The sequence below is a fragment of the Phyllostomus hastatus genome, unplaced genomic scaffold, assembly GCF_019186645.2.
Source record: "Phyllostomus hastatus isolate PE091 unplaced genomic scaffold, TTU_PhHast_1.1 phas_scaffold_78, whole genome shotgun sequence".
Taxonomy (NCBI): Eukaryota; Metazoa; Chordata; class Mammalia; order Chiroptera; family Phyllostomidae; genus Phyllostomus; species Phyllostomus hastatus.
Genome location: NW_025334041.1, coordinates 253,827 through 521,687, shown reverse-complemented (window position 1 = coordinate 521,687; position 267,861 = coordinate 253,827). Strand labels below are relative to the sequence as shown.

The 267,861-nt window shown below is 62.1% G+C and overlaps 17 protein-coding genes, 1 long non-coding RNA gene and 2 other non-coding genes across 33 annotated transcripts; 12 read left to right on the top strand and 8 right to left on the bottom strand.

Annotated features, from left to right (window-relative positions):
- The first annotated feature begins 2,134 nt into the window (after positions 1-2,134).
- TBRG4 (transforming growth factor beta regulator 4) lies at positions 2,135-9,436 on the top strand. The gene is made up of 11 exons (XM_045828700.1): positions 2,135-2,256; positions 3,581-4,044; positions 5,492-5,815; positions 6,062-6,233; positions 6,478-6,635; positions 7,020-7,130; positions 7,680-7,824; positions 8,109-8,354; positions 8,465-8,576; positions 8,684-8,798; positions 9,132-9,436. The coding sequence occupies exons 2-11, from the start codon at positions 3,631-3,633 to the stop codon at positions 9,231-9,233; spliced, it is 1,899 nt and encodes a 632-aa protein (XP_045684656.1). The 5' UTR covers positions 2,135-2,256; positions 3,581-3,630; the 3' UTR covers positions 9,234-9,436.
- Positions 6,270-6,402, top strand: LOC123812265. The gene has a single exon (XR_006784545.1). It is a non-coding gene; the product is annotated as a small nucleolar RNA SNORA5 (small nucleolar RNA).
- Positions 9,437-9,584: 148 nt separating the features above from the next.
- On the bottom strand, positions 9,585-13,919 carry LOC123812145 (basic salivary proline-rich protein 1-like). The gene is made up of 3 exons (XM_045828813.1): positions 13,660-13,919; positions 11,855-12,600; positions 9,585-9,715 (listed from the first exon to the last, which is right to left on the bottom strand). Exons 1-3 carry the CDS (start codon positions 13,917-13,919, stop codon positions 9,585-9,587), a joined length of 1,137 nt encoding a protein of 378 aa, XP_045684769.1.
- A 7,358-nt stretch (positions 13,920-21,277) lies between these two features.
- On the top strand, positions 21,278-27,684 carry NACAD (NAC alpha domain containing). Its single transcript, XM_045827164.1, has 8 exons — positions 21,278-21,443; positions 22,877-26,278; positions 26,375-26,481; positions 26,562-26,633; positions 26,884-27,030; positions 27,104-27,250; positions 27,330-27,452; positions 27,546-27,684. The coding sequence occupies exons 1-8, from the start codon at positions 21,374-21,376 to the stop codon at positions 27,558-27,560; spliced, it is 4,083 nt and encodes a 1,360-aa protein (XP_045683120.1). The 5' UTR covers positions 21,278-21,373; the 3' UTR covers positions 27,561-27,684.
- A 1,064-nt stretch (positions 27,685-28,748) lies between these two features.
- On the bottom strand, positions 28,749-46,058 carry CCM2 (CCM2 scaffold protein). Of its 3 annotated transcripts, none has more exons than XM_045827167.1 (10): positions 45,954-46,058; positions 34,891-35,064; positions 34,625-34,708; positions 34,137-34,320; positions 32,544-32,680; positions 31,845-31,980; positions 30,153-30,210; positions 29,779-29,881; positions 29,530-29,668; positions 28,749-29,235 (listed from the first exon to the last, which is right to left on the bottom strand). In XM_045827167.1, exons 1-10 carry the CDS (start codon positions 45,981-45,983, stop codon positions 28,955-28,957), a joined length of 1,326 nt encoding a protein of 441 aa, XP_045683123.1. In that variant the 5' UTR covers positions 45,984-46,058; the 3' UTR covers positions 28,749-28,954. The 3 variants fall into 3 exon arrangements, with proteins under 3 accessions (XP_045683123.1, XP_045683121.1, XP_045683122.1); XM_045827165.1 differs by lacking the exon at positions 45,954-46,058 and adding an exon at positions 36,934-37,284; XM_045827166.1 differs by lacking the exon at positions 45,954-46,058 and adding an exon at positions 36,934-37,284 and having other exon boundaries at positions 31,845-31,944.
- A 491-nt stretch (positions 46,059-46,549) lies between these two features.
- Positions 46,550-52,825, top strand: LOC123811477 (collagen alpha-2(I) chain-like). Of its 3 annotated transcripts, none has more exons than XR_006784395.1 (4): positions 46,555-47,638; positions 47,943-48,022; positions 51,665-51,763; positions 52,512-52,825. XR_006784395.1 is itself a non-coding variant. In XM_045827620.1 (3 exons), exons 1-3 carry the CDS (start codon positions 47,487-47,489, stop codon positions 52,699-52,701), a joined length of 441 nt encoding a protein of 146 aa, XP_045683576.1. In that variant the 5' UTR covers positions 46,550-47,486; the 3' UTR covers positions 52,702-52,825. The 3 variants fall into 3 exon arrangements, 1 of the variants encoding a protein (XP_045683576.1); XR_006784394.1 differs by having other exon boundaries at positions 46,894-47,638; positions 47,835-48,022; XM_045827620.1 differs by lacking the exon at positions 47,943-48,022 and having other exon boundaries at positions 46,550-47,638.
- Positions 48,164-48,295, top strand: LOC123812274. Its single transcript, XR_006784554.1, has one exon. It is a non-coding gene; the product is annotated as a small nucleolar RNA SNORA9 (small nucleolar RNA).
- Positions 48,690-51,657, bottom strand: TSSK1B (testis specific serine kinase 1B). Its single transcript, XM_045827619.1, has one exon. The coding sequence runs from the start codon at positions 50,131-50,133 to the stop codon at positions 49,018-49,020; it is 1,116 nt and encodes a 371-aa protein (XP_045683575.1). The 5' UTR covers positions 50,134-51,657; the 3' UTR covers positions 48,690-49,017.
- Positions 52,826-55,393: 2,568 nt separating the features above from the next.
- On the top strand, positions 55,394-66,643 carry MYO1G (myosin IG). The gene is made up of 22 exons (XM_045827618.1): positions 55,394-55,561; positions 56,909-57,117; positions 57,245-57,338; positions 57,959-58,124; positions 58,325-58,378; positions 58,746-58,841; positions 58,976-59,095; positions 59,233-59,442; positions 59,538-59,683; positions 60,004-60,118; positions 60,228-60,398; positions 60,568-60,638; positions 61,121-61,195; positions 61,319-61,451; positions 61,674-61,840; positions 62,138-62,345; positions 63,781-64,004; positions 64,412-64,556; positions 65,173-65,277; positions 65,411-65,524; positions 66,082-66,236; positions 66,346-66,643. The coding sequence occupies exons 1-22, from the start codon at positions 55,467-55,469 to the stop codon at positions 66,500-66,502; spliced, it is 3,030 nt and encodes a 1,009-aa protein (XP_045683574.1). The 5' UTR covers positions 55,394-55,466; the 3' UTR covers positions 66,503-66,643.
- Positions 66,644-77,994: 11,351 nt separating this feature from the next.
- PURB (purine rich element binding protein B) lies at positions 77,995-86,526 on the top strand. The gene has a single exon (XM_045827035.1). The coding sequence runs from the start codon at positions 78,193-78,195 to the stop codon at positions 79,111-79,113; it is 921 nt and encodes a 306-aa protein (XP_045682991.1). The 5' UTR covers positions 77,995-78,192; the 3' UTR covers positions 79,114-86,526.
- Positions 86,527-93,034: 6,508 nt separating this feature from the next.
- LOC123811562 lies at positions 93,035-95,629 on the bottom strand. The gene is made up of 2 exons (XM_045827815.1): positions 94,161-95,629; positions 93,035-94,033 (listed from the first exon to the last, which is right to left on the bottom strand). Exons 1-2 carry the CDS (start codon positions 94,620-94,622, stop codon positions 93,836-93,838), a joined length of 660 nt encoding a protein of 219 aa, XP_045683771.1. The 5' UTR covers positions 94,623-95,629; the 3' UTR covers positions 93,035-93,835.
- LOC123811563 (histone H2A.V) lies at positions 95,625-104,090 on the top strand. Its single transcript, XM_045827817.1, has 5 exons — positions 95,625-95,801; positions 98,200-98,277; positions 100,393-100,506; positions 102,730-102,859; positions 103,763-104,090. Exons 1-5 carry the CDS (start codon positions 95,799-95,801, stop codon positions 103,822-103,824), a joined length of 387 nt encoding a protein of 128 aa, XP_045683773.1. The 5' UTR covers positions 95,625-95,798; the 3' UTR covers positions 103,825-104,090.
- Positions 102,976-103,756, bottom strand: LOC123811564. Its single transcript, XR_006784401.1, has 2 exons — positions 103,619-103,756; positions 102,976-103,480 (listed from the first exon to the last, which is right to left on the bottom strand). It is a non-coding gene; the product is annotated as an uncharacterized LOC123811564 (long non-coding RNA).
- A 9,458-nt stretch (positions 104,091-113,548) lies between the features above and the next one.
- On the bottom strand, positions 113,549-116,728 carry PPIA (peptidylprolyl isomerase A). The gene is made up of 5 exons (XM_045827612.1): positions 116,598-116,728; positions 114,869-114,899; positions 114,677-114,765; positions 114,304-114,476; positions 113,549-113,887 (listed from the first exon to the last, which is right to left on the bottom strand). Exons 1-5 carry the CDS (start codon positions 116,664-116,666, stop codon positions 113,755-113,757), a joined length of 495 nt encoding a protein of 164 aa, XP_045683568.1. The 5' UTR covers positions 116,667-116,728; the 3' UTR covers positions 113,549-113,754.
- A 5,332-nt stretch (positions 116,729-122,060) lies between these two features.
- On the bottom strand, positions 122,061-134,156 carry ZMIZ2 (zinc finger MIZ-type containing 2). Of its 9 annotated transcripts, none has more exons than XM_045828130.1 (21): positions 133,795-134,156; positions 133,192-133,292; positions 132,314-132,393; positions 130,177-130,302; positions 129,881-130,058; positions 129,492-129,694; positions 129,127-129,319; positions 128,662-128,919; positions 128,382-128,507; positions 127,987-128,064; positions 127,623-127,782; positions 127,020-127,164; positions 126,714-126,924; positions 125,944-126,049; positions 125,639-125,796; positions 124,784-124,851; positions 124,496-124,564; positions 124,033-124,277; positions 123,455-123,624; positions 123,132-123,371; positions 122,061-122,596 (listed from the first exon to the last, which is right to left on the bottom strand). In XM_045828130.1, exons 4-21 carry the CDS (start codon positions 130,224-130,226, stop codon positions 122,489-122,491), a joined length of 2,766 nt encoding a protein of 921 aa, XP_045684086.1. In that variant the 5' UTR covers positions 130,227-130,302; positions 132,314-132,393; positions 133,192-133,292; positions 133,795-134,156; the 3' UTR covers positions 122,061-122,488. The 9 variants fall into 9 exon arrangements, with proteins under 9 accessions (XP_045684086.1, XP_045684084.1, XP_045684085.1 ...); XM_045828128.1 differs by having other exon boundaries at positions 130,177-130,299; positions 133,795-134,155; XM_045828129.1 differs by lacking the exon at positions 133,192-133,292 and having other exon boundaries at positions 130,177-130,299; positions 133,795-134,155.
- A 4,832-nt stretch (positions 134,157-138,988) lies between these two features.
- Positions 138,989-182,013, bottom strand: OGDH (oxoglutarate dehydrogenase). 2 transcript variants are annotated; one of them, XM_045828580.1, is made up of 23 exons: positions 181,870-182,013; positions 172,019-172,265; positions 164,109-164,300; positions 163,006-163,096; positions 150,985-151,100; positions 150,181-150,335; positions 149,934-150,080; positions 149,468-149,558; positions 149,091-149,270; positions 146,807-146,935; positions 146,494-146,673; positions 146,143-146,295; positions 145,635-145,737; positions 145,357-145,485; positions 144,933-145,083; positions 144,598-144,725; positions 144,322-144,500; positions 144,090-144,161; positions 143,677-143,805; positions 143,122-143,194; positions 140,227-140,390; positions 139,953-140,107; positions 138,989-139,864 (listed from the first exon to the last, which is right to left on the bottom strand). In XM_045828580.1, the coding sequence occupies exons 2-23, from the start codon at positions 172,238-172,240 to the stop codon at positions 139,744-139,746; spliced, it is 3,060 nt and encodes a 1,019-aa protein (XP_045684536.1). In that variant the 5' UTR covers positions 172,241-172,265; positions 181,870-182,013; the 3' UTR covers positions 138,989-139,743. The 2 variants fall into 2 exon arrangements, with proteins under 2 accessions (XP_045684536.1, XP_045684535.1); XM_045828579.1 differs by lacking the exon at positions 163,006-163,096 and adding an exon at positions 162,781-162,883.
- A 7,096-nt stretch (positions 182,014-189,109) lies between these two features.
- Positions 189,110-192,312, top strand: TMED4 (transmembrane p24 trafficking protein 4). The gene is made up of 5 exons (XM_045827758.1): positions 189,110-189,304; positions 189,422-189,522; positions 189,692-189,817; positions 190,075-190,221; positions 191,310-192,312. The coding sequence occupies exons 1-5, from the start codon at positions 189,148-189,150 to the stop codon at positions 191,457-191,459; spliced, it is 681 nt and encodes a 226-aa protein (XP_045683714.1). The 5' UTR covers positions 189,110-189,147; the 3' UTR covers positions 191,460-192,312.
- Positions 192,313-195,267: 2,955 nt separating this feature from the next.
- Positions 195,268-201,861, top strand: DDX56 (DEAD-box helicase 56). The gene is made up of 14 exons (XM_045827930.1): positions 195,268-195,377; positions 195,513-195,674; positions 196,220-196,380; positions 196,525-196,695; positions 196,815-196,905; positions 197,556-197,800; positions 198,093-198,212; positions 198,765-198,878; positions 198,974-199,068; positions 199,723-199,796; positions 199,879-199,968; positions 200,478-200,583; positions 201,150-201,220; positions 201,581-201,861. The coding sequence occupies exons 1-14, from the start codon at positions 195,318-195,320 to the stop codon at positions 201,656-201,658; spliced, it is 1,638 nt and encodes a 545-aa protein (XP_045683886.1). The 5' UTR covers positions 195,268-195,317; the 3' UTR covers positions 201,659-201,861.
- A 9,489-nt stretch (positions 201,862-211,350) lies between these two features.
- NPC1L1 (NPC1 like intracellular cholesterol transporter 1) lies at positions 211,351-230,323 on the top strand. The gene is made up of 19 exons (XM_045827803.1): positions 211,351-211,481; positions 212,264-213,792; positions 214,969-215,069; positions 215,336-215,508; positions 215,686-215,814; positions 216,030-216,212; positions 216,621-216,735; positions 216,847-216,974; positions 217,326-217,463; positions 217,734-217,823; positions 226,636-226,826; positions 227,003-227,127; positions 227,616-227,742; positions 227,863-227,918; positions 228,377-228,527; positions 228,644-228,875; positions 228,982-229,095; positions 229,173-229,335; positions 229,445-230,323. Exons 1-19 carry the CDS (start codon positions 211,428-211,430, stop codon positions 229,663-229,665), a joined length of 4,020 nt encoding a protein of 1,339 aa, XP_045683759.1. The 5' UTR covers positions 211,351-211,427; the 3' UTR covers positions 229,666-230,323.
- A 2,880-nt stretch (positions 230,324-233,203) lies between these two features.
- NUDCD3 (NudC domain containing 3) lies at positions 233,204-253,919 on the top strand. The gene is made up of 6 exons (XM_045828365.1): positions 233,204-234,697; positions 238,371-238,705; positions 244,966-245,098; positions 248,931-249,074; positions 250,463-250,651; positions 253,059-253,919. Exons 1-6 carry the CDS (start codon positions 234,506-234,508, stop codon positions 253,167-253,169), a joined length of 1,104 nt encoding a protein of 367 aa, XP_045684321.1. The 5' UTR covers positions 233,204-234,505; the 3' UTR covers positions 253,170-253,919.
- Positions 253,920-267,861: the final 13,942 nt, after the last annotated feature.

The window sequence follows — 267,861 nt, the reverse complement described above, 5'->3', positions numbered from 1 at the left end:
CGGGAGAACCACTGGCCCCCAAATCGCACGTGTTTCCAAGATGGGAGCACACAGGGCAGCTGCCAGTCTTCCGAGGTAAAGGTCAGAGAAAGCAGGGTGGGGGGCGGAGCCTGGAGGAGTGACGCCGGCCAGGGTTCCCAAAAGGGGGGCGCTAATGGTGGCGGTCCTCCTGGGCCTGGGCCTCAGTCTCCAGTGAGGGCAGCGGGACTTCGGCCGGATTTCCCTGTCGTGGAGCTCAGAGTCGCAGAGGGGGTGGCCCTGGGGACATCAGCAGCAGTGTGGACTGCTTATGTTCCGCGAGTTTGCGGAGGGCCAGACTGGGCCCCGCGGTCAGGGTCTCGGTGCCGGGCGAGGCCATGCAGCTCTGAGTCTGTGGGACCCGGCCTCAGACGGCAGAACATCCAGGGCTCCCCAGGGAGAGCTGCGTGCCGCGTCCACACCCAGCCAGCCACACACAGTTTGCTTATCCGCTGACCTACTGAAGGACGTCTGGGTTGCTTCCAAGTTTGGGTAATTATAAACGAAGCTGCTATAAACATCCCTGTGCAGGTTTTCGTGTGGACATAAGTTTTCAGCTCCTCCGGGTCCATAACAGGGAGCGTAACTGTGGGATTATACGTTATCTCAGCCTGTCCAGGCTGCTATAACATAACAGAAATAAGGAAATAAGCTCAGTGACTCATAAACAACAGTTCTGGAGCCTGCAAGTCCAAGAGCAGGGTGTCAGCAGGGTGGGCCAGGAACCCCTCTGCACTGCAGACTTCTCCCTGCGTCCTCGCGGGGTAAAAGGGGTGAGGGGGCTCTCGGGGGGCTCTTTACAGCAGAACCCTGGAACAAGGAGGATGCACACACTTTTAGAAATTTTCCAAAACAGAAACGGAGTGAGGAGTGGGGAAGGAAGGAAGGGAGGGAGGAACGGAGGGAGGAAAGGCAGATCATTAAATGCGTGAACTTGTCACCCCCAGTTTTTGGACTCTTTGTCAGAAACACGAGAAACCGGAAAGCGAGAGGTTCAGCGAGTGAGCCTTCAAACCAGAAAACGACTTCCAAACCCACGCAGCCACGCCAGCATCAGCACCGTGGGAGGCTGCCAGACATTTCCCACCAGCGAGGTCCTGAAACTTCTTTGTTCATCCTCTCTCACTGAGCTACTGGAGGGTGTGCTCCAGCCAAACTCAGGCACCAGGGAGAAACAGACGCAGGACAGAAAGCCGCAGCCGGCCCAGAAGCGACGATGCAAGTCGGGGGCTCAGGGAGGGACTTCAGGGGATCCGAGCAACACATGTGATGGGCCAGAGCGCCTTGAAAGATGTAGGCAAGCGATGAAAGACGTGGGGTAGAATCTGTGATAAAGACACACAATCTTTGAAAAAATATTTTATTCATTTATCTTTAGAGAGAGGGGAAGGGACAGAAGCTTCAACGTGCAGTTGCTCTTGCACCTCCTACCAGGGACCTGGCCTGCAACCCAGGCGTGTGTCCTGGCTGGGAATCGAACCCACGACCTTCTGCTTTGCAAAGGGGTGCTCAATCCACTGAGCCACGCCAGCCAGGGCAAGACATGAAATCTTAGAAACACGAGGCAATTATTAACTCCATGGAAAATAAAAATGTGTGCAGAAAGGGAAGTTAACCAAGCGCACACATAGACCTCAGACACGTTTTGCTCGGCTGACCCCGCACTTCATGTTATTATGTTTAAGTTAAACGTCAATACTTAAGTTAAAGTCAAAGATGGTATGTAAAATCCCAGAGCTCTTTCCCTTTTTTTTTAATTGCAAAATGCCAGCAAGTTGAGCCCCCCTTCCCCCAGGACCACGTCCAGCCGGTGCGGCCGCCCCGCCCCGGGCCGGTGCACTCCTCGCGCTGCGGGGACCAGGGCCGCCTACGCGGCCCTCAGGAGGCCCGGTACCGGCTGCAGAGCGCACAGGCCTTCCAACCGTCCATTCCGGGCTCTTGAATTCTCTGCCCCTCCCAGTGTCCTAAACTGCCATCCCCAAGCTCTTGCTCCACTGCCTTCAACAAAGATGGCACCCGGCCGGGAGGCCGCACTCGAAGTGACTTCCGGCCGCAGGACCTCAACAAAGATGGCACCCGACCGGAAAAGAGCAGGGGAGTGACTTCCGTCCGGGCGACCTGCGGCGTGCCTCTCTTCCGGCGGCGCTTCGAGTGACGTAGCGAGCGCGCCGCGCGGCGCGTGCCGAGGTCGGTGCGGGACGCGTGGAGGTCAGCGGCGATGCTGGCCGGGGCTGCGGGGTAGGTCTGTGGGCCGCGGGGACAGGGCTGCGGAGCGTGGGGCCTGCGGCCCGGAGGGGAGGCGGGACGGGCGCGCCCGGCGCTGGCGTGGGCTGAAACCCCGCCGGGCGTTGGGTCTCGGCTCCCTCCTTAGCTCGCAGGGTTCTCTTGCCCGCCGCGGCGCACAGGCGGGCTGCCGCCCCGGGCCGGTGCTCGCTGCTCCGGGGCCCCTTTCTTCCACCCGCTGCTCGGGTGGAGTCGGACGCGCTTTTCTGCAGTGACCGCTCGCGTGGCAGCGGAACGTGCCGGCCGTACCCAAGTTCCGGGAAACCAGAGATCAAACTCGCTCCGGCTTTGGCGGGAGGAAGGCCGGGTTAACGTTTCACCCTGCCTCGGACGCGCGCCTCGCCCAGGTCATTCGATGACCCCGGGGGACAAGACTGGGAGGCAGATCCGTTCGCAGCAACGTCGTGGGGATCTGTGATAACTCCTCGGGGAAGAAAACCGGTCTGGGCTCGGGAAGGGGGAGGGCGCGTTCCTGGGCCGGGTGGCAGGCCCTGCCCACCCGGCCTGGTGAGAAGGAGGCGCGGCCCCGGGAGGAGACATAGAACCGTGAAGACGGGTCTGAGCCACACACGAAGTGCCGTCGGTGGTTGGCGCAGGAGTTTCGTTTGTATGAGTTAGTGTTTTAAGCGGGCTGGTGCTGCCTTGGGGGAGCTCACCCTGCCGGAGTGTTAAGGTGATGCAAGCACAGGAGCCGTGGGGTATGGAGTCTGTGTTCAGGGACTTTCAGGAGCAGTCTGATCGAAAATACCCTGTCTTATTGCCCCTCGCCACTAATTCTTTTCTTGTTAAGTATTTTTTTATTTTTAGACAGAGTGGAAGGGAGGGAGGAAGAGAGAGAGAGAAACATCAATGTGTGGTTGCCAGTCACGCACCCCCCACTGGGGACCTGGCCCGCAACCCAGACATGTGCCCCGACTGGGAACTGAACCGGCGACCCATTGGTTCGCAGGCCAGTGCTCAGTCCACTGAGCCACCCCAGCTAGGGCAGCTCTCTCCATTAATTCTTAATCCTGAGGAATCTGAACATTCGAAAGTGAAGTGGCCCGGACCCTCCCTGCAGAGACTCCCATTCCAGAGGACGGAGCGCGGCCCAGGGGCCTGATTGTTGAGCGCAGCCCACCCTCACTGACCTTTGAGGTCTGGGGAGAGGAGACGTGCCGTGCCTCGGGCTGGTTGGTGGAGAGTGCGGCTGTGACTCCGTTCCATCTGCTACATCCCTTGTGCTTGTGAGCTGAGAAGAGCCCACGCCAGCCCCTTGTCTCTCTCTCTCTCTCTTAAGGGCCTTGAAAGCACTTGCCGGGAGCTTCGCCGCCCTGCCGCCCCGCCGTCATGGCAGCTCGCCTGGTGAAGCGATGCACGTGTCTCCTGAGGCAGGCTGCTCGCCTGACCCCTGCGGGGCCTCCCGTGGGCCCACTGAGGCTGGCCCGGGCAGCCCATAAGACTCTGGCTTCCTCAGCTGCCTCACCCAGTTCCCACGTCCCGGGGTCCCTGTCCCAGCATGAGGAGAAGGAGCAGGTGTTCACCCCCTACCCAGAGCGCCAGGAGGTGGACGAGCTCATTGAGAAGGCCACTCGGCCGGAGGAGCTCCTAGGGCTGCTTGGGGGCGGCCACCGCCTGCACCAGAACCAGGCGGCCCTCGCACTCGTCCAACTCTCCCGCCTGCTGTCCGAGAAGCCAGAGGACAAGGCCCCGCTCGTACAGGATGCCCGCTTCCAGGAGCTTCTGCACCTCGTCAACAGTCAGGTGGGCTCCAGGACCTCGGGCGGGCGCGGGTGTCCCCGGCAGCCCTGCAGGGGGCCATTGCTGTCCTCACCGTGAACAAGCCCCGGAAGCCCTGCTGCGCGCTGGTGCCCCACCCCTCGGGCCTGGCAGGGGGCGGCACACGCCTGAAGCTGGAGGCGGTGGGGGGCGGCTGGTGGGAGAGCCCAGGGACTCGAGGGGGACGTGGGCACCGTGCAGCCAGTCAGCCCTTCAAAGGGTCAGGCAGAGATGAGGGAGGGCACGGCTCAGAAAAGTTCCCTTAGTTAAGGGTGCTCTTGTTCTGAGGCTTATTCTGTTGAACACAGACACGGGGCGCAAACCTCAGGGGACTGAACATGGTGTAACAAAGTTTCAGCCAGTAACAAACAGGGAGCACAGTATTTGCCGGGTAACTGGGTATTGAGATTCAGTTCAGTACCTTCCTCCTCCCCCAGCCCTTCACACGCAGCTTTTCTGTTCCTCGCGCCACACGCGTGGTCTCGGTGCCCCCTCGGCAGCCAGTCGCACGGGTGCACAGACCGGGGCCGAGGTCAGGAGCCTTGTGCCACCAGCAGTAAGAGCCTGCCTGCCTCGCGAGACCGTGGGGCCTGCCCCTGTTCAGACACTGGGCGGGAGGCTGGGAGGAGGGAGGCGCTGGGCCGCCGAGGGCCGGGCTCTGGGTCTGCTGCTCCCGCACAGACCTCGGGGAGATGCCGCATGGTGCGGCGGGGCGGCCTGAGGATCGCCAGTCCCCAGCGCGTGCACAAGCATGTCTGTGTCTCGGAGGGGCTGGTGGTGGCAGCTGCTCGGCCCCCACAGCCTGGGGGTGTGGCGTGACAGGGTTCGGAGGTGCCGGCACGTCTCAGGGCAGAGGGCCTCCCTGGGCAGCTGCAGACACAGGACCAGCGGCTGCTTCGTTAGAGGAAAGAGGTTCTGGGGTCGGGCTTCCCAGAACTAACGTTACAGCTATTTGGTTTTGTCTTTCAGTTTTTTCAAAGGTTCTGTTTATTTACTTGTTTTTAGATGGGGGAGGGAGGGAGAGAAACATCAGTGTGTGGTTGCCTCTTGTGCACCCTCTACTGGGGACCTGGCCTGCAACCCAGGCGTGTGCCCTGCCTGGGAATCGAACCAGCCACCCTTTGGTTTGCAGGCCGGTGTTCAGTCCACTGAGCCACACCAGCCAGGGTGAAAGGTCTGTCTTTAACAGCTAACGCTGTCATTGTTGTCGGCAGAGAACAAGTCTGTCGACACGGCGGGGGCGGGGGGGTGCCTGTAAAAGCCTCCCGGACCCCGGGCCACACGCGTGGGCTTCCCTCTGCCGTCCGTTCGTCCGTCGGCAGGGCCGGGTGGGCGCGTGCCAGGGACGCTGCAGGGCAACCTCGCCCCTCGGGGTCCTCGCTGCCGACGGCCGGAGCCGGGCCCTGGAGCGACCGCGCCATCTCCCTCCTAGATCACCACGGTCTGGCACGGGACCCTCGTGAAGCTGCTCCGGAGCCTGTACGCGCTGGAGCTGCCGGCCTCCTCCCGGGAGCTGCGGTCGGTGGAGCAGGAGGTGCGCTGGCGCCTCCGCAGGCTCAGGTACAAGCACCTGGCCTTCCTGGCCGAGACCAGCGCCACCCACATGCAGGCGCGCGGCTCCGGGGAGCTGCTGGCCGACCTGCTCCTGCAGCTGGAGCGGCGCTGGGCGGAGATCGAGGACGGCCGCACGCTGGTGGCCGTCATGGCGAGGATGGGGCACCTCTCGGAGCCGCTGATGACCCGCCTGGAGGACAAGGTTCGGGGGCTGGGGGCAGGGCCTGTGGGGGGGGGTGGCGGCCGGGCCCTGGTCCTCCGGCTCCCTCCTGAGGGGCCTCGCACACACGTCCGCCCCGCGTGGGGCCGGGCCGGGGGCTGCCTCCGGGAGCCGCCCAGAGGGCCCGTGGGCAGTGCGCTCAGGCCCAGTTGCTGTCTCACAGGGGCCGCGCCGCACGGGACCCTGGCCCTCGGGCCCGCCCTGACCCCTGCCGGCTGTGGTTGACAGAGCCTGGACCTGGTGGAGCAGTTCGGCCCCGAGGAGCTGCGGAAGGTGCTGTTGGCGCTGGCAGCTCAGAACCGGCGGTCGGTGCCCCTGCTGCGGGCCATCTCCTACCACCTGGTGCAGAAGCCCTTCCCGCTGACCAAGGGCGTCCTCCTGGACCTGACCTATGCCTACGGTGAGCCCTGCCCCGGGGGCGGGTGGGCGCACCGGCTGCAGCCGAGTCAAATTCGGGGCCCGCCCCGCCCGTGGCGGGTCCCGGCTCCGCAGGCTGCCACAGCAGCACTGTGACTCATGGGCCCTGTTCCCCTGCTGGGCCTCAGGGATAAGTTTGGTCACAGACACCAAGTGCCTGGACCTGGAGGCCAGGGGGGTGCTGGGTGGGCCACCGGGCAAACCCCAGGGTCTGCTCTGTCCCAAAGGCAAACTCAGCTTCCACCAGACCCAGGTGCTCCAGCGCCTGGCCGCCGACCTGCTGCCCCACATGCCCAGCCTCACGTCCGGCGAGGTGGCCCGCTGCGCCAAGTCCTTCGCCTTCCTCAAGTGGCTCAGCCTGCCCCTGTTCGAGGCCTTTGCCCAGGTGAGCGGAGCGTGCACCTGAGGCCCTGGGGCTAGTGGGCCCCTTGGGGGGACCCAGGGGACAGAAACGCCCCCGGTGTAGACACGGGGTTCCTGCTGCGGCGTCCCTGGAGAGGCACAGCGGCGGGGAGGATGCGAGTTGACGGCGATTTTCTCCCCGTCCCCTCCCCCCATTGGTCTCTGGTGGCCGTTGGGGAGCCGTGGGGAAGGTGAGTCTGGGAACCCACCCGGCTGTGCCCCCGACGGAGTCCGGGGGCCGGTGCTGTCTGTGCTCCAGGTCTCGGGCAGCGGGTCGGAACGGCCCGCGCGGGTCTGGCCGCGCCCTGTGGCATCAGCCCTTGGGGGGCGCCCTCACCCCGCCCCTCCGCCCTCACCCCGCCCCCAGCACGTCCTGAGCGAAGCCCCGAGCATCGCGGCGGCACCCCTCTGCAACGTGCTCCTGGCCTTCGCCCGCCTGAACTTCCGCCCGGAGCAGGAGGACGCCTTCTTCAGCCTGGTGCGGTCTCCCCGCCCCCGCGTCCTCCCTGTGGGCGGCATGGGTGCAGCGTGGGGGGGGGGGGCTGGGCAGGGGCCGCAGGGCGGAAGGGGCTGGCTGGGGGCAAAACTCGGGACCCCAGTGCACCAGCTGTCCGGCCCAGAGCAGTTTCGGGTCAGGGAGGTCCCCAGACAGGGCCCCTGCCGGGGGTGGGGGCAGCACCCGGGCGGCCAGCTGCTGTCCTCCTACCCTCCAGTTCCTCCCGGGCTGGACGCACCCTCCTGCACTGGGCCTCCTGTGGTCCTGCAATGCAGGCCCTGCCCGCGTGCGGGAGGGGGAGATGGGGAAGCCCAGTTCCTCATCCTTCTGTCCAGATGGGTCCTGGGGGTAGGGGTGGTCTCCGGTACTTTCCCCGGGGGGCCCAGCCTGACCAGAGGGCCTCTGTTGGGGCTGCTCCGTAGCCACCTTGGCCTGAGCACGGCCAGGTCATGAGGCGGCACAGACCGGCCAGCCAGGGCGTCCACATCTGCTGAGCAGAGCCCACCCCTGAGCCCCGCCCCCCGCCCCCAGGTGCACGAGAAGCTGGGGTGTCAGCTGGCGAGCCTGGACCCGGCCCTGCAGGTGGACGTGCTGTGGGCCCTCTGTGTGCTGGGGCAGGCCCAGGAGGCCGAGCTCCGGGCGGTGCTGCGCCCCGAGTTCCACACCCAGCTCCTAGGTGAGCGGCGGGGGTGCCCCTCCCTCCTGCACGGACGGGGGTGGGCCTGGCGGCTGTCCCCAGGCCCCATTGCCAGGCGGGGAGCAGGGGAGCGGGGCAGGCCGGGGCTCCCCGCATTTGCTGCTCTGCCCCCCCGAAGGGGCCCCCTCTCTGCCCCTGACTGAGGCCAGAGCAGAGCCGGATGGGGGCGCTCAGCCCCTCCCCCTGGGCTTCGGTGGTCTCCCCCCCCCCGTCCTCCCGCCCCTCAGCTCCCCCCCCCCCACTCACTGCACCTCTTCCCGTAGGCGACGGGTCCCCAAAGGGTCAGAGCACCTTCCAGAAGCTGCTGCACATCAACACCACCGCCCGGCTGGAGCGCCCCGAGTACGCTGGCCCTCTGCTGCCGGCCTCCGCCTTGGTCCCCAGGCCCTCGGCCCCGGACAGGAAGGCGACGCCCCTGCAGAAGGAGCTGCAGGGGGCCCTGGCAGGGCTGCTGGGTGGCACCGACAGGGCCCGCTTCACGGTGCCCACGCAGTACGGCTGGGCTCTGGGTGAGGCTCCCTTCCTTCCGCCCGGCCTGCTCCGAGGCCTGTCCTGTGTGTGGGGTCCCCCCCCCCACTCTCTGGAGAGACTCCATTGTCACCTGCCACCCCCTCCCCAGATGCTGAGGTGCTGCTGGACGCCGAGGGCCAGTTCCTGCCCCTGAGGGACTTCGTGGCCCCTCACCTCGCCCCACCCTCTGAGGGCCAGCCACTGCCCCCCGGGGCCAAGAGGTAGGGCGCACGGCCCCCGGGCCACCCCTGGCTCCTCTCTGGCGTTGCCCTTCCCTGCGAGGACAGGGACAGCGGCCAGCACCCAGCGCCCCCCTCCCTCCCCCCAGGCTGGCCTTCCTGCGCTGGGAGTTCCCCAACTTCAGCAGCCGGAGCAAGGACCTGCTGGGGCGCTTCGCGCTGGCCAGGCGCCATGTGCTGGCGGCCGGCTTCCTGGTGGTGGATGTGAGCACCCTCGGGGCGGCAAGGGGGGGGCACGGGCGGGCGTCCGCGGGGCTGCGGGGGCGCCTCCCGCCCGGGAGACCCTCAGCACCTCCCCCTCTCCTCCCAGAGGGTGGCGGCCTGGGAAGGGCTGGGCCCACGGCTCTTCGAGCCCCACGGGGTCCTGTCGAGGTGTCTTCTCTGGGTGCCCTTTTTAAACAGCTCTTTAAAAATTGGAGCCATTTTCAGCCCCACCCAGTTCTGAGCCCTGACGAGCGTGGCGTGGGTCCCCACTCCCAGCCCCCACGCCGTCGGGACCTGGGGCCGGGCTGACTCCACCCCCGCCCTCCGCCCCAGGTCCCGTACTACGAGTGGCTGGAGCTCAAGTCCGACTGGCAGAAAGGCGCCTACCTCCAGGACAAGATCCGGAAAGCGGTGGCGGAGGACCTGGCCAAGTGACCGGCCCCGCACGGGGGCTGCGTGCCCCAGGGCCGGACTCCCCAGAGGCCTGGCCGTGGACCCTGGGTGGGCAGGGGGGCTGCTCAAGGACAGGGCTTGCACACGGCCTGGGCCAGAGCGGTGCTGGCCGGCGGCCAGAGCGGAGGAGGGCCCTGGGCCCCCTTGTGGGCAATAAACCTTCACTTTGGTGTTTGACACCAGAAGGCACTGGGCTCTGACGTGACTCCACGCCACCCCCACACACACACGCACACACACCCACCCGTCTCCTGTGGGCAGGGGTGGGCAGCCAGGGGCATCTGCTGCCCACAGGGCACCGCCCCCTGCACTTCCACACGGGGCCACCTTCGCTTAGGGCCTGTCCGCAGCCGGGGCCCTGGAGTCACGAGGCCAGTTGGGGGTCACTGCCAGGCTCTGGCATCTGACAGGGGTCGGGGGGGCGGGGCTCGGCTCGGGCTGACCAGTGGTGTGAGGGCTGCATACTGGGGGGGGGGGGGCACTGGAGCAGGAGCGGGGAGGAACCACTCACTGCCCCGCAGAGCTGCACTGCCTGTGCTGGGAATGGGCTGGGCCCCCCCCCCATCGGGCCCCTCCCCAGACACTCCGCTGGCCGAATACAGCTGCAGGGGACCGGGTGCGGTCACTGGCTCGCAGCAGCACGGCCTGGTTGCAGCCTCCTCACCGAGGGGCGGGGTCGTGGGGGCTGCCGGGCGCCAGTGCTCAGGACCCGCGTCTGGCACTGGTGCAGTTGGAAGGGGGAGCAGCCAGCATTCCAGAGTGAGGGCCAGCCACCGGCGTGCAGAGCCCATTGGGGTCTCCAGAAGATTCCACTGGGAATGCGCAAGCCACCACCCACCACCCAGGACCTCGGTGTCTGCTCAGACACAGCCACCTGTGCCTCCTGAGAGGCAGCTGTGGGCCCTGTGCCCTCGGGGGGGGCTGGCACACCACCGCTCGGGGGCCCTGACAGAATGTCCATCTCCGGGGGGGGGGGGGGGGGGCTTTGCATCACCGTGACCCGCGTCTTGCCCTGGACTCGGGTTGCCTTTGCTCTCAGCCAGCAGCGACCACAACCCGCCCTCCCTTTCTGCTTTGTCTCAAGAACGTTCTCTCTCGAGGAGTCCCACTGCACCCTGCGTCCCTGCAGAGCCGGGTCTCGGGGGCTGCTCTGCGGCCCCCTCCCTGGCCCTGCCGTGTTCGCACCCGGCGCAACGGGTGGGCGAGGTGCCCCGCTGGGCGGGTCTCCCCTGCCGCCCTGACCCGTGGTTCTCGTTCGCGTTTCCCTGCCGCCCGGCGGCGCACACCCCGAACCCTGCTCGTCCTCCGCGGGGTCCCGCCCCTCCGGCGTTCCCGCCCACGGTGACCCTGGTGCCGTCCGTGTGTGGGGTCCTGCTGCTTCGTCTCTGCAGAAGCACCTGTCAGACCCCCGTTACCGAGTTCTAGGGCTCCGTGCGCCCCACGAACAAGTCGCCCACGTGGGGGGGGGGTGGACGCGCAGACAGTTCCTGCCCCTCTCGAACAACCTCCGTTGAATTTGTTCCTGGGCAGCTCGCTCCTTGTGCCGCTGCGAAGGGGATTCTTTCACTTCCGTTTCGGACTGTTCACCGAAAGGTGATGCAAACACAGTTGGTTTTTATCGATCCCGAACCCTCCAGTCTTGCCAGACTAACTCCTGGTCCTAGTGCTCGCTTTGAAGATTCCGCCCGGGGGTCCGCGTCTCTGTCCCGTGCGTCTGTGGGTCTGTCTGTGCGCACGTGGGGTCCCCAGCGAACCTGGGGCGCTCTCGGCTCCACGCCGCGCGTCTGTCGGCGCCTGCCCGGCGCTCTGTGCTCCTGCGGCTCTGCGTTTCCTCCCCTCCCCCCCCTCCGGCGTGCCCACTCTCCTGCGCCCCACCCTCGAGTCCACCGCCGCGGCCCGTCCGCTCCCCTGCGCGCCCCCCTGGGCAGTGCGCGGCCTCCCGCCTCCGAGCCGTCCTTCCGTGCCGCGCACACCGGCCACGGCCCTCCCTGTCCGGCACGGCCTCGGGCCGACTCTGCCGCCGGCCTGTTCACTGCTGTGTGGGTCACTTTCCTGCGTTTTTTGTTGCAGATCGGACGTTTTGGATGAAATATTTAACAACTCTGGGTACTGACCACCACCCCCCCCCGCCCCAGGCTCCTCGCTGTCGTGAGCAGCTGGAGTCTCCCGCCGGGGTCTGTGGCCCCGCAGCCGCAGACTCGGACGCTCGCCTCGGGGAGGGGCCGCTCTGCAGCCCGGGACGCTCCGAGTTAGGTCCGCGGCCCCGCCCCCCTGGCCGTGCACCACGTCCCCGCCGCCCCCGCCGCCCCCGCCGCCCCCGCCGGTGGAGAGCCCCGGGCTTGACCTCCCCCCGCCCTGCTGCCTGGAGTCTGCGGCGCCTGCAGGAAGGGACCAGGCCCCGCAGCCCGCCTCTCCCCGGCGAAGCAGCTGCAGAGTCCCCGGGCCGGGGCCGGGGCCGGGGCCGGGGCCGGGGGCCGGGGGCGGGGGGCGGGGGGCGGGGGCGGCCTCTTGCGGCTTCGCGCCCCGCCGCCCCAGGAGCTGGGGGGCGTGTCCAAGGCGGGGTCCCCCCCACAGTGGGGCTGAGCGGGAGGAGGGAGCCCCACCTCTCAGTGGCACCACCTGGGCTCGGCTGCAGGTGGGGGGGAGGCCACGGGGCAGGAAATGGGAAATCCCCCCAGGGAGGAAGCCCCGGACGGCGGGGGGTGGGGGGACGGGCTGTGTCCGCGGCCGCCGGGCCTGGGGGTGAATTCCCTTGGCCGGCCCCGCCGGGGGTCCGCTCGGCTGATTGACTCCGAGTCCCCGCCTCGCCCTGGCTTCGGGGGTCGGGCCCGCGTTTCCCTGCGTCCTCCTCCAGTTCTCGTCCCGCCGCCCGGGCCCCCCGGGCCCCCGGGCGAGTCTTCTCTCCGCGGGCTGCCCTCCCGCGCCCGGCGGGGGGGCCTCTAACTGTCGCCCTCGTCCTCGCCCGCGGAGCAGCCCGCCCGGCGCGGCGCCCGTGTCCGGGGGCTCTTCCCTCGCGGCGGGCTCTGCCGGGGTTTTCCCCGCGTCTCGCCACGTGGGCCGCTGCCTGCGGACGCCCCGGGGGCCGGTGCTCGAGTCCTGCACCTCCGCGCCGCCGCCACACGGCCGGCCACCTTTGCCCAGCCCAGCGGGACGTCCCCGGTCGGGCCGGTGGTCTCCCGCTGTGTCCTGGGCGGCTGGGCGGCCGGGTTCGAGTCGTCCGTCCGTGTGAGCCAGCCGGCAGCCCTCCCGGGCCGCGGTGGTGGCCCCTGGTTCCAGTGACAGTGTGGTGCAGACAGGCTGGGGGCACGGCCCCTGCTGGGGTCCCCGGATGGGGGGATAGGAAGGTGCTCTGTAGTGGGATCCCCCTGGCCGGAGCCCCCCACGCCCCCTGCAGCGCCTGGGCTGGGGGGAGCTGGGCCCCTCTGCGGGCCCGCCCTCCGAGTGCCCCTGAGGGGCCTGCGCGGGGTGTCTCCGGCTCCCGGCGTTTACCCTCGGGCTACGCGGGGGCGAGGAGGCAGCCTGTGCCGTCTCGGCCGCACCCAGAGCCCCTCGAGCCCTCCGACGGGCTGTCGGTTCCCAGCGGTGGCCGCAGAGCGGGCAGCGGGCAGGCCAGTGGAGCTAGGAAGGACAGGCCGCGCGACTCGCAGCCCCTGGGAGTGGGGGCCAAGTGGCGGGAAGGGAGTCCCCGCAGGGGCCCGCGGATGGGCCGGTTTCCAACGACTGCAGGGACGGAGGATGCGGGCCGGGCGGTTGGTGCAGCAGAGACGCCGGGCGGGGGGCTCCGGGGCGGGGCGGCAGGGGACCCGGCGGCGGACACAGCCTCCCGCCAACAGCGGGCCCGACTCCCTGCCCGTCTGCGCCGGCCCGGGCGGGGACCGTGTCTCCCGGAGCCTGGCACGGGCGGGGGCTCGCGCCCTGGGGCGGGGCCGGGTTGGGGGAGGAGGGTGGGTCTCTCCGGGTTCCAGGCAGAGCTGAGGGTGGGGCAGCGGTGCTCAGGGACCAGCTTCCTCTCCGGCTCTGGTTGCCATGGAGACCAACTGCTAGCACCAGCCAATCAGGATGCGCGGGGCCAGCTCACGTCTTGGATGGAGACATCGGGCTGGGCGGGGACACTGACCCGCGCAGGTGGAGGCCACGAAGGGGGAATGGGGGGGCGAGGAGGGGCTGCGTCGCCTCCGCAAAGCGCCCTGGTCCGCAGAACCTCCAACCACCCCCGCCCCGCACCCCGAGGTCTGGCGACGCGGCGCGCACACTCACTCACGGCGGGGCGGCGCCGGCGTCACCCACTGACCGCCCCCCTCCCTCCCGGGCGAGGGGCGGTGGCTGCGCTGCGAGCTCCACGGGACGGACTCCGGGATCCGGCCTGACCGGACGCTGACACTCTGCCCGCCTCCTCGGTCCCGCTCACCTCGCGTCCCAGCGTCTCCTCCGCGCCCCTTGGCGCACTTCGGCCCGGGACGTTTGCCAGGTCGCCTGTGCTCGCGGCGCCCTGCGGGGCTCTCCCGACCGGACGCCGGGGCCCCCTGGCTCCCTGCTCCGGGAGAGCAAGCGGTCACCAGCCGTCCAGCCGGGGCGACACAGGACAAAGACGCTCCTGAAGCTCTCGTCCAGGCCCGCGCACGGGCGTCTGGGAGTGACTGCTGTGTGGCTAACTTTGCCGTCATCCATTCTGTTTCAGAGGTTAGCATTCACACGCTTTCCTATTTAAACCGTGAGTCGGGACCACTTCCGACACACCTCCCGCACCAGGTGCGAGGGCCTCTGCTCGGGGCCGACGGGGCTGTTTCCCGGGCCTCCCGGCGCCGCAGAGAAGGAGGGGCGCATGCAGGAGGGGCGGCCTTCTCTGCACGGGTCGGTGCTTCCTTTGCTCTCGGCAGAGACCCCTTGATGGGACCTGCTGGGCCTGCTGCCCCCAGGAGTGTCGGCTCCTGTGGGATCTCCCCCGGCCCCGAACACAGACAGACATTCCTCCAGCTGTGGGGCCGCTCTCTCGGAGCGGGCAGTGTCACAAACCTGTCTGACTTTCGCTGGGACTCTCCCCCATTCTGTCCTTTCTCTTCTGAAGTGCGTCACCTGGAGGGGTCTGCGTGAGCGGGTTCTGGAGTCCCCCCATCACCCCCTCAGACCCAGGGGACCTGCAGCTGGGACACACCAGCGACCTGCCTGGCCGCGGCCCCGCCCCCACAGCTGCTCCCCACCGACACTGGGGCCTGGGGCTCGGCTTTGCGACCGGCCTGTGCCCTCCCTGCGCAGTCGGAGCCCGGGGGGGCTCCTGCAGAAAGGGGAGGCCTGTTCCAGACCAGCGGCCCCGTGGCCGCGACGCAGCATCTGCAGAACAGCCGTGGGAACCGTCCGCCCGGGTCAGAAGGCGCAAACCCGAGCAGATGCCTCACCGGAGACGGTGCGCACTCGCTGCAGGCGAACACCACACTGGGTGTGAACGCTCCCAATCCCTCGTGTTTGCACCGTCCAGAGGGTGCCGATGGTAGTGTGGTATAAATCCCTAATGCTCTTCTACGTGTGTGGTTTTGTAAAGCAAATACGGGTTCCTGGTGTCCCCTCTCGCAGCATGTGACTCCTGTCCGTGGCGTCCACCGTGCGTGCCCCGTGGTGTCCGTGTCCTGCTGTGTTTCCGTGCGCACGTGAACAGTCCACTGCTGCTCTCCCGGGTTCTACACGCAGGGGCCGTGGCGTGCAGCCCGGCAGGGAGACCGGTGCGCACAGCCCTCGGCCTGTCCTCGGGGCCCATCACTAGAAGTTGGGGTGCAGCGGGTGTGTGGGTCCACCCCCCTCAGGAACGGCCACACCGGCCCCCTTCCACGTCAGAGCACTGGCTCCTCTGAGCCTCCCCCGCCCTGGGTGTCTGTCGTCATTAAAGAACATTTGCCACTTTTAACAGAGGAAAAAAATGGTGTCTCCTTGCTTCGATTTGCATTTGTTATTTCCAATGAAATTTTATATGCTTTCTGGTCGTTTGTACCTTTCTGAGAACTGCCAGACATTGCTGCCGGCAGCCAAAAGCGCTGGTCCGTCCTTTCGGTCTGACTCGGAGAAACAAAGGTGCTGAGCCGTGGACACGAGGTCCCCGCGCGTCCTTGGGGGGGAGAATGTGACGACGCAGAGGCAGCCTGAGCCCTGTTCTGCTTGTCTTCCGTTCCCGTCTCCCTGGTGCCCCAGGAGTGCACCCACGCCCCAAGTGGGGCTGTGGGCCCTCTGCCTCCCGTGTCCAGCCATCGGATGCCGGGGGCTGCGGGGGTCGACGACCCCAATACTCAAGGGCTCAGGACCCCAGCTCAGTGCACTGACACCCGTGGGGGACCCCATGCAGCCCTGACCCCCACCCACTCATGGGGTGTGAGCCTCTAGTGAAAGCCCCCGAAGCTGTACCTGCAGGAATAACCCAGAGTCTAGGTCAATGTCAGGGAGCAGCACTTTGCCTGTCCTTCCTCTCGGCAGCCAGCAGAGGGCAGTAGAGGCTGGTGCCCGTTTGGGGCTCTGCCTGATGAGGCCTTAGAGCCGCCCAGCCCCAGGGCCAGGATTCTGGAGGTCAGGGGCCTTGAGTCTGGGGCTAGGAACATGGGAAGTAAGAGGACCCTCATGGGCCTCTTGGCCAAGAGGGTGTGTACACGCCGCCTACTCTGAAAAAGCGGCCCGGGAGGAAGGAAGTAGCCCAGGGTGCAGCCACACCTGTTCTCAGGTGCCGGGGTGTCCGTCAGAGGACCGGAGGCAGCTAAGAGCTACCTGCCTGGACACACAGAGGCTCTTCTTCTGTGAGCTCCACAAGCCCCACTGCCAGGCTCTGCGGGTGGAGCTCCTCCCGGGGCCGCACTGCTCCCCTGGTGAGACCCACGGAGAAGACGAGACCCTCTCCCTGCGCTGTCCGTCTTCACTCCTCAAAGCCCGGCTCCGTCCGACACCGACACACCCTCCTTCCCTGTTTGGGCTCCTCTTCGGGGAAAAACACCTTCTTGGCCGTATTTCTGCCTGCGATTCTCCACTTAAACGTGACGAAAACGCTCTGTGTTTGAAACAGATTTTTGTGACGGGCAGTGAGAAGTGGAGACTTCACAACGGCTGGCGTTGCTGGAGCCCTCGGTCCGTTCTGTCCGACTGTCCAGTGTGCTTGTGCCACATGGTCCCCGGCTTTCCCGCCGCCTCCGACGCTGGCAGGGTCTGCAGGGGCGTCCTCGGTCTCAGTCCTGAGATGGGTGGTTCACAGCCTCTCTCTCTTCGTCGGGCTGGCTAGAGGCTGGTTGGTCCCCTTGGTCGTTGAAGAAATTAGCATCGTGCCCTGAATGACAGAGCTCAGTGGACTGAGCGCCGGACTACAAACCAAAGGGCTGCTGGTTCGATTCCCAGTCAGGACACAGGCCTGAGTTGTGGACCAGGTTCCCCAGTAGGGGGCGTGTGCGAGGCAACCACACGTTGATCTTTCTCTCCCTCTCTTTCTCCCTCCCTTCCCCTCTGTCTAACAAATAAATAAATAAATAAAATGTTTTTCAAAAAATTCTTCAATGAAGAGGCATAAGAGTGGCTGATGGGATGAAAACACAAGATGCAGCCCTGGCTGGTGTGGCTCAGTGGATTGAGTGGCATAGGCTGGGGAACCAAAGGGTCACCAGTTTGATTCCCAGTCAGGGCACAGGCCTGGGTTGTGGGCCAGGTACCCACTAGGGGGCGCATGAGAGGCAACCACACAGTGATGTTTCTCTCCCTCTCCCTCCCTCCCTTCCCCTCTCTAGCGAGAAATAAACAACATCTAGAAAACAACAATCCAATAAATTTAAAAAAAAAAACCATAATGTCTCTTTTTGCCTCTGGTCATTTTCTTGCTCCAAAGACAACTTTATCTGAAACAAATGGAGTCATTCCTGCTTTCCTTTCATTAATTTGCCTGGTGATTCTTCCCCTCCTGTACATTCAACCTGCCTATGGGGTTCCACCGAATCTGCCCCCAACGCAACCGGACAGAAGGCCCAAACGCTTGGCTGAAAAGCTCGTTGGGCCAAGAAATGCGTTATTGGCCAGAAAGTTCGTTCGGTAAGCTTAAGAAGCCTGAAAATGTTGCTTATTTTCTTCCATCTTTAATATTAAATGCCTGCACAGAAGTTCACAGCTTTTGGTAAGTTTTTTAAAACTTCATGCTGATATGACAGTTGCCCCAATACAATCTAATGCAATTGTTTCAAGTGAAATTAAAGACAACTCAGTGCTACTACAGTCAGCTTATGGAAAAGCAAGTGGACATTTTTTGGCCAAACAAACTTTCTGGCCAGAGAACGAACATTTTGGCCAGCTGAACCAACTTTTGGTTAAACAAATTTCTTGGCTGAACACAGTCTTTTGGCCAATTGAACGAACATTTTGGCCAGCTGAACCAACTTTCTGGTTAAATGACTTTCTTGGCTGAACGGAGTTTTTTGGCCAATTGAACGAACATTTTGGCCAGCTGAACCAACTTTCTGGTTAAATGACTTTCTTGGCTGAACGGAGTTTTTTGGCCAATTGAACGAACATTTTGGCCAGCTGAACCAACTTTCTGGTTAAATGACTTTCTTGGCTGAACGGAGTTTTTTGGCCAATTGAACGAACATTTTTGGCCAGCTGAACCAACTTTCTGGTCAACCGAATTTCTTGGCTGAATGCACCTTTTTTTGGCCAGCTGAACGAACTTTCTGGCCAATCTAACGCATTTCTTGGCCCAACGAGCTTTTCAGCCAGGCGTTTGGGCCTTCTGTCCGGTTGCGTTGGGGGCAGATTCAGTGGAACCCCATAGGCAGGTTGAATGTACAGGAGGGGAAGAATCACCAGGCAAAATTAACGAAAGGAAAGCAGGAATGACTACATTCGTTTCCGATAAAGTCTTTGGAGCAAGAAAATGACCAGAGGCATAGAGGGACATTATTTTTTTTTAATTTATTGGATTGTTGTTTTCAAGATGTTGTTTATTTCTTTTTAGAGAGGGGAAGGGAGGGGGAGAGAGAGGGAGGGAAACATCACTGTGTGATTGTCTCTCCTGCGCCCCCTAGTGGGTACCTGGCCCACAACTCAGGCCTGTGCCCTGACCGGGAATTAAACTGGCGATCCTTTGGTTCGCCAGTTGCTGCCACTCAACCCACTGAGCCACACCAGCCAGGGCGGAGACATTATGTTTTGATAAAGGATCGACCCACCAAGAAGACACTTTCCACACTGTGTACACACCAAACAGACTGCAAAACGCACGCAGCAAAACCTGGCAGAACTGAAGGAAACGACAACCCGACCCGACAACCCACGGTGACGGCCGGAGACGTCACCCCTCTCTCTGTGGCTGGCGACGGGACAAGGGGGAGGAGCCAGCAAGGAGAGAAAGGAACTCAACAAACACGAACTATTAACACCTAACTCGTCCAATATGAAATGGAAATGTTTAATAACCCTAGAATTGTTTTAAAAATCACATTCATGATTTAATCACTCCCCCAAAGAAATTCCCAGGCCCCAATGGTTTCACTGAAGAATCCGACAAACGCCCGTCCATACTCGGGGTGGGGCCCGGACCCCCAGGCACCGGGCGGGCGCGCACTCTGGGCAGGAGAGGAAAACCCCCGTGTTTTGGGGACTCCGAGGTCCGGGGCCCGCACCCTGGGCTCCGCGTTGGCCTGATGCCCGGCTGTCGTGTGGCCCCCGAATGAGTCGGGATGTCTGTCCCAGACGGTCAGTCCCTCGGGGACGGGCGCTGTGCCCGTGTCGTGCAATCTGAGCTGGACGGACGCGAGTAAACACGGCATCAGGGGCTTCACACAAAGTCTGACTGTGAAGGGGGGGACTCGCCCGTGGAGCTTCCCCAGGGGTGACAGTCGTTTTGGACAGTGGTGGACACGGCCCTGGACCTGGACAGGGCAGCCACAGGGCACCTCCTGCCAGGCGAGGTGGGGTGGCCACGGCCGGGGCGGGGGTGGAAGCTGAGACTCTGTGACGCTGAGGAAACTGGGGGGTTTGCTGCCTTAGCGACGGGCGACACGGTCAGTGCAGAGCCGAGGCAGCCACAGGGCTCACGGTGGAGAGCAGGCCACCCGTCAGGGGCCACCCCGTGAGGCGGCATGCCCTTACACCCGGGCCCCCGGGAGCGGCCTCACCCGGTCCACAGGTGGGGACGCTGCTGCCCGGGGCCCCTCCTGAGTCCAGGCAGTGGCTTCAGCAAGGTCACGGCCAGTCAGCTTGGGGAGAACCACCGCCTCCTGGGGCACTGCTCGAGTGTTCCGCAGCCCCTCTGCGGCTCCCCCAGGGACAGGACAGGACAGCCACCCCCACCTGGCGGGCTGGAGGAGCCCCTCCCCGTGGCTGACCTGCCCCCCCCCCCCGAGTCTCAGACCTGTGCTTCCCACAGGCTGGGCCTGCACAGCTGAGAGGCCGGAAAGGGGTTGGTGACCAGATGCCCCTGGGAGGGGACAGAACACCCTCCGACGGCCCCGGCAGGCGCCTGGTCTCTGGGTTTCCGGGGTCTGTCCTGGGCACATGGGGAGGGGGCCTGCCTCCCCCGCCCGCCCTAGTCGTCTGTTCGCCGATTTCTGGGTCGGCCTGGGCAGGACACGGGCCAGGCCGGGGCAGTGGGGCCGGGGGGTGGGCCGCCACAAGGTTGGCCTTGGTGCCGCTGCCATAACGACGACGTAAACCCTAACAGATGAGGGGACTTGAGAGCCGATGGCGAGAGCTGTTGGCATGGGCCTGACCCACTGCCTGGGCTGAGCCTCCAGCCCCGAGGTCCCGCATCAGCAGCGACGGGGGCACAGCCGCAGGCGTCCCACGGCCCGGGAGCCCTCACCGCCCCGCCCCTCCCCTCCCCTCTCCCTCCGGCCCTCCCCCGCCAGACACGGGACAGATGGGGCGGACCCGCGGGGTGACCCACCCTCCCCCGGGGCTGCCACCCACCCCAGAGGCCCTCTGCCCTCTCCCTTGGGGCTGCCGCCTGTGCCCAGCCCCCTGACCGCGGTGTCCCACCTCCAGGAAAAGGCCTTCACTGGGCTTTTCTGGCTCCAGGTCCTTTCTCAGCCACCGCGGCTGTCTGCCGAGAACCTTCCCGGTGGCCTCACTGGCTGTCACCGTCACCCCGGGAGCCTCCCGGCCTCGCCCGGGCACAGCGGCCCACGGGGAGACCGCCCCAGGCCCCGGGGCCGGTCTGAGATGCGAGATGCCAGATGCGAGCCTCAGGCCTTCGCTGGGTCACGAGTCTCCCGTGTCAGGGCCGTTGGCCTCCTGCCTTAGAACCTTTGTCTGCAAAGCTGTTTCTGGCGGACTCTTTGGGGGCTCTGGGGCGGGGCCCGCAGAGGACACACCCGCTGCCAACAACAGCCGCCGCTCTGACTCCCGACCAGTCCCCGCCCAGCGCGGGCAGGGACAGTGTCTCCCGGAGCCTGGCACGGGGGCGGGGGCGGGGCCGGGGCGCCGGCGGGGACTGGGGCGGGAGGAGGAGGGTGGGTCTCTCCGGGTTCCAGGCGGAGAGCTGAAGGGTGGGGCAGCGGAGCTCCGGGGACCATCTTCCTCTCCGGCTCTGGTTGCCACGGAGCCGGGAGGCGGTTGCCATGGAGACCAACCGGCTAGCACCAGCCAATCAGGATGCGCGGGGCCAGATCACATCTTGGATGCAGGCATCCGGCTGGGTGGGGATGCTGACCCGGGCAGGTGGGGGCCGCGAAGGGGGAACGGGGTGGGGGAGCGGGGGCGGGGGTGAGGAGGGGGCTGCGCCGCCTCACGCAGAGCGCCCCCGTTCCCGGAGCCTCCAGCCTCCTCCTCCCCCGCACCCACCCCGCGGTCTGGCCACACCTGCCTCTCCCTGACCCAGCTGAGGGGTGATGCCACGCGGGCACCAGCCCGGCTTCAGCCAGCCGAGCCCCTCTCTGCCGGGAGGGCGGAAGACTCCGCGGAAAAGCCGGGCCTTCGCTCCGCCCGCGGGAGGAGGGCGCGCGCGGAGGGAGGGACCCGCAGTGCCCGGCGGCGGCGCGCACACTCGCTCAGGGCGGGGCGGTGCTGACGTCACCCACTGACCACCCCCCCCTCCCTCCCGGGCGAGGGGCGGTGGCCGAGGCGTGAGCTCCACGGGAGGGACTCACGGACGGACGGGACAGAAGGACTGCCAGGCCATGCCCGGGGAGGCAGCCCGCGCAGAGCGACTGCCGCCGCCGGAGGCAGGAGGCCCCGGGCCCCGCAAAGGTGAGGCCCGCGCTCTCCGCTGCGTGCGTCTCCCCCACGCCTTGTCCATCCCAGTCCCCTCCCCTCCCCTCCCCTCCCCAGCACCCGGACGCCCGCCGACCGCCGCTCAGCCGCCCTGGGACTGTAGTAAAGGCCGGAGTGACCGGCTGGACCCAGCGCTTCGGACCCGGGGCGCCCCATTGTCTGCGCGCAGCCGCGGGCCTGGGCAGGTCGGGACCTGAACCAGGGGCGGCACGTTCCCGGCTGCACCCTGGGCCCGGGGGGGACACTTGTCCCGCAGACGCCTGAGGGCTGCTGAGGACCGGCCCTGGTCCCCGAGGGGGCTCCGGGAGGGGGCCGACGTCGGGGGAGCCAAAGGGGCTGGAGGAGGGGGGTAGGAGGCCCCGAGGGGTGCGGCCTGGAGCTGCGGGCCTCGGGCTGTCCTTGGAGGGCTGGGTCAGCCACCCTGGAGCCGCGGCTGTCTGCCCGGCCTGGGAAGACCCCGCAGGGCGGTCCTGTGTGACTCTGGGGGCCGAGGGCACCTTGCCGTGGGCAGGCCCGAGCTGTCCAGAGGCCAGGCCCCCTCTGCCCCAGAAGAGGGGGCAGGGCTGGGTCCCCAGGCCCAGGGGCTGGGGCTGGCCCTGCCCAGACTGCCCGATGACCTTGAATGAGCCTCTGACACCTCTGACTTTTAGGCTTCCACTCTACCTCAGCCTTGACCCAGCTCCGCCCTCCCCCGCCCCCGGGGCACTGGGGTCCAGTGGGGGAGGGGCAAGGGTCCCAGGCCAGGCTCAGTGCCCAGGGCCCCACTTTGCCCACCCAGCCACACCCACCTCAGGTATGGGGTGCCCAGCAGACCCCAAGGACCACCCCTCGGGACCCCCTGGCCACCCGGCACCTCAGCAGGGTGACCCCCGGGCGGGGGCTCTACTGTAGCGGACAGGCACCCTGGGGGGGCACCCCTCACACCCTGGGGGGGGGCACCCTTGTTGAGCTTCACCTGGGATCTGAGCGGATGCTCCTGTCTGCAGACAGAAGGCCGAGCCCCGGGAAGCCCATGCCAGGGTGCAGTGTCCCAGCGCTGAGCAGAGCGCAGGCCCCTCGCCCCAGGGCCCTCTGGCCTGGGGGCCGCCGGTGGGCCCCTCCTGCCCAGCCCAGCGAGACAGCAGGTTCCGTGCAAGCAGCCGGCAGGCCCGTGTCCCGGGAGACGCCGCATCACGGGCACTGGGCGCCTCACAGCGCCGCCGGGTGCCCGTCTGAGCCCCGGCCACTCCCCGCTCACCCCCACCCCACGCCGCTCGCTGAGCTCGGGACAGCAATTCTCCCCCAGACACAATTCTTTCCCTTGCCTGCTCCCCCTCTCCTAAAGGCACCCCCCAGCCGGGGGGGGGGACGGGGGGGCGCAGGGCCTCCTGGAGCCGGTGCGAGCTCTCCTCTCCCCCGTCTCTCCGCAGACCTGTCCTGCGACGCCGCCGAGGCCGCCAGCCCAAGAGGGGACCGGCTGGTGCCATGCGCCCTGACTCCCGGACCCAGCGCCCTGGCCCTCGAGTTCCTGCCCAGCAAGCCGGGCGCCCGGCCCCCACCCGAGGGAGCCAGCTGGGATGCAGGGCCCGGCCGGGCACCCTCACCCTGGGCAGCCCCCGAGGAGGGCAGCCCTAGCTCAGGGCCCCCCGAGGTCCAGCCCCCCGAAGGGCCTCTCCCAGCAGCCCTGGAGCCGCGGATCGTGATGGGGGAGGAGACCTGCCAGGTGCCCCTGCCGCCCCCCCGGGCAGCCCTGCCCCTGCCGCGGCCCAGGGACCAGGAGCAGCGGCCCCAGAGCCGGAGCCCGCCCACCGCGCTGTGTCCTCAGGGCGACCTTCCTGTGCCTTTCCCTGCCCCTGACCCCGACTCCTACTTCACGCCTCCCTCCACCCCCAGCGAGGCCCCCGCCCTGCTCCCGGGCCCCCGGCTCCGCCAGGACCGGGAGGGCCCCCAGGCCGAGCCTGAGGCCTCCGGGGACTCGCCGCCCGCCTCGCCCTCCGGCTCCTACGTCACCGCGGACGGGGACAGCTGGGCCTCGTCCCCGTCGGGCTCCCTCAGCCTGCTGGCCCCCTCGGAGGGGCTGGACGCGGCCTCGGACTGGGGCTCCCCCCCGCCAGAGTCGGAGGCCCACGAGTGGGCGCTGCCCCCCGGGGGGTCCCCGGGGCCACCGTCTCCAGAGTCCAGCCTCTCCACGGCCAGCAGCTCCTCCTGCGGCCAGGAGGCCCACTTCTTCGAGCTGGATTTCCTGGCTGACGACCCGATGGTCCCCGCCGCCCTCCTGCCGTTCCGGGGCAGCCTGATCTTCCAGGTGGAGGCCGTGGAGGTGACGCCGCTGCCCCCGGGGCCGGGGCAGGAGGCCGCAGCCCCCGGCAGGGACCAGGCCGGCGAGGACGAGGACGCGGACGCCAGCAGCTTCACGTCCTCCCTGCAGTCCCTGTCCGACCTCTCCATGGCCGAGGGCGTGGACGAGGCCTTCGCCTTCCAGGACGACGCCTCGGCCGCCTCCTCCGACCCCGACTCGGCCTCCTACGCGGGGGCGGAGGATGAGCGGCTGTACAGTGGTGAGCCCCATGCGCAGCCCGCCGCCCCGCCAGGCCCAGAGTCCGGCTGGGCAGCCCCCGCCGGGCTCCCCGGGGCAGCTCGGCCCCAGCGGCAGGACGCGGGGGCCGCCTCAGGCCCTGAGCCCAGCCCCAAGCGCTGGGCCCCGGGAGGGGAGGCGAGCCGGACGCCCCGCCGGGGGGCTCTGCAGGACCCGGAAGAGGACGCAGGCCAGGAGCCCCCACCCGAAGAGGCGGGCCGCACCCCACCTGAGGATGCCGCCCCTGCAGCCACGTGCCTGCCCCGCCGGGATGCGGCCAGCCCTCTCGCCCTGCAGACGGACACAGGCTGCGGCTCCGGGGCCCAGCCCCCGGGCACCGGGGCCCAGCAGGGGGGAGGCAGCACCTGTGGCCGGAAGCCAGACCTCGGGAAGGACACGGGCCACACGGGGGACCCAGGGCCCCGGGCCTTGGGCCCCACCCGACAGGGTTGTCCAGAGCCAGCTGCAGACGCCGGGATGTGCTGGGCCCCACGTGGAGATGTGTGCTCCCCCGAGACTGCCACGGAGGCCCCAGATACCCCTGAACTCGCTTCAAAGACCCAGGACACCCCTGAACTGACCTCGGAGGCCCCGGATACCCCTGAACTCGCTTCAAAGGCCCAGGATACCCCTGAACTCACCTTGAAAGCTCTGGACACCCCTGAACTGACCTCAGAGGCCCAGGACACCTCTGAACTCCTCCTCTTGAAGGCCCAGGACACCCCTAAACTCACTTCAAAGGCCCAGGACACCCCTGAACTCACCTTGAAAGCTCTGGATACTCCTGAACTGACCTCAGAGGCCCAGGACACCCCTGAACTCACCTTGAAAGCTCTGGACACCCCTGAACTGACCTTGGAGGCCCCGGATACCCCTCAACTCCTCCTCTTGAAGGCCCAGGACACCCCTGAACTCACTTCAAAGGCCCAGGACATGCCTGAACTCACCTTGAAAGCTCTAGATACCCCTGACCTGACCTTGGAGGCCCAGGACACCCCTGAACTCACTTCAAAGGCCCTGGACACCCCAGAATTCGCCAAGGAGGCCCTCAACACCCCCGAGCCGGCTGCGGATATCCAGGACCCCTCACATCCCCCCATGGAGACCCTTGACACCCCAGACTCCCCCAGCCCTACCGTGGAGGTTCTGGATACTTCTGAGCCCTCGGCAAAGACCCCAGACCTCCCCAATCCCACCTTGGAGCTCCCAGACACCGCTGAGCCTGCTGCGGAGATCCAAGTCCCCCCGCAGTGCCCTATGGAGGTCCTGGACCACCCGGACCTCCACAAGGAGGACTCGGGCTGCCCCAAGGTCACCTTGGAGACCCCAGAACCTTCACATCTCCCCACAGAACCCGTGGACTCCCCCAAAGAGACCCTGGCTCCACCTGGGCCTCCCTCCAGGGGGGCCGAAGTAGCTGAAGGTCTGCTGGCCCCCCACGGAGAAGCCCCTCACGGGGCCCCCCTGCCTGTTGGTGAGGGGGCTGAGCCCCACTCACCCTCACAGGAGGCCCCAGGGGCGGAGGAACGGGGGCCCGGCAGCCTCAGGCCGCCCTCCCGTGGCCCTGGGCGGGCTCCTGGAAGCAGCGGCCCCCAGGCTGGCGCGGTGCACGCCCAGAGCCACGCAGGGACTGGGGGGGTCACGCCGGGGCCCAGGCCGCAGCCGGCTGTGGCCTCGGAGTCTCCAGCAGGGGCTGCGCCCAGGCTGGGCGGAGGCTGCCCCGAGGAGCCTGTGCCCCCATCTGCACCGCGGCCCCCACGGCCGGAGCTGAGCCCGGGTGGGGACGAGCAGGCCCGGGCGGCCCCTGGGGCCCCCGGCCCCTCCCCACCGCAGCCGCGGGGCAGGCTCCGGAGCCCTGGGCCCCCCACTCCCGGCGCACTCACGGGGGCGGCCCCTCCCCCGGCAGCACCCTCCGTCCCCTGCCCTTGCCAGGGTCCCCGAGAGGGCTCGGGTGAGGACCAGGAGCCCCCCAGCTCTCCAGACCGCCTGCCACCCCAGGCAGGAGCCCCACGGGCAGTGGCCGCCTCCTCAGGAACCAGGAAGCCCCCCGGGGCTGGGCCACGGGTCAGCCTCCCGCCCCACGCCCCCCTCCTCAGCCCCTCGGCTGCCCCCGTGGGGGGCACCCATACCAAAGACCCGGCCTTGTGGATCCCACCCCCCTGCCAAGTGCCTCCTGGCTCTGGGCCCCGGAGCCCGGCCAGCCCTCAAGGGTCCCCGGCCACGGAGCAGCAGGATGACCAAGACAGTCTGGAGGAAGGTGAGGGCCGGGCCGGGGCAGAGGGCCGGGCGGTGGCGGGATGGCGGAGGCCCCAGCCCCGCGGGGCAGGGCTCCCCTCACACCTCCCGCCCCCAGAGTCGCCCCGGGCCCCAGGCCAGCCCTCGGACAGCCACGGGGAGTCGTCCGCCGAGCTGGAGGAGCAGGAGCCCCCAGGACCTCAGGCCGTGCAGGGCTCAGCCCAGGTGCCTGCTGTGGGGAGGGTGCAGGGGCGGGGGCGGGGGGCCCACACCCCCCCTCGGCGCTGAGACCCACCCCTCCCCAGGCCCCGGCCAGCGGCAGCGAGGAGACGTCGGCCAAAGCCAAGCAGAGCCGCAGCGAGAAGAAGGCCAGGAAGGTGGGCTGGGACCCCGCTCCCTGGGGAGGGCCGACTGGCCTGGGAGCCCCCCCTCAGGACTGGGGCCCCGCCCACCCCTGGCCCCTGGGGAAGCCGGGTGACAGGACTCCCCCCTGAAACAGCCGGGCCCCAGCAGCCCGAGTCCTCACGCTGCCCGACCCACGGGGGCCCCGGCCCGCAGTGTGCCAGCCAGGCCGCCCCCCAGCACAGCCCTCGGCCGCACCCAGGCCTGAGCCTGCCATGCCCCCAGGCCATGTCCAAGCTGGGCTTGCGGCAGATCCAGGGCGTCACCAGGATCACCATCCAGAAGTCCAAGAACATCCTCTTTGTCATCGCCAAGCCCGATGTCTTCAAGAGCCCGGCCTCGGACACCTACGTGGTCTTCGGGGAGGCCAAGGTCAGGGAGGTGGGGGCATGGGCGTGGGCGTGGGCGGGGCGGGCTCGCTCACGGCTGGCTGCCCGCGCTGCAGATCGAGGACCTGTCCCAGCAAGTGCACAGAGCAGCCGCCGAGAAGTTCAAGGTGCCCACGGAGCCCTCCGCCCTGGTCCCCGAGTCCGTGCCGGGGCCACGGGTGAGACCGGAGTGTGAGGAGGAGGAGGAGGGCGAGGAGGAGGAGGTGAGCCCCTTGGAGGCGGCGGGAGGCGAGGGCTCTGGTGGGGAGGGGCAGCCCCAGCACCTGCTGCCCTCCCCCCAAGGTGGACGAGGCGGGCCTGGAGCTGCGGGACATTGAGCTGGTGATGGCCCAGGCCAACGTGTCCCGGGCCAAGGCCGTGCGGGCCCTGCGGGACAACCAGAGCGACATCGTCAACGCCATCATGGTGAGTGGCCGGCCCTCCTCGGCCCCCCCCCACCCCCCCGCTGCAGCTCCACCGGGCCACCCCCAGCCAGGGCCCTCTCCTCGTGTCCTGCAGGAGCTGACCATGTAGCCACGGGCCAGTGCGCGGCCCCACCCCGACCCCAGCTCTGCCGCCCAGGGAATGGGGGTTCCCTTCGCCTCTGCTCCTGCTGCAACCGCTCCCCAAGCGTAGCCTCTCGCCCAGCGGGGCGTGGGAGCCACGTGACACCCAAGGACGGCAGTCCTCCGCTTGTGTCCCACGGGGGACCTCCCCAGGTGACCCACTCCCACCCTCTGGGGGCGCCCAGCTTCCGCGGGGGCTGCAGGCAGACCAGTCACCTGGTGGCGGCCCAGCTGTGGGCCCCAGGACTGGCTCCGGGGGAGCTCCCCCGGCCCCGGACGCACAGGGTGGTCCCGCAGGCACCGGGCTGCGGGGGCTGCAGGGAGGCAGCCTTGCTCGGGGCCAGCGGTTCAGGGGCCCAGCTGTAGGGGGCCCCGCCCTCCCCACACCTCCCTCCTCCCAATCCCAGGGACCTGCAGAATGGGGTTCACGTCCTAGGACCAGGTGACCAGGGTCCCAGGATAGCACGGTGGGGGGCCCTGCAGAGCAGGAAGCCACGAGGGGGTGGGGCCCCCAGAGGGGAAGGCGGGGCTCCTGACAGTCCCCCAGGACCTGGCTCCCTGTGCGGGGGGGACCTGCCCTCCCCAGGGCCTCCTGCTCACACCCCAGGATTTGCGGGGAACAGGCACCTCTGCAGGGAGGGGGTGTCCTGGCCCCCTGCACCTGTCCCCACAGGCTGCAGGCTCTGCTCCGGGGCTGCCCCACTGCCTCCCCATGTCTGAAGGGCACAGGAGGAGCAACTGAGATCACAGGGCCCCCCGCCAGCCTCCCCGAAGACCAGGCCCCCAGGCCCCATGACGATACACTCAGGGTGGGACTGGTGGGGCACACCAGAAGAGGAAAGGGGGCATGGGGTTGGCTGTGGAGACCACCTGCGACGGCAGATGGGACCTGGGCATGGGCCAGAGCACAGGCAGTGCCCCTCGGAGAGCCTGGGGACCAGGTCCCACAGCAAGGCCCAGACACGGCCACGGGCACCCGGGACACCTACTCTGGGCCCCATGTCCAGGAAGCAGAAGCCCCAGGTGCACCCTCCCTGCTGGCGGTCTCACGAGCGGGCCCAGCTCCCCCGGGCAGGCGGCGGTGGCCCTGGACGGGCAGGACGGACGCCCAGCTCCCAGCGGGACCAGAAACACGCAGGCACCCGGAGACAGACCGTTCACATTGCAGCAAACTTCTTTGGGTCTCTGAGAGTTCTGACAGGGGCGCCGCGTGGCGGGCGAGAACGGCAGCTGTCCAGGTGCAGGCAGCTCGGGGTAGCCGCTGCCCCCCGCCCCCACCCCCAGCGTCTCCTTCACAGTGTAGGGCGGCCCAGCCCTGCCCGGCCCCGGCCTGCTCGGGCAGGTACCACGGGCACCGGCCCCTCAGGCCGAGTCCTGGTCCATGCTGCAGCCCAGCGCCTCGATGTCGTTGCTGATGTCCGAGATCATGCGGTCCCACTCGTCCCCCTCGGAGGGCACGGACTGGTCGTCGGAGCTGCCCGCCGCCCTGTTCCCGTTGGAGGTGGAGGTCGAGGCGGAGCTCGCGGCCCGCCGGCACCGGCCGAAGCTGTCGGTGATGATGCCACGGCCGTCCTTCACGCCGATGGTCTCCAGGAAGTTCTCGAAGTGCTGGCTGTCCTTCTCGGGGATGAAGGGCCGCAGGCCTGCGGGCGCAGCGCACGCCTGACCCCGCGCGTCCCCGACCCCGCGCGTCCCCCGGGCCGCGGCCCTGCCCGGGGCGTCCCGGAGGGAGAGATGGCAGCGCACCCTGGCCGCCCCGCTGTGCTCCCCCCTCTGGGCCCACTTCCTTCCAGACAAGACCGGGAGGACACAACACCCTGAGCCGGGGTCGCGGCCCAGGGCCTGGGGGCCTCCGCCAGCCGCCATGACCAGCCTGAACTCTGGGCTGCGATGGCGCCCCGCCCCGCCCCCGCCCCCGCCCAGGTCCCGGGCCTCACCCAGCAGCAGGAACTTGCGGCTGTCCCCGTAGAGCCGCCGCAGGTTGATGCAGAACTCGTGCACCGAGGCCCCGTCGCGGTAGTCGTGCAGCAGCGCCGCGAACTGCTGGATCTCCTGCGAGGACAGCTTGGTGCGCAGCTGCGGGGAGCGGGCGGTGACCGGGGGCCAGGCCCAGGCCACGCCCACCCGCGGGCACACGCAGCCCCCGCCCCGCCCCACGTGGCCCCGCCCCTCGCGGCCCCGCCTACCGTGAGCATGTAGTCCTGCAGCAGCTCGGCGGCCGTGGCGCTCAGCTCGCTCTCGCTGGCCGTCTGGGCGTGGGGCCCCGCGGGCACGCACTCGGGGAAGGAGCTGCAAGGACGGCCCCACCTGTACCTGCACCCGGGACACGCGCGGGGCCCAGGTAGGGCAGGGGGTGGGGCGGCTGACAGAGGGGCCTGCCGTGGGGGGAGGGCACCGCCGGGGAGAGGGAAGGACGAGGTGCAGGGAGGGACGTGGCAGGTGACCGCCGCAGGGTCTCACGCAGAGTGATGGCTCAGCAGTGTGGCTCTGGGGAGCCCCCTGGACGGACTGGGGGGCCAGGGACCCACAGGGAGGGGCCGCATGAAGGGCGGGAACTCACAAGGTGCTGGCGTCTGTCTCGTATGGCTCCTTCACGTCCGCCTTGGCGGAGGAGTCGTCTGCAGGGAAACATGGGGCAGGGTCGCCGGGCGGCCCCTGAGCAGGGCCAGCGCTCCGCGGAACGGTGGACCTGGCGCTGGGGGCTCCCCTGGGGGCTTCACGAGGCAGGGGGCGGGTGGCAGAGGGCCCCCCGAACCGAGGACAAGGAAAGGCCCGCCTCCGGCGTGGGCTCCCCCCGGCAACGTCCAGGCTTTCACCGCGTCTCCTCTGAGCCGGCAGGTCGCCATGGCAGCCCACGCCCGGATGGGCGCGGGGTGGGCCCTGCAGCCGCCCCCCGGCACACGGCTCCGTCAGACGGCAGAGGCCGAGACCCGCCCTGCCCCGCCCCGCCCCAGCCTGGACCCTGCCGAGGACAGAGACGGGCCACGAGAGGCCGAGGACCTCAAGCCGGCGGAGGGCCCGGCACAGCCGCTCCAGAGGACGCACAGCACGGACCGCGGGGCCGGGAGCACCGCCGCGGGCGGGGCCGGAGCTGAGGGAGAGGCAGCTGACCGAGTGTGGGACCGCGGAGGGGACGGGAGAGATCTGGGACGCTGCCGGCAGTGGGAGCACCGTCAGGGGTCAGGGTGGCAGGCTAGGCAGGGCCCCGAGGACGTCATGGCCCGGCCGGGGACGAGAGCACGTCAGATGACCCGCAGCATGACCCAACGCAGGGCGCCCGTCCCGTCCGGGGCTACCTCGGCGGGCCTGGGGGGGGCCCTCAAAGCACTGCCTCCCGGTCAGAGCCCCAGGACGGAGGAGGCCCCAGGAGCGGGAAGGGCAGGCGCGGCCTATCCCCGAGCCTCAGAGGGACGCACGGGGCAGTGCCCAGACGGAGCCCGAGGCGCACTGCGCCCCCCCCACGCGTGGCGAGGGCCGCCCACGTCCGAGCCGTGGGGCCGTGACACGCAGGGTCTCTGTGGGCAGCAGGCTCCCGGCCATGGTGGGAGACCTGGGGAGGGGCCGGCGGGCTCTCTCCGCGCTGGGAGGCCGCGCCGGGCTGCTGGGCCACCGCCTGCTCTCTGCGCGCCCAACTTGCAGAAGCCACGAGTCCTTAATAAACTCCAGATTTCAGAGGCTGCGCATCTGGGAGAGTGAGCTGTGTGCTCGGGGCGTCCTGGTGCTGGCGCGTGGGTCGCTGAAGAGCCGTGTGTGGGGCGTGGTGGCGCCCGAGGTTGTTCGGGTCAAAGCTTCCGGGGCTCCTGCGCTCACCCGCACCCTGCCGTCACCCCCCCACCCGCAGCCTCTGTCCTGGGAGGGACCCTCCCTGCCCAGAGCGAGCGGGTGGCCTGGGAGGAGGTCCTGACAGCCACAGGCAGCCCCCCGAGCTGGGAGCCCCCCGGCCCCTGTTCTGAGTCAGGTGGAGGGACCGCAGCCACACGGGGCTCCAGCGGGGTGCTCCCAGCCCCCAGCGTCACACGGGGAGCCACTCGGCCGGGCCGGGGCTCACACCTGCCTGGGCTGACCCTGCCGGCGACGTGACCGCAAAGGCAGAGCTCGGAAACCCAGGCTTCCGCTCACACCCCCAGGCCCCCGGAGCAGTGGCGGCCACGTCCCTGCGCTCCGACGCTGCCCGGGCGGCACCGCCTGCATGGCGGGAGCGCCCCGGTGGGAGAGGGCGGGCCCCCCGCTGCCCACCCGCGCCGCCACTCACCGCTGTGGAGGGACAGGTGGCGGGTGGGCGTCGAGGCCCCGTCAAAGATGGCCCTGTCCAGGAAGTCGATGGTGGACTCCGTGTACACGACCTGGAAGACCTGCCCGAGCAGGGAGCACAGCTCCTCCGCGGCCGCCTGTCGCGGGGCAGAGCGGCACCCAGACGCCTGACCCCTCGGTGCCGGGCGATGGGCGCCAGGACCAAGTGCCCCGCCCCGGGACCGAGGTCAGCAGCCCACCAGGACACTCCCTGCAGCTCCCCCACCGCTCTGCCGGCCACCGCCCACCCCTGGTCCCAGCCTGCCCCCAGCACCCCGATGGAGACCCCAGGCTCCACGCGCCTGCTGCTGCAGCAGGGCCCCCAGGACTCGGGGCCGGGTTGAGAGGGGCTTCCGGTGGGGACAGTGGCAGTAAAGAGGAACTGCCCAGCTGTGTCACGGCCGCTTCACAGATGCAGAAATGACACGGGGTCGGGGGGCATGGCAAGGGGTTCCTGGAGGCTGGTGGCCCTCACGTGGCTGACGGGGCCCCAAACCCTAACTCGCCACTCCCAGGAACCCGCCCACAGGTCACCGATTGGGGTGCAAGGGACAACACAGAGGAGGGAGGGGTGGGCGGGGTGTGGGTGGAGCCCCAGGGTGGCAGGGGCGGGGCTGGGCCGCCCGGACGGGCGAGGGCTGGTGGGGCCCCGGCTGCTGACCTTGCTCTCGGCGGCCAGCACCACCAGGCAGCAGGCCTCCACGGGCGCCACGCCGCTCTCGGACAGGGGGCCGGCGGCGAGGCCTCGGGGGCTTTCCGCGCACAGGCTCTGGCTGGGGGAGACGCCGGGGTCCTGGGCTGCGAAGGCGACACCGTGCGGGTCAGGGCAGGCAGGGGCTCGGCCTCGGGGGGCACCCGTCTCCACACTGGCCACGGCGACACCGCCCTCCCTGACCCACTGGCCTCTGCACACAGACGGACAAACAGCTTGGGCCAGGACGGCGGACTGCCGGCACCCGGCTCCCTGGGACCTGCCCGGAAGCAGGTGCCGACGGGACTCCAGGCAGTGAACAGTGGGTGGGGGACCCGGTCCTGACGGGCCCTGGGGAAACTGAGGCAAGACGCGAAGGGCGTGTGGGGGGCAGAGTGGGGGGGGGGCCTGGACCGAGAGCCCCGCCCACACGGCTGTGCTGCGGCCACGTCTGTGCTGTGGGCGTGGGTGCAGCCCCGCCTTCGAGGTGACGGTGCAGCCTGGGCGAGGCGACCCCACCAGTCCTCCCCACCAGGAACCGCCGGCTCTCAGGACCGAGGCCATCCAACATTGGCCGCCACCGAGCAGACCCGGCGGACACACGTGGAGGGGACGCGGGGACGGGGCGGCGGGGCGCTCGCTCAGCATGGGAGATGGAGCAGGGGTGTGAGGCGGGCGCCTGACTGCGTGTGTGAGCACACGTGTGAGCACGCGTGTGTGCTGAAGCTGCCAGGTGTAGCTGCCCGAAGCCCAGGGGCTCCGACTGGGGCGGACACGGTGAGGTGGCCAGCAGCACCCTTCGGTGCACAGGCGGGTGCGCCCGGACCGCGCCCCTCCCTGCAGGGCTGCCCGAGCCCCAGGGCAGCAGTGCGGGTGCCTCTCCCGGAGCTGGGCTCTGAAGAGCGGCCCCCCTCCCCCACCCTCGAAAACCGACCTTCCCCCTGTGCTGCCTGGCGCATGGCTGGGTGCGTGGGGGCGGCTGGCCCCGGGGACAGAGTCTGTGCTGCAGCACCAACCCTGGGCCCCCACTGGGACGGCCCGGCGCCCACCCTCAGGACAGCTTGTCCGGGGTGCCCAGGGAGGCGGCCCCACCTCGGCGGAGGGGTGAGGCCAGAGAAAGCCCTTCGGACCCTCTCCACGCAGACCAGCCCGCCGCCCGAGGGCCCAGGAGGGCCGGGCCTCACCCGCGCAGCCCCGCTCCAGGAGGACCCAGGGGCCAGGCAGGGCCCGGACGCCGGCTGTGCTGGGCAGAGGCCCTGCCCCGGCCTCCAGTCCACCTGTGTCGGGGCCCCACCGGACTGGACACCAGAGGACACCCCCTACCCCAGAGAAGGCAGCACCGGGCGGAGCTCAAGGCTCAGCACCCGTCCCTCGGCTCTCCCGGGTCCTGCCCTCCTCCAGCCGAGACTGACCTCGGGGACGGGAGGGCCGCTTCACAGACACGGCAGGCAGCGGCGGCCAAGCGGACACCGCGGGGACTGTCCCTGGGGCTCTGTCCCACGCGGGCCCCTCCGCAGCGGAGACGCAGCTGCAGCCGCCGAGGCCCCGCCCCCCGGGCCGTACCTGTCTTCAGGACCACCAGGTGCGAGGCGTCGTCCCGCACATAGGACACGGCCGCAATGTCGTGGATGGGGACCCTGAGGATGGTGTCCTCGCCGTCCCTCCAGGCCAGCTTGACATTGTATGCGGACAGGCTGATGACGGCGTCGTGCTCCTGCGTCACGTGTCCGGGGAGCTGGTGGGCCCTCTGCAGGAGGCGACCGGGCGTCAGCCGCGCCGAGACGCCGGGGCCCCCGCACGCACCCCGGGGTGTCCCGGGAAGGCCCACAGACTCGGACTGATGGGGTGCGGGTCTGGGTGTCATTAAAACCACGTGGGGACGGCCCAGAACCATGAGGCGCACGTCTGGGAACGAAGCCTCGCTCAGACCGAGGAACCGAACTCGATGGGCGGGTCGTCTCTCACGGCCCGGGGGCCTGGGGTCAGAGGTCGCGGGCAGGGGGCTAAGGGGGTCCCGTGCCCGCCAGAGGCTGCGGGGGGAGGCGGGCTACCTTCGCATTGTCTATGAAGTGCAGGATCTCGGTCCGGCTGGACGGGTTCAGGTACCCTGGGATGGACGTCAGCTGACCTAGGTACTGGGCGCGAGCGAAGGGAGGGGCCGTCAGGACGGCGGCCAGCCAGCGGGGCCCGGCCACCGGCGACCCGGCCTCTCTTCCGCCAACCACCCGCTGCCCTTCCGGCTGAAGGCGAGGCGCCCCCATTCTGGAGAAGCCCGATGGACAGACGGACACAGCCCGGTGGGCACGGACGCACTGACCTTCACCTCCTTCTCGATGTAGTCGCTCAGCAGCCGGTCGGGCTCCACCCGCTCGGGCAGGGACAGCACCACCGTGTGCAGGGGGCGCCGCTCCGTCACCTTCTCGTGCGCCTTCTTGTCGCGGCCCCGCTCGCCCTTGAGGAAGACCCGCTTGAAGGGCGACACGATCCCAGGCTGCGGGCAGAGGGGCGACGGCTGCAGTTACTGCCGGGCGCACTGGCCGCGTGGGCTGTGGGGAGGGCGCCCAGACGCCCGAGTGGCCCGCTGGGCCTTCACCTGTGCACCGGCACTTGGACGGGCAGGTGCCAGTTCCCGGCGGGCGGGAAGAGGGCAGGAAGGAGACCCTCCCCAGACCTCTGGGCTCCGCAGGTCACTGCACTCCAGGACCCGAGAGGCCCGGGCAGGGGCGGCCAAGGCTGCAGCGTGGGCAGCGGATGGGGAAGGCCCCCGCCCGCCCCCTTCCCCTGCAGTGACAGAGCCCCTGCCCCTCTGCACGCCCACCTCACCCCCCCAGGGCTGGGCGACCTCTCACCCTGGCCAGAGTCTGGGCGGCCCTGGAGGCTCACCCACAGCTGCAGCAAATGTGCATGGCAAGGGTGCAGCGGGTGAACCCGCGAGCCGCCTGCAGCCCCGAGGCCGCCCGTCTCCCTGGGAACGGCAGGAAGCCCAGGTGCTGTGGGCCCACGTCCAGCCCCGTGCTGTCACCCACACGGGCGCCGAGGGGCGCCGTTTCCGGTCATCCCCGGGGATGTCAGACCAGAGCACACGGGGTCCAACGGGCAGGAAACCACCAGACATGGGGACCAGGAGCTGGAGGCCACGCCAGACCACAGGCCGCCTTCCGACCTGAGGGCCCCGCAGGCGCCGGCGGCTGGGCCCACAGCAGGCCCAGCCCTGCAAACGCCCCAGAAGCGAGCCACGCTGCCCCTGGGCAGCGGCCGTCAACACTCACACTGCTTCCCCTCTAGAGGGAAACCACGTCTCTCCCTACCTCGAGCCCCCTCCTGCCCCGGGCACCCCCTCAGGGCAGCAGTAGAAGCTGGTGAACGCACAGTTGTTTGGGGCCCCTGAGACTAGGCCCTGCAGAGGCCACAGCCCCACCGGGGACAGAAGCCCACAGCAGGTGCACCGGCCCTGGAGCCCGGAGGAGACGCCGCCGGGTGCCTGCACGGTGAGCTGAGTGCCAACCAGCCTGTTCTTAAGGTGCTGCCTGGGCGGTCAGCCTGAGGGCGAGCATGGTGGCCCCGGACCACCCCCCTAGCCCCGGACCCCCGACCCTGAAGCTACGGCTGGCCAGGTGGGGAGCCAGCCACCCCTGCAACCCCAGTCCACACGGGACAGCGGCCAGAATGGACTCAGGTTCCCCAGGACCAGCGGGCGAGAGGCCCCCAGGGTTTGGGGCTGATGCTGGTTCACACGGGAACTCGTAAAGGGAAGTTCTGGCTGAGGAGCGAACGGAAACACCCTGGTTCCGGTGGGTGGCAGTGGACTGAGGCACCCTGAGACCTGCAGACCAGCGGGGTCACCCGTGGGTGCGGCCTTGTAATCCCTTAATTCTACCGGACGCCCAGGTTCGCCATCGCCAGAAGGGCCTTGTAACCTTTGACCCCGGAAGACCACAGGACCTGCCCAGCCCCAGAAGGAGCCCAACGCTCCGGACGGAGCCAGGCAGGAGCTGCAGAGGCCGCGGAAGCAGCAGGGCTCAGCGGTGCTCAGACCTGCGGAGGCGCGCCCGCGCCCCCCGCCACCCCCACCGGGGCCGTGGACAGAGTTCCAGGCATGGGCCTGCGGTGGTGGGCGTGCTTTTCCTGACCTTTTCCCCCGAGTTACTTTCCAGCTCGGGTCTTGGGTCGTGGTTGACCGCGAGTCCACACGCAGACTCTGGTCCCCGGCAGCTGTGACACCTGCGGCCCCTTACTCCCGACCCCGGGTGCTGGAGCCCGGCCAGCCACCCACCGCTCCCCGCCGCTCCCCGCCCACCCGCAGGCCGGGTTCTCAGACCCGGAAGCCAGCCGGAACCCCCACCCCTCGCCCTGCGCCCACCTCGCTCTCCGTGGGCCCGCCCCGCGGGGCGTCTGCAGGAGGAGCGGCTCCCGCGGGGGCGCTGTGGTCGCCCCCCCTGGGCCGACAGCTGCCGTGCATGCCGCGCCTCCCCGCCGCCCGGGCGCAGCGCCGCAGGCGGAGGCTGGCACCGGCGAAGGCACCGGAAGGACGGCGGCCACGGCTGCTGTCTGCTTCCGGCCGGAGATGCGCCGCGGGGGCCGCCCCGCCACGTCGGGGGCGACCCCGAGAGGAACCCGAGTCTCCGGCTCAGCACACGCGCAGGTGTGCGCGGCCGCGCCACACGTGTAAGAGCCGCCTGCGCGCCTTCTCCCGCGAACTGCCTGTCCCCACTTCCTGCCTGCTCTGCGCCTCTCGGGTCACGGGGTTGGGTTCTATTTCTGGGGGAACCTTATGTAACGAATGTTTACCTTCCGCTCCGTGAGCTGCGAGTGTCTCCCCTGGCTCGCTGTCTCTCACTTCTGGCGGTGTCCCCAGACCGTGGGCACCGGCCCCGGCTTCTGGGCCTGAGCGACGGGGAAGCAGCTTCCTCACCGCCCAGGTCGCTGCAGAGTCATCCCCGCTTTTGCGCGCACAAGGCTCGTCTGCTCTTACTTATGTCCCTGACCGGCCTGTTGTCCACCCTGCTGTCCGAGAGGGGACGGGTCCCCCCACCCCCACTTCTGCAGGCCCAGACCGGTCCGTGGCAGTGGCAGCGGGGCTGCTGCTGCCCCGCGCTGGGGGCCCAGGGAGCGAGCCGCGGGGGGTTTCCGAGGCAGAGGCGGGTGCCGCACACCCCCCCGCCCCTCCATCTCCGAGCTGCTCCGGCTGCTGCTCCTCACCCCAACCCCCCAGTGCGCGCTGAGTGCTCTGGCTCCAGAACCGCCCGGTGGCGCTCCCGCCGGGATCGCACCAGAAACCAGCGCGGGGCGGCAGGCAGTCGAGCGCCGCCGTCCCACCCCAACGCCAGGCGCTCCGTCTCCGGTCCCTGGTTCGCAGGAGTCTCCTTCGGAAAGAGGCCCCTGGGAGGTGGCAGGAGCCCTCCTCGTCAGGACAAAACCCAGACACCTCCGTGCGTGGGCGGCCACAGGCCTGACCCCCGGACGCCAGGGCGCTCGGCGCCCACACTGCGGGCCGGGCAGGACCTCACCTGGTCCCCACCACAAAGGCTGCAGCTGTCTGCACCGGCGCCCGCGGGCCGCCCACAGCCCAGCACACTGGACACCTCGGCCGAGGGGCGCGGTCCGGGCTCCTCCGGTGGGGCAGACGTGCCACCTGTCGGGCGCCTCCGGTCCGCACGGAGCCCATCCTGCACCCACGGGACGCAGTGCTGGGAGCGGCCCCACAGCAGCCTGGCCCCGGCGACGGGCGCCCGCAAGGGACCAGAGTGGCCGACCTGGCCCTCGCGGGAGCACGGGCAGGCGACACAGAAGTGGCGCGCATGCGCACGGGCGCCCGGCTTCCTCGCGGACACGCCCTGCGCGCTCACTCCGCAGAGGCACCGGCGTCCCTCGCGCCGTTCTCACAGCTTTTCTCAGGTTTGGGATTATTTCAAAGCAACGTGACCTTCAGAAACACACGCCGCGCCGCGGCCGGGCAGCTCAGCGGTCGTAGTGCCGTCGGGACATGCGGGCGGTTCGTTTCGGTCTGCAGCCAGGGCCCATGCAAGCCTCCACCCACAAACGTGTCAGCACGTGGAACGACAAATCGATGTCTCTCTCTCTCTCTCTCTCTCTCTCAAATAAGTAAATTTAAAAAACAAAAACAGAACTCCCCAGGAACGGGCCCGCTGACGGCTCCTCGTAACAAGTACTAAAGCACAGAGGGCCCGGCCTGAGTGGCTCAGCTGGTTGGATGGACTCCTGCAAACTGAAAGGTGGCCGGTTCGATTCCCGGTGGGCGCACATGCCTGGGTTACAGGTTCAACCCCTAGTCAGGACGCATACAGGGGCAGCCAATCGATGTTTCTCTCTCATGTGGGTGTTTCTCTCCTTTTCTGCTTCACTGACCCCCTCTCTAAAATAAAAATTTTTTAAAAATCACAGTGGGAGCTCTGGAAGGGTCTCCAGAACCGGGGACTCAGCTCCTTTGCCTCCTCCCAGGCCACCCGTCCCTGACTGACCCCAAAGACGCCCCCGCCCTGCCCGGCTCCGCTCGGGCCAGATGCAGTGACAGAAATGGCGCCCTCGCGGGGGGCGGAAGAGAGAGAGAGAGAGAAACATCAATGTGCGGTTGCTGGGGGTCACAGGCCTGCAACCCAGGCCTGTGTCCTGACTGGGAATCGAACCAGCGACCCTTTGGTTTGTAAGCCAGTACTCAGTCCGTTGAGCCACACCAGCCAGGGCAAAATAAAATCTTAAAAAAAAAATAATTCTTTAAAAATAATAATAACTGTACTAAAGATCAATGGCAGAAGTCGTGAGACCAGATAAAAAGTGAGGTGTGACAACTACCTGCCCAACACGCCGCTGACAGAAGACGCAGCTCAAACGCAGAGGCACAGTCACGGCAGGGGCCCACGCTGCAGACGCGCGGCCATCAGAGAGCCGGCACAGCCTCAGAGAGCCGGCGTGGCCATCAGAGAGCCGGCGTGGCGGCTCTGGCATCAGACGGAGCAGATCCCACAGCAAGGGACAGTCCCCGAGACACGGACGGCATTTCAGTGGGGAGGAGCGTCGTCGCGTCGACACACGGCGGCCCTCAACGAGCACGCACTGAAGAAGGGAGCCTGGCAGACACGCGTAGCCCCGGCCGAGGGCGCTGCAGGGAAAACGAACCCCAGACGGCCACTGGGGGCCCTGACCGCCCCCGGAACCGACAGGGTCCGCAGGGGCCGCGCAGCACAGCGCCGCTGGGTCCAAGGGGCCTTGCCCAGAAGGACACTGCCGTGGGACCCGGGTGCGTGAAGGCCTGGGGCGGGGCCTGCTCAGAGGCACAGGGACTTCCTGGGTGACGGCAGGGTGTGTGGGGGCACACACGCGTGTGGGCACCCGTCGGCACGTAGCGGGCGTACACGTGCAGTGGGCGTGTCTCGCAGCAGCGACAACTGTCACCAAACACCGTGCTCCGGTCAACGAGCACCTGCGGCAGCGGCGGGCCGGGTGAGTCTGCGTGGCAGGGGCGGGAAGGTGGGCGGGTCGGTGGGCGGGGGGGGAGAGGGGCCGCGCAGGGAAGCACCGCTGCAGCAAGCGTGTGACGGCGGTGGGGGGACAGGAATTCGGACTTTTCCCGTGGTGACGTGGGGCGGGGCCGGAAACAGCAGGGGGAGGCCGTGCGCTCCACCCGCAGGGAGGGCAGGGAGGGCCGGGACTCAGCCTCAGGGGAGGGATGTGGCCTCGAGCCTGAGGGGGGCCTGACACCGAGGGTTCCAGGGGCAGGTCAGCCCGGGCCCCTGGGCGGGCCTCGGGACACAAAACGGGGAGCTGTCTCGAGTGGCACAGCGACTGCCAGCAGGGAGAGACACAGTCAGAGCTGGAGCATCTGCCGACAGGTGACCCGGCAGGCAGCACACCTGACACGCAGGTCTGTGCGAGGCGTGGGAGGAACAGACTGCACCCCACCACGTAAGCAGAACTCCCCAAGCCACTGCATTTCTGGGAAAACACTGGCACGGAACTTCCGACTGTAGATTCAGATCAGTAACGGTTTCCCTCCTTCTCTGTCGCGAGCAACGGCAGCGGCGAGACGGCCCCTCCCACCCGTGAGGGACACCCACACCGGGTTTTGGGGGAGCAGCAGCAACACCTTGGTCCGCGTCCGTCTTCTTCCCGCACTTCCCGGATTCCACGGCTGCTCCCCTCCTGGGCCACAAGAGCCACCCCGCGCGCCGCCACGTAAGCCTCGAACAAAAGCCGACTCCCGCCTCCTACTCACCAGGGAGGATCACGCTCACGCCACCTCTGCCGCCTGCGCCTGCGATCGGGTGTCTAATCCCAGCCCCGCGGCCACGCCGCTCAGGCACCGGGAAACTGCAACATGTGGCCAGCGGCTCGGGGTAAGAAAACACGTCTTTGTGTTTCTGCTCTGCTGGCGACTCCGTCTCAGCCCCCCAGCCACTGCGACCCAGGGAACCTGAGCGCCGCTCCTGCCGGAGGGACGGCTGAGCGTGGCCGCAGAGGAGTGCCCACGCCCGCCCACGGTGCCCAGGACAGCGACCCAGCACAGAGCGCACACAGCGCGGAGACCTGGTCCTCAGACCTCCAGGCTAGGGACCCACGTCCCAGCCCAGGGCCACCACACCAGGTTCCTGTTACATCAGCCGGGCACCCTGGGCTTGCTGCAAAATCACCTGCTGCCCTAGCCCACCGGGACCGGGGACCACAGGCTGGGGCTCCCACAGCCGACAGCCCTGCCCTCCAGGGCTGGAGGCCGAGGGCTGGGCGCAGGCAGGGCTGGGCCCCAGGGCCGCTCCCCAGGGCGGGGAGACGGGTCTTCTCCACGGGGCTGCCCCACATGGTCCTCCCGCTGCGTGCACACCCCCTCTGTCCTCTTCAGATAAGGACGGAGGTCACATGGGATGGGGGCCACCGACTGAGCTCACCCCTGCCGCGGTGCTGGGGTCAGGCCTCCACAAAGGAACCTGGGGGACACGGCCCCCCGGCTCGCGGCCCCACTCGTGCACCTGAGCCGAGCCGCCAGGGGCTGGTGCTGTGGGAGGCTGGGGCGCGAGGGGTCACCACAAGGTTCTGTCTGCGCTGCGGCCAGATGTCTCCGTAACTGAAAGGCTCCTCACTCGCTCCCTAGCGACCCTCTGCCTGTCCTCTGGGCCCCGTGGCGGGTCTGCGGCCCCAGCGCTCACCGTCCCCAGCGTGTGTGCAGGTGCGCAGTCCGTGCCGGGAAACGGTCCTCGGAGAAACAGAGGACCAGTCCCCTCGGCTGCAGCAGGTGCGAGCCAGACGCCCCTCGGGCCTCGGCCCCGCTCCCTGGCTCTGCGGGCTGCAAGGCGGCCCCCGAGTGTCTCCCCCGACACACGAGCACGGCCTCTGTGCGAGTGAGCAGTGCGCTTTCCGGGCGGGGCGCCCTGCCCTCAGCCCTCTCCCGCTGCACAGAGCACGTCGGTGCCACGCAAGGTAACGGCGACAGAGAGGGTGGCTCCGGGCTGAGCCGTGGCTCCTCACTCAGCGGCGAAGCGGGTCAGCGGGGCGGGGTGTGTTACTGGCGCCGAAGTAACCGCAGGGGCAAGCGTACTGGGTGCGGAAGGGGCTCGTCCCGGACCCGACCGCCCGATGCCGCCGGCCTCTCCCTCCGGAGCAGCCCTCTGCAGTGCTGGTGCCAGAGCAACGTCTGCCGGCCACCGGCCTCCGCTCCCGGGACGCCCCCAGAGGTGACGGGGCGCAGACGTGGCAGAGCACGGGAAGGCCCCCGTGTGCGTCCTAAGTCCCCACTGTGGAGGTCAGGAGGTCACAGACGCCGGCAGAGGGGGAGCAGGGACTCGACGCCTCCTTACGCTGAAGACCCTCCACACTCTGACGGGAGCTCCCCAGCAACCCGGCGCGCGACGAGCCCGCCGTCGGCTAGTCCCTCTGACCCCGGTCCGGGCCGCCGACCTGGGCACCCCCGCCCCACTCCTCCAGCCCCCTCGCCCTGGGGCGCCACGCTGCCACCCAAGAGTGGCGGTGAGGACTACCCGAGGGCAAAGACAACGCGAGGCATGGAGGGAGGCTGGGAGTCACCGGCTGGGCCCACGCCACAGCTGTGGGGTCAGTGCAGTTACGAGAGCGATTCAGCAGGCCACGGCCCGCAGGTTCACTGATGAAAACACAAACGCACAACAGTTTAAGCAACCAGAGCACATGGCTCGGAGGAGGTACTACTTCTTCCAACGCCCACTTCAGCCACTTGCAAACGTTTGCACACCCCCCTCCCCGCGACGTTGAGGTAGAGCTGCCAGCGGCTGCAGGCACCCAAGGTTACACGGCGCTGGTCCCGGCCAAGCTCCCGGCGCCCCAGGCGCCGCCCCATGGGAGAGCAGCAGCTGCAGGGGCTGGTGACTCGGGGCCCACAATCTACGGGACCTTCTTCTCCCCGCTTTTCATGTGGAAATTCTCAGGATTTCACACAAGTGCAGAACAACCAGCAATGAGCACCCACTGCCAGAGCACTCGGCCACCTCCCCTCTGTTTCCAGGGCGAGTGACAGCAACCGCACAGACGCTGTCGTCTCACCCATAAAATCTCAGCATCTCCGAGGCCGGAACGCGGCAAACCCCACGTCGAGCGTGAGAGGACGAATGACCCCGCATCACCCTCTCAGACCCAGCCCCACGTTTCCAGGGCACAGCACACCTGCTCTTTCTGAAGACTGCAAATACACTAGATCGATGCGGAAACACTTCATTCTGTTCAGGCTGGATTCCTGGCCGGCCGTGGGGCGGCCTGCAGCCCAGCAGCAGCCCGCGCGGGAGGAGCGGGGACCCGCACAGGGCTGAGGCCCGGTGGTGGCTGCCCCCGGGCTGCGATCCTCCACGGAGTCACACACACGTCTTCATAAAAACACACACAATCCGACTCAAGTGCACGGCGACGTTTCTTACCAAAAGGAGCCACGTCCTGACAGGATGGTGTCAAAACTCACAGGACTTGGGTCTGTTCTGCAAGGAGGCAGGATTATTCTCTGAACCCCAGACCAGGACTTGTGGTCTGCAAGGCCCCAGTCGCTCGGAGACCTCCGGGCAGGAGTCTCCGGCCCAGACTGCTAGCGCCCAGCAGGCGTCTGTCCCCACGGTCACCCCCAGGCATGCCCGCAGCCACCCACCCCCCGGCAGGCAGGCTCCTCCTGCATCCCCATCACCCAGCGGCTCCCATGGGCGTGGCAGGGGCTCGAGTCGCCCTCACCCTATGCGCCAGCGTAGCCTCAGAAAGGACAGGACTGTGCCTGGGGCCACTTTATACGAAGCCCACTTGGTTCTACTGGTCCTCTGGCAGCTGGCTGCCCCCTGCCCAGGGCAATCGGGCCGTGTTAGAACTCGCCGCAGCAACTGCTTGATGAGCAGCAAGGCCAGTATCTGAGGACCCGACAGGGCCCATGGTCCACACTTTTAAAGGGTTACGTCTGCGTCTTGTGAGGAGCTGACTTGGGAGGTGAACTCAAATGCCCAGCTGCACTTTCATAAAACTCTAAGTCATTACTTCTGCTGTTTCAGCTTGGACCTGTGACATGCTTTAGAATAGCGTCTCTGGCTCGCTTCCCACACAAAAACGACTTAACACCAAGTTCTGGGAGTTGGAGGTGACCTCACATCGAATGGGGGAGCAGAGCGGAAAGGCTCCCCAGGCTTGCGAGCGGCACAGGGCACTAGGAAAGTGTGCTGAGCGGTGGCCTGAATAGGAATCCCCGTCCCAGAGCCCTGCGCAGGCTGCCTGTGGGAAAACGAACTGGGGCGGTGGCGGCGGCAGAGCAGAGAAGCGCTCGCTCCTGCCCAAGGCAACTACGTATCCTCTCACGGAGACAATGCATCTCCCTGACGGGTAATGGGATTTGCCCGCAAGCTTCTCTGTGCCTACACCTTTCCACGGCCCCAGCTCCGAAATTCTTGCGTTTTACTGTTTTTTCACTTCTAGTCCCAAAGCACGGGAATGTCTGCTTCTTTCTCTGTCAACACTGCTAAGTGGTGTAACGTCCCTGCCAGAGCTGGTGGGAGGTTGAAAGAAACTCAGTCGACCCCATCCTGCCCCCGGGGGCGCTAACCCAGCGGCTCTCCTGGGCAGAGGGGAAGGATGCTCGGCCTCGCTGTGGAAGACGGCGGCCGAGCCTGGTGCTCTGCTGGGACTGGGCTGGCGGCCCCGAGGGCTGGGGACAGGCCACCTCCTGTACAGGCCCTGGCCGACACGGTCTCCGTGACAGGGAAGGAGGGAGCTGACTGGATTCCTTCTAGGGCCTTCTACCAGCTTTGGCACAAAACTTAGAGCTCGCCCCCTTTGCAGTGGGCAGCATCCCTCTGCAGACTCGCGCTTCGGGCGAACCGCTTCCTGCGGCTGTCTTCCAGGCGCAAACGTCTTTGGAGGTTACCGCTGCCACACTGAACGTGCAGCGTGGACGTGCCGCTCCCGACACAGGAGGAGCAGACACGGCGAGAGAGGCAGCGCCACACGACCCCGGGCAGGGGGCACCTTGCAAGGGAGGCGGCCAGCAGCTCAACTGGTGGACACAGCTGCCTCTGATGTAACGACATCACAGGACTTAACCACCGTCTGTTTCACACTCGAACACGAAAGTGCGGGCGTGCACGTCTACTAAACCAAAAATGATAGGTAAGACACTTCAGCAGGTTATAAAGCCTGTATTTGAAAAAGACACATTTCGTTGAAACCCATTTTCCATTTTAATGATAGCTTCTCCCACGTGGTTATTTCAGTCTCCTTAAAACGCCGAGCCTCTTTATCACCTGCTCCACCCCGTAATTAAGCCACCTCTCAAAGACTAACCTAGACAGAGGCGCCTCCTGCACTGTGTCCCAAATCCAGCTGCGGCCCCGAGGTCACTGGGATCACTCGGATGGTGTCAGGCGGAGAAAACCCACCCGTGAGCGGGCCGCACCTGGGGCACAGCTTCTGGTTTTACTCGGACTCCGAAGCTTGCAGACATCAGGCAGCCAGGGGTCCTCCCTTAAGCTTACAGCCACTGCCCCTGAGGTCCCAGCCCTGGATGACTTTCTGACCCGCACGCAGGGCCAGCTCCTCTGCATCCCTGGGCACTGGCCCGGGACAGGCCATGTGGAGAGCCTGGGTTTGGGGGAGTCACTGCCCGGAAGGGGCGGAAAGGCGTGGCCCCTTCCTCCCCCGCCGCGCCGCCCGGCAGAGGACCCCCTAACGGCATTGTCCCGGGGCGCGCCTCCTACCCTCCGCGGGGACCCGCTGCGCCGCCCGCCCGGCCCGGCCTGCCCGCCGCGCTCGCCCCCGGGGCGTGCGCCCGGACCTCCCTCCGCGGCCGCCCGGCGCCGGCAGACCGAAGGCCGGCCCCCGGGAGCCTCCCTGTGCCCCCGAGCCCGGCCCGCCGCCCCCCGCCGGGCCCTCGGGAGGACGCACCTTCTTGCCCTTCTTGCCCTCCTCCTCCATGTCGCCGCGAGCGGTCCCCGCGGCCCGGCCCGCCCCGGGAGCCCCGCGCCCCCCGCGACCGCTACATGCTCTCCCGGGCCCCGCGGCCGCCGCGGCCGCGTTCCTGCGCCGCCCGCCCGCCCTGCCGCCGTCTCCGCCCGCGGCCGCCAGGGGCCGTCCGCACCCCGCACTTCCGGGCCCAGGGCGCGGCCCCGCCCCCCGCACGCCCCGCCCCCAACCTTTCCGAGCGGCGAGATCGCGCCGGCCCCGCCCCGCCCCTTCAGAGCGGCGGGAGCGCGCCTGTCACGCCCCTGCTTCGCCCTCAGCCCGCCCATTGCCCCTCGGGGCCGCGGGAGCGGCTCCCGCTTTTCGATTCCGCCGCCATCTTTATGACTGCCAACTTCCCGGCCTGCCTCGCGCTCAGGGAGGCGGAGCTCAGGCCGTCGGGGAACGCTGGGTGGGGGCCATGGGGCGGGGCCTGCGGGAAGGGCGGGGCGAGTGGGAGGGGCTAACAGGAAGAAGCGAGCGGGTCTGGGGAGGGGCGGGGCCTCAGAGGATGAGGGGCGGGGGCAGCTGGAAGGGCGGTCGTAACAGGAAGGTGAGAACTTGGTTTCATTCTCTTGTTAGATAAACCTGCCATCTGCCAACCCGGGGTGGTCCCCCACGCTGGCGGACAGTTTCAAGTTACACCCGGGAAGCTCCCGAGGCTGCACGCTCACACGTCCAGACCCTATCCGAATGAAACAGGGTAAAACGTGTACGCTTAGCGTCAGCTAGAGCCGGGCGGTTTGCCCGAAAGCGCAATGCAAACTGGAGTCGGCGGCAGCAGGCCCGCGCTCTTGCCGACTACACCCAGATGCCGGCAGGAACCCTGCAGCGCAGAGAGTGTAAACCGACACCCGGCAGACCGATGTCTGTCTCGACTGTGTTTTCAGTGAGGGATGCTGTGCCAGCTGCCAGGGTCCTGCTCTCGGCCCCGCATTCTCCCGTTTCCTGCTCTGCGGGATGGAGCTGGGCCCTTGCGCACTCCTCCTCCGCCTGCAGAAGGTGCCGGCCGGGAGGTCGTGCGATTTGGAGTCAGGTGCCAGGCCGGCCCTTGCCTTCCCAGGACTCGGGGAGGTGGTCAGAGCGAGGGCGCCCGAGTCCTTGGGAAGTATTTAGCGATTTCGCTTGAAAAGGGCAGAGACGGGAATTCTGAAAGCAAAGGGGTCCTCCCGTTACTTGGAAGAGGGCCGCCCCACATCTTTCCTTCGCGAGGCCGCCCCTGGCTTCGTTGCTCACAGAGCCCGCTTTCTCGCCGCCCGGGGCCCCGTCCACGACCGGGTTGGCAGGCTCGCGGCGCGCCTGGCCGCACCGAGCACTAGCCTTGAACTCCGTCCCCACCGGGACCTCCGAGGCGCGCGGCAGCCGCCCTCCAGGCCGCGCCCAGAGACCCCCTGACGTCACCTGTCACCTCCCCCGGCGGCGCGCGGCAGCGGGGCGCGGGCCGCGTGACGCCGCCGGCGGCCTCGGGAGGGCTGCGTGATGACGCAGGCGCACGGCGCGTGTGGCGTATGTGGCGGCAGTCATGGCGGACGGGGTCGACGAGGTCTGGTTTCGGCGGGACCCTCCCGGGCGTCGGCTTCATCCGAGGCCATCGAGGATCCCAGGCGGGGCCCGCCATCTGCTAAGGCTGGGTAAGAGTCGTGGGCCCTCGCGGCGGGGCGCCGCGGGTGCGCTGGCCTGCAGGGGTGGCCAGCTGGGCTCCGAGGACACGTGCGGCCCGGGAGGGTGGGGGACGCGCTGGGCATGGGGTCCCGGCGGCGGCTTCCCCGAGGGCGTGAAGCAGGCGCTGGGAGGCAGGCGGGACCTCAGCGCGCGCCTCCTCCGCAGCCGTCCCGCGACTTGCGCTTGGAGTGCGGCCCCCCAGCAGCGGGCCCGCTGTGCCCCCGCCGTAGCAATCCCCGAACCTACTTCTGTGACCTGCCCGGAATCCCGCAGAGTGCGCTGACGGGTAGAAGAACGTGGGAGAAAGGATGTTTTGTGCAGTGACGCCCCGGCACGGGTAACCCCTGGGACCGGTAAGTTCGGGAAGCCCTGCGCTGGAATGGCAGAGGGGGACTCGGGGGCCTGATGAGCCTGCCGCTCCCCGGGCTCCTGGAAGAAGCCCTCGGTGGCTCACTATAAACTGCGGGCGGGGAGGGGGCGCGGGGGGCCGCGGGCTGCAAGCCTCCAGCGTGCTTGGGTCTGGAGTGACCCTGTGCATTCCTACAGTGCTTGCGAGAACATTCCGAAACGGTTTGAGGCCTGGCCCTGCCGCCTCCGGGGCCAGGTTATAGAAATTTCGGACAGTCGCCTGCTCTCTTCAGAATCTGACGTGTGGGCCCCGTGTGGATCTGCACGGCCCCACGGCAGCCACTGGCCACACACGGTTGAACGTTTGCACTCAGATTTTCAGCACCAGTACCCACGGGTCGGGTGCTCAGCAGCGAGCGACATGGGGCAGAGGGCACTGGATCGGGGTGCAAGACCAGGACGGTCATGTCTGTGCTGAGGTTGTTGGGGCTTTCTGGGGGTTTGCTCTGGCCCAGGCTCCCTGTGAGTTTTATATGACCGTACCCTGAAACAGCCTTACAGAGAGTTGAAGGTGGGGGTGGGCGGGTGGAGGCAGAGCAGTGATGGGGAATGAAGAGTGGAGAGCAGGGAGGGGCACGGAACCCTGCCCCGAGGAACGAGGGTCCAGGAGCCGCAGGCTGGTCCTGCTGCCGGGCTGGGGCGGGTGAGCCCTCTGCGGGCTGATCGAAGGCAGAGCCCGGGGACTGGGGAGGGGGGACGGTGGCATGGGCTGAGCCGTGTTGTGCGAAGCTTAGTCGTGCTTCACCCAGCACGTGCACTAATATAGTGATTTATTGCTGCTTTAGCCGCGTTCTAAGGGAGGGAAGAGGGACTGACAAAAATAGTGGCTCATCTGGGACTGTCTTCCTTCGCTGCTGCGTCCCGGGGCTTTCCTGGAGCTCGGGCTCGGGGCCCTGAGCGCCGCCTCGTCTCCTGCTCGGCCCTGAGCCCTGAGAGAGGCTCACTCGGCGTGCGTGTTGGGGGGCTGCCCGGAGCCCCCTTCCACTGTCTCCCTGCTCCGCTGCTGGCCTGCGAGGGTGGCGCTGGTGGCCTCCAGCGGCCTCGACGCCTGCGCTGGTAGCATCTCCTCCTTGGACTTGGACTCCGGCCTCACCTCGGGCTGCGCCTCCTCCCGTGGCTCCAGCTTGGTGGCCAACTTCTTGTCGGGGCCGGGTTCGGGGGTCTGCAAGGGCTCCGCGCCCCGGGAGCTCCCCGCCTCCTTGCTGATGGCCGCAGAGGACTGGCCCCGGGCCCCGGGCTGCACCCAGCAGTGGCCGAGGACCTCGTCGATGCGCAGCCGCCGGGCGACGTCCGGCTGGAGCATGCGGTAGATGAGGTCCTTGCACTCGTCGGTCAGGCGCTTGGAGCGCGGGAAGTTGACGCGGTGCTCCTTCTGCACGCGCAGCATCTTCTTGATGTTGGAGTCGTCGTAGGGCATGGAGCCGCAGACCATGATGTAGAGGATCACGCCCAGGCTCCAGATGTCATAGACCTTGGGCTGGTAGGGGATGCCCTGCAGCACCTCGGGGGCTGCGTAGGCCGCCGACCCGCAGAAGGTCTTGCTCAGGGTCAGCCGGCCGCTGTCGTCCCGCAGGCAGCGCTTGGAGAAGCCGAAGTCGGACAGCTTGATGTTGAAGTCCTTGTCCAAGAGCAGGTTCTCGCACTTGAGGTCTCGGTGGACGATGTCCAGGTCGTGGCAGTACTTGACGGCCAGGGAGAGCTGGCGGAACTTCTTGCGGGCGTCGTCTTCCTGCAGGGCTCCGTGGGTTTTGATGAACTCGAGGAGGTCGCCCTGGACCCCGAGCTCCATGACGATGTAGACCTTGCCCTCGGAGGTCTCGAAGATCTCGTAGGTCTTGATGATGGAGTGGTGGTTTAGCACAATCAGAATCTCTATTTCCCGGGGAAGGAACTTCTCCAGGAAGTCCGGAGGGGCTTTCTTGCGGTCAATGATCTTGACCGCCACATTGAACTTCAGGCGCTCGGAGTACGCGGATTTGACTTTGGCGTATGAGCCCTCTCCCAGGTTTATCCCCATGATGTAGCCTCGCCGCTTGAGGACGGCAGCGTCGTCCATGGTGCCCGGAGCCCCCAGCGCCTCTGAGGCTGCCCTCCACGCACCCGTGAGGCATGGGCCGGCGGGTCCTCGCCCACGCTGCGGACAGAGTCCTCGGGGCTGGCTGGGCCCGCTGTCCCGCCTCCTCGGGGTCGGAACGTTTGCCGTCGTCTCCAGGGTGACTCCAGTGGGTGACGTCACAGAGGGGGAGTGCCCTGGGGGGTGAGGTTCTGGCTTGAGCGTTTGGACTCGGAACCTGGAAAGCCAGCCGGTGGGCTGGGGCTGGCCGAAGGCCTTCAGACAGTGGCCTTGCACTCGGCTGGGACCTGAGGTATGTGGGGGCAGTGGGGACACATGATCTGTCCAGGCCTCCAAACCCAGAGCCGGGACTTCTGTCGAGCGGGGAGCCAGGGCAGACAGACCCTTGTGTCAGTCCCGTCCCTGCCGGAAACGGCATGCCCCAGGCGGGGGGCCTGGGGGTCTGGTCAGGGCATCACTCACAAAGGTGGGAGCCGAGTGTGGGGAGCCCTGATGGTGGTCACACTCTTGGGAGAAGGGCTGTGTAGAGGCAGAGAGGGCAGCTTCAAGAGAGGCAGTGACCGCCCCAGGCAAGGAGCTGGGGAGAAGTGTCCCTAGCCATCTCTCCCTTCCGTCCTGGGAGCTCTGGCCAGGGGTGTGGTCCTCTGGTCCGGGGACCGAGGCGGAGGAGGGTGGAGGGGTCAGGGTGGGCAGGCTCCAGGCCCCTGGTCACTGCCTTTGGGGAGCCAGGGCCCGGCCCCTCCCGTATGGTCTGGCCAGACACCTCACCCCCTGTGCTGCTCTCTCGTCCGAGCCTCGGTCAGCTTCGCTGACAGCGAGTCTGCACGGGGCGCGAGTGGCGGGGATTTCTGCTCCTGCTGTGTGTTGCCCCAGGGGTCTGCCGGGACCGGAGCCTCAGCTGGACTCCTGGGGCGGAGCTGGGGCTGGGCCCCAGAGGCTGGACCTGGATCCCGCGTGGAGGGCCAGCAGTGGAACCCGCCGCTGTGAGGGCTCCTCCGTCTGGCACCTGCTTGTGCAGCACCCTGAGGAGCAGGAGCCTTGGTTTTGGTCTCGGCCACGTCCGGCCCAGAGAGTGGGCGCCCCTTGCGCACTGGAGTGGGTGTGCACCACCCCTTGGTGTTCATTGGTCAGCTTCGTGGGTGGGAGGCAGGGCATCTCTGCGTTCACGTGGCTGCAGCCCAAAGTGGCCAGCAGCACCTTCCTGCTCCTGTACTCTGTCCCTACACCGTGACCACACGTGCAGCTCGGAGAACTCGGCACATTCACCGGGTGGAAATCTGGAGAAGTGCCATAGGGTGTGTTAGGTCCACCCAGTGCCGGTGGGAGGGTCAGAGTTTGGTGTCCAGGTTCACCCAGGGGAGCCAGGTGGGTTGGCGGGAGGGAAGGCCCTGTGTCCTCGCTATTGTTGGGGCTGTGGGTGCGGTCGGTTGGGCCGGCGTGGCCATGGCGGGGCAGCAGAGGCCTGGGCCCCTTGGGGTGCAGGCTCACGCCACACCTTCCTTCCCCCGTGCAGGTCGAGGCCTCCAGCAGACCCAGGCCCCTCCTGTGTCCAAGCCCAGGCGCTGAACACGCCGGCCTTCACACAGCCACCCTCAGGAGACACTTCTTTTCCGTGAGTCTTGCGTTTCTGTGGTTCTGGGAGCAAGGCACTGGCTGCCTTTGGCCCAGACTATCTGTTCTGGGTTGTTCAGGACACCGGGGGGGGGTGGGGGCAGTGGAAGCCCATCCCTGCAGAGCTGGGAGCCAGTGTGGCCCCGCCTGGCGCCCGGGGGAATCGGGGCTGGTGCTCTGACTGCTGCTGCTGTGACTCGCCAGCTCTCTGTCTGGGTGGGGACTCTGGCGCTTCCTCCCAGCACCTGTGAGGCTGGGGGAGCTGCCTTGTCACCTGCAGGCTGGGGGCGGGGGCAGACCCCTCCCAGGTGCCGAGGGGCACCTCCCTGCAGCAGACTGCTGTGTGTCCCTGCCCCTAAACGCCAGGATGTCGGGGCTAGAAGAGACCTGAGAGGTGTCCCCTTTGGTGGCCACCAGGCTGGTCCAGGGCTCTGGGGTGGGGGCTGTTCAGGACAGGAGCGCCTGTCCAGGAAGTTCAGAACCACCCACTGTTCTGACTTCTCCATGTTATAAGTCAGGGGGCTGACGGCCTTTGGGGTTTGGGAGCAGAGGGGCACCCTTCCCCGGGGGTCTTCGGGTCGGTGGTGTGGGCCGGAACGGTGGCTGCCACAGAGGCCCCCATTCGGGTCGGGAGTGGGAACCCGGTCGAGTTCGTTGTTGCCCCTCCGGTGACCGGCCTTCGCATGACGGCCCCGGCCATGTGCTCACACCTGCGCGTTCTCACGGTTCTCCACCTCTCGTCTCTGCAGGTGCCGCGGACGCCCGGAGGTGGAGGCTCGCCGTGCTGGAGCGCCAGGGAGGCTGCGGCGGGACTGGGGCCCGGGCCTTTGCCCCCGCCTCTCTGAGCGGGTTCCGGTCCTGGCCGGCTCGCCTTCTGCAGGGAGTCTGGGGTTGCCGGCACTGGGCTGGGGTCTGGGGGGCTCAGGGCCTGGCGTCTGACTGACCCTCTCTGAGCCGTGAGCGGACGCTGCTTCTTCCGCCTGCTGCCAGAACAAGGACCCGGGCCCCTCCAGCGTTTCCTGGATGAGAAACAAGGGGCGTTTAATAAAGAGACTCGATGTGTGATTGGGTCCAGGCTCGCTCTCTCTCGCGCGCTTTCTCTCTCTCTCTCCCCCTCTCCCTCGCACAGTGTGCTCAGCACGCTCAGCACGAAGAGGAGAAAGGCCTGCCCTGCTTGCTGGGGTTGGGGCCCAGCTGGAGCCGGTGCCTCCCGTCCCCTTTGTGAACCACGCCCGGGGAGGGGGCAAGGCCTGAGTGCAGCAGGTTCACCTGGACATCCTGGGGGCTTGACGGGGTTCTGCGTCCCCACCGGGACCCCAGTGTGAGCTGACAGCCCAGTGAGAAGGAGGCACCTGCCTGACATCCATTTGAGCAGCGCTTGGTCACCGCCCAGCGCTGTGGGCGCACAGGCCAGCTCCCGGGCCCCACAGGGTCAGCAGCCAGCTGGGCCGGGCTGACAAGCAACATTCAGCTTGCTCGTGCCGAGTGATGGGAAGGGCACCCCAGTCACAACAGCCACACCCCAAGGCCCAGGCTGAAAGCCTCGCCTTGGAACCAAGGGTCGGACCCTGCTGACCCATCCAGCAGCCAGGGACAGCGAGGTGGCCTGGGCGCGGCTCCGCTGGGCCTTCGGAGGACAGGCTGGAGCCGGGGTCTGCAGCGTGCCGGCCCGGAGAGGGGGGGATGGAGTCCAGCCCCGCTGTGTGGGAGCCGAGGAACAAGGCGGGCGTGCCGCGCAGGGCGAGGGGTCGGCGAGGGGCTGGACCGGGGAGGCACCTCGGGACGTGAAACTGGTCCAGATGAGACGGGGACGCCGCTGGCCCACCCCAGCTGGCAGGCCCTGCGGACAAGCCCCCTGGGGAGGCTGCTGATGAGGCCGGGCTTGGCCTGCGTGGGCCGGGAAGGGAAGGGACTCGGGATGGCGCCTGGGTGGGTGGGGACCCGGCGGGCTGTCAGAATGGGGGGTGCAGCAGAGCGCGGCTCAGCTCAAGGTTGCGGCCGCGGCGGCTCCCGAAGCCAGAAGCCGAGAGCTGAGTCCCCACCTGAGAGCGGTTGGGACGTTTTTTACGTGGAAGAAAATACCCCCCCCCCAGAAACCTCTCACGCCCTGGCTGGGTGGTTCAGTGGGAGTGTCGCTCTGCGCACCAAGGAAGGTCTGAGGTTCAGTCCCCAGCCCAGGCACACGCGGGGGGCAACCGACGCTTCTCTCCCAGCGATGTTTTTCCGCCCCTCCCCCCAATCAGTAAAACCATGCCCTCAGCTGAGGGCTACGGAAAGAAAGAGAAACTACTTCGTGACATAGGAAAATGTTGCTCGGTTCGGGCTTCGGTGACCCCGAAGTGTCACTGGGCCGGCCACTGCGCTCCTTTTGACGCAAGCCCGGGGCCCGGGAGTTTGGGGAAGTGAAACCCCGCCGCTGGCGGGCCCCGGACTCCCCCAGTTCTCCCCCGCGCTGGTTTGGAAAGCCCTCCAAAAACACCAGCCCAGGCCGCAGGCCGAGGACTGTGCAGAGGTCGGGAGGTTGAGGTCGGCCCCGGTCTGCCCACGGGGACCCGCAGGGCGGCGCGAAGCCCTGTCCCGACGGGTGGGGTTCTGTGCTGAGCGCCCAGGGCGGGGCTGGTTTTATCCCGCACTGCAATGAGCACTTTGCGATTTCATTAAATCTGTGTTTGGGGGGGGGGGCCTTGCATATCAAACAATTGTTTCAGAGCTTTAAAAAGTCAGTTGGGCCCCGGCTGGTGCGGCGCCGCAGTGGACTGAGTGCCGGCCGGTGGACCGAAAGCTCACAGTCGGCTTCCCGGTTGGGGCGCACACCTGGGTTGCGGGCCAGGTCCCCGGCTGGGAGCCTGTGAGAGGCAACCGCTGTCTCCCACGTGGATGTTTCTCTCCCTCTCCCTCCCTCCCTTCCTTCCCGTCTTCCTGAAATAAGTAAAATCTCGATAGAAAGGAAAGCAGGTTGACTGAAAGGCAATCATCAGATGAACTCGCCTCCTGACTCCGAGTCCCGCAGGCGGCACGTGGGTGACGACGCGACTTCGGGGAACGCGCCGTCCTGTGCCGGGCGGGGGGTGCTGTTCGGGGGCAGAACTGAGCGGCTCCTAACTGCCGCCTGGTCGGCAGGGCCCTCAGCACGGGAGGCCCCTCGTGCTGCTCCCTGTCCCAGCCGCCGAACAGGCAGGTGGGCGGCCCTCGCGCAAGAAGGGACCTTCTGGGAAGCACCCGGAGGCAGATGAGTCCCTACCCCGGGTACCCATGGTCAGTGCTGCCAGTCCCCTCCTGGCGTGGTCTCTGCACTCCAAGGGCGGCCTCAGCCCCTGCCCCTGCCCCAAACGCCAGGGCGTGGGCCATCCCCACATGCTGAGGTCCTGCAGGTGACCCTGTGCGGCAGGGCTGGGGACCGTGGCCACTGCCGTTGGGGGCCGGGGCAGGCCCGAGATGAGAGGGTCCGGCTTGCCGAGGGCCCCGGGGAACCTCCAGAGCACCGTTAGGCAGCCCGCCCAGGAAGCGGGGGTCAGAGCCCCTGGGGAAGGAGGGGCAGCCCCTCCCCGGGGCCAGAACCCACTTCCTACTTTACCACTCTCAGAGGAGGCGCGGGGCGGGCAGAGGGCGGAGGGCCGGGCCTGCTCCGGGCTCACTCTGCACAGGAAGGTCGTGCGGGCGGGCGGGCGGGCGGCGACCTGGTCTGGGTGCTCCCCGCCGGCAGGATGGAGGACGAGGAGGGCCCTGAGTGCGGCAAAGCGGACTTTGTGCTTTTGGACCAAGTGACCATGGAGGACTTCATGGAGAACCTGAAGCTCAGGTGGGCCTGGGCCCTGGCTCCCTTCTCCCAGACCCCCCGTGGGGGAAGGGAGCCCCACACAGCCCCCCAGACCACTATCTCGGGGTCACCTCAGGGGCACTTGGCGAGGCAGGCAGGACCGTCCCCTTGGGCCAGGGCAGATGGCCGGTGCTGGAGCTGACTCCCCAGACCCCACCTCCCACACAGCCAGTGCCTTTCACCCCACTGCTGGGCACCCAGACCAGCACCCAGACCAGGCGGATGCCCCATCACCCTCATGGGGCCCTGCTGAGCCCTGGGCAAGCTGAGCAAGCCTCTGGGGGCACACGGGCTGCTCCTCCGCACCCAGACCGGCACCCAGACCGGGGGGCTGCCCCCTGTCTCAGAGGGGCAGGGCGAGCTTCCCTCAGAGGAGGGCAGAGGGCAGGGAGGGACCCGGGTCAGGCGGCGCCGGGACACGGGTTGCTGCCAGGAGCTGGCCTCGCCCCTGGGCAGCCAGGGGAGCTGAAGGCACCCTGCTGGGCACAGGTGTGGGCATTGGGGGGCGGGAATGAGCTGCTCCGCGCGGGGCACTGAGCTGAGCAGGACTGCAGCCCATTCATACAAACCGATCAGGAGGCAGCATCACCAGCTCCGTCCTGACACAGGGCGCTGAGCCCAGGGCCACTCAGCTGGCACATGGCAACGTGTCTCCCAGCAGGTGGGGGGGGGGTGAGGGAGTGTAGCCAGGGGACCCCCACGTCAGAGGCAGCTAAGGAAGAGGAACCCCAATTGGCGCCGAGGGCAGGGCAGGGCCCAGACACCCCGGAGAGCAGCCCACCGGTGCTCCCGGGATTCCAGCCCCCAGGGCTTACGGGGTCCTGAAGGAAGGGCTGGGAAGTCAGGATGTGCTGGGGGAGGGTGGCAGCGGCTGCAGCCCCAGGGTCCTGCCCAGGTACCACTCCCAGGCCCCGACGTCTGGGTGGGGCTGGGCGGGGTCCCCCCATGCCACTGGGGCGCCACCCAGACCTTGAGAAAGGAAGCAGCCCAGGCCCCTCCCCGGGCCTCCTAACCTCCTTCGGCCCCGCCCTCGACCTGTCTTCTGGCCCAGGAGGGCTCACCCTGTGTGGCCTTGGACCAGTAGGTCGCTTCATAAAACGCGGCGGGGCAGGGAGGGTCACAATTCCTGTGTGTTAGGACCCCATGGAGGGCAGTGTGGACCCCAACACTCCGCTGGGGTGGGGGTGGGTCCGGGAAGACTCGAGGCCACGCCCTCCTGTCTCGGAGCCCAGCCCCAGGGTGGGCCAGGGCCCAGGCCCCCGCAAGGGCCCACCACCCCCAGGCCCAGCGTGGGTCCCGAGGGCTGAGGGCTGGCCCTGCCCTTGGCAGGTTCGAGAAGGGCCGCATCTACACCTACATCGGGGAGGTGCTGGTGTCCGTGAACCCGTACCAGGAGCTGCCCCTCTATGGGCCCGAGGCCATCGCCAGGTACCAGGGCCGCGAGCTCTACGAGCGGCCGCCCCACCTGTACGCCGTGGCCAACGCCGCCTACGGGGCCATGAAACGCAGGTCCAGGGACACCTGCATCGTCATCTCAGGTACCCCCCTGGGCCCCGGCACCTCCATCCGTGAGCGACGGGAGGTGGCGGGAGCCCCCCGGGGGGCGGGCCCAGGGCACCGATGGGGGGCAGAAGCCGCTCACTCTGCCCGCCCCCCGTCCGGCAGGCGAGAGCGGCGCGGGGAAGACGGAGGCCAGCAAGCACATCATGCAGTACATCGCCGCCGTCACCAACCCCAGCCAGCGGGCCGAGGTGGAGAGGTGAGGCCGGGCGGGGCTGGGCAGCGGGGGAGGCCGCTGGGCCTCGGGGTCCGGCCGTCTGTCGGGAGGGCCCCAGGGTCCTCGCCCAGGACCCCTCCACCGCGGTGAGGGGAGGCGAGGCCCACGCATGGCCCGGGGCCCTCTCGGGACCCCGGGCAGGAGCGGCCAAGCTGGCCAGCCGCCCGGCCAGGCAGGCCCACGACGTCAGCCAGGTGTCAGGGCTCCGGCCGGAAACCGGAAGTCAGGGCGGTCCCGCGGCTCGCCAGCTTCGGGGGAGGGGCTTCCTGTGCCGGAACCTGCCCTTCCTGCGGGCGGGCCGGGGGCCGGGGGCCGGGGGCCGGGGCCGGGGGACAGCCGCTGCTGAGCACACGTGGCCAGTGGGCAGCAGCTGCTCCGCCTGCAGCCGGAGGCCGCTGGCGGAGTGTCCAGACCCAGGTCCTCGCCGCAGGCTGAGGGAAGACCTGGCGAAGCCTGGGAGATGCTCTCCCGGCGTCTCAGGGCGAAGGCCCTCCCGCCGCCCAGAGGGGCGGCGCGGGGCGTGGCGCAGACAGGGCGCTGGGCCGGGGCGCAGCCCCCCGCTCGAGGTCTTTGCATCGCGGTCCCGCCCCACGCCCCCGCAGGGTCAAGGACGTGCTGCTCAAGTCCACCTGCGTGCTGGAGGCCTTCGGCAACGCCCGCACCAACCGCAACCACAACTCCAGCCGCTTCGGCAAGTACATGGACATCAACTTCGACTTCAAAGGAGACCCCGTGGGCGGGCACATCCACAGCTACCTGCTGGAGAAGGTGCGTCCCGAAGGCCCGGCCCACCCGGCCTGGGCCCTGGGGGCCTGGAGGCGCCCTCTGTGATGTCCCGGGTTCAGAGGGTAGGCTTCCTCTGTGGCCAGGCCAGCCACCCCGCTTCCTGCCCTGCCTGGGGCTCTGGGGCCTGTCCTGGGGGGCTCCCCTCCACCCAACCGTGGGTCCAGCTGCCCCTCTCTCCTCAGTCTCGGGTCCTCAAGCAGCACGTGGGGGAAAGGAACTTCCACGCCTTCTATCAGGTGAGCCCAGGTAGGCAGGTGGGGCAGACCAGATAGCCCTTCCGTGCACCCTGCCCACAGCCCACTTCCTGCTCCCCCCCACCCGCCCCACCCCCTGGGGCGAGTTCCCCCGGACACAGCTGTGTCTGCGCCTTGTCTGACCCAGACGTGCCTTCCCCCTGGACTTGGAAGTGAGTTCTCAGAGCTCATTCCATGTCTGCACCACGTCGGACCACCAAAGTGGGTTCTCCCTGCCCTCCTGCAGTGTCCACCTGCCCACCCCCAACGCAGAGCTCCCTCGGTGGGCGGGGCCCACCAGGGCTGAGGGGCGCATGCGTCTGCGTCCTGCCTTTGTGGGCGGGGCCTGACCCGGGCCCGTGTCCTGCAGGTGCTACAGGGCTGCGAGGACAGCGAGCTGCAGAGGCTGCACCTGCAGAGAAACCCTGCCCTGTACAACTTCACCCGCCAGGGCGCAGGGCTCAGCGTGAGTGCGGGCTCCCCGGCGGGTCTGCCGGGACCTGGATCCCATGGGCATTCGGTGCAGGGAATCGGGGGCCATGGTGGTGGGAGGTGCAGCGTTTGAGCACACGCCAGGGTGCTGAGCCCCTTCTCCCCTAGGCCCCAGACAACGACGAAAGGGGTCCCCACCAGGCGGTGACCGAGGCCATGAGGGTGATCGGCTTCAGCTCAGAGGAGGTGGACTCCGTGCACCGGATCCTGGCCGCCATCCTGCACCTGGTGAGCCTGGCTGCAGGGCCGGGGCCACTCCCGAGTCCCCGGCTGTGTCCTCGCCATCCCTTCCTTGTGCCTCGGCAAAGGCATGCAGGCTCGTGGGGGACATGGAGCCTGAATCCTCCTGGTTCCCCCATCACCAGGGAAACATCGAGTTCGTGGAGATGGAGGAAGGGCACCTGGCTGTGGCTGAGGAGGTGCTGGTGGACCACGTGGCTGAGTTGACGGCCACGCCACGGGGGCTGGTGCTGCGCTGCCTCCTGGCGCGGACTGTGGCCTCCGGAGGCAGGGAAGTCATTGAGAAGGGCCATACCGCGGCTGAGGCCAGCTATGCCCGGGACGCATGTGCCAAGGTACTCTGGGAACCGGCTGTATGGGGTGGAACCCAGGAGGCCTTCCTGGAGGAAGCGAGGCCAGAGGCAGCCAGAGCAGCCTGGGCTCTCCCCAGGCAGTGTACCAGCGGCTGTTTGAGTGGGTGGTGAACCGGATCAACAGTGTCATGGAAGCCCGGGACCGGGACCCCCGGAGGGATGGCAAGGACACGGTCATCGGCGTGCTGGACATCTACGGCTTCGAAGTGTTCCCCGTCAACAGGTGGGGCGGCCCGGCTCTGACCCCCAGCCTCTAAGGAGGGCTCAGCTGGCTGGGGAGCGGGGTGTCCGGTACCTGACGTGGAGGGTTCCCTGCCCCAGGGGCATGTCCAAGCAGTGCCGCCACCTGTCCCATGGTGCCCAGGGAGGTCAAGTCCTGAGCTCACTGCCCCTCACTGTGAGCCCGCCTGTGGCTGGAGGCAGGGGCCGGGGGTGAGGGAGGGGGCTCCACAGGCCAGCCTCAGGCGGGCTTCTGGGGCACGGCTGCCACCTGGAGTGGAAGCTCTCCGGGCGGCGGCATGACGGGGCCGGCCCTCGCTCCAGCTTCGAGCAGTTCTGCATCAACTACTGCAACGAGAAGCTGCAGCAGCTCTTCATCCAGCTCATCCTGAAGCAGGAGCAGGAGGAGTACCAGCGGGAGGGCATCGCCTGGCAGAGCGTGAGTGCCGCCCGCCCGCCCCCTGTGCCACGGGCCCTGCCGGGGAGGCGGCATGGGGCCCGGGCCGAGGCTGGCGGGGCTCAGGAGCCGCCCGCTCGCTCTGCCTCAGGTGGAGTACTTCAACAACGCCACCATCGTGGACCTGGTGGAGCGGCCGCACCGGGGCATCCTGGCCGTGCTGGACGAGGCCTGCAGCACCGCGGGCCCCATCACAGACCGCATCTTCCTGCAGACGCTGGACACGCACCACCGCCACCACCCACACTACACCAGCCGCCAGGTGCCCCCGCCCCGCGGCCACCCCGCCCTCAGGCCGACCCGTGCGGGCGAGCACCCGACGGGCACCACACCTCGGGCCTCGGCCGCACTGCAGTGGCGGCCCGGCCTCCTCCGCGGGTCTGCCCGCCCGCTTCTGGGCCCTGACCCTGGCTCTCCCCTCCTCCCGCCAGCTCTGCCCCACGGACAAGACCATGGAGTTCGGCCGGGACTTCCGGATCAAGCACTATGCGGGGGATGTCACGTAAGGCATCTTCGCTCCTGCCTTCTGCCCGCTCTTTTCCAGACCCTGAGAACATGCCCCTTGCCAGAGAGCTTTTATTTTTGCTTTTTTCCTTTTTTTTAAAGATTTTATTTATTTATTTTTAGAGAGGGAAGGGAGGGAGAAAGAGAGAGAGAAACATCAGTGTGCGGTTGCTGGGGGTTGTGGCCTGCAGCCCAGGCATGTGCCCTGACTGGGAATCGAACCTGTGACACTTTGGTTCGCAGCCTGCGCTCAATCCACTGAGCTACGCCAGCCAGGGCACTCTTTTGTTCTTTTGAACGTCAGAGTTCTCGGTCAGACTTGAAAACACTTTAAAACAAGTCCTTGGCAACCTCCAAGTTATTCCTGCTGACTGTGCAAAAGGGCTTTTAAGAGTGGTTCTCAGCCCTGGCTGCGTCGGAGAAGCTGGGGACCCCGAGGGCAGGACACCCCGAGTCCTCACGCCCAGCCGGCCCCCACAGGTACTCTGTCCTGGGCTTCATCGACAAGAACAGAGACGCCCTCTTCCAGGACTTCAAGCGGCTGCTGTACAACAGGTGAGCGGCCAGGGCTCGGGCGGCCGGGCCCACAGACACTGGAGTCTGGCTCCTGCCAGACAGCCAAGCTGGTGGGGGCTGCCTCCCCCGAAGGGCGTCTGAGCATGGGGCCTGTGTCCACAGCTCGGACCCCACCCTGCAGGCCATGTGGCCGGACGGGCAGCAGGACATCACAGAAGTGACCAAGCGCCCCCTGACAGCCGGCACGCTCTTCAAGAACTCCATGGTGGCCCTGGTAGAGAACTTGGCCTCCAAGGTACCAGCCAGGCCCCGGCCCCACCCCGGATCCTTCCAGGTCCCTCGTGCCTGAGCATCACTCCCGGCCCCCAGCGGCCTCTGTGCATCGTGGGGAGGGGCTGTGTTTTCCTGTCTGCTGTGCACCTCTGCCAGCGCGGAGGGCCCCCTCGTGCTCAGGTCGGGACGCCACGGGGCCGGGCTGCGAGCAGACCCCCAAGCGTCCTCTGCCCGCTGCTCCCAGGAGCCCTTCTACGTGCGCTGCATCAAGCCCAACGAGGACAAGGTGGCTGCGCGGCTGGACGAGGGCCACTGCCGCCACCAGGTGGCGTACCTGGGCCTGCTGGAGAACGTGAGGGTGCGCCGGGCCGGCTTCGCTTCCCGCCAGCCCTACCCTCGGTTCCTGCTCAGGTACAGCCGCCCCTGCCCGTTCCTGTTCCTGTGCGCCGTGTACCGTGGGGAGTCCGGGGAGTCTGGGGCGAGGGGCAGGCAGGGGCTTGGGAAAGCAGCTTCTCAGACCCGACACACCCGGGCGCTAAAGTCGCAAGGGCCCTCGAGACCCTGGCGGGACAGGGCCAGGCAGGCGCAATTTGGTGGGACGTGGGCGGGGCTAAGGTGTGAGGGGCCGCGCCGGGGAGGGGAGGGCGCGGGTGGGTCGGCCTCCCGGCCCCAGGGCCTGGCACCCACTGCCCTGACATGCGGCGATAGGTACAAGATGACCTGTGAGTACACGTGGCCCAACCACCTGCTGGGCTCGGACCGGGCGGCCGTGAGCGCCCTCCTGGAGCAGCACGGGCTGCAGGAGGACGTGGCCTTCGGCCACAGCAAGGTCTTCATTCGCTCACCGCGGACGCTGGTCACGTTGGAGCAGAGCCGCGCACGTCTCATCCCCATCATCGTGCTGCTGCTGCAGAAGGTGCGGCCACCACGCGGTGTGGGGGCGGGGCGTACGGGGCGGGGGCGGGGCCTGCACCCGGGCGCGCAGGCACGCTCCCCGGGGTCCCCAGGGTCGCAGGGTCGCAGGGTGCCGGGCTTGCTCCTAGGAGACAGCCCACGACGGAAGGCGACTTAAGTAAAACGTGTGGGTCTGGTTCCGGTCGCCTCAGCCCCGTGGCCGCCAGCTTCAGGCCCAGGTGGACTCGGGTGCCATCCCTCCCTCCCTCCCTCCCTCTGTGTTTTCCTTCCTTTCCTCTGTTTATTCTGGGAGAGTTCAGACCCGGAGGGCAGTGTGCGTCAGGGGAACTAAATTCCCACACCCCTGCCCGGCGTCCGCTGCGTCACCTCGGGACACTGCGGCTTTGCACGGGCACCTGCGCCCCGGTCCCCGGCCCCCGTTATGTCGAAGCAAGTCGTCCCACGCACGATCGGCGTGTTTTCCAGAGGACGGTGGCTTTCCCCGCCCCTCCGCACGGCCTTTCACTGGAACGTTTCGAACACGCAGAAAAGCTGACAGATTTTCGCGCTGGCTGCCACTCGCCTGGATGGCTCGGCCCCGCGCCCCACCCTGTCCCTGCCACACCCGCACGCAGACAGACGCCCCTACGGGCGCAGAGCTCTAGTTCTCCTGGGCCACTCAAACCGACGCCACCCTGGACACTCCGGCAGGGACACCCTTGGCACAAAGGCATTCCCCTCCCCGGCCACGCGGCCTCCGCAGGGCTCCAACGCTGATCTGACGCGCGTGTCTGAGCGGCCAGCACACGGCCACCTCAGATTTCCACAAGCGACCCAGGGTCACCTGTTACATCCTGTGGAAACACAGAGTCCCATCAGCAGGGACACACGCGGGCGCCCGGCTGTCACCACCCCTGACATGTGCTTGCCTGTCAGCGTCCCCGGTCACCTGCCTGTCCCAGCCGGGGTCCGGGCAGTGGCGGCCCTCTCCGTGCTGTTTAAGTCTGACTTAATCTGTGGGCCCACTAGGCTGCCTGCCAGCCTCTCTGGTCGGTTCGTGGTCTGGGTTTTGACGGTTGTATTCTTAGGGTGCCCCTCCGTCTAGGGGGTCCCCTGGGAGTGGGAGGTGAGGTCTGGACCAGGTCGGGCTCCAGGTGGACAGTTGGCAGCTGCCCCCCACAGGTGGGGAATGGGCCGTCACTGCCCCTGTCCCCCTCGTCACATGCTTTCTTCCTGGGGGTCCTTCGCTGTGTGGGTCTCAGCCCAAAGGCCTGGGACGGCTGAGCAGCCCTTTGGAGGTGGCAGGCAGGAGGCACAGGCAGGTGCTCCCCGCGGCAGTGGGTGGAGCAGAAGAGACCAGGGAGTTCTCCAAGCATCTGAGCCCCCGCGGGAGGGGAGCTGGGCGGGGCCTGAGCTGTCCGTCACTCTGACCGGTCTGTTGCCCTGACCCGGCGCAGGCCTGGCGGGGCACGCTGGCCCGGTGGCGCTGCCGGCGCCTGCGGGCGGTCTACACCATCATGCGCTGGTTCCGGAGGCACAAGGTGCGCGCCCACCTGGCGGAGATGCACCGGCAGTTCCAGGCCGCGCGGCAGCCCCCGCTCTACGGCCGGGACCTGGTCTGGCCGCCGCCGCCGGCCGTGCTGCAGCCCTTCCAGGACACCTGCCTCGCGCTCTTCTGCAGGTACCGCCCCTCGCACGCGGCCCCTCGCGTTTCCCGCCCCCGCCGGGCCGGCCGGGCACCTGGGCTCCCCGCTCGCCCGTCGGGCCCCCAGGCCACCGCTGGCAGCGTGGGGAGACCAGGGGGGCCCGGCGGCCCCGCCCCCCGCCGTCCCACACCGTTCTGGGCGTTGGAGGGGACGGAGACTCGGGCTCCTCGCCCCAGGGCAGCAAGGGGAGGACGGCAGGTGGGGGCTGGGAATGAGCCCGGCTCCACAGCCCAGCAGGAGGGGTGGGTGGGACAGCAGGGTGGCCAGTGCAGGGCTGAAGGGCTCGGCCCCCTCCCACAGGGGAGGGGGCATGAGAAGCGGGACCAGGGGTGGGGGAGGGGAGGGATGCACCGGGACCCCCTGAGCACCGGCCCCTCCCCAGGTGGCGGGCCCGGCAGCTGGTGAAGAACATCCCCCCGTCAGACATGGCCCAGATCAAGGCCAAGGTGGCCGCCATGGGGGCCCTGCAGGAGCTGCGGCCGGACTGGGGCTGCCGGCGGGCCTGGCTGCGAGACTACCTGTCCTCTGTGAGTTGGGGGCACTGGGGACCCGGGAAGGGCTTCTAGCCCGAGGCCGGGCGGTGTCCTCCCCCTGGGCGTGGGTGTCCGTCTGTCCTGTCCTCTGGGCCCTGCCCCGCTGCCCCTGGAGTTGAAGGGGTTTCACCCAGAACCGGCTGGCCTGGGCTTTACAGAGCCCTGTGCCTCCAACCTGCTCCCCCTCCTGCCGCCCTTCTAAGGCCAGCGCCCCCACTCTGAATTACAGTCCAACCCCCCCACCCCACCCCGTCCTCAGGCACAGCCCCTGGGTGGGCCTGCAGAGATGAAGGCTGGGGGCCTGGGGTTTGCCCCGGTGGGCGCCGCAGGGAGGGGCCTGGACCTTGCCAGCTGCTGCCTTCCTGGCGGGCGTGCGTCCAGGTCGGGCCGAGGGGCAGGGCCGGTGGGCAGAGACGTGCCGCCCTGCACCTTAGGCTGCAGGGTCTGTGGGACGCGTGGGGTGGGGGGCTGGGTGCGGCGGAGGCGGCGCACGCAGGGCCTGACTCGGTCTCCCGATGAGGGGTGGCCGCGTCGTTCACCCCGAGTCGCTGCCGCACGCGCGACCCCGAGACCCCGTCCCACGTAGCCCCCCCGCCCCGTCTGTGCCCAGGCCGCCGACAACCCCGCCGCCTGCAGCCTGTTCGCTCAGTGCCTGAGGACTCTGCGGGACAAGGACGGCTTCGCGGCCGTCCTGTTCTCCAGCCACGTCCGCAAGGTGAGCGGGGGCGGGGCCGCCCCCTGGGGTCTCGCAGCGGGGCGGACAGGGTCAGCTGCAACCCAGGCGGGGAAAACCGGGGGTGGGGTGGGAGGGGGCCCGGGTGGCGGGTGACCTCTGGCGCCCCCTGCAGGTGAACCGCTTCAGCCGGCGCCGGGACCGCGCGCTCCTGCTCACGGACCGGCACCTGTACAAGCTGGATCCCAGCCGGCAGTACCGGGTGATGCGAGCGGTGCCCCTGGACGCGGTGAGCCGTGGGGATGGGGCGGGGCGTCCGTGGGCCCCTCCTCCCCCACCTGCCTGGGTTGGCTGGAACTTTCTAGAACAGTCCCAGCTCCGGATGACCCCCCAACAACCTGGGTGGCTTCCTGCGGGCACAGCTCCCATGCTCCCCCCACTCTACTCTTCGGCCCCCAGGTCAGCCCTCTCCCCACACCGGTGCCTGGCTGGGGGTCTCCCACCAGAACCTCGTGGACCCCGCTCAGCACCTGGTTCTGTGGCTCCCCGGCCCCTGGGTCCGCAGCTCCTGTTCCCACAGGGCAAGGACTGGCCCCAAGCAGGCCAGGGGCCTGTGACTGTCCGCGGGTGGGGGACGCCAGGTCCAGAGCCCTGACCGGTGTGGCTGCTTAGAGGCGACGGACAGAGAGCTGAGAGATCAGCTCAGCGCCACCAGTGCGGTCAGGGACTCGAGAGCCACCAGGGAAACGGATGGTGGAGCCGCAGGCGGGGGCCCCGGAGGTTGGGTCCTGGGGGTGCAGGGTTCAGAGGAGGGCCTGCCGCCACCTGACCCCGGCCGCCCTGCAGGTGACCGGGCTGAGCGTGACCAGCGGGCGGGACCAGCTGGTGGTGCTGCACGCGAAGGGCCAGGACGACCTGGTGGTGTGTCTGCACCGCTCGCAGCCGCCGCTGGACAACCGTGTGGGGGAGCTGGTGGGCGTGCTGGCGGCCCACTGCCAGGGGTGAGCGGGGGTGGGGGGGCTGCCTGCTTGCCCCACTGCCCGCCTGCCTTTTCCACCCCCCCCCCCCCCAGTGCGGGTCCGCAGCTGACCTCTCTCCCATCCACTCCAGGGAGCGCCGCCCCCTGGAGGTCCGGGTGTCCGACTGCATCCCCGTGACCCAGCGCGGCATGCGGCGCTTTGCGTCTGTGGAGGCCACGCCGGGGCAGCCCGAGCCCGACTTCCGCTGCAGCCGAGGCGCCTTCACCCTCCTGTGGCCGAGCAGCTGAGCCGGCCTGCCCTGCCTGTCCGGCAGCGAGGCCTCTGGCCGCACAGCAGGGACAGCTCCTCCACCCAGGCCCGCCCCTCTAGAACCCCCCACACACTGGGCAATAAAGGGTGCCGTGCCTGCCGCGTACGGTACGCATGGAGCCGCGTGGGCTGTGTCTGTGGGTGGACGTCCCCGCTGGCTTGGCAGCGTCACCCCAGCGACCTCTGCTGACCCTGCGGGGTCACGTGAACCAGAGGGGGAGGCCCAGAGACCCTGTCTGGTGGGGCCTGCGCCCAGGGACCCCGGACGTGGAGCCAGTGGTCTGAGAGGAGGCCGTGCCCTTTGTGCCCCAGGCTGACACCCCCGTGTGGGTTCCAGGCTGTCCTGTCCCATCTCCCCTGCACGGCTCCCAGACCTGCTCCTACCGGGTCCCAGGGAAGCTGGCAGGCCCAGCACCCACTGGGGGCACAGAGCAGGCCCGCCAGCCGTCTGGGGTGCATGCCGTCCCAGACCCTGGGAGCACCTCCACTGAGGGGAGCAAGCAGGGCCTCCCCGAGTCCAGGAGCCTGGCCTGGGCCTGGGCTTTCCAGGGAGTCAGCAGAGGAAGGCCACAGCGACGCCCCTCGGGCAGCAGAGCCCCTCCCAGCCTGTCCCAGCCCTGGGCCCCCGCCTGCACCCACAGGCGGCCCCTCTGCTCTCACCCCTTCCCTGGGTGTGCCCGGTTAGTGTGGGCTGTGGCCTTGTGGTGTGTTGTCAAAGGGCTCAGGCCCCACTGAGCTTCCCCTTGTCCTTGTCCAGGGGCACTTGAGGTCACCTCCTGTGCTGGGACAGCTGCTTGTCCCCAAGCCAGCGGGGAGGTCCCGGCTGGGGCTGCAGCCCACCCCCGCTTCCCCTGCTGAGTGGCCCAACCCCAACGTGGGCCTGAGTACCCCTACACAGGAGGTCTCGGCCTTTGGTGGGCCCCACAGGTTGCTGGGGGCAGGGCTTGTCCCAGAACTGTCAGCATTGCCTGCTGCTTTTTTAAAGGATTTTATTTATTTTTAGAGGGGAAGGGAAGGAGAAAGAAATAGAAACATCAATGTGTGGTTGCCTCTCGTGCGCCCCCTACTGGGAACCCCAGGCATGTGCTGTGACTGGGAATTGAACCGGTCACCCTTTGGTTCACAAGCCAGCACTCAACCCACTGAGCCACACCAGCCAGGTGCCCCCCGCTGCTTTAGGAAGCCCAGCTGCTTCCGGGCAGAGACGAGGGCCCAGAGAGGGGGTGGGAACTTCACAGCCTGGAGGGGGCACTGCTCACACCACCTGGCAGCCCTCGGGGGCCCAGCACTGCTGGGGGCTGCCTGCTGCACGGCCGGGCCCAGAGTCCCGCACAGTGTGTCCATCCCTCAGAGAGAAGGGGTGGTCCCCGGGGCTGCGGGACCCTGAGATCCTCTCCTGGGGTGGGTGACAAGCTAGGGAGAGGGAGGTGACAGGACCCCGCCATTACATTCCGACCTCGCACCGGGCACTCCCCCATGCTGCATGTGCACCCCCGGCCCTGACACGTGCCGCCAGCCCTGGCCGCCCCACAGCGACACGTCAGGGTCCCCTTCATCCTGCTGCTGTGACAGGCGGCAGAAGGGCAGGGCCCGGGACCCGAGCGGGGCCTGTGCCACACCGCCTGGCCATGCAGTGGCGCTCATGGACGCGGACAGACGCGGCTGCTGCCCCCGGGGAGTCCTCAGGGGACCCGCGTTGGAGGCCACCGGGAAGCACATGTCAGCCACACAGACAGCAGCTCCCTGGCCGTCGGCCAGCGGCCTCCATGCGCCTGGGGGACGCGGGGCTCCAGTGTGGGGGGGGGGCCCTCTCGCTGCCACTCTCCCCTCACCCGAGTCCCAAGTCCCCGTGTGGAGGGCCGGAGTCTGGGCCTCCCGACCACAGGGCGCGCGTGTGCAGACGCCCCTCCCAGCGGAGCGGGGAGCGGGCTGGGGCGCTGCGTCCTCCCCCAGCTCTGCTCTCTTGGGGCCACACCCCCCAGGGAAGCAGCCCCCCGTGCCGTGCCCCAGGCAGATGGGCCCTCCGGGCGCTGCCAACCATGCCTCCCACCACACTGCACAGCCGGGTCATCGGGTTCTCTGGGCCACACGAGGCCTGGCCGGGCAGTAAGTTCTCAGGGCGACGTGGTTCTCAGCGCAGTGACAGCGGTCCGTCCAGAGGTGACGCCCGTAAGACCGTCGCACTGCCAGCCCGAAGCGAAGTCCACGAGCACTCATGGCGCTGATGCGCCTGCCTGAGACACCAACGGGACCGGAGTCCCCATGGTCCCCGTTCTCTGAGGCTGGGACCTCGGAGCCCAGGACCGGGCAGGGCCCACGCCTCCCTTGTGAGGGGGCACCGAGCTGAAACCAGAGGTTGCTGCCTTTCCTCGGGGTTCCCCACAGGCCCCGAATCACGGTGGGACCGCAGCAGCCAAGTGTGGGGACAGCAGAGGCTGCAAAATCCCCACACCCCAGGGCACAGCCAGAGCAGCGGGGGGATCCCCCACTTACAGAAACTTCTCCCCAGGAAGCCCGGCCGCAGGGCCCCGCCTCGCCCTGGGCAGCAGCGGGGACTTCCGACTAGTGTGTCCCCCCCCGTGTCTGGACCCCGTGAAGGCACTGAGCGCCACACCCACGTGGGGGCACCACCGCCCTCGCGCGCACTGTCTGCCCTTTTCCCACCCGGCGTCTCTGTGGCCTGGTCCACAACGTCATGTGCCACCAAGGCGCAGGGACCTGCCACCAGGGGGCAGTCGAGACACTGCTGACGCTGACGGCCTCCGGTTCCCAGTTCCCCAACCTGCTCAGGCCGGACCGGGTGGGTGGTCTTGTGTAAACCCCTCCAGTGGCACCTGGAGGTGGTCTGCCCCCCAGGAGCCCCCACGGAGGGCCATAGATCTTTCCAGAACCCCACACTTGGCGGGTGCACGGTGAGTGTTCCTGGCCGGACGGAAGGGACTCATGGCACCAGCCAAGGATCGGAGCGGCTGCCCGACCTCCCGCACCTGCCGCCCGGGGCAGGTCTGGGGTTTCGCCCTTCGGTGCGGAGCTCACCCCACACCCACTCGCACTCCATTTCAGACGCCTCTGAAGCCCTCCGACGCTCACCTCATTTGACCTTCACAGCTGACCTCCGAGGCTCACTCTCTCACTTCTCAGCGGACATACGGAGCCGGGGCTCCGGTGCCCTGAGACCCTGCAGAGACAGGGAGGGAGATGAGCACTCCACCCCACCACCCCTACGCCCCCCAGACCGCCTGCAGCCCCGGCCGCCCAGCCCGGCCCCCGGCCCCCGGCCCCCGGCCCCACGGCCAGGCATTCTCAGTGGCTCCGAGACCCGGTGTGGCGCCGTCGGAACGCAGCCCGGAGCTCTGGAAACCCCCGGAGCGGCCCGAGAGACGGGGTGTGGGGGGTACTGATGGGGACCCCTTCCCACCACGCCAAGCTCCTGCTGATGAGGTGGCTGGGGGTGAGAGCCAAAGGACCCGCTCCCAGCCGACCCCCGACCTCCGACCTCCGGGGGAAGGGGCCGGCACTGCAGAGCAGTCATGGGCCAGGGTCTCGCCGGCCGCGCCGCCGTGACGAGACGTCCACAGATGCTGCTCCGGACAGCGAGGAGGGAGGAGCCTGCAGGTGGCCTCGGGGACAGGCCAGGGCAGGTGCACCCGACCCTCGACCCCACGGGCACAGGGGCTCCCGCCTCGCCCCGGTCCTGCTCCCTCCGGCTGTTCACGGGCTGCCGTGACGGCCCTCGGTCCTGGCTTGCCCGGCCCCGTGAGTGGTCCTCGCGAGTGCCGAGCGCGGAGGGGGTGTGGGTGCCCCCGAGCTCACAGGCGGCGCGGTGCTGCGACCGGCGTCTGCCTGGTCCTCGGCAAAGCGCCTGTCGCTGGTGTTTGCAGAGCAGCTGCTTTGGGAAACATTTACGGAAACCTCACATCAGAGGAAAGGTTGCCCACAACTCCGTCACACCTGAACGGGATGAAGGGCAGCGTTCGCTCTCTGAGCTGCCGTCCCGTGGACCTGGTCGGGGGCGTCCCGCCTTCAGGGCTGGGGGGGCACGGACGTCTGCTGTCTGAGCCGCCGCCTGTGGTGGGGGCCGCTGCTGGGCCGCCGAGCAGACGGGTGTGCAGCCCCCCTCAGTCCTGTGGCTTCCCTGCCTGCCCGGGGCCGCACCCGCGGCGGCCCCTTCCCTGCCCCTCCCGGCCCATCTGGGCCAGGGGCAGAGTTCCGCAGACACCTCCACCCTCCACCGAAACCACCCGATGTCTCGTGGGGGGCAGCCCCTTCCTCCTGACCCTGTCCAGCCCCAGCCACTGTCCCCGTGTCCCAGAGCCACTGGGCACTTGCCCGGGTGTCCCTGGGAGCCCTGGCCACTCCTGACCCACCATGGACACACGGCCAGCCCAGCGCAGCACGCGGGCCCCAGGACGTGGAGGGGGGGTGCTTTGAGCTCCATCTGGGAGAACAGGAGGAGTGGGAGGGGGCAGGGACGGGCCGGTGTCCCCAGTGCCTCGGAGCGTGTGGGACTTGGGGCACACGTGGGCCCAGGTCACGGACTCTCTCTCGCACACGCATGTCCATCTCCTGCACAAGTGCCTCATGGAGAGTTACGTCTCCGATCTCTGAGAGACGGCGACACGGGAGTCGTGGGGAAGCGACTCGCACACCTCAGGCGTGCAGGAGACCCGTCTGGAAGCACGGGCGGGGGGGAGGGGGGCTTGCACCAGCCCCCTGAGCCCCCTCCAGGGGTCGGGACACCCTGCAGGGGGCGTCGCCTGTGAGCACCAGAGGCGGGAACAAGCCGGGCTCCCAGCACGGCACTCGCTGGGCGAGGCGGCACGGGCTCGTGGCAGTGGGTGCGCCGCGAGGGGTCAGAAAGAGGTGCGGGGGTGGGCGCAGCGCTGCCGCGCAGGGAGGGAGGAGGGCGCGTTCGCTCGGGGACGCGAGGCGCAGCCCCGCACTGTGAGCACTGCGCGCCGCGGGCGCGCCTGCGGACGGACACGGGGCGGGACGGAGAACGCGGCGAACCGGCCCGCGAGGCCGTGGCCTTACGCGTGACTATTTTTCATTTTAAATCCCCTCAGTATTTTAGTAAGCTTCTAGTAACTGATACTTTAAAAAGGTTTCCATCTCCTGAACTAAAACTTTCGGTAAACAAGGAAGCACGTCAACCAGCCCGAGGAGGAGGAGGAGGAGGAGGAGGAGGAGGAGGAGGAGGAGGGTGCTTCTCCCACCCGGGAGGACAGCGCAGCCGGCGGGGGTGGGGGTGGGGGTGGGGAGAGAGCGAGGTCCCTGCCCGGACCCGAAGCGCCTTCCCCGCGTGTGCTCTGGCCGCAGAGGGCCGCCCGGCTTCCGAAACGCAGGCCCACGCGCGGCTGGGCTCTGCGGTGCTGGGAAAAGTCATCCACGGGCAGCAGCCTGGGAGCAGATGGCGAGGCTGCGCTGCGCGCAGTGGGCGCAGCCTGGGCCAGGGCTGGAGCGAGCCAGGGGCTGGTCTCACCGCACGGAGTCCGCGTTGGAGGCAGGACGGGCGGCCAGCTGGAGCCACCTGGCCACTGCGGGCGAGGGAGCCGGGCAGTGACAGAAGGCCGGGGTGGGCGACGAGGGGACAGCCCGCTGCAGGGCGGTTGCAGCGCAGGGGCCCATCAGCGCCAACAGGCGAGGCACGAGGGGCCACCAGGACTCCGAGGGGAGGCAGCGAGAGAGGTCAGCAAGGCAGGAGCGCACGCTCGAATGGTTGTGTTAAGAATTCCTCCCCCAGGCTCTGGCTGGTGTGGCTCAGCTGGCTGGAGCGTCACCCTGTAGCCCTAAAGGCTGCAGGTTCGATTCCCAGTCAGGGTGCACGCCTGGGCTGCAGGCCAGGTCCCCAGGCTGGGGTGCGAGGGAGGCAGCCAGTCGATATTCCTCTCCCACATCCTCATTTATCTTCCTCTTTCTCCATCCCTTCCCCTCGCCCTTAAAAATAAGCAAAAGTAAAAATCTTTTAAAAAAGTATCAGGAGCCACGAGCAGGCATTTCACCGGCGAGAAAACACCTGCAGCGACCAGCAGGGGGCGACGCCTCGCCTCCTGGGGAGCCTGGGGAGCGTGAGCCCCGTGGAAGAGAAAGTGCTCTCCAGCCGTCCCCGGGCAAAAGTGAGAGCCCGACAACGCCCGGGGCTGGAGAGGTTTCAGACATAGCCAGACGTGCACCTGCCTGGCAGCTCAGGAGACGGAGCCTGGGTTCCCAACTCCTGCCTGGCCTCCAGGTGAGGGTTTTTTGAAAGGCCGCGGCTGTCGTGCAGACAGCTGTCCCCACCGCAGGCCGGAGACCGCCCCTCAGTCACGCGGCCTGGCTGGCTGCCCGGCAGCGGGGGCGTCTCCAGCCCGTGGGAGGGCCTTGCCTCACTGGGTGAAGGGCAGACGGGGTAACCAGGGGGGTGCCGGTTCTGAGCCAGACGGCCTTCTGGAAGGTGCGGGAGAGGCAGAAGCAGAGCCCCCAGGAAGTGCTGGGGGGGTTGGGGGGGGACGAAACGCCGGGATTTTCTGGACTCGATGAGAAGCCAGAACAGATGGCCACTGTCCGGCTCCACAGACAGACCCCACGTGGCCTGAGCGGCGCTTGGAAAGGGCTCACCTGTTCCCCCAGCAGCTGCGAGGAGAGCCCCGCCCAGGGGCTGCGTGAGCACAGCCGGCCCGGCCCAGCGAGGGCCAGGGCGCGCGAAGACAGGCCGCCCCGCCCGCTGCTCTTTGGGGTGGGGCGGCCAGGTCATGGCCTCCCAGACCCGCCTTTTACAAGGCTGGATGCACTTCCCAGCAGTGCTACTTCTAGGGGTTTGGTTCCTTTTTTAAAAAAAAATTTTAAGAAGATTTTTATTTATTTTTAGAGAGAGGGGAAGAAGGGGAGAAAGAGGGAGAGAAACATCGATGTGTGGTCGCCACTCACACGCCCCCTACTGGGGACCTGGCCTGCAACCCAGGCCTGTGCCCTGACCGGGAATCGAACCAGCGACGCGCTGGTTCTCAGGCTGGCACTCCATCCACTGAGCCACGCCAGCCAGGGCCCAGGGCTCTATTTTTAAGCGGCTTCCGGGGGCCTGGTGAGGGGATCTCTTCGGTCTCTGCAAGAACATGCCTGCTCCCCACCGCGCACACCCCAGACAACGTCACTGGAGGTGCCCACTGGACCCCGGGCCTGGCCTGCAGGGGGGGGCAGCTCCGGCTCCAGTGCCTCCAAAGCCCGCGCGCTGCCCGCTGCCCTTCAGCCCACTTCCCTCCCCGGGGGATCGGCCGGAGTGGGGACGGTGCCTGCAGCAACCAGCCTTACCCCGTGGATTCGCCAAGGCGGGCGAAGACTCGGGCTGAGGAAGGACCAGGCCCAGAGCAGAGAGATGGACGCAGGCCCCCCAAATGCAACGGGAACTTTTGCTACGAAGGACGTGATCGGGACACCTGGCCCAAGAGGAAATCGAGGCTGTCGATGAGATGATAGTTTCAGAGCTGTGCTCTGGTTAGGCGAAAGAGGGCCCTTGTCCTTTTCCGGGACAAAGATGCCGGGGGACACCACGTCCCACCTTGTTCTCGGGAGGAAGGGAACGCGAGAGACAAGGAAGTGAAGGTGGTCAGACGTGAAGCTGAGGGTCTGGACAAAGAAGAATACTCTTGCTGTTGCGTGAGCCCCGATTTTAAGCTCAAGAGGGAACGGAAGCCAGGCCCCACAGTGTCTGGACCTTCCTCCTTCTCCTGGCCTGGAGCCAGGTGGGGGGGCCAGCCATCTGAGGCCACTGGCCCCAGTGCCCCACTCCCTCAGTGTCTCCCCAATCCCAGCAAGGCCACTCCCGTCTGCTGCACCCGCCCCGGCCGCGGCCAGACCCACAGCTCGGGGGGTGCTCGTCCACCCAAGTCTCCCAGTCTCCACGTGCCGCCCTCGGCACACACCCCGCTCCTGGCTCTGGAGCAGACACAGCCTTTCGGCGGGATCCGTTCCAGCTCCTCTCCTCTCAGCAGAAGCTCCTGTGTCTCTCCTCCCCTCTCCTTGGTCTCCGAGGAAATAGGACACCTCCTTGCCTCCCAGGGCCCAGTCCCTTCCCTCTGTGCCAACTCTAGGCCCTACTTGATGGCCATTCTCCCAGCACCCCAGCTGGCGCAGGTCTCTCTGGGCCACCTCAGGCGTCCCTCTGCCACCTGGGCAGCCCCGACCCACGCTCCTGCCCATGTGCTCCCTTGTGGGCACGGTGACATCTGCCTTCTGTGCTCCCCCTGAGGTGGCAGTGTCAACGTCGGGCCTCGGGAAGAGGGACTTGAGCTGCCGTCTCTGCTGCACTCCTTAGGATCTGCGTATCTCAGAGCGTGCACAGAACGTGTGGGAAGTGTCCGGGCCGGCTCGGCCTTTCTCGCTTCCCGTCTCGCTCGCCTGTCCCCGACCCCTCCACTCCGCCTCCTGGGCGCTGGCGTCAAGGCCCCCCCCGCCTGCTGGCGGCTCCCAAACCTGCATCTCCGTGGCTGACCCTGTTCTGGACTCCGAGTGCCTGGGTCCCACAGCTGCTTGGGCGTGTCCCCTTGGGCACCCAGCCAGCCCTTAGAGCCCCTCCCGTCCATGCTGGAGCTGCCAAAAGGCAGTCACAACAGGTGCTTCAAGCCGCTGAGAAGTCAAAAACTTCCGGGGCTAATTTTTAGTATTCCAAACATGCCTCAAAGCAGCTCATCCTGTAGTAGGGGGAGGAGCCCTCCCACCTACAGCATCGGGCCCTCCGGGGTCTTCAGTCAATGCTCCCACCACCCCCCTCGAGGACTCGTCCTTCCCCGGCAGCCTCCGCACCAGCCCGTTAGTCCACTCTCACACCACAACGTTCTCCCTCCCTCTCCACCCCCCACGCCCCATCCTGCTGGCTTGGGTCTGCGACTAGCCCCCTGCACGCTGTGCTCTGTGGATGGCGACCTCCCTGGAGCACCCAGGGAGGCGTGGAGGCACCACACTCCTGTTTGCACAGCTCCAGGGGCTGCCCCTTGACTCAAGTCCAAACTCCCGCCGGGAAGGCAGGACCTCCCCATGAGCCCCAGTCTAGCTGCCTCCCACTCTGTTGTCCATCACCCCTCCTCACAGATCCTGGGCTCCAGCCAAACTAGACTTCTAGCCATCTGGGAGCAAATGCTCCCACTGCCCAAAATAACCTACATCCATCTCCACCTGTTGAGATCTGTCCTTGAAGGGTTATCCGATAAATAGTACTGGGACAATTGGTCATTTGAAAGAAATGTTTCAGATTCTTCACTTCATACCACACACCAAAATACATTCCAGCTAGAGTTAAATATAAAATACATGTTATAATCACATATTTTAAAAGTCAACCTGTAAAAAGCCTGTAAAATATGTGATTATCCAATATGGAGACGGGCACTAGACCCTCGGCTCACAGGAACACATGTCAACAGAGACAAAGCAGTGCTGGACCTCAAACAAACAGCCGTCCCTCCAGCAAAACAGGTTTCCTTGGGGACAACAGAGCAGTGCAGTTTGGACCTTCGGTGTAATGGCAGGTGAGCCAGGGTGAGTCCAGAGAACAAAGGAGAGGAACATTCCTTCACAGAGGCCAGGGGGTAATGCAAAGGGCTGAGTAAACAAAGACCCACTGGAGCAAACTGGGCGATCCCAGAGGAGCAGCTTTTCCTGGGCTGCGGTGTTAACTGTCTCTCATTGGCTGAGGGGTTGCTGGGCGAGATCCTCCTTCCTGCTGGAGTGGTAGAGAAAAAAACATCTTCCTACTGGAGATGGAGAGTAAGTATCTTCCAGTTCTGGGCAATTGATGAGTGGCAGGGTGTGAGAGATCTCCCCCTAAAGGCCCTGCCCATTCCACCTGAAATAAGGTTTCTGCTTATGCATCTTCCCACAGTTAATCTCACTCTAAAGTAGACCTTGACAGGCTTCCTGGGCCTTTCAGCTAAGATCAAGTGTAAACCAAGCAGCTAAGAAATGGATAGAGGTGTAGTGAACCCTTCCATGTTGGGGTCCCCATGCAAGGAAGTGGTTTGGTCAGCAAGAAACCAGGGGAGCTACATGGAGGCCCCCCAGCACACTCCTTCCCCAGGGACTCCAGATCTCTTCTGCTGTCCAAGGCCCAGAATTTCATGCGTTCTCCTGGCACCTCCTGTGTTTGGCTAATAGCTATTATTCTAATTTTGTTCGAATGGTTGTGAGTTTTTTTGTTGTTGTTCACTTGAGACGGGTAATGCGACACAATGTCACACAATCATCACGCTCATGAACTAGGAGAGGATCTGACTGGGTCTTTTTTTTATGAAACAGGAGTAGGGGTGATTAATATTTAGAGCTTCTTCTATGTCAGGTCAAGTGTTTTATATGCGTCACCTCATTTATTGACTATAAAACAAAATCACCTAGGTATTCCATCACCAAAAAGGATTTACTTGAGAAAAAGAAAGGTTTGCAAACCAGTCCACGCACCCGTAGCGAGCCACGTGGGAGAAGAGAAGAGAAGAAGCAGGAAGCCCCTTTCACAGAGAGGAAGAGGAAGCCCAGGGGAGGAAGGCTGGTCGGAATAGCTCCACCCCCAGGCTCTCCAGATCCCGACCCCGGCGTGGGTTGTTAACCCCTTTGCCATCAATTGTATCACATTTAGTTCTTGTAACAACCACAGGAGGCAGGCGCTATTGTTCCCGGTTAACAAGGAGGGAATCAGAGTTCCTCAGCTGCCTGCGATCACAGGGCAAGTCCGGGATTCAGACCCAGGACTCGTGACTGTCCTCCCGTAGAAAGCCAGACTTTTATTTTCTTAAGCCAGACTTTTTACTTCCTTAGTCCCTTCCTGTTTTTGCACGCGTCACACGAAACATGAATTCTTGAGTTGACACGGAAAATGGTGGTCAGTGCCTGTGCACCGGGTGTCGGGGAAAGCGCCGCCCTCCCCCGAGCTCTGCACCCCGGCACGTCCTAGTCCAGCCTTCGCCGCTGTTTTCCTGCGTCGTGGTGACGCCATGACGTTCCACGTACGTTCCAGCCACTCATTCTGGGAGGTTTCGTGCGAACGAACGTGAGCCCGCCTTTATGGCGCAGTCATCACGCCTTAGGGACGATGCTAACTATTTCCCACGGATTATTTCCCCGCCAGCCCCAACAGGTGGGCTTTGTTGTGCTTGAGTTCACATGACCCCGCTCCTTGAACGCCTCTCTTCAAAGTACCCGTGCTGCGTGCAGGTAACATTCATCGGCAACAAATGCACTCACTTAAAGCGTAGGCTTCAATGAGTTCTGGCACATATGGGGAACCAGTATCACAAACAGGACGCAGCGTTCCCGCCACCCCGACGGTGCCCACGCCCTTCCCAGCCTCGGCACTCCAGCCCCGGCCCCCGGCCTGTCCCCTCCCTGTGACGTCACTTCTCTGCGCCTCGCCGCCGCTGCGCGGGGTCTTTCCGGCCGCCAGGGCTTGTGGGCGTGGCGGGTGGCGTCACGCGAGCGCGCGCCGGAAGCGGACTCCGGCCGGACGGAAGTGGCGGGGCGGGGCGCGGGGGCGATGGGGGGCGGAGGCCGGCGATGAGCGGCTGGAGAGAGTGAGCGGGACGGCGGCGAGGCTGGGGGGCCCCGGAGAGCGAGCCGCAAGGCGGAGGGCAGGGGCGCGAGCGCGGCGGGCGGCAGGCGGCGGCCAGGGCGCGGCGGCGGCGGCGGCCAGGGCGCGGCGGCCGAGAAGATGGCGGACGGCGACAGCGGCAGCGAGCGCGGCGGCGGCGGGCCCGGCGGCTTCCAGCCCGCGTCCCGCGGCGGCGGCGAGCAGGAAACGCAGGAGCTGGCCTCGAAGCGGCTGGACATTCAGAACAAGCGCTTCTACCTGGACGTGAAGCAGAACGCCAAGGGCCGCTTCCTGAAGATCGCCGAGGTGGGCGCGGGCGGCTCCAAGAGCCGCCTCACGTTGTCCATGGCCGTGGCCGCCGAGTTCCGCGACTACCTGGGCGACTTCATCGAGCACTACGCGCAGCTGGGCCCCAGCAGCCCCGAGCAGGTGGCGGCGGCGGCGGCGGCCGAGGAGGGCGGCGGGCCGCGGCGCGCGCTCAAGAGCGAGTTCCTGGTGCGCGAGAATCGCAAGTACTACCTGGACCTCAAGGAGAACCAGCGCGGCCGCTTCCTGCGTATCCGCCAGACGGTCACGCGCGGCGGCCCCGCGCCGGGCGGCCTGCAGAGCGGCCAGACCATCGCGCTGCCCGCGCAGGGGCTCATCGAGTTCCGCGACGCGCTGGCCAAGCTCATCGACGACTACGGCGGCGACGACGACGAGCTGGCGGGCGGCCCAGGCGGCGGCGCGGCAGGCCCCGGGGGCGGCCTGTACGGGGAGCTGCCGGAGGGCACCTCCATCACCGTGGACTCGAAGCGCTTCTTCTTCGACGTGGGCTGCAACAAGTACGGGGTGTTTCTGCGTGTGAGCGAGGTGAAGCCGTCCTACCGCAACGCCATCACCGTTCCCTTCAAGGCCTGGGGCAAGTTTGGGGGCGCCTTCTGCCGGTATGCGGATGAGATGAAGGAGATCCAGGAGCGGCAGAGGGATAAGCTTTATGAGCGACGCGGCGGCGGCGGCGGCGGGGACGAGTCTGAAGGCGAAGAGGTGGATGAGGATTGAAACGCGCAGCTTCCCTACGGGCCTCCCACCCACCTCGGTCCCCTCGTCTAAAGAGCTCTCTTTCCCGCTCATTCCTGGTGAGTTAGTGCAGGGGGAGCAAGGGAGGCCCACAGGGAGAAAACAAGATTTTAAATAATGTAGTTAATTACGAGAAATGACCATGAGAGAACAGTCACGGACAATTAGAGAAAAGAAGAAAAGTTCCAAGGAGCTGACAGCAACCTGCAAGGAGAGCAACAGCGTCTCCTCACCCGAGCAAAATAGTCCCAGCTCCCGTGGTTTCCCAGCTGCGGTTCCTAAACCCATCAAGATAACCCTGATGGGGCTGGGGGATAGGTCCTAGCGCGGCGCGGGCCAAAGGAGCACTTCTGATTGACCCAGACCCCTTGATAACAGCTGAATTTGTGTTGTACTTGGGAACCTGGTCTAAAGATTTCTCCAGACCTCACTGTTGGCGTTGTCTGTCCCTTCACTTCCATTGAAATCAGCATTTTGGATTTAGGTTTTCGTGGAATTTCTGAGAAGGGAAAGGCCTTTGCAGTTACCCAGGTCTTAGGGTACAGGTTTCATGAAAAGGAATGCAACTTTAAATAATCACGGACAGGGCAGAACAAAATATGAATTTCAGAAGTCACCTGGGAATAGAGAAACAAATTGGATCTATATTGTTTGAAATGGTTTTGCACGATACCTGGACCAAGGCCAGTATCTTTTTTTTTTTTTCCTCCCCAGAATTGTTTTGCAGGATGCAAATGGATTCAGATGTCAATCCTTGAACTAGAATTGGCTACTAAAGTATTAAAAGTTGGCAAATTTTTTGAAGATGAAAGCAGTTTTACATTGGAGGTTGCTGAGATAGGCACAAGAAAAAAATCAGGCATAAAGCACAAGGAAAAAAACTGTTTGAGTGGATTGGTTGCTACTCACTAAAGTTCCCTGGTCTCTCAAACATGGAGATCATTACCAAGAAACGGCTTAGGTATGAATGAGAGCCAGATCCCTGTGGCTCCACCATGTGAGCCAGTGAATTGTGGCTAATTCGGCTGTTTCCGCCATTGATTGGCTGGATTTTAAACCATAAAACTTGAAAAAGGAACTTGAAAAAGTGTGGCTACAAGCCTGAGCTTTAATGAAATACACGTCTCAGAAGAGTTGGAAATTACCAAAACTGAAGTCTTCCTCTACCTTCAGTTTAATCTGTGGATTTGTTCAAATACTAAAGATCCTCAGGTCCAGAATTCCAGCATCATTTATTCTTTTTAAATGAAATTTTAGAAACTTGATCCATTGTATCAGTACCTCACAATCAAAGTTGGCAAATGATGCATGTGTGATTCGAGCAAGCAGCGTGCCCTTGGGAAGCTGAACTCCATCTGAAGGGACTCAAAGTGAACATGAATGTGCTGACTCTATCCTGGAAGCATTTTTATACCATCTTGAAATTTCAACAAAAACTAGCTTTTGCTAGTTTATCCAGCTGTCTTTCAAGAATAAAAGTTGGGGTTTTCAAGGATCGCCTCTTCTATATTTTAAATGGATTTTCAGTAGAAATGGTTTTTACTAATCAAGTTAATCCTACCCTATCGAAAGGTATTTCTGGGAATGTCATGGACCTAGGTACTTTGAATCGAATGGGGGCTGTTCTTTCCAAAGTTTTTCAGGTAGGCTTGGTGCGACACCTTCTCAACCAGGAGGCGAGTAACCCCACCTCCACAGTCTTAGTGTTTGTTTGTTTTTAACTGCATGACTGCCCTTTATTTGAGCTGCCTTTTAATTTATTGTGTACCCTTTTTATTATTTTGGTATTATTCAATATATACAATCTTTTTGTATTTATTGGGAAATAAGTAATATACAAAAAGGTCGTTTTCATTCATTGTGGCTGAGAGGGAGGAAAATAATCATGTATATAAAATTGGGCTTTTTAAAAAAAAACAGACTGTGATTCAGAATATCGTTCATCTTAGATTAAAAGAAAAAAAAAAAAGAACAGCCACAAACATTGGTGCCCTTTTCGGACAATTTCTCTACTCTCATCATCCACAGTAGACTTTTTAAACAGATTTTTTTAAAGCTTTTCTTTTTAAATAATTTTTCTCCGTTGCAAAGAATGTTTCCTAAATTGTATGGGAGCAATAGTATTTCCGATGTTTTAACGACATCCGTACACTTGTACTGTATTTTGTACTACAAGGCAGCTGTTTTCAATGGTGTCCTGCTGTATTTACCTATGTGTTTTGAGTGTTTTATTTCTTTGCTGCGGAGAACAAATCCCTAAATAGTTTTAGTAAAGGAGCTGAGAAACTAGCATTAGGTTTGCAGAAACTGTTTAAGTTTCAAATTCCGAGGCAGCAATGAAAATCAAGATTGCAGCTATTAGTTGATTGCTGTAACTTTCTCCTTTTCAAACCATGTACAATTCCTGTATAGACCAACTTGTTTTCTTGCTTCAGTGGTGGTTCTGTTGCTCAGCTGCAGTTGAGCCAGTTCAATTTTGCAAAGGTGCGGTACCTCTCCTTTTTAAGGAGTTGGTTTATTCTTTTTTCTGTTCTTTTTGTTTGGCTGAATTGCAGTAACTAGCCTTGCCTTTCTATTCTGTAGAAATGACAGGGTCTTCACAATCCTCACCAGTGGCTACTAAGCTATAATTAGCTGAATAGAAAGAATGTGGAAGTGGTCTGAGGCATATGGAGTATATGCCAGGAGCACTACCATATATGGAGTCAGCTTTGGTTACCAGAGAAGTTTTCTTAGTCATTAGACCATGTAACAGTAATATATCATATGTAAATCTTTAGATATCAATTTGAGAATCCTCCAAAAAAAGGAGCAAAGAATGCATAAGCTATGTGTTGGAAAAGTAATTTATATTAAAATTTTGACCTGCCTATATAAGATTAAGTGGTAAATGTCATAGTGGTGGGTTTTAAGTCTTAACCAATCTCAAAGGTTTGTTCTCCTGCAGGGGTGGCTGATGGCCTCTCTTCCCACTGCAGGAAGGTTACGGAAGGATGTGGATTGATTGTAGCATTTCACTGATCCTCATTCCAGTCACTAGGGACAACAGACACTGCACTTCCGACTTGTGGTCTGTTAAACAAGGTGGTGTTATGGGCTGTCTTTCAGATGCTTCTTGTTAAAAGAAAGTCTTTGCTAAATCGAGGCAGAAAGTGTTTTCAGCCACCAGTGATTTAGGGCTTTTTTTTGACTTTGGCAAATATCCCAACTAATAACGTGTTCAAAATCATCCTATTTCTGAGAAGTAGGGAAGTAAAATTTATTTTCTGATAATTGGCAGAACATTTGTTTCTCAAACTACTGCAGTTGCAGAAGTGAGAAACCCACAATTTTAGGAACAGAGTTGAAAGAGCAGGAAACTCTGATGAGACCCCACAACTGCCTTCGGTTTCTGTCGTCCCCGCCCATCGCTCGTGCAGAGCCGCGGCTCTGGTCCGCAGAGGAGGTCGTCAGTGTATGTGCTGCGTGGAACAAAGTGCAGATCTGGATGGCACCAAAAATCAAAGCGCAAACCAAACCAAACCCAGACACCCTATGTCCCTGTGGGCGCTTGTAGGTGGTACGGATGACCAGCTGTGGCGCAGACACAGCTGTTTGTCGAGTCACTTTCCATAATACTTACTGCAAAGTGATGGAGAGGCCCTCGCAGGCAGCCATTAACCTGCGTCCTTTGTTCCCTCTCGATCACTTTGCAGTAAACTGCAGGTCTTTTAAGAGATTCAAGCTTCAGTTTTCTCAAAACAAAACAATTATCCTGTCTTATCTGAAAATGCAGGGTTGTGGGCAGAAGAGGCTGGTTATAATAATGCCCTCATATTGAGTGGTCTGTAAATGGCTGCACACTTCAGGCACTCTAGTTGCTGAGGATGCTTTGTTAAATATGACCTTGACTGGCTTTACAGGGGGTAGAGTGAGATACACAAGGTATTCAAGTGACAATTCACTTAGGTCTGCCTTGCCTTGAGGTGGATGAAATTAAGGAGAAGCTTGAGTGTGTAAGCTATGCACATAAGTATTCTTCACTGTAAATTTTGTTTTCATTTTAACCCAATTATGGTACTTTGTCCAATGCACAACTGATCTCTCAGTAGATATTCATTTGAAAATAGTGTGGCCTTGATCGGTGAGAAGGGGAAGGAGAGAAGTGACTTTTTGCTTACGTTGAAAGTGACTTGTTTGCCAAGAGTCGTTCTGCAGCACTCTAAGTACCTGACGTGTTTGTTAACGGTCTCCTTTGTGATTGGGGAAATGGAATGGTTTGACCCTGGAGTTACCAATTCAATTGAGTTGTCTTCTATTTTTAGGAAGTATCAGAATTGCTCTGATAAGTACAAAGTTGACTGCTTTGATGTCCAATCTCAGGTTTTAGAATATACATGGTGGTGAAAATCCCACTGTTAACCCTTAAAAAAGCAATTTTATTTAGCATACCTAAAAGTCACGTGCGTAAGGCCTGTTCGGAGAGCAGAGCCTCCCATCATTTTGCTCCTTTTCCATTTTGTACTTCCCTTGAGAAGGTGTGATTTTACATTGTATATTGCCATTTTAACCCTGACATATTTCTCAAGATAAAGCACTTTTTGATCATGAAATACGTGGAATCTTTGTGTGATGTGGGTCATGGTTTCTCAGGCTCCCCTAGATAATCTGCTAATGAGTATTATTCTAACTCTGTGTATGAAGAGTAGAAATCTTTATTATTATTAGGTTTGTATTACTGATCAAGAATGCATTTTGCTAGCTTCCAATGGATGAGACAGTGAACAATGCTGCATTCAGTTTATAAGTTACTTTCCCTTGAGCCTTAAGGTAACTTTTTTTGTCAACAACAGCACTGAAGTTATAGTAAATGAATAAGACTCAGTTTTCAGGGTTAGTTTTAGAGTACTGTAAATCAATTAGATGTCTTCCTCAACAGTTACTGTTCCCATTGAATAAGCTGAGCAGTGGGTGTGTGGGTGGGACTGGGGGAGGGAGGAGAGAGTTTGTAAACACACACACACACACACACTTACCTTAAGAAAAATACAGACAAAAAAAAAAAGTACATGTCGATGCCCTGTTTGAAATCCCACATATAAGGTAGAAATGGCAAATTATAGCCTCATTTCCCATTTTAATCTTAAAAGCAGTCATTTTCCAATGTTAGACCCCAGAAGTGTCCAGAGATAGAATTGAATGGTGAGTTCTGACACAGCTAACATTGTTGCTTACAGTCACTGTTCCCAGTCCTCAGTCTTAAAACCTAAGTTTCATTACTGATGGATTTAACAGACTCTTATTTCAACAAATGTGGTCCAGTTGTCAGCACCGAAAATTGAATTTGGAAAATGAAAAAATAATAGAATTGCATCGTGAAGACTTATTACACAAGGTAATTTTCAGTTGGTATCTGTACCTCGGATGCAAGACCTTTACGAATGTATTTTGTATTTCCTAATGAAATAGGGAATGTGTCATCAATAATCACCTTTATTCACAATCTTGTACTTCCCTTTTGAAAATGTAACTCGCCTCATAAATTAGACATTCCATTCGGGACGGGCAAAGCCCTGATAGAACAGCAGCAAATGCTAGGTGGGTAGTTTCACGGCTCAGTAGGACTTGTGATAAAGGGAGGACAGAGCTTTATTTGATGCCAAAATGTTACCATTTCCCCCACAGTAACTCTAACAAACTTTGATAAAAGAGTATTACTGTATTTGTAATTAAAATTAACGTGAGATTTTGAGTAATTTTCCCTATGTTATATGTAAAGTATCTCACTGACATAGATAAGGGAGGGCTGGTTATATCTTTAGTATTGTGAAATGTGGGTTCTGTTAGAGAAAATGCTAAGTTCATTGTCCACTAGTATGTGCAAGACACCAGTTTGTCTTTTTTATCCTACCTTCAATAATTTTAATGGCTCTTTGAAGAAAATTGTTTTAGACCATTATTCCTGAAAGGCAGCTTTTGTCCCCAGTCTTACCCTGTGTCACAGGAACAGGCTGATTGAAAAAAAAATCTTCATGTTTGGAACTAGCAGAGCAAGTGGTGTATTTGCCCTTTTAAGATTGCTTTTTCAGGGACCTATATCAGCAGGGAGAGTCTTAAGAAAACGGAAAAAAATTATATCACTAAGCACGTGTAGGAATTTTGGAGTTTTATTTTCAAGTCTTCAGATATGAGACATAGACCCTTTTCTCCCAGCCCACATGTCCCTTCTGTGTACAAAAGCTCTCTGGATTCCTAAAACTTCGGAGATTGGGCAGGCGCAGAAGCATTTTAAATCAGAGCAGAGCATACTTATAAAGAGTGGACAATTTTGTGTATTACAGCAGGCCAAGTATATTTGAGTTTTTTCAATTATTTTCAATATTTGCATGATGTAGTTGGACTTCTTTTTCCTAAAGTTCTAGGGAAATTAGAGATTCCTGCTTCCTTTTGCACCTTCATGCAGGTATTTTTTCCATGGTCATTTTTAAAAGTCCATTTGTCTTCTGAGATGTTTCCAGTCATTGTCTACCAGGGCTTCCTTGGACTAGATTCTTCACTCCAAAGTGAGGCTGATGTCCTGCCAATAAAGAATCTACAGGCGACATTTGAATGAAGTGAAACCAAATCTTGACAGCAGGAGACGGAGCTTCCTGATCTAAATAGATGTACAACTAGGCTTTAGGTTGGAAGTTACTTTAAGAGGGGTCTGGGGTGTCTTCAGTCTGTGTAAATACCCACATGCTGTGCACTGTAAACCAAGTGTGTGTTCTTATATGTGAATTTGTAGGACTGACTTATGCTTCAGGAGAAGCCGCACCTTTAATTTTGTAAGGTCCCCTCCACCTGTAACCCTATAAATACTTGTAAATAGAACACTAAAATTTGTAGTGATAGGATCAATTTGGGAATATCTGCTGAGAGACCAAAAAGTTCATTTTTTTAAGTACCTTGGTTAAAGAGTAAAGACTATTCCTCTTATTTTTTAAAAGAATGCACTTTAACAAACAGCTGCATGGGCAGTTCAGACAAATCCGTGAAGTGCAGTACCCATTCAGAAACCAACCTTCCTGGAAGCCGTTCGAAGGCAGAGTCCCGGCGGGCTGCCGGCCTCGCTGCCTGGGGGCTGAGGCTCGGGCTGCGGCCGGGGCGGCGTGGAGAGGCCGGCGTGGACACGCGCGGGGCGGCTGCGCGCGGGGCGCGCGCACGGCCGCAGCTTCAGACAGGTCTCTCAAATGGCGGGTCCCGTAGTCACCACTAACTGGCAAAACCGACAGAAAAACTCACAGAGAAAACTGTTCAAGAATCCTTTCTGCTGGTGTGTACTCCTTACAATAGCAGACTTTTGCAAATGGAGTTTTACAGTCTATATTTAAAGAATTGTATGTTTGTAACAAATAAAGTATGCGGAAAAGTGAACGACAGTCTGGTGCTGGTGTCTCTGAGGAGTTACGTGGGGACGGGAGGGAGGCGCCCCGCGCCACGCGGTCCCGAGCTGGGCGAGTCCCCGCCGGACCCTTTCCTGGTCCGTGAGCGACCTGTGCAGCAGGAGTGGCAATGCGGGTCACTTCCCTAATTTCTTCCTCTTCTACTGGCTTTCGGGCCCTGCCGTCCCCAGTGGGTGGAAAGAAACCCACCTCATTGTGCGGCATCATAGCTGGCTCCTTACAGAGCAGACTAGGCCAGTCTTCGGCCAGTCTTAGTGGAAAAGGAAAGTTACCTCCGTAGGTCCCAGCTGTGCTTCCCAATGTTCTTCATCTCAGGAGCCCCTCTGTACAAAAGGTACTGAAGAATCCCAAGGAGCTTTTTATCTTTCAGGGCTGTAATACTGGGTACCTGACACATTAGAAGCGGAACCTTTTTAAAAAAAAGTCCTCATCCGGGGGTATGTTTGGATTTTCTTGTTGGTTTTGTTTGCTTCAGAGAGGGAGACACATCCCTCAGTCGCCCCCCATGGGAGCCTGAACCAAGGATCAGACCTACCACCCAGGTGTGTGCCCCGACCGAAGATTGGTCCCTTGACCCCACAGTCTTTGGGTGTACTGGACAATGCTCCAGCCCACGGGGCCACCTGGCCAGGGCAGAACCCAAACCATTTCTAAGGCAGAAATCAGCACATACTCACTATCAGCACTGACGTCACATCACCGAGCCTCTGGACAACGCTAGACTTGCGAGAGAACGGACACAAGCAAGGTCAGGAACGATGGTAGGAAAGTGGTTTTGACTTCCGGACTCCCTGAGAGTCTTCGGGGGTCTGAGTCACCCTCTGAGAGCCACGGAAGTAGCCTGGGACGTAAAAAGGATGCCTTTCTGAAGATTAGGGATGGAATTGAAGAAGACCGAGATATTTTTTGAGGTTTATCTTTTTTTTTTTAAGATTTTATTTGTAGATAGAAGGGAAGGGGAAAGAGAGGGAGAAAAACATCAAGGTGTGGTTGCCTCACACGCACCCCCTACTGGGGACCTGGCCCGCAACCCAGGCCTGTGCCCCGACTTGGAATCAAACCGACGACGACCCTTTGGTTTGCAGGTGAACCCTCCATCCACTGAGCCACACCAGCCAGGGCAGAGGAAACTAAGCTTATTAATCCTTTAGTCCTTCCCATGTTTTCTCTATGGTAGAGGCTCTCTAAAATAATTACCCCGGCCACACCACCACCCACACACTTACACAATATGGCAGTGGTTCTCAGTGCCGGCTGCGGAAGCACTTGGAGAGCCTTGAATGCTGATGCTCAGGCACTGCCCTGCCCAGCTGGACCAAATCTTTGGGACACAGACATGGAGTGTTTTGTTTCACCTTGTTAGGCTCTCCCCTGTGAGTGTGGATGAGAGGCCGTAGGATCTTGTGGTATTGGGAGGAGAAGGGGAGGGAGGGCTAGGAATCTGCTAGAGCAAAAGAAAAGAAATGCAGGGTCACAGAGGACTCCAACACACGACCTTAACCTGCGACTGCTGTGCTGAAATTACCCACACCACCCCCTAAACCCCAAAGTGGCTACTTTTGAGAAAAGTTGGCAAGTGGAATGGTGGAGCCTCGTGTCAGCAGTGCCCTCACCGGGGGGCTTTCCTTGCACATGGAACTCTTCAGCATCAGCCACTTGGCGGGCCTCTTAAACACCAGTTCCTGCACTTCTGGTTCAGCTGGTCTGGGTGGAGCCTGAGAAGCTGCATTTCTAGCAAGTTCCAAGGTGATGTGTTGTTGCTGGTCAAGGATGGTACTTCACGCCTCACTGCAGAAATTGCGGAAGTTCTGGGAAACTAACTCAGCGTCACCAACTGACTGAGGCCTCAGGAAGCAGCCACCCTGGCGTACTGGTTCTGCCATGGCCCTGCTGACTTCTTCAGTTGACTTGAGTTCCGGATGCAGCAGGCTGCAGCCCAAAGAGCTCTTTTGAAGCCAAGGCCTCAAGGAGTAGGGGCAGGACTTCTGAGTTTTGGTATTTTGTGAGTTAGGTTCTGTCCTGACTCTGCCATAAACTAACAGTGACTCTGGGCACGTATCTTTAACACAAAAATCCTTAAGGTCCTATGACAGTGTCTGGTTTCCTGGAGAAGCTATTGGGACTTAGGGAGACAAGAGCCACCTGGTGGTCAGCACTGAAATCCTTTAAATAACAGCTGTGAGGTCAGATCATTTGCAAATTCATTCACCCGGTTCTTTATGCGCCAGGTATTGTGCTAGGGGTGGAAGATATGGTCCAGATGGAACTTATTACTTTAGTGCGTCAGGAGGTAAAACAATAGAACTAGGAGGTACATTGGACTAGAGCATTCTTAGGATTCAAATGTTCTGGTTCATGTTTACCTTGGTCTCCAGACTAGGATAGGTTGCAGCTCAAATTTGCTACTGAGCTCCCTACTCAGTAAAACATCGCTATGAATCTTAAACCCTAAGAAGCCACTTCCCCAGAAGCCAGGGAGGATGTGGGTGGACAGAGGAAAGGGAGGAGTGGGAGAATTCACTGAGCTGGGTCTGTGTTCTTCCCATTTTCCCCCTGGCATCACTGACCACACGATTAGGGTCTGGGAGGCATGAGGCTGAGTGTGTGCCTCAAGCCCTTGCAGCTAGTGAGCACTAGTGCTGGACACCGGCCAGGTCCAGTAGGTGTTCCTTCTCCTTGCCCACACTTCCCTTGCGAAAGGTGACAAGCAGGTTCCTACTGGAACCTGAGTGAACCAATCTCCCTAGCTAATAACCAGGCCTCAATCCAAGCAATAGAGAATTTATTCGCAACCTCATTCCTGCCCCAGGCCTTTACTGCTTACAAGAGACAACACCACGGAAAGTATAAAAAACGATACTCCCACTCTGGCCAGTGTGGCTCCGCTGCAGCGTAGTCCCTATTCTCGGGACTACTGTCCCTCATTCTCGGTCAGGGTACATACCTAGGTGGCAGGTTCAATCCCCCGTCTGGCTATGTGCAGTCCACAGTCCAGAAACTTACGATTCCCTATCCAGGAGCATACGAGACACAATCATCCATGTTTTCCCTCTCTCCCTTCCTCTGTCTCTAAAAGCAATGAAAAAAATGTCCTCAGGTGAGAATTTAAAAAAAAGATACTCTCCATGCAAAATATAACTTCTCAACTTCCGTGATAGTTCACATAGGCCTCTCAGTGGGCCCGATTCAGGTTTTGAAACTAGTTAGTGTGATGAGTGAACACACGTCTGAACCAGTTCTCTGACACGCCACACGACACTGGCACAGAACAGAAAGGACAGCACTCCTATGCTAAGACCCTCCTACACAGATCCACAAAGCTCTGCGGAACCTCTGATGGTTTCTGCAGAAAGGCTGTCCTTCAGACTTAGATGAGGATTACACTCATTACTGATTTCAGGATATGGTATCTGAGAACAAAATAAATATATTTCCTGAGAATTAAAAAAAACAACACAACATGCTGATTTGATTCATTTGTATCAATGACCAAGAAATCAAATGCTAGTCTTCTATCAGAGTGAACATCTTGGGACACGCAACTCAATCCTAAGTACCTATGGTGCCCTCTGTAAGTTACAATCAGATTTTCCTTGTCAGAACATTGTAGGAGGGGACTAGAATCACACAAGACTCAATGTGAAATCAGTGACATGGAACCATGAGGCCCTGAAAATAGTCCTTTTTATGCTATTTTATATTTTCCCCATCCTAGGTATCAAATCAAGAAATAGCAAAGTTAGCCTTGGCTGGTGTGGCTCAGTGGATGAAGTGCCGGCCTGCAAACCAAAGGCTCTCTGGTTCAATTCCCAGTCAGGGCACAAGCCTGGGCTGCAGGCCAGGTCCCCAGTAGAAGGTACTCGAGGGGCAACCACACATGGATGTTTCTCTTCACCCTTTTCTCCTTCCCTCCCCCTCTCTCTAAAAATAAATAAATAACATCTTTAAAAAAGGAAGTAAATGAGCAGTGATCCATTTATTCAACTCTATCAGGATTTCCGGGGGTCATTTACAGAACAGAGGCTGGGAGGATGCACTAAGGCCTGTGGGTGTGGCACTGGCCTGTACACAACCATCACACAGGACTCCCCCCTTCTCACCTTCAGGACTCCACCAGGAAGCCCTCCAAGGACCTTTAGAGTGCCCCACTCTCAAAACTGCCATGTCCTTTGCCTATTTACCCAGCGCCCTTCATAATTGGTGGGCATCTTTTTTGGCAGTTATAATCACCAAACTTTCTTTTATTTTAAAATTAATTTAAATTTAATAAAATTTAATTTAAAATTAATGCACACTCATTTTAACAAATGTGAACAGTGGAGAATCACCATAAAGAAACAAAACGAATGTGCTCCTTCTCCAAACCCACCCCTTACAGGTAACTACTGTTAAACAACCTAGCAGTCAGTCTTTTAAAAACTTTGGATAATTTAAAAAATCTCAACACTGTTAAGTAGCCATCACATCTGTGTATATATTGAAAAATCTGTATTAGCTAAACAGGTTAAATGACAAGGAATTCATGTTAGGTATGTTGATAGCTATTCCCTGTGGCATTTTCCTTTTTGAGATTTTATTTGTTTATTTTTAGAGAGAGAGGGGACACAAGGGAGAAAGAGAAGGGGAGTAACATCAACGTGTGATTGCCTCTTGCACGGCCCCAGCTGGGGACCTGGACCACAACCCAGGCCTGTGCCCTGACGGGGAATCAAACTGGGAGCCTTTCAGTTCACAGGCCAGTGCTCAATCCACCGAACACCAGTCAGGGCCATTTTCTAATATACATTATCTTATTATTCACTATGCCACAAAGTCAACAACTGTTATGTAGAAATTAAGTTAAAAAGTAATTTAATTCATTATTTTAGGTTCCATTCATTCAGGCACAGGCACATCTCTAGTTGCAAAACAAAAACTCTCAGGTCCCTGGAGTTTAGAGAAAAATGTCCTTATTTCATGAATTCTGACAAATGGAACATTTTGCTATTTATGCTTCATATATCAGTTTTACTCTGTACTTCCCTTTCAGTAAACAACTTGCACTTAAAATTAAGTCATTAAATGAAGTGATTCTCTACTGAGAATTTATTCCACCGGGTACAGAGATCAGGTGCCCTTAGCTTGTGTTTCAAAGCCGTTGTTTAGTTTAGGAAAAAGAAAATGTTGTTGTTTGGATATACTATATAGCCTATAGTGTGTGCTCTTTGTGTATAAAAAGTTCTGACCGTACCTACATCTCACTGCTTGACTCTGATGCTTTAACTTAGAATTCAGAAAGAGCCTTTATGAATATACAACTCGTATATAGTGTCCCCTGTAATGCACAGTTCAGAACATAAAGGCAGGGTCCCCACCTTTAGCATAAATAATATACAAAGAGAAAGCATGTTAGGTTCTCAGTAAGAATGGCAGGAAAGTCTTCTGAGGTAAGGAAAGTTGTTGTCAGCAGTGTGGAATGTTCTAGTCCAGCAGCTGCCAATTTTCCCGCAGGGAAAACCCAGCTGGCGACATCACTCAGGCCAGTGAGTCATCAGCGCAGTGGGAACTTATCTGTCTACTCCTCAACTCACCCACACCTTTCCCGGTGGGGACTGCAAGCTCTTTTGGTTACAACTAATGAAGTCTCCCAGACCTGTATCAGCTCAAGGTGTCTCTTTTGACTTGGGACAGAAATAAGTGTGCAGAAGATTTTGGGTGATTTGTCGCAGTGTTTCTACGCTGTAACTACATGGAGTCTTCCGAGGTTTCTGAGGGAGCACTTCAGCATGCCAATTCATTTCCTGAGGATCCACTTTCTACGTAAATGAGGAAAAGAAAGCAAATTCCCCTTAAGGAGAAATTCCAGCACCATTTGTTGAACAGACTGTGCTTTCCTCGTTGAATTTTCTTTTTTAAAGTAATTTTATTTATTGCTTTGAAGAAGATGGAAACATTGACTTGCAGTTCTACTAAAGTGTGCATTCGCTGGCTGACTCCTGTGTGTCCTGAGCAGGGATCACACCCACCACCTCGGGGTATCGGGACGACACTCTAACCACCTGGGCTACCCAGCGAGGGCCCTCACGGAATTTTCTGGACACCCTTGTCAAATACCAAATGACCACAGGGCTCTAACTTACTCCATCGGTCTGTGTGTGTCCTTATGTCAGTACACCATCTTGATTACTGCAACTCTGTAGTATGTTTTGAAATCCAGAAGTGTGCATCTTTCAACGTCATCATTTTTCAAGATTATTTTGGCTATTCTGGTTCTCTCGAATTTCCATATGAATTTTATAATGGTCTTGTCAGCTTCTACAAAGAAACAAGCTGGGATTCTCCTAAATCTTTAGTTTTTTTTCAAGAATGTTTAGTGGGCCCTGGATGGTGTGGCTCAGTGGATTGAGCACCAGCCTGCAAACCAAAGGGTCGCTGGTTCGATTCCCAGTCAGGGCACAGGCCTGGGTTGCAGGCCAGGTCACCAGTAGGAGGTGAGTGAGAGGCAACCAAACATTGATGTTTCTCTCCCTCTCTCTCTCTCCCTTCCCCTCTAAAAATAAATTTAAAAATCTCACACACAAAAAAGAATGTTTAGTGGTTCTAAGAGTCTGAGTCTTGCGATTCTTTTCTGAAATTCTTCCCAAGCACTTTGTTCTCTAAATGCTACTGTAAATGGAAGTGCTTTGTTCCTTCCGCATTTTGTGCGTGTGAATACACTGCTCACTCTAAACTTGCCGGAGGTCGGTTCCCAGGAAACAGGCTCTAGCACAGGGACTGCCTTCCAGAAGTGTACCGTGCCCTTGGCAACACGACTGAGGCGGTGAGGGAAGCAGAACTACGTGGGGGGACTGGACTGCGACGCAGGGTCACACGGGAACAGCTGGAGCCGGAAGGGCCCTTCATTTGCCCCAGGTCAAGGCAAAGGACGCAGCAGTCGGTCACTGGAGGCCCCGGCCCCCGAAAAGGGTGTGACCACGGACAAGGCGGCTCCTCTGGGCCAGGCACGATTGTTGGGAAGGCAGCGCTGAGCGGCCATCAGTCAGCACGCGCCGCTCGGAGATCTCACTGCCTCTGTGCGGAACCGGTCTTCAGAACCACGCAGCTCGGCCTGCACCGTCCCAGCGGTTCTCGGACTCGAGCGCGCCTGCGGCCTCCCGACCCCGCAGGCTGGGTCTGGGGTCGGAATCCGCACCTCTAAGCGGTCCGGGGCGAGGCTGAGGCTGCTGGGCCAGGGAGCGCGCACTCACTGTTAGTTCGCGGCAGCGCGCCGCGCACGAGCGCTCATGCCCACACCCCGCCCGCTAGACGGTGCCTCTGCGGAGCTCACGCCGCCTTCTTGGAAAGCCGGCTGGCTGCAGACTAGACCCTTCTCGCCAACACACGTGGTCAGCAGGCCGGTTCTGCTTGCAGAGGCCAGGAAACTTCCACCCGCGCTTCTTCATTCTGCGGGCTTCAGCCCGGCTCTCCGTGCCTAGACACACACGCCGGTGAAGCGGCTCCTGTGTGCGACGAAAGCGTTCACTTGACCCTGCCTGCGCGTCCATCGGAACCTCGGCCACGGCCGCGAAGCAGCGGGGTGAGGAGCGGGCAGGACGCGTTCCCTGCGGGAAGGAAGCTCACACTCACCGGACCGCCTGCCGCGCGGGGCCGAGCGAGCTCTCTGCGCGTCGCGGAAACCTGTCGCCAGGCGCTGCTTGTTCCAGTGGACAGGTGTCCGGCCAGGCGGCCCGGGGACACGGAGCGCTCGCCCATGCAGGCCCCACCTCGAGGGGGAAGCGGTGCGGACTCCAGCCCGTCCCGGCGCCTTAAAAACCAAGTGTGGCTCCCCCTCTGGTCTGCGAGGACACGCTGAGGGGCATTGGGCTCCTGTCCGAGGAGGGCCGCCGTGGCCCCGCCGGGGAGCAGGGAGGACGCCGGGGAGGACGCGGGGAAGGGGGCGGGCAACCGAGAGGGGCTCGGTTCCTGCGAGGGCAGAAGCCCGAGCGGGCGAAGGCTCAGCGAACGCGGGCTCGGGCGAGTGAGCGCCCGCCGTGGGATGGGTCTGGCCGCGCCGACAGCAGCCGCGGACACGAGCCCCGCCCCCCGCATCCCCTCCGCTGCCGTCACCTGCACACGCGCGGGGCCGCCCACGGGGACGTCCCGGCGGGTCGCTCAGACCGCCGCGCCGAGGCCACCGGCGCGACAGCAGGCGCGCGCGAGCCCGGGCTCCGCCGCGGTCCGCTACCCCCTCGGTCTCCCTCCGGATTTCGCTCCACGCCCCCGACGCCCCGACCTCCCTCCTCCCCTCGGCCCTCGTCTCCTCCGACTCGTTACCTCTCCTCCCGCCACAAGGTCACTCACACTTGGCGACACTTCTAAAATGTCAGCCTGGAGACCCCCGCGTGGGAGGTGGGCCCCGCTCCCGACCGTCCGGGAGAAGCACCGTGAAAACACGGGTCGGCTCGCGGCCGCAGCGGGTGGGACGCGACCCGAGGAGCCAGCGCCCGGTCGGCCCGGGGGGACCGTGAGCAGACAGACACGCCCGCCCTCCGGCCGTCTCCCAGCGCCGCAGCGGCCGCTTCCGAGCGCCCCTGCCTTCCGCCCGGCGTCCCCACAGCTGTCCTGACGCCGGCGGGAAGGCGGCCCGAAGAGCAGCCGGCCTGGCGTCAGCGCCCTCTGCCACGCGAGTACCGCTGCACTAACGAGCCTGGGGTCGGAAGACCCGCGGGGAGAAACGACGCTACGGCCGCTCTCTCCCAAACAGTTCTGAGAAGCCAGAGAAACAGAGCCGCGAACGCGCGGGAAAACCTCCACCGCCTCCAGTCTCATCGCATTGGCGAGTCCTGCTGTCGTTCCTGGAGACCCACCACCCTTACTCGCGGGCAATGTTCTCATTGGCTGACTTCCGCGAGCTTTCTGCCCTCACTGGTCCGTCCCTCCGTTCGTCAGACTCCGCCGCGGACATAGGCGGAGAGCGGCGCGTGGCCCGCCCCGTCCTGCGCACAGGCGCGTCCGCGTTGAGGTTGGAGACCCCGCCCCCACGTGCCGTGTGCAAAAACAAACAGCCGTTAGGGAGGAGGGGCCGGGGGTGGGGCCTAACTAGAAGGAGACGCACGATTGGGCAGCCGCCGGGGTTCAAACCAGCAAGGCGAGCGGCCATTGGCCGGAGCACCGCGAGGCGGGCCCCGGTTATTGTCCGGCGACGGCGGTGGCGGCGGCGGCGGTCGGTGCTGCGGCGGCAGCGGCGGTGGCTCGGCGGGAGCGAGGGCGGGAGCAGCCGAGACCATGGTGAGGGCGGCGTGACGGCGGCGGGGCGGGCAAGCGGCGGCGGGCGAGCCGGGGCCTGGCGGCCCGACCTGCGCCGCCTTCGACAGAGTCCGAGCGCTAAGTGGTGCTGCTTTTGGCCGGGACGCTGCGCTCGGCGGGGACGAGCGGGTCCCTAACTCGTGGTGGGGCCGTGCGGCGCCCGCGCCGAAGCCTTTTCGCGGGCTTGCGAGGCGCAGTCGGTCCGCCCAGCCCTGCCGGTGCTCTCCGCGGTCACGCGCGAACTCGCGACGTGCTGCAGACCGGTGTCGCTTTACCGGCAGCTAAAAATACCGGGGGCACTGAGTTGTCACCCAGGCCCGTAGGGTTTTACGCTTGAGCGGAAGTTAGCGCGGCCCGTTAGAGCACCGCGCCGGGGTCCTGAACAAAACAAAGTGCGCCCCGGCGCCGCCGCAGGTGTGTTTCCGGCCGGACGCCGGAGCCGGGCGCGCCCTGACACCGTGCTCGGGGTGGAGGGTGTGCAGGGCTGGTGTTTTGTTCCGCGGCCGGCCGGTCGCCCTCTGCGTTCGGACTCGTAGGCAGAGAGTTCGAGGGAGTTACGGGGAGAAGGCAGCGGTCTTCTGTGCGCGCGATACCGCAGAAGTTTGACTTCGTTGGGGATCCCAGGCGAATCTGGATCCTCCAAGCCTTGGGAGTAGTGGTTCACGGTGTTGCGGCTTCCGAAAACGGAGTTCGTGTCTGCTCTCTCGGAAAGCCAGAGGACAGAACAAGTTCGGTGCGTCGGAGCAGCAGGGGTCAAGTTGCTCAGGAGCACGGGGGCGCCTGCGGCGTCGGGCCGTCGGTGGCGTTTCGTTGGTAGCGGTTCGTGGTTCACAGCTCACCGACGCACGGCGCTCAGAAGCTTGGGCGGAGCCGGGTTGGCAGGCTGTCGGGCGCTTTCTGCCGGAGCGAACAGCGGAAGGGTGTCTGCGAGGAATGGGTGGACACTGCTGCCTGCCCTGACCTCAGAAACAAGAAAGTGCAGAGAAGTAGGGTCCGAAGTTACGAGAGGATGCGAGGCGTGCTGGGGAGACCCAGAGACGCCCTGGTCGCACTGGCGCGTCAGTCTCCGGCCAAGGTGTTCAGCGCGAGACGGCGGGGTGAACGCGTTCTCAGCCTCTCTTCCGCCGCCCGCCCAGCTGCTGCTCGTTCCCGTGCGGGCGGGCCTCGGAGGTAGACGTAGCTGAGACCTGCACCCAGATTATAACAGATTATTACATTCTGTTAGCAGGCTGCGCGGCGCTGGGCTTTCTTAAAGACGGAGAGGAGGGGAGAGAGGGGTCACGGATTCGCTGCTCCACTCCGCGTGTTTGTTGGTCGGTTCGTGCTTGCGCCCTGACCCGGGACCCATCCGTCCGGTGACCTCGGCTGTCGGCCGACTGAGTACCTCGCCGGGGCCCTCGCAGTTGGTGTTTTGCTCAAAAATTTTTTTAGGGAAATCACTACAAAGGGCAAATGCCATTTCAGTGCTTACTCTCTACTTCAAAAATATGGACCCTCAAACAGGTGGCCAATCTTGTAAACTTAGTTCTTCTTTTAACAGTTTTTTGTTTTTTGGTTGGTGGGGGGTTGGTGTATTTTTTTTTTTTTGCAGTGAAGAAATAATAAATTCAAATGGTAAAATCAGACAGTCCAAAAAGGAACATTAGCTTCCCTCTTGTCAGATCTTTAGTATTCCCTCCCCAGGGACAAGTAATTTTTCTAACTTAGTGTGTGACCTTCTCGAATGTATGCGTACACACACTGTAATATTCCGTTTCTTCATAGACAAGTTCCCTTCACTTGCAAATATCTTTCATGAAAAAATGTTTTCTGGGTTGCATATATATATATATATATATAAAATTTATTTATTTTTAGGGGTAGGGAGGGAGAAAGAGGGGGAGAAACATCCGTGTGTGGTTGCCTCTAGCACAGCCCCCACTGGGGACCTGGCCAGCAACCCAGGCCTGTGCCCTGACCGGGAATTGAACTTACGACGCTTTGGTTCGTAGGCCTGTACTCAATCCACTGAGCGACACCAGCCAGTGGGTTGCTCTTTATCAGCACACAGATGTACCTCATTTGTTAAAATGGTTCTGCCACTTTATTTTTTTAAGATTTTATTTATTTATTTTTAGACAGAGGTGAAGGGAGGGAGAGGGAGGGAGGGAAAGATCAGCGTGTGGTTGCCTCTGGTGCGCCCCCTGCTGGGGACCTGGCCTACAACCCAGGCGTGTGCCCTGACTGGGGATGGAACCAGAGACCTTTCAGTTTGCAGGCTGGTCCCCGATGCCCTGAGCCACACCAACTAGATATTTTTAACTAAAGTAAAACTAGAAAGCATTTTGTTTCCGGAATGTTTTTGAAATAGCATCTTCATCTGGAGCCTTTTTTCACATAGGCTGGAGGCAAAGCTGGAAAGGACAGTGGGAAGGCCAAGGCTAAGGCAGTGTCTCGTTCACAGAGAGCTGGGCTACAGGTAATGTATCCATGGTGCTGTCATTCATTATTATTACATTCCGTTCTTTACTGTTGTAACTTCATGACCCGCAGATGTTTCATTGATTACAAAAATTTAGTAGTGGTCATTAGTAATGAGGTTAATTGGTCAAAATTTAAATCATAAAGCAGTTGTCTTTTAATTTGTATTCTCTTCTACCAAACAAGAACAAGTTATGAAGACGTCTTAATTTGGTAATTTTGCTCTCTTAAATCTCTTGTCTAGATTATAATTATGTTCCTGATTCTTTTATAAATTGTATCATTGAAATGATTATGCTATGGTTTTTCTTTTGAAGATGGCATTTGTAGTGGTGCATTAACTTTCAGGATGAGATAAAAATTTTTGGTAGAATAACGAGTTACCTATTAATCCTCTGAATATTTCCCCAGGAGATTTGGTACACCAAGTGATGTTCTGGATGAGTAAGAGTTAGCCTCTGTATGTAGGAGACACTTTGTAAACAGGAGAGTTTGAAGGCCAGACTGGAAGGTTTGGATTTTATCCTCTTGGCAGTGGTCAGCCACGGAAAGTTTTTGAGCAAGAGGCTGAGGCGCTCTCGGTGCTCTCAAGTGCTCTCGTGCTCTCAAGTGCCCTCAGTGGTACTGAAGGTCGAAGGCTACATTTTATATTTTAATGCACCACGTAAACCTCAAGGGGAATTTACCTGCAGTGTGGGGGATGGAAGTCGGATGAAGGCAGCTGCAGTGGTTTTAGGAATGAGGTCACACACATTGCGTTAAAGCAGGACAGATGGGAAGGAGCAGGATCGTGGGTATGCTCCCAGAAAGGGCAGGGGGTGGTGTTGGGGGAGAGTGGGAGGGTTCTGCAGGCCGTAGAACTGAACTAAGGGGCACAGGAGTTTGTGGGAGGGACAAGTTACAAGGTTTAAGAATTTAAGCAAAATCATTTTGAAGTTCTACCAAAACAGCCACGTGAAAATGTCCAAAAGTTAATAGATTTGCGTCAAGCTTTCCAAGAGAAGTGATCGAAAGAATTAAATTTAAAACCATTTTGTAAAATTGGTGACTCGTGCTCTGAGTGGTTGCAAGTAGAGTGTGAGAAAGGGCCCCGAGGACAGGAGCGCGCCACCCAGAGAACACACGGCGAGACTGAGGGAGAGCCAGAACCCTAACCTGCAACCCAAGAAGAAATGGGTTTTGAGGCCCTACTATGTGTCAGACGACACACTGATCACTGAGGACGCATCGCTGAGTGAGGCGTTGATCCTGCTCTTAGGGAGCTAGAATTACTCAGGGAGGGAATGTAACCCCCCACCCCCAAATGCCTTTTATCCTTAAGGATGACACCTACAGATGGCGAATACAATCGGTCATTAACACGTCACTCTCCAACTTCAAGAATGGTGCTAATCAAAAAAGGAGAAGGAGAGTGCTAATCAGAAGCATGTCTGGGAGAAGGTGGGAGACAGAGTGTTTCGGGGTTTGCGTTCAGATTCTGCCTTCGCAAAGGTGCCTGGGCTGTGGCGGAAGCAGCTGCCACAGACAGGGAGAGGTCTTCAGTGGAGTGTGGGGAGGGAAAGGAGCCATTGGCCTGGGGGGCCAGGAAGAGGGTGAGGGTAGTCAGGGGCACAGGGGGCGCCGAGGGCATTTTGGAAGTGAGCAACTTCCCATTCTCAGGGAGTGGAGTTGCAGTGAGAGAACGGCACTGTTTTCCTCAAGGCAGCCCTCGGGACCGGGACCGAGGGACGACAGGGCAGGGCGGGGCCCCGAAGGGTGTGGCGGTGGGGGTTGCAGAGGCTGCCCTGTGAGGGAGTGACCCGGGGGCAGAGACCAACCGGTGTGCGGTTGGTCGCTGTGCAGCAGCCTTTCTCCTCGTTCCATGGAGACGCTAATTGGTGAAACCCTGTGGTGGTTCGAGCCCTTTTAACTCCGCCACCCTCTCCTCTGAGAGGGTGGATGCGGGCCTGGAGGCTTGGGGCTGGGCACTGGGACGTGGCACACAGGCCACTGCCAAGTGCTGGCAGGTGGGGCTTCTAACACGGAAACCACACTTCGTAACTTCACGCTTCGTTCGTATTGTCTGCCTTGGCTGACACTCCAGTGCCTCTCATTCAGACGGTGTCTCTTTCAGTTTCCCGTGGGCCGCATCCACAGACATTTGAAGACTCGCACCACGAGCCACGGAAGGGTCGGTGCCACCGCGGCCGTGTACAGCGCCGCAATCCTGGAGTACCTCACTGCAGAGGTGTGTGGGGGTGTTAGACAGGGAAGTCCAAAAGTTTCAGAGTAGAAAAGGCTGGAGCCATGGAAAATGGGTATGAAGCAAAAAAGACTCGGCCTTTTTAAAAGCACTTTTAGATCTGTCTTCATCAGCTTGTTACCCTGGACCACTGTCAGAAAGAACCTTGTGCACCTCGTTCTTAAGGTTAAGCAGTGGTTGGCAGTCCATATTTTTAAGTAGCTGCTGAAGGAGAGTAAAAATTAAAATACTATATACTGTTGGGTGAACTCGGAAGTCGTATACAATCAGAAGTTACGGCATGATCTCCTAAAGATTTGGGGAGGGGGAACGGCTTGCCAGAGTGATGACACCTTTTTGAAAGTCACAAATACATGAACTTTGACAAAAGACGTAACTGATCATTCTGGCTCAGCGCATGGTTGTATGCATCCTGTGCTGTAGCATGCTCAGTGTCACTTTTCAGGAAGATGAGTTACTTGGGCGGGAGGTTTTATTAGGGGGTCGTGGACCACCGCTGCTCCACCCCAGCGCCTCCTGGGGAGAACGTGGGTGGTCACACGCAGAGGTAGCCAACCCAGAGGAAGCACAAGGAAGGTTTTTACTTGAGAAAGACTCAGGTTCAGCCTGTATGTTAATGATCTTTTGCTGTCATTTCATTAACCTCACAAGGTCATTTGTGTCCCTTTGGAGACTTAAGATTAAATTACCAGGAGTTTCAGCCTTGCCATGTTGGGAACCAGGGGCTTCTCTTTGGCGGTGTGGTGCTGGTTGAGCACGTCCCTTACCGGCCGTACGCCAGTTTTTGGTTAGCATCAGACCGCTCGGAAAGGTGCGCTTTCCGTGGAGGCAGAGTCTTCTGGCTCAGGATGTTGGAGTCCTATCTGAACTCCCCTTTGCTTTATTCTTGGAAACTTGGATGACAGTTTATTAAGGCACAGTTAGACAGTAAACCTGTGAACAGTCAACATGTTTTCAGATATGTAAGTCTGGGGTTTTCGTTGTTAGTAGAGGCGAAGAAAATAATTTAGTCATTAGGGGAGATAATTACTTCCCACTCTGGCCTCCCGCCAGGGTCGCTCAGGAGCCTTCAGGAGACACTGGTGCCAGGCCAGCAAAAGTCCCCGGGGAAAACGAGTGGGTTCCGGTGGGCTTTAAAGCCCACCAGTCACTTCTGCCGCTCTGTTTAAGGGTGGAGGTTCTGTGGAGTTACTTGTGTGTTCCATTAAAGGTTTACAATGCCAGTATAGTCTACAGGGGCAAAATAAAAAAATTTAAAAAGGCTCTTCTGTGGCCAGCTGGGACTTTGAAATTCCTCCAGTTGAAGATCTCCATTATAGAATAGAGGTCTTCTGGTTTATTGCATACAGATTATAGGGCCCAGTGATGTTAACATACCTTGAGTAAAATTTTATTTATATTTTTTACCTTTTCTACAAGTACTAAGAAAGAAATTCCACCACTAGGGGCTATACACACAAATAAGACTCCATGAATACGTGAAAATCTGTGGTCTTTCTAGATGTTCACATTCAGAATGTCGGCTGAGGAACAGGAGGAGTAGTGCTGCCCTTGGGCTTCTTTTCATAGAAGTAGGTTTTTGCTCAAGTTTCTAGTGCTCTTGCAGGAATGAGTATTAAAAGGCCAAATGAAGTCATGAGAGCTCTATGTTAAAATATGAATAAATGATTTTTGGAATTCCTGGGCATGCCTGTGACCTCTCTCCTCCATGAAGGGCAGGGGTCCTTAGGAAAGACAGAATCTGTTCTCAAGAGCCTGGCTGTTTTCACATGTACTGGATGGGACTTGTCCATGTGTTTACATTCCCATTCAATGCCAAGTCTGTTGTTGGAGTAGTAGTAACACATAGCCCAGAATTCATAAAAACACAAAAAAGAGCCCTCCCTGGAGTGACTCAGTGGATTGAGCACCCGCCTGCAAACCAAAGGGTGACCGGTTCGATTCCCAGTCAGGGCACATGCCTGGGTTGTGGGCCAGGTCTCCCGTAGGGGGCACGCAAGGTGCAACCACCCATAGCTGTTTCCCTCCCTCCCTCATATATATAATCTTTAAAAATATGAAAAAGAAAAATGTACTGTTGGTTTCTGTATATTTTTGTGCATTTTATGCACAGATGCTATAGTGATCTTTTTAGCTGTAACTGCTAGTCCACAACGAATCCTGCATTTCACCCTTTGTTTGATGTGCTGTCCCACTGGTGCTTTGTAGGTGCTGGAGCTGGCAGGGAATGCCTCCAAGGATCTCAAAGTGAAGCGGATCACTCCACGTCACTTGCAGCTTGCGATCCGTGGTGATGAAGAGTTGGATTCTCTTATCAAGGCTACCATAGCTGGGGGTGGTACGTATTATGACCTCTTTAGCCCTGATTGGTATTGGCCTTTCTAACTAATAAATAATTCAGGTCAGCGATCCAGCGCATTTCCTCAGCCAACTGGGAAACTTACAAAACTTACATTTTGTAAGTGTTAGGTTTTATTACAGTTCTAGGCTTCTTTTCATTACCATTTGAGTAAATACTCCTTGTATAGCAAGTCTTTATCTAAATTTCATACATGATATTTAAAACCTGGTGTTGAACATATTTCCCATGTTCATTGTGTGTGTTTCAAAAATGACCTTGAGAAATTGCTTCATATGATGCCCTTGAAAATCAGGGCTGAGTGAAGGTGAGAGATATTTTGGTGTCTCTTAACCCTTTTTTGGGTCACCTTTAGAGAACCTTCTGAAAGTTGTGGTTACTATTCTCCCAAAATGCACATAAAATCATCACTGGCCAGTGTGGCTCAGTTGGTTGGAGTGTTGTCCCAGAACTGGAAGGTTGCAGGTTCTATCCCCCATGTGGGCGTGGACGATCCCAGGTGTGGGCACATAGGAGTCCCGGTCCAGGCGTGCATATAGGAGGCAACCAGTCAGTGCTTCGCTCTTGTGTCAACATTTTTCTTTCTCTCTTCCTTTCTCTCTGAAATCAATGAAAAAAAATCCTCAGGGGAGGATTTAAGAAAAAATTTTTAAGCACATAGGATCACATCATGTTACATACAGTCCTAGAGAGGTTCCCAGACCCCAAGGTGTGGGCCCCCTTGGTGTGGATACTTACATAGGGTTAGTCATGAGAGGAGACTTCGTTAAGGTCCATTCCGTGTGTAGTTGCTCTCTCTGATTTGAGGCGCTGAAATGGTCAGATGGCAGCCAGCTCCCCGTTCTCTCTGATGACAACACCTTCCCCTCTGTCTCACCGCAGGTGTGATCCCTCATATCCACAAGTCTCTGATTGGAAAGAAAGGGCAGCAGAAGACGGCTTAGCACGCTGTCCCGACCGGCCCTCCTCCTCCGTCACCGCGCTGTAACCAGCACAGAGGGAACGGTGGGGATGCGCGGCGTCTCAAACACAGGAAGTGGAAGAGCACAGACAGTTCCTGTAGACACGACAAAGGAGACATTTGTACGTTCTTAGAGTCACAGTTTGATAAAAGTACCTTTTCACGTGTCAGCAGTTGTGTGTTGATTGGCTGGGTTTCTCCCATGGGTTTTATACAAAAATGGAATTCATAAACCATTTTTTACAAAAATAACGTGTCTCAAAACTGTTCTGTTTGTGATGTGTTGGAAATATTTTGCTCATACTTTGATTTGAAATTTTAATTTCAAATCAGTTATGTCCTCATAATAATCTTAAGTAAGAATCTGGGACTGTAGTTTGACCATGGTTGATAGCAGTATTATATCGAATCTTAGATGCTGTCCATTTCCAGCATGTACCATTACTTTACATACCACTAAAGGAAGAGAAACTGCCCGTTAACTAGAATACGACATTAATGACAAGATGCACCCCAATTTCAGAGATGTCAGAAGGTGCACTGACACAGATAGGCACTTAGAATTGTTGGAATAGTCCCTGGCTGGTTCAGTGGATTGGGTGCCGGCCTGCGAACCAAGGGGCCGTGGGTTCCATTCCCAGTCGGGGCAATGTGTGCGTTGTGGGCCAGCTCCCCAGTAGGGGGCGCGAGAGAGGCAACCACACACTGATGTTTCGCTCCCTCTTTTTCTCCCACCCTCCCCCTCTCTAAAAATAAAACGTTTTTTAAAAGAATTGTTGAAAAAGGCTAGCAGAATCCTTTGATTTACTGTGTGGCAGGCCCTGTGCTAAGGGGCGTGCTGACCCAGGCATTTTGCTGCCCCCACTTCAGAGACGTGGAACCTGATGCTCACAGAGCTGAAATGATTTGCCAGGAAACACTGATTTGGTTGACAGGAGGTGGCGGAGCTCAGATGCAAAGCTAGGGCTGCCTGACTTCAGAGCCCACATGCTTACGTAGAATGGAAGTTACACTTGGCTTAGAATTCAAACCTGTAGAGGTCTTTTATTGATAAGTGATACTCAGTAATTTGTACAGTATTTTCAAAATTGTTTGTCAGTTTCTAAGTAACTGGTAAAATTTAAGTTAAGGTACCAGTTAAGGGTGCTTATGATAATATTTTTACGACTGGAAGTCCTCATTTAAAAAATTTAAAATGTTTTATAGTGCAACACTATCAAAACAAAACTCATTTTTAAAAACTTACTTTACTATGGAAGTTTTCAAAACTACAGAACAATAAAGCGAGCAGTACAACGGACCCCACGCACAGCGCCTCCAACTTCAGCCGCTGTCCTGCGGTCACCCAGGACAGTGTGGTTCTCCCTGTCTCCCCCCCAGCCCGCCTCCCAGTGGAGCTGCATGAGCCCCTTTCAGGCTGATTCACTCCCACGTCTGCGGACTCCACCGTGTCTAAGGAGGGGGCCCTTTTCAGACCACAGCCCAGTATCACTGTGAGACAACCAGCGTATTTCACGTACCCAACACCGCATTTCAGCGTGCAGATCCCCTGATTGCCCCACGATTTTGTTCACGGTTGGTTTGGACCAGAAGTCAGACAAGATTTGTACCTTACATTTTGTTGATATCTTGTTTCTTTTTCATCTAAGTTTCTCTTTTTGTTTTTCTTACAATTTTTGAAGAAAGTCCTCTTGTAGAATTACCTTTAATTGCAGATTTTACTGAATGCACCCTAATGCTATTTAATTCTTTCCCCTCTTTTCCCTATATTTCCTGTAAACTTCTCTAGAGGGATTTTTTGTTGCATCTCTTCACAAAAATAACTCCTAGGTGATACTGTGCACTTCAAAAACCCTGTCACCCCGTTCGCTCTTGGGTTTCCGAGGCAGGACCAGAAAGAGGGACGCACACTGGCGAGGGTCACCTCGTTTCCCCTTCCCTCCTGTGCCTCGCCGGCAGGAGGAGACCCAGGCCTCCCTTCCCCGCGAAGCCCCGTTCTGCGAGGACAGGAGCGCCCTGCCACACCGGGCTGCACCCCACCTGCAACTGCGGGCAGTGCCGCTCGTTGCATCACGGCTCCGTGTAACTTAGCGAGCCGCGCCAGGCCACCTGGCCTCAATCCAAAACGTGCGTGGGCCCCACAGCGAGACAATAACCAATCAACGCCTCCGTCCACGTTAGGGGTTGGCAGCACGTGCTCCCGTCCACCAAGGTCCTACACCCAGTGGGTGCCTCCGAGCGCCAGCACAGCACGGCCCTTCCTGGCGCGGACGCCCAGCCCAGAGCCACAACCAGAAAAGACCAAGCAGCGTGAGAACGTAGACACAACACCGGGACCCGCAACACCGGGACCCGCAACTCCGTTACTCCAAAGAGCACTCACGAGCAAATCTGCCACCCGCCCCCAAACCGTGGTCCCCACACAGTGGCTTCCCCAAAGCAGTCCTCTCCGGACCTTCCACCGCCTTATCCCAGACCCGGTGCCTCTTCACCAGCCAGGCCGGTGGAGGCGGCCCCACCTCGAGCGGGCGCGCAGAGGGGCTCCCAGGGCTTGGGAAACCCACAGTCCCACTCGGGGTCGGCCAGCCGCAGGCAGCAGGGCCCCACCAGTCACCGCCGCTGTTACCGAACAGCAAGTGGGTTCCTGCCGCCTGCTCCCACCCTCCAAAATTCCGGAGGCAGGGGTCTGGTGACAAAGGAAAGGAGTCCGTATTCAAAAACCTCACCGTTTCGGAATAGCGGCTTTCCACGGGCACTGGTCACTCAAGCCTGTCAATTAAGGCTAAACTCATTAACTCTTTGTTCCAGCTTTAATCACTCAGGCCTGTCAATTAAGGCTAACCTCCAACACCTGAGTTCTAGCAGCGCCCTGTTACTTTTCAATGACCTCATTCCCGCAGGCCTGGTTTGCAAACTGCCGCAGCGTAGCGTACAACAGCTCCACAAGGCGGGGGAGGGGCAGGCTCCTGCCTCGGAGCGCGGCCCCTCCGGAGCCCCAGGGGAAGAACCACCCGCCGCCCGCCGCCAGGCGGCCGACCCCGGGCTCTGCCCGCAGTTGCTTCCCGTCCAAAATCCATCCAAAATCCACGCCAAACCCACCTCACATCCCTCCGAAATACCTTCTGCTGGGAAGCGCAGGCAGGCATCCTGAGGAAGGAGCCAGAGGGAGCCGGTCCGGGAGTCCGGGAGCCCGGGAGCCCGGGAGCCCTTATCTCCCTGTGGAACCGCTGTGGCCCATAATCCCACGCACTCCGCTCGCGTTCAACTTCTCAGCCAATCCCGTCCGAGGCTGTTTACCGTTGCCTGGGGCAACCTCCTCCTAAGGCCCCTCCCCACTCCGCCCCAGTGAGCTCTCAGACCCTCCCGCATCGTTGTCTCCGCCCACGTTGGGAACAGTTTCTGTCTTGGGGGGACCCTCCGTGATGCCTGCGTGACCTTTTAACCGTTTTGGGAGGCAGAGTAGCAAAAGGAAAGCCAATAATCAACAGAGAGGAGGGGCGGCTTCTTTTACTGGAGTTTTCTAGATCACTGCTGCAAATATCTATTTCCTTTGGGCAGTGTCGTTATTTGACTACTGTGACCCCAGGATTGTATTTTTGTTTCGTTTTCTACTGGAGAAAAAAAAAAACACAAAAACCCAAGCACCTGCGCCTGTGCTCTGGGCCTCACCCAGGCTGTCCGTCTTGCCGCATCTGTGCCCGCCCCTTCCTCTAAAGCATGGCGCAGCCATCCCATTTCTTCCGTAGCACTTGGACAGGTGTCTTTAAAAGAAAGCTTTTTCAAAAGGACGTTTTCTATATTCAAAGACCCCTCCTAGCTAAGGTGTGAAATTGTTATAAAATAATTCCGGGCCTGCACCTTCGATAGAGCAGCATTCATCTGATGTGTGGTAGCACCTCAGAAGGGAGGGTCTTTCAACATTAGGCCTGGAAGGGGCACTTGGGGAAGGCCAGTGTTGCCGCAGCGTGACAGTCATCTGGGACAGGAAAGATGGTGTGTGCAGGGGTTCACAACAACCGAGGAGCGTGTGGCTGGGAGGGATGGGAAATGCCACGCTGCTGGCGTTCGGGCCTGTGGCTGAGTTCACTGCGATGGTTCTTTCTTTCTCACCGTGTCATTGCATAGAAGATTATATTAGTTTCAGGTGCACAATATAATGACTTAACATTTGTATATATTGCAACATAGTTGTTAATACCCTTCACAAGTTTTCCTGCGATAACTTTTTTAACTTTTATTTATTCATTTTTAGAGAGTGGGGCAGGAAAGGAGAAAGGAAAGGAGAGAAACATGGATGTGTGAGAGAAACATCCACCGGTTGCCTCTCTCACACCCCCCAACAGGGGACTGGCCAGCAACCCAGGCCTGTGTCTGACCGGGAATCAGGCTGGCGACCTCTGGTTTGCAGGAGGACACCCAGTCCGCCAAGCCACACCAGATCAGGGCTTCCTACAGTAACTTTTAAGGTCTACTCTTGCCAAAAAGAATGTTTTGAGAATATAAGAGTTTATTTGAGCCAAACTGATGACACATGCTGGGGAGCAAGATCTCAAATGTTCTGGAAATTAACAGTTTCGCAGCTTCTGTCATGTATTTGAGATTAAGGGCGGATCTTAGCAACGTTCAAAACCTGCAGCAGAGCATTGCTGACTACAGTCACCCTGCCGTCCATGCCATCCCATCGCTTACTCGCTTTACAACCAGAGGTTTGTACCTGTTGACACATTTCACCCACCACCCATCACCTGCCTCACACCACCAACCTTCTCTATCTGTGAACTTGGCATTTTTAAAAAGATTTTATTTATTATTTTCAGAGAGAGGGGAATAGAGGGACAAAGAGAGGGAGAGGATCAGTGTGTGGTGGCCTCTTGAGCACCCCCTACTGGGGACCTGGCCCACAAGCCAGGCATGTGCCTTGACTGGGAATCAAACTGGCGACCCTTTGGTTCACAGGCCAGCACTCAATCCGCTGTGCCACACCAGCCAGGGCTATGAGCTTGGTTATTGTTTTTGTATCAAATTGTTTAACTTGATTTGAACTTGAGAATCACGACATTTATAATTCAAGCACTTCCCCTGATAATGAAGGGGTTGGCAATTGAGTATGCAAAACAGTTTATTCTTGTATTATTATTTATTCTTGTATTATATGTTTCCATACAAACAACTGTAAACCTACTTTTGCCCACTTCTGTGTAGCTGCTTTATCAATAAATGAACCCATTCATAGAGGGGAGAAAAAGCCCTGGCCGGGTGGCCTCAATTAGAGAGCTGCCCTGATGTGCCAGGGTTGCGGTCTGGTCTCTGGTCGGCACACACAGAGGAATCAACCCATGAACGCATCAGTAAGTGGAATAGAAAATCAAGGTTTCTCTCTCTAAAATCGATGAGAGCGAGAGGGAGGGGGAGAGAGAGAGAGAGAGAGAGAGAGAGATTGATTCCACCTGGAAGCAATTAGTTCTCAAATGGTGCTGCCTGGCTCACTAGACGGAAGAGGAAGGGGATGGACAGACAGACCTCTTCACTGCACCGCACCGCACCTCCCAGGCACTGGGCACTGAGTGTCTTGTTGTTTAATATTCTTAGAGAGCCCTGGCTGCCGTGGCTCAGTGGTTGACCGCCGGCCTGCAAATCTAGGGCACACACCTGGGTTGTGGGCCAGATCCCCACTGGGGGGTGCACAGGAGGCAGCCAGGTATTGATGTTTCTCTCCCTCTCTCCCTCCCTTCCCCTTTCTAGAAAATGAATAAATAAAATCTTTAAAAAAATTCTTAGAGAGAGGGGAAGGGAGGGAGAAAGACAGGGAGAGAAACATCAGTTAGTTGTCTCTCACACACAATCAGAGGTGAGGCTGAGGACAGAACCCACAGTCCTGCGGAATCCAGGCCTACGCCCTGACTGAGAATCAAACCTGCAACGTTATACCTTTTGGGATGACACCCAACCAACTGAGCTACACCACTCAGGGACAGGAGCTAAGCGCTGCACAAACGGAAGGTCTGTGGCAACCCTGAGTCAAGATTGCCAAAGCAGCCCTGGCTGGTGTGGCTCAGTGGACTGAGCACCCGCCTGCAGAGTGAAGGGTGGTTGGTTCGACTCCCAGTCAGGGCACATGCCTGGGTTTCAGGCCAGGTCCCCAGTAGAGGGTACTCGAGAGGCAACCACTCATGGATGTTTCTTTCCCTCTTTCTCCCCCTATTCTCCTCTCTCTAAAAATAAATAAATTAATTAAATATTTAAAAAATAAATAAAATCTTCAAAAAGATTGCCAAAGAAAAAGGGGATACTCACCCAGAAAGGTGGGACCCCTGCCAACTAGGACTGTGGCGCGGGGGCTGCCACTGCCCTTTCGGTTACGGCACCAAGGAGATCACACCGTGGAGCCCCCTTTTCCCCACCTCTGAGCCCCATGCAGCAGGAGCCCAAATCCCCACCCCATCACACTTTTCAGCCAGCCCCTCACCTCCCATGAAATCCACTCCTCGCGGGACACGTGCCCGTAAAATCCCTTATTCCGGGTGCTCTTCCCCTTCCCAACAAAGCTCCTCGCAGCTGCTTAACTCAGTGCCACCTCCTGACCACTGGTGACAATCTGCAGGAGGCTCCTGGGTGACTGACTTCTCGGGGCTTGTTTGCTTTTACGTAAGCGGTGACAACCGCAGGAAATACTGCGCGGAGTGTGCAGTACCCACACCCTTTCAGATCCCTGAGCCGGAGGAGCTCACGCAGGCCTGCACCCTAGCTCAGGGCAAAACTGCCAGCGTGTGTACTGATAAGGCATCTGCTTTCAGAACGGCTCATGGCGTGGGAATGCTGCGGAAGCAACCTGGCTTTCGTACCTGCAGCAGAAATAAAATCAGGAATTTTTGGACACTCTACTTTTTGTTTTATATATTTTCCTTTGTTTTCTTCTTTTTGTTTTTTATCTTGGTATTTTTGGATGCTTTACTGTATATATATATTTTATTCCTTGATTTTAGGGGGGAAGGGAGAGGGAGATTGAATTGTTTTTCCACCTATCCACGCATTCACTGGTTGACTGCTGTATGTGTCCTGAGCAGGGATCGAACCTGCAACCTTGGCTCATCAGAATGATGCTCCAATCATCTGAGCTACTGGCCAGGGCTGTACTTCCAAAAAGGATGAATTTTATAGTGTATAAATGATGATCTCCATAAAGTTTTTAATAAATAGAAATTACAGTATGTAAAAATAAATTGTTCTAGATTAAAGGAGACTAAAGAAACTTCATAATCAAATTCACTATGTGAACCTAGGTTGGATCTTGGGGGTGGGGGGAGAGGCGAGGAGAGGGTATTGTAAAAGACCTTCTAACTACATGTAAACTATACCTTAATAAAACTAATTTTGCCCTGGCTGGTGTGGCTCAGGGAATGAGTGCTGACCTGTGAACCAGAAGTTGCCCAGTTTGATCCAAATCAAGACACACGCCTGGGCTGCAGGCCAGGTCCCCGGTTGGGGGCCCACGAGAGGCAACCGATCAGTGTGTCTCTTGCACATTCATGTTTCTCTCCATTTCTCCCTCCCTTCCCCCTTCCCTTCCCTCTCTGTATAAGTAAATAAGATCCTTAGAAAGTAAACTAAAGCTAATTTTAAAAACACCTAGGTCCCCTAGGGGAACTCTGAAACATGGACCAGATGCTCTACATTTTGCGGATTCTGCTTACTCTCTGAGGCGTGACGAAGGCACTGGGCGAGGTCGCCTCCTGGGGAGCTCCCCCGGCCGGCTCCCCTGTGGCCCTGGGCTACCAAGGCCACGCCGGGATCCATGCTGCTCACCTTGCCTTCTCCTGGTTCTGTCAGCACATAGTGACACTCTCCCCTTTCTTTGCGCAGATTTGAGCTTGCTTCTCACCGTTTCAAAGCTAAGCACGATGTTTCGGGGGCACACACATGTGCTTGAGATTGAAGAACACAGAAATCAGAGCCACGGTCACCTCTGGTGAGGGGACGCATGCCATGGCGGGGGCAGAGTGACTCCCAGGGGCTGTGGGGTGACTGGAAACATTAGATATGCTGGTGGCTTCATTTCTGGTCTCTACACTCCACGTCTTACCTGCTGGTAGGAGGCAACTTCTAAGGACAGCCCCCGCTGCCCCGCCCCCCACCCCAGTGTACATGCCCTTGAGCATGGGCTGAACCTACCTAGTGGCTTGTAGAACACAGTAAAAGCAATGGGGTGTCATTTCTGCGACAGGCTGAGACAGGGACTTCCACCTCGCGGGGCTCCACTGCCTGCAGGATTGCACGCTGTGATAAAGCAAGCTGCCAGTTGGTGAGACCTCACGGCAAGCAACAGCCGTGCCATGTGACACCCATGTGCTCCAGTGCTACACGCTATGGAGCAGATCCTGCCCCATGGAGCCCAGACAACTGGCCCTGGCCAACCCCTTGACCGCCAAGGACCCAGTCAAACCGCACTCAGGTCCTGACCCACAGACAGAGGCACTGCTCAGTCACTAAGGTTCGGGACAATTTGAGACAGCAGTAGATGCCTGTAGAATATGCTTCTGTAAATATGCTTTGCAGCAAAACATCAAGTTCCTAATTGTGGAAAAACCAACCAAGCAGTGTCTATGTGCAGGTTTGTTTTCAAGCCAGCATTGGTGAGCCTCCTCTGGGGACACGGCCCTGGGATTCCCTGCACCAGCTGGACGAAACCCAAAGGGCTCGCACTCCAACACACTGGCGACACGCCATGTGCCACACACTCATGAGCGTGGTCACTGAACCCTCACACCCCTCGAAGCGGGGTATAGCCTGTGTAAAAGTGACTTAAGGCAGGTAGACTGGGCTTGAGAACAGGCAAACGACTGCTAAGCCCAGGACACTTCCTGGGGTACCCACGAGCCTAGAACCAGCAGAGATGGAGGGTGAAGAGGTCTTGCTTGAACCTTCTTCACCTGGTTGACTCCAGTTAAGCCACATGGGACCTTAGCGACTCGGTCACCTTACACCCAATGAAACAAAGAATTGTTACCAACTCCACGAGTCTGGTCTACACCCAAAAGTTCTGCAAAGCAGGAACCTCCCCACCTTGGCTCCCTGCTTTTTCTGATACCCATCACTGTGCCTTGCTATTCAAGTCCAACTGATAGCGATTGGACAAATGTCATCAATGGGAGGTAAATGTGAACAGTGGGGCATCCTTCCACCTACACACGTCACTCCTGACACTCGTACTCTAGAGCAAACCTAGTTCCCAAGGGCCTTTCTCAACTAGGTCCCACAGCTACGGTTGGTCAAGTGCGTCAGAGGGACTGCACAGATGCCCTCTGCAGGCCGGAGCTCCAGGTACCTGACCTTTCACCACCAGACTTGTCCGTTTCAGACGAACCTTCCGCTCTTCATCCACCTCCTCCAAGTGAACAGTTCCGATGGTGCCGCCAACGCAGCCCTGAGGGCCACCACAGTGGACAGTTCAAGTGCACCTCTCAACTTGCCACACTAACTCGGACGGTTGCCTCCCAATGTGCCAAGCAGGAACTTCCTCCCAGCAGCACAGCTTCTCAGCTCCCGTCCTACCCTGCTGCAGCCCCAGCTTACTTGGCAGGTACTCGGTGACACTGAACTTAGGTTAGGGAAGCAAAAATTGTAGTCGTCTGGAATTAAAGAGCAAGGTTGCCTTAAAAGTAACCTGTCTCTGCTAAAAATAAAACCCTAACCCAAACAAGGACAGACACTGTTGTTTAGTTTTTATTTCATAATCATAAACTTAACTCTGCAAACCAGCTAGACTTGGAAGGGGCAGGGAAAACATGGAACCCATTGAATTGCGGCGAGAGCACGAAGATTATAGAACATTCCAAGCAGATGGGGGTGAAGGGGTGCTCTCCTGAGCTACAGAAGGAATGGTCTGGTGGTTAAGATAAAATGTAAGTCAAATGTATTAGAGTTGCCCACAGTCAGTGATGGTGATCTTCTTGCTGGTCTTGCCATTCCTGGACCCGTAGCGCTCCATGGCCGTCACGACGTCCATGCCGTCCTTCACCTGGCCGAAGACCACATGCTTGCCGTCCAGCCTGGAAGAGAGCAATCACGGTCACCAGTGACCAGAGATTACGGGCACCCTGCACTTCAATACCAGCTAATGTTGACGCACTGAATACTGGAAACATTTTATCCTTCTACCTGAAGGAAAAGGCAACACAAACACTGCCCCAAAAAGGTGGCACAAGACTCTACAGCCTTGGCTAGGGAGCTCAGCTGGTTAAAATGTTGTCCCGACATGCCAAGGTTGCAGGTTTGATCCCTGTTCAGGGCACACACAAGAATCAACCAATGAATGCATAAGTAAGTGGAGCGACAAATCAATGTTGCTCTTTCTCTAAAGCCAATAAATAGATAAAAACATATATAAAAGGGTGAAGAGATCATGTGCTAATTTACATAAAACACTACTTGTTCCTTGGTTGCCCATGCCTGGTCCTGCCCTTACCACTCAGTCTTGGCAGTGCAGATGAAAAACTGGGAACCGTTTGTGTTGGGCCCAGCATTTGCCATGGACAAGATGCCAGGACCCGTGTGCTTCAGGACGAAATTCTCGTCTTCGAATTTCTCCCCGTAGATGGACTTGCCGCCCGTGCCGTTGTGGCGTGTGAAGTCACCGCCCTGTGAACGCAACAGAAACCCATCACCTTTGCAAAGTAACCAGAGTGCATGCCAAGCCTGCAAGGTTCAAACGTCAAGACTCAAGTTTAAACTGACCAGAAGGTTTAAGTGGAGCCAAAATGGTAAACAAACAGCTCACATGTACTCACCCAATCCCAAAGTAAGGTAACAAACCAAGTGGAAATCAGTACGTTTCCTACCTGGCACATAAATCCCGGAATAATTCTGTGGAAGCAGGAGCCTTTATAACCAAATCCTTTCTCCCCAGTGGTCAGAGCACGGAAGTTTTCTATTAAAAGAGAGAGAGAGAAAAAGAATGTATGTATACATCACACACACTCACACACACACACGAAACGGGACCACCTTATTAAACTTAAAAAAGAACTAACCTGCTGTCTTTGGAACTTTGTCTTTAAACAGCTGCAAGAAAAAAACGACATGTGCTTACACATGTTATTGCGAACCACCCGCGTCTTCAGAGGCTTCGGGATCAAACTCACTTCCTCCCGGCAGAAGAACGCTTCAGCAACTGCTGACCCACTTAAGAAGTCCCCCAGACAGCCTCCACGTCCCGTGGGCGCGACCCGGGCACCGAAGACCCGAAGACTCGCCAACAATCCGGAGCCCACCATGACTTAAATAGTGCGAGGCTTCCGGAAAGGGACTCGGGACTCCCGAGTGTCATGACACTCGCTCCCGAACAGACACGCGGCTTCTCAAGTGTCACCACCTCCCCCAGCTCGGCTGGAGCGGAGGGTCGGACTTTCAGGAACAGCGCCTGCAGGCCCTGCGGCCCGCTCCAATTTTAGCCACTGGCAAGGGAAGCGCCAGCGCCTCCAATCTGGTAACGCAGCCCCACCGATTAGATAAGCAGCCGCGTCTGGGCGTCCAAGTGCCCCACCTAGGAGCGGGCACGAGACCGAGACTGGTTTCCAGCGCGTCCGCTCTGGGCCCTCCCTGCGCGCCGCAGAAAACGCCGACAGGCCCTCGCGCAGAGGCAGCGCGGCTAGACCCAACTCTCCCAGCGGCCCGGGACTGAACGGTCCACGCGGGGCCTGGGCGTTTCAGCTGGGAGACCGCGGCCTCTCGGCTCCAAGCCCTTGCCCCTGCGACACCCCGTCTCCCAGAGGCGCCCCTGCCCCAGGCCCTGCGCTCCGCGGCCAAGGCCCCGCCACTTCCCCGGGAGGCCCCAGCTGCCGTTCAGGCCCTTCCTGGCAGCAACACCTCCCTTCTCGCCCAGGGCCGCCGGAGGTCCTATCGCGTTTCCACTAAGCCCTGGGGCTAAGCCGACACTAACACGCTACAACGCGCCCGGCTCCGGCCAAGTTTCCACGTGGGCCCCTGACAGCTCCGAGCGGCTCGCAGCAGGGCGGGCCGGCCGACTGCGACACGACGTCTGCCCGAGGGGGCCGAGGCGCCACGGGCGGGAGCCTCCGCCCTCGGCTGCACGGCGGGCACCGACTCCCGGGCGGGGCCCCACCCCGAGCGCGGCGTCTTGCGAAAAAGCGACCGAAAAGACCACGCCCGGGAACGTGGCCGGGGCCGCACCGGCCGCCGCCGCCCGGGCTCGCTCCCGCCCCAACCGGTGAGCGCGGCCCCGGCCCTCCCACGGGCATCGTCACCGCGGGGGAAGCGGGCCGCAGCGCCGCCTCGCTTCCGCCGGGCCCGTGCCGACTCCACCGCACCTCCCCAACCACCGCGGACGCCGAGTCATGCGGGGCCCGCACCCCGGAACCTGGGCTCGTCCGGGCCGGCGCGGGAACGGCGCCCCCAGGCGCCGTGGCCGCGAGGAGCCAGGCAACGGTCAGAGCGCTCAGGGCGACGCCGCGCCCTCCGTCCGCTTGGGCTGTTGCCAACCCCCGGGGCCCGCGGTCCGCGCGGCGGCCGACGGCTCGGGGTCCGAGCACGTGCGCGGCCGGAAGGGCGAGGCCGCCCCTCCCCCGCCGCCTTTGTCTGCCCGCCGCCGCCCCCCGGCCTCCCAAAATGGCCCCTCGTCAGGAAATGGCGCCGCGCTCCTCCGGCGGGCGCCCGCCCGGGCCCCTCGGCCGCCGCCCCCACTTCACCCCACCCCCCGCCCAGGCCCTCCCGGAGCGGCGCCGCCGCCGCCGCCCGCCCCACCTCGAAGGAGACGCGGCCCAAAGGCTCGCCGTCGGCAGCAATGTCGAAGAACACGGTGGGATTGACCATGGCTGGACGCGGAAAAGTCCGGGGCGGCGGCGGCGGCGTCTGCAAGGCGGCACGAGCCGTGGCGCCCGCCCCTCTTATAGTCCGGCCGGGCCCCGCCCAGGGTCGGTCGCGCGCCACCGCCCCAGCCAATCGCGACCGCCGTCAGCCGGGAGTGACGGTGCGCCTGGCCTTTGTGCAGAGGCGGCGCTGGGGCGGGGGAGGGGCTGCAGGCGCGCGTGCGCGGTGGCGTTCTCCAGCAGGTTCCCGCCCGCGGGCTCCGTCGCGCCTCTGCGGCGTTGGGTGGAGTGAGGGGGCCGGGGACGCCGCCTCGGGACGGTGGCGGGGGTGGGTGCCGCGGGCGGCCCGGGGGAGCGGCGGGAGCCCGATGGGGCGCGGGGGGGCGGGGGCTCGGAGGCCGCCCTCCGCCCGAGCGTCCTTCCCACTGCGCTGAGGGGGCCACTGAGGCGACCTCAGGTTTCAAGGTCGCGCGGCGCGCCAAGGTCGCTCGGGGTCCCGGGCTCCGCCGCGCGGCCGCGGGCCCGGGTGGCCTCAGGCACTGCCGTCCCCGCGAGCTGCAGAGGCCGCGCAGCCGCCCGGGCCGCGCGGTGACGACATGCTTCCCAAACGCCCTACTTTCCGAAAATACCTCGCGCTCCCCGCCTGCCTGCGTCCCCCGCGGGGGAAGACACTGCGGCGCAGCCCGGCGGCCCCACCGCGGAGGGCGCCGCCCCCGCCTGCGCCAGCAGGTCGTGCCCTGCCGGGCCCCCGCCCTGGCGAGGGACGGAGCCCCAGTTCTGAAGCTGGTTTCCGCAGGCACAGGCAGTGACGCTCTTATCGCCAGGCGCACCTACGCGACCCCAGGGCTCCGCTCGGAAAGCCTGCAAATGGCGGTAGCCCGCACGTGCGCCCACCCCGCCACGCAGCCGCAGCGCTCACAGCGTTGACGAGCGTCTGCGGGACCGGGGCAGGGCGCGGGGGGCGAAGCGAGCGAGCCTGGGGTTGGGGAGAAGCCCGGCGCGTCCCGGCTCGTCCGCCTGCGCGGGGAGCGCGGCGTGGCTCGCTCACGGCCCTCCACGGCCCCCAGTCACAGGCGCGGGCGTCGCGGGGCCTGGGTGTTTCTGGGCGTGCTCCGAGTGTTGGCAAAGCCGGCCCTGGGCCCGGACACGGGTTTTTGTTTTTTTTTCCCCGTCCCTGCCTCCCCATCCATCACCTGGTGCCTTGTGACCTTGAGGAAGCTGCTCGCCCGCACCCGACACCAAAAGGGGCCAAAGCCCTCGCGCCCAACTCCAACCTCTCTCCCTTCCACTCGGAACCTCAGCGCACTGGGCGCCTCGCCCCGGCCCGCCCGAGGTGAAGGAACGAATGCGAATGCAGGAGTGCCTAGTAGAATCATCCGCTGACTTTCCTCATACTAGTGTCTCTCTCTTAAAGATTTTATTCATTTATCTTTAGAGAGAGGGGAAGGGTAAGAGAAACGTCAGTGTGTGGTTGCTTCTCGTGCGCCCCCTACTGGGGACCTGGCCCGCAACCGAAGCGTGTGCCCTGGCTGGGAATCGAACCTGTGACTCTGGGTCGCAGGCCCGCGCTCAATCCACCCAGCGACTGCTGCGGCGTCCTGCCTGCTGTTCATCAGCACAACCAGGACCTCGGTCTGCTCACTGTCCACACAGGCACACGGTGTGTACTCTCAGAAAGCAAGCGCGAGTTTTCCTTGGTAAGGGAGAGTGGATGTTGGAGCGGAGCCTTCATTGGCATTATGTATTGAACTGGACTCCCAAACTGAGTAAGACAACAGCCGGCACAGAACCTCCAGAATGTGGGGCTGCCGGAGCCTTATTCGGACGATTCAGACAAAAAAGCAAACTCGAGCGAATTCAACAGCACTGGGACCTGGCTCGAAGGAGGTGTTCCATCCCAGCGGTCAGAACTGCGTTCATGTAGCATACTGTACACAAACGCTTACATTGCAAACTCTGAGCAAGAGAGAATGTAACAGGGAAAGTAAATCAGGTTATCCAAAATCATACAATCACTGCTTTGGAAGAGGGGAACTTGTCTCTTCAGGGCCTAGCTTGGTACTCCTGCCACCTCGCTTCTGCTCACAGCTGGGGGGACGCTGCCCCTGCTGGGGCAGCCGGTGACATCACCGTCGCTAAGCCCAGGGCCCTTCCCAGGCCGGGTCTCCCCCTCCATCGGGCACGTGCGCCACCTTCTGCTTCCACAGCTTCCTCGATGGCCTTGACTCTTTTCCCTCCCTTCCCCAACTCTGGCCTTTCCCCGTGGAATCGTTCCCCAGATTTCTCCCGTGTCATGGCTGCGCAGTTGACCTTGTGTTGTCCCGCACACACCTGCCGTGGGGGAACCTCGTCCACCCCCACGGCTGCAATCCCAGGTGACTTCTGCACCAAGCGCTGCCCACACCACCCCGTCCCTCCTGCCCCAGCGCTCGCTCGGCCTGTTGCGGCCTGGTTACCAGGCTCCTGGCCTGCCACCCAGAGTGGACATCTCAGAACCGTCTGACGGTGTAACTCCCACGCTACACAGTCCTCTTGGAGGACCCCTGGGCGGGGCCCAGAGCACAGGACGGAAGCAGCTCCTTCACAGTCTGGCCCCAGCCTCTGGGTGGACACTTCTCCTTGCACACCCTCCCCCTCACTGTACTTGGTGTTTCCAGGACTCACTCTCGGCCTGCTCCTCGCCTGTCCCAGTGCCCGTGCTCAACCCGGCTGAGAAGCTCAGCAAAGCTCAACCCTCTGGTCCTGGCTGGGAAGTCACCCAGAGTCACAGCGTCTGCAACGCCCGGACTCAGCACAAGTGAGTCGGGTAGACACACACATGAAGCCTGTGACCCCGCAGGCGGCTGACGGGAGGAGAGAGCCGACCAGAGGCTGACTCTGGAGCATGCCGTCCAAGGCTGTGAAAGGGCCCAGGCCCTGTGACCGGCCAGCCCAGCGGGTGCCCCTCCTCTGGACACTCAGTCAGCCCAGGAGAGCGTCCAGGGCATGAGGCAGCTCCACTTCAGTCCCCACCCGCCCCCTACATCTGCGGACACCTGCCCACACCCTGCTTCCTCCCCTGACCCACCCTCTCCTGTCCCCATCTCACCAGGCCCCTCGCAGGTAGCTGGCCTCCGTGTCCCTCTTCCGCCCTCCCCTCCTCTTCCTGCAGCTCCCTCTCCCCCGCCCCTCCCCGTGCCCCATTGCCGCTCTTGGCTCACTCTCCAGAACGGTCTGCAGTGCCCGCCCTGACCCCTGGTGCAGCCCGGCTTCTGCTCTCACTGAGGCCCCCCCGGTGCCTGATGCACGGATTGTCGGACTTCTCTCGTTAAACCCACCGGGCCACAGGCTCACCCTGCCTCGACTCGACTCCGTGGCAGGTGGGACAGACTGTCTCAGTGGTCACCGAAGGGGGTTGCAGTGGGGAGAGCCAGGCAGCGGGGACGGGAGCTCCTCCTGCAGGGAGAGGAGCTGGTGGTCCTGGGGTTTGGGTTGGGGGGTGGTCAGTGACTTCATCTCACTCACTGAAGTGTTCAGCTGCTATTTCTTCTTGGGTCAGTTTGGGTGTTTTGCATGTTTCTAGGAATTTGTTCAGCTAGGTTATCTGATTTATCAGCACATAATTGTTCCTAGTGTCCTCTTATGCTTACTCCTGTCAGGCCCGTACTAGCTCCCGTTTCCATCGCTAACGTAGGCGTTTGTGTCTCCTTGGCATAGCTACAGGTCTGCTCTTTCTGCAAACACTTGTGCTTATGTTGACTATTGCTTCTTTGGTCTCTGGTCCACCTCTGCATCCAGTGCATGCTTTCTCTCCTTCCTTCAGGAGTTAGATTTTTAACTCGGGACCTCTTTTTTAATGCAGACGTTCACAGCGGCAGATTTCCCTCTAGCACCGCTCCCACCCAGCTCATGTGTTTGTGCTGTTCTCACTCACCACAAAGTGTCTCTCATCACCGTGACTCCCTCTTTGACCCCTTGGCTTTTAGAGTTGTTTAATTTCCATGTATTTGTGAATTTTTGTTTCCCTTCTATTATTGTCATCTAGCTTCATTCCTCTGTGCTTACAGAAGGTACTTTGCATGATTTCAATCTTATTGGTACTTGCTTTGCAGCCTAACACATGGCCCGCTATGGAGAATGTGCTTTGTGCTGCTGTGTGGAGTGGTCTAAGACTGGCTGGCTTAAAAAAATATTTTTAAAATTAATTTTAGCCCTGGCTGGTGTGGCTCAGGGGATTGAGTGCTGGACTTTGAACCAAAGGGTCATAGGCTTGACTCCCAGTCAGGGCACATGGCTGGGTTGCAAGTCAGGTCCCCAGTAGGGGGCGCAGGAGAGGCAACCAACTGATGTTTATCTCCCTCTCTTTCTCCTTCCCTTCCCCTCTCTAAAAAGTAATCAAAACCTTTAAGAAAATTGATCTTAGAGAAACATCGATTTGCTGTCCCACTTACTGACGTGTTCATCAGTTGATTCCGTGTGCACTCGGATTGAGAACTGCACTCACAGCCTTGCTGTACTAGGAACACGCTCCAACCAACCGACCTACCCAGCCAGGGCACTGGCTTTGTTGTTTAATTGCGTAATGTTTGGTGCACACTGAGGTGAAAACCCGTGAAGTCACTGCTCTGCTCTTTCTCGGGCTCCCCCGCCCCACAGAAGCAGGCACAGGAACCCCATGAAATGCACAGCGCGCAAGCTTGGACATGCACCTAAGGCAGGGCCCCCTACCCTGGCCTCTGGCCTGCATTGTGAGAGGGGGCGTCCACAGCAATGTCAGGGCACCCACACCGCGGCGGTCACTGCTCAGCCCTTTCTGAGGACTCTAAGTGGTTTGCCGCCTTGCAGTTGCGCTCTGATCTCTCCACCCCCGGCCCCGCGCCTGCCCCCGCAAGGAGCTCCGGCAGGGCAGCAGGCTGGGGCGCCAGCACCCGTCCAGCTCTGAAGTCCCCGGAGGGCAGGGCCGGGGCTGCTGGTAAGAAAGTGCTGGGCGGGGCCTGTCCCCCTGGCGGCCTCGCTCATCCCTGGGCTGGGATTCCTGGCCCCCATTTGGACTCTGGGTGTGCCCCGCAGCCCCGGAGGTCCGCGACCACCCCTGTGGCCAGACAGGCCGGAAACAGGCAGCAGCGGGAGGAGCAGGTCAACGTGAGGGTCCCAGAACGTCAACAGCCGGGACTGAAACCTGCCCCCCCCGCCGCCAGGGAAGCAGGGCTGGGGCATCAGGCGGCCAGCGGGGCGGAGGGCCCCACCCCAGGCTTCCTGCCAGCACGCCCACGCGAGGAGACAAGGTGGCAGAGGTGTCTCCCGGCTGGAGCGACACTTCACAAAACAGCAGGCCAGCTCTCGGGCCGCAGCCAACTTGGAAAATTCCAGGGATGAGGAAATGCACGGAGGCGGGGTGGCGCGCAAGGAGGACCCGGGCCACCATGGGAGTCCTTTAATCGAGACGCGGGCAGGCGGGCGCCCCCACCCGGCGCTGGGACGCGGCAGGGCTGCACGGTCACAGTTCGGGGCTGCGGGGGCGACGATGTCCCCAGGAGGTGCCTGCGGCTGCACCTGGGCAGGAGGGGGCCCCGCCCCCTCGGGAACCACTGGGGTCACCGCTGGGGGCGGCAGGCGGAGGGTGCGCTCGTGTGGGAGGCGGCTGAGGGGGCGGGGCATGGGGGGCCGGGCCCCTGGAACCTCCTACAGCTGCCAGCGGGCGGGGCTGGCACAGTCCCTTCCCGCCAGGGCAGGGCTGTTTGCAGCTCTGGGATGAGTGGCCCCAGGTGAGCTTTGGGGAGCGGGCGGGCGGGAAGGTAGGGCGCGGTGACGTCGGCGACCCGTCCCGCCTCTGGGCGGCCGGCAGGTTCAGTTGTTCTCAAAGAGAGAGAGCAGGTCGTCGCTGCTGCTGGCGGGCAGGTCGGGCGGGCCCAGGTACGACAGCAGCTCATCCGGGTTGGTCAGTTCTGGGAGCAGCTGAGGACACAGCAAACTGGCCTCAGACCCACCTCCAGCAGCCGGGCTGCAGCCCAGCTGGGTGGGGGGTGGGGCATGTGGGCCGCCCCGCCCCTCCCCTCCACAGGCGAGCCCGAGCCCCGGGCGGTGTGGGGCTCTCCCTGCATGTGGCCTCTGTGACCAGGAACCCCTGACACGTTTCCCACAGCCACCACGGAACAGGCAGGGCTGAGCTGCTGCAAGCCTCGGGGAGCACAGGCCTGTGAGGGGGACCCCACTGTGAACGGGCCGAGCGGGAGCTCGGGCCCCCAGTCCCTAGGGCCCCCAGTCCCTAGGGTTTCCTGCTTAGAGCTGCTCTGGTGGTGTTCGTGTGGGACCTCGGAAGCCCGGGCTGTGTCCTTCAGCTGGGAGCCCTGATCCCCGGGGCTCCGCACAGGCCGCCTGCTGCCTCCTCTCGGCCGTCACAACAGAGGCGTGAGCGTGTGCACCCGCGACAACAGAAGACCAGCCCCCAACCAGGCTCCCAAGCACCCCCAGCAGTGGACATGGTACTCACATCCAGGGCTGGTTCTGGGGCCTCCCCTGCCCCAGATAAGGGGGGCCCCATCACGCCTGTGGCAGCATGGAAGACCAGCTCGCCGACAGGACCTGAGCCCACGGGACCCAGGGGCTGCCGGGTCACCGGGAGAGGGTTAGGGTGGTGCAGCTGCGCCCCTGGGGGGCCTCCAAGTGCGGGGGTGTGCAGTCCGGGTGGTCCAGAGTTGTGGGCCGGGTCCAGGTGACCTGCAGGTGCCATCTGAGGAGGGAGAGGAGGACCTGGTAAAAGGGCCCAGGGCTCCCTCGGGGGGTGGTGCCCCGGGCCCTCGGCCTGTCGCTCACCTGGCCCGGGAGGCTGGGAGCCGACTTCTCTGGTGTCAGGAGGCTGCCGGGAATGTCGGGCTGGTAGGAGATCGGGGGTGGCCCCGGGGTGAACTCAGGAAGGATCGGGGTGCTGGGTGTGGTGGGCGGGAAGGAGTCGGGGAAGGTCCCGGGTCCCAGGAAGCTGGAGCCTGAGGGAGGAGAGCCAGGTCCTGGGAGGGGCCTTCAGGGGGCAGGCCGCAGTGCCCAGCAGCCCCGTCCTTCCCGAGCCTACCCTGTGGCCATCATTCACAGGCCAGGAAGCCACGGGAATGGGACCTACCTCATCGCATGGGGTCAGATGGGGTCAGGCCACGGGCGTGTGCCAGCAGAGGGCCCCCTGTTGGAAGCCGCTGGGAGGGTGGGGCGCAGCTGCAGCTGGAGGCCCTGTGGCCACACCCACTGGCTGGGCAGAGGCCGCTTCTGCACTGCGTGTCTGCAACCAGTCCTGCCGGGCGCGGCCCGAGTAGCAGTGACACCCTCCCAGGCGGCTGACCGGGCCGAAGAGCGCGGTCCTTTGCCAGGGCTGCCTGCGTTTGTAGGCTGAGCGCCATACTCACCCTGGCTGGGGTAGTCGCTGGGGGCCGGGGCCGAGGGGGGCTGCAGGGGGGCGAAGGGGGCGGCCCCTGGGCCCAGGGCGGCTATCATCTCCATCACGCTGGGCAGGAGCGCGTGTGCAGGGCTCACGGTGCGGCAGCGTTTCAGCGCCGGCCCGTCGGGCTCCTCCTTGACGTGCAAGTCAGGCTTCACGGGCACCGGCCTCCAGCTGCACGTGGGGTCGATGGTGATCTCCTCGTGGTCGGAGCTGGGTGGGGCACGAGGGTGGTCACTGCCCGTGCCGCCACCTCTCCTGGCCCCAGGCCCTCTCCGTGTGCCCCGTGGGGTGCTGGCCGGGTGGGGGCAGGCTCCATGGCGCCTGGAGCCGAGCGCACCTCTCCGCGGGTCCAGGAGGGCACCACCCCACCCGTCCCGGGGCTGCCCTCGGCCGACCACAGGGGCCGGGGAGGCTGCAGGGAGACTCACTTCTGGATGTAGGTGAGGATGCCCAGCATGTACTGGTCCACCTCCAGGCCCTCCAGCAGGGCCGTCTTGCTGCAGAGAACAAGTGGGGCATGGCTCAGAGGCCTGGCCCCGCCTCCCAGCCCCCTCCTCTGCTCAAGGCCGCCCAGCGTGAGGGGGCCCTGCGTGAGGTCTCGGCCCCAGCTGTACCAATGACTGTGTTGTGACCCCCGACCGTGGCTCGGGTGCTGCTCAAAGAACTGTCCTTGCCTCTGGCACCCAGCGAGGGCCGTCCGTCTCTGGGACACTTACTTGCACACGGGGCACCTCCAGGTCCCCCGCTCACAGTTGAGCTGCAGGTAGGACTCCAAGTCGAAGCACTGCGGGGAGACAGACCGTTTCTCACACTGGGCCAGCGCCCAGCCTCGCACTTGCAGGATCACAGCGCTTACTTCCCTGCGTGTTTGAGGGGCTGTGTGCACCAGGCTGTCACGACAGCCTCGTTCCAGCGGACCACGACTGGGGACAGCCGCGCAGCCCACACTGGCAGGAGGCGGCCCTGGGCCACAGCCAGCGTCGGGCAGCCGTGCTCCAGACGTGGCGTCCAAGGGAAGAACGGGGCGCAGGGCCGTGCGCACGCTCGTGTGGTCGCAGAGGCGGCAGGCACGCTAGTCCGCAGAGCTTTGGCAGAGGGCCTGGGTGGTGCTCCTGAGGTCGCAGCAGGACACTGCATCCTGCATCCTCAACACTGTTAGCACCACACCCCTGGGACGTGGTGAGGTCACTATGCTTAGAACAAACAGAAGTCCAGCCTGAGGGGGACGGAAGGAGTCGGGCTACCTGCCTGCTGGCTGGGTGGCCTGTCCTATCACCTGCGGGACCAGGTGCTGAATCTCATCTGCTGAAGATAGTTAGACAGTTGCCCTGGCTGCTGTGGCTCAGTGGATTGAGTGCTGGCCTACAAACTGAAAGGTCACCAGTGCGATTCCCAGTCGGGGCACATGCCTGGGTTGTAAGCCAGGTCCCCAGTAGGGGGCGTGTGAGAGGCAACCAAACATTGAAGTTTCTCTCCTTTTCTCCCTCCCTTCCCCTCCTTAAAAACAAATAAAGAAGATAAAAAAAAGATACTTAGAGGTTGTTCCAGAAAAGGCTGCGGTTAACACCCACCTGTATGTGGCGACAGTCGTGGCCTCGGGCGGGGAGCTGGATCCTGCGGAAGGTGATGGGGCACTTGAGGGACACCTTGATGGCCGTTTGCTCCACCCCGTCCTCTCCGTTGGGCCCAGGGGTACCAGGGATGGTGCCGCTGCTGAAGTTCCGTTTTACTGGCGGTGACAGGGAAAGGACTGAGGAGAGGGCCCCTCTGGAGCGGAGCACTGCCCCTGCTTGGACCCCTTGACCGGGGGAGACAGCCTCGACAGGCAGGGGCGATGCCACGGGGAGGCGGGGGGCGGGGGGTGGCGGCCACTCACTCTTGGTGATGCAGTGCTCGGCAGGCAGCAGCCGCTTCTTGAGGAGGCCCTGCAGCACGGAGCGGACGGCCGGCCGGTGCACCAGCTGCAGCACGAACAGGTGGGACTGCGAGGCAGGGGCGGGTCAGGGGCACACGGGCCAGCCAGGCCCCAGCTGCTCAGCAGCAGCGTGTCCTCCAGCACAGGGCACAGGCTGGTGCGCTGTCTCCCTCGGGAGCCCGGGTGACAGGGGGCTGAGCCCGGCCACCTGGGCTCTGCCCGTGCCCCACATCCTAACCCCCCACCGCACCATCACGTGGGGCCCTGAGAGCCTGCCCACTTGCGGTGCTCCCCTCTCCCTGCACCTGCCCCTGGGCTCAGCTGCCTGGGCCCCAGGCCGGGTGGGGTCGGGTAACCCCCCACCATCGTGGCTTCCTCCCACATGGTGGTGTGAGCACCTACCTCGTGCCCGGACCTAACTGGAAGCCTCGAGGGTGGGTTTAACTGGGTTCTCTCATTTTGGAAAGATTTTATTGATTTATTTTTAGAAAGAGAGAGAGGGAAAAAGAGAGCAAGAGGAACATCAGTGTGTGGTTGCCTCTTGCACGCCCCCTACTGGGGACCTGGCATGTAACCCGGGCATGTGCCCCGACTGGGAACCCAACAGGTGACCCTCTGGTTCTCAAGCCAGTGCTCAATCCACTCAGCTGGGGCCTCTCCCTAAAGGGCTGGGGGACGGACGGACCAGGAGGCCACGGGCGGGACACAGGCCCGTCGCCTGGGGCACTCACGCAGCAGCAGGCCGTGACGGTGATCTGGATGGTGTTGCGGCCCGGCTGGCACACGTGCTTCAGGCGCAGGGGCTTGTGGGAGGTCTTGTTGTCGCCGCGCTCGATGGAGAGCGGGGTGGCGTTGACGCTGACCTGCACCGAGGCCGGCCAGTTGGTGTTCGTCTGCCGGTCCTCGTGGTGGTAGCACTTGAACTGCAGCTCCAGGTCGGGCCTGTGCGCGGAGGACGGCGGGCGGGCGCTGAGAGCCGGACCGGGGGCTGGGCGGGGCCTCGGGGCGCGGGGGCGCGGGGCGGGGGCGGCGCTCACCTCAGCATCAGGGTCTTGTAGACGGAGTCGCGGAGCTGGAAGGCGTGGTTGCTTACCGCCAGGTTGTGCTGCAGGCGGAAGGGCTCCAGGACCACCCCGTCCCGCACCGGGAAGGTCAGCCGCAGCTCGTCACAGGGGCCGCCGCCTGGGGGCGGGCCTCCGCGTCAGCCAGCGGGCGCCTGCGCAGGGCCGCCCGCCTGGCCCCCAGTCCCAGGGCAGCACGGTGGGGGGGGGTGGTCAGGGGGTACTGCAGCCCCCCCGCAGCGCTCGGGGCTGGTTGGCGTCTCTCCTGCGACCCTGGGCTCTGCTGTCGCCTCCAGCGGTCACCGGACTGTCCGTGCTTACGTCCTGCCTCAGTCGCCCCACCGGGCACCCCCTAAAATACAGCCCAAGAACACGCCCCAGCCGGGAAAGGAGGTGCTCCTGGTGCTTTCAGCAGGGTGGGGACCGAGGGGGTCACTGTGGTGCTCCAGCCGGCGCTGACGACCCGACCACAGGGGCTCTGGACCCGGGGCGGCCCCAGGGCCCCGCCTTCTCGTGCGCATGCGCAGCCCTCCCGCAGAGGCCGCCTCGGGGTGGGTCCCAGGGCCGGGCGACACTCACCGGGGGGCGACGGGTGCAGGGAGCTCGCGCTGGGCTTGAGGTCAGGCAGGAAGGGAGACTTGACATCCTGGCTGTAGGGGGCGCCGCTGCCGGGGGTCATGGGCGGCGTGGGGCTCCCGGGCAGCGGGGAGCCGGGGTAGCCAGGGAGGGAGCGGGCCGGCTGGGGGGGGGGGGGCAGAGGGTCACGGCAGAGCCGGGGGTGGAGGGGCGGGGGGCCGCAGTGCGTGTCTGAGCACCCCTGGGAACAGCCGGGGCCGCTGAGGGTGCCCGGCTGGGCGCCCGCACTGCCTCGCTCCTGGGAGCCCTCTCTCCTCGCGCCCACCCAGGCAGCCCCCCCACCCCGCCCCCCGCGGGCTGCCCGTACCCCACTCAGGCCAGGCTGGCCGTAGCCGACGCTCCCGGCACCGAAGCTGGCGCCCGGCCCGTGGAACTGCTCCGCCGGCTGAGGAGAGAAGACCACGTGCGCCTGGGGCCCCAGCCCAGACCCAGGACAGGGCTGAGGGCAGGGGGCCCGCCGCACCCATGGGCCTCGCCTGCTACTCTCTTCTCCGTGCGCTTTTGTGTTTTCTGAATCACCCACAGGGAGCACGCACTGACTTCATAGTTTTAGAAACTGCCACCACAGAGACAGGTGGCTGGTTTCAGACGGGTTTACATGGGCGCCACAGAGGCCTCGTTCTCGGAGGGCCCTCCCTCACCGGGCTGCGCCCCCGCCCTGGTCAGCCCAGCCTGCTCGAGGCCTGGGGGAGCTGGCCCTACCTTGTAGTGCAGTCCCAGCGGGCCAGAGGCGGAGAGGGGCAGCCTGTGACCAGGGTAGGAGGAGGGGGCAGGGGGCTGCCCGGGTGAGTACTGGCCTCCCGGCAGGCACTGCTGCCCTGGACACACCTGGAAGAGGAAGAGGTGATGCCCAGGGGAAGGACGGGGATCAGGGGGGCCAGCTCCCAAGGAGTGAGCAGTGTCTGTGGCCCCGTCTCACGCACAGGTGTCCGACCTCACCATGGCCCCACGTGGCGCCTGGGATGAGGGCCCCGACTCTCACCTCGCTGGAGTAGACTCTCTTGACCCCCTGCCGGGGCAGCGGCTGGGCCTGGGGAGGCCCTGGGTACCCGTGCGGGGGCAGCCGCTGTCCTGCATACAAGGGGGCTGTGCCCACCGCCCGGGCAGGGCTCATGCCCATGGGGCCGGAGGGGCCGGTCAGCCCTCCCATGCTGGCAGGGTTCATGCTGCTGGGGACGCCAGGCCCCCGGGGGCCTCCGTGCTGCAGGAACTGGCTGTTAAAAGACTGTCCGGCCCCCATCTGGGAGGAGAAGAGGGACCATGAGGCCCAGCCACTGCTGTGGGCGCCCCCGCCCCTCAGCACCTCACTCCTGCCCGCCCGTCTCCCTCCCAGGGCCTGTCCTCACGGCCTGCGCCCTATGTGCACACCCCGCAGCCCCTGAGCCGGCCCAGCCGCACTGTCCCTGCCCGCCTGAGTCCCCCCTCCCGGGAGGGGCTGCAGCCTCACCGCTCCATACTGGCTCAGCTCCTGGCTCTGCTTCTCCTGGAGGGCAGCCACGGTGGCCGTGGCGGTGGCCGTAGCGGTGGCAGCGGCAGCAGCCACAGCAGCAGCAGCTGCTGCTTGAGTGAAGTCCGTGGAGGGTCGTGTGACATGGGAGGGGAGGCCCAGACCCCCAGGCGTCCCGGGGCCACCTGCATACCTGCCCGAGACACAGACGGCTTGGCCAGAAGCTCTTCCCCACCTGTGGCCCGGGGGCGGGCGCTCTTGCGGCGGGGAAGCACACCGACGGCATGCCCACTGCTGCAGCGCCCAGACGCCTGCTGCTGGAGGGCCCTCGTGCACCTGCCCCGCCCGGGGAGGGTCCCGCTCACCCAGTGCTGAAGCCGGGGCTCCCGGGGCAGCCCCCGCGGCTGTACACCCCCGGCTGCACGTAGCCCTTGCTGGCGCCACCCTCGCCGAACGCCTGCTGGCCCAGGCACTGCGGGGAGCTCAGGGCCGAGCTGCTGCCTGCCATGCCAGGCATCACGGAGCTGCCGGGGGGGCTCCCCGTGGGGCCCATGGAGCTCCCCAAAACCTGCGAGGAAGCAAGAGTCACCAAAGGGAACCATCCAAACGACTTGTTGCACATGACACCTCTAAAGTGCACAAAGGAGATGCCGGCAGGTGAGGTGGTGGGCAGGGGCAGCGAGAAGGAGGGGCAGCTCACAGCGGGGCGGGGGGGGGGGGGTCCAAGGAGGCCACGTGTGTGGGAAGAACTAGCCTCAAGGGCCCGGAGCGCAGGGGGCCCTGGCTCCATCCTGGCTGAGACCGGAGGCAGGCGCACCTGGCTCTGCGCTGCACCGCCGACTCCCCACACGGTCGTGACCACCGACAGCGATCCTGCGGGCTGAGGGGCGCTCTGTTGCCACGGCAGCGCCTCATACGGGAAGGGACCATCACTGCAAGGACAGGGGCGGCAGGGAGGCCTGGGTCCGGAGGCCACAGGTGCGGAGGAGACACTGCCTGGGAAGAGCTGGAGGCTGGGAGCGGAGGGGTGCACGGCAGCGGCCCACTCACCTGTGTGGTACGGAGGGCGGGGCAGGTTTCATGGGGTTCATGGGGTTCATTGGCTTGGGAGCAGCCTGAAGGGTGGCAGGACGCAGCTCTCACTGGTGCTGGTGTGCGACCCAGCTGCTCTGGCTGCTGAGACAGGCGGGAAGGACAGCAGTGGAGATGCCGCTGGGGAACCCTTGGAGCAGGCTTTGGGGTTCAGGGTCAGGGTTCAGGGAGCAGGGTTTGGGGTCAGGGTCCAGGGAGCAAGGCAGAGGCAGCTCCCCCAGCCCCTGGCCTCACCCTCCTCAGTTCCCGCTGACAGGGGGCAGGGCAGGCTACACTGGGATACCAGGGCCCCGCAGGGGGGCCAGGTGCTAAGGAAAGCATTCCTAGACCTGACACCAAAAGCACGGCCAGTAGAAGAAAAGTGGAAACTTGTGCTCTGTGAGGGAGGCTGCTTAGAGGACGAGAAGACAGGCTACAGGTGGGAGACTTGTCTGCAAACCACCCAGCCAACAGCACTGGGATCTGGAGTACACACTGAAAACAAGTCCAAGTAGGAAAAGGCAAACGACACGGGACGCTTCACCGAGAGGACGTGCAGATGGCAAACGAGCACAGAAGAGATGCTCAGCGTCACGGGCCACTGGGAACATAAATTAAAGCCAGGGTGGGGCGTCCCTGCACACCTCCCAGGATGACTGGAGTGGGACAGTGGCCCGGGACCGTCCCATGCTGCCTCTGGAAAACAGCCGGGCGGTTCCGTAGAGCACTAAGCCGACCGCCACCATCTGACCCAGCAACCCACACACACAGATGTCCCTGTGAAAATCTGTCCGTGGATGTTCACAGCAGCTTCACTCCTAATCGCCGGAGAATGGAAACCCAGATGTCCTCCGGGGTGAAGATTAACCAAGGCTGAGCTTCCCCAACCAGAGGCATGAACAGGGCCAGCCGAGCCTGGCGCCAGCCTGCAGGAATCTTGGGAAATTCTGCTGCGTGGAAAAAGCCAGTCCCCAAAGGTTACACACTGTCCAATTCCCTTTATATAACCTTCCTGAAATGACAAAATTACAGAAATGGAGAGCAGACAGGTGGCTGCCAGGGGTTAAATGTGCGGAGACCGGGGCCGCAGGGCCGCAGGGCCGCAGGGATGGAAATATCTGTGTCTCGAGTGTGCCCACGGAGAGTCCTGCCGTGCCGCTGCAAGGTGTTACCACGGGGAAGCCAGGTGAAGGATACACTATTCCTTACAACTGCATATGGATCTAGAAGTCTCACAAAATAAAAACTTAGTTAAAAACCCACCACTCACCCTGGCTGGTGTGGCTCAGTGGACTGAGCACCGGCCTGTGAGCCAAAGGGTTGTCAGTTCGATTCCCAGTCAAGGCACAGGCTTGGGTTGTGGGCCAGGTCCCCAGTAGGGGGCGCACGAGAGGCAACCACACATTGATGTTTCTCTCCCTCCTTTCCCCCTCCCTTCCTCTCTCTCTAAAAATAAATAAATCTTAAAAAAAAAAAAAAACAACCCACCACCACCAGCAGCCCCCTCTCTGCACAGAGGCCCACTGGCCATCTGTCTGGCACCTGAGCAAGCTGGGTTGGCCGGGCCCACTTTGCTGCCCTAGAAACAAAAGGTGCGGGAGGGCAGGAGGAGGCCGAGTCCCAGGGCAGGGGAGTTGCATGTGTTCCACTCAGAACTGCCTGCACCAGCATCCCTTGGGAGGGCTGGAGGAGGGGGACAGGGCAGGTGCAGGGCAGCCTCCCACACCACGTGGGCCTGGGGAATTCCACCCTCCAGGCTTCTCTGCTGTGGACAGACCACAGACATTTCCAGTTCCCCCGGGGCTGAGTTCGTGGGGGCGGCGACTTCCTGCCTGCCCAGCTCCTGAACTGTCTGCTCTCCTCCCTGAGAAAAGATCACCGTCTCCAGATACCTCTGCAGGTACCCCTGCCCCTTCGCTCCTCACAAGGGTTGCTGGTGGAGGCTGTGAGTGCAGACCCTCCCCCCTCCTCCCTGCCTGGAGCGGAGCCGGGAAGGAGCCAGGGGTGTGCAGGGCCCGTGCCTGGGCAGTAGCAATTCCAGCTGGAAGCCAGGACCCCTCAGCAGCTGGTCTGAGGTCACCTAGAAGGCCACCCGGCTTCCTGGGGATCAGATCACCTCTTCCTCGAGAACACACTGCCCAGATCCCTCTTCTCTGGAACCTCACAGCCGCTGCACCCCAGTCTCCCGTGTGCCACCTGAAGGCAGACGTTATGTTGGTCACCTCTGTACCACCCTCCACTCCACCTCCCTGCCTGGTCACCCAGGAGCAGCAGGACCCAACCCCAGCAGGGCAGCCCCTGTCCTCGGTCTCGGAGCGGGGACGCACTGCCTCCAGCAGGCCGAGGGCATTGGTTCCAGAGGGACCTGGAGTCAAACAGCCCTGGGACCCAGTGCAGCAGAAGGACGCCAAGGCGTCCTCACAAGTGCAGGGGCTGAAAGCCCTGCCCTGTCCCCCTGCCAGGCCCCAGCACCGCAAGAGTTCACCAGGGACACCCAGGAAGGAGCATGCACGAATGGCCACGGTGCGGGGCGCTTCTGAGACCCGCTGAAGGGTTTTACTACTTTGAGCCTCCACTTACATATAATGGGGACTGGGAAGAGGAAAGGACACGTGACCACCTCTATGTCCTCAGTCCTGGCTCCTGCCCTGGACACAGGTGTTAATGGACACCCTGAGAGAGGCCTGGCTGCGATCAAGCCAAGGATGAGTCCTCCCCCCCCAGGCATCTTCCCCGATTCCCATCCTGGCCTGTAACCATCCCCGGGTGTGACAAGCCCCCAGGGCCGGTACCCGCTGGCTGAGCCTGAGATCCCTCACCGGCCCTATTTCTGCTATCAGGCTTCTTTCTCCCATGAAGTCCCTCTGGCTGTGGCCCACCAGCATTTGGTGGCTGAATCTGTGTTCACCCTGTCCGACCCTCCCCGTCTTCTATATCGAGCTGCGTGCTCTGTGTGCGTCCCCGTGAAATCTTCTGAAATAAAGAGTGACTTACAGACATCGCCATGCATGTTCTGCAACTACCAGGAAAGAGGGCACGGGGCAGCAGGTGTGGGGGCAGGATGGTGCGGAGCAGGTCAGGGGGCAGCAGGTCAGCTGCGAGGAGGTCAGGGTGTAAGGGGAGCAGGAAGGGGAGCGCCGGGCGGGGGTAGCAGATCATAGAAAGCTAGGGCAGGACTCCCTCCCGCCTGAGCTTCTGTGTCTTCCGTTTGGAAAGGGGTGAACCCACGCCACGGATCCGCGCTGGGACTTAAAGGTCAGCGTCGCCGGGCCAGGTCCCCGCGCCGGCGGGCGCGCACCGCCGGAGGGCGCGCACCGCCGGAGGTGAGCCCTCCAGCCACAGCGCTGAGCCGCGACCGCGGGGGCAGATCGGCGAGGCCGGCAGCCTCCCGCACACCCCTCAGGGGCTCGGCCGGCTAACGGCCGCCGCAACAAAGGCTCAAGTGAGAGGGTCGCCTGCACGCACTGGCCAGCCGTCCGGGACCACGACGCACGCGCGGCAGGCCAGCTCCGGAGCCCTGCCGAGGCGCCGCACCTGCCGCCCCGCACCTGCCGCACCTGCCGCCCCACCGCACGCACCTGCCTGCGGCCCGCTCACCTCCTTGAGGCCCGGCCCGGCCCCTCGCCGCCGCGGCCCCAGGCCCGCTCCGCTCCATGCGCTCAGCCCGCCCTGCGCGCCGCCTGCCACCCAAGGGCCGCCGCCGTCCGCGCCATCGCGCCTCCGCCGCTCCCAGGGCACAATGGAGCTGCCGCGCCGCTCATGCATATGCATGACGCTGCGCGGCCCCGCCCCCAGGCCAGAGCAGTGGAGCCCCGAGCCAACGCTCGGTCGGGGAGGCCGCGGGCCCAACGGCGGGTGACTCGGGGACTGCAGGCCGACTGGGGGCAACCTGCGACTCCGCCCCCTCCACACCTTTCCAAACGCAGCGTCCACGGAGCCACCGCGCTTCCTGCTCGCTCTCTGCCGGGGCTGGGCAGGGCCAGGACGGAGGAGGCGAGGGCGGGGTCGGGATGGAGGAGTGAGAAGGGGCGGGGTGTGTCAGGGCGGTGGGGACAGGAAGAAAGACGAGACAGGGCGTGGCCGGGGTGGAGGAGGCGGGATCTGTCAGGACGGTCAGAGCTGGAGAAAGGGCGCCGGGGGTGGGGCCAGAACGGAGAAGGCGGGGGCAGGGTCAGGGTGGAGGAGTGAGAAGGGGCGGGGCCTGCCAAGGTTGGGCAGATGGAAGGCGGGGCCAGGTGGGAGCGGCCAGGGCGGAGTAGGAGGGCTCTGTCAGGCCGGCAGGGACTAGGGGAGAGACGGGGGCGGGGTCAGGGTGGGGGAGTGGGAAGGGGCGGGGCTTCCAGGGCGGTGGAGGCGGGATCTGTGAGGGAGGCGGGAGCTGTAGAGGGGCGGGGCCGGCAGAGGTGAGCAAGCGTCGGTGGGCCTCTTCCGGAGCTGGGGGGGGGGGGGGATGGATCCTGAAGGGGGAACCCCGCAACAAACCTGTCACTCTGCTCGCTGCTCCCCCCGCTGCTCTCCCCTCTTCCAGAGCCACCCCCGTCGGGACTTTTGAGTTGTAGCCAATGGCGCAGCCTCTTTAAAGTTTGCGCCTTTCTTTTTTCTTATTTTAATCATTGTTCAAGTACAGTTTTCTCCCTTTTACTCCCAGTCCAGCCCACCCACCCAACCCTCCCCACTTCCCTCCCATTACCACCCTCCCCCTAGTTAAGTTTGCGCCTTTCAAATGCTATTATCACCCTTGAAGTTATTCTCCGCTTTTCCTGCCCTCCTTTAGGAAGGCCACGTTGTCGGGATTACCCACCACATTTTGTATTGTGTCACAGTGCACATAACATCTACCATCTGAACCCCTGCGAGGGCACAGCCCGCAGCATCGAGCGCGTTCCCACTGCTGCGCAGCCGCCGCCGCCGCCGCGTCCATGCACAGGGCTCCCCACCCTGCAGCGCGGTCCTCCGTCCCATCAAACGCCCCTGCACACCCCTCCCCCAGCTCCTGGCACCAGCGGCTGCCTTCCCAGGGACCTCGTAAGAGAGCAGTCACTCAGTGCTGGTCCTTGTGACCAGCTTATGTCCTCCAGGTTCATCCGTGTTGCAGCACGTGTTAGACGCCCCTCCTTTTCAAGGCTGAATAGTGTTCCATCGTCACCACGTTTTATCCATTCATTGGTCCACAGACGCCCCACTGTCCTTCTTTAGCGTTGCTGAAATTCCTTCCCTCCAGGCTGTGTGAGCCCTGTGCTCGCTTTCTTTTGAGGGTCATTAGTTCACGGAAGAAATACTGTGGGCCAGGCACTGAGGAAAGGTAAGTTCCTGCCGCCAGCCTCCACTCCGCCCCAGCGCCGCTTCCTGTGTCCTGACTTTGCTCCGTGCACGGGGCTGAATGGTGGCCCCCAAAGACATGTCCGCACCCTCGTCCCCAGAACCTGCAAAAGTCACCTCCACGGCCAAGGTGTGATGGAGCTGACTGCGAGAGGAGGAGCTTATCCGGGGTCGCCCCCGTGGGTCTCGAAGGCCTCCAGGAGAGGCAGGGGGCGTGCAAGCCCACCCTGCTACAGCCACAGAGCAGAGACGGAGCGATGTGGGCACCAGCCAAGGACTTGGACTTGCCCGGAAGGGTCCTGCCCCGGAACCTCCAGGCGGAGCATGGCCCTGCCCACCTGGATTTCCACCTTCTGGCCTCCAGACGGTGAGCAAATGGACTCCTGTTGTTTAAGGCCCCAATTTATGTCCTCTGTTACTGTCACCGTCTTCTCTGGGTCTCATGGGGCCGATGTCCCCTGTCTTCACCCAGGCCACCTATAGCTGGTGACCAGACTAACCTTCCAGGACACCACGTTTCCTGGAGCTACCTCTCCTTCCCCTGGACTCTGTCCCACGCTCCCCCTCCCTGGACACCCTGCTCAGCCTGCGCTTGCCCAGGCACCCCGCTGTCAGCGGGCTGTCCTCCCCTCCCTGCTGGGGAGGGCACCTGCCCAGGCTCGGTCCTCCGAGCCACCCTGTTCCCCACACTGTCCCTGCAGCGGCTCCTGTGGCCCTTAGCTCTACGTGGAAAGGACTCTCGCCTCCCCCAGGTCAGCCGTGTCCACTTTTCTCTCTGATACCAGTCAATGCCCTCATGTGCAGACTGGAGCTCTGGGCCCTCCTGCAGCCTCCGCCTGTGGCCGCCCCGCCCCGGGGAACTTCTCACACTGGGGGAACTTCTCACAGCCTGCCGTGCTGGCCCCAGCCCCACGGCTCTCCCTCTGTTTGCTCTTGATAACATAGAGACACAACTCACACGCCACGCAGTCCATGCACGTAAAATGTGCAGCTCCGTGGTGTTACACTTACTCAGAGCCGTGCAGCCGCCACACAGTCAGTGAGAGCATGTCGTCGCCCCCAGGAGAAGCCGCGCACCTGTCAGCAGCCGGCCGCCACCGCCCCCGGCCGCCAGCGGCAGCGAGTCCACGCTGCGTCCCCGTGGACTTGCCCGTTGTAAACATTCCACACGCGTGAAGTCGCTCAGTGTTGTCTCACGTGTCAGTGTTTCATTGCCTTCGCACGGCCGAATAACATTCCGTTCTGCAGGCAGACCGCTTTTGCGACCACTTGTCAGCTGATGGACATTTGGGCTGTTACAAATGATGCTTCTGTGAACCTTTGCACACACCTTTCTGGGGGGGCCTGTTTCTCGCTTCTCTGGGTGGACACCCGGACATGAAACTGCGGGATCGCGGCTCTGTTCGCCCTCCGAGGAGCCTCCCTCCTGTCTTCCACAGCAGCTGACCATCTCACACGGCTGCTGGAGGGCCGAGGCCCCGGTCCCCCTGCACCCTGCGTCTTTGTCACCACGGTCACGAAAGGGTGTGAAGGGAGTGGCTTCTCACTGTGGTTTGGACTTGCGCTTGCCTCCCTGATGCTAATGGTGTTGAAATCCTTTCATGTGCTTATTAGTCATCCATATTTTTTATTGAATTTATTGGGGTGACATTAATAAAATTATAGTTTTCGACCACATGTAATTTATAACTGTTGTCTTTTTTATTATTGAGTTGTAGGAATTTTTAAATATATTCTAGATATAAGTCCCTTACCAGATACATGATTTGTGAATATTTTCTACAAGCTGTCTTTTCACATTTTTGTTAATTTTTTTTTTTTTTTTTAATTTATTAAAAAATTTATTTTTAGAGAGGGGAAGTGAAGCAGAGAGAGAAGGAGGGAAACATCAATGTGTGGTTGTCTCTCATGCACCCCCTACTGGGGACCTGACCTACAACCCAGGCATGTGCACTGACTGGGAATCGAACCAGAGACCCTTTGGTTCGCAGGTTTGCGCTCAATCCACTGAGCCACACCAGCCAGGGCTCTTCTCACTTTCTCGATGGTATCTTTTGACTCACCAAAATTCCAACTTTCACCAACTCTGATTTATCTCTATTTCCATTTGTTACTTGTACATTTTGTGTCATATAGAAGAAATGGTTGCCTAATCCAGGGCCACACGGATTTACATTTTCTTGTAACAGTTTTGTGATTTTAGCTTTTATGTTTAGGTCTTTGATCCAATGCGACTGAATTTATGCATATACAGTGTAAGCTGAGTCCAGTTTTATTCTCTCTCATACGAATATTCAGCTGTCCCAGTGCTGTTTGTTGGAAAGACTATTCTTCACCCCGTTGAATGGTCTTAACACCCACGTTGAAAATCGCTTGGTTGTAAAGCAAAGGTTTATTTCTGGACTCAGTCTCACCCCACTGGCCTACAGTCTGCCCTGATGCCAGGACCTGGCTGGGTTGACCACTGTGACTTGGTAGCACATTCTGAAATTGGGAAGTCGGAGTCCTCTTCCTTGGTTCTCCTCTTCAGGACGGTATTGGATGCTCTGGGTCCCAGAGCCGGCTCCCCTCCCAGCCCCCGGAGGAGCTCCAGCAGCTCCGGCCACGCGGGGCGGTGAGGCCGACAAGCCCCTGGGCATCTCCGCTTCCTGCGCTGCTACTGCTCCCCGAGGTTCCTGTGGGGCCTTCCCCTCATCTCCTGCGGGCGAGACTCTGGGCCCCTGGCTGCAGAGTCCTGGGTCCCAGACGACATCCATCGTATGACTCCCTACTCGTACAGACGTACAGACGACGGGACGACACTTCTGCTTCCGGGAGGCCGGGCTGTGCCCTCCCTCCCTCCCTCCCGTGGGCCGAGGGCAGGACTGGACAGCCGCCTGGGCAGACTCGGGGAGGGCGTGCCGGTCCCGGGGGAGCACGGGCAGCTCCGCCAGGCTGGGGCTGGAGCCTGTTGGCGAGCCGCAGGACAACGTGAAGGCTCTGAAGAGGCTTCAAGGACAGGGGACCCTGCAAGTGGCCTAGCGGACGGGTGGCCGGCAGAGGGCCCCGCCACACCCAGGCCGCTCCCTGAGTGCGGCTCCCCGCCCCAGGGGCTACGGCTGGCCTGTCGTGGGCTCAAGACTGGGACTCTTGTCAAGATGGGGCACTGGACCCTACGGGGGATAGGGACCCTGCTCCCCTCTAGACGGGCACTTGGGCTTCTGGGCAGGGGTGCTAACCAGCCGATGTCCTAGGGGGGCCACCAGGATGCCTGGTCAAGGGCAGACGCGAGTACATTCTCAGGTGGTGAGGGAGGGGACCAGCAGCAGGGAGGCTCAGAGCAGGGCACCCGAGGTGATGTGCACGGGTGACAGGGAGGCCTGGCAGGAAGGCGAGGGCCTGGGCTTGGGGGGACATGGCCACGGAACACCAGCCACGCAGTACAGAGTGGAGGCCCCAGGGGGCGGCGGCCGGAAAGAATGACTCAGACGAGCCCACGGATAACTTAGTTTATGAGTCAAGCCAAATGCAATGCAAAGTTGTTTTTGCTTTTTTTTTTTAACCAAAATAAATAAATCAGATCTGTCCCTGTGACAGGTGGGGGCGGCCCCACCTGGCCCTCCCCTCCTGACCAGCTTTGGCCCAGGAGAGAAGGCCCCCCAGGGTCCCCCTGCGGGAGGGACACGGGAGAGCGGGCCGGGCCGGGCCGGGCCGGGCTGAGGGGACCCCGCCCTCCGGCCCCACACACGCCGGGCCCGGGCCCTCCGGGGCCAGGCAGACGCTGCGGAGAGCAGCCCTGCCCTCTCCGAGCCTGGGCAGGCCGAGGCCCTCCCCGGCCGACTGGCCGGCCGCCCCGCCCTGCCCCACGGGGCCCCCAGGATGATGGCTCCTGCTGGGTGTCTGGGGCCCCACCCAGCAGGGACCCACCCGGGGCAGGCGTAGGGCCGCTTGCTGGGTGGGAAGCCCCACGAGGCTGACCGGGGGGTGAAGCTGGGAGTGGGGCAGCTGACCCTCCCAGGATGCCCGTGGGGCTCCCTCTCCTGCTCCCACGGTCTCCGCGGAGGCTGCGCAGGGGACAGCAGTCTCGGAGGCCCCGGGCACGGGGAGGGGACGGCGACCCAATGAAGTGAGCGAGGGGTGCGCGGCGGCGCGTGGGCAGAGGCGTGGGTGGCGCTAGGCACTGCTGCGTCTTCTTTAGTGGGGGGGCGAGGGCGGTGGTGGGCGTGGGGGCCGGCGGCCTGGCGGCGTCTAGGAGAAGTTCTTGAAGGCGTCCAGGTCAAAGGCCGTGTCCAGCAGGCGCTGCAGCTCCGTCACGTGGGTCTTCTTGTTGCCGGTGGCTGGGGCTGCCGCCGGGTCCCGGCCAGCGTACCTGGGGGCGGACACAGAGCGGTGACGGCGAGGCCCTCCCGAGGCCGGCCCCTCTCGCCCTCCGGCCCCCACGTGGGCCCGCGGCCTACCACACGGGCTTGGCGCGGCTGATGGTGGTCCGCAGCCGGGGCTTCACGTAGTCGTAGTAGCCCTGGTTCTTGTGCTCCTCCTGGCACCAGGCCAGCTCGGCGTTGGGGTACTTCTGCACCTCCTGCAGCAGCAGGTCGAAGGGGAACGGCGACAGCTGGGGAGAGGGGGGCCGTCAGGAGGGGGAGCTCTTGGCGCCGGGGGACGGTGTCTGGGCGGGGGCTCCGGACCCCAACGCCCGAGGAGGGGCCTCAGCACCGGCCGTGCCGCCCTCACCTGCTCAATCCTCGTGATGGCCACCTGCCCCACCATGTCCCGCGCTTTGCGCTCGCGCGTGAGATCGTAGTACACCTTGCCGGTGCAGAACAGGAGTCTCTTGACGCTTTCTGGGCTCTGCGCTGCGGGGCCGTCCTCGGGGATCACCCGCTGGAAGTGGGTGCCTGCGAGAGAACCCCCCAGACTGGGCTGAGGATGCGGGGCCCACCCAGGCTGAGGGCCGCACGGCAGGGCGCAGCCACGGAGGATGCGAGCGCATGCGGCTCAGAGGGGGGGCGGTGCCCCCACCCCGCCAGCCTCCGAGGGCAAGGCTGGCCCAGGCGGCGGCAAGGCCACTCCCCAGAACAGCCCGTCCCAGGCGGCAGGGGCAGCCGCGTCTAGGAGCGTGTCTCTGGGCCGCCTGTCCAGGCCCCTTGGGCGCTCGCAGACACGGAAGCGCCCGCACAACCACGGTGCACGGCCAGAAGCCCAGGGCTGGGGCCTCGCCCGGGGGCGCAAGGCTGACTTGGGGAAGCTGCGTCCAAACCAGGGGTTCACCGCAACACGTAGGGCTGGAAGGAAACCACCCCCACGAATGGCGGCCGGTGAGGAGAAGCGGCAGTGAGCACAGCGCCCTGTGGCCAGAGACGCCGGCTTCTCCTGGGAGCCTGGGAGCGAGACACGGGCGCCCGCCCTCCGCCTGCCCCCAGCGGAGCACGCAGGCGCTGGTCAGAGCGCTCCGCGAGGAGAGGGGACCGACGGCATCCGAACAGGAAAGGAAGAAGCAAAACGGTTTGTAATGACACGATCTCGTGTGTAGGATATCCCCCAAGATCCCACAAAAAGTCGCGTTAGAAAAAATAAACACATTCGGCAAAGCTGCAAAACAGACCACCAGCACCCGGAACCCGGGTCACTTCCGCCCACGAACAGCGCCCGCCCGAGCGCGCCCCTGGGGCAGCACCAGAGAGAAGCAGACCCGCGGGAGGGAGCGGCCGGGAGGGTGGAAGTCTGCACACGAAACCACACACGTCCCCGAAGTGAATCACTGCGATTTCGGGACCGTGAGATGCACTTTTCCTGCCCGCAAACTCGGGAGGGAGAGGGGGCGTGTCTTGCAGTCCAAATGCAGCCTGCCTGGCTCACGGCAGTGCCACGGGGCCACAGGCCATTAAACGTTTCAGCACGTTTTTTGCTTCAACACTTTCCCCCATTTCCCTCTAAAACCTGGGGGCGTCTTATGGTCCTAAAAACGCGGGGAGACTGAGAAACGGGGGACACCTGTGGGCACAGGCTGGAAGGCTCACTACTGTGCAGACCTAATACTGCCCAAAGCCACCTATGGGCTCAACACGACCCCGGTCAAAACCCCCCTCTCCTCTGAAACAGAAGAGCCCCCCCCCAGGACTCAGGGGCTCTCCAGGGCCCGGGACCACCGTGAGGAGGAAGGGCAAGGCTGGAGGGCGCAGGCGAGGCGCAGTGGCCAGCAGTGCGGTCCCGCAGCCCAGGCCGGCCCCGTGCACGCGGTCAGTGACTTCCGGCGCAGTGCGGGGGGGACTGCGCCCCCACGCGGACGGGGCAGGACGCCCACGCCGCGTGCCAGCGGGAGTGAGGACGGACTGAAGGCGAGAGTGCGGAGCTGCGCCCACAACCCAACCCCCGCGAGGGCTGGCAGGGCACGGCCGCCCAGCCCCAGGCTCGGCGACGGCACAGACGAACACCCCTGCCGTCCCGGACACGGAAACTCCGTTCAGCCGGAGACAGTGCGCAGGACGGGGGGGCACAGGGCGAGGCCGTGTCCGACAGGCGCCCCCACCAGCAGAGAGCGGAACCTCAGCGACAGATGGGACGCGACCGAAGAGGGGGAACGGCTTTGAACAGACGTTTCTCCAGACACACGAACAGCCGGTGAGACGCGAAGAGGAGCTTCCCGACCACCGGTCCGGGAACCCTAAATCGAGGCCCACTTGGTGAGGCCACTCACGAAGAGTGAGTGGGATGCCACTTCGTGGTCACTAGCGGGGCGGGGCTATTATCGCAAGACACCCGGACTCCGCCATGTGCCGGCCAGGACGTGGGCAACAGCTGGGACGCGGAGCGGGGCGGCCCCCGCGCGGCGCTCCTCGGAAGGCGGGACCAGGACGCCCCGCTCCCAGTGGGCGCGCACAGCAGCCGGAAGGGGGTGACCGGTGTCCGCTGACAGGTGAGGCACAAACACAGCGTGTGGTCCGTCCACATAGGGGCACAGCTCGGCCGTAAAGGAAGGAGGGGGTTCTGGCAGCTGCCGCGACACGGCCAACCTCGAGGACGCGGCGCCGAGCGAAACCAGACCCGGGTGGGGGGCGGGGGGCGGGGGGGGGGGGGCAGACGCTGCTCAGTCCCACCCATGGGGGCCCCCGGGGGGTCAGACCCGGAGACAGAGACGAGACGGTGGAGCCAGGGGAGGGGGAGCGAGCGTTCGACGGGGTGGAGTGTCAGGCTGGACGGTGGAAAGTTCTGGAGACGACGGTGGTGGCGGCTGCACAGCGATGGGAATGTGCGTGCTGTCGCCGAGCCGTGCGCGCGCCCAGGGCCCAGGCGGCGACGTCGTGTGCGTGTCACCAGGGCAAAGAACCAAAAGACACGGCAAGCCAGAGGTTCACCTCTGCTGGAGCCGGGCTGTCACCTCCCACCGTGGGCTGGGGGGTGGGCTCAGCAGGCCCTGCCCGCCGGGCCCCCTCCGCCCCCGCAGGCGGCCCTCAAGACCACCTGCCTCGAAGGGGGCGGTGCGCCAGGCGAGGGCCACGGGGCCGCCGTGTTCGGAGGTCTTCACCCGACGACCAAAAACGTGGCAACAGCCTCAGCGTGAGCCCCAGAGCCCCCCAGAGCCCCCCAGAGCGGCAGCCAAGACCCCCGAGATGCCGTCCCCGCACCCACCTGGAAGCATCTCGTCGAAGCTGGTCCTGGCCTCAGGATGCCGCAGCAGGGACTTGGGGGTGAAGATGATTAACTGGAAAACAGGACCGCAAGCTCACGGGGGAGCAGGTGCCGAGGGCTGAGCACCGAGGTGCTGCCCTCCCGGCTCTGGCTGGCGCGAGGCGCGAGCCGCGGGCCAGAGATGGGAAGAGGGAAGAGACCGATGATGCTGTTCCCCCGCCTGCCTCCCCTCCACGCCGAGGGGCTGGCCTGCTCTCCCAGGCGTCCCCCCCACGCCCCACCCCAGCCTGCTCGGATCCCCGACCACCCCCTGCGCGGGACCCAGGAAAGAGCCCCCTCCTCCCTTGGCAACCCCCGCTTGGCCTTGCCCTTTGACCTGCAGCAGCCAGGGGTGCACCCCCTCGGGGCCTCCGCACGCTCCCACTCACCCTGCGATGCCCTGCCCAGGCAGCCCGGGCTGGGGCCCACCTGCCTCCCAAGCTCAGCGCCCCAGCGTGCCCACTGCCCACGCGTCCCTCTCCCTGGCCAGGGCTCCCGAGCGGGGGCGCCACTGACCGGCTTGCGGAAGGGCAGCAGGATCTGGCGGCGCAGCACGTGGAAGAAGTTGCCGGGCGTGGAGCAGTTGACCACCACCCAGTTGCAGTCGTAGAGCTGGCCGATGTCGAAGTTGTCCTGCTGCAGGTCCTGTGGCGGGAGGGGCGGGGCGCTCAGGGCCCCGCTCCCCCCACAGCAGTCCCCCCACAGCAGTCCCCCCACAGCAGTCCCCCCACAGCAGCCGCCAGGCCGCCAGCCCGGGCTAGGCCTCCCTCCGGCCCCTTCAGACACGCCCCGGCCTCCACGTCCCTGTGATCGCCCCGCCCGCCCGCTGCCTCCCACCGCGACGGTTGCCGGTTCTCAGGGGTCAGGGGTCAGGGGTCGGGTTCGGGGCAGCCCCCCGCCCCCACCACGCCGGGCGACGCGCGGCTCACCGGCAGGACGTCGGGGTCATCGTTGCACATCTGCAGGAAGCGCTCGGGCCGGGCGGAGGAGTGCTCTGGGCCCTGCGGGCAGCCGGCAGTCACAGCCCGCTCCTCCCGCTCTGCGCCCCACGGGGGCTGCTCCCTGCCGGCGGCTGGACTCCCCCCCGCCCCCTCCCCCCGCAGCACAGGATGCGCCCCTGCCCGGACAGGCCCACCCGGGCTCGGCGGGCGCCAGGCTCACCATGCCCTCCATGCCGTGGGGCAGCAGGAGCACGATGCCGTTCTGCCGCACCCACTTGGCCTGCCCGGGGCAGATGAACTGGTCGATGATGCACTGGGCTGTGTTGTGGAAGTCCCCGAACTGGGCCTCCCAGAGCACCAGGGCGTTGGGGCTGGCCATGGCGAAGCCCAGCTCGAAGCCTGCGGGGCAGCGGCGGGGCAGTGGTGTCAGGAGAACGGGGGCGGGGACAGGGCTCAGGGAGGCGGGGTGGGGCGGGGGGGGGGCTCGCTCGCTCACCCAGGACGCCGTACTCGGACAGCGAGCTGTTGCACACGGTGTAGGGGGCCTGCTGGGGCCACAGGTGGTTCATGGGGATGCAGGTCTTCTTGTCCACGTTCTGGTCGTGGAGCACGTGGTGGCGGTGGCTGCGGGGTGAGGGCAGGGGTCAGAGGCGGGACCGCTGCCTCTGCCCGGCAGACAGCCGTGAGCCCGCGCGCCTCACCCAGCAGCCCAATCAGGGCCGGCGGGTTCTGGGTTCGAGTCACCAAGCCGGCAACCGAGCCCTCGTGCTTTCTCCCGGAAGAGAACGGCCCCCGCCCCCCCATGCCCCACGCGTGGGGGCCCGGCCGCACCTGAAGGTGCCCCGCTCCACGTCCTGGCCGCTCAGGCGGATGTGGATGCCCTCCTTGAGCAGAGAGCCGAAGGCCATGTACTCCGCCAGGGCCCAGTCCACGGTCCTGTTCTTCACCATCTCCCCCCGCGTCTTCAAGATCCGGCTCAGCCCTGCGGACACAGGGGCTCACCAGCGGCCCCGATCTCCCGAGACAAGGGCAGCCCCGGGGAGAGTGGGGGAGGGAGCGGCCAGAGCGGGCTGTGACAGCTCAGCCCTCGCTCCAGAGCCGCCACGGAGGACCACGCGGGGCAGGGTCGGGGAGCGGAGGGGCCCCTGCCCTCGGCCCCAGCCGGGGATGGGGCAGGGGCCACAGCGCACGGGGTCGGGCCCAGCGGGGGGGACCGTCCGCTGCACTGGGCCCCTGGCCAGGGCGGCGCCCTCACCCCCGTGGATGGTGAAGTTCTCCACTGGCACGGAGCTGGCCACGTTGCCGATGTGTGTGAGGATGTCCTCCGCCAGGCCCGTGGAGGGGCAGGTCATGCTCCGGGGCTGCCCGTCCAGCGTGAAGAAACCTGGGGCAGAGGACACGCTGACGCCTGGCCGCACTGGCGCCCACGAGACGCCGCGCAGAGGCCCGGGCCGCACGCCCTCGGGAGGGGTGTCGGGGTCTGACGACGGGGCCTCAGGGTGCCGGGGGCCGGCCGGCGATGCCTGCGCTCACCAGGCCACGGGGAGTCCAGCCAGTGCTTGATGTGCAGGATCTTCTCGTCCTTGGACCGGGCGAAAGCCTCCTCGCAGATCTTGTCGTACTTGGAGATCTCCTCCTGCGGGCGCGCCGGCCGGCGTCAGGGAGCTCCGCCTGGCCTGGCCCGGCCCGGCCGGCCCCAGTGCACGGCCCATGTTCCCAGCAGGTCGGAGCCCCGACCCCACCCACTTTCCCACCTCGGGCCGGCTCTCCCGGCTCCTGCGGCCCCCACAGGGCCCCCCGCAGCACGCGCCGCCCTACACCTGCTCCGACGCTGCTCGGGGGCCTCCCTCCCTCCCCTCCCTCTGCGCGCCCCCCACCGGGACCTGCATCGCTTCTCTCCCAGGCGCTCCACCAGGCCCACAAGCGGGCCCCCCCTCCCCGTGGAGGTCCCCAGGCGCCCGCACCTCCCGCACCGGGGACACACTTTGCGACTCTGCCAGCGCGCACCGGGCCGGGCCTCGGGCCGCGCGGGCGGACGCACCTCGTACTCGGGCTGGTTGACCACGCCCTGCGACACCAGCAGCTCAGCGTACTTCTGCAGCACCGGCTTCTGCTTGCGGATCTGCTTGTACATGAGCGGCTGCGTGAACATGGGCTCGTCCATCTCGTTGTGGCCGTTGCGCCGGTAGCACACCTGGGGACGGCGGGGGCCGGCGGGGCGGCGTCAGGGAGCCGTGTCGTGCCCCTGCCCCCGCAGCTGCACTGTCGCTGCGCGAGGACGGGGACCCAGCGGTGTCCTGGGACGGGCCCAGCTGCCTCCCTGCACGGCCGCCCCGCCCGGGCTGGGCTCCCGGGGGCCCTCCAGCGCTGGGGCCCCGGGCCGGGCGCTCACCAGGTCCACCACCACGTCCTTGTGGAAGGTGCTCCTCCACTCAGCGGCCACCTTGCACACGTACATGACGGCCTCGGGGTCGTCCGCGTTTACGTGGAAGATGGGGGCGTTCACGACGCGCGCCACGTCGGTGGGGTAGGGCGAGGAGCGGGCCATGCGGGGGTCCGTGGTGAAGCCGATCTGCAGGGACACACGGTCTGGCCAGGGGGCGGGCAAGACCAGGGGGCGGGCAAGACCAGGGGCCTGGCCCCGGCAGGCTGCGGTGGGGGAGGGCGTGGCTGCCGTGGCTTCTGTGGCCTTCCCACCAGGCTACCTGGTTGTTGACGACCACGTGGACGGTGCCGTGAGTCGTGTAGGATGGCAGGTCGCTCAGATGGAAGGTCTCGTACACGATGCCCTGGCCAGCAAACGCGGCGTCCCCGTGCAGAAGGATGGACATGACCTGCAGACACGTGAGGGAAGTCGCAAATCCAGCCCCATCCTGACCACCTTGTCTGCAGGCCCACTGCAGATCAAGTCACAGCCCACTAGTCAAAAAACGTCTTCTGAGCCCTGGCTGGTGCGGCTCAGTGGGATGAGCGTCTGTCTGGGAACCAAACGGCCGCCGGTTCGTGAGCAGTCGGAGCACAGGCCTGGGACGTGGGCCAGGGCCCCGGGGGGTGGGGGTGGGGCGAGGGAGAGGCAGCCACACTGTCTCTCTTCCTCTCTCCCTTACCCTCTCTCTAAATAAATAAAACCCATAAAAAAGCTTTGAAGCGAACCCATTTCAAAGTTAGAAAGAAAGTGGCAGGAGAGCACCAGGACCCGAGACCCTGCCCAGCCCCTGGCCTGCCAGCAGCTGATGCGCATGGCCCCGGAACAGCCCGCAGGAGCCCCCGCTGGGGAGGCCGTGCTGGCCCGGCGCCCCTGTGGGTGCGGGGCCTGCGGGAGGGCCGCCCCTGCCCCGTCCTGTCCAGGCCCCACACTGGCCCTCAGGACCAGCCTCAGCGGGGGCTCGCGGCACGCCAGGACACGCCTGCGCTGGCCTGCCCCCTGCCCCCCTGCCCGTCTCCCCCCGTCAACTCGCCGCGCCTGCTGGGGAACACGGACAGCGGCAGAGGGGAGGGAACCTGCGTTCTGTCCTCCGAGGCCCGTGGCACCCTCACTCTTCACCCTCTGCACGGACACGTGCTCCCGGGCCTCAGTGTCACCCAGTAGGGGGAACCTGACCTGTCCCACTGCCCCGGACACGACCGGGGGCCCTGGCTCACACTCGGACCCTCCCAGGAGCTGGGCTGCAGACCGGACAGAGCGCCACCCCCAGGCCCCAGCACAGAGCTGGGGACAAGCGTATGGCTGTACTCACACAGACTCCCAGTCTCTGCACGGGCGGCGTAGCCACGACACCTGCTGCCCCCCCCGCCCCAGTCCTCCCGGCTGCCCGCCCGAGTCTGGGGGCACTAGCCAGGCCCCCAGGCTGAGCTGCCCTGAGTGTGCGGGTCACGGTCCCTTCTGCCTCCCGTGCCCACTGGGGTGTGGTCATCAGAAAACCTATCTCACTGCTTTTCTGGATGCTTCTAGCGCCCCAGCTGCGCACGGCCTGAACGGCTTTTGTCTGTAGTTTAGGAGCACCGGAGTCACACGGAGCCTCCTGTGACCTTGTTCCTCTCCGGACCCCACACGTCCCTCCAGGAACAGCAGTGGACACGCTGGAGGTGGAGGTGCTGGTCGGCGATCCGCCCCAACCCCTCCAGGGCCACCGCGCCGGGGGCTGCGTGGGAGGCAGGTGCCTCCTGGAGTGGGGGGCACTGCCCGGGCCCCCCAGCCTGACACCCTCGCCGGACCAGGCTCGTCCTCTGCAGCGGGTGTCCTCTGCAGCGCTGGGGCCGTGTCCTGGGGCCAGGGCCGCCTGGGCCGGGCCCGTCGCTGCCGGTGGCAGCTTCTCTTCTCAGGCGCAAGCACAGGGCCAGCCGACTCCTGGGGTTTCAGGGCAGAGCCCTGTGAACTGACCCTCTGTCCCACCCCCGCTTCCTCCTGCAGAGACGCCCTCCCCGCCCCGCTCCCTGTCCGTCAGAGCTGAGGGCCCCCTGCTCCGCGGACGAGGGGCGCCTGCCTCTCGCTGCGCTCGGAGCCGGCGCACAGCGCTCCCCACGTGGCGTGCTCCCGGCTTCCTGCACGACGCCCTCCCTTCCGGAGGGAGTGGGAGCTAAAAGCAGAGCGGCGGCGCCAACTCCGCACCCCCAGAGCGCACGCCGACGCCGGCACGCGCGGTGCACTGCCCGCGTGGCCTCAGGGTCGTGATCTGACAGACACGGCGGTGGTCAGGTCCCGCACCAACCGGTGCTCGGCGTTCACGGCACACACGGCGCCCACCTGTGCGTCCACGGTGCCTCCCGCAGGCTCCTCCACACCTGGGAAGGCAGCCCACCTGCTCGGCGGATGCGCCTCCGTCCACAGCGACGCCCGCGACACGGGCCCCACGCGCACACGCACACACGGGGGGCAGACGGGCCCCCGCTGCTGCCCTGCCCGGGCCTGCTCACAGGCCTCCGCTCAGGTCCAGACACCGACGCCCCATGTGCCCGGGGCCGCGCGCCGCCTGGGCCCTGTGGCCTCACCTTCTTCCCCTCGGTGTCCCCGCAGTAGAACTGCTCGGCCTTGGTCTTGCCCATCACCACGGGGTCGGCCGCCTCGAGGTGCGAAGGGTTCGCCACCAGCGATAGGGTGATGTTCCTGTCGGTCACACGGTTGATGCGCCGGTGGTACATGCCCAGGTGGTACTTCACGTCCCCAGAGCCCTGAGGACAGACGGTGGGGGCTCGGTCCTGGGCGGCACGACAGCCCTGCTGGGACGCTGCCCGGGCGGCCGTCCCTCCACCCTCCCGCAGGCCAGCCACTGGCCACCTGCTCGGGGAACGGGGTGCTGCCCCCCGCAAGACTTCCCTGGTGGCGCGGGCTGCAGCCGCGCCGACTTCCTCCTGGAAGCCAGGCTCACCTCGTCAGCGGCCTCCAGCTTCGAATCGAACTGGCAGAAGATCTGCTCCAGCTCCTTCCTGATGACGTTCGCCAGCACGTTCAGCCGCCCCCTGGGACACGTGGGCGTCAGCAGGGCGCGAGCAGGGCCCCAGCAGGGCCCCAGGGACCCCTACCTCCCCTGAGCGGTGGGCAGCACCTCGGTTTGCTGCCCGAGAGGCACTGAGACCAGAGCTGGTGGGGGACACCCCCCGTCCGCTTCCCCGCACGCGGGCACAGCGAGGCAGGAGGGAGGTGGAGCTGTGTCAGCCGCTGTCACGGAACAGCCCTCCCTCAGGCCGGCCCCGCCACGCTGCGGCTCTGGCGCGCGCGCAAGGCTGGCACCCCTGCCGGCAGCCACCCGTGGCCTTGGGCATGACGGCCGCCCGCACAGCGAGGGCCGCGGGGGTCAGGGGTGCCGGGAGGGCGGGCTGGCCGGGGGGCGGCACCTGTGCGGCATCCCCATGATCACGTAGTCCACGCCGTTCTCGCTGGACTTGTCGATGATGGTCTTGAGGGCGGGGATCAACACCTCACAGCCTTCCAGGCCGAAGCGCTTCTCGGACGACCACTTGCGCTGCAGGAACTCCTCGAACCTGGATGGGAGCCGGCGGCCCTGAGCAGCGGCCGCGGGGCCGCCCCGCTCCCCAGGGGCCGGGCCCCCCCGCCACAGGCCGCCCGGCGCGCAGCCCCCACCTGGTGGACCGCACCAGCCGGGCCAGCAGGGTGCGCTTCTCCTCGCTGGTGAACTGCATGGCCCCGGGCGTCTCGAACTTCTGGCGGATCCACTGGCACTGCTCCAGGTCGTTGATGAACATGAACTCCACACCGATGTGCTGGCAGTAGGCCATCTGCGCCACACACAGGGGAGTCCCCCAGCTGGCCGCTGCCTGCTCGGCCACAGCTGGGAGGGACAGGGCCGCCCCTTCGAAGGCCCCAGAGCCACTGCGTGCGTGCGTGCGTGCGGGGGGTGCCCTGCCAGCTCAGTGCCCACTGAGGCCAGAGGGGAGGAGGGAAAGAGGAAAGTGGGGGAAAGGAGCGACCCCACAGCTTGGGCTCGTGTGTTTGGGCCAGGCCTGCTCATGCCGGAAACAAACTCCCACTAGGACTGGAACCCACAGAAAATTTTCTCCTTCTTATGATTCATTACAAAAAGAAAAACCAGCCCTGGCTGGTGTGGCTCAGTGGACTGAGCACCAGCCTGTGAACCAGAGGGTCGCCAGTTCAATCCCCAGTCAGGGCACAGGCCTGGGTTGTGGGCCAGGCCCCCAGTAGGGGGCGCATGAGAAGCAACCACACGCTGATGTTTCTTTCCTTCTCTTTCTCCTTCCCATCCCCTCTCTGAACAATAAACGAATAAAATCTTTGAAAAAAGAAGAGCCGTAGATTTTCATTTATCAAAAGAGCAGAAAGAGGTTCCTTTCCCCTTACAGTAACAAAAAGGAGACAAAGGAAACCGCACCCACTGGGAGGCTTCCCGGGCCGGCACGCGCCCCTCACCTCCAGCCGCCGGATGATCTCGCGCAGCGGGAGTGCCGACTCCTGCCCGCCGATGAACGTGGTGGTCGGCAGGTGGAAGACCTTGTCCAGGTCGGACTCATCCAGGCCGTAGAACCCTGCAGGGCGAGGAGAGACGGGCACAGCCGCACAGGGGGCACAGTTCGTGACATGGGGGAGGGGCTCCCCAGGGGTGAGACAAGAGAAGAGGAAAACCATAAAAAGCTCTGATTTGTACAAACAATATTTTACTGCTAGAAACACAGATTAGCAACAAATAGAAGCTGAGAATTTTACGGGGAGTTGTAGGTAAATGAGGATCAAGTTCAATGTGCATCCGTTAGTCCAGGGCACCAATTACTTGTGATTTGGAGAGAAGAGCATCTCAAGGCCCCACGGACACCAGACAGTGTTGGTCTGCAAAGGCACTGGGTCGGTCAGTCAGAGAGCAGAGGAGGAGCAGATCGGGGTGGAGGGCTGAGGCAGGAAATGAGGAAGTGGAGCAGAAGGGGCCGTGAGTCTCCTGCGGCGGCGACACTCGTGTGCGGCCAGTGACAGGGCTGGGAGACGGAGCAGCCGGCTGCCTGCCTGCAGGAGTGCGGCAACCGCTGCACAGCGAGGGCCGCACAGCCGTCCCTGCACCTGGGGATCCCGGCTGCACGCTCTGGACCCGCTCTCCCGGCCCAGCCCTAACCCTTCACCTACGGAGGACTCCGGCCGACAGCCTCGGTGGGACCAAGGGCCCCGACTGATGGCCGTGGCCACCCGAGCACCCGCGCGGCGTGGGCACCTCACGCTGCTGGGATGGGAGGGAAGGCCCCCTCTCGGAGGCCACGTGCTGGTCTCCAAGGGCAGAGACTCAGAGGGGAACCGCCAGGGACACCGCGGAGTGGGCTCCCACCCCAACAGAGGCCTGTCCTGCTCCTGAATTCTCGGGTCTTTTGAGAAATCAAACCCACAGGGCCAGTCTCCGGGCAGGTGGAGAAGACTCTCCTCCCTGTTGCCCATCAGGCACACCTAGAACTCAGACGCCACACGGCAGACGACCGGAAAAGGGGGAAGGAAGGCGGAGCAGTGGCGCCCGGGTTTCCTCCTGGGCCCCATGTCCCCGACCTGGAGCCAAGAACCTGGAGCCTGGAACCCCTTCCGGAGCAGACAAGCCCCACCCACAGCTGCTCCCGCAGACGCCCAGGAGAGGGCGGCCGAGCTGCACGGACAGAAGCTGCCCGAGCCACACCCCCGTCATCCCGGAGGCGCTGCTGCCCACACTTCGACCTGCAACCCCTGAGGGCTCATCCCCTCGGGGGGGGGGCGGCGGGGCGGTCAGGAGCCTACCTGCGCCCTGACCCAGGATTCCTATCCCTACCCGGGAGTGACTGGATGCCCTCCCCACGGAGTGGCGCTCTGAGGAGGCTGCTGAAACAGAGGGCGAGGGGAACCCCAAGTCCCCCCCTTCCCCAAAAGTTCTGGTTTCAGACGACAATCACTCAAACAAGAACAGGAGCCTATGAGACCGAACGGGACAATCCACAGGGACCCAGATGGCAGAAGTGTCTGACAGGCAGCTCAAGGAGCCACTGTGACACGGTTTCAGCAGCAACTAGAACATGACAGAGACCAAAGGAAAAAAATTAAGACTCAGCCAAAACAAAACAAAACAAAACAAAACAAAACACTGAAAATACAAAGAAAAACCAAACAGGAAATTTTAAAACCCCAAACTACAATAACCCAAGTCTGAGCTCGGTGGGTGGGCTCAGTGGCAGAACTGGAGACGAGGGAAGAGAAACGAACCCACCGACGGGACAGAGACAGGGGCTGGAGGAGGAGGCCGACGGCCGTGGGGACGCCGACACCCACAGGAGGTCGCCCGTCCGGCCGGGGACCCTGCAGGAGCAGAGAGAGGGCGGCCTGGAAACTAACGGCCGGAAATCTCCCCAATACGGCAGAAGATGAGAACCCACAGATTCAAGAAGTTAAGCAAACTCACAGGATAAACCCAAGCCAATGCACACCCTAACTAAACCTCTGAAAATTAAAGAAAAACCCTTGAAAGAGGCCACAGGAAAATGACAACTGGAAGGAAAAACAACCCAAGGGACAGAGGACTTCCCCTGGGAAGGGCCCAGGCCAGGGGGTGGCGGCGGCGGCACCGAGCGGGGAGCTGGAAGACAGGGGCCAGCTCGCAGGACCCGGTCGGCTGACGACAGCCTTCAGGGGAGACGGCAGCTGTGCCCGGGTGAAGGGCAGAGAGAACCCGTCCCCCGAATGGACGGCCACGGGACGTTCTCGGAACAGAAAGAAAACGATGTCAGAGGGAACCGCCGACGCCAGGAAGGAGAGAAAGACGGTAAATCAACAGGCTCTCCTGCTCCTCTTGGGGCTCCTAAATCACGTTTGGTGGCTGCAGCGGTTCCACCGGTGACACCGGCCGATGGGGTTCCAGACGCCAAGTGGAGGAACCGTGTTGGGAGCCAACCTGTAAGCCCCCCAAGGCTAAGGCTGAGTGAGAGACTTTGGGACCATAAGCCACTAAGGAGACAAAGCTTGTCTCCCTGGCAGGGGTGCTGCCTCTGCCCCTTTTACTTCACCCTGCCTGGCCCCAAGGCATGACCGGTTAGCCAATGACGGGTATGATTCCTCAAGGGAGGGATGACCTGAGATAGGCATGGTCAAAGGTGCCCTCAGAGAAGGACTTGGGGGAGCTACAGAAAAAGGGGGTGATGGACCCTTGCCCCTCAGCTTTGACACAGCCCGAGTCCTCATGCTGTCTGTAAGAAGTCTCCTGATCTCTTGGCTGCCTTACTTCCCCTGCCCGACTTAAGCCTGAAACAATGCCGGGGGTGGGTGTGGCCCTGGGCTGGAAAGGGTGGGTTCCCTGGGGTGATCAGGCCTAAGAAAGAATCCACAAAATCCTGTGAAACCTGCTTTGCTAAGAATACCCTCAATTTAAATGATGAGGGTCCAAGCACAGAATGAGTTTGCTTCCCCAAAGTTTCATGGCCCTTTAGCTAGCTGACCCTGACTGAGAATAGGCCCTCACAGTTCTTTGAATGTTACCTTACTGCCTGATCCTCACTGCCTGACAAGGACTGAGCTTTACGTACGTGCCCTGGGTTCCTGTGCAAACCAAATCCAACAAAAGCCCATGGAGGAACAGGCTCCCGGCCCTTCTCCTCTGAGAGGTCAGCCACCTTTCCTCCCCAAGCAGATCGCGTCTTGGTGGACTTGTTCTCATCCGTGGTGGGGGCGGGGGCCTGCGGAGCCCCCCCAAAGAAACAGTTATGGAGCTCTGCTGTCATCGGAGCCCTAGGAGGATGATTCCAGCAGGAGACCAGGGCACAAACGTGTGTACAACGCCACACTGACACCGCCACTACAGACTGACAAAAAACTGGAGATCCCCGGAGATGTGATAAAAAACACTACACGTAAAGGGAAATAACTTAAACTCGCGGGAAGTGGCGAGAAAGGAAGCGGAGGAATGAGGCGGGCGCACGGCAAACAGAGACTGAAACGGCGGACTCGGGCCGGAACGCAGCGACGGTCACGGGAACCGGAAACGACCTCGACGCGCCGACCACGGACAGAGCTCGGCGGAGGGGGCTACACAGGACCCGACCGCACGCGTGCCCGCCTACACAAGCCCCTGCAGGCACGCGCCGACACGGGCAGACTCGGACACGGGCCGTGGTGGCGTGCTGTCGTCCGACGACGTGGGCGTCAGAGCAGAGAGTCCCCGGAGTCGGGGAGGGACGCTGCGCACGGGAAAACGGACGGCCTGCCGGCAGACCCGCGGCCCTAGCGCATGCGCACGCGTGCCAGGCGGCGGGGCCGCAAACACGTGACCCGGAAGCCGCCGCTGGGACCGGAAGGAGGGACAGACAAAGCCGCGGCTGTGGTCGGACACTCGGCACGCTTTCCCAGTGACCGGTTGAACAGCTGGACAGGACACCGGCAAGGATGGCCAGCGGGCCGCCGTGGACCTTCCCAGGGCACCTCGCCCAGTGCCGGCAGGGCTCACACTCCCCTCGAGGGTCCACGCCGAGGCAGGCAGCGCATCGGGCCCGGGACCCACACGCTCGGCACTCGCGGCAGACGCAGTCGGCGCAGAGCGCTGTCCGGCCGCAGCGGGGTCAGACTGAATTGCAGCGACAGGAAGACGAGAGAAACGTCTCCAGGTGCTTGGAACTGAATGGCCCCCTTCTAGCTAACCCCCGGGCCGAAGAGGTGGTCTCGGGAGACACGGACACACGGGCGGGACTGAGCGTGGACTGAGCGACGGGGGAAGCACGGGGCACCCACGTCTGCCGGGTGGCGCGGCTGGTGGGGGGGTGGGACGTGTGCAGGAGGGGACAGAGGTCTCTGCTCTGCACCGGAGCTCCCACCGTAAGGACCCGGGAAGAGCAGGAAAACAGACAACGACTGCAGAGAAGTCAGGAGATGGAAATGGTGAAGACGAGAGCAGAAACCAATCGGAGGGAGGACAGGAAAACGGGGGAAATCAGCAGACTGGGAGCTGGTGCGTGGACCGGCGACGGCACCGAAGCCCCTGCGAGCCTGGCGGAGGACGAGCTGCCCAGCCGCTGGCACGACGGTGCAGCCGGACCACGGACAGTGGGGCGGGCTGCTTCCAGAGCCACACAGCTGCCGCGAGGCAGCCAGCAGGACATGGACTCCGAACAGCGCTAGGGACAGGGGACAGGAAGGAGCAGAATTCATCGGAACTCCTGAGAAGGAGATCTGCAAACTCAGTTGGTTTGGGGGAGAACACTGCCAAATGTTTGCACGAGGACGGCGCACAGTCCCTCCCAGGACACACGGCAGGAGGGAGAGTCTTGTCTGACGGAGGCAGAGTCGCTGGGACACCAACAGGGCGGAGACACAAAAACAGGGCGGAGAAACCACAGACCCACGTCCCTCGTGGACGGAGACGCGACAACCAAGTGGGCGCAGCGACGCAGGGGAAGGGTCACACACCGCGACCTCGCGAGGCTTGTTCCAGCAGCCCCGGGCTGTTCAACGTCTGAAAACCAGCCGGTGCGACCCGCCACCCCGTCAGGCTAGGTGAGAAAGATCACGTCACCGCGTCAGCAGACGCAGAAGAGGCGTCAACAAAATCCAACACCTGTTCGCAGCGAAGAACCGCCCGAAACGGGAGCGGCGGGGAGCACCAGCGCCTGGGTGAACCCCGCAGCCTGAGCGCCCCACCCGCCCGAGAAAGGGATGGGGACGGGACGGGGACGAGCGCCCAGTCTCCCGCACTCCCAGGACACCGTGCCGGAGGCAACAGCCAGGGCGTGGAGGCGGGAGGGAACCAGCAACTGTCCCTCTTTGCAGACGACATGAGTGTCTATCTAGAAAATCCTAAGGAACTAGAAGAGACATCTTGGAGGAGGGGGCTCAGCACAGTCACAGGTACGACACACACATGTCACTCGTGTCGCCCGATGTCAGTGATGACCACGTGGGCAGTAAAACTAGAGGGTAAAAGAAGAAACCCACGGGGCGCTGACGAGATGAGCGCAGACCCCGGGGCCGGAAACCGCAGAGCAGAGGCGGAGACGTGGAGACGGGACCGACGGAGACACGGGGGCTGAAGCCTGCCTGGCGACACGACCGAGACGCCAGCTCTCCCTGAACTGACCCCTGGGCTGGACGCCGTTCCTGCCCATCGGCCAGCGGGCTTTCCACAGACAGGAACCAGCTCGTCTGAAGCGTGTGCGGGAGGGCCAGGCCCCGGGACAGGGGGCACGGTGCAGTGGTCACAGCTGCCCACGGGGCGGGGGGGGCGCTGCTGCGGCAGACACACGGATGGGAGGACAGCGCCGACCGCAGACAGGCAGGCCCGGCGCCGGGCCGGACCCCAGCCCGAGTGCAGAAGCAGCTCGAGGAGGGGAAGACTGGCCCAGCCACCAGCGCTGGCGCCGGCAGACACCGCAGGTAAACCCCGCCCTGGGCAGACAGATGGAGCCCTTCCTCTGAATCCACACCTTCCCAGAAATTGACTCAAAACGGACCACAGGTTCACACGTCCAGTGCAGAACTATGAAGCCGCGAGACACACGCACAGGACAGCGTCTCGGGGGCTGAGCACTAAGGGACGCACGCTGGGCCCCGAGCCCACGAGCACGGCCCGAAGAGGGAGAGCCGACCCCTGGGGCCCGTCAGAACGGGAAGCGCCTGCCCTGCAAACAACCCGTCAGCCCCAGAAGCAGACGAGCCAAGGGCCAACGACAGGCCGGTGCCGGGGCCCGCTGAGGGCAGGAGGGTGTGCGGCCCGGCAACGACAGGGACGACGCGCCGGGAAGCGGCGCAGGGGAAGCCCTAGCAACGGAGGCTGGTCCGGAGACGCCCACTCCCACCGCCATGTGTGGCGGCGGCAGCACTGGTCTCCCCCTCCGGGAGTGACGGCGGTGGGAGCTGAGGACAGACCGTGGTTGCCAGGGGTCAGTTGCACCAGGGCGGCCGGGGAGGCGGCGCCACCACAGCGAGCCTCAGGAAGGACTCTGTGGGGACAGACTGGGCAGTGGCGGCACCGGGCTGGGACGCACTGTGATTGGCTGACGAGGTGTGACCACGGGGGAGCTGGCTGAGAGGCACGTGCTCTGTTATTTCCAGCAACTGCCTGGAGTCTACAGTTCTCTCAGAATAGTAAGCTTAATCAAAACTGGAGTCTCGCAGATGGGCTGAGCAAGATGGAGAGCACGCCGGGAGGCGCCCAGCACGGAAGGAGCACTGGCGGTGGGTGAGCGGCCGCAGCCGAGGACCCCCAGCACCCCACTCTGGGTCCCGCGGAATGGCCCGGCCCCGGGTGTCAGGGCCCCTCAGCGCGTGAGGACTCGACCAGCACCTCGGCTGCCCGTCGGACGCGGGGAGCCCAAGGGGAGGTCTCGTCACAAGTGCCCAGAAGGCCGGCTGAGAGAACAGAGCCCAGAGTCCACGGGGGTGGGGTGGGGGTGCACATGCAGGAGGCCGCGAGGGCCCGGCCACCACGGGCAGCGGGAGCCCCAGGAGCACGAGGGAGCGCAGCGAAGCGAGGGAGCCGCACGGGGTGGATGGAAGAGAAATGGCAGGAGCAGCAGCTCTACCTGCTGGGTCGCTACTGAGGGGCAGGAAGACAATGAACAGAGCTCACGACCCTGGACAGAGGTGGCGGCTCCCCCCCAGGGCATGCTGGGAGAAGCCCCCCGTCCTGGGCGGGCAGGCCTCCCTCCCAGCGGGGAGGAGGGCCCGGCTCCTACCTCCCACTGTTAGCACTCGAAGTCGCTCCTGGAAAACGGCCAGGTCTGAGAGCAGGGGAGCAAGGGGCAGGGGGCGCGGGAGGAAAAAGACAGGTGAGAGTTAGTCCAAAAACCACCCCCCCGCGCCGCGGCAGTGAGGGGACACAGAACACAGACAGACACAGACGTGGGGGGGGGGGAGGACAGGCAGGTAACAGGGTCGGGTCACCGGCTGCGGTCACTGGGGCTACTACCGTGGTCACCCACTGGCCTGAAGTGCAGGAGGGCCGGGGGCAGTGTCTGAGACCCCCGTCCCCTCCCACGGAAGCGACCGACAGGAGGCTCCTGGGGAGGAGTATGCCCGATCTGGACACTTCAGGAAGAGGAACGCAAAAGAGGAAGGACTCATTCCTCAGGCCTGAAGCCTCGGGCAGGACACTAGACTGGAACCCTCAGGATCCTGGCGGCTTCTGGGTGGGTCCGTGCGGCCCCTCGAGGCAGAACTGGGACCAAGGTGCTCAGCCTGAGGACACAACCCACGGCCCCGGGCTCGGGGGACAGGCAGACCACCCGTCTGCCGCACTGGCACTCTCCCGGCCGCCGTGAAAACCCCCCAGTCCCTTCTGCTCCGGACCCAGGCACCAGCGTGCATGGGCCTGGGGGGCGGCGAGGCGTCTGGTCACCGTGCGGTCACCGTGCCTGTGGCCACTCCTGCCCTGGGGGAAGTGCACAGAAGGCCAGCAACACTCCCCTGGACGCTGGTGCCGAGGACTGACTCAGGACGCAAGGACCCCGCTCTGACGGGGGGACGACGGCACCCGGCACAGGCCCAGGAGCCAGCAGCTCCGCCGCCCTGACCAGAAGGTGCGGATTCTGCACCCGCGGATGCTCTGAGGTGAGAGCAAGGACTGTGCTTATCCCCTCCACGCCTCAGAATCGAGACCAGCGCCGGGCCAGGAGCACTGGCGAACACGTCGTCCGTTCACGCCTGCAGCCAGTAGGGGGGTGGTCACGCCTGCTCGCTCCGGGCGTGGGGCAGGTGGGCACTTGGTCTTGCCCTGCACAGCAGCCCCCCTCGCCTGCAGCCCCAGCTGCCTGTGGCCAGCCACACCCGAACACATTCAACAAAAGTCCCCAGACACAAACAGCTCCTAAGTTCCCCACCGCACGCCGTCTGCAGCAGCGTGAAGGGATCTCGAGACACTGTTCACGGCCGCTGGTCACTCAGGGGCGTCTCGGTGACCAGAAAGGGCCCACATTCACACGACTCCTGTGACAGCATGCTATCACAGGCACTTGTCAGCCAGTGCTGACCCTCTCTCCCTGCGCCTGCAGGACGAGCTGCACCTGTCACAGGTGTGTGTACAGGAGAAAACAAGGCGTGCACAGGGCCTGCACACCTGGGGGTCACAGGATGTGCTCACAGATGAGAGGGCTCCTGTCCTTTTCCAGCTTTTGAAAGATGAAACACAAACGACAGACACAAACCGGAGGAAAGCAAAGGAAGACACTCTGCCTGTCGCTGGGGAGAGCACCTGGACTCGGTGGCACGTGTGGCCCAGCCGCACACAGGGGCCTCTGCTGCCCATCGGGGGCGGGGCTGGTGCCAGGCCTGCCTGCCACCCGTCTGCCAGCTCCCGGGCGTCCAGGAGGGAGGCAGCCTGCGGGGACGCGCCCGCCAGGCCGGAGGGAGCCCAGCCCCAGCCCCCACCCACCGCAGCCAGGAGGGGCTGGGGGCCCTGCTCGCCAGGCGAGAGCCGACCGCACCCCGCGCCCCGCCCCGCTCCTCGTCCCGGCCGTCAAGGGAGGCCCGGGGACGAGCACCCCCCCCCCCCCCGCCCCGGTAAGCAGCTGACTGCCCCCAAGGCTGCCCTCTCCCAACCCGCTCTCTCGAGCGGCTCGGCCCCAGCCCGTGCAGCCTGACCTCACGGGAGGGTCAGGCTCCCGCTCTGCACGAGTGCGCGTCCCCGTCGCAGCGCCTCGCTCTGTCACTGAGAGCAGCGGGCTGGGGCTTCCGCACAGACACCGCCGCAGGCGGCACTCTCACGCCGCAGCTGGACGCGAGCGTTGTTGCACTTGGGGAGGAGACGGAGGGCGGGGTGCAGGGGCCGTCTCCAGGCCCCAGACTAGGCGGGCGGCCCAGGGTGGCCGGATGGTCAGCGCCAGCGCGTGGGGCTGCACGGGGCAGGCCGAGCTCCTGCTGGGAGCTGGGTGCCCGCCTGGCCCTTCCCATCAGGGGCTGCACTGACCTGTCCTTAGGGCGCCCGGGGGCTCACGGGAGAGCTCCAAGCCTCCTTTGGGAGGGTGGGGTGGGCAGGACCCCCCACAATCACGTTCTGAGGTAGGGCACTGCTAGTCAGCTCCGCAGGTGCAGAGCCCTGATGTCCCCCCCAGCCCTGGGAGCACCCAGGAGGCTCGCGACCACCCAGCCTGTGGGTGGCCCATCTGGCCACCTGACTCAGGCCGGGGGGATTTCTAGGCCGGCCTGTCCCAGCCTTCTCCCAGTCAGGCAGGAAGCATCAAGAACTCGGCGAGAAGCATCCGCACGGTCCACTATAAGAAACCCGGAGTGGACCGCTGGCTGCTCTCACCAGCCCTGCGCTTCTCCAGCGGCAGAGAATCCCCTGGAACGTGGGGACGTGTCACCCAGGCCCCGTTTCCCCGCAGGCTGAGAAGCCCCAGGGGGCGTGGCAGCGACTGAGGACACCAGCCACTCACTCACTCGCCCCGGACCCACAACCGGGCACGCTGCTGCACACAGTGACACCCTGTCCTCGGGGCTCCCTCGGGGGGGCCTGGGCCTCCACCCACCCCTGTGCAGCCTGGGACCATCACTCATCTTCCGACGGTCTCCACCAGAGGGCCACTAGCCCCTGCCCGGACTGCGCCGACGGTGCGCCCCAAGCTCTGTCCTGAAACAACCCAGCAGGTGAGGAGACAGGCACCCAGCAGACCCCGGCCTGGGGGTCGGAGGAGCCGGGGGCACACTCGGCGGGGAGCTGCGTGCGCAGGGCTGTGGACGGAAAGGCTGTGCTGGACCCCCGTGTTCCGGGCCCGCACACGTCCAGGCTGAGACGACTCAACACCACCTTCCCTGCAGACGGGCGTGTGCCCAGTCTGCGCCATCCCTGCTGCTGCACCTGCTGCTGCAGAGGGAACCCGCCGTGACTGGTGCGTCACGTGACTTCAGATTCTACAGAGGGGAGAGGGCTCCCCAACTTCCTCTGAGTGGTTCTGAGGGCTCCTGGCCGGAGGAAGCAGCACCCCTGGTTCATGAAGTTCGTCCTCACCGTGGGACGCTCTGTCGGGCGGGGCGGGGTCGCCATTCCCGGGGAGACGGGAGGCAAGGCCGCCATGGCCCGCAGCACAGAGGCCCTGCCGGGCGCCCCGACGAGAGCTGGGAGCGGAGGGGCGGGAGGGCCCCAGGCCTGACCTCGCACCCTCCTCACTCACCCAAGCCCGTGGGGTGTGGCCCGGCCCTACCTGACCAGAGTCGGGGCACAGGAGAGCTCTGGGCTCCCCGCGCAGCTCTAACGAGCGCTGACAGCCACTCAAAACAGGCCCACTTGGATGCTACGAAACTGGCACCCCGGGTGCAGGGACCCCTCTTCCTGTGCACCCGTCCTGCTCTGTGGGAAGGATCGGCCGTGTCCCACACCGGTCCTCTCCTGGGAGTGCTCACGGAGCCCGGACTCGGCCCCCACCCCCCGAGGCCTGAGCCCACTTGACCAGTCAGGAGGCCGCAGTGCAGAGCGAGCCCTGCGTCACCGGGGCCTGTTCCCGAAACGAAGACAGGGCAGGGACGAGCCCGCACACCAGGGCCAGAGCCCGTGCCCAGCCTCACCGACCAGCGCCCGACTTACACACGGGGGGCAGGTTAGGCCCCCTCACTCGGGGGAGGGGATCGTTAGGCGGGGAGGGAATCGTCAGTCTCGTTAGCATGCAGCGTTTCCGTGAAATTCGCCCATTTCGGAATTAGTCACGCCATCATTGGTTGAGCGTGGGTTAGCAGCACGGTGACTTAGAGCGGATTAACTGGAGAAGCCACTGCAGGTGTGAGCCCAGCCGCGCCCTGCCCAGCACGGCAGCACCGAGGGGTACGCCTGAGGACGGCCCGGGCACCTCCCACGCGCCGGCCTGCACCCCGGGGCGCCTTCCGAAGTTTCCTCGGTTTGATCACCGGCAGCTGAGAATCGAGACCCCAGCTGCACACCCCACTGTGAAGCTGGCCCTGCCGGAGGCGGGCCCGCCGTGCTGGGGAGCACAGAGCACCTCGGTCCGGGACCTGAGGCCAGAGGAGCGAGTCTCCGACTGTCCACCTGCGTGGGTGGGTCGTCCTTTTCCGCCCCAAATTTTACTTCCCAGCTTGAGACTTAATCGAGCTCCTACAAACAAGCTGAAAAGCCGGGATGAAAATAACCTGCCCCCCAACACACGGAGGCGGCGGCCTGCCCGGCAAATGTCCAGTGATCAGAGCGAAGGAAACTTGAGAGCCTCCCCTCCCACCTGGGGCGTCTGCGGCCGCAGGCTGGGACGCGGGCGCTCCGCAGCGCGCCGGCCGCTCTCAGACCCTCACCAAGTTTGTCTGTGGACGAGATAATGTCAGCGGGCACGGAGGAGTCCAGATCGGCATCCAAGATCCCCAGGGGGTCCAGCTGCGCTACATGGTGCCCTCGTATCTACGGAAGGGCCGGCGGTGGGCGGGGAGGGACACACACAAAAGGACAGGAGAAAAAAAAGAGGGAAGGGGCAAAAAAAAGTAAAATTACATTAAAATGAGCATTTACAGGTTAATCCTCACCCACGTTTGAAGAAACAGTTACTGGAGCATCATCAAAATTTACACAACTAATTCCGAGAGGATCAAGTTTTGCAATGTGGTGACCCCTGACCTGGAAGCAATAACACAAGCAGCGGTTAAGCAGGTCCCGGGCTGTGGGGTAAAAGTCATACGTGGTCAAATCTTCCCTGACAGCAGTGAACCCAAGTATCAAGACTACTCGTCAACGCCCGAGCACAGGTGACGGTCCAGGCACCACGGTGTGCAAAGGCGCTTTCAGAGACGGGGGCCGACTCTTGGTGGGGGAGCCCGGGTGTCTGAAAGGGCCCACTTCTTGGGATCCTTGGCTTCCCTGGATACAGGGAAACGGGCTCTGCTGGGGACTGTCACCCCCATATGACGCTGGCTGAGCCAAGAAGAGGCCAAGGTCCCCGCGGAGGAAGGGACTCCAGCACTGGGCAGGGGCAGGGGTGGGGTGCGGTCAGCCCTGGGGCCCCACCCATCCCTGCCGGCCAGGGCACTTTGGGGTCCGACCTGAACTGCCTGGAAACCGGAGAAAGAAAAGGCCCTCAAGCCTGTCCCCTCAGGCACGGGCACGCCACCCCACTGGCAGCAGCTGCGGCTGTGCCTGCTGCCCACGGCCGCCCCTGCGCCACCCTCGCCCCCTGGGGACAGAACGGCGCCCCTGCCGCACTGCAGCGACGGGAGAGGCCCAGGCCCCAGGGGCTCCCCGAGACCTCTGCCCCTGGGCCAAGCACCCGGTCTGGGCTCGGAGAAAGGCCCCGCACCCAGTCTCCAGCTGGCTGACGGCACACTGGAATCCCCTCCCCTGCCTCTGCTCCTGCGGGCGGGCGGGCTGCTCCCAGACCCTGCGGTTCACTCCCACCTACTGTGTGTGGGTGCTAGCGGCTGGCTCGGGGACAGCACTCCCTCCTGCCCAGCACTGCCCCTGCCCATGGGTCTTTCCTGTAAACCGCAGGAACAAATAAAGGGCTCTTTCCGGGGCAGTTGGAGTGGCAGAGGACAGGCCTCGAGGCTGGCCGTCCCGGCCCCTCTCCTCTCCTCCCAGACCCCAGGGCGGGGGACAGCGCCCAGTGTCTGCGGGAGTAGGGGCACCCCCTTACCTGGTAGGCCCTGATGAGAGACTGCACCGCCAGGTGGTCCTCCACCAGCTTGTCCACGTTGGGCTGGGCGGCCACCAGGGGCTGTGCTCGGGCCACGGCAGACAGAGCGCCCGGGCCCAGGGGGAGTGGGCTCTGGTAGGCGGTGCCCGGGGGCGCCCCAGCATTGGTGTTTCGGAAAAAAATGTCCCATGACTAGAGAGAGAAGGAACACATGTGTTACTCCACCGCTCACCGGGGATCGAGCCCTCGTTTTCGGTCAAAGAGCTCTTCTTGGCAGGCAGGCCGCGCCCTGATCGGGCGACGTCCACCCGCTCCAGCCAGCTGCTTCTGCCCCCACGGGGTGGGTCTCTGCAAGCTCGGCCCACCACCCTCCCCCGCTCCAGACACCCCACGCCAACGCCACAGGCGCCCTTGCATCGCCACCCCAAAGGCCTAGGGAGCCCAGCGGCAGGAAGAGGTCTTTCTGCCCATCTGCCCCCTGACCGCCTGTCCCCTGACACAGCCTCCAGAGCCCAGGCCTGGCCTGGGTCCTCCCCGACACACCAGGAGCCCTGTGCAGAGGCAGCCCAGGCTCAGACTCCTGGGGGAGCCGTGTCTTCTGTGAGGGGCCTGCCCAGTGGCCGGCTCGGTGCTCTCGTCCGCAGGTGCGAGGGAACAGCCTGTGCCCTCCCCGGGTCCGCAGTGAAGAGGGACGCTCGGGGACACAGCGCCTGTGCCGGCCCCGCCCCGCCCGTGTCCACAGGAAGTCCTGCGCTCGACCAGCCCTATAGCACACAGCCTGTGGCAGTAAGGGCTGAGCTGGAGTTACTGTCTCTCTCAAGCTCCCTTGTGCTAATCGAACTAACTCAGTTACTTCTTTTCCTCCTATTTTTGGCTATTCACGTTTGAATGGTTCAATTTGTAATTTAAAAAAATGTTTATTTATTTTGGGAGAGAGAGAGGAGGAGAAGGAGAAAGAGAAGGAGAGAAACATCAATGTGTGGTTGCCTCTTGTGTGCCATCTGCTGGGGACCTGGCCTGCAGCCCCAGCATGTGCCCTGACAGGGAATCAAACCGGCGACCCTTTGGTTCTCAGGCCGGTGCTCAGTCCACTGAGCCGCACCAGCCAGGGTTCAATTTGTAATTTGTATACATACTGGGAACTATAATAGTTTACTCTTCTCATAAAAAGATGTGAATTTAAAAAAATATCCGAGAAACTAAGACTTAATACAATTCCATTGCCAAAGAGGCCCAAACGACTAGAAACTGAAAAGCTGAGAAACGTGGAAACACTGTCTTTCTTCTCGGCCACACATTTTCCAGTTTCCCGTCAACACACTCTGATTAGAAGGGCCTGGAGCGAGCTGTAGCTGGACCCGCGTTGGCCACCAAGACGCCGTGCAGGCACTGCTGGCCGCTGCAGGCAGGCCCCCCAGCGCTGTCCGGGGCACGGGCGTACCCGACCCCAGGGTGCCCGAGGGCCACAGCCTGCAGCGGCCAGCCACGAACTGGAAAACCCGCCGCGGGGAGTGGCGGCCTGCGTGCCTGCCTCACACGGGGCAGCTGGAGTCGCACCACACTGTTCCCGGGGCGCTCTGCGGCGGGACAGGCTCCCCTTGTGCTCGAGAAACAGACTGCTGGGCGACTGTGCAACGTGGCCACCATACTAGGAACCAGACTTTTCCATCTTAATGAAAACTGTGAGTTACATATTTTTTTAAAAATTCTATTTATTTGTTCTTAGAGAGGAGAAGGGAGGGAGAAAGAGAGGGAGAAAAACAGTGTGTGGTTGCCTCTCACATGTCCCCCACTGGGGACCTGGCCTGCAACCGAGGCACATGCCCCGACTGGGAATCGAACCAGCCACCCGTTGGTTTGCAGGCCGGCACTCAGTCCACTGAGCCACACCAGCCAGGGTTGTGAGTGACATCCTAACAGCGATTTAAAAGTGTTTTAACACATCTCACTCTTCAAGGCCTTCCTATTTTGGCCATTGGGTTGCTGGTCAGTGTGTGGGCTCATGGCAGGAGGGAGACCTGGGCTGTTCCAGCAGCCCTGGCCATTGTGAAGCACCGTGAACCAGGTCCCTGACACTGGGCGTCCCTCTGCCCTGGGGAGACCTGGCAACCGGGACCCAGGGCCGTTCTCTCAGCCTCCCCGCGTGGCTACTCCCCCGATCCATGCCCCCCGCCCCGAGCCCTGCTCCACTGTGGGAAGAGGCGGTGTGCCCCAGCGGCAGAAACCGCCTGGCTGCCACTCGGGGAGGCAGAGGCCGCCTCAAGGTCCACTCCCCGGGGCAGGGCGAGGCCTCCATTTAGCCCCCACCGGGTCCGTGACAAGGACACATGAAGTGGTAGAACGGACACCCCAAACATCTCCGACCTCCTGGCGCTTTGACAGCGGGTCCAAGCGAGCTCCCTGCATCTCGAGAGTGGCTTCGGCCCAGGGAGAGCCCCAGCCTCCGTCCAGGCCTCCAGTAACCGAGGGCCCAGCCTCGCATGGCAAGAAGCGACAGCAAGCTGCCCCTGCCACAGAGCTCCTAAGGGACTCTCCTCTGCACCCAAGCGAGCGCCTGTGCCGGCCCCGCCCCGCCCGTGTCCACACGAAGTCCTGCGCTCGACCCTCCCTGGGCCTGCGAGAGGCTCCAGGGCCAGGCACGCCCTGCCCCTCTTTCCAACCCTGCAGCAGGCGGTCTTCTGCCTCACAGCATGCCACAGGTGCGCCCAGAGACACAGCGGCGGTGGCCCAACAGCAAGACCTTGGGCCAAGGTCCCGGCCACACAGCAGCCCATCGACCTGATGGCACCAGCTGCTTGTGGACCCAGAGCCAAAAAGCACAGCAGAAGCCAGAAGTCGTCCTCTCTTCGGAAACACGGGCGTCGAGCAACCGAACAGCATTGGCGGCAACAGAGGCGGGAGCAGCTGTCCAGGCTTGGGGGCCCCTGTGCACCACCTCTGCCCCTGGGCTCCCCAGGGCGTGGGTGAGGGGGCAGGGCCCCTTCCAGCCCAGCCCTGGGAGGGGCGTCACCGTCACAGGGCCACCCCTCCTGACGGGCAGAGGGCGGCAGCACAGAGGGGCCCGCAGAGAGCTGGGCCCGCGGGATAGCACACCTGGGACACGCTCCCTCCGCTCCTGGACCTCACCCCCGCCGAAAGCACGCGCCAGGCCCCCGCCTCACACCTCTGGGCAGCGGGGGTGGGTGCAGGTGCTCAGCTGCACCCTGCCCGCCTGGCCCCCAGGTGAGGAGCCCACCCCATCAGCAGCCCCTGCCCACCATGACCTGGGAGGTCCTCACACTTGGGTAATAGACAGCTCTCGACTGCACACACGTGGCAAAGCCTGTGTGCTGCAACCTCCAGCAGGTAAAATCTGTGCCCCTGGGCTGGGCCGGTGGTGCAGGCCCTTCAAATGTGACACACGAGGGTGTGACCGCTCACCAGCCACGCCGAGAGCCAAGGTGCACAGGCACTGCGGCCACAGCCCGACTTCCGCACCTGCCTGTCCCACAACGAACTCAGGAGGAACCTGTCCCCGTGCCAGGCCCTGATGGCCGACGGCCCGAGGCGGACACTCAGGCCTCTGCTCACAAGAGGTGAGAGGGCTGGTGACCTGCAGGAGGGGGCCCTGCCCAGGGAGGGCACGGGAAGGCACCTGCGGCAGAAGGCCAGCTCCTGTGCCCAGCAGGGCCGCAGAGCCTGCAGCGGTCTCAGCGCCAGAGGACCACCTCCCCGGACGCGCACGCAGGTGACTCGAAGGTGCCGCCCCAGAAACAGCCCCGGGAGCTGCCTCTCTCTGTGCGGCTGCTCTGAGGTTCGGGGACAGGAAGGTCTGCGGTGAGCTCCTCCCTCTCGGGAGCGGCAGGACACGTGTCACTTCAGAGCTGGCGCCAGTGCCAGGAGGGAGTGTGCTTGGAGGAGAGACGCTCCCACAGCCACGTGGGGCCACGTGGGTGGGCTGGTGGAGGCAGGCCCGGAAGGTGGGCTGGGGCCAGGGTGCAGCAGCCGGGCGGTGGGACCTACCATGGAGCTCCTCACCTGCGCCTGGCTGGGGGCTGAGAGGGAGGGGCCTGTGGGCAGCAGCGTGACAGCCTGTCCAGGGCATGGGGTCTGCTGCCCCCTCCAGCGGGTGTGAGGCCGTCAGCTGGTGGTGGGAATGACTCACACCAGAACACGGCAGCTTTCACACGTGAGCGAGGGTGCTGCTGTGGTTGAGATGAAACCAGAATTCTCACTTTAATTTTATGTAACTAAACCACTGAAAGCCGTGAGGCTGTGCTTTCGAAGGCCGCTGCTCCTCCCCTGCCCGCCCGCCCACCGACCTTCCAGAGCCAGGACAGGCTCTCCCTGCAGCCACCGGTGTCCCTCCCTCTGCAGTGTCCTACCGAAGCCGGTCCAACTGCCCCGCCGACTAGAGTCCGGGGGTGGGGGGCGCAGACACCTGCAGAGTTGGGTGCCGTAGTGCCAGCTGGGCGAACCTTGAACGTCCAGAGTCCACAGGCTCCCCACCTGCAGAGAGGTGCTGACCACGGCGGGTGGGGGCTGCTCACCGAGGCTGGAGGACTCGGCCTGTTTACCGCCAGCGGATCTCTGGCGTCTCAGTGCCAGTGCCCGGCTGGGAGCTCACATCAGAGCCTGATGGGTCAAGGGCTTCGGTGTGGGAGGGGAGGCCAGCATGCCCCCAGTGTCCCTCCCTCGTCTCAAAGGCCCCACCGAGTGTGGAGCACGTCAGCCAGCACAAGCAGGTGGCCCGACAGAGCCGCACACACGACCGCGCCCACCACAATGGGCCGGCCCGCCAGCCTGCCGCTGGCTCTGGGGTCTGGGGGCCCCTGCGCTCTCCCGCCAGGTCCCTCACCTATCGAAGCAGGAGCACGGGCTATCCAGGGGGACACCTCACACCTGCACAGCTGCGTACACTTGAAAAAGCACCTGCGAGGCCCTGGCTGGGTGGCTCAGTTGGTTGGAGCGCTGTCCTGTGTGCCAAAAGGTTGTGGGTTCGATCCCTAGTCAGGGCATGTATGGAAAGTAACCAATTGATGTTTCTCTTTCACATCCATCTCTCTCCCTTAAAGAAAAAAAAAAAAAGGTACCTGTAGGGACAAAAAGTTTAACTGACCCTCAGTTACTAATGCTTATTCCAGCTGCCACTCAATCGAGGCCTCTGGGACTCTAGGTTCTGGACGGCCACCGCCACTTCCTCTTGTCTGATGCCACTCCTGTGGCTGCCCTGCTGCCTCCGCCTCAGTTAGGGACCCGCCCCACCTGCCCACAAACACACCCACATCACCTGATGGCCACCCTGGAATGCACCAGACCCCAGGTTCAAAGGCCATGACACTCTGGTTCACGAGGGAAACCACCCACGTCAAGCCGGACACGTCCGGCAAGGAGACACACTCAAGGTGTCGGCACGCATGGTCAGAGCAGCCACGTCTGCAGAGCAGGACCACCCACAGGCTCCTGGGCCAATTCCCCGCTGGGCACCAGGGGGCGGAGCCCACCCCTTGGAAGGCACAATGGAGGCAGGCCCAGACCACGGCGGAGACGGCCGAGCTCCACGCCCCAGAGGGCTGCCCCACGCCACACTGACCTCCCTTGGCACCGGCTGCCAGAGGCCCTGCCCTCCTGTCTGCCCTGCTGCCCACCTGGCCCCAGAGACCATTCCTTGCAGGACGCTGGTGACTCCCTTGCCCACCGAGCCGTCTGCCGGACCTGCAGACCGAGGCTCTGGGACTGGGGTTCGTGAACCCCCATTGATTGCCGTGTGTGTGTGTGTGTGTGTGTGTGTGTGTGTGTGTGTGTGACATTTGTCTTGATTGTTAGAGTGTGAGCAGGATATTAACGTATGCTGCTGTTCTACTCCGAGTGGACCTGCATTCGGTAAGAGCTGAGTGTGCAGCGTGGTTCCCGTGTGCGACTCTCGTCTGCTCCTCGGTGCCGGGCTGCTCTGCCGGCAGCGAGCCGAGAGGCTGCCCGGCCGACTGACAGGAAGGACGGTGTCACAATGGAGCTACGCTTGTGACATCATCTTGAGACAAGGGTTTGGCCAGTTCAGTATAGCCAATGGACAGGCAGTGACCCCTCCAGCCAAGGACGGTCAGAAGCGACTTCCTGGCCAACAGGTGCACACCTTCCCCCCACCGGGACGGGTTCCCGTGCCTGTGGGCCGGCTCACGACCCTGCTGTGCAGGGAAAGGCTGCACCCTCCCCTCACAGAACCTGCGCAAGAGGCTCATGCTTTAGGGCTCGGCACCTCTGGGGACAGCACGCAAGACTCGGAGTGCTGACCTTCTGACCCCCCCTCCCCCTCCCCGAGGATGGGCAGGGCCGCACCCAGAGCACAGCACTGCCCACCGCACCTGGGGGCACTGGGGTCAGGCCCCCTCACTTGCCGCCGACGCAGCAGTTACCGCGGGGGCCCTGCCGGGGTGCGGCTCGGCTGTGGAGACCCAGTGGAGGTACGCCCGATCGGAGCGATGCCGCTGTCCTTCAACCGCAGCAGCCCAGGGAGGGACCAGGGCCAAGCAGCTTCACCGTCTCCCCTGCACAGCGTGCAGAGTGGCCACGAGCTCCAAGGTCAGCAAGGAAAAGCTGCCTCAGCTCTGCCCCGGGACCTGCTGAGGGTGCGGTGCGAGGCACGCCCTGGTCTCTGCCCGAGGCTCAAGGTGGCGGCCCACCCCGCTGGGCTGTCGGAGAAAGGACGAGGCGGCCGCCCCGAGGCCCCGCCGTCCCCATGCCCCGCCCGAACCCCTCCGCACAGGTGGGCCTCACACACGTGCAGGCGTTGTTCCTGCTAAAGCCAGGTATGAACGAGGACCTGGGAGGGGACGGCCAGGTCCCGAAGCCTCAGGGCCGAGCTTATTCCAGAGAAGGGCTTGCAGCAGCTGTCCTCAGGGACCCCGCGCCTCCACCAGCCAAGGCGGGGCTGCCCTCCCCCTCCGGCACTTCCTCTAGGGCTGCACCCCCCTTCCTGCCCAGGGGGCGGCTCCAGGGGGCCTTCTGGGAACCCCGGCCCCACCGGCTCGGCTGGCCGTGGAAGCAGGAAGGACCCGGCTCCACACCCTCCTTGGCTGAGCCATGAGTTCAGAGGAGGCGGCGGCATTTCTGGTGGCTCCTACAGACACACCAATGTACCCCGACCCCAACGCCCTTTGGTGACTCGACCCCAAGGCTCACAGGGAAGGAAAAGGCCGGTGAACAGCGAGGACGTCAGCCTGCCCCGAGCACACCGGGGCCGCCCCTCGCGGCTCCCCTAGCCTGCTCTGCGGTCGACCACCCCCCCGGCCCCGCCCTCCAGCTCCCGCACGGGGCCATTGCTGACCCGAGCACCAGGAGACAGTCATGAAAACCACCCATCTCCACTGGCCACTGCGGTGAGGACGTTCCGCCACGAGGTGTGCCTGCTGCCGGGCCAGCTGTGAGGAGAGAGGCACTCGGAAGGGCACGTCCCCAGGAGACACAGGGACCAGAAGGAAGCCTTCTCGGGGGGCTCTGCCTCTCTACGCAGGAGGAACCCAGGAGCACAGCGCGCTCAGACTCGGACGACGCAGAAGTTCCGCCCGGCGGTCTTGAGGCTCTTAGGACGCGGGGACGCCGGGGCGTCTGGCGGTCGTCTTCCTGCTGGCGTCCTCTCTCCGGTGTCTTCCCCTCCGGCGGCCTTGCCTGCTGAGATTCGAGATTCCGGGAGTGCTGCAGCAGTGTCTCCAGATCCGCTGTCTGTTCCGGAGTGCAAGGCACGGTGGGCGAGCGGGAAAGCCCTCCGGTGAGGGCGGCTCCTGGTGGGCCGGGGCAGCCGCAGAGGACGCGGGTGGCTGGGCTCCCAGCTGCCTGCCTGCCGGCCCAAGGGCTCCTCGGGGCACTTACCTGGATGGCCGGCCTGCATCGGCCACCGCTCCAAACACACACAGACCCGCTCCTGCGAGCCTTACCTTGTGAACACTCTTGGGGTTCTCCAGCCAGGCGTAGTACATCTCCTCCACATAGTTGGAGCTAGTCCCGTTGAGGAAGGGCTCTGCAGCCACGGGGGCAGTGTAGCACCGGACCTGCCCAAACGTCCTCGAGGCTGCTGGTCTGTTTTGGGAAAATGTCTTAACAGTCTGGGAGGCCGTCAACGGCCTCAACTTAGTAGCACAAGTCCTTAAGTGAAACATTGTTGTCCCAGTTTTCCACAACTGCCTGCACAAAAAAACAAAAGAAGAAAAGTCAGAAAGAGCATTTTAGCAGATAAAGCTACCGTGGCAGAAGTACCCGCCGGCTCTGGCCGGAGGAGAAAGGGTCCTACCACTCTTGGCAGGTGTCCTGCTCCGGTCCAGAGGGCACAGCGGAGCGTGAGCACCAGCCCCGGCAGCCTCGGCTCTGGGGCCGGGCTCCCCGGCTGCAGGGGCAGGTCTCCACTCACAAGCTTAAACCTCACTGCAGGGATACAAACTATCACTTGATGTAAAGGTGCAACATCTTTAGGTGCATACATTGTATAAAACAATGAACAACTATAGAAAAGGCAACACGGATTAGTTGATTACAGATTAGATTTGGATTAATTGCAAAATGAGAAAGATATTTTTTAACTCTATCCAGAAACTATGGAGCACCTGCCGTACTCATCCTGATATTCTGGAGAATACAGAGAAATTGGGAAAGATATTCCACAATTTATATTTGAGCAGAAGAAAAAATATTTAAAAACCATCACAGAGAAAGCGCTGAGTGCCTGCGAGGCCCAGGACATGCCAGCTCCCCAGAGGGCTCCCTCTGCGCAGGCCAGAGGCCTCAGCCTGCAGGCGTCCCACAGGAACTCCCGGTGCGGGGCAGGAACCGGGGCTGCACAGGCTCGGAAGGAAACTTGCACACACGTCCACCATCAGTGCCCCCGGGTCGGCGACCTGACATGCCAGGACTCTTCAGGAAGCCCGAAAACTCCCCTCCGTTTCCCAGCTCAGCTTTCTGAGTTTCAGTTTAGGCTTCCTCTAAGGTCACAAGGCCACCAAGAGCAGAGCCAGATTTCCTGACTGCAAAGTCCCCATTCTGCCCGGCCCTTTTGTGATACTATGAACAAACTGGGCTTCCGGGAAGGAAATGGATGGGTAGTCTGTTTGCTTCTGATCCAAATGGACATTGCACTTGACGGTCATTAATACTACTAACTCTAACTTACGACTCTATCAGAAGCACCCATTTTAGCCCTGGTTGGTGTGGCTCAGTGGACTGAGTGCTGCCCTGCAGAGCAAGGGGTCACAGGTTCGATTCCCAGTCAGGGCACAGGCCTGGGCTGCGGGCCAGGTCCCTGGTGGGGGGTGCTCAAGAGGCAACCACACACTGACGTTTCTCTCCCTCTCTTTCTCCCTCCCCCCCCAAAAATAAATAACATCTTTAAAAAGAGTATGTCCAGGAAAGTGCAAGCGAACCTATCAACGCCAAAAAAGTAGACAATATGACACTGTTTGTAACCCACTAATTTCAGGATACAAGTACAAACCTGTACATTCGACAAAAATAAGGTTTAAAAAGTAAATGCCAAAGCAAACTTTGTTTATAAGGGTTTGGGGCCCGGGCCTGAGAGGTAACAGAACCTTATCTGTGCCCGCACCTTCCCCAGCTGGGCGGCACACACTCTGGGCCACCGCCGCACACTCAGCAAGGGGACAGGAGGGACTCCCGGTGCCTGTCAGCGTCCTGCTGGCTGGCGGAGGGCCAACTGAAGAGGCAACGCCAGCGAAAGCAGCCTGGGCACGGCGTCCCAGGAAACGAGCCCTGGAGGGCAAAGTGCGCGCACCGTCAGGTGACTGCACCCCACGCCCGTGCGCTTCCTCAAACAGAAGCTGAGGCAGCAAGGGAGTGAGGGTCACTTCCAAACTGCGGGGCATTCTGCCATGACCACACCGAGAGGACCACTGAGCCGGGGGCTGGCGGGGGGCAGGGGAACAGGCGAGTGACCCCAGCTGGCTGCACGGACCTCACGCGCCTCCCCTGGTCTGCGCCCAGCTCCCTTCACGCTCCTGTCCCCACGGTCTTCCTGGGACCTTGACACCACCCTGAGAGCACCCCCCACGCCCTGGGAGTGTTTCTGTGACAGCAGAATGACAACTCACCAAGAGAAGAGGTCACCCAAAGATGTCTCTTAAACATCCGAATTTCCCACCCTGGCAGGTGCTCAGTGCAATGGGTGCTGGCCTGCGAAGCCACAGGGCTGCTGGTTCGATTCCCAGTCAGCACACATCCCTGGGCTGCAGGCCAGGTCCCCAGTCGGGGGAGTGTGAGAGGCAACTCATCAGTGTGTCTCTCACATGTTGATGTTTTCCTCCCTCTCTCTAAAATAAATAAATAAAATAAAATCTTAAAAATTTTGTGGCACACCAAAAAATGTATTCAAAGAAGTCTGAAGTTCCCCTGTAAACCTAAATGCAAGTTAATTTGGAGTGGGTAGCTGGCCAGACCTCGGAGGGACTCCACGTCCATAGTCAGAGCCCAGACGAGCTTTGTCTGCGGGTCTGCAGGCTGCCCCACCCTCACCCAGGCTGTGCCCACAACAGGGGGGCCCTGGCCACAGTGCTCCCGGGTGCAGGTCCACAGGCCCTTTTCAAGGGTGCCGTTCACAACACAAATCACTAAATCTTTACCGGAAGCAAGGCCATTTACCAACACTCATCAAAATGTTTAAAAGCATAAACAGGACTTCTATTTCCTGCTAAATGCACCTCAAGACACTAGATGCTACATTTAAAACAAAAGACTCAGAGATGGAGAGGAGACAGACTGGGAAGAAGATACTGCACTGGGCTCCTGGTTTTCTTTTTGCTTCACATACCCCAGTCTCGGGGCTGGGGAAGCTGGAGCCCAGCAATGCCAACTACTGTGGACAGAAACGGGCAGCAAGAGCCGGCTTCCCCTCACCAGACACCACACAGCAAACAGGGGCCCGCCCCAGCCCCCTGGTGAGGTCAGTGGAGATCAGGGACTTCCACCCCATGAGGTGACATGAGCCCCCTAACACTGTCAGTGGAGGCCAGGGGCAAAGCCTGGGTTCTACACACCCCCACCCCCCGCCCCCAGCAGACACAGGGCAGCACCCTCTCTTCCCGGGCAGGGTGAAAATACAAAGACCGGACAGAGGACTCACTACACCCACAGAGCAGATACCGAGGAGGCTGGGTGGGGAGCCTGGGTTACACCCTGACGGGCAGGGATGGGCCAGCAGCCCTGCCCCCACCTGCGCCTGAGAGAGACTGCCCTGCTCAGAGACTTAAACGAGATCCAGTCTCCAAGTGTAACGCCCAAATGTCCAGGCTGCAACCAAAGATCACTTACCACATCAAGAACAGAGATGATCTCAAGTGAAACAAAAAAGGGCAATCTACAGACGCCAAGACCAAGTGACACAGACGTCAGGATTATCTGGCAGATTTTAAAAGAGTCAGCTTCAAAATGCTTCCATGAACAACTAGAAACACGCTTAGAACAAAAAGCAAAAAGCCTCAGCAAAGGAACAGAAGATGTGAAGAAGGACGGAACGGGCATTTCGGAACTGAAAAACACAACTAACACAAAACACTTGTGGGTGGGTCAAACCGCAGAACGCAGGAGCACAAGAAAATCAGTGAACGTGGAGCTAGAATAAAAGAAACCATCTGATCTGAACAACAGATAAAAGAGACAGAAAAAAAACGAACAGGGCCCCCGGGACGCGTGGCACGAAAACAGAAGACCTAACGATGACGTGATCTGTCACCTGAACCCCAGGAGCAGCAGAGAGGTGCCACAGAAGCATTCAGGGAAACAACAGCCGAAAACTTTCCAAACCTGACAACGGGAAAAAACCTACAAGTCTAAGAAGCAGGGTAAATCTAAACAGAATGAACCACAAGAAATCCACTCCAAGACACAAGGTAAACAAACTTCTGAAAACTCCAGACAATTTGAACAGCACACTCATCAGAGACCGTGGAGGCCAAGGGGAAGTGACCCGGCACCGTCAAGTGCTGAAGGGAAGTAACTGTCCACCCAGAACCGTACGTCCAGCACAAACACCCGTCAGAAGGGAAGGGGAATGGGAGCACTCTCAGATGATCCAAGAGGAGAACCAAGAGGCTCTGCTGCCAGTAGACTGGCCCTCAGTGACCAGCGAAAGGAAGTTCTCTGAACATTAGGAGACAGTGAAAGGAATTTTGCAACACCATGAAGAAAGGACAACAGAGATAACAGAGGCTGAATAAATATAATTTCTTCGTCCTCTTGAGTCTTCCAAATTACATGGGATGCTTGAAGCAAAAATTACAACATGCCTGATATAGTTTCATTATTTATTTATTTATTTAAGATTTTATTGGTTTATTTTCAGACAGAGGGGAAGGGAGGGAGAAAGAGGGAGAGAAACATCAATGTGCAGTTGCCTCTCACATGCCCCCTATTAGGGGGCTGGCCCACAACCCAGGCGAGTGCCCTGACTGGGAATTGAACTGGCGACCCTTTGGTTTGCAGGCCAGTGCTCCATCCACTGAACCACAGCAGCCAGAACCTGATGTGGTTTTAGATGCACGTAGAGAAAGTAGTTGAGACAAGTGTCGATGGGGGAGGGTAAAGGGATGCGCACAGAGGTAGGGCTCCTACACTTCACTCGGACTGATAAAATGATGGTATCAGTGGGCTGTGGTAAGTGTACACACTTACATAATGTAATACTTAGCCCCTAAAAACTATACAAAGAGATATACTTGAAAACACTACATATCAATAAATGAGGAATTTCAAAAACAATGTTCAAGTAACCTACAAGAAGTCAGGAAACAGAAAACAAAATAGAAAATAGAGGATAAAAGGGCAGATGTAAGTCCTGACACAACAATAATTGCATCAAATGTAGATGATCTAAATACACCAATTAGATGACAGGTTGGCAGAGTGAATAAACAGGCCCCAGCTGTGTGCTCGTCTGTAAGAAGTTCACTTCACATACAACGATTCCGCCCTGGCCAGGCAGCTCCGTTGTTAGAGCATCGTCCTGATGCATCGAGGCTGTGGGCTCGGTCTCCAGTGAGGGCACATGCAAGAAGCAACCAATGCATGCATAGATAAGTGGAACTAATCAATCTCTCTCAAATCAATAAAAGTTACAGAAATCAGGGCTCTACTACCAGATAAAGCAGACACTAGAGCAAAGGAAGCCTCCGTATTTCGCTGTGTGTGACGCGGATCCCTGTTTTTTTGCTCAAACTTTCAGTTAAAAAAATCTTTCGCTTTTATTTTTAAATTCAATTATTTATTTATATTTAGAAAGAAAACCAATTATCATATTTCAGGGTATTATTTTGCATACGGATATCGTTATTGCTTTCTAGAGTTACGCTTCTAATGTATAAGCATGATAAAAGAATTAAAAACATATAGATACGGAATTAGTGCTGCCCACGTACAATGGGCATCTTTATTTTTTCCTCAAAAATTTGGGCAAAAAAGTGTGCATTAAACACAGCAAAATATGGTACCAGAGAGAGCCGTTACCTAATGCCAAAAGGTCGATCCACCACAAAGACATAGCAATCATAAATGTGCGTGTGCCAAACATCATATTGCAAAGCATGCAAATCACACTAATAAAAGTAAAAGGAGTAAAAGACAAACCCACAATTATATTTAGAGACTTTAACTCCCTCTTTCAACTAGACATAAGATCAGCAAGGATACAGAACTCAGTAAAAGTACAAACTACCACACTCACCCAATTTGCAACACATAAGTTTGTAACCCCACAATTATTTAAAAACTTTTAATTTGTAATTAAAAAGCCTCTGTAAAAGTAAGTTCCAGGTCCAGATGGTTACACTGGGGAATCCTACCAAACGTCTACAGGTGCATCACCTCCAGGTCTGCACATCTCTTCCAGAAAACATAAGAGGAGGGGACACTTACCAATTCATCTCATGAAGCCAACATTTCTCTGAGACTAAACCCAAAGACAGTACAAAACAAAACAAAACAAAAAAACAGCTTTAAACCAATATCCCTCATGCATGCAGATAAAAAATGCTTAATAAAACACAGCAAAGAGGACTGAGCAACACATAAGTACAGTTACACACAGTGACCTAACGGGGTTTATTTCACATCTGCAAGGCTGGTTCAACACTCATCCCCCCAAACAAAAGGCAATGTAACTTACCATATCGACAGACTAAAGAACAAAAAGCACATAATCTTATCAACAAGTGAAGATAAAGCACCTGACAAAATTCAAAACCCATTCACGTTAAAAACTCACAGAAAATAGCCAGGAGAGAACCTCAACTTAACAGAAAACGTCCCCAAAGCCGACAATTAACATCACACTTACTGGTGACAGACCGACTGCCTCTTTCTAAACCAGGAGCCACGCAAGTCCGCGCACTCTCACCCCTGCTGTTGCACTCAGCCCGGGAAGTCGTGCCTCCCGGGGCCGGGGCCGCAAGACAAGAGGAGGGACTAACAGGCTTTCCGATCTGCAGACCAGGGCGGTGAGAAGTGAACCGCTCCTGTCTGCAGATGGCATGGTCGTCTGTGCACGAAACCTCCAGCATCTCACACACACACACACACACACACACAGACACACACACACTGAACCAGTGAGCGGATTCAGCAGAGTCACAGGATACAAGATAAACATAGAGAAACCTACTGTATTTCCATATACTATCAACGAATACGTGAAAACCAACATTTTAAAAAAGGGAATACTTAGTGTAAGTCTAACAAAACTCGTGCAGAACTGTATGCCAACTACAAAACACCAATGAGAGAAGTGAAAAAATCTACATAAATGGAGAGACAGCCTGTGTTCTAGATTGGAAGACTGAACAAAGATGCTGAGTGTCTCCAAACTGATCAAAATCCTAGTGAGACTTTTTGTAGATTTAGGTAAAATTATCCTAAAATTTATATGAGAAAGCCAAGGAATGAAATTAGCAAAAAACAACTTGAAGGAGGATAACATGTGATGACTCAATCCACCTGATGCGGAGACTCACCGTGCAGCTGCACAACCAGGTGTGGTGCTGAGGATGGGACCCAGGGAGGGACCGAGGGTCGAACAGAGAACCGGGAGGCAGACCTGTGCACTCCAGGCACGGCCGACTGCTGACCAAAGTGCAAAAGCAACTCAATGGAGGAAGAACAGTCTTTCCAATAAAGGGTGCTAGCTAATATCTATAGGCAAAGAAAAAGAAAATGAAAGAAGAAACCCTTCAATCTAGATTTTACATCTTACATTGAAATGAATTCAAAGTGGGTCATAGATTTAAACGTACAACACAGGCTATGCAACTTTTAGTAAAACACAGAAAATCTCGAGGAACTAGAGCCAGGCAAAGAGTTCTGAGGTGTGACACTAGAGAACAATCCGTAATTGACAAACTGATAAACTGACTTCATCAAAATTACAGACTTTTGCTCTGCAAAAGATCCTGTTAAGGAAACGAGGAATCAGGCTACAGACTAGGAGAAAATGCTAGCAAATCACTACCCAAGACAAGGCTAGTATCTAGACCATGTAAGGAATTCTCAAAACTCAACATTAAAAAAAAAAGGCAAGCAAACAATCCAATTACAACATGGGCAAAAGATATGAACAGGCATTTCAATATACAGATGGCAAGTAAGCACATGAAATTTTTAATATCACTAGCCATCAGGGAAATACAAATGAAAACCACAGTGAGGCATCACTCCACATGTATGAGAATGGCCAAAATGAAAAATAACATCACTAAATGCTGGCAAGGATGTGGAGAAAGTGGATCACAAACACACTGTTGGTGGTAATGTAAAATGGTACGGCCACTCTGGAAAACACTTCAGCTATTTCTTTAAAAATGAAACATGCACCTACCACATGACGCGTGGGCTGCACTCCTGGGCATTTGTCCCAGGGAATGAAAACTGATATTCACATAAACGCCTGTGTATGCGTTTGCCGAGCCTCATTCAAAACAGCCGTAGAATGAAATCCACCCAGGCGTCTTCGAATGTGTGAACAGTGACATCAGCTGTGGCACACCCGCAGCCAGGAGGCATTAAGGGGCAACCAACTACGGATACAGGCAACAGCCTACCCACATGACCCTTCAGAGAACTGTGCTGCATGGCAAAAGCCAACCCCGAAAGGCTACATACTGTATGATTCTCTTTATATAACACTCTTGACATGCCAAAATTACAGAAATGAAGAACAGATTAGCACTTGCCAGGAACTGGGTCTGGAGGCAGGAGAGAAGAGGATGTGGCTATAAAAAGGCAACAGGAAGGACCCTTACGGTGCTGGAATTGTTCTGCATCTTGACTGTTATCAATGTCAGTATCTGCTGGTGACACAGTACTACAAGTTTTGCAAAATGTTACCGCCGACAGAAACTGGGTAAAGGGACGCTGGGAGCTTTCTATGCTATTTGTTATAACTGCGTATGGTAGATTTGTATGCACAATCTCAAAACTGTAGGTCTTAAACTAAGCTGTTAAGGCCAGAAAAAAAAAAAAAGAGTAGATGAATGTGGACAGTGGTCTCGAAAAGATAATCAGGATGCCCTGATCTTTCTCCAGCTCCCCAAGAGTCAGTCTTCAGCTAGAACATACTGCCTATTTCCACCTAGGGAAGGTCTGCACCACAATCTGTGGCCTGTCACGGTGCAGACAGCGCTTCCTCCCAGGGCACTCGTCCTGGAGCTGCTCGGAGACCTGTGCTGGAGGTGGGTCTCCGGTACCTGCTGCAAAGCGCGGGGCGGCAACACGAGGCACCTGGAGCTCCGAGCCCTTTCCTCTCTTCCGGGCGCAGGGCAGGTGGCAGGTTCTTGTCTACTCAGCCACACAGTTTTATACCAAATTTCGATACAAAATTACACTTAGGTCAAGTAGGTGTGCAAAAGGGAAAAGGTCCATGAATAGGGTCTTCCTCCAGGAAGTGCACTTCGTCTCATCAGCAAAGGCTATCAAATCTCCTGAAGGATGAGGACATAGGGTCACCTGTTCAAGGTCATCACCCCAGCAGCTCGAGGGGAGCAAGACGAACAAGGTGGACTACGGAGCCGGGAGTCCTGTGTGTATGTGTGTGTGTGTGTGTAGGGGGGTATTTCTGCGGTGTGATAGGCTCACCAAGGGCGTCGGCCCAGGAGCGAAGGGGTAAGGACGGGCGGGGTACTGAGCAGGGTAAGTACTGATTGCGGGGAGCACCGAGTGAGGTGCGGCTCCACGCACGTGGGCTGCCGCAGAGTAACCCGCTCAAGGGCGTCGCCCGGGTAGGGCACGGACAACCCGGACTGGAGCGAACCCCGCACCGCGCCCTGGGAGGCGGAGCCCAGGGCCCGCAGCCCGCAGCCGCTTCAAGGGCGCGCCGTCGATCAGTTCCTCCCGGCGCGCAGAGGACACTGCTGGGCGGCCCCACGTGACGCCTCCTCGACCTTGGGGGTCACCCCGGCGACTGTGCCCGTACCCTCACATCCGCCGCGCGCCCCGCCCCCCGCCCGCCACAGCCAATGGCACGCCGCTCCGCGCCCCGCGCGACCTCTGCGCGCGCCCGCACCCGCCAATCTCCGCCCGCCAGGAGGCGCCCGCGGCGCCACTGGCTACCGCGTCCGTCCGTCAGACCCCTGTCCCGCCCACCCTCCCGTCAGCCCCGCTCCATCCAGCTTCACTCCCTGTCACCGCAGCGCCGGCAACAACAAGGGTGAGGCGGCCTCATCCTCCACCGCGGCTCCCGTGCCCTGCCTGACAGGCACGGAGCCTCCACACGGAACCGGGCCCGGCGACAGCGCGCGCCTACCTGTCTGCGGCTCAGCTCCACCCGAATGAAGCGCCGACACCCCACTCCGGGGAACCAAACTCTCGGCCCCGCCCAGGCGTGTGGCGTCAGCACGTAGCCCGGCGTCGGGAGTGTCCCCCGCCGCGTGGGCGGGGCAGTGACGTCACAGAGTTGTGCCGCCGAGGTCTATGGCGCCGTCCTGGCAGCGTCCGGGCCAGCGCGGAGGTCTCGGCGGCGGGGGTGGGGATGACCTTGGGTCCGTGGGGCAGGTCCGGGCTCGAGTCTGGAAAGGGATCTGCGCGAGACCAGGCGTGGGGTGCCTGAGGCTGTGAGGAGAGTTGAGGAGGTCGGGCGGAAAGGCGCCTCGATCAGCGGCAGACTGGGAAGCGGGAGGCCCCGGCGCGCCCCCTTCGTGGAGCCGTCGTGGACTCGAGGGTTTCCCAAATGGACAGCGGGATAGGTGCCCGGCGCCGCGGCCTTTGGCCGGTGCGAGGGGTCATTGGCTTTTAGACGTTATTTTACTTATTGCTAAGAAAGAAAAAACGCTGTTACTAGGACGCCTCGTAGATCTTAAGATGCAGCCCTACTTCAAAATGCGAAAGTGTAGGGAAAATATTGTATCAATTTAAATACGGTGAATGATGGTCACTCACGTAGTGAGGAAGTCAGTCCCCTGCAGCAAGGAAAAAGCCTCATTTCATGCTAACGTGCCTGCAGCTTCACTCTTTTTCTTCTTTCCTTTTTATTTATTTATTTTTTTTTATTTTGAGAGTACGTTATTAAAGCTGGGGACAGTGAAACGGAGAAGGGCCAAGGACAGAAGCAGCAGCAGGGGAGAGACTAGGCAGGGCTGCTTTGGCTGCCTGAGAAATAAAAGTCGCAGTGACAGAGGTGAGCCAGTGCAGGGCTGCTATTGGCTCACTGAACAGTCAGAAGGGAAAAAAAAATAAACTCTGGGGGCCTTGGAGACAGGTTCGAGGGGTGAGCCGGGGGTGAGCCGCCGCTGCCCATTGGTCTGGTGGGGACGCTTTGAGTTTTCGAGATGCACGCCTGGGAGGGCTGGAGGACCAGACGCCTGTAACCCTGCTGGACAAGGAGACACGTTAGGCAGGCTCGGGACTTAAACTGGGGCTAGAACTTAAACTGCTTTGTCTTTCTGATCTGTGAGTTTCTCTTTGATGTTTATAGCAAGTGGTACTGGCTTTCCTCCTTGCAGTACTGATAGTTTTAATTTTTTTTTTAAATTGATCTTTAGAGAAGGAGAGGAAGGGAGAGAGAAACATCGATTTCTTGTCCCAGTTAATGATGCATTCATTGTTTCTTGTATGTGTCCTGCCTGGGGGCCCAAACTGCAACCTCAGCGTATGGGACGGAGCTCTAAGCAACTGAGCTACCTGGCCAGGGCAGGATAGTTTCTTTGTAATAAATGGTTCCAATGAAAGACTATGTTAACCAGGTATTAGTATGGGAGGGTGGCATCCAAACAGCTGATATTAGGGAACGCTGTTTCACACTGCCCCGAATTGTTCTGTGTATGTGCCAGACAACTTCCTGGACTGTGCCGGGCGGTAGAGCAGAGCATGCTGGGATGACGAGGGCAGTGATCTCACCAAGATAGTGGCGCAGAGGACACAACCGAGTCTGGGCTGGAATTCAGACTCGAGACTGTGTCGCCCACTCCCGGCTGTGATATGGGCTTAGAGCGATTCCTAAATTCCTAGAAGGGAAAGGCAAAGTAAGAGGGGTTTTGTTTTTGAGTAAGAGTGCTGTATAAATGCTTGCGAGAACAAGGTTGGGCTGCTGTGTGGGATGAGGATCGAGAGACCCGGAGAAGGTGAAGGAACGAGGAACAACTGCAGCGTGTTGTTTTCTTTTTCCCTTTAAAAAAAAAACTGTGATAAAATATATGCGAAAAATATTCATTGCCATGGCTGGTGTGGCTCAGTAGACAGCACGGGCCTGTGGACCCGAAGGTCACCGGTTTGATTCCCGGTCAGGGCACATGCCTGGGTTGTCGGCCAAGTCTCCATTTGGGGGGGTGTGAGAGGCAAATGATCCATGTTCCGCACATCAGTGTGTCTCCCTGTCTTTCTCCCTCCCACCTCTCTAAAAATAAATAAAACATCAAAAAAATTCTCATTAAAGTGTACAATTTGGCATTGATTACATTCATGATGTCGCACAACCATCACTGCTATTTCTAAAACTTTTTCACGGGTCCAAATAGAAACTAACCATTAAGCAATAACTTCCTTTTCTCCACCCCTCTCCCTTCTCCCTGTACTTTCTGTCTCTGTAAATTGACAGCTCTGGGTACCTCATGCAAGTGAATTCATACAGTATTTGTCCTTGTATGTGTCACTATTCAGCACATTTCAAGGTTCATCCATTTTGTAGCATGTGTCAGATTTTTGTGGCTGATAGATTACATTGTACAGACAGGTCGCACCTGGTCTGTCCATCAGCTGCTGACATTTAGGTTGTTTCCACCTTTCGGCTACTGTGATTAATGCTACAATGACCATTGGCTTCTGAGTATGTGTCGAGTGCTTGTTTATGATTCTCTTTATAATACCTGGGAGTGACTCGGTGAGTCACACAGTAATTGTATGTGCAGCTTTTTGAGGAAGTGCCCAACTGTCTCCCGCAGTGGTCATGCCCTGTTGCGTCCCCACCAGCACTGCATGAAGCTTCCCATTCCTCCACCTCCTCAGTACTTTTTAAGAATTTGTTATAGCCATTCTCGTAGGGGGGAGGTAATCTCATTTTGGTTTTGTTTTGCATTTCCTTATTTCTAATGTCAAGAATGTTTTCATTTCCTTATTGGCTATCTTTATATCTTTGGAGGAAAGTTTATTTAAGTCTTTTTTTTCCTTTTTTTTTATTCTGGTCTTTTTTGAATTGGGTTGTTTGTCGTATATAGTTGGAGGACTTTATATATTCTGGATATTAATTCCTTACAAGATATATGATTTATAAATAGTTTCATTCTTTTCACTTTATTTGTAATATTTGATGAACAAAAATTTTAAACTCGAAGTCCATTTTATCCATGTTTGTTATTGTTGCTCACATATCTAACAATCTATTGCCAAATCAGAGATCACGAAGATTAACTCATGTTTTTTCTAGGAGCTTTATGTTTTAGCTTTTATCTTTAGGTTGTTTACCCATTTTGAGTTTATTTTTTGAGTTGATTTTTTAGTATGATGTGTGTTAGGGGTCGGACTTTGTCTTTTTGCACCAGGAACTCCAGGAGTCCCAGCGTCACCTGGTGGAAGACGATTGTTTCCGCATTGAATGAACTTGGCACCCTTTAAAAAATCATTGTATGTTGCATTTATTTCTGGACTCTAGATTCTCCCGTTGGTCTGCGTGCTGTCTTTATGCCAGCACCACAGGGTTTTGATCACTGTAGCTCGGTAGTAAGTTTTGAAATACAGAAGTGAATTTTCCAACTTTGTTCTTTTTCAAGATTGTTTTGGCTATATTAATCCCCTCACAAATTCATATAAATTTACGGTTTGGGTTTTCCACTTTGGCAAAAAAGGCTGTAGGAGTTTTGATAGGGATTGTGTTGAATCTGTAGATTGCTTTGGGTAGCATTTACATCTTAACAATATTAAGTCTTCCAGACCATGAACATGGGATGTTTTCCATTTATTGTTGACTCAATTTCTTTCAGCAGTGTTTTGTACTGTTTGGTGTACGCGTCTTCTTCCTTGGTCAAGTTGTTCCTAGGTGTTTTACTCGAGTGGGACTGCTCTCCCGACTTCCTCCTCCTGTCGTTCATTACTGGTTGTTGTGCACTGATCTCTGTCCCTCGGCCTCACTGAATTTATTACCTCTCATACCTTTCTTGTGGGTTCTTTGGGGTTTCCCATATGTAGGATCATGGAATGTAAATAAAGATAGTTTTTTCCCTTCCCTGTTTGGGTGTCTTTTTTTCTTGCTGAACTGCCCCGGCTAGAACTTCCAGTACTGGGTGAAGTGGAAGTGGTGAGAGTGGGCACCCTTGTTTTGTTCCTGATCTTAGAGAAATGTTTCAGACTTTACCATTGAGTATGTTTGCTTTGGGATTTTCATAGATATTGTTTACTATGTTGAGAAAGTTCCTTTCCATTCCTCATTTTTTACATGTTTTTGAGATGAAGGGAGGAAGGATTTTAAGTGCCTGTTCTTCATCAGTTGAGTTAATCATTTTTTTCCCTTTTGTTCTATTATTGTGGTATATTGCATTGATTGATTTTCTATGGCGAACCATTTGTCCCTTGCATTCCTGGGACAAATCCCGCTTGATCATGGTGCATAATCATTTAGATATGCTGTTGGATTTGGTTTCCTAGTATTTTGTTCAGAAGTTCTGTATCCATGTTTATGAGAGATATTGGTCTAATTTTCTTGTGACGTCTTTGGCTCTAGTTTCAGTGCTGCACTGGCCTCACAGGATGGGTTAGGAGGTGTTCCCTCCTCTTCAGGTTGTTGGTAGAGCTTCAGTAGCATTGGTGTTAATTTTTCTTTAAATGTTTGCTAGAATTCACCGGTTGAATTCTAGCAAACCATCCATTCCATACCAATTTTGGTTCTTGTTATGTTCAGGTAATTTGTGTGTTTTTAGGAATTTATCCATTTCATCTAAGTTATCTTATTTGTTGGCATGCCATTGTTCATAGTATTCTCTTAGGTTTTTTTAATTACTGTAAGGTCAGTAATAATGTTTACTTTCATTTCTGCTTTAGTGATTTATGGTGTTTTTTCTGTCAGCCTAGCTAAAGGTTTTGTTGATTTTTTTAAAGGTTTTATTTATTTATTAGAGAGAGAGAGAGGGAGGAGAGGTAGAGAAACATCAATGTGTGGTTGCCTCTCACATGCCCCCTACTGGGGACCTGACCTGGACTGCAACCCAGGCATGTGCCCTGACTGGGAACCAAACTGGTGACCCTTTGGTTCACAGGCCAGCACTCAATCCACTGAGCCACACCAGCCAGGGCTTGTTGATTTTTTCAGAGAACCAAATTTACTTCCATTGACTTGTTTTTCCATTGTTTCATTTATCTCTAATTTTTATTCATTCCTTTCTTCCAGCTTTGGGTTTAGTTTGCTTTAAAAAATTTTTTTTGGTCCTTCAAAATGTAAAGTTTGGTTACTGATACCCTTTTAAAAAGATTTTATTTATTTTTAGAGAGAGGGGAAGGGAGGGAGAAAGAGGCAGAGAAACATCAATGTGTGGTTGCCTCTGACATACCCCCTACTGAGGACCTGGTCTGCAACCCAGGCTGTGCCCTGCCTGGGAATCGAACCTGTGGCCCTTTGTTTCCCAGGCCTGGCACTCAGTCTACAGAGCCACACCAGCCAGGGTTGATAATCTTTTTTAACTTCAGACATTTATTGCTATAAATTCTTTTGTAACCACTGCCTTCATTGCATTCCATAGCTTTTTGCTCAATATGCTTTCTCATCAAAGTATACATTCTTCATTCACTGAACAGATATTCATACCAGCCTGGTTCTAGGTGGTGGGGATACAGAGGTAAATACAGGACGGGCAGGATCTGTGCAGTGATGGAGCTGCCATTTAGGGTAAACTGAAACAGCAACTGATGGTTTCAAATCCATAAAACAGGGTACTATGATAAAGATCAGCAGTAACGCTGCTTTAACTTTTATTTTAAGTAGGTAATATATACATGCGATTCAAAAATAAAAAAAGATATTAAAAGGTTTGGTTTGCAAAGTCTTCCTCGCTCCTCTGCGACCTCTTGTCTCCTTATCTGCTGGCCTGCCAGACCCTCAGAGCAGAGGTGGAGGGAATTCAGGGCTCGGAAAGTGGCCATTCACCACCTAGAGCAGAAGTATCTCCACGTTTTAACCAGCACAATCAAATTGGTGTGCACTGACTGAATATTCATGCTACCTGCAAGTAACCATTTCTGTTAGTCTTAGTCTTCCAGGGTTTTTCATCAAATTCAAACCCAAAGATAACTTTCTGTGTACTTTCTATGCACCTTTTTATTTTTCCTTAATTTATCCTCACCCGAGGACATTTTTTTTTTTCTTTTAGAGAGGAAGGGGGAGAGAGAGAGAGAGAGAACATGGACTGGTTGCCTCCCAGATGCATGCTGACCCGGGATCAGAGATCGTACCAGACTTTCGGTTATGGGACCACACGCTCCAACCCAGCACCTTGTTTTATCTTAGCGATCTATCCTGGAAGTCTGGCTGTCAGTTCACAGTGTCACTTTTTACCCAGTTGCATAATTACGTGGAGTGGTTTAGGTGTTGACAGCGGATCCTTGCGCCATGTATGGGCTGCCAGCCCTTCTAATGGAAGTGTCCCAAAGGGCATCATTCCAGCGCCTGAAAATGGAAGCCCTAAGGCCCAGGCCCTAGAGCCATATAGGGCTAGTCCAGATGTGGAGGGGAATAGATGCCCACCCCCACCCGGGGAAGAAGGTCGTGTTGGTGCTAGTTCTGCAGCCTTCCTACCCCACCAAGGCCCGGTCAAGGTCACATGTCTATGTGGGCTTATGCACACGCAGTCCCGTTCAAATTAGTGTACTTCCCCCACCTCCTCCTCCCCTCTTCAGTTCTCGAAAGGTTGAATCCAGTTGTTCTGTATTTTGGATTTGCTTTGTTTCCTCATGCTGTCCTCCGATGTCTTAATTTCCCATAAACTGCAAGGTGAGACAAAATACCTGATTAAGATCAAACATTACTTACAAAAGTATACTGTACCCAGTGGTGACTCTCCCGTTTCACTGATCATCTTTTGCCAGGAAAGGATAATTTAAAAATCTAAGCTCAAATCATTCCTCAAACGAAATCTCCTAAGGGAGTCTCACTCATTTACCAAAGACCTTACGTGGTCTAACAGCCTACCTGACCCTCTCTCCGTCAATCCCAGCCCTTACCTACGTAAAATCGACCCACGCCCACTGCGCGGGCAGACCCGGCCCTAGGGCTAGAGTGCGGGTTTGGGGAACAGGCGTTCTAGCGCATGCGTAGTCCGTGAGCGGTTGTGATCAGCCTACAGGGAGCGGGGCGCAGACCAGCGACCGGGCGCTGGGGAGTAGGTGTGCGTTGGCAGTTGGCGTACAGTGCTACGTAGCTGGGGAGCAGAAGGGTTCCCCCTCCCTCCGCTCCGGGGCCCAGACGCTCTGCGCATGCGCCCACCCCACACGCCCTAGCTCCGTGGCCTGAAAGGGGCGGGGCACACGTGACGCCAGTCGAGCCCTAGCAGCGCCCCCCTAAGAGCAACGCGCAGGCGTGCGCAGGCGCACTGGGCAGAGGAGGGCGGTGATGGCAGGGATCGATTCTCCACGGCGACTCGCAATGGGGCGGGCGTTGCTGCTGGTCGTGCTGTGCGCGGTGGGCGTTCGGGGACTCTACTTCCACATTGGCGAGACCGAGAAGCGCTGCTTTATCGAGGAAATCCCCGACGAGACCATGGTCATCGGTCAGGCGGGTCGGGGGTGGACTGGGCCCTGAGCATCCCCCAGACGCAGCCGCGGCTCCCCGCGGTGTGCGGGAGCCCGCTGACAAGGCACGTGATGACGGCTGTGTCGCCCCGCAGGAAACTACCGCACTCAGATGTGGGACAAGCAGAAAGAGGTCTTCCTGCCCTCGACCCCCGGCCTGGGCATGCACGTGGAGGTGAAGGACCCTGAAGGCAAGGTAGGGCCACCGCTGCCTGCCCGCAGGGAGTGGCACGGGCGTCCTGCATGCCGACTGTGGCAGGCCGACCTCCTCCAGAGCCCTATTGGGACGTGCGGAGCTCGGGGAGCATCAGCCGCCCCTGGAGAGGTCAGTGTAGGTGGGGCTTCCACAGACTTCCGTGTTGCAGGTGGTGCTGTCCCGGCAGTACGGCTCCGAGGGCCGCTTCACCTTCACTTCGCACACCCCCGGGGACCACCAGATCTGCCTGCACTCCAACTCCACCAGGATGGCGCTCTTCGCTGGTGGCAGACTGGTGAGAGAATGTTCTTGGGCTACCGCTTGGAATTTCTCACTTGGTTCCAAAGGTCTGATTTATCACCAGCACCATTTGTGACGCTTCGTCGCATAGTCACAATTGGGGAAACAGATAGCGCCCTTCTGCCCCGCAGCCAGGACGAGAGTGGGTTCCGTAGTCTGGAAAAGGGCCGTTGAGGCCTCCCCCACTCAGACATGGCAGCCTCGGTGTTTCTGACCCTGCGGCTTTGGGGCTCCCACCCCATGTCCTTGTAGCGTGTGCACCTGGACATCCAGGTGGGGGAGCATGCCAACAATTACCCTGAGATCGCGGCGAAGGACAAACTGACGGAGCTGCAGCTCCGAGCCCGCCAGCTGCTCGACCAGGTGGAGCAGATCCAGAAGGAGCAGGACTACCAAAGGGTAAGGGCATGTCGCTGTCCGGGACCTGGCAGTTGACCTTACACCCACCACTCCCACTGGAGTTTCTGCTCGGGGCCTTCCCAGTGAGCTGTCCAGGGAGCGGAACGGAGGGTATCAGTCTAGAGCAGCGATTTCCTTCCTTCCTGCCTCCCTTCCATCTTTATTTAGAGAGAGGGAGAGAAACATGGGTCAGTTGCCCCTCCCCCACAAACCCAGCACGCCCTCACTGGGAACCTGGCCCCAAACCCAGGCACGTGCCCTGACTGGGAAGGGAACCCTAGCAGGCCTGTACTCAGTCCACTGAGCCACACCAGCCAGGGCTCGAGCAGTGACTTTTCAACCTTCTTCACCTGTGACATTTACAAACTAATTACTAAATTCTGATGTGCACTAAAAAATACATTACAGTCATACTTTGCAGGTCTGACAGAAAAAAAAAGAGGTATAATCTGGATTCATTTACACTAGATGGCTATTGTGTTGGCTCTTGTCATTTTTTTATTTGACAGTCTAAGGGGAAAAAAGTCAGTATTCCTGACCAAAGAGTCGGGTATTGCATGTTCTAAAAGTTCTGGCATGCCCTGACTGGTGTGGCTCAGTGGGTTGGGCGTCATCCCAGAAACAGAAAGGTCACCAGTTCCATTCCCACTCAGGGCACACGCCTGGGTCGTAGGCCAGGTTTGTAGCTGGGGGCCTGTGAGAGGCAACTGATTAATGTATCTCTCCCTCTCTCCTTCCCTTCCCCTCTCCCTAAAAATATATTTAGGAAATAAAAAATAAAATTCTGGCAGCACAGCGGTTGAAAATTGCTTGTCTAGATGGCTCTTTTGAACCTTCTGTAGAATAAAGCGAAAGTCTAGGCGTCGCCCCTTTCCCTTGGGGTCTTGCTCAAGGTGGTCAGAGCAGGGTTTCCACCCCCGGAGAGAGGCTGGTGGAAAGGCAGCTGCTCGTCGCTCCCCTGGGCCACTCCCGGTGGAGTGAGGCAGTCCCGAAGGCGCTTGGTGGGGTGGTTCCAGGGAGGGAAGCCCTCCCAGTGGCCGGGACCCGGGTTTCCTGCCCCTGTAACCCTGGGTTTGTCGTCCGTGCAGTATCGTGAGGAGCGCTTCCGTCTGACCAGCGAGAGCACCAACCAGAGGGTCCTGTGGTGGTCCATCGCTCAGACCGTCATCCTCATCCTCACAGGCATCTGGCAGATGCGTCACCTCAAGAGCTTCTTTGAGGCCAAGAAGCTAGTGTAGTGTCCTCCCCGTATGACCCTTCCCTCTCACCTCGGTTATTTGGTTCTTACCCCCCTGGCTTGTGAGGGGAAAAATGAAAAAAGAACACAAACCACATTGGTTCCCTGTAACAAAGCGTCCCAATCAGCCACTTGTTAACACTGGTTCTCAAGGACATAGGACATTGGTCCGAGATTTCAGAAACGTCCTGGGGTTTGTGCACAGTCAGAACCGACCCCGAACTACGTCTTGCTTCTTCGGCCTCCACTGACTTCCTCTCCATCCTGTCGCAAAACGAGCAGATGACAAGTCTGTCCCGTGACTCGTCTTTGTCTGCTCATGCAGTGGGTGCCAGACATGCCCTCCCGAGGAGGCCCGCCTCCCTGACCCTGCCAGCCCTGGGGTCACTCAGCGGCTTTGTGAATGTAAATATGGGGCCGAGGCCCTAAAGGATTGAAAAGTTTTTCTATGTATTAGAACTATTTTTTGATAAATTATATATTTTCCTTCCTAGTTGAAGTGCTGCTGCCTGTGTGACTAGCTGAGAACACCAGAGCAGCCCATCTGCGTTCTGAGTTCCCACGTTTTTGGTGACCGCTGTGGCAGCTCTCGGAGTTCAGCGGTCTGTGGGCCGGAAAGCAGGCGTCCCAGGTGCGGTCCAGGCTCACCCGAGGGCCGAGCAGAGAGCCCCTGGGACACCCGAGGGTTCCATCACGGGGCCTCGGGAAGAACGCGGGCGTGACAGCACGCACAGGGCAGGGTGCTCCAGCCCTGCCACTTCCCTTGCCCTTTATTTAAGCTGTGGTGATTGTTCTCGTGGAACCAGGGTGGGTTCTTCAGACTGTTCCAGTGAAATAAAACGTGTTGTACTGGCTGTCTTTGAAATGAAATGAGAGGTTGTGGGCGGAGGGGATGCCCCCCGGGGCAGTGGAGGCATGGCTGCTAGCCTGGACTCCTCTGCAGAGTGGACTGTAGTGGTGGGCTTGCGGTGCTCAGGCCCAGCCTGACCTGAGGCCTGGCGTGTGGGTGCACGAGCAGTCGCTTAGCCACTCAGGTCATGTGAGGGGTTAAGTCCCAGGACCATAAGTTTAACCACACTCCCTTCATGCCGTCTGCTCTGGAAAACAATGCCATTAACTTTATTTCATGGTCTTGTTTATCTGACCTTCAGAACTAAATTCTTTCATGTTTTTCTCCTTATGTCCTATACTCCATATTTATACCTATTTTTACTTATAAAAATATATGCAACTTAGATTTATAGATGTTGTCATTCAGTATTTTTGAAATTCTACATGTTCCACATTTCTAATTCTGGATGGCTCTGTTAACAGCCCTGTGAGGGGAAATGCCATAATTGACATACCCAAATTTTTTTATGTTTATTTTAAAAAGCAGGATCTTTAACAATACACTATGTATTTATTTTGGGGGGAGGGAGAAAGAGGGAGAGAAACATTGATCAGTTGCTATTCATACACACCCTGGCTGGGGACCAAACCTGAAACCCAGGCACGTGCCCTGACCAGGAATTGAACTGGTGACATTTCACTTTGTGGGATGATGCCCAACAACTGAGCCGCACCAGTCAGGGCAGTATATTTAAAACAGGAAACTGGAACCAGCTGGCTGTGTGGGCCACTGGCCTGAGGCTCTGGGGGAAGGGAACACACACGTGTCTGCTCTGTGGCTGGTACTGGGAGTCCAGCCAGTGAAGCCAGTCTGGCCTGTGGGAGGATGGGAACTTCCAGGCAAGAGCCGAGGCTGGCTTTCACTGTCCGCCAGTGGTGGCCACGGCTGCATCTTACATGGACCGGTCGGTCAGGCAGTTTGTGGCAGGAAGGGGAGTGGGGTGAGTGCAAACGTGGGACTGCATCACACTCCCAAGGGGGCAGGTGGGCACTTCCGTACTGCTGAGCGGTCTTCACGGACACGTCACAGTCTAGAAGTTTCAGTTTGGCTTCACCCATGGACTGTAGCGATCCCATCCCTCACCACATACTCCCAATTCTTTTCCTGAAATTGTTTCTTAGACCACAATGTCCCTACCAAATGGCCTTTACCTCTGTATCACAAAAAAAGATTAAAAAGGGATGGGGGAGCCAATCTGATGCCCTGTCATCCTGGCTGGGTCCCAGGATCTCACTGGGACGGCAGACCCCACGTCTACCTTTGTTCACTTGGTCCCAGCGTCACTTGACCCGTGGTGCGCAAACTGCTCTCCGTTCTCACCCTCATCTCTGGCAGTCTTACTGGGCCCGCGTCAGAGTTGACGCAAAGAGACATCTGGGAAATGACACCGATTCCTGAGCAACAGCCAGGTCCAGGCTGATGAAGCAGGTTCATGTGGTTGCAGGATGAGGGCCCTCCAGTGATGCCTGTGTCCTAATCCCTGGGACCTGTGACTGTCACCTAACAAGGCAAAGGGGACTTCAGGGTGCTAACAGCTGATTTTAAAGGGCAGCTCATCCTGGATTATCTGGGTGTGCCCAGTGTCCTCAAGAGCTTCCCGAGAAGTTGCAGGAGGGAGGCAAAGGAAGGTCACAGTGAAACGATGTGAGGACTCAACCACCTTTGCTGGCTTTTAAGATGGATGGAGGAAGGGGGCCGCTGGCTGGGCTGGGAAAGGCCAGACAGGAATGGTCCCTCTGGTCTCCCAAAGGGAAGGTAGCCCTGCCAACAGCTTGATTTCAATCCCATGAGACTGTGTCAGACTTCTGACCTATAAAACCATAAGTACCCATATTAAGTTTGTACTGTTTTCAGCCACTAAGCTTATGGTAAATCTTTCACCAGCAACAGCAAACTAATACAGGTGAAAACCAAGAATCCTCATTTTCTTTTAGTCCTCATCCGAGGATGTGTTTATTGATTTTTCGAGAGGGAGGAGAAGAGGGAGAGAGAAACATCGATGTGACAAACACGGATTGGTTGCCTCCCACAAGTGCCCGGGGCGCCAGGGGGATAAAACTCACAACCCTTGGGTGTCGGAGAGGACGCTCCAACCACCTCTTGGGGCAACAATCCTCATCCTCATTTTAACCAAGCCGTGCAGGCAACTGATGGGCAGTCAGGTTAGGGAACCCCAGGCACACCACCCTTCCTTTTTGTCTCATGCTACCCATTCTTCCAGTCCTCACCCTGGCACAGTCCAATTGCTCTGGTCTTTCCTTGGGCCGTCTTGTGGCTCCGAATCTCAGCCAGCCTCTCGGTGGCCTCTGCCGCATACTGCCGCACCCACTGTCAGCTGCGTTCTACTCAGAAAGCTATAGTCCCCGCTCATGTTCCTGTGTCCCCACCACTGCTACAGACCCTGGAACAACACCTCTGCGGGGAACTCTTCCTGAACGCAGCAGGGGGAGCAGCCAGCGCGCACGCAGACCCGGACAGTGCCCCGGACAGCAGGACAGGCGAGGGTGCTCCCAAGAAGCTACCACGGGCCGCACTCCTGCTCTTAGGGAGCCACGCTCAGTGGGGCTCAAAGACGGGCTAACGAAGGTAAAGCCACAACCTACAACTGTGTACTTGCGAGCTATCTGCCCCGTGGGGCGGCGAAGGTGATTACAGAGGGACCAGACCCCCGTCCACGCAGCCCCGCTGCAGGAAACCCCAACCCAGGGCGTTAGAAGTAGGTGTCAGAGATCGAAAGGGGAGCCGTGGAGGTCCCAGGCGACCCTCTGCTTCCTACCACCTCTGCTCCAAATCCCGGGCCTCGCGCGCCAACGCAGCCGCAGCGCTCCGCCGGAACACCGGAAGCCAAGGCTCCAGCTCTTCCGGGAGTGATGGCTCCTCCGGCGCTCATTGGTTGTTGCTTTGACCCGCCCAGGCGTCGCACGCTTTTCGTGCTGCGCGTGCGCGCTGTCACTACACAGCTCCAGCATGGCGGACTCTGAGCAGCTGGGCTTTGAACACATGGGCCTGGACCCCCGGCTGCTGCAGGTACTGCGGGGACTAAGGATCAGGGCCGGTGTGGCGGGCGGCAGCGGGGACGCGGCGGGTTGAGAAGCCCGGCCGGCCTGGCTGGGGGCCACTGCAGAGGTGTGCGCCTCATGAACCGCCCCCCGTCTCTCCTAGGCCGTCACCGACCAGGGCTGGTCACGACCCACGCTGATCCAGGAAAAGGCCATCCCGCTGGCCCTGGAGGGGAAGGACCTCCTGGCTCGGGCCCGCACTGGCTCTGGGAAGACGGCTGCCTATGCCATTCCGATGCTGCAGCTGCTGCTCCACGGGAAGGCGGTGGGTCGCGCGGCAGGGGCCCAAAGGCGGGGAGGTGCAGGCGTCTGAGTGCTTGTCGTGCCCTCTTGGAAAGGCGTGTGGTTGTCATCGGTCTTTCCCAAGAACCAGGCTTTCTTGTGGCCTCTTAAACCTGTGAGGGATGGCCGCAGAGAGCCTGGTGTTGTCGTGGCAGACGTTCTGGGCTGGACTTCAGGTCACCCGGGTCTTAGTCCAAACTCTGCTGCTGCCACTCGGTAATCTTGAGTAAATCTTCTTTCTGCGGTAAAAATCACCCCCCCTCCCTTACAGGCTATGATGAAATGAAACACCAACTGCATGACTGGTGTATTTTAAGTAATTTGATAACCTTGAAGTAAGTTAGTCTTTAGGGTCAGCGCCTGGGAAAGAGCCCTCTTGTTCCATGTCCTGAGGTTCAGAGAAGCAAGCACTGAGTCATTTGAAGTCACAGCAGTTGGGTCAGATTGTCTCGAAGAGTTAGAGAAAGCACCAGGTAGCCCCAGCGATGGGAACGGACTGTCTGAAGTCTTCAGTTTGTGCTCTTGCAGTCGGGCCCCGCGGTGGAGCAGGCTGTGCGCGGCCTTGTCCTCGTGCCCACCAAGGAACTGGCTCGGCAGGCCCAGTCCATGATTCAGCAGCTGGCTGCCTACTGTGCCCGAGACATCCGGGTGGCCAACGTCTCGGCTGCAGAAGACTCAGCCTCCCAAAGGTGGGGGAAGGAACCAGGGCTGTGGGGGAATGAAGCTGCACAGAGATGTGGGGTTGGGTTCGTGTGCAGGCAAGGAAGGGGGCTGGTCCCGGGAGAGGTCCCAGCTGTACCTCCTCCCAACACTGAGGTGATGCCCGCTTACAGAGCCGTGCTGATGGAGAAGCCCGACATAGTGGTGGGGACCCCTTCTCGCATATTAAACCACGTGCAGCAAGACAACTTGAAGCTGCGGGACTCCCTGGAGCTGCTGGTGATGGATGAGGCTGATCTTCTTTTCTCCTTTGGCTTTGAGGAAGAGCTCAAGAGTCTTCTCTGGTGAGGAAGAGGCATGTGGGGGCTGTGAGTCGACACCAGGGCTTGGGGCAGGGGGCCGGAAGCTGCCACAATTAGAGGCCCTTGGAGCTGGAGTCTGATGGAGCTCTGTTTTGTTTTAGTCACTTGCCTCGTATTTATCAGGCTTTTCTGATGTCAGCTACTTTTAACGAAGACGTACAGACTCTCAAGGAGCTGGTGCTTCATAACCCGGTGAGTGGCTTGTGCAAGCATCTGGAGCAGCTGACACGTGACTCTCTGAGGACTTGATCCTCCTTACCCCCTGCTCGGGGTTTTGGGCGGGACAGTTGTTACTAGTTTAGCCTTCTGGTTTTAAAGCACCACGATCCAGTAGTCATCAACACCTCCCTCCCTTTATATCTAAAGTCACTGTACAGTTCCAGAGGTCCCTTAGGGGTTTAACACATTGTTTGCAGGTAGTTTTTATCCCGAGCTCTACTACCAGTCAACGTAAAACGTATAAATATGTTTCCCGCATACAATGTGTTAAATGATAGTTCACCTAAAGGCCTGAGCAGCGACCTCAAGGGTCAGAAAGGCTGCCTTTAGCAGCAGGTGCAAGTTCGCTACTTTGTGACCCCTACTGTTCAGAAAGGCTGCCGCTGTAGGACATCCCTCCTCACTCCAGTCGTGTTTCTGTCTCTCTGTGCGCTATTCCCCAAATGCTTTGCATGTAACTTTACGTTCTTCGTTCCCTACAATTATTAGAGGCCTTGGACTCCTTACACCAGCTGGAGGGGACCCATGGTGCCCTGAACTAGCACATTGCACTGTGGCTGGTGAGCCAGTGGCTTGCGATAGCATTTCTCTCCTCTTTCCTGACCGCAGGCCTGTCCCCCCAGGTCACTCTCAAGTTGCAAGAGTCCCAGCTGCCCGGGCCAGAGCAGCTACAGCAGTTTCAGGTGGTCTGTGACACGGAGGAAGACAAGTTTCTATTGCTGTATGCCCTGCTCAAGCTCTCGTTGATCCGGGGCAAGTCCCTGCTCTTCGTCAACACTCTGGAGCGGAGTTACCGGCTGCGCCTGTTCCTGGAGCAGTTCAGCATCCCCGCCTGCGTGCTCAACGGGGAGCTCCCCCTGCGCTCCAGGTGCGCTGCGGCTGATGTCTCGGCTGCAACGCGTCAAAGATGGGCTTGGAAAGGGGAGACGCACTTGCTGTTCTTGTTTCTTAAGTGCTTAGAGGGCAGGCTTTGGGCTCAATCCATAGTGACTTTGTCACAAACTCCGAGGGACCCACTGTCGCTCTGTCTTCAGCCGAGGGGTGGAGTCACCAAGATGAAGCAGGGGGAGAGTTTAAGAAGAGGGAGAGCCAGAGGGTGATGGGCAGCGGTGCTGGGGTGGATGAGCTACTGGGCGTGACCCTCCCCTCTTGGCCCATAGGTGCCACATCATTTCACAGTTCAACCAAGGCTTCTACGACTGTGTCATAGCAACTGATGCCGAAGTCCTGGGGGCCCCGGTCAAAGGCAAGCGTCGGGGCACAGGGCCCAAGGGGGACAGGTGAGCCCATGCTTCTGTCCTCCCACACCTCCCTGGAGAGACGAATCAGGGTGCTAGAGTGGGGAGCCAGGCCTCCCTGCCAGCATAGCCCACAGAGCCCCGTCTTGGCTGCTGGGCCTGGGGAAGGGCAGCGAAGGGTGCGCGTGGTCCCTGGTGGGGCGAGGGGCTGGGCTGCCTGGGTTGTTGGGGCACCGGCTGGCGCAGGGAAGTGGCCCAGCCTGCTCTGGGTGCAGTTGTGGCTTGTGGGGAGGGTGTCTCTGAGGGGCGAAGGGAGGCCGCAGTCTGTCTGCTTGGTGGGCTTCTCAGATCACCGCGTGGGGCAGTTAGTTCCGCTGATGCTCCAGAGCCCAGGTCAGGGCTGCGGTGTGGCCGCCCCGCTGCCCTGCCCCTGGACCAGTTCTGAAGGTCGAGTCTTGCACTCTGAGGCCCTGTGGCTCCACGTTAGGTCCTGTGGCTGCACACAGGCCTTGTTTGGAGACTCTGCAGACCCAGTGGGCACGAGAATGCAGCCCAGGGAGCCCTGGGTGAGCCAGTTGTGTTTGTTCCCTGCAGGGCTTCTGACCCGGAGGCAGGTGTGGCCCGAGGCATCGACTTCCACCACGTGTCTGCCGTGCTCAACTTTGACCTCCCCCCCAGCCCTGAGGCCTACATCCACCGTGCGGGCAGGTAGGGGGGGCTAGGTGTGGCGGGCCGGGCACCGGGACCGTGGGCTCCCCCAGGGTGCAGGCCAGAAGTGTGAGCAGGGCCGTCTCTCCTTGCAGAACGGCGCGTGCCAACAACCCAGGCGTAGTCTTGACCTTTGTGCTGCCGACGGAGCAGTCCCAGCTGGGCAAGATTGAGGAGCTTCTCGGTGGAGGTAAGAGCCAGGGCCAGGCTTCGCCCAGGACACCCCGGAGCCTGGACACGAATGTGACCGGGCACCACCTACCTGCTCGGCCCTGCTCGCCCCCGGTCCCTGGCTCCATCCCCGCCCTGCCCTCCGTAGCAGGCACTGCCCCCATCACCGATGAGCAGGCCCAGGCCCAAGTCACGTGCACCTCCCGCCCCAGCGACAGAAGGGCCGAGGGCAGGGTGGAGAGTTGGGAGACAGCACCGAAGGCTGGTGGTGTCTCAGGAGGCAGCCTTGGGAGAGGGCACGGTCTTGGGGCAGCCGGGCCGTGTCCCAGGTTCTGAGGAGGAGACGGTGGAGGAGGGGTGGGTGCGCGGCCTACCACCAGGATGTTAAGGGTGCGGGGTCCAGAGTGGCCCTGGGGAAGCAGAGTAGGGGGCTGGGCAGGTCCCGAGAATGAGGGGTGTGGTGGGCACCGGGGACACGGGGCATCGGGCCGCCCTGGCTGCAGCACCCGGAGAACTCTCGCGCCTGTTGGCGAGACCCAGGTTCCTCGCTGCGCCTGCAGACCGCACCGCAGGGAGCCGGCTGGCTGTGCCCGCTGCCTCACGGGGGTGGGGTGAGGGGTGTGGGCGGTGGCAGGTCTGCGCCTGGGTGTCGCTCACAGTCGCTTCTCCACAGAGACCGGGGCCCCGGCCCTGCTCCCCTACCAGTTCCACATGGAGGAGATCGAGGGCTTCCGCTACCGCTGCAGGGTGAGTGGGCTGGGGGGCGGGGGGTTACTGGGGGACGGGAGCCCTGGCTGCCGCAGCGCCCTGACCCTCGGTGTCTGCCCAGGACGCCATGCGTTCCGTGACCAAGCAGGCCATCCGAGAGGCGAGGCTGAAGGAGATCAAGGAGGAGCTTCTGCACTCGGAGAAGCTGAAGGTGAGCCCCGAGCCCAGGCTGAGGCCTCGGTGGTGGGTGGGGCGCGGGGGGCCGTCTGTTTGGCCGGAGGTGACTCCTGGAGGACAGTGGCCCTGCCTGCTCCCACGGCGGAGTCTGTGAACGTGCGCAGCTGCGATGCGTGTGCCCCACGTGTCCCAGTGTCGCGTCCGGAGGCGGGAGCGCCGGAGCGCCCCCACAGGGACGCGCTGCGGGGAGTGCACACAGATGGGGGGTGGGGGGGGCGTGTGTGTGTGAGTGAGTGCGGGGGCAGCCTGGGACGGCTCCGAGGGACAGGTGCGCTGGGCCACCGGGTGCTTCACAGAAAGGGCAGCGGGGGTGGCGGGGGAAGTGAGACCCCATCAGCTGCTGCGTCTGGAAGGGAAGCAGGTGACCGGCGCAGGCGGTGGGAAACCCCGCTTTGTAAACTCCAAGCACGAGTGGCCCCCGGGAGCCCTGTGACGACACACACAGGCCCTCCCTGCAGCACTCTCGCCCCCGCCCGCCCGCAGACGTACTTCGAAGACAACCCCAGGGACCTCCAGCTGCTGCGGCACGACCTGCCCTTGCACCCGGCGGTGGTGAAGCCGCACCTGGGCCACGTCCCCGACTACCTGGGTGAGTGGGCCAGGGTGGGTGGCGATGCAGCGGGTCCTGGGCGCCGTGTGCTGGGCTGCCGGGACCTCTGGGCCCAGCGACGGTGTGTGCAGACACAGGCAGGCCCGCTCGCCGCACGCCCCCACTGCGTGTCACTCCGAGTGGGGGCAGGGGTCACAGGGGACACGGAGGGAGCCCCGTCTGTGTCCTGTGGGGCCTGGCCGGACGGGGCTGTGCTGGTGCTGAGGGCGGGTGCTGGTGGGGGCGGAGGAGCCGACAGGTGAGGGCGGGCGGGTGGGGAGAGGCGGCCGGGCTGGGGTGCGTCTGTGGTGGCGCCACACGGGGAGGGTCGCAGGTCTTCTTCCGTCTGAGCAGCGTTTTCTTTTTCAGAAACTTACTTTCGTTTTTCTCTGTTACGTGGCTATTGCAGCAGCCTCCGTGATAACAGCTAGCACTGTGGGCACTTGACCTTGGGCTGGAGGGTGGCTCTGGGCCACACTGGGGGAGAGCCCGCAGGAGGGCGTGCGGGTGCGGAGGGGTCGGCCAGGGGCTGGGCGGCGGCTGCTGAGGCCTCTTGTCTCTTGCAGTCCCTCCTGCTCTGCGCGGCCTGGTTCGCCCTCACAAGAAGCGGAAGAAGGTGTCCTCTAAGAAGGTCAAGGTATGTTCCCTCGTCACCACGGCGTGCGTGCCTTGGAGGAGAGTGGCTCCAGCAACTGGCCCTCAACTCCTGGCTCCCGGGTCAATGTCCTGGGGGCTGGGACTCCCTCCACCCCCCACCCTTTGTCTCCAGGGGCAAGGGAGGACTGGCTTTCTGTCCCCACCACCCTCCGCTCCCCTCCCGGCCGCAGGAGGGAGGTGGGCCGGGGGCTGCTGGGTGTGGCGGCCACCGTAGCGTCTGTCCTGGGCGTCTGGGCTGCAGGGCCCTGAAGTGGCAGCACCGCCCACTTCTGAGAGCCTATCTCGGCTTGGACATTCGACGTCCAGCGCCCCTGTGCTGACCTGTGGCCCCCCTCCACAGAAGGCAAAGGCCCAGAACCCACTGCGCAGCTTCAGGCACAGAGGACAGAAGCGCAGACCCACGGCGGCGCCCTCCTGAGTCTGTCCAGGCGGTCTTCGAGTCTTCCTGGGCCCCGAGGCCGAGCACAGGGGGGAGTGGGCGTCTGCTGGATGGACCGGATTCCTGCCCTGGAGGGACTCCCTGGGTCCCGGGCAGGCGGACTGTGGCCTCCGGGCCTGTGGCACTGCCAGGCCAGCGCTTGTGCTTCCCAGACAATAAAGGTTCTCGCTGCCTTCTTGCCACCTTGGTTTGGGCTCCTGCAGGTGGGAAGGGGCCGCCCCCAAAACTGCCTCCGGGAGGGTGAGCCTGGCCCTGCCCGCTGCGTGCAGCCCCTTTGGCCAGCAGGGGTCAGCCATGCGACGCTGCAGCCTGGGGCCTTCTGGCTCTGGGAGACACCGGCCCTGTCCAGGCCTCTGTCCCGCCCACACCTGCTCCCGTGGCCTCTGTTTGGGGCCTCACTGACCAGTCTCTATCCCTTGGAGCTCGGAAACGACATTTCACCCACGGGGAGGACGGGCCTTCCTCACCTGAGCCTGCTGCCCCCGCCTCAGTGCCGCGTGCGGTGGACACAGCCTCGCTGCTGCGTCCTGGCGGCATGGGAGGGGGCGGGCTCACACCCTCCCCCCTGCTTTGCAAGGCGCGCGAGGAGCGGGGCCGGGCCCCAGGGAGGGGTTTGCTCGGGAGCGGTGTGGCCGCCTCGCCCTGTACCCCCCGCTCTCCGACCCACCACCGCTGCACCTCCTGGCCGGCAGCCTGCGTCCCAGAACCAGTGTGGGTGTAGGAGACGGGCCGCTCGGGCTTCACAGTGATGGCCCTTCTGGAGGGGGCTCTGCTCTGATCTGTGGCTCCGCCTGGGCTGGGTGCAGGCCTGGCAGCCACGCCGCACAGCACGCTGCAGGCCAGAGCCTGCATCTTACTCGGCAGGTGCAGGTGCAGGCGCGTGCTCCTGTGGGGGCTGAGGCACAGGAGCGAGCTCCTGGCACGGGGGGGTCCCTGCGTGGGGAGGCTGGGCAGGCCCACCGCCCCCCGCCCAGCACTGCTGTTCCTCTTCCCACCACACCCTCAGGGAGCTGGCCTGCCTCGTCACCCTCTGGAGTTGGAGCGGGCCCTGGCACTGCGTGGGGTCTGGACTGGCCGGGGCTCCGGGGGCCCAGGCATCTCCTTCTGGCCCCGCACAACCCGTTTGCACGCGGGGAAGCTGAGGCCACTCAGCGAGCACGTGAAAGGTGCCTGGGCCTGGAAGGCCCGGGGCGGGGCCAGCCTGCTGTAGGAGCAGGGAAGGTCAGCAGTGGTTCCCAGGGTGACCCAGTGGGGCCAAGGACAGGGAGGTCGGTGGAGTCCCAGGAGCATCCCCACCCCTGGCAGATGCAGTCACACCCACACCTGACTGGGCACCCTGTGCCAGGGACTAAGGGGCATTGGCAGGCACAGCCTTGCATGGGAGGAGCTTCTGGGGATCAAGAATCAGCCCTCAATGTGCCCCACCTCCGAGGGCCCAAGAAGCACCCATCTGTGCTGCAACACCTGGTGGGGGCAGCCAGGTGCAGGCGCTCAGCTGAGGGCCTGTGTGAGTGTGGGCGGAGTTGGGTAGCCACCCTTGGGGATGTCCAGGTGCCCGGAGGTCTCTGCAGCGTGTCCCCTGGCTGGAGGGGTCTGGGAAGCCGCCTGTCAGGTGGCTGAGCCTGGAGAGTGGGTGGGACCCACAGCCCTGACGGACCAGCAGGGGGCAGTGTTGGGTGTGTGTGTGGGGGGCAGCCCAGCACGTGGGAGGGTGAAAAGAAAACCGAAGGGGTCTCGAGTGGGCCGAGAAGCGGCTCACTCGATTTGTGACCAGGTGCGGCTGGTTTCTAGGCAGGGCGTGCCCCGATCAGATAGCCTCAAGCCACAGTGATAACGGGGTGACAGAGAGTACCTGGAAACCTCTGGACCCAGAGCACGAGCAGGTTCAAGTGCATTTCCCAGTCCAGCGAGTACCCCATCTGCTCAGGATCAGTGACTCAGCTTTCGGGGAACCGTCAGTTTGGGGACTTTGGTCTCCGGGGGCAGTGTTCCCAGGAGGAAGTGGCCAGCAGCTCCAAACCGTGCAGGAGAGTGCACAGTGCCCTCTCCCCCCAGGGGGAAGCAGGTGGACGGCCCACCTTGGGGAGGGGTGCCGCGAGCCAGCTGTCCGTGTTGGCCACGGCCATTCTCACCCCGAAAGGCAGCCATCCACGAGGAGGGGCAGATGCCCGGCGTCCTTCCCACTGTGCAGGGGGCCATGCAGGGCAGACTCCCTCCTCCCACGGCATCGCCTGCAAGCCCACCGGGAAGCAGTCTCTGTGGCGCCCTCCACATGCTGCCCGGCCTCGAGAGAGGCGCCTTGCTCTTGGCCTGCCCCGGGGTCTCCTCCGTAGGAGGAGTGAGGTGCCCCATTGAGTGTTTTGGGTGGGGGGTGCACCCCCGAGCCAGCTCTGACGCAGGGTCCTCAAGCTCCGAATCACAGCCGCTTCTTAGGGTGAGGCGCCCCGGCCTGCTGGGCCGGGCCGGGGTCTGATCTGCACCCCTGATGACAGCCTCCTCCCCAGGAAGGCGGGTGCTCCTGGGCCCAGAGCACCCTTCAGGGGCTGAGCGGTGATGTCCCTGCGCCCATCCCATTTTACAGATGGTGGAACAGGCCCAGAGGGAGTCAGTTGCCAGCCCCATGCCCTCCGGCTCAGGGGCCGAGTTGGAAGCTGTGCAGGTCTGTGGGCCCCGACCTGGAACCTGGGGTGGGGCTGGGTTCAGCCCATCCCGTTCTCTCAGCCTCAGCTCCTCCCTGCGGTGCTGCAATGGGGCACGACCCTGCGGCATCATGAGTCCGCCCCAGTCAGTCCTTGTGATGATACTGAGCAATAATGCGTCTATGTGGCACTCAGACCGGCTGGAGCCCTGGCTCACTCTGGCTGAGTCTGGCAGCCCTGGGTGTGGGACCCTTCTTACCCGGGCACTGCTGCCCCCCGGGAGCCTTCCTGACCCCCAGCCGGGGCCACCTGCCCTGTTCGGAGTGTTCCCTGGGGTTAGTTTTGTTCCGTTTCAAGTCTTAGCGCAGCAGGACCTGCTGACCCCTCGCCCCCGGTCAAGTGGCACGAGGCTGTGCACGTGGCCCCGGGGTGGCTGGCACACAGCTTGTGGGGGCTAGGGGTGGGGGGCGGCAAGAAGGGCCCCCTTTTCCTAGCATTGTGGGTCTGTGCTCTGGTGGCTGGCGGCTGCTTCTGACCAAAGAGGAGGCAGCCATTGCTGTACCTCCGCCCTTGAAGCGAGACCCTCTCCTTCTGGCTCAAGTGACCTCTAGGGCACTAGAAAAAGCAGTGACCTTTCATTCCCTCTGTCACTTTCCTCCCTTCAGAAACCAGACACTCAAAACCAGGGGACCCAAACATGGCCGCACATGCGGGGACGTTAGGAAGTGCCTCTGTGCGTCCAGGGAGCTGGCGGCTCAGAAAAGACCTGAGAAGACCTTAGATTGACACTTTAGGCTGATCTTGGCATAGTGACATCCTATGACAATTTTTTAAATAAAGAAGACAATGATTTTTTTAAAAGATTTATTTATTTTTAAAGAGAGAGGAAGATAGAAAGAGAGGTAGAAAAACATCAATGCTTGGTTGCCTCTCACGCACCCCTTACTGGGGATCTGGCCGGCAACCCAGGCATGTGCCCCGACTGGGAATTGAACCAGCGACCCTTTGGTTCGAAGCCCATTCTCAATCCACTGAGCCACACCAGCCAGGGCGATTTTATTTTTAGAGAGCGGGGGAAGCGAGAGAGAAAGAGAGAGAAGCATCAGTATGTCCATCAGAACACATAGGCTGGTATGTTTAAGGTACCTAATTTTTTTTTAAAGCTATCAACGTGAATCCTATAGCTGGCAAAATTTTCCTTCAAAAGTGAAGAAAAAATTAAAATGCCCAGATAAACAGAAAACTGAGGCCGTTCGAAACTAATGGGTCTGCCCTGCTGGGAGTGCCTGGAGGAGCTCTGTGGCCGGCTCACAGGGCACTGGCCGGTGACCCCCAGCCAGCCGGAGCGACGAGGCCTCAGGGAATGTGGGCACACGGGCACGTGCCGAAGTTGCATCCGTGTGACCGTGGTTTGTAGCTGCATGTTTTGTTTTCTGCATGGTCAGAAACCAGTACATTTAAAGAGAAAATTATTCGTGCAAAAGCCAGTGTTAATGTATCTTGGTTTATAATTCCAAATCTTTTCTGCATCACTTAGGAGACTAATGCATTTGAAATAATTATTAGTCTATGTTTGGGGCACACGACATACAAAGATGTAAATCTGAGGCCCTGAAAGGGGTGGAGACAGCACTGTGAAGGAGCAGAGTTTGTATGTTACTGAAGCTAAACTACAGTAAATTCAAATTAGAGGGTTAGAGTTTAGGGCGTTCAGTGGGATGCCCATGGGAAGCACAAAGAAAATAGCCACAGAATACGCACCAAAGGAAGTGAGGAGGGATGTCAAAGTTTTCCTAATAAAAAACAACTAAACACAAGACTAATGCAGGACCTGAGGCGGGTGGGGTGGGGAGCTCTAAGGCATGCGGAGAACAAATAGTAACTCCTTAGCAGCGATTACTTTAAATAGAAATAGGTTGCTCTCTCCAGTGGAAAGCCTGAGATTGGCAGGATGGACTGAAAAGCATGATGGAGCGACATGCAGTCCGCAAGACACGCACGGGCGATCCCGAGAGGCCCCCGGGTGGGAGTGAGAGGATGGGAACGGTGCTTTCTGTGCAAATGCAGCAAGAGAATGGAGGGGCGGCTCTCCTCACGTCAGGCCAGGCGCACTGTAGATCCAGATGCTCACAGAGAGAAAGGAGGACGTTGCATGTGAGTAAAAAGTTCGATGCGGGAAAAATGAGGCTGGGTACACATTTATGCACCTGCGGACAGACCGCCCCAAACCTATGAGGCCAAATGGACAGAGAAGTGGGGAAACAGGAAGCTCTACAACGACAGGGGGAGGGTTCAACACCCCACCCTCAGTGTTGGGCAGAACAACCGGACGGAATGAGCAGGGAAACCGAGGACTTGGGACGGCCCAACAAACCACCGGGATCTCACAGACAGATGCAGAGTGCGCCACCCAGCGACAGCAAAGCACCCGTGATTCTGGAATCTCAGATACGCAGGGGACAGTCTGCAGGACAAACCAGGTGTTAGCCGCAGACTAAGTTTCAACATTTAGAAACTTACATCCCACATAACATACACGCTCTGACCAGAGCTGGATAAAGTGAGAAACCACCGAGAGCAGGAAGGCGGAACAAGTCACACACTCGCGGAAGCGACGGGTCACAGTCGGGCACCCGCGGTCCCAGGAAGGAGTCACCGCAGAGCAGGCAGCGCCTAGAGACGGGAGCAGGCAGAGGCGCAGCACGCCCGACCGTGGGACGCAGTGGGAGCAGGGCGTCCATCGCTGTGACTTCACAGGACAGAAAAAGCAAGAAGTGTTTCAAGTCAGCGACCCCACTTTACCGCCCAAGGAACTAGGGAAACACAACAACATCCAGAGCCGGCAGGAGGAAGGACAGAGGACAGATGAGGGCAGAGATAAATGACACGGAGAACAGGAAAACAAGGTAGAAAATGACTGAAACCGGAAGTCGGTTCTCTGAAACCATTGACCAAGCCGGCGGGCCTCTAGCTCGGGGCCTCTAGCTCGGGGCCCCATGGGGGCGAGAAGACTCCCATTGCCACGTCCGAGTGGGAGTGGGGGCAGCGCTGCGGATCCTCTGGAAACACAGTGCCTGCTGCACGCGCACCATCGCTACACCGGTGGATCGCTGCACCAGCGCGGTGAAAGGGCCGGGCTCCCGGGAGCACGGAAGCTACCAAGACGTCACCGCGAGCAGACACACAGCTGAATGGACCCATGAGGGGTAAGGGGACTGAAACGGCAATAAAAAAGTCTCCCGGCAAAGACAAGTTCTGGACCTCTCAGCTCCACGGGTGAATTCCGTCAAACATTTGAAGGAGAAACGACACCAATACCCTGTAAACTCTCAGGAGAACTGAATGGGAGGGAACAGCTACTAATTCATGCTGGGAGACCCGCGTTGCCCTGGTAAAACCGTGGGCCAATATCCCTCATGAGCATCGATGCAAAAGTCCTCAGCAAATTGCTAGCAGATCGACTGAGTGTGATTTCTGGAACGCACACCTGTGTTCAGAGAGGCGCGATGCACAGCCACTGCGACCCGAGGGTCCACGGACAGCTGAGGGGGCGAGCGGAGTGTGGTTCACACGTACCGTGGAACATTATTCAGGTTCTGCCATGCGCTGCGACACGGGTGGGCCTTGAGGGGGACACGGTGCCGAGTGGAACAAGCACAGCACAGAAGGGCCAGCACTACAAGGTTTCACTGGTGTGGGACTTCTTGCATGATCCCGGGTCGCCGAGACAGACCGTGTAATGGCGAGTGCCAGGAGCTGGAGGAGGGGAAATAGGGGAGGTACGGTTTAATGAGTACAGGATTTCTTTTTCTTTTTTAAAGATTTTAATTGTTTATCTTTAGAGAGTGGGGAAAGGAGGGAGAAAGAGAGGGAGAGAGCCATCAGTGTGTGGTTGCCTCTCACACGCCCCCCACTGGGGACCTGGCCTGAAACCCAGGCATGTGCCCTGACTGGGAACCGAACTGGCAACACTTTTGTGTGCAGGCTGGTGCTCCGTCCACTGAGCCACACCGGGGAGGGCTGGGTGTAGAATGTCTTGTTTTCAGGATGAGCAAAGGTATGGGCCGGTGGGTACACAACACTGTACATGCATGTAACACCCTGAACCAAGCACTTGGACATGGTCAAGGCGGTAAATGTCATGTTGTGTGTGGTTTGCCACACACACACACACACACACGGAGTGTCTGCACAAAGAACAGGCTTTGTCGGGGGTCCCGAGAGGGAGGGACATGGAGGTGGAGCAGAGGGGATTTGGGGGCAGGGAAGCTCTCCTGTGTGATGTTACAATGCGGGGTACGTGTCATCCCGTGTTCGTCACATCCTGCAGAACGTACAGCACAAGGGAGTGAGCCCCGGTGTAAATTATTAACTGCAGTCAGTAATGTGTTAATACTGGCCCATCGATTGCAACAGAGGTGCCAAGATGTGTCAGCAGGGAAACTGGTGGGGGGGGAGGGGGACCTCCTCTCCTTCCTGCTCAGCCTTCCTGTGAACATGAGACTAATAAGTCCATCCAAATTAAATCTGTTAATTGAAAAAAAAAAAAAAAGGCTTCACATTGGCCAGAACCAGACCGCCGGCCACCGCGAGTCGTGACAGAGGCCGGGAGCCCAGGAAGCAGGATCTCGCGCCTTGTTTGTGGACACAGTCCCTTCACTCGGTCCGGGCCCTGCGGCCAGGGACGGGAAGGCGCCACTGGGGTCCAGCCCCCACAGGCTGCTCACCGCCACCAGCCGGAGGCCACGTAGACGTCTGCTCCCAGCCCCCCTCCCGGTGCTGGGCGGAGCATTGCACACCCATCCAGCGCTGTGCTGTGGCCCCTGCCCGTAACTGGCTGGTGACCGGCCGAGCGACACCACCTGGCCCCTCGCTCAGCAGGACGCACAGGCTGGTGCCCCCGGGAGCCACGCGGCCAGCCCAGAGGCTCCTGCGCCTGCCACTGGTCCACAGGGGGCTTCCCTGAGCCTCCAGCCAGCCTGACCCCTGCAGGCTCCTGGCTGGCCCCTTCCTACCAGTTCCTGCGCTTGGTGGCTGGGTTCAGGGCCGGTTCCCTCTCGGGGCCAGTCCATGCCCTGCCCTTCCCCAGTTGAGAAATTTGGAAAGTCTGACAGCAGACCCAACACACAGAGCGGGGGCGGCTGGGGACCGGGCACCTTTGGGGGCAGCCGCTGGCCGTGGGCAGAGTCTCATCCCCCACCCCCGCCCCGGGGAGTCAGCGTGCAAGAATCTGGCAGGTCCCTGTCCAGACATCCTGGGCTGCCTGCCGGAGCTGCTGAACTGTGCACTTGGGGTCATAAACTTGCCACTCTGACACTCTAATCTCATCTCTAGGATCTGGGCTTCAGGAAATAATTGCAGGCTGGGGAGATACAGTCAGGCACAAAGACGTCAACCAAAAACTTACTCATCATGAGATAGGAGAACCGGCCAGCCGAGAAGATCTGTGGGCTGGCAGAACACGGCCCGGGGACGAGCATGCTGGCGAGGGAGTGGCGGGAGCGTGGCTGGAGCGTGGAGGGATGGGGGTTCAGGTGGAAACCGGGGAGAAGTGGGACAAGGGTGAGCCTGTGCCCTCCGCAGCCTTGCAGGCGCTGCGTGCAAAGGGCGCTGCCGTGGCAGATCGTGGGTGTCCCGCGGGGGACCCCGAAAGCCCGTGCTGGGCTCTGACGCCACAGCCCCCCGGGGTCCCCCTGAGTTGGCGGTGTGGGCCGGGCCCAGCAGCTCCGGCTCCAGGAGGGCCACAGGAGCCCAGGGCTGAGGCCGCCCGCCTGTCCTCAACCAGCACCCACATCCTGCTCCCTGGAGGGGACCCCGGCCACGCCCCCACTGTCTCCCAAGGCCCCTGGTGAGCCCTCTCTCTCATGGGCCCTGGTGGGCTTCCTGCCATCACCGGGAATCCCCGCTGCTGGGGGAGGCACCCAAGAGGAGGAGAGAGACCCAGGGTTGGCGGGGGGGCCCGGATGTGGGGGTGGAGGTGACCGGCCCCGGGCTGTGGCAGCTCCTCTCCAGAATCAGGGCTGAGGGGCCATCCTGAGCCTGCCCTGCCACCCCTCGTGTTCTGGTCCCCTTCCCCGCCTCTGTCTTCCCAGATGCGTGCTTGGTGAGGCCCCGGGGTCAGGCCAGGGTCCGTGAAACACAGGCTGGGGAGGCAGGAGGTCTCTCCCTGCGGCTGGCCCCGGCTGGTGGCTGCATCCGAAATGTGCCCATAGCTGCCCTGAGCAGCTCCGCCTTGGCATCGGCATCGGGGCCAAGGTCGGGCCCATCCTGGCGACGGGGAGATCTCTATCAGGAGGGAGCAGATGGCGAGTGCTGGGCACGCGGGCACTGGCGCGGCCGGGCGGGGCGCTGCCCGGGGCTCCCAGCTGCAGCCTGGCCCTCCAGGGCTGGGGAGACCGGACACGGGGAGGCAGAGGGCCACGGCTCCCCCTCAGGGCCTCCGGGCACTCAGTGCCCCGCAAGGTGGCCTTCCCCCGCCACCCGGAGTCGTCACTGCGTCACGCCACGGCTGAAGTGTCCCCTCCGTTATCAGACTGTTAATATTAATTGACAACAGTTGCTAAGGACGACGGCACAAGGGCGTGCCCCAGCAGAACTGGCCTGGCCCAAGAGGGGGCAGGGGACAGTGGGTGTCTGGGACCGGGTGGGGTGGGGGCCGGGGGGAGGTTCGCAGGACCACGCTGAGCATCACCCCCTCCCCTCGCTGCCCACCCCCTAGCTGAACCCCCGTCCCCCCAGCCAGCACGCCCTGGAGCCAAGGCCGGGTGAGTGCCGGGCTGTGGCAGGTCTCCAGCTGGCTCAGCCCTCCACTCAGGTTGCTTTGGGAAGTGGGTGTCGGGGAGACCCCGCACGTCCACCGCCATCGTCATCGAGGCCCGTCAGAGAGTGTGGGGCCACGGCAGGGAGGGACGAGCGGATGGATCATTAACTAGCGGGAGCTCTGGGAGGCGCAGGGCTCCGCCTGATTGGTCCCCACCCCAGTCAGGCCACGGTGTCTCTGGCAGGGCGTCTGCCTTGCAGCGGGGTGGCCCCTGGACCCAGTCCAGAGACTCTTCTGCCTGTGGCCTGGCCCCACTTCCCTCGAACCCCTCCCTGGCACTGGCACTGGCATGGCCGAGGCCGGCCTGAGGGGCTGGCTGCTCTGGGCCCTGCTCCTGCAGGCGGTGAGTCCGAAGCCGGTGTCCTTGCCCCGATGCCTCCCGTCGGGGGTCCCCGGCAGGGGCTTCTCAGCGACTTCTCAGTGACTGTGAGGGAGGGCCCAGGTTTGGGGGGCTGGGCTTGGATAGCCGGGGGATCCGGGCGCCCCAGAGGAGGGATGTGGGTGGGGGGTGGGGGCTGTCCCAGCCTGCAGGTCATGGGGTCAGATGGACACAGAGCGGGGAGGGGGTGGTTGGACAGGGTGTGACCGAGGGTCTCCCAGCCCTGGCCGCTGCAGATGCCCTGGCCTGAGTGGCCGGTGGGGTGGCTTCCGAGCCGTGGATTTGATGTCTGGGTTTCGGAGGAGGTCACGTCTCTCACTCATGTGTGGGTCTCGGGGGCGGGCGAAGGCTCTCGGGCCGGCAGGGGAGGGAGGGCAGGGGGGCCGTGCACGGAAGCTCCCCAGGGTCCCTGGCCTCTGGGCGTGGCCTGCAGCTGGGGCACCACGGCGCCAGTGGTGACGGCGATGACGCTCGTGGGCAGTGGTTGGCACCGATTCGGTCCCTCGGAGTGGCCTCCTTACCCACCGGTGGGACCTCACTCAGGGCCCATCTGTCTGGCCACCTCCCTCTTGTCGGTGACCTGGTCGCTCCGGATGAGCCCTGGCCGGGCCTGTGCACCGTGCCCCCGACGCACCCCCGCCCCAGCCCCCGGTGGTGTGCCGCTGCCCTGCCCTGCGTCCCTCGTCTCCCCGAGCCTCCCTGGCTGTCCTGGCCACTGGCGCCGCTGAGGCCTCCCCGCTCCGCAGGCCCGGGCCGAGCTGTACACGCCCACGCACCAGCGCGGCTACTGCGCCTTCTACGATGAGTGCGGGAAGAACCCCGAGCTGTCCGGCAGCCTGGCCTCGCTGTCCAACGTGTCCTGCCTGTCCAACACGCCCGCCCGCCCCGTCACGGGCAGCCACCTGGCCCTCCTGCAGCGCATCTGCCCCCGGCTCTACTCCGGCCCCAACTCCACCTACGCCTGCTGCTCCCAGAAGCAGCTGGTGTCCCTGCAGTCCAGCATGGCCGTCACCAAGGCCCTGCTGACCCGCTGCCCCGCCTGCTCGGACAACTTCGTGAGCCTGCACTGCCACAACACCTGCAGCCCCGACCAGAGCACCTTCATCAACGTGACGCGCGTGGCCGTGCGGGGCGATGGCCAGCCCCCGGCCGTGGTGGCCTACGAGGCCTTCTACCGGCGCAGCTTCGCCGAGGCGGCCTATGACTCCTGCAGCCGGGTGCGCATCCCCGCGGCCGCCACGCTGGCCGTGGGCGCCATGTGTGGCGTCTACGGCTCCGCCCTCTGCAACGCCCAGCGCTGGCTCAACTACCAGGGGGACACGGGGAACGGTCTGGCGCCGCTGGACATCACCTTCCACCTGTGGGAGCCCGGCCAGGCCGCAGGGAGTGAGATTCAGCCCCTGGACGGGGAGATCACTCCCTGCAACCAGTCCCAGGCCAACGGCACGACCGCCTGCTCCTGCCAGGACTGCGCCGCTTCCTGCCCGGCCATCGCCCAGCCCGAGGCCCTGGATGCGACCTTCCGCCTGGGCCGCATGGCCGGCGGGCTGGCCCTGATCATCATCCTGTGCTCTGTCCTCGCTGTGCTCACCGCCTTCCTCGTGGCGCTCCGCCTGCGCCCCTGCAGGAAAATGGGGGGGACGCAGGACCCCAAGGCCAGCCCCAGCTTCTCCAACAGGCTCAGCCTCTCCACGCACACCCTGCTCAGCCGGGGCTTCCAGTGCTGGGGCACGTGGGTGGCCTCGTGGCCCCTGACAGTGCTGCTGGTGTCCATCGCTGTGGTGGCGGCCTCGGCCGGGGGGCTGGCCTTCATGAAACTGACCACGGACCCCGTGGACCTGTGGTCGGCCCCCAACAGCCAGGCCCGGAGGGAGAAGGAGTTCCACGACCAGCACTTCGGCCCCTTCTTCCGGACCAACCAGGTGATCCTGACGGCGCCGCGCCGGCCCGGCTACAGCTACAACTCCCTGCTGCTGGGGCCCAAGAACTTCAGCGGGGTGCTGGACACCGACCTGCTGCAGGAGCTGCTGGGGCTGCAGGAGAGGCTGCGGCACCTGCAGGTGTGGTCGCCCGAGGAGCAGCGCAACGTCTCCCTGCGGGACATCTGCTACGCCCCCCTCAACCCGGGCAACGCCAGCCTCTCCGACTGCTGCATCAACAGCCTCCTGCAGTACTTCCAGAGCAACCTCACCAGCCTGCTGCTCACCGCCAACCAGACGCTCACGGGGCAGACCGCCCAGGTGGGCTGGCGGGACCACTTCCTCTACTGCGCCAAGTGAGTCCTGCACACGGGCTCCAGGCAGGTGCCGGGGCCGCCAGGCGCCGCCACGGGGGTGGTGGGGGGCCCGGTGTGACCCCGAGCCTGGGCCTTGGGGCTGCAGTGCCCCCCCTGAGGGGGGGCTCCTGTGTGCAGGGGCAGTGCTGTGCGTGGCCTTCACGGCCTTTCTGCGGAGCTCCTGGCGGAGCAGGGCGCATCCTTGGTTCGCGTGTCCAGGGCTGGGTTCCGGCTTCGGGGTCTGCGCGGCCAGGGCGCCAGCCTCACGCTGCAGCGGGCGAGGGAGGAGTGTTGCGCGGTCTTCCTGGATGGTCGGTGCCTTCTCAGCACGCGGTCCTCTCCTAACCGTCAGCTGCCACGGGGCGTGGGAGCCGCGTCCGTGGCCTGTTGGTTCACACACTCGAGAGCGAGAGGGTGAAAACCGAGCGGCGTCGCCGTGCCGCGAGGAAGCAGCCCTGGCCCCGCAGCCCCTTGAGGCCTGGGTTGGAGGCGAGCCCGTTGGGGCTGCTTCCCGGGGCCTGTGCTGGAGCCCGAGCGTCTCCGAGCTGCAGGCGGCAGGGGGCTTGGGCCCAGGGCCCCCGCCCTCACACTGGCTTCATTTTGATTCTGGACGCTCACAGCTACTTTGGGGGTCCATTATCCCCACTTCCCAGACGGGGACGGAGGCTCATGCGGGTGGGGGGTGCGCTCCCAGGACTGCCGGGGACCAGCAGGCTCACTTGCCCCGAGCGCTCTGTCCAGGGGCCTGCGGTGCTCTAAGGGCTCAGAAGGCGTGGAGACGGGCCCAAGGTCGCCGAGTCTGCAAACCGTCCCTGGAAAGAGAGAGACACATTCGGGCCTCGAGGGTCCCGGGTGGCGGGGTGGGGAGAGGAGGCTCCAGGCAGCTTGAGGCCTCGGGGGCTCCGCCCTGCTCTGGCCTGGGGACTGTCCGGGCCCCACCCCAGGGCACCCCGGGTGCGGCTCACCCACGGGCCTCACCCATCAGGATTCAGTGACCATGGGGCCTGGAGGGCCAGGCCGGCAGCGGTGACGTGAGCTCGGGCAGCCCCGGTCCGTGGGGCCCGGCCCACGCCGCCTTGGGCTGCATGAGGTCCTGCCGAGAGGAGTGGCTCTGGCTGTGGTCGGGGCTGGTGCGGGGCTGGTACCGGGCTGCGACGGTCCCTCCTCTCCCTGCAGCGCCCCCCTCACCTTCAAGGACGGCACGGCCCTGGGCCTGAGCTGCATGGCCGACTACGGAGCCCCGGTGTTCCCTTTCCTGGCCGTGGGCGGCTACAAGGGTGAGCCGGGCAGCCCCGGGGAGGCCGCCAGGGCCGCTGGGGTCAGGAGCCGGAGAAGTGACGGCAGCCACGCTGGCGGGGGCTGGGTGGCACCGTAGACCTGCCTGTCCTCGACCCCCGCTCCCTGCGCTGCTCAGGCCCCCTGGTTGCGTGTCTGCGGCCCAGAGAGCGACGTGGGGTCGGCCTCAGACGGTGACGAAGACGAGGATGGTGGGGGGGCACGGGGGAGGCTGCAGGGGCGGGAGGCTTAGCTCTTCTCCCCCCAGGGAAGGACTACTCTGAGGCAGAGGCCTTGATCTTGACCTTCTCCCTCAACAACTACCTTCCCGGGGACCCCCGGCTGGCCCAGGCCAAGCTCTGGGAGGCGGGCTTCCTGGAGGAGATGCGAGCCTTCCAGCGGCAAACGGCCGGCAGGTTCCAAGTCACGTTCATGGCGGAGGTAGGGGCTGGGGGCCCAGGGCTCCGGGACACCCCAGGAGGCTTGGGGTGGGTGCCCGTGGCCCCGTCCTCGGTGACCCTGGGCTGGGGTCGCGCGCTCCGGGAGACAGGGGCAGGAATCCTGCCCAGCGGGGTGCACGGCCATCAAGGGCCCGCGGCGGGCGGGGTGTGTCCGCAGCGCTCCCTGGAGGACGAGATCAGCCGGACCACGGCCGAGGACCTGCCCATCTTCGGTGTCAGCTACCTGGTCATCTTTCTGTACATCGCCCTGGCCCTGGGCAGCTACACCAGCTGGCGCCGCGTGCTGGTGAGGAGGGGGAGGGGCGCGGGGCGTCCAGAACCTCCCCAGCCGGAGCTCCTGGCCGCAGGGGGACACGCCGCAGAGGCCCCCCGGGCTGACACCTCGCCCCGCCCGCCCACAGACCCCACTCTGATGTGCAAACCCAGCGCGTAGGGCCCGGCGGGGCGCGGCCCCCTCCAGCCCCGCGTCCGCGTCCGCAGGCTGAGCCCGTCCCGTTGCAGGTGGACGCCAAGGTCACGCTGGGCCTGGGCGGGGTGGCCGTGGTGCTGGGAGCCGTCCTGGCCTCCATAGGCCTCTTCTCCTACGCGGGCGTGCCCACCTCCGTGGTGGTCCTGCAGGTGGTGCCCTTCCTGGTGCTGGCCGTGGGGGCCGACAACGTCTTCATCTTCGTCCTGGAGCACCAGGTGGGTGGGCGTGGCCTGCGCCTGGCGCCGAGTCAGACGCCCCCGCGGGGGTTTCCCGGGCTCCCGGCCCGAGGCCCGCCCCCCCCCTCCCCCCCGCGCCCCGCGCGGCCACCTTGCGCCTCCCTGCGGCCGTGCGGCGCTCCCGGGAGGGACGGGTCAGAGTCAGTGAGCCTCTGCTGTTGGTGGGCACGGGGTGGGGGGGGCGGGCCGGGGTCGTTGGGGCACGGGCGCCCCGGACCCCCTGAGGCGCACGCGCCCAGCCTCGGCCTCTGCCCGCCTCGGAGGAGGGGGAGGCGGGCCTGGCCCTCGCGCTCAGCCGGGTCTCCGGGTCTCCGGGCGACGCGAGGCACGTGTCCGCTCCGCTGGCTGGCCCTGGACCTGGTCCCCGCCGTCCCCCCCTCCCAACAGAGGCTGCGGCGGAAGCCCGGGGAGGGCCTGGAGGCCCACATCGGCCGGGTGCTGGGCAGCGTGGGGCCCAGCATGCTGCTCTGCAGCGTCTCCGAGGCCGTCTGCTTCTTCCTGGGTGAGTCTGGGCCCGGCCTCCGCGGGGCCCCGGGGTGGGGGGGGCAGGCAGCCCCTCCCTCAGCTCCTGTGTGTGCGGGGCCCTGCCCTGAGCGCCCCCTCTGTCCTCCAGGTGCCCTGACGCCCATGCCCGCGGTGCGGACCTTCGCGCTGACCTCCGGCCTTGCGGTGATCCTGGACTTCCTGCTGCAGATGTCGGCCTTCATGGCCCTGGTGGCCCTAGACGCCCGGAGGCAGGAGGTCGGGGACCTGGCCGGCCCCCCGTTGGCTGGGACGGGGTTGGGGAGCTCCACTCTGCAGAGAAGGCTCAGAGCAGGGCTCGGGGCAGGGACCCTGGGCGGGAACGTTTGGGCTACGTAGTCCCCACACAGAGCAGTACCTTTGCTCTGGTCATTTGGGGGGGTGGATCGGACTCCCTGACACACGTGAGGTCTGGAAATACACTGCGGCGAGGCAGAGGTTGACAGCACAGAATTCAAAGGGGTGGTCTCGGGTAGAAGCCGCACACTGGCCCGTGCCCCAGTGCCCGGGAGGTGGGGAGGCGGTCCCCAGGGTCTTCTCTGGGGTCACCCGGAGGGGCTGCTCCCCCAGGCCTCCCGGCTGGACGGCTGCTGCTGCCTCCGCAACCAGAAGCCGCCCCTCGCCGACCCGAGCGAGGGGCTTCTGCTCCGATTCTTCCGCAAGGTCTACGTCCCGTTCCTGCTGCACCGGGTCACCCGCGTGGTCGTGGTGAGTGGGGTGGGCGGGAGGGGCAGCTGGGGCCCGCACAGTGCGGGGGTCGGCGGGGGGCTGCTCAGCCTGACCTAGCCTCCCGTGGTCTGTGGTCCTGAGCTCACCAGGTCCGGTGCTGAAGCCCAGGGCCGGGGGGCGGTGGGCGGGGTGGACTCCAGTCCAGCTCCAGAGTGTTTCAGAGAGCGCGCGGCCGACCAGACGCAGGTCTGGGGAGAACCAGGGGCCCCCCCGGTGCCACCAGGCTCTCACGCGCGGCTCCCTCCTCAGCTGCTGCTGGTGCTGGCGCTGTTCGGGGCCTGTCTGTACTTCATGTGCCACATCCGTGTGGGGCTGGACCAGGAGCTGGCCCTGCCCAAGGTGAGCTGGGCGCTGTGTCCCCGGCCCTCTGGGCGGCGGGAAGGTCTGCAGCACAGAGCTCGGTGGGGGGGGGCACAGCCCGGGCCGGGGCGAGTGGGGGTGCAGGGCTTCCCCCTCCCTCGTGGGCCTGGGGGGGGAGAGGCTCATCCGCAGAGCTGACACTCCGTCCTCACCAACCACGAGCTCCCACGCTCCCCCCCCAGTCCACGCACCGCCGATCAGTTTCTCGTCTCTGATTCCGACTCCGCTGGGGCCCTCGTATCCAGGGAATTATTCCATGTTTGTCCTTGGGACGGGCTGTCATTTTTCTCCGAGTACTGTCTGCGAGGCTCCTCCTGCTGTGGCAGGAGTCCGCATTCCCTCCCTTGTGAGGCCGAGCACCGTTCGTGCACACACACACACACGTGCATATGTATTCCGTTCGCTCCCCTGTGGACGGACACGGGTTGTCTCCACGTTGTAGGTGCTGTGAACACGGTGCACAGGCACCCCCTGGAAACCCTGCTTTCCCTTTTTTGGGTAAATACCCGGCAGTGGAATTTCTGGGTCGTGTGGTGAGACGACGGGTCTATTTTTGAGGGTCCTCTGTACTGCTGCCCCAGTGGTTGAGGCCACTTCTTCCCCACCAACAGCGCACGAGGACTCTAATTTCTCCATGCCTGGCCAGCGCTTACTGTTTTCTGTTTTTTTTTTTATTTATTTTTATTTTTTAAAATCTTCACTGAAGGGTATGTTTTATTGACTTTAGAGAGAGGAAGGTGGGGCGAGAGAGGGAGAGAGAATGGAACATGAATTTGTTGCCTCCTGTATGTGCCCCAGACTGGGGATCAGACCCACAATCCAGGCGTGTGTCCTGACCGGGAATCGAACTGGCCACCCTTCGGTTCCCAGGCCGGCCCTCAGTCCACTGAGCCACACCAGCCAGGGCTTATGTATCTTTTCTGGAGAAATGTCTATTTCAGCCTTTTGCCCGTTTTTGAATCTGGTTGGATTTCCCTTTCCAAGTATCCACTGTTCATGTGTAGAAATGCAGCTGATTTTGGGGCACTGATTTTCTTTCCTGCAATCTTGTTGAATGTATTTATTAGTTCTAACCGTTTGGTAGCAGAATTTTATTTTCTTGCACTTTTAAATGTGTGCATGACTGTGTAATCTATGAACAGAGACTACTTTAGTCGCTCCTCTCCAGTGGGGATGCCTTCTATCCCTTTTTCCCGCCTGTTTGCTCCGCAGCCCCGAGCAGGCGGTGGCGAGAGCCCAGTCCTGTTCTGATCTGGGAGGAAGTGCTTTCAGGCTTCTGCCTCGAGGGTGACATTGCTGCTGGGATTTTCCTATATGGCCTTTATCCTGCTGAAACACTGTCCTGCATTCCTACTTTCCTGAGTTTGTTTGCTTTTTTTTTCTATCATGAAAGGATGCGGAGTTTTATGAGATGTTTTATCTGCAGCAATTGAGATGATCATCTGATTTTATTTTCATTCTTCATTTTTTAATTTGAGAACCACTACTTAAAAAAAAAGCAGTTTTGTTTATTTACTCCTGGAGAGAGGGGAAGGGAGGGAGAAGAGCTGGAGAGAGGCATCGATGGGTGGCCTCTCACGCCCCCAGCTGGGGACCCAGCCTGTGACCCAGCCCTGAGCCCTGACTGGGGAGGGCACTTGCGGTTCGCAGGCCGGCACTCAACCCCCGGGCCGCACCGGCCAGGGCCTGTGTCCATCCCGTTCCTGTGGTGTAGCGCACTGACTGACTTTCGCGTGTTAGCCGTCCTTGCTTTCTGGGAACATCCCCCCCGTGGTCATGGTGCAGCATCCTGTTAATATCTGGTCCCTGGCTTATGATTGTCCAGTTTGTGATCTTTTGACTTTACCGTGGTGTGAGAGTGACAGGCATTCAAGCAGAAATCGTATTTCAGGCTTTGAATTTTGATGTGTTCCTGGGCTGGTGACACACCCCCGGCGAGGCATGTGACCCCCGGCAAACGGCCAACACTCTGCCAGGTGCGGTGTCGCCGGCCCTTGTTCTGGGTCTTGTGTGTGAGCAGGTTTGAGGTGGGCAGGTGGTGCCCCAGGGTCCGTGGGCAGGTGTGTTGCATGCATTTCTGACTTACCATAGTTTCAACCCGTGGTGGGTTTATTGGGACGTAACCCATTGTAAGTCGAGGAGCACCTGTACCAGCGATGTGCGGAGTTGTTTTGCGTCCAGGTTCATTAAGGAGATTGGTTGGCAGTTCCTTGTGTAGTTAGTGTCTTTGGCTTCTGTATTGGGGCAAAGCTGGCTTTGAAAAATGAGTTAAAGGTGTTGTGTTCAATTTTTAGAGGAGTTTGAGGAGTTAACTGCTCTTTAACTGCGTGGTGGAAATCACCGGGAAAGCCAGCTGTGGTCGGAGCATATACGTTATGTGGGATATAAGTTTCTAAATGTTGAAACTTAGTCTGCGGCTAACACCTGGTTTGTCCTGCAGACTGTCCCCTGCGTATCTGAGATTCCAGAATCACGGGTGCTTTGCTGTCGCTGGGTGGCGCACTCTGCATCTGTCTGTGAGATCCCGGTGGTTTGTTGGGCCGTCCAAGTCCTCGGTTTCCCTGCTCATTCCGTCCGGTTGTTCTGCCCAACACTGAGGGTGGGGTGTCGAACCCTCCCCCTGTCGTTGTAGAGCTTCCTGTTTCCCCACTTCTCTGTCCATTTGGCCTCATAGGTTTGGGGCGGTCTGTCCGCAGGTGCATAAATGTGTACCCAGCCTCATTTTTCCCGCATCGAACTTTTTACTCACATGCAACGTCCTCCTTTCTCTCTGTGAGCATCTGGATCTACAGTGCGCCTGGCCTGACGTGAGGAGAGCCGCCCCTCCACTCTCTTGCTGCATTTGCACAGAAAGCACCGTTCCCATCCTCTCACTCCCACCCGGGGGCCTCTCGGGATCGCCCGTGCGTGTCTTGCGGACTGCATGTCGCTCCATCATGCTTTTCAGTCCATCCTGCCAATCTCAGGCTTTCCACTGGAGAGAGCAACCTATTTCTATTTAAAGTAATTGCTGCTAAGGAGTTACTATTTGTTCTCCGCATGCCTTAGAGCTCCCCACCCCACCCGCCTCAGGTCCTGCATTAGTCTTCTCTTGTGTTTAGTTGTTTTTTATTAGGAAAACTTTGACATCCCTCCTCACTTCCTTTGGTGCGTATTCTGTGGCTATTTTCTTTGTGCTTCCCATGGGCATCCCACTGAACGCCCTAAACTCTAACCCTCTAATTTGAATTTACTGCAGTTTAGCTTCAGTAACATACAAACTCTGCTCCTTCACAGTGCTGTCTCCACCCCTTTCAGGGCCTCAGATTTACATCTTTGTATGTCGTGTGCCCCAAAGCAGACTAGTAATTTTATGTAATGGTGGAGTTACAGGTTAAAGTTACAATAATACTAGAATTTGTAAGTGCTCATGTGCCATTGACTCTTTTTTTAAAAGATTTCATTTATTTATTTAGAGAGGGGGGAAAGGAAAGAGAAAGAGAGGGAGACATCAATGAGTGGTTGCCTCTCATGCGCCCCCTACTGGGGACCTGGCCCGCAACCCAGTCGTGTGCCCTGACTGGGAATCGAACCGGCCACCGTTTGGTTAACAGGCTCGTGCTCAGTCCACTGAGCCACACCAGCCGGGGTGCAGTTGACGCTTGAACAACATGGGTTTGAACTGCATGGGTCCTGTCATAGGTAGATCCTTTTCAGTATCTATCAGAAATTTCTTTCTGAGATTTGTGATGATTTGAAAAAAACTCACAGATGAATGTGTAGCCCAAAATATCAGAAAAAAATATAAGAAAAGTTGAGTAGGTAATGAATCATAAAACCCATGTAGATGCGAGTCTGTTTTATCGTTTCCGACCATAAAGCATAGACAGGCTTGCTATAAAAAGCTCAAGTCCATCAACTCCCGCGGCCACAAGCCCGGCCGGCGCACGGGGTCTTTGGCCGAGGAGAGGAGTGTGAGCCGGCGTCACCGTGCAGTGTCGAACCCTAACCGGTCCGATCGGCCGGCCCTGCTCTGAGCTGCCGCCGCGATCGCGTGGCCCCGCCTGCGGCCGAACCTCGAGCTCAGGCGCCGCGAGGGTCCGCGGAGGACGGGTGCGGTGCGGTGCGCGTCTCAGCAAATGGTGCCTGGCAGCGGGAAATGCCCTGCCGGCTCTCGTGGGTCTTCCCTCTCGTTCAGCGGCGTCTCCAGGTGCCGAACGACCGCGCCAGGGACCGGGAGGTGCTCCCGGGAGGCAGGGGGAGGTCGTGGCGTCAGCGGGAAACGCTGGGCCGCGCGGCGGGCACCGCGGACCGCGGCCGGCAGCGGGGCTCGGCCGCCATTTCCACACAAAGGAGTCCGGCGGAAGGACCACCGAGACGCAGAGGGGGCAGTTCGGCGGCCCCGGCTGCGGCCGCACCTGCAGCTGCAGCTGCACGGGCCGTGCAAGCCCCTCGCGCTTTTCGGGAGCCGGCTTTCCCGTGGGGGCCGGGCTGCCGTGCGAGCCGCGTCCCCGCGGACCCTGGCGGGGTTCCCGAGAGCAGCGTCGTCCTAGGACGAAGCGAAAGGCGAAGGATCTAAAGCTGGAGAATTCAGTGCCAGCACGGGACGGCCTGATCGTTTTACCAAGAGCTTTGGCTCTAAACGTGCCAGGTAGCAGGGGAGGCAGCTACCTGACCGAGAGGCTCCCGACAGTTCGTGCGCGCCGCCGTTCACAAAATCACGGGAGAGAAAGGACGCGGGCCGCACGGGTCTGCGAGGCAGGTGCAAGCGTCCAGTTCCGGGGAGACGATGGTGGCATTACGCGAGACTCCTCGTCTTGTCATCACCCCCGTCGCCGCAGTACTCACCGTGTAGGGCGTCCCGTGCCAGACGCGTTTGCAAGTGGGTGGCCTGTCCCCACATCCCCACGTAGGCAAGAGATGCGTGACATTGGTGTCAATCAATGCCGTGTTCGTTTTCTTACTGTTTTATAACTTGGCTTTCAAGGAATTACACTATTGTTCAGAATGTCTCTTTCATAATCGGAGAAACTGACTCTCAGCCCATTATCACAGGTAAGCAGTTTTTAAAAAAATGTAACAATGGCTCTGGCAGGTGTGGCTCAATGGGTTGAGCACCAGCCTCAGAACCAGTGTTGCCGGTTCGATTCCCAGTCAGGGCACAGGCTTGGGTTGTGGGCCAGGTCCCCAGTAGGGGGCGCATGAGAGGCAGCCACGTATTGATGCTTCTCTCCCTCTCTCCTTTCCTTTCCCTCTCTCTGAAAATAAATAAATACTTTGAAAAAATGTCAATTTCTAATATTACTTTAAAAAAGTGTAACCATGGTGGGAGGGGGTGTGGGCGGGACGGAGGAGAGCAAAGGGAGGGGGGAAACTGGGACAACTGTCCTAGAACAAACGAGAATTTTTAAAAAGACCAAAAATGGCACGGTGTTTCCAAGGCTGTATTAGGAGTGTGGCTGTGACCCTGCAGCCGTAAACACGGCGTGACAGCTCAGTGACGGGGGCCAGTGAGGGCAGTCTCGTGGACTGCACGAGGCCGTGCCAGCGCCGCGGCTTCGCGATCGATGCCCGAGTCTCGCGAGACTCCTGCGAATGAGGACGAGCTGCTTTTGCACGCTGTGTCTCGTTGCTGGTGGCCGGCGTGGGCAGCACCGCAGCATCTGCCGTGATTGGTGCCGTGATTGGTGTCGTGATTGGTGTCGTGATTGGTGTCGTGGGCGGCAACGTCGATGCAGGTGCCGGTGACTCGCAAACACACGACTTCCAGTGCCGGGGAGTGCAGCGGCGCAGAACCGCGATGCGTTTTGTCTTCCGGACGGTGTTTCTTAGCGACACTTCCTTTCCTCTGGCTTGCTTTCTCGCCAGGCTGCAGTTTTAATACACGTCACATACGGGGTGTGTGCTAACTCTTACATTATCAGTAAGGCTTCTGGTCAGCAGCAGGCTACTAGTAGTTATACTTGGGAGGGAGTCAACAATTATAATGGGATTCTCAACTCGGTGGTGCCGGCACCCCTAGTCCCTGCCTGTTCCAGGGTCAGCTGCGTTTACCTTCACCAGGGACTGTTACGGCTTCATGCGGTTTGAGGTGTGCGCCAGCACCCTTTCGCTTCAGCCCCTTAGCGTTCTTGCAGGGCGGGTCTCGTGGTAACGAATCCTTTCAGCTTCTGTTTGTCTGGGCATGTCCGACTCTGTCCCTTTCTTTGGAAGAATGGTTTTGCCAGAAAGGGGATTCTTGATTGACAGATTTTCCCCCTCAGCACTTTGAATATACAAACCCACTGCCTTCTGGTTGCCAAGGTTTCTTTTTGTTGTTGTTTTATTCGTGTTTTTGGTTTTTGATGTGATGAACCACACTGATTTTTTGCTGATATTGAGCCATTCTTGCATCAGTGGTAAAATTCACACTTGATCAGGGTGTAAAGTCATTTAAAAATATTATTAAATTTGGTTTGCTAATGTTTTGTTGAGAGTTTTGGCCTGGACACTTTTCAAGAATATAAGCCTGTAAGTCAGTCTCTCTCTCTCTCTCTCTCTCTCTCTCTCCAGTGTCTTTGTGTAGTTTTAGAATAAGAGTAATGATGTCCCTGTAAATTAAATTAAATTGGGAGGTGTACTTCTTCAATTTATTTATTATTTAAAAATAAGTGTTAGAATTCCCCTGTAAATCTATCTAGTCCTGGTTTTCTTTCCCTTGGGTGTTGTGATTATTGCTTCAAATTTGTTGTGGTATCCAAGGTTTCTGATGAAAAATATGTTTATAGTCTCATTGGGGCCACGTACCTGTATGTGAAGAGTCTTTTCCACATTGTTGCTTTCAAAATTCTCCCTGTCTTTGTCTTTCAGCAGTTGGATCGGAGCATGCCTGGTGTGGGTCTCTTGGAGTTTGTTAAGCTTCTTGGATGTTTATTTCACATCTGTCATCAGATTTGGGAAATTTTAGCCACTGTTTCTGCACATAAACTCTCTGTTTCCTTTGTCTCTCTCTTGTGCTTCTGGGATTCCCAGGATGTGAACAGTGCCCAGCCTGACAGTGTCCCACAGGCTCCTTAGAATCTGTTCACTGTTCTTTAACCTTCTTTCTTTCTGTGCCTCACCTGACCGTTTCGATTGTCCTACCTTCATGTTTGTTAGTTTTTCCTCTGGCTGCTCAAAGATGTTTTTGCATCCCTGTAGTAAATGTTTCATTAGTTACTGTACTTTTTCAAATTTCTTTTGCTTCTGTTTTATGTTTTCTATTCATTGATCTTTCCATTTTATTCAGCGTTTTTTTCTTTTACTTTGACCACCTCAGAGCTTCTCTGAGACAGTCGTTGGAAAGCCTCCGTCTAATCCATGCACCAGGTCTTCGTTCTCGGGGGCGGGGTCCCCGAGACCCCGTTCGCTCGTAGGTGTGGGCCGTGCGTTCTGGTCGTTTGTCCGTCTCGAGGCTTTTGTTGTTGCTGTTGCTGGGAAGTGGGCATCTGAGTCCTACCCTGTGCTGACTGCAGAGATCACGTTCGCCCCTTCCCCTGGGTTCGCTGTGTTTTTCTTTTAATTTGATGGTTGCTGGTGCCTTTGTCCTGGAAATTAGCCACAGGTGTAAAGTTAAAGTCTTATCAAGTCTTTTCTTTTTTAAAAATAGATTTTGAGAGAGAAAGGAGGGAGAGAGAGAGAGAAACGTCAGCCGTTTGCCTCTCGCATGCACCCCACCTGGGGATGGAACCTGTAACCTCGGGATGTGTCCTGACCGGGAGTCAAACCCAAACACTTTGGGGTGCGGGACGACGCTCCAGCCCCCCGAGCCTCCCGGCCAGGGCTGACCGAACCTTTTCTGAGCCTCGCCTCGCCTTTTCCTGGGCTTTCCTGGTGACGCTCTAAATCCCCACGTGTTTGTAGTTGCTTTTAACTCCTATTTCTTAAAATGCCTGGTTCCCAAAAGAAGAAAAAGGGAAAAAAACAGTAAATTGGGCACTGCCCTTTTACTGTCTCAGAAGTCACTTCAGCCCGAGGTGGCCGAGGTAACGATGGCAGCCAGCACCGCTGAGATCAGACGCAGCGACTGATGATCAGAACCCAGACTCCCGACGGCTGGGGGGCGGTCCTCACAGCCCAGCCTGGATCCTGCCGGCTGTGGTCAGCCGGCCCCGGGAGGTGTGCGTGCCGCCCTCTCCGGGGTCCGGAGGATGGCGGATGGGTCACTGCAGCTGTGCCAACAGCTGAAATGGATCCAAATGAACCACAACTTACCCGCCACGTTGTTCTTGGGGTGTCAGGCCCCTGGCAGCACCCAGAGTTCCAAAACAAGCCCATGAGGCAGGTTGTGCCAGTGCAGCGGCTGTCCAGTGGGCAGGGGTGCCCGGGGCCTCCTGCTCCACCTTCTCCCCTGGTGTCCTTCTGAGGTTGTTGCTGCTGGACAAGGGACAGGCCGTGAAGGCGCCTGGCACGGGGACACCAGGGGGGCACAGGGGCGTTTGCCTGTGCATGGGGGCGGTGTCACACACCAGCCTGCGAGGCTGTGGCTGTGCCAGATGGGGCGATGAGGGCTAAGTGGCAGGCACCGGCGTGTCGGCGTGTGCCCCAGAGTGTGTTCAGGCGGGCTGCGGTCTGCACTCTGCTCGCACCTCCGGGAGTGTGTTCTGCCAGTGCACCTGTGATGACACCTGGGTGTGTGCACCCCTGTGGGGGCGTCTCCAGCCATGTGGCTCTGTAATGGAACGGCCCTGTGCCCCCGTGAGAGTGCACCGGTGGCTGCACCTCTGGGGCTGTGACCTGGAGTGAGACCCTGGGGAGCCCGGGGTCCGGCCCCCCTGACTGTCCTCCGTTCCAGGACTCGTACCTGCTCGACTACTTCCTCTTTTTGAACCGCTACTTTGAGACGGGGGCCCCGGTCTACTTTGTCACCACCGGGGGCTTCAACTTCTCCAGCACGGCGGGCATGAACGCCATCTGCTCCAGCTCCGGCTGCGACAGCTACTCCCTCACCCAGAAGATCCAGTACGCCGCCGAGTTCCCCGAGCAGTGAGTGTCCCACCCCCGCCCCGGTCAGCGGGCCCCCCCCGCCCCCCCCCCGTCCTGTCTCGGTCCCACCTGCTGCTGCGTGCCTGGGGTGGGGCCCAGGGTGGGGGTCAGGCCGCGGGAAGGACCTGCCCCCGGCCGGCCTGGTCCTGCCCCTTGACCTCCGGCCCCGACCCCAGGTCCTACTTGGCTGTCTCCGCCTCCTCCTGGGTGGACGACTTCATCGACTGGCTGACGCCGTCCTCCTGCTGCCGCCTTTACGCCTTTGGCCCCCAAAAGGATGAGTTCTGCCCCTCCACCGTCAGTGAGTGCCAGGCCTCTGGGGGTTCACCCCCAACACACACACACAGCTTGGGGACACTGAGGCGAGAGGAAGGAGAGAACTGGCGAGGTTTCCTTAGCCCCTCACACCTTCCTACAGGGGCGGCAGGGGCGGGGCGCAGGCTCAGCAGGCACTTGCGGGTGGCCGGGCGCCCTGCTGGACGGCCGGGCACACACACACTCGAGTTTCTCCTGGGCACACTCGCTCCCGCACGTGGGCAGTGGGGAGGCCCCGCGGGCTGTCTCTCTGCTCCAGACTTCCCTTTCCCGCCTGCCCCAGCTGGGGGCAGTTTCCAGGAGGGAGAAACTGCTGCCCCCCCAGGTAGAGAGAAACGCAAGGCGCTCTTGGGCGCGTGTGCTTGGGGCAAGTGCCTCGGTGCGAGGGCCGCAGAGTGGCGGGAGGGGTGGCCCAGGGCGGCCCGGGGTGGCCGGGCCTGGGTGTGCCGCCTGCAGCCCCCGCCCCGTCCGCAGCCTCGCTGTCCTGCATCAAGAGCTGCGTCAGCTTCACCTTCGGGACCGTGCGGCCCTCCGTGGAGCAGTTCAACAAGTACCTGCCCTGGTTCCTCAGCGACCCGCCCAACATCAAGTGCCCCAAAGGGTAGGCCTGGGGGGTGCCCCGGGGAGGACGGGAGTGGGGAGCACGGAGGGGTGGGAGGCTGGTCCAGGGGATGGGGGGGCGGCTGGTCCTCAGCCAACCCTCTACTCTGCCCACCCCCAGGGGCCTGGCAGCCTACAACACCTCTGTGGACTTGGGCCCCGATGGCCAGATTTTAGGTGAGCGCGGCCTCGCGTGGCAGGGAAGCTCCCAGTCAGTGGCTCCAGGGCCCGCGGGCCCCAGGGAGGGACCTTCGTGTTGCACCTTCTCCCCTTCCTCCTTCGTGGGGGCTCCTAGCTGTGTCCTCAGAGGTCGGAGGTCATGGTTACCCAGCTCCTGGTCCTCAGACTTCATCCCCGTCGGCCCTGTTTCCACCTTCCCACCCCGAGCACGCAGAGCAGCACTGGGGCCCACGGGCGGCCCCCTGAGGCCCCACCCAAGAGAGGCAGGGCCAGCTTGGCCCCGCCCAGCTGCTGGTTCTGCAGGGTTTGTGCCAAACCAGATGCAGGCCCTTCACCCAGAGTTGATCACGGGTCCCCAGGGGTGGCAGCGGGGCCCGAACCCAGGTCCCCCGGGCCCTAAGGGTGCCTGCTCGGGGCTGGCTCTGACCTCAGCCTTGTGCTCCCGCCGGCACCAGCCTCGCGCTTCATGGCCTACCACAAGCCCCTGAAGAACTCGCAGGATTACACGGAGGCCCTGCGGGCCACCCGGGCGCTGGCAGCCAACATCACTGCCGACCTGCGGAAGGTGCCAGGCACCGACCCGGCCTTCGAGGTCTTCCCCTACACGTGAGGCTGGGGTGGCGGCCGCAGGGCGGGCTGGGAGGGCCCCCTGCGGTGGGTGTGGGAGCCACGCCCCGGGTGACCGGGTGACCGAGTGACCGGTGCCCGTGCCGTCCCTGCAGGGTCACCAACGTGTTCTACGAGCAGTACCTGACCGTGGTGCCCGAGGGGCTCTTCATGCTCAGCCTCTGCCTGGTGCCCACCTTCGCCGTCTGCTGCCTGCTGCTGGGCATGGACCTGCGCTCCGGCCTCCTCAACCTCTTCTCCATCATCATGATCCTGGTGGACACCGTGGGCTTCATGGCCCTGTGGGGCATCAGCTACAACGCCGTGTCCCTCATCAACCTGGTCACGGTAACCGCCCGGTGCGGCCGCCCTCCCTAGGGTCTGAATCCTGCCCGCTGGCCTGCGGGTGGGCCCCGCCCCGGCCCTCCTGAGCTGACACCCCCCCTGCCCACAGGCGGTGGGCATCTCGGTGGAGTTCGTGTCCCACATCACCCGCTCCTTTGCGGTCAGCACCAAGCCCACCCGGCTGGAGAGGGCTAAGGAGGCCACCATCACCATGGGCAGTGCGGTGAGTGGCTGGGCGCCCGTGGGACGCCCTCAGCTGGTGGCCCCGGGCCCAGCCTGACGCCTGCCCGCCACCCCCAGGTGTTCGCTGGAGTTGCCATGACCAACCTGCCCGGCATCCTTGTCCTGGGCTTGGCCAAGGCCCAGCTCATCCAGATCTTCTTCTTCCGGCTCAACCTGCTCATCACCCTGCTGGGCCTGCTGCACGGGCTGGTCTTCCTGCCCGTGGCCCTCAGCTACCTGGGTGCGTGCGGCCCGCCCAGGGAGGGGCCGCCGTGCGGGCAGGGCCGGGAGCGCTCCCGTCTGCCGGGGCAGGGCGCTGACGCTGCTCCCCTGGGTCTGTCCCTCTGCAGGGCCCGACGTCAACCCAGCCCTGGTGCTGGAGCAGAAGCGGGCAGCACAGGCGGATGCCGCCAGCACAGCTGCCTGCCCGAAGCACTCCTCCCCAGCCTGCCCCGCCAACGGCGCCTACCTCAACGGGGCCTACGAACCTCCCCCTGGAGCACGGGCGGAGGCGCTGCCAGTGGCCCCCCGCCCCAGTGAGCAGAGCCCGGTCCAGGCTCCAGAGGCGTGAGGGCTCCCATGGGGACCCTGGCCCGTCTCCCCCTCGGGGCCTGGGAGCAGCTGTCCCTGTGGAAGAGCCCGCGTTGGGACTCCTTCTGGCCGCCAGGCGCCCCGCGGGCCCGCCACCCCAGGGCCAGGCCCCTGGTCTCCACGTCAGGCGAGCCTCGGCCGGCACAGGCTGGCCTCCTCCTGCCGGGACCTGGCTCTCGAGGCCGGAGATGGGCGCCCACCTGGGCCGCAGTCTCAGAGCAGCTGCCCACTTCCTGTGCGCCCCCCATGCCGCCTTCACCCCCTCTTCGGTGTGTCACCGAGGACCCAGGGCAGGACCCACCCCACAGGAGGCCCGGGAGGGGCTTCCTGCTGGTGGGGGTCACAGAACGTTCTGGAAAACGCTGGTCACGATGGACCCCCGCTGGGAAACGCTGCTCAGTTTGGCCTTCAGCTCCCACGACTGGACGGTTGTTGCCACCCCCCCCCCCCCCGCCCCGTGGAGTCGCTCGTGGGTCGGCTCCTCTGCGCGCTCCCGGCCGGCCGGCCGCCTGCCCCCAGTTCTGCTCCCGGGGCGCCTCCGCGGCCTCGGAACAGCCCCGCGGGAGCCTCCGCGGGGAAGCGGGAACCGGGCGCACGCCTGCTCTGGGCCGTGCGCGCCGGCGCTGAATAAATGTCTGTGGGCAGAAGTGCCGTTTATGTCGCGTCCTGTTCTGGCCGCCTCTGGGCTTGAGACACTTGCTGTGAGTCACACAGATGACCCCTGCGTGGGAGGGTGGCTCAGGGGACGTCAGTCTGTGTCTCCCCTTCCCCTCTCTCGAGAGGAGCCGGCCCCCGTGCGCCCCTCCTTGGAAGGGCCTCCAGGAGCAGCCCTGCAGCGGCCGCTTTCCGGGGGCAGCCCGTGAGGGGGCGACACGCAGGCAGCCTGCTGGAGGAGCGGGGTGCCCGTGGGGAGGGAGGGGCCCCACGCACAGCAGCAGCCCCCGGGAAGATCCCGTGCAGGGACGGGGTCAGAGTGCCGAGCCCCGAGGCCTTCCAGACCCCCCTCCAGAACTTTCTGCGGCGCCTGGGCTGCGGCCCCTTCCCTCCTTCCGCCGATCGGGTTTGGCTGAGGAGCTGCTGTGACCTCGTGTGACGGGAGGACACGCAAAGCAGATGTGTTCGCGTGGGCCCACGTGCCACCCAGGGTCCCAGCGTGTGAGCGAACCACTTCCGCCTGTCAGCTGCCCCGCCGGCGGGCAGCCAGAGGGTCCCACTGCGGTTGCACTGCAGCCCGCAAGCACGCACTTGGAATTCCAGAATCCCGAGGGCTCTGCAAACCCGGTTCATTACTACTTTCCCTCGTGAGTTTGGGGCAAACTCAGTTGGTGGCACAACCCGACGGAACCGGTTGTGCCTGCTGATCCTCTTCGCTGACAGGCTTTCCACAGGCTTCTGCCCACGCGGCGTGACCAGCACTCACGTCAGCGCACCGGCGCATCTGGTGACGGGCTGCCGCCCGTGCCAGGGCCTCCCGGGCGCCGGGATGGTAGGCTGATGGGGCCTAATCTCCAACTCGGTGTAAGATGAGGGGTCAGGTTACTTCCCAAAACACATTCCACACTGAACTTCAACGCACCTCTGGCGTTGCAGGGACGGCCCCGAGGCCCCGCGAGACATGTACACGCGTGTTTGCCTCCTGTTCGTGTGTGAGAGAGTCACGGGCAGGCACTGGCAGCCGGCAGCCGGCAGCTGGCCCTTGGCGGGGGCTCTCCCCGGGCTCGCACACAACGCTTCCTCTTGCTTTTCAGGGGGAGGGGGAGCATTATGGCTGATGATCGCTTTTGAAATACATTAAAAACATTTCTTAGCACAGTCTCAGATTTACAAAAAATCGCAAAGCTAGGACAGAGTTCCTACACGCGCCACCCCCCCCCCCCCCGCTAACACGCTGCACGAGTGTGGGGCGTTCGTCAGCGTGCAATCAGCGAGCCAGCAGTGGCAGTCACTAACCGAGGCCCTTACTTTATCTAGACTCTCCTGGTTCTTCCCTCGCGGCTGTTCCCGTCGCAGGACCTTTCAGGACACCGCGTGAGGTTCAGGCACCCCACCTCCGAGGCTCCCGTGGGGGTGCCCATCTGTCTGATGTCAGTTTCTGATGGCCTGGCAGGGTGGAAGGCTGCTCAGGTGTTCCTCCCACGGGCTTTCTCTGGTGTCTCTCTCCTGGTGGGACAGGGGTGGTGGGCTTAGGGGGAGAGAACCACAGGGACGCAGTGACCATCTCTGCTCATCGTGGCGAGGGTGCGCACTGTCACCACGGCGGCCACCTGGCCGAGGCTGTGCCTATCAGGTGCCTCCTCCCGCCAACGCTCTTCCCCCCTTTTCCAGGCTGTGCTCTTTGAGGGGAAGCCCCTGTGCATAGCCCACACTGGGGGCTGGGCAGCCTTGTTCGGGCCGTGGAAGGCGGAGCTGCCAGATTCTGAATGCCCTGTGTATACACGTGCCAGTGTGGACCCCTGGGTCATCATTTTGTGCTCTGGGTGATGATGTAATGCTACCGTATTTGCTGCATTAATTTGTTGTCAAATTGTTCCAGCTGTGGCCACTGGAAGCTCTTTCAGTTGGCTCCTGGGTCCCTTTGTCACATGCCCTTCATGGTGAGGCTTTCCTTTCCTTTCTGAGCATGCCTTTACCTTCTGGCACTGAACAGGGTCCCCGGACCTGGAAGCAGCCATTTCTCCCAGGAGTCCTGGTCCCCTCTCTGCAGGCAGCATTGGAAACCAGGGTCCGGGTGCTCCGTGTGCACATTGCTACTGGGGCGTCACTGCTTCTGGGCTCTCTCAGCAGGGAGAGCAAGGAAAGGCGTGTGAACACACATGGAGACTCGCGTAAGCATTTCCACGGGCAGCCACCCGCGTGGAGGCCGAGCCAAACAGCTCATCGGGACGCCTGTTCTAACCCACCATGGGGATCGCCCCTGGCTCCGCCTCCCTTCTTACCTGCAAACACCCACCCAGCAGCCGAGAGCCTGGCTGCACCCCCACACCACCCGCCTGATTGTTCGTTTCCGCTGCGGGCAGGAAGAATTTGCGGGAACAACGTGGAATGAAGTGTCTGCGTACACTTGGAAGTTCCTTTTCCATTTAGTGCTAGGACTTCACTCATGTCCGAGGTCACCTGGGTCAGCGTCTCCCTTCAGCGAGGCTGTTCACACATTTGTGACACGGTTAGATCGCTTTGTCACCCTGCATTCCACTCTGGGGTCCCCACTGTCTCAGGTGTCTTTTTAAAAACGTGCACCCATCAAGTGTCTCTGTGTGCTGTAATGTCTCCGTCTCCTACACCACCGTCTGGGTGTCCCTCACTAACATCACACCCAACAGGTCCAGGGCCCTGTGCTTTGCCCATTCAACCTGTTATGGGGGTGGGGGAGGGGGGACCTCGGTTCTTCTTGCTAACACAGTAGAGAATTACAGATCAGCAAGTCTGTTAGGGCACACACAAGCCGGGTTTATTAGTGATACGTTCCCATGGCTGAGAACTCGAGAACAGGCCATGCCAAGGTCGCAGTGGTGGGGGAAGGGGAGGTGGGAGGCACAGGTGCAGGGCAGGGCAGGGTGAGGACTGCAAGACCCCAGGTCCTTTGCCATACAGATTTCTATAGTTTGTGGGATGGGGGTGAAGAAGTTACAGATTGATTGACAGGTAAAGGTGGTGCCAGCTTCCCCCAGGGGACGTGACTATCCAGACTTAGGTATGTGTGGGGTCTCTTAGCCCCAAGCCTTATCTTGCTCCAGACCCCATTTGTTTATCTTGTAAAACAGGTGAATGACAAGAGGCAGTTCAAGTTGAGGTAGTTGCCCAAGGTAATTTACAGGCCCTTCCTGTAAGCACTAGGAACCCCTTGTAAAACAGATAGTGACCGGAGACAGGCAATTAACCAAAGTCATGTATGGGTGTTTTCCTTAGGCACTGTGGACCCCCTCCCCCCTCCCAGGCCTTGGGATGACCACACAGTCTCAAAGGCTTTCTTTCCCAGAGTTCCAAACGACGTAAGGGCTCCCCTCCTCCGTGTTAGCACGGTGTCTCTGGTGATCTTATGCCACTGGGCTAGGAACTGCTGAGTCGGTGGGTGAGACGAGTCTCCCTTCTCCCTGCCTCGGTTTACTGTCGGTCCCACCTAACAAACCTGCCTCACACCCACCGCACCGGCCTGTCCCAGTTTCTAGTCTTCCTTTTCCCAATGCGACACTGCACCGCAGCGTGTTCAGACTGGCTTCCCTTAGCAGTGGGCATTTAGCATCAAGCGCTGCGGTTCTGCTGCTGGCCAGCGCATCCCTTCCCACGGACGTATTCCCCGACACGAAGCACGCAGTCTGTTTATCCATGCAGCTCTGGGCACAAGCGTGAGGGCGCGCTCTCTGCGCGGGCACGCACTCCGCGGCGACGGCACAGCAGCGCCCTCCGGCACGCGCGCACCTGTCCCCTCTGACCCACCGGCGCACCCGGGGGCTCAGGATGCGGACCACGGGACAACCCCGGATCGCGCGACGCTGCCGCCCACGCTCTTCCGCCCGGTTCCAACATGGCCACGAGGAGTCCTCAATCGCGCAGGCCCGGGCCCTCCGCAGTCTAGAATCCGCTTCCGAGCTCAAGCGCGCACCGCAGCGAGGCCGCCCGGGGAAGCCGGCGGGCGGCGGGGGCGGGGCCAGCGGCGAGGCCGCCCGAGTGACGACGACCTGCCGCGGGCCCGAGCCAGGGCGGACCGATGTTTCGCGGGCCCGCCCGTGGCGGAGCCGTTACCGCGGCGCGCCGGAAGTCGCCGTAAGCCGGTGTCCTGGCCGCTCCTGCAGAGAGCGAGCGCCCGTCCGGTCGGCGACGCCATGGAGCCCGGGGCAGCCGAGCTGTACGATCAGGCCCTGCTGGGCATCCTGCAGCACGTGGGCAACGTCCAGGACTTCCTGCGCGTGCTCTTCGGCTTCCTCTACCGCAAGACCGACTTCTACCGCCTGCTGCGCCACCCCTCCGACCGCATGGGCTTCCCGCCGGGGGCCGCGCAGGCGCTGGTGCTGCAGGTGACGCGCGCCGGGCCGCCGCACCCCGCTTCCCGGAGCCCCCTTCCCCGCAGCCCAGACCCGCGCGATCTCGACCCCGTCCCTCCCTGCACCCCTGGCCTCAGGTTCCCCCTGGCGCTTCCCCGGACCGCCTCCTGGCGCCGCGAGTGCGCAGAGACGCTGGTCACGCCGGATCAAGTTGCTACTCCGCAGGAGCGGGGCTGGCCCTTGGCATCCCGGTGACTCCGGCAGAGCCTGGGTGTCAGAAGTGGCGCAGCGCCCGCTGCAGTGCTGGGGCTGCGGGTCGGGGATGCAAATCGGACGTGCGCGGCCCCGAGTCCCGGGCAGGAGGTGGCAGGGAGGCGAGGGATTGACGGGTGCTAACCCTTGCTTGCGATGTGATGTGCTAGGTCAGAGACGGTGCGTTTGAGTGTCTGTCTGGCTGTCCCAGGTTAAGTGGATTGTGTTTTGAGGTCCGGTCCGTGCTCATTCACCAAGCTGTCAGGGTGCCTTGAAAGGTAGCAGGTATTCCCACCCTCAGTGGATGTTTATGTCACGGCCTCCGCGTGACACTTGTTACAGTCGAGATGATAAAACACCTCAGAACAGAGAGCTGTGCAAGGCCCCTTACGGGACAGGGAAGGGAGTGGGTTTGGAAATGAGAGGTTTTGTGGGTGGTGGGGCCGCGGTGGGATTGAAAGCCCGCACTCAGCCTAGCGTTGAGCCTGCAGGAGTCTCGGAAGCTAGAAATGCTGGCGACACCTCCCTCCCACAGGTCCCCAGCACTTTACAGCTGGTGTCTGCTGGGAGAGACAGGTGTGCGGGGCTCAGTTGCCCAAGGCGATAGGGGATAGGGAGGGCGGGGTGGGGTCTCAGTGCTGGAGCTTAAGGCGGCTCCTCATCATGTCACCTGAGCGACACCCCTGGGGGAGGGGTCCCAGCAGGCCCTTGTGGCAGTTTGATATTAAGGTGGCAAAAAGTCGTGTGGTTTTTGCCGTAAAGTAAAAGACATGTTTTTCATTTTCACCAATAGCTGTATTGATTTGGATATTTTGAGTGTGTCAACTATCTCCCGTGTGGTATAACACTGAGCGTTGTCAACTTGATCGCTATCATCTTCAGCTGGTATGCCCCACCATGGAGCACTGTCCAGTGAGACATCTCCAGCACGGAGCTCCACAAACCACTTTTGACACGTTTGGTCAGTCACAGCACCTTCTCCGTGCACTGCACAGATTTTTTGTGTTTCAGTTGCGTTTTTACCTTTCTTGGAATATTAAAGCATAATGTGCTGAAAATGTTGTGTATTTTCTTCCATCTTCAATACTAAAATGGTTGCTCAAAAATTCACCAATTTTGATAAGCTTTTTTTAAGTGCACTCTGATACGACAGCTGTCACAATACAATCTAACAGAGTCGTTTCGAATGAAGTTACAGACCATTAAGTGGTACTGGAGCCATCGTACGGCAAAAACTAAGTGAATTTTTTGGCTGACCCAATACTTGTCCCTGTGAGTTAGTTGCAACCGAATTTTACGTGGCAGGTGAGGGTGGCGATTCAGCAAAGTGAGATGGTCCCGCTAAACTCACCAATTTTGTGGTTCCAGCTCTTTCTGTCCCCTGATTTATCCATTCGATAGCAGAGTGGGAACCCTGCACCTAGGGTGATTGGTGGCTTGCAGAAGAGAGGAGAAGGGTGCAGCTCCTGACCACCTGGGACGTCCTAGTTACCTTGGCGTATGTCACTTTACTTAACCCTAACACACCCCGAAAGGTGGGCCGGTGCCCGTGTTTGACAGGCGAACCGACAGGTAACTCACTTGTCTGGTGTCGGCTCACAGAGCACCTCCTATGTTCCAGGCTGAGACTTGGTGACCCATTTAACGCAGCGGGTAGCGGGCAGAGGGAGGGGCGGAGGAATCTGGTACCCTCGGGTTTCAGACCCGGGGGCTGGAGCGCTGGAGCGGCAGCACTGCGTTAGCTGCACCGCCCCCGGAGCTCAGGGGAAGGGGCCCAGGCTCGGGCGAGTTGGATTTGAGACCGCAGACAGCGGCCCCTCCCTGGCCCCTCTCCGACCTCACACACCGCCGGCCGGTCGCCAGAGCGGTCATGCGGTCGCTCTGGGAGGCGCACAGAGGCCGCACCGCTGCCCTGCGTGTGGGAAAGTGACACTCTGTCTGTCCACGGTGCTTCGGTAAGGAGTGTAAGGCGTGCAGCCAGGCGGAGGCACTTGGTGCCGCGCACACCCTGCTCTTTGCCCTTGACTCGGTGGCGGGAGGCCCCTTCCCGTGGACGCTGCGCTAGAGGTGAGGGCTCGGGGTGTCTTCCGGACAAAGAGAGTTTGGACGGGAGGGCTGGAACCTGGAAGCTCTCCGGAGGGGTTGGGGGCTGGAGTAAGACTTCCCCCGACTCTGAGGGCTCACAGCCTGAGGCGCAGCTTGAAGGACCCCCGGGGAAGGCGCCTTCCTCTCCGTGGCCTTCACGTGCGCTCAGACTAGAGCCAGCGCGGCCTGGCACGCCACTCGTTTCAGGTGGCAGTCCGCGTGTCCTGGCGTCTTTGACCAGCCTGCACGGGGGCCGGGCCAGGGGAGCCCACTCCATTTGTCCCTCCCTGAGCTCCCGGGCAGTTCTGGTGAGTCACTGTCTGGGAGGTCACGGCTGGTGCAGCTGCATGGGGCTGCGGTTCTGGAGCGAGGGAGAGGCCCGGTGTCAGGGCTCACCATGGCGCTTGGAGGGCCAGCTGGGGCATCAGGAGGACGGGCTGGCGGCCCCGGGCCAGGCGTTTGGGTCGGCACTGTGGTGTCCGAGGGTGTGAGGCTGCGGCAGGCCGTCTGAAGTCGAGATGGGTCTGGTGTGTCTCCAGGTTTTGGGACTTTATTTTCCTCTGCCTGCATCTTTCAGTGACTGTGGGGACCAGAGCTTTCAGCTCCCCAGGGTGCAGAGTAGGGAGCACAGAGCCGGGGGGTGGGGCGGTGTGGCGAGGCTGCTCCCACCTGCAGGATGGCGCCCCCAGACATGGGGTTCCTGAGGGATGTGGGCCATTCGTGGAAGGTCTGATTCCTGCTCCTCCTTCCAGGAGCTGTCTTCCGCTTGCTCTCACCAGAAACGCGAGTGGCACCCCCCCCCCCGCCACGGCACAGTGGGTGTGTGCCGCAGGCTGTCCACTCCGCTGTCACCCTTGGTTGGTCTGTCGGGTGGGGCAGAGCTCTGGGCGGGGAGGCGTCAGTGGTGTCTGGTTCCTCCTGCACCTGGCAGGCAGGGCCTGGCGTGGGTCGGGCTGAATTCCACAGCTGCTGCTGCTGCTGCTGCTGCTGCTGCTGCTGCTGGGGGCAGGAAGGTCAGCTGGGTTCCGCCTGCCCTCTGCTGCCAGAGTCGCTGGTGCCTTCTCCTCGCTCAGTCCTGGGACAGCGTGCTGTCCGCATCGCCGACAGACGGGGCAGGAGGACGGAGGCCAGTGAGACCGTGGGTCGTGCCTCCTGAGACGGAGGGCTGGGCCCGTGCGAGCCTGGGCTGGTCAGGCGGTGCTTCTGCGGAGCTGGAGCTCCCCCGTCACCGGGCTCTCGCAGCAGCTCGGCTGAGTCCTTCGCGTCGCCGTCTGTCACGGGGACCTTGCTTCCGGGGGCTGCTCCTCTGCCTGCTGCTGGGCGCTGCTTTGTGCCTGTGGCTCACTGCTGCACCGCTGTTTGATTTCAGGTGTTCCAGACCTTTGACCGCATGGCCCGTCAGGACGACGAGAAGAGGAGGAAGGAGCTGGAGGAGAAAATGAGGAGAGAGGAGGAGGCGGCGGCGGCAGCAGCCGTGGCAGCGGAGGCGGCGGAGCAGGAGCTGGTCCCTGCCCCAGTGCAGGAGGTGGAGGTCAACTCCACCGCGGACGCGGCTGTGGACGGGCCTGTGGGGCCTTCTGGCCAGCCGGACGCTGCGCAGGGCGCCGTGCAGGGGGCGGCCCTGGGCTCCCAGGAGGACGCTGAGCCACCCGGCTCCGACATGGGTGCTGCCCAGGCCTCGAGGGAACCCCCAGCTCCTCCCAAGTGAGACCTGCTTCTTTCTCGCTGGCACGCGGGTGGGTGCCGTGGGGGTGGCTCTTACTTGGTGACAGGGGCTGTCCAGCATTTACTGAGCTCCTAGTGTTTGCGGGATGCGTGGGGAGGACATCGCTCACCCAGGTTGGAGGGCAGTGGCTTGAGCGGGGACAGACGCATCTGTGAGGATGGCCGGGCAGCACCGCCGTGTTGCGGAGGCTCAGGCAGCAGCTGTGGGCGTGCGAGGCCGTGTAACGCAGGAGGGGCGGGTCGTGCACCTGGGGCTCCAGTGGAGGAGGGGTGCAGTGGGGCCTGGGGTCTGCAGGGGGCTGGGTGCAGGGCAGGGATCCCAGGCAACCCCCTGCTTGAAGAAGCCGATGCTGGCAGGAACCTCCCCCAGCTGCACCTGTCCCAGAGCTGCCTGGTGGGCCCTCCTTGCTGAGCACATCGCCCCGTCTCTTGGGCTGGCTGGGCTTCTGAGGGACAGCGCGTGGCTGTGCCTGCGTGGGACCAGTCCCTGCGCCGGCCGTGTTGCGTCTGGTCCTCACGAGTGCCGCAGCCGGAGCCCCCGCCGGGTGGTGCCCGTGGGTCCACGCCGCTGGGGGCTTCCCCGTCGTCTCCCCTCTCTGGGGTCCTGTCTGCAGACGCACTCCCACCTGTTGCAGCATTGCCCCCCCTCCCATTGCACAGCTTCCTGCAGGGGGCGCTCCCTTGGGCTCCTGGGGCTTCGGTGTCTGCCCTCTGGTCGCCCCTGCGTCGGCCTGTGTTTCCGACGGCTGAGTTTTCGCGTCCCACCGGCTCTGTCGTCTCTGGGCTGGCTTCTGACGGCTGAGTTGTCTCCTGTCTTGGGCCACGTTTTCCTGCCCGCCACGCGCCTGGTCACTCTACGTGGGATGCCAGACGTTGTGAATGTCCGCGTGTGTCCGGGTTTCAGGTTTTCCTGGAAGGACTGTTGCGTTCCGTCCTTGCAGGCAGTTCGCCCACTCGCTCTCGTAGGAGCCGGCGGCCCAGCCTTGCAGGGAGGGGCGCGTCCGGGGCCCTTCCCTCCTGGGCCGCTGTCCCTGCCTCGGAGGCAGGGCCTCGGTGGGCGCGCCCGACGCTTCGGCTGCCCGCGTGGCCCCTGCGGTCTGGGTGGTGGCAGCGTGGACGTGCCGTGCCCGTGGTGGGTCCCGGGGGCCGTGCAAGGCTGCCTGTGTCCCCCCTCTCCAGGAGCCGTTCCCCGAAATAACCAGACGCGAGGATGAAGGCCGAATGTGTCCTTCCTTGCTCCCGTGTCATTTATTCCAGCATTACTCATACAGCAAAACCTTGAAAGAATGCTGAATTTTCATCACGAGAATGGTGAAATACATTTGTGTAACTTTTTGTCTCTGTCACTTACTGATTTTTAGGAGGGGGAGAGAGGGAGAGAGAAACAGGTCTGTTGTTCTACTTACTGACGCGCTCACCGGTTGGTTCTGGTCTGTGCCCTGACGGGGGATCAGACCCACAACCTCGGCTTGTGGGGGCGACGCGCTGACCAACGGAGCTGCCCTGCCAGGGCTGCCGAGCACGACTTCATTTATAACAACAATGTGTAGATTTTTACACACAAACCATGTGTGTAGCATTTAGGGGTGAGTTAGGAGCTATTTGTGGGACACTTTAGTTTGAGCTACACCCCCCAGCTGCCAGCCCAGGGCGTGAAAAGTGCCCCGTGTTGTTCCTTGGAGCCCAGGGGGTCCGCGCAGGCGAGGGGGCGCCTGAGGAAGTGCTCTCGCCCGACCACCGCGGCACTGACCCCTGACCTGCGCTCGGGGCTGCTGCAGGTGCTGCAGGCGCTGCAGTGCACCGCGCGGCCAGCAGGTGTCGCTGTCGCCGGCGCGGGGATGCGTCGGAAATCTAGGAAGGCTGGACCTCTCTGGCTTTGGCCTTTGAAAATCGAAACGGAATTCTTTAAAAAAAGCAGAGGAAAGAAAAAAGTGGCACCGAGAGTGGGTCGTCGCCCGGGCGCTGGGCCTGGGTGAGGGAGGGCGCCGGGGCGCCGGGACGAGGGCGGCATTTCCAGAGCCTTGGGAGAGACTGCGTGGGTCCCGGGGACGCTCTCTGTTGCCCTGGAGAAGCACCGCCCTTCGCGCCGGCCGGCCGGCGCCTCTCCCCGCGTGAAGACGCGTGCACCGCGCAGAGAGTGTTTTAGGTCGAGTTCGATCACCGCGCTCACGCGAGCAGACGGACCACCACACCTAACCCCGCACCGTCCCTCGCGTCGCTCATCAGCGATCCAGCGTCTGGGTTTCTCGAGACGTCCCGCCCGAGAAACAGCGGCGCAATCCGCACTCACGGCCGCGGCCGCGCAGGGCTGGTGGCGCACCCTCCAGTTCTCCTGCGAGGCCTCGGAGCGGATTTGCTCGGCAGGCGGGTGCGTGGCCTGGACTGGCCGCCCGTGTTTTGCTGGCTGGTGTAGCGAGCTGGCTGGGCGTTCCGGGCAGGGTCACGAGAGAGCGTAGTGGGCGGCAGCGCCCCCTCAAGGCACCGTGGCCCGTGTTCTGCAACACTTTTGTGCTCTGTACAGCTTTTCCACGTCCCGGCTGCCGCTGACCTTCGCCCGCTGGCTGTGCTCAGAATGCCATGGCCGTGTCTGCTGGGGCCTGACCGGCGGAGCGGGCGTCCCCGCATTTTTCCTTCCACCTGGTCTGTGCCCAGTTGTCTCTTCGCCGGCCGTTCTCCAGTCTGGCCTGCGTTTCCCCTCCCCCAGGCTTTTCTTGAAAACTAACTTTCCTACCTGAAAGTTCCGTTGGAATTTTCACTGGGAATACATCAAGTTTATGTTTTGAATGGGAACTAACACCTTTCCATCCAGCCTTTCCACCTGGGAACAGGGTACGTCTCGTCGTCCGAGTGCTGTGTGCCGCCCGGTGGAGTCCGGCGGTTCCGGTCGGCATGTCCTGCACCCCAGCTCCCTCTGCGGGGTCTGAGAGTCGCTCAGTCGATTTCCTTAGATTTCCAAGAGCATAGGCTACTTAGTATTTGTTGTCGCATTTCAGTAACAACAATGTTTAGAAATAAACGATACCTATTTTTAGCATTCAGAATCTTACCTGCAGCTGTGGTTTTTTCTGCTGCAGCTTCGGCTGCAGGGCGTCTGAGAAGCGGGAGCTGGGTGGTTGAGCCAGGAGGCTGTCGGTGCCCGGAGTTCCCGAGGTCTGCGTATTCTGTCCTCTTTGAAAAGACTTTCCATTGTTATATAATCCAGGTCTACAGAGGAAGAAGTTACAGAAACAGTGCAAAGGATCCTCAGACGCCCCACTGCCAGTGTCCCCAGAGTTAACCTGTGACCACAGGCTGCTGTGGCCCCTGGGCCACCAGAGCCCTTTCTCCCGGGGCAGGTGTGACCCCTGTGGTCGCCGCAGTAGGGCCGGCTCCTTGGCCTGGTCCCCCATGGTCTCGGTGCTCACGGGGACCTGACTTTTTTCTTGGTGGCCGGCCTGGCGTGTGGTATACGCGATGTTTCCTGTGGCCAAAGTGTCTCGGCTTCCTCCGTGGTGAACTGCTGAGTGTCTGGGGGGGCAGTGCTTTGAGACCCTGTGAACACCTCGTTCCCACTGGCGGGGCCGTGTGGGGCTGGCCCTGCCGCAGACACTGCTCCTGCCCGTCCCTCCACGTTGTGGGGCCTTCTACTCGTCGAACCCTGGCCGCCTGACGCAGGGCTGGAGCGTCGCTCGTCGAGGGTGTTGTGGTGTCTGGTGTCCGTGGCAGGAGCACCGACCGGGGGGCTTCGGGCCCCCTCCCACTCCCTGTGCCCACAGCACCCCAGAAACGACCACGGGACCTGCTGCTGGCGAGATTGCTGCATGTCGCTCGCCTCGTGAGGGGCAGCGTCACCCCAGAGGGACAGCCTCTCGGAGGGGCCACGGGGCCAGAGCCTGCGCACTGGAAGTGTGATGCGAGGGGGTGTCGTAGAGTGACGGTGGCACGGGGTCCCGCCAGGACCACGTGGGGCTGGGGCTCTGCCACCTCGGGGGCCCGGTGTCAGCTGGGCGAGTCCCCTGGCGGCCCGCCGAGCACCCCGGGGCAGGGCACGGTCCTCGGCCCGGGCCCGTGGCTCCTGCGTCACCTCACCGCGCCTGCCGCATCAGGCCGCCTGTGGGCCTTGCCCCTGGGGCCGAGTGCCGGGCGCCCCCGGGCCGGTCGTACTGGGGCGGGAGTGTGGTTCTCTCCGGCTCCTTGCTCAGTTCAGAAGTCTTCTGGGGATTGAAACAGTTTTCTGGTTTTGGATGACTAGGAGTAGAAAACTCAGTTAGAGACCACGGACTCAGCATTCTTCAGTGGACTTATTTATGGAACAGGTGACCTACTTTTTGTTTAAAACGCGTCTCATTTTCCTGTGCTTGTGGAACGTCGGGACGCCTCTCCCCTCACTGAAACGACTGAGGTTCAGGACAAAGTCTCACTGCGGCGAAGTTCCGTTGTTGGTTCACCAGAAGAGCTTCTAGCTGGTGTCGGGGGGCTTGTGTTGGCAGGCCAAGGTCGAGGCTGTCTCACGGCCCGCATGCACCGTCGCCGGCCGGCCGGCCCCCCCAGGCGTTTATGAGAGGGGCCTCGCCGCGTGTGTTTTCGGGGTAGAGTTATCTGGCGTGTCCACTGTGCTGCAAAGTTCACTTCACAGCGCTAAGAGGGACTTTCTGCTGTGCACTCATCACAAGCGACTTTTGTTGACGGAGCCTTCCTGACGGGGGCGCACGGTCTCTGGGCGGAGCCGGGCGGGCTGTGTCTCCTCCTGCACTCGGACAGGCCCCTGGCACGACCGGTCAGGGAAGGAGACCGCACGGGACACCAGGGTGACCGCAGAGGGCACAGTGACCCCCAGAAGTGGAGGTTAAGGAATCGGGAGCCCCTGTTCTTGGCAGAGACGACGCCCCCAGCACCCCCCACCCCAGACCTCGGGGCGGGAGGAGCTGGGAGGACGGGGGCCACGGGGCTGCAGTGACAGCCCAGCGTCTTGGGGGAGTATGCAGAGAACCCGCACCCCGGGAGGAGGTGTTTATAAGCTGAAGCCAGTGGGGCTGCGGGCAGGGGCAGCGGCAGGGATTTCTCGGAAGCGGGTCGCTGTGGGCGGCAGACGGGGACACACAGGGCCGTGACAGGGCTGCCCGGGGCGCTGTGCTGCGTGCGTCACAGTGGCCGCTGCGGAGAGCCCGCCGGTGCTGGGCACGAGCGGGAGGGGCGTCCTTGGAAACCGGCTGCTTGTCTCTGGGGCGGGCGCTGCTCCGTGCGGGGTGGGAACACGTCGGGTCCAGAACCCACAGAGCTTGCCCCGCCGCCCCGCCGCGACCCTGGTTCCTGGCGCTCTCCCTGCGCCCGACCGTGTTTCCGGAAGGAGAAGCCCCAGGAACCGCGGCGCCACCCGCCCTTTGGCTGTGACTGGGGCCGGGTGTGCAGACTCAGGGTCCCGCTGGTCTCCCGAGGCCCGGGAAGCGCTTCCCGACTGTCCCCCCCGCAGGTGCTCTCCGCAGCGGCTGCCCGTGGCCGCTGCGTCGCCTGAGGCTCGCCCCCCACGACGCTTTCTCTGCTCCTTTCCATCCTGCGCCGTTTACTTGTGCAGAGACTGGGAACCGTGTCTGCTGGGATCCCCAGACTCTGGGTACGGCCGGTGGCGTGTTCGTGGTTTTGGGGCGTGGGGGCTGCTCCCTGCAGTCAGCGGGCAGACTGGAGCGGGCTGGGTTCGAGGCCCCTCGGGGCATCTGCCGACCCTCCCGCCCTGCGCCCCACGCCCTGAGGCGCCTGCCCAGACTCAGGCTCCGTGGGGCTGGTGCTGCCCGTCCTGTCCCCCTGCAGCTGCTCCCTGCAGTGCAGGGGCGTGGCTTCCGTGGATGCCGGCGCCCGCAGATCCAGCTTGTTTGTCGACGCCCAGGTCGAGCAGGGCTGCGCCCAACACAGGAGGCGGTGGGTTCGGTTTCACGGCCTGACGGGCTGTAAAGACGCCACGTTCCCGCCCACTGGGCACAGTGTTCTCCCTGCCGCGCGCACTTGCCCGCCTCGGCATGGACCCTCCTCGTGGTGCGCGGTGCCCTTGCACTGGGGTCGGGGCGGCGCTGGCCGCTGGGCCTGGTCCCCTCGGGGTGGCGGCCTCACGAGGGGGGACCGGCGGCTGATGCCAGCCGGAGGTGCCAGGTGTCGGCACAGGGACCGACGCCGGATTTTGGAAAGGAGACGCCGGGGTGGCAGCGCCCGTGCGCGGGGTGTGGGCAGCGCGGGCTGAGGGCCACCCCTGACCGTGGTTCCTCCCTCAGGAGGCAGGAGCAGTTCCAGAGGAACCCCGACAGCTACAACGGGGCGGTGCGCGAGAACTACACCTGGTCCCAGGACTACGCCGACCTGGAGCTCAAGGTGCCGGTGCCCGCCCACGTGCTGAAGGGCCGGCAGGTAAGCGGGGCTCTCCCGGTCCCGGGCCGGGGCTCGGGTTGCAGGCTGGTCTGAACCCTCCGCCGCAGGCGCCCGCACCCGCCCGCCTTCCCCGCCAGACGTCCTGGGAGCTTCCTGTTGGACGTGCAGTGTCCTCACGTCCCGCAGAAGACGCGACGAGGGGCGAGGCTGCTGCCTGCGGCAGTGGGAGAGCCGGTCCCGGGGCAGAGCAGCCCGAGTGCCGGAGGGGCCGGCCTGAGGGAGGCCCCTGGTTCACCCAGCCTGACCGGGCGGCAGGCAGCCGCGTGCTCAGCCCGGCTCCGAGCGCCGCCCTGCACCCTCGTGTGGCCTGCAGAACTGGCTGCTGCTGCTCGCAGCGCTCAGCGCGAGGACTCCCCGGCGGTCTCAGCCTTCGCAGGCCCGGCAGAGGGCAAGACGCCGCCGCCTGTCACCGAGGAGGCCCCCAGGCCTAGCTGTCCCTGCGGACTCGGACTTGTCCTGGGCAGTGCGCTTCCCAAACGAGGTCCGGCTGGGGCCTGCTTCCGAGGTGCGCGGCCCCTCCCCTGCAGCGGCCCCGGCGGCTGCGGCACGCGGGCCCGAGCGCGGGAGACACGGGCGGAGCTGCGTGGGGGCCTCCGGGACGACCGCCATGCGCAGTGGCGCCAGCCCCTGCTGCTCGGGGTGCCTGGGTGGCCGCAGCCCTTCCGCCTGTCCTGGCGCCCCACCGCAGGCCCCTGGCCGGCCCGCGCACGGGCGTCTCCGTCCCGGCGGCCGGCGCTCCTGGTGCCCCAGGGGCGGCCGGGCCTGCGCGCCCGCGCCGCCCACTGACCTGACCGACGCGCCGCTCCGCTGCTCGGGGAGCTCTCCCCCACCGGTGGTCTTCCCACGGCATCGTCCTCGCACCGCGCCCTCCTTTTGGGAAGCCGTGGTCTCTACTTCTCCGTGACATAAGTTTTCGTCGGGCCCCGCTTAAAACTCTGGGTGAATTTATTTTCGGCTCTTGGCTTCTGCTGATCTAAGGGTTTTCCCGAGCTGCCGCTGTCCTCTTGGGCCGGCTCCTTTGCCGCTGTCCCCCGAGGGGCCTGTCACAGTGAGCTGTCACCGGTGTTTATTTTTGGCTTTGTCCCCGCACCTGCCAGGTGCGGTGCGCTGGTGGCGGGGATGCAGCAGCTCGGGGGTGGGTGCGGCTGCGGCTGGGAGCCGGACCTCACTCGCCTCACTCGGTGCCTGGCCCCCGTGGTCCCCGCGGGCCCCTGTCGGGAGGGGCCTGCCTCTGGGGTGCAGTGGGGACGGACGGACGGACGAGGGGCGTGCCGGCAGACTGCCTTTCACCATCTTGCCGGTAAATCCGGAGAAAAACTCGGAGCCAGGCTGTGGCGCTCAGCCCTTGCTCCTCCTGCCCCCACACCCGCTCTCTTGCCTCAGGGTGGCCACGGTGCCCACCGCAGTGCCCGCAGGCCCGGCTGCAGACCCACGGGTTCTGGGCTCGTAGCGTGTCGCTGCGGGAAGACCCTCGGCGGAGGGTTTCGGCCACGCCTCCCATCTCCTGGGGGAGGGGCCCTGAGGCCTGGCCCCGCCCCCCTGCTGGGAGACTGGGTGACTCTGCAGGGTGGGCGGTTCCTGTCCTCCGCCGGCTCTGCCGCGGGGACACGTGGGTAGTCCTTGCCGACTGGCAGGCCCTGCTGCCCGCCCTCGGTGCCCACGGGAAGCTTCGGGAATAGCACCCCGGCCTCAGGGCATGCCCTGCTCGCGGACGAGGCTGCTGGGGGCACTTAGGGACGTGTAGGGAGACCTTGTTAAGGAAGTCTGTGACGGGAAAGGACTGCCGGGCCGCGCTTTTCCGCGTAGAAGTCTTTTTGGTCACCAGGCAACCCGCTCCGGGGCACAGAAAGTCTGCAACGCGGGTGCTCACTTTTCCGCCTCTGCCTCCCGCGGGGACCTGCCGCGCCCGAGCCCGACCTCGGGCGTCACGGCGAGGTCCCGGGGCGCAGGCCTTACCGTGTGCCTGCCGTCAGCTGCGACTAGGTCATCACGCCCCGCTCCCGCCCGCGGCCCCAGACCCGTGGCCCCAGACCCGTGGCCCTGCGGAAAGGGCTTTCCTCGGTCTGGCTGAAAACAGGGGCTGCCTGGACTGCCCCGCCGCTCAGGGGAGCGCAGCTGTTTGGGGCGAAGCCTCCAGAGCTCCGTGTCATGCGCGCCGTCTGGTGGCCGCCAGGCTGCACCAGCCCCGGGCTGCCGAGGGGCGGATGGACCGGCCTGGGCGGGTCCAGTGTCGAGCTCACTGCTCTGGCCCAGGTTCCCGCGTGGACGCTCCCTGCGTTTCTGCAGGCCGGGGGCGAGTTTCCAGGTTCAGGGAAAGCGGGCGGCCGACCGTTCTGCAGGGTGCTGCTGCCCTTCCCGGGTGCCTCCCTCTGCCACCCGCGCCGATGCCTCCGGGTCAGGCCTTTCTGGCTCGGCTGGTGGTTTCCCTGGAGTTTCTTGGCGCCTTTCTTCTCCTCTTGTCGAAAAGGGCCCCGGAGCCACCTAGACCCCCCAGCAGTGCTGTGGTGTCTGGCAGTCGCCGTCTCCCCGAAGATCCTTCTGGAAAGCCCCTCCGCCCGGCTGCAGCACGTGCCTGCGCGTCTGGGGCGCCGGACCTGGAGCCGCCCTGCGCCTCTGCGTCCCGGGGCGTCTCAGCCCGCGGCCCTCCTCGAGTCCCTCCGCACTGCGGGGCGGTGGACCCCCGGCGGGGCGCGGCTGCAGGCGCGCTGCGTGGCGGGGGTGTCTGTGCAGGGAAGTGACCGCCACGCTGCCAGTGGCGGTTTTTCTCTCGCGACGAGAGCGTTGCGGGTCTCTCAGCAGCCTTTGCCCACACAGCGCAGCGTGCGTGGGCAGCTCTGGGCTCTGCCGGGGCGCCCGAGCCGGGGCGTGCTCCCCTCCTGCCCAGGACCCCGCTCTGGGCCAGCGTCCATCCTCGGGGCTTCCTCCGAGTGGCCCGTGGCGAGCACAGGGTGCCGGGCGTCTCAGCGTGTGCTGGCTGTGACCTGCCCCTGGTTCCCTAGCGGGGGCGCGCATGGAGGCTCCAGCGAGAACTCCCCCCCTCCGCCCCACCAGGGCTGGAGGCTTCGCTCCCTGTCTTCTCGCTCCGGGGGCACCGGGCCGCGCAGCCTGGCTCGTCCCCCTCCTCCCGGAGCTGTCGGGGTCTCCTCCTCAGACGTCAGCCGGGGCCGGCACGAGTGTGTGCGGTTCGCCTCCGTCTGCCCAGCGCCGCGCCCAGCGGCCTCTGCCCCAGGCGCGTCTCCGCTGCGCTCCGCGGCTGTCTCGTCCCGGCCCCGCCCGGCCCTGTCTCTGCCTCAGTCTCCAGCTTGGCCTCCCCAGCTCTCTGCTGGGACTTTTATTTTAGCCACAGCATTTTGATTCATAAAAGAAGTGCTCTTTTTTGGTCTAATTCTATTTTCATGTTTTATCCTGGCTGGGTGGAAGCAGCGTGTTCCCAGACCTAGCTGGAGACACAAATAGGAGGCGTTTCGGAGAACCCTCTTCCTAATTAGCTCCGCGGTTGCCCGCTGTGCACCTGAGTCCGTCTGCGCGGCGCCGGCTCCTCAGACGGGCCCTGGGCTCCCGCGGGGTTCCCACCGCAGAGAGTGTCCCGGCCTCCTCTGGGGGCGGCGGGCGTCTCCTCCCGCCCCCACACCCGCTCCCCCGGGGCCGGCAGCCCACCCCTGTCCTCACCCCCTTCCTGGGGCCCAGCCTCCCCACTGCCCCTCCCCCCGCCCCCGCCCCCCGCCGTCGGCTGCGGCGCGCCCTGGTCCCCGCCAGCCTTGGGGGCCCGTCTGGCCCGCACTCGGGAAACGCGGCTCCTCTCCCCACACAGGTGTCGGTGGCCCTCAGCAGCAGCTCCATCCGGGTGGCCGTGCTGGAAGGCCAAGGGGAGAGGGTCCTCATGGAGGGGAAGTTCACCCACAAGGTCAACACGGAGAGCTCCCTGTGGAGCCTGGAGCCCGGCAAGTGCGTGCTGGTGAGTGCAGGGCGGCGCCCGAGTCCCCGCCCGGCCCCGGGAGCTGCGGGGTCTGTGTGGCCCCAATTCAGCCCCTCAGTGAGGGCGTGTGGGGTCACCCACCTGGATGGCCCGAGGCTCCTGAGCACGTCGCTTTGATGTGCAGAGACCTGGGTGGGCGTCGGGGTGGTCGGTGACAAGGGGTGGCGCCCACTCCCTCGGCCCCTGGCCGTGGAGGGTGCTGGTGCCGCCGAGGTGGCCAGGCCTGGCTTGGGCCCTCGCTGGCGCCAGGCAGGGCCCCCCGCCGTCCTTGGTCGGGTGGTCCCAAGCAGCTTACTCAGCGCCAGGTCCCGGGGTGAGTCGGGGGGAAAAGGGCCCCAAGTGTCTGCCCCAGACCCCGGGACCAGTGGGGGGGCTCTGGGGACAGGGTGTTTGCAGGTGTGGTCAGGGCCCTGCGATGGAGAGGTCACCCTGGGTCGCCAGGGACGGGTGTCCTGGGGCGGGGGAGACGCGGACGCGGGAGGAGTGAGGTGGTGTTGGAGCAGGGGGGGCGGCGCGGGGCCGCACTGCCGTCCCCGGGAACCTCGGAGGCCGCCGGAGGGACGTCGTCTGGAGCCCTGGGCGCCCCAGGGCTCTGCAGCGGTGGCTCCGGGACGCAGGGCCTGTGGGGACAGGGCGGTGGCAGCTCCGGGGAGCCTGTGCCCTCCCGGCACCCGACTGAGGCCGGCCGCCCCCCAGGCGCCCGCCCCCAGAGCCGAGGACCCGCTCCAGCTCTCCAGGCAGGGGCGGCAGCTAAAACCGATGACAGTTCCTGCCTCCCCCGCTCCCACACGTGGGATGTTAATGAGGCTGCTGGGCTCCCGGGCGCCTGCTGGGTCCCGGAGCCGCCTGGGCTGCGCTCTCCCGGGGCCTCGCGTCTCGGCGTCCTGGTGCCCCTCCATGGGGGGCCGCCGGCCTCACTGCCCTGGGCGCTGCGGGATGCCCAGCCTGGCCCGAGCCGTGCCCCTGGGCGGTGCCGTGGGGCCGGGTGGGGTGCTTCCCCTGACGGGTGGGTGAGTCGTGTGTGGCGGTCAGGGAGCTGGAGGGGTCTGGGCAGGGGCGAGCGGCTCAGGGTGCTGGGCGTCGGGGGGAAGATCGCGTGGGGTCGGTGCCGGGCCCCGGGGTCCCAGCGGGCAGGAGCGGGAACGGTCACCACGGGGTGCGGGTGGCCCGTGGGGACACTGTGACGAGTGGGGACCTGGCGTGGGTGCGGGGCAGCCGGAGCTCACGGGAGCATGCTCTCGGGCTGGGTCCCAGGGCCCAGGGCGCGTGCGTGGTGGCCCAGTGGAGCCCTCGGGTAGGGCCTGGGGGTGGGGACCCCGAGGCCGGACGCAGCCCCCGGGCCCCACTGAGCCGCCGCCCCGTGGCAGGTGAGCCTGAGCAAGGCGGGCGAGTACTGGTGGAGCGCCGTGCTGGAGGGCGAGGAGCAGATCGACATCGAGCAGATCAACAAGGAGCGCTCCATGGCCACGGTGGACGAGGAGGAGCACGCCGTGCTGGACAGGCTCACCTTCGACTACCGCCAGAAGCTGCAGGGGAAGCCGCAGAGCCACGAGCTGGTACGGCGGCGCGGCCAGGCACGGGGCGGGCGGGGTGGTGGGGGGCCTTGCCACGGCCTGGGTCCTGATGGCCGGAGCTCCCGTCTGGTCCGCTGGTCCGAGCTCGGACACAGAGCTCAGGTGGCAGGGCCGAGGCACGGCCACGCACATAGAGCCGGTCACAGCGCGTGTCCCAGCTCTGCATGAGCGGGGCCGGTGGCAGGAGGTCCTCCCAGCCCCTTCTCAGTCACCCGGGGGGTGAGGAATGGGGGGGGCACGCCTGCCTGGCCCAAGGCTGTGGGGAGGCAGCAGGGGGTCAGCGCAGAGCCGGGGGCCGAGGAGAGGGTGAGCTAGACGGGCACGGTCGTCCCCCGTCCATGGGGACACGGTCCGGGACCCCGAGTGGGCGCCTGGGCCCACGGGCAGTGCTGAGCCTCCGGTGCTGCCTTCTGCCCCACGGCCCCGCCCCCTGGGGCTGCGCCCCCGCCCCTGCGCGCCAGCCTCACCGCCCTCGCCCTCGGGCGTCAGGAGGGACTGTGGGGGCGGCCTGGACGAGAGCACGGTGGCACCGTCCCCGTCGGTCTGATGCCCGAGACGGCCACTGGGCCACTGACATGCAGCAGTGGTGCCCGCGGGACGGGGGTGCGGTCCCGTGCCGGCAGGCAGGGGCCGGGGGTCTCGGGGTCTCCTCACGCTCCCCAGAGGAGCCCAGTCTCAGACGCACGGCTGTGTACCCGTGGAACGGCTCGCTCACGTTTTCAGACTGCAGTCGGCCACGGGTTGTGGGGTCATGGGTCTCGGACGTCTGCACGCCTCCCTCCTGCTCCGATGACCCCGCGTGGGTCTGGGGGAGGGTCGGTTGTCCCAGGCCCGCGTAGCTGCCGGGTCCTGCGTGAGCAGCGCGGGAGGCGGCCGCAGCCCGTGGTGCAGGGGAGTCGGCTCAGGCCCCCCCCCCCCCCAGCGTGGTTCACAATGTCCTTGGGGCCCTGACTGCTCTGGGGAGTGCCCAGGCCCCCTGCTGTGGCCTGTTGGTGTGTCCGTCCCTCTGTCTGTGCGTCCTTACCTGGCACGGGTGGGGCGGGGCGGGGCTGCCAGGGTCAGACTCCGCAGTCCCCGAACACCCGTGAGTTCATGGGGGGCTCAGCAGAAGGGGCGGGGCTGCTCCCGAGCCGGTCTGGCCTCTGTCCTCCCTCTGCCTGAGGCTGCCCATCAGGGAGGGTCTGGACGGTGGCCCCCGGCTCCCGGTGCCAAGCTCGCCTCTCTCTCTGGGGCAGCGGTTCTCACTGGGCGACCCGGGGCCCCGGGAGTGGAGCTGCCCGAGCGCCAGCCCCGTGGCGTAGGCCTCGTGCCGCTGTTGGGGTGCTGCCGTCCCCACGCGGAGGGGGGCAGGCCCTGAGTCGTGAGGCCACAGGAGGAGCAGGGGCAGCAGGGTCCCCGCTGACGGGCCCCGGGGCCGACGGCCCGTCGGGAAGGACGTGAGGATGAGCCTGGGAGGGGCCGTGTGTCTGGGGGGCGGGGACTCTGGAGACGTGCCGTGTGATGGCCGCGCGCTGACCTGAGGGGCAGCAGGAGCCCGGGGCTGGCTGTGCACGAGGCAGGACCCAGGTGACCCCTTGCTCGGCCAGCCTGCTCCTGGGTGGCCAGGTCCTGCAGCCCAGGATCCTTTGCTGGAGCGGCACAGGGTGGGCGTCTCGGGGCCGTGGTGACTCAGGTGGGGCGCAGAGCCCGTGGGAGTCCCGGGAGGGCGGCAGGAGCTGGAGGAACGAGGGTGCAGGGGCACAGATGCCTCCCCGACCCCCGCTGGCAGGGAGTTGCCGTGGGTGGGGCTGGTCTGTCCCCAAGGTGGCCACGGCCCCGACCCCCCCCACCCCCCAGGGCACACTGCCTGTCTGTACTGTCCCATGGCCCTGACGCCTCTTCGTTTCCTGTGGTCACAAGTGAGGGCGGTGGCCTCAGCCCCCTGTGTTCGTGGGGAGACGCCTCCCTCTCAGGCACAGTGTTCCCCGGTCCCCCGGCCCAGGCCCCATGGCCTGGCCTGCTGCTGCCCTGGACACGGGGCCTCCTGGACAGGCCGAGTCATGGCCCAGGTCACCCCAGATTCTCTGAGGGTGCACTCCTTGATGCCACCAGCCGCCTCCCTCAGAAAGGGGAGCAGGGACCCCCTGCATCTCGGCCTGCCCCCAGCCGACAGCCCTCAGGCCCCCGGCGCTGGGACAGACTGCAGGAGGACAGGCTGCAGGAGGACAGGCTGCAGGAGGACAGCCACGCTCCACGGGCGACCTCAGGGCGAGGGCCGCGTGTGGGGAGCACGGCCCCGTGGAGGGTGCAGCCGCCCCGCGGGTCCTCCGGAGGCAACGGCAGAGTGGGCCCGGCGGGGGCGCGCGGGGGCCCGGAGGCCAGGCTGACCCCTGTCTGTTTTCTGTTGTAGAAAGTCCACGAGATGCTGAAGAAGGGGTGGGACGCCGAAGGCTCCCCCTTCCGCGGCCAGAGGTTCGACCCGGCCATGTTCAACATCTCCCCGGGGGCCGTGCAGTTCTAGGGCCCAGGAGAGGGGGCCCCGCAGCCCCCGGCCCCACCCCGCCCTGCCCCCCAGGACTGTTCCAGAGCAGGGCGGGGCTGCGCCGAGGGGGGCTGGCCAGCGGGGGATGTCCCCACGGGCAGCGCCGGCCCTGTGGGCCCCCTGCTGCCCCCGCGCTCGCCGCTGACCTGTAGCTTGCTTGTTCTCGTGCTGGGGGAGGCGGGTGGGGGGGCTGCGAGGAGCAGGGCAAGCGGTTTGGGGAGCAGCCTCCTTCGCCGGGCACAGCCCCCCGAGTCCCGCTCACTTGCTCATGTGTGACTGCTGCCTGGGGCCGGGACCGCCGTCCCGCTGTCGGTCCCGGTTCTGGGAGGAAGCCCTGTGGCTGCCCGCACGGCAGGACCTCTGACCTCTGACCTCTGACCGGGCGCCCACGTGAACCGCCCCGGCCCCACGGGACCAGACGTGTCAGCAGCGCCGCCCCGGCGCCCTCCGGACCCAGCCCGTCGCCGGGACGTGGCCCCACAGACTGGCACCGGGGAACAGGGGGCCTGTTGGGAGGTGATCCTTCCGGAGACTTCCGCCTCAGTGGTGTGCGTGCGTGGGGGCCGGTTTGTCACTGTCACTTCTGCTCGAAGAGTGTCCCCCTGGGGCCTGGGGGCCGTTGTGGGGGGGGCACGGACGCCGGCCGGGGGTGCGCCCCTGGGGCTCAGAGCCCTGACCTTGCCCATCCCCGTGGCTGGGCCGGGGCGGCTGAGACCCCGCCGCAGGCCTCCGGGTCCCTGTCGCCGGCGAGACGGCCGTTCTGCACGTGTCCGTCCCGGGTCCCTCGTCCCTCCCCTGCGCCCCCCCGCTGGGGGTCTGTCGGAGTGAGCCGGCGGGGTGTGGCGGCGCCTGCATCTCAGTGGCTGGGGAGGCTGGAGCCCGGAGCCCAGCACCCTGGCCGCCGTCTTCCTTCGGCCGGATTTTACTTTGGTGTCGCGACGCTTCCCGCCCCCGCAGGCTGCAACTGCGTCTGGAGGGTGCCGGCCCCCCGCGGCTGATGGCAGCAGGTTGTCCGGTGGGGGCCTCTGCCCCTCGCCGCCCCGGACCTGCCGCTCCTGCCTGTTTTCTCTCTGCAGACTCGGCTGCAGCGGACGGGCCGTGGAGCCCCCGGTGCGGCCCGAGGACGGGGAGCCGCCGCCCCCAGCGCGGGGCCGCAATAAATCTGTGTTTGAGCACCCGGCGTCCGTGTGACTTCGCTGCCCAGACCGGCCTCCCTGCGCCCCGCCCCCGAGCCCCTAGCCCGGCGCAGCGGTGTTGGCCGTGCCCTTCCCTCCTCGTCCATGGGGGTCGCAGGCTGCCTGTCCCAGGGGCCGCGCTCCGTGGGCACGGCCTGGTGGGCACTCCTCTGTCAGCGCCTGGCGAGCAACTGAAGATGCTCCCGGGGCGGGGGGGGCGGGGAGGGGAGGCCCCCCAGTGTGTGTGTGGGGGGGGGCGGGCCCCCAGGAGTGCCCCTCCGGACACGTGCCCGGGCCAGCCGCTGGCCTGAGAAGACTGGGCTGCCCGGGGCCAGGCCCGCCTGGGGGACTGCCCGCTGGGAGCAGGGGCCATGGGGCAGAGCCCGCCCGGCCTGGAGCACTGGCCCTCGTGGGACGCGGGTGGTCCCTGAGCACCTGGCCGGCCCCCCTGCAGCAGCACGGGTGTGGCCCCGGCCCATGCCGGTGGCCTCCCTGCGCCCTATTGGGCTGGGCCGGTCCCTGGGCTGTGCTGTGCTGTGCTCTCCTTCCTGGGTTTTGTCCGTGTGAGCGGGGCCCGGATGCACCGGCTGGCCCTCAGGGGCAGACGGCTCCGTGCCCTGCCTGGCCGGGTCTAGCAGCTGCTGTCTGCGGGGGTGCTGCTGGGGGAGGCTGGGCCCCCGGCCCGTCCTGCTGGTGCTGAGGGGCTGGCGGAGGGGACCTCATGGGACGGGGTGCTCCGGAAGCCGCCCAGGTCGTGACCTGGATGCAGCAGTGTCCCCCAGTTGCCCTGGACTCTGGAAGACCGCCGAGTTGCAGCGTGGGAAGCTGGGAGACACCCCACCTCTGCCCGGAGACAGGAGTGCCTGGTCTATGGGGATGCCCCTCAGTGGGGTCACAGAGGTTCTGGGGTAACGGGCGGGGGGGCTGTAGAGCAGGGGCCAGGCTCCAGGTGGGCAGCTGCCCGCAGCCCAGGAGAGGGCCGTCCTCCCACGGAGGGGAACCCCCCAGTCCCACAGCCCTGCGCCCAGGTCCTGGGAATTCCGGTGAAGGCCCCTTCTGTGTAGCTGGGAGCGTGGCCTGGGCCCCCGACGCTCATGGGCGGGTTCCCAGGACTCCCATGGCCGTGGCCCTGCAGGCCCCCCTCCAGGAGCCAGACCGAGTCTGGGATCAGCAGCCCTTGGCCCCGGACCCCACCCATGTCCGGGACCCTCCCTGAGGCAGCCACCGGAGACCCTGCCGCACACCAGCCGGGCCCTCCTGCAGGGGCCCCACACCCGGAGGACCCCGGGCCAGCCCCCCCCCACCCCCCTTGGCAGGAGGGTGACTTGGCATCAGGGCCCCGGGGGGCTCACACCCCTCACAGCTGTTTGTTGCGGCAGCACACACACACGCAGAAGGTGTCACCCTGCCCTGGCTGGGCGGCCGCGAGGGTCGGCGGCGTCCCCATGTGCCAAGGCCACGGGTCTGGCCACGGGTCGGGGCGACTAAGTGTCAGCCAGCGACCGCCAGCGAGTGGACGACAAGCCCGTGCCGCTCTCCCGCGCGGCGGTTTTGAGAACTGCCTTTAGGAGCAGCGGACCGCCCTGGCCGCGGCTGAGCATGCGGCTGCGTGACGGCGTGGGCCCCCGCGTCCCCACGTCTGCCCGCAGAGCAGGTCCAGACCCGGGAGCGAGACTCGTGCCGTCAGATGAAGTTGGGTGCTTTGCCTTGAAGGTGCTCTGCAGCACCGGGGGTCCGGGCTGTCGTCCCCCGAGGGGGGCGCTGGGGGACGCCCCGCAAGGGGTGGTGTTCCTCCAGCTGGCTGTGGCCCTTCTGCACTGACCGGAACCAGGGTCAGTGCCAGGGACTGTGGGTTCCTGACAGACAGCAGGCCCGGCCGCTGGCCGTGGAGAAGGGCCGGTGCCGTGGCCGGGGGCACAGCCCCGGGGGGGGTCCCAGGGCGGGAGTGTGCAGGGCCAGGGCTGGGGCCCTGGACCCCGAGCTAAAGGCTGCGGTTGGTTGGCGGGTGGCAGGGAGGGCCTCCGGGGGGCCTCTGGGGGGCCGTGGTGTTCAGGGCCCCGGGGGAGGGCCTGGCTGCAGCGGGTGGGGACCCCAGAGCCCCCGTCCCTCTCCCTCTCGTTTCCTGTCCGCCCTGCCCACCCAGGACTCGCCAGGGTGGGGGTGCGGGTGTGGCAGGGTGGGGGGGCTGTTGCCTGCCGCATGCAGATAGATGAGACTCGGAAGGAGCCTGAGGCGACTCTGTCCTGGGTCCCCAGTGCTGTCGCCAGGGTCCAGGTCAGAGGGCAGCTGGGCAGGGCCAGGGCTTGAGCCGCCTGCTCTGGAGGTGGGGGTGGGGGGGCTCGAGCTAGGGAGGGAGGCGGTGGCCCTGGAAGCTGGAACCAGCCAGAAGTGGGTTGTGCCCTAGATTCCAGACTCCCATCTCCCGGACCATGGAGGGCGGTGGGTTGTCCTCAGCCACCACGTCGGTGGCACCCGCTCGGGGCGGTGGGTGTGGCCTCAGGGGCTCCGGCGGCCCCCTGGTGGAGGGCTGCCCCTGGCAGCCGTCACCTCCGCCCTGGACCCAGTCTCCCAGCAGCACTCCCAGTGCACCGGCCGACCCAGGGCCGCCCTGCCCGCCCCTCCCTCCCCGGGTGGCCTTGGTGAGGGCTGAGCCCAGGAGATCGCAGGTTCGAGCTTCCGTCGGGGGTCCAGGCAGGAAGGATGCTCTGCTGCCAGGGGCCCGAGGAGCCCGAGGGACCGGAGTGTAGATGGGCGGGGCCGGTGATAGGGCGGCGTGGGCGCAGCCTGTGCGGGGGCTGGGGGGCTTCTGGGGGCGCCCGGCAGGGACAGCCCCTCCCGTCCTCCCTCTGGTGCCCCGCCCCCGGGCAGGCGGGAGCCTGAGCTGTCCCTGTGGCTCCGCACAGAGCGGGGCTGACTCCCGCTTTGGACCAACAACCCCAGACCTGCCCCCGGCACCGGGCTTTAACCTCTCCTGAACTGAGGAGAGTCGGGGAAGCTGTGGGAAGTGCCCCTCGCACCCACAGCCCGGCGACGCCAGACTGTGGGATGCGGTGGGTCCACCCACAGACGACTCGGCCCCCGGGTGCACCTCTGGGTGTGTGCGTACAGTGGTGGGGCTGCGCCGCTGGGAGCTCCGTGTACCTGCTGGGACCCTGGGGGCCCTCCAAGCCCCTCACCCTGTTCCCGGCTCCGGGACCACCGTCCGCTCTGCGTCCGCAGTCACGGTGCCCGGCGGGCGCTGCGCGGACGAGCCGTGTGCTGCCACTCGGCGCACTGAGCTGGGGGCTCGTCCGTGGCCGCATGCTCGGCCATGCGCCTCGTCTGTGGGCGCGCACGCGGCCGTCTGTCCCACCGTCCACCTTCGAAGGACCCGTGGAGAGTGCCCGCTCCTTGCCGACGCCGACGACGCTGCGGTGACCGGCCGGGTGCCCGTGGTGTGCCTGAGCCGCGTCTCCTTTCCGGGGACGAGGCCCCACGGGTGTGCTCGTTGGCTGGTCTGTGTCCTGCATTTGAACTTGGTCACGAACTGCCGAGCCGGTCTCCGGAAGGGCTGCAGCCTTTCCCGAGCACGAGCAGGGGAGGGGGCCGGGGGGCCCCCGCGTGCTGGCGGAGTCGCGTGTCCCCGCCCTAAAACTCTGGTGCCGGGTCGTGCCAGGCGGGACGAAGGAGGCCGTGGACCCTGCACGGGACTGTCCCGGCTGATCCGGGGGCCCTGGGGTTGTGCTGGGAGGGGGGCGGAGCCGAGTGTCCCAGCGGTGTCCTGTGGGGGTGGCCGCGGCCTCCAGAAGGCGGAAGGGCAGGAAAGGGGTCGTTCTGCCCGGAGCCTGCGGCCCTGACCCTGACCGCCGCCCCTCGGGCGGGCGCCCCAGGTCTGGCCCCGGAGCAGGAGACAGTGACCGCTCCTCGAAGCCGCAGGTGTGCGGCGGCTTCTCAGGGCGGCAGGAAGTGCCCTCGGCATTCTGTTCTCCAACCGTCCTCACCTGCGGGATCGTGTCCGCGTCTCCCCAGCGACGGGCCAGCCTCCTCGTGCGCATTTCTGCCCGGTCTCTGATGTCAAAGCCTCGCCCCCTCTCCCCCTCGCCCCCTCGCCCCCTCGCCCCTCGCCCCCTCGTCCCCTCGCCCCCCTCGCCCCCTCGCCCCCTCGCCCCCTCGCCCCCTGGTCCCCTCGCCCCCCGCCCCTCGCCCCCTCGCCCCCTCGCCCCCTCGCCCCTCGCCCCCTCGCCCCCTCGCCCCGGCCACAGAGCGGCTGTCGCCAATGAGCCGTCGGACGAGGGCTGGAAGGGGCCCGGGCCCCGGGGGTGGGGCGCGGCCGGCGCGGCCCCTGTGGAAGGCAGAGTGGGGATCGCTCAGAACACGGGCGGGGGCCCTGCCGTGTGGTCCAGGGATCCCACCTCGGGGAGCTCCCGAAGGAAACAAAAACACGATTTCAAAAGACATACACACCCCCGGTTGGTTGCTGCGTTATTTACAACCGACAGGAAGACAGAAGCCGCCCCGGCGCCCCCGACGGAGGGAGGGGCTGATTGTTTCTCTTCGCAGCTTGAGTGTGTCTGCACGTCCCAGGTTCAAGGCCTTTGCTGGGTCTGTGATTGCCGGTGTTTTCCCCCAGTTCGTAACTTATTTTCATCCTTTGAAACAATCTTTCATCCTGGCTGCTGTGGCTCAGCGGATTGAGCACCGACCTGCGAGCCAAAGGGTCGCCGGTTCGATTCCCAGTCAGGGCACACGCCTGGGTTGTGGGCCAGGTCCCCAGTAGGGGGCGCGTGAGAGGCAACCACACATGGATGTTTCTCTCCCTCTCACTTTCTCCCTCCCTTCTCCTCTCTCTAAAAGTAAATAAATAAAATCTTTAAAGAAATAATAAAATAGTTTTATGGCAAAATTTTTGATGTCAGTGAGGTTACACTTATTTTCCTTTTGTGGATTGTGCTTTTCACATCAGGTCTAAAAAATCTCGGCCTAGTCCTACATCTTAGAGATTTCTGCGAATTTCTTTCCTGGAAGTTCTGGAGTCGAGGCTGCACGCTGAAGCTCGGGACCCGTCTCAGGGCTCCGTCCTGGGGAGTTTCCTTCGGGCTGCTCTGCGGGGCGCCTGCAGGCGCTTCCGGCCGGCCGCCCAGGGCCTCCCTGCCCGGAGCGAGCGCGGTGCCAGTGGGGGGGGCGGGGGTCGGGGGCTTGTCCTGTGGCGGCAGCTCCAGCTCTCACTGCCTGTGTTCTTTCTGCGTGGACAGCTTGCGTCATTATTACTTTTAGAGCGAGGGCAAGGGAGGGAGAGAGGAAGGGAGAGAAACATTGAGTGGTCGCCTCTCATGCGCCCCAACCAGGGAGCAAGCCGTGGTGCTGGGGGGTCTGGGGGACAGAGCACCTGCCCTGGTCTCTCCTGCCCTTGGCCCAAGGGCAGCTTGTCCTGCCGTCTGTCTGTCCTGCGGGTGCCTGGCGGCTGTGTGGGCGGCAGGGGGACCCAGCGATGACAAGACAGCCAGCGGCCACGGCCCGCCTGCCTCCTTCCCAGCTCTCAGGGTCCTTCGGGGTGTCTGCTGGACAGTGTCTGCTGGACAGTGTCCGGGGGGCGGGGCAGGGCGGAGGCAGTTGACCATCACAACGTCTCCTCTGTGGCACCAGGAGGCCGGTGGCTGCCAGGTGACAGGTGGCAGATGGCCGCCCACGCAGCGGCTTCAGGCTGCGGAGGTTCCATCCCGGTGTCCAGGGCTCTGGGCCGCCATCGGGGCCCGCCGTGCCCATGTGGCCGCCCGGCACTGGCAGAGCCCGGGCAGGAGACCCTGGGCTCTGCCAGTGCCGGGCGGCCACACGGCAGCCTGGGGAGCACGGGCTCCGCGCCCCGGAGACCGGAGACCAGGGCGGCGAGGACAGGGCGGTGCTGGCGCTCTTGCCCGAGTGAGGCCCTCGGGCCACCCCGCTCCCACCCTGGGGCTCAGCAGGGAGCCCGGGGCGGAGCAGCAGGGTGGGGGCAGAGTCCCCAGGTGCTGCGGGAGGAGGTCCCTCTTCCCAGCCTTCCACCCTGGGGATAAAAATAACAGTTTGCAAAATCAGCTGCTAATCTTGTTGCTAGGTAGACCTCAAGGCAGGATTGCCATTTTGGGCTGAGTTGAGCCGAGCAGCTTTTCCTGGGAATCAGACTGTGCCCTGGGCTCAGGCCCGGGTCTTAGCGGAGCCTCTGGGATGGAGGCCCCTTACGGGGGACGCCGGGCTATCGCCCTGCCAGAGAGTGGGGCACGAGTCACACCTGACCTGTGCTGGCCTCACGGGGCGTGTCCAGGCTCCCTGAGAATCTCTATGCGGACAGCATGTGGGGCAGGGCCGTCCCAGCAGCGGGGGGTCCAGGAGCTGGCTGGTGGGCAGGGGGTGTGTGGACACCAGGGCAAGCCCTCCCAGGGACTCCGTCCCCTAGGTCTGGGAGGAGGCCCTCAGGCTGCAGGGACGGGGCGGACAGGTGACCAGGACACTGCCGAGAGCACCTTCTAGAGGACAGGGCTCTGGCCCCCACCCGTCACCAAGGCCTCTGTGCAGGGACTGACCCCTAAGATGGAGCAGGTGCATGAGAGGGAGGGGCTGCCTGCCCAGACCCAGGGGACGGTGAGCCCTGGGGGGTGGGGAGGGTTCAGGAGGGTGGTTGGAGGGGCTGAGCACCACACAGATTACCCGGGGAGACAGGCTGAACCCGGCAAAGGGAAAAGAATTCCAGGACAAACTGGCACCAGCTTCGGGCCTCCCCACCCCCCCGCTCCCCCCCACCCCCGCGAAGCTGCGTGGGGTGTGCTCGACTCTGCCCAGGGTGTGGCGGCGGCGGCGCACACACGGCGTTGCCGGCCACGCCCCCCGAGCCCATGTGGGGGATTCCACCGGAGTCGGTCACGCTGTCAGCATGGCCTCGGTCAGCCCGGGGCAGGTGTCCCGCAGGAGCCAGTGGACAGGAGCTGTCTGGTCGCGGCAGTCCGCTCCAGCTGCCCTTGCAAAGCCCCGGGACTGCGCAGCTGATGGGACAGCCATGCTTCCTCCCCGTTCCCGGGCCCGGAGGTCCGCTCGTCAGTGGCGCGGTCTCTCTGGAGGCCTCTGGCCCCGGCTGGCTGAGGGCTGCCCCTCGCTGCGTCCTCACACGGCCTGCGTGCTCCGCACCTGCTGTCACCTCTGAGTGTCCTCCTCTCCTCCCAGGGACACGGGTGAGACTGGGCCAGGCCTCACCCCAGCGGCACCACTTTAACTCCAACCCTCCTTCAGGGCCCTCTCCCCAAACACAGGCAATTCTGGGGGCTAGGGTTTCAACATATGGATGAAGGGGGCACATTTAACTGATAAGCCTGGCCAAATGGATAGAGTGGCCCAAGGCTCCTGGCGTGCAGGTCCCGGGGCGCACGCCCTGCGGCACTGACCACCAGCGAGCGCAGCTGCACCCTCGTGAAAGTGAACAGGAAGGAAATACAGACAACTAGAGAGAAAGAAGGGTGTGGTGGTGAAAGGCAATACTCACCAAAAATATACAACAGTTTTAAATTTTGTATAAATTTAAATGTTAATAGTGTAACCTCAAAGTATATAAAGAGAAATAAAAAATTTGGCAGTAATAGTGGTAACTTTTAAACCACTTCCTTTAATTTGTTAGAGAACAAGCAGACAAAAACAACAACAAAAAAACAAACAAACAAAAACCAAAGAAACCCAACTTGGTAAAGAGAAGATCTGGATAACCTGATTAACAAATGACATATTTGACATAATAGAATGCAAACCCAGTAATGACAGAATGCACACAATTTTCCAATGCATATGGAACATTATAAAAATTTATCTCATGTTTGAGCCATAAATTTTAACACATTTTAAATGTTTAAAATTATTCAAATTATGTTCTGGGAGTACAGTATTCCCTTAAAGAGTATCTACAAATATCCTTATCAATGATGAAATATCGAAGACTTTTCCGTGAGTTTAGGAGACAAGGATACCCAACCACCCGCACCACCGCCACTTGATGTGGTGTTAGGGAGCTTAGCCAGTGCAGGAGGTTGAAAGGGAAGAAATAAAATAGTCATTGCTTACAGGTTACATTTATCTGTACGTAGAACATCTGAAAGAATTTCGGGCAACTTATAAAAATTAATTTGTGAAATTAGCAAGGTTGCTGGCTATAATGTCAATACAGTTGTATTTATATAGACCAGCAAGAAATAAAAATATTTTAGGAATTATCATTTACGATAGGATTATCAAAACATAAAAAAACTAGTAATAAATCTAACAAAAGACACGCAAAACCTGTATACAGGAAATTACGAACCTGACTGAGAGGAAGTGCACCCAAATGATGGCTGTGTTAATAAACGCAATGTGAACGAGTGGATTTGGAGACCCCCTGGCTTTCCTGAGTGATCCAGACCTGGGAAGGACCGTGCAGGATGGAAGGCTTTTAAAGACAGGAGGGTCCGGTCAAGATGCAGGCAGAGGTTCCCCTCCTCACACACCCACAGAAAGAATCACAGCTAGACCGCAAAACAAATAACACCCAGAACCGTCAGAAAATCGAGCCATAGGGAAGTCCGACGACCGAGGATTTGAAGAAGCCACATCCATGCAGACGGGCGGGGGCGGAGACACGGGGTGGCACGGAGAGGTGGCGGTGGCAGAACGGGAGGTCCCGCGTTCTCGTGTGGCAGGTAAAAATCAGGGGGGAGCAAGCGATCCCAGCCCCAGGCCCGACCGCACAGCCCAGGGTTCCCGCACAGGGAAGATAAATCCCCACAACTTCTGGCTGTAAAAACCAGTGGGGGTTGGGGCAGTGGAAGAAAATGCCAGATTTTCAGGAGATTCTGCTTAAAGGGCCCGCGGGGACTTAAATGCACCGAGACCCACCCCTCTGGGGTCCGGCACCAGGGCAACAAGTGGAAGGGCACCAGTCACCCAGGGCGAGTGCAGGCAGTGGCACTGTCCCCTCTCTAAGCCCTAACCCTAACCCTAACCCCCACAGAACCACAAAGCAGTGAAGCAAGTTGCCTCATCCTGGAGATTACATAAGGCTCCACCCCACACACTTTACAAGTGCCTTTTCTACAATAGGCTACGCTACTGAGACACAGAATCAAAGCAGCTCTACCTAATACACAGAAACAAACACAGGGAGGCTGCCCCAATGAGGAGATAAAGAAACATGGCCCACATGAAAGAATAGATCAAAACCCCAGAAAAAATTTCCAACGAAATGGAGATAACCAACCTATCAGACGCAGAGTTCAAAACACTGGTGATCAGGATGCTCACAGAACTCACTGAGTACAGCAACAACATAAAAAGACCCAGGCAGAAAGAAAGGTTACATTGAGCGAAATAAAGAAAAATCCTCAGGGAACCAACAGTGGAGGGAACGAAGCCAGGATTCGAATCAATGATTTGGAGCAGAAGGAAGAGATAAGCATTCAATCAGAACAGCATGAAGAAAAATGAATTTTAAAAAATGAGGGTAGTAGAAGGATCCTCTGGGACAACTTTAAATGTACCAACATCCAAATCATAGGGTAGTCAGAAGTGGAGGAGGAAGAGCAAGAAATTGAAAACTTCTTTGAAAAAATAATGAAAGAACACTTCTCTGATTTGGTGAAGGAGATGGACATAGAAGTCCAGGAAGCACAGAGAGTCCCAAACAAGATGGACCCAAGGAGGCCCACTCCAAGACACTTCATAATTAAAATGCCAAAGGCTAAAGAGAAGAGAAAAGCAGCAAGAGAAAAGCAGAGAGTTACCTACAAAGGAGTTCCCATAAGACTGGCGGCTGATTTCTCAAAAGGAACTTTGTAGGCAAGAAGGGGCTGGAAGGAAGCCCCTTCCAGGGGAGGAAGTATTCCAAGTCATGAAAGGCAAGGACCTACACCCAAGATTGCTCTATCCAGCAAAGCTTTCATTTAGAATGGAAGGGCAGATAAAGTGCTTCCCAGATAAGGTCAAGTTCAAGGAGTTCATCATCATGAAGCCCTTATTATATGAAAGAAATGCTAAAGGGACTTATCTAAGGAAAGAAGATGAAACCATGAACATTAAAATGGCAACAAACTCACAACTATGAACAACTGAATCTGAACAAGCTAAGCAAACAACTGGAACAGGAACAGAACCACAGAGACGGAGATCACCCGTAGGGTTATCATCAGCAGGGACGGGGGAGGGGGAGAGAGGAGGAAAAGGTGCGGGGAAGAAGAAGCATAGATGGCAGGTACAAAATAGACGGGGGAAGGTTAAGAACAGTATAGGAAGTGGCGAAGCCAAAGAACTTACATGCATGACCCATGGGCGTGAACTAAAGGGGGGGATGCTGATGGAGGGGGGTATGGGGGTGGGAATGGGGGTACGGGTGGAGGGGGGCGAAGGGGGAAAATTGGGACAACTGTAATAGCGTAATCAATAAAATGTATTAGAACAGAACGGAAGGTGGGAGAGGAAGTCATCAGCAAGGAAAACGGAAACTTCACCGGAGGAAAGCAAGCTCAGGCGACGTGATGGTTTCCCACTGGCTGAGCTGCGAGGCCTCCACTGGCCCAGCTTGTTGCCGGGAGGAGAAAATCCTCCTCCCGCCGGATTGTCAAGTGTCCACTGTCTGGAGTGGGAGGTCATCTCCCCTGTTGGGGTCTGTCCCTGAATTGACTGCGGCTGTGATTGGCAGCTGTGATTGACGGGCAGTGGCGGTGGGGCCGAGAGCGCCCCCTGCAGGCCATCCCGACTCCCGTTTCAGTTGTGGTTCCTTTGCGTTCACGGCCGCGCGGCAGGTGCGTGGATGGGAAGACTCCACGCGGACACGATTTCAGGTCTCTGCAATGCGAGCTGCACGTTTAATGCACATCAGTCCCCCAAGCACTGGCAGGTGTGTGTGTGTGGGCACGTGTGTGCGCGTGCGCGCGAGTCGAATTGCAGGCCGGTTCTAAGATTTACTTGGGATTGCGGGCGAATCGCAGGCAACTTGGGAATCGTCCGAGGGGCTCCTGGGTGCTCTTCCACCGAATCCCCCCCCCCCCCCGGTGCTCGCGCCTGAGTACATTTGCCCGATCGGCCTTTTCCTCTGTTCGCTAATCTTTCCTCTGACTCACGTGGCCCCAACTGCAGGCGGGACCCTTCCCTCGCCCTCGCCCACACGAACAGCGCACTGGCACACGGGACATTACTCGTGCCGCCAGGCCACGCTTGCGCGCTTCCCCCGCACCTCCCCTGGGCTCAGCGCCGGGGGCGCGGCTGCTCTGGCCCTGCGTGGCCGGGTCTTCTCCCCCAACGGCTCTTCGGTCTTCGCTTCCCTTCGGGCCTTGGCGTTTTGGGGTGATCGGGTCGGCTGCTTTGCGAGTGTCTCTCCTTCCCCTCGGCGTTTCCTGATAGATGGTGCAGAGACGCGCCGCGAGGCGCACGTGGCCCGCCCCCGGGGACGCTGCTCCGGCCTCGGCGCCTGCCAGCTCCTCACCCCCGTGCAGACCTGAGCATCCGACTGCCTCGCCCTGCCCCTGCGGGTCTTCTCCCCGGACTCTCGGCTTCATTTGCGAGGATGTCTTCACGTCCACCTTGCTTCTTGAGGACATTTCTCCTGGATAAGAATGTGGGGGGTGACAGCTTTTTCCTCCAGCACTTGGTGCCCGTCGTCTCATTGCTGCCTGACTGTCACGGTTCCCGGTGGGGAGTCAGTGGTGAGTCTCGGCTGCTCTCTCCTACACAACCTGCCGTTTTCTCTGGCTGCTTCCCGCGCCTCCTTTGGCTTCCAGAGCAGTGGGTGTCTGAGTGCGGCTCTCTGGATAGTTATGCTGACTGGTGTTTGTTGAGATTATTAGATATGTAAATTGATGTTTTCCATCCAGTTTGGGAGGTTTTTGGCCATTACAGCTTCAAATATTTATCCTGCCTCCGACTTGCGTGCTCTTCGGAGACTCCGGCTATGCCAGAGCGACCGTCGGCCGCCCGTCCCGGGTCCCTGAGGACTCCCCTCACCGCGGCCTTTTTGCCCCGACCTTCAGATGGCGTCACTCCCGCCGGTCCCCCTCGGTGCACGCCGCCGGCTCTCATCCGTCCACTGGCTACGGTCACGCCTTTCTTTAACTCCTTGAACGTGTTCATACCAGTGGCTTTACAGTTGGCTAAGCCCAACATCTGGGGCATTTTGGGTTGGGTTTCTCAGTTTCTGATTTTTTTCTTTTGGCCTGGGATCACTTTTTTCTGTTTCTTTGTTTACTCAGTGTTTTTAAATCACATGCTGGGCATTGTGGCCGATATGCTGTGAACTGAATATTCTGTTAACTTCCTCTGTGGCGTGGGGGCCGTCACCGTGAGCAGTTCGGCCGCAGCCCCATGGTGGGACGTTTGGTTCTGTGCACTGTCCTTGCTCATCCTGGGTCCCCAGGCGCCCCCCAGGGCCTGCTGCTCATGCACAGCCCCACCCCGCCCTGTGCACACACCGGCTGTCCCATAGGACTCTCAGGTCCCCGTCTGCAGCCTGGGGCCCCACCCCTGCCCTGGCTCGGTCCCTGTGACCTCGGGGGCACAGCGGGTGTTGTCCCCTGGTTAGAGCCCAGCAACTGATTGTCAGTTGTCCTGCTGGGGAGTCCACTCCCCATGGCTGCCTCAGGCACTTTGTCCAGGGTTATGGCTACTTATGGTGGAATCTTACATTTTAAAAAATTATGTGTTTAAAAATACAGGATATGTTTATTGATTTTAGAGAGAGAGGGTGGTGGGAGAGAAACATCAATCAGTTGCCTCCCATATGCGCCCCGACCGGGGATCGAACCCACAGCCTTTTGGTGTAGGGACGATGCTCCAACTCACTGAAACCCCCGGCCAGGGCCAGGTGAGCTCCTGACGGAGAAGGCAATGCCGTCTCCACTCCTAGTCCCATGCCCCCCTTGACCCCTTGTGCCCCAGCCCCACTGACCTTTCCGACGGGCACTCCCACCTGGGCCCCCACCCCGGATACTCATCTCCTGTCCTCCCACCCCCTTCTCGGTCCTTCTTGCTCCGTAATCACCACCACCCCCCAGACCACCTCCCCGCTCCCCTTCCCCCGGAGACCCCACACCGGCCCTTTTCTCTCCTCCTGGCGGCGTTCACGACGCCGCGGCTTCTGCTCCTCCTTCTTGGTGCCTCTGTTCTGGGCCCTCAGGCCTCCCCTCCGCTCTGGCCTGCAGGCCCGTCTTCGCCCCCCACGGCAGGTGGTGGGGCCGGGGCCCTTGCCCTGCCCTGGGCAGAAGCGGACACCTTCCCCAGCCTGCTCCTCTCCGCTGTCCCTTCGCAGCCCTGCTCCCCACACTCACCTCTCCCCTGCAGGGGCCACCGCATCCTGACCACAAACCAGCCTTCCCGGTGGGCGCTGTGGCCCCTGCCAAACACCAGCCATTGCTAGCGTTCGCATCCACACCCCAGAGACGGTGAGTCGCGCATTTCCCAGGTGCGGCTCCAGCCGTCTCTCTCTGGGGGAGGGGACGGGAGGCTCCCTTCAGGAGGCCCTGGGTGCTGGCCGCCGTGGC

Excerpts from the sequence above, each read along its gene's own strand:
- TBRG4 (XM_045828700.1), top strand. The coding sequence starts at position 3,631 with ATGGCAGCTCGCCTGGTGAAGCGATGCACGTGTCTCCTGAGGCAGGCT. Across the intron at positions 8,577-8,683 it reads CTGCCCCCCGGGGCCAAGAG|GCTGGCCTTCCTGCGCTGGG; the intron begins GTAGGGCGCACG and ends CCCTCCCCCCAG. Across the intron at positions 8,799-9,131 it reads CCGGCTTCCTGGTGGTGGAT|GTCCCGTACTACGAGTGGCT; the intron begins GTGAGCACCCTC and ends CCTCCGCCCCAG.
- LOC123812145 (XM_045828813.1), bottom strand. The coding sequence starts at position 13,919 with ATGGATGACGGCAAAGTTAGCCACACAGCAGTCACTCCCAGACGCCCG. Across the intron at positions 12,601-13,659 it reads AGGAGACGCTGGGACGCGAG|AGCACCTTCCTATCCCCCCA; the intron begins GTGAGCGGGACC and ends ATCCCACTACAG. Across the intron at positions 9,716-11,854 it reads CCAGGTGGTGCCACTGAGAG|TATGCAGCCCTCACACCACT; the intron begins GTGGGGCTCCCT and ends CCCCCCCCCCAG.
- NACAD (XM_045827164.1), top strand. The coding sequence starts at position 21,374 with ATGCCCGGGGAGGCAGCCCGCGCAGAGCGACTGCCGCCGCCGGAGGCA. Across the intron at positions 27,031-27,103 it reads TGGTCTTCGGGGAGGCCAAG|ATCGAGGACCTGTCCCAGCA; the intron begins GTCAGGGAGGTG and ends CCCGCGCTGCAG. Across the intron at positions 27,251-27,329 it reads AGGAGGGCGAGGAGGAGGAG|GTGGACGAGGCGGGCCTGGA; the intron begins GTGAGCCCCTTG and ends CCTCCCCCCAAG.
- CCM2 (XM_045827165.1), bottom strand. The coding sequence starts at position 37,032 with ATGCACGGCAGCTGTCGGCCCAGGGGGGGCGACCACAGCGCCCCCGCG. Across the intron at positions 34,709-34,890 it reads ACATCGAGAAGGAGGTGAAG|TACCTAGGTCAGCTGACGTC; the intron begins GTCAGTGCGTCC and ends GCTCGCGCCCAG. Across the intron at positions 29,669-29,778 it reads TGCAGGACTACATGCTCACG|CTGCGCACCAAGCTGTCCTC; the intron begins GTAGGCGGGGCC and ends CGCTCCCCGCAG.
- LOC123811477 (XM_045827620.1), top strand. The coding sequence starts at position 47,487 with ATGACGCAGGCGCACGGCGCGTGTGGCGTATGTGGCGGCAGTCATGGC. Across the intron at positions 47,639-51,664 it reads CCGCCATCTGCTAAGGCTGG|GTCGAGGCCTCCAGCAGACC; the intron begins GTAAGAGTCGTG and ends TCCCCCGTGCAG. Across the intron at positions 51,764-52,511 it reads TCAGGAGACACTTCTTTTCC|GTGCCGCGGACGCCCGGAGG; the intron begins GTGAGTCTTGCG and ends TCGTCTCTGCAG.
- TSSK1B (XM_045827619.1), bottom strand. The coding sequence starts at position 50,133 with ATGGACGACGCTGCCGTCCTCAAGCGGCGAGGCTACATCATGGGGATA.
- MYO1G (XM_045827618.1), top strand. The coding sequence starts at position 55,467 with ATGGAGGACGAGGAGGGCCCTGAGTGCGGCAAAGCGGACTTTGTGCTT. Across the intron at positions 58,842-58,975 it reads GCCAGGGCGCAGGGCTCAGC|GCCCCAGACAACGACGAAAG; the intron begins GTGAGTGCGGGC and ends CTTCTCCCCTAG. Across the intron at positions 59,096-59,232 it reads TGGCCGCCATCCTGCACCTG|GGAAACATCGAGTTCGTGGA; the intron begins GTGAGCCTGGCT and ends CCCCATCACCAG.
- PURB (XM_045827035.1), top strand. The coding sequence starts at position 78,193 with ATGGCGGACGGCGACAGCGGCAGCGAGCGCGGCGGCGGCGGGCCCGGC.
- LOC123811562 (XM_045827815.1), bottom strand. The coding sequence starts at position 94,622 with ATGCGGGGGGCGGGGCTCGTGTCCGCGGCTGCTGTCGGCGCGGCCAGA. Across the intron at positions 94,034-94,160 it reads CCCGCGCGGCAGGCGGTCCG|GAGCCGCTTCACCGGCGTGT; the intron begins GTGAGTGTGAGC and ends CGTCGCACACAG.
- LOC123811563 (XM_045827817.1), top strand. Across the intron at positions 98,278-100,392 it reads CACAGAGAGCTGGGCTACAG|TTTCCCGTGGGCCGCATCCA; the intron begins GTAATGTATCCA and ends TGTCTCTTTCAG. Across the intron at positions 102,860-103,762 it reads GGCTACCATAGCTGGGGGTG|GTGTGATCCCTCATATCCAC; the intron begins GTACGTATTATG and ends GTCTCACCGCAG.
- PPIA (XM_045827612.1), bottom strand. The coding sequence starts at position 116,666 with ATGGTCAATCCCACCGTGTTCTTCGACATTGCTGCCGACGGCGAGCCT. Across the intron at positions 114,900-116,597 it reads TGGGCCGCGTCTCCTTCGAG|CTGTTTAAAGACAAAGTTCC; the intron begins GTGGGGCGGGCG and ends TTTTTCTTGCAG. Across the intron at positions 114,766-114,868 it reads CAAAGTTCCAAAGACAGCAG|AAAACTTCCGTGCTCTGACC; the intron begins GTTAGTTCTTTT and ends CTCTTTTAATAG.
- ZMIZ2 (XM_045828131.1), bottom strand. The coding sequence starts at position 130,226 with ATGAACCCCATGAACCCCATGAAACCTGCCCCGCCCTCCGTACCACAC. Across the intron at positions 128,508-128,661 it reads AGAGAGTCTACTCCAGCGAG|GTGTGTCCAGGGCAGCAGTG; the intron begins GTGAGAGTCGGG and ends TTCCTCTTCCAG. Across the intron at positions 124,565-124,783 it reads TGGAGGTGCCCCGTGTGCAA|CAAGACGGCCCTGCTGGAGG; the intron begins GTAAGTGTCCCA and ends TGTTCTCTGCAG.
- OGDH (XM_045828579.1), bottom strand. The coding sequence starts at position 172,240 with ATGTTTCACTTAAGGACTTGTGCTACTAAGTTGAGGCCGTTGACGGCC. Across the intron at positions 146,936-149,090 it reads GGGACACCGAGGGGAAGAAG|GTCATGTCCATCCTTCTGCA; the intron begins GTGAGGCCACAG and ends ACGTGTCTGCAG. Across the intron at positions 144,726-144,932 it reads GTGGAGCGGGGCACCTTCAG|CCACCGCCACCACGTGCTCC; the intron begins GTGCGGCCGGGC and ends CTCACCCCGCAG.
- TMED4 (XM_045827758.1), top strand. The coding sequence starts at position 189,148 with ATGGCAGGGATCGATTCTCCACGGCGACTCGCAATGGGGCGGGCGTTG. Across the intron at positions 189,305-189,421 it reads CGACGAGACCATGGTCATCG|GAAACTACCGCACTCAGATG; the intron begins GTCAGGCGGGTC and ends GTCGCCCCGCAG. Across the intron at positions 190,222-191,309 it reads AGGAGCAGGACTACCAAAGG|TATCGTGAGGAGCGCTTCCG; the intron begins GTAAGGGCATGT and ends TCGTCCGTGCAG.
- DDX56 (XM_045827930.1), top strand. The coding sequence starts at position 195,318 with ATGGCGGACTCTGAGCAGCTGGGCTTTGAACACATGGGCCTGGACCCC. Across the intron at positions 196,906-197,555 it reads AGCTGGTGCTTCATAACCCG|GTCACTCTCAAGTTGCAAGA; the intron begins GTGAGTGGCTTG and ends CTGTCCCCCCAG. Across the intron at positions 199,069-199,722 it reads TGAGGAGCTTCTCGGTGGAG|AGACCGGGGCCCCGGCCCTG; the intron begins GTAAGAGCCAGG and ends GCTTCTCCACAG.
- NPC1L1 (XM_045827803.1), top strand. The coding sequence starts at position 211,428 with ATGGCCGAGGCCGGCCTGAGGGGCTGGCTGCTCTGGGCCCTGCTCCTG. Across the intron at positions 215,815-216,029 it reads CCAGCTGGCGCCGCGTGCTG|GTGGACGCCAAGGTCACGCT; the intron begins GTGAGGAGGGGG and ends GTCCCGTTGCAG. Across the intron at positions 216,736-216,846 it reads GGCCGTCTGCTTCTTCCTGG|GTGCCCTGACGCCCATGCCC; the intron begins GTGAGTCTGGGC and ends TCTGTCCTCCAG.
- NUDCD3 (XM_045828365.1), top strand. The coding sequence starts at position 234,506 with ATGGAGCCCGGGGCAGCCGAGCTGTACGATCAGGCCCTGCTGGGCATC. Across the intron at positions 234,698-238,370 it reads CGCAGGCGCTGGTGCTGCAG|GTGTTCCAGACCTTTGACCG; the intron begins GTGACGCGCGCC and ends GTTTGATTTCAG. Across the intron at positions 238,706-244,965 it reads GAACCCCCAGCTCCTCCCAA|GAGGCAGGAGCAGTTCCAGA; the intron begins GTGAGACCTGCT and ends TTCCTCCCTCAG.